We start from the raw sequence: 288,358 nt of genomic DNA on the forward strand, positions 1-288,358 counted from the left end.
TTGAACCCGCTACCTCTGGCATATGGGGCCAGTGCCCTACCCCTTTGAGCCACAGGTGCTGCCCTTTCATATTCTTTTCTTGCCTGTGGTTTCTAGTTCTCTTCACTTAACAACTTAAAATGTTTTATTTTATTTTACTTTATTTTTTTTGAGACATAGTCTCACTATGTTGCCCTCAGTATAGTGCTATGGTGTCACAGCTCACAGCAACTTCAAAGTCTACGACTTCAGCGATTCTCTTGCCTCATCCTCCCAAGTAGCTGGGACTACAGGCGCCCGCCATAACACCTGGCTATTTTTGTTGTTGTTGTTGTAGTTGTCATTGTTGTTTGGCAGGCCTGGGCTGGATTTGAACCCACCAGCTCTGGTGTATGTGGCTGGCGCCCTAGTTGCTGAGTTACAGGGGCCGAACCAGAACAACTTAAAACATTTTAAATTCAGATTTTATTCTTATTGATACTTTGAGTACAAATTTTCAAATTTGTTGCATCTATATTTTCCTTCATGGTGTTTTTCTTCTTCTTTGGAGTGAGGGTAGGTTTTCCTTATAAACTCACTTTATTTTCCTTCGTGGTGTTTTTTTTCTTCTCTTGAGTTAGGGTAGGTTTTCTTTATAAACTCACTTTCAGTAGGATTTGTTTCCCCACAGGTTCCTTTGTGAAAACTGGATTATGGCAATAAAATTACAAATTAAAATATAGAACGGTTTGTACTTGTTTCTATAGGATCCTTTTTTTTTTTTTGAGACAGGGTCTTGGTCTGCTCTGTCACTAGGGTAGAGGGCAGTGGCATCATCATAGCTAACTGGAACCTCAAACTTCTGGGCTCAAGTGATCGTCCTGTCTCAGCCTTCTAAATAGCTGAGACTATGGCACAGGCCACCATGGCTGACTAATTTTTCTATTTTTTTTTTTTTTTTGTAGAGATGTCTTGTTCTTCTGTGTACATGTATGTGTGCATACACACACATATATGTATATATAAAATTTAAAATTTCCTGACATATTGGCAAACTGTTTTTACCTTTAAGCTCTAAATACATGTATTTTCTAAAAAAAAAAAAAAAAGACAGTCTTTCATAATCATAGTATAAATATGAAAATGAGGAAATTAACATCAACACTATTACCCTATAGATATTTAAATTATATTTAAGGTTTTTTGCCTTTTTTTTGTTTGTTTTTTTGAGACAGGATCTCACCTTGTCACCCAGGCCAAAGTGCAGTGGTGTGATCATAGCTCACTGAAACCTTAAACTCCTAAACTCAAGCAATCTTCCCGCCACGGCCTGCCAAAGTACTGGGATTACAGGTATGAGCCATTGTGCCTGGCTGGTTTTGTCTAATTTACCGGTGCTTTCAAAGAATTTTTTTTATTTTTGAGACACAGCCTCAAGCTGTCACCCTGGGCTGGAGTGCTGTGGCATCACAGCTCACAGCAACCTCCAACTCCTGGACTCAAGCAATTCTCCTGCCTCCGCCTCCCAAGTAGCTGGGACTATAGGCACCCACCACAATGCCTGGCTATTTTTTGGTGGCAGCTGTCATTGTTTGGCAGGCCAGGCTAGATTCAAACCCGTCAGCTCAGGTGTATGTGGCTGGCGCCTTAGCTGCTTAAGCCACAGGTGCCAAGCCAAAGAATTGTTTTTTAATTTATCCTTTCTTTCCCTACTTTGTTGAGTTTAACTTTTATCTTTATTGGTCCACTTTCTATTTTCTTATGGTTTAAATATGTTTCTTTCCTAAGTTTCTAAAGCACCGAACACCTCCAAGTTTTTCTTTTTGAACAATAAAGATGGTACATTTTCATTTTCAAGTCTAGCCTCACGTATTCTAGGATCCTTAATAAGGTATTTGGGTCTCACCTTGTTCCATTTGCTCAGAGCTCTAGTCTTGGTGGGTCTTACGGCTTGGCCATGTGAACATGACAAATAAAAAGTATGCTTAGCAAACAAATGATACTGTTCTGTCCCAGAGCCCACTGTGCAACTCTGTGCTTGCTGCAGGTCCTACCCACCCATCTGAATATTCCTGGACTATCTATTATGTGCTAGCATTGTGCCAGATTCCATGAATAGCATATTGAGCTGAACAGCTGGGTATTTCCCCTCTTGGAGCTTATAGTCTAAGACACAAAACAGTAGGGCGAGTGAGCTAAGCACCGCCTAGAATACTATGAAAGTATAAGATAATGGATCCAACACCGTATTGGAGGTCTAGCAAAGAATGAAGTGATGCTTTATTAAGTTCCTCAGAATCTGAGGGTCTACCCTGTCCTTTACCCTACTCTCAGGGAAGGTGTCTATTGGGTTTTCTTATACAGGTTTCTGGTTTTAAATTATATGCCTGTTGTTCCTGGCCACAGCTGAACCAAAGGACTGAAAGTCAGGCATAAGACTTTATGCAGCAGAAATACTGTGCAGAGGATGGTCACTCACTGACTGACTATAGAGTTTCTACGAAAAGTCCAGACACCAATAAGAGAGAAAGGAGAAGAAACAGAGATAATAGGAAAAATAATAGCAAAAATAATAGTAAAGTCAGGCCAGGTGTGGTGGATTACACCTGTAATCCTAGCACTTTGGGAGGCCAAGACACATAGATTACTTGTGAGGCCAGGAGTTTGAGATGAGCTTGAGCAAGAGCAAGATCCCATCTCTACAAAAAATAGAAAAATTAGCCAGGCATGGTGTCAAGACATCTGTAGTCTCAGCTACTCAGGTGGCTGAGTCATGATGATCGCTCAAGCCCTGAGTTTGACACATGATGACGGTATTGCACTCATGCCTGGGAGACAGGGCAAGACAATGTCTCAAAAAAAAAAAGTGAAGCTGTAAGAATTGAAACCCTATAGTATTGAACTATTAAACTAGAACTGTAGGCATCAATAGGAACTCAATAGGAACTATTAATATACAGAAGAACAGATACGATAATATATTTAGATGACTATATATTCCTATATGTATACACACACACACACACACATATTCTTCTTTTCTTTTTTTTGAGATAGAGCCTCAAGCTGTCACCCTGGGTAGAGTGCCATGGCATCACAGCTCACAGCAACCTCCAACTCCTGGGCTCAAGTGATTCTCCTGTCTCCACCTCCCAAGTAACTGGGACTATAGGTGCCCGCCACAATGCCCGGCTATTTTTTTTTTTTTTTTGGTTGCAGCCATCATTGTTGTTTGGCGGGCCCAGGCTGGATTTGAACCCGCCAGCTCAGGTGTATGTGGCTGGCGCCTTAGCTGCTTGAGCCACGGGTGCCAGGCCTATATTCTTTTTTCTTAGCTCTGTCTGCTGAAAAGGCCTAGAAGGAATGATACTCCAGTAGCAATGAGTACATCAAGTGCCCAAACCTTGGTTTCTATGTACCAGGAAATCATTTGACTTCTAGGTTCCTTTTTTCTGGAATGAGCAACAGAAAGCTTCTTGGAGAAATGACTCATGTCAGGACTGGGACAAGGAAAATGTGAGTAAGCCTGGAACATCTTGTGGTTCTAGAAAGGAAGTGCTTAAAAAAGTGATGAGGGGGCTTGGTGCCCATAGCTCAGTACTTAGGGTGCCCCGTAGCTCAGTAGTTAGGGCACTGGCCACATACACTGGGCTGGCAGGTTTGAACCTGGCCTTGGCATGCTGAACAGTGACAACTGCAACAAAAAAATAGGCGGGAGTTGTGGCAGGTACCTGTAGTCCCAGCTACTTGGGAGGCTGGGGCAAGAGAATCACTTAAGCCCAAGAGTCTGAGGTTGCTGTGAGTTGTGAAGCCACGTACTTGCCACGTACTCTATCGAGGTGACATAGTGAGACTCTCTCTAACAAAAAAAAAAAAAAAAAGGAAAAAAGAAATGATGAGGGCAATACTGAAACAAAACAGGAGCAAACCTGAAAGCCAAATGTGGGCCAATTTGAGCCACAAAATAAACTATGTTAGTATTAGATAACAACCCGTAGAATAAAACAAACATCCATTAGTTTACAATTATTAAATGAGGGAAAATGGACTTTTCCTTACAGGAGAATAACAATGAATACAGATAGAATAAGGAAACAAAGTCTTATTAGGTGAATACATTACTATTCTTATAAGCAAGATCCCCTGATGAAGCTAAAATCAGTAGGCAAAATTCTAAGGATAAATAAGACATTTACAGAGATTCAAAGTATTTTTCCAGATAATTATTAACTTCAAAAGTTAAATTTACAATTTTACAGTGGAAACCTGGCATACACCATCATAGCCATTTGATCAAAGATAATCCCACACTCTGCTAGGAGGCACTAAGAAGGGAATGATTATCACCTCTGTGGTCATCCTGCCAAAAATGCAGACCCTCAACCTATCATGTAAAAACATTAGACAAAACCAAAATAACTGGCCTAGACTTTTCAAAAGTGTCAAAATTCAAACAAAGATGGAGAAATTGCCATAGGGTGACATAAAATGAAATACAATGTAGGATCCTGGACTGGATCTTGGACCATAAAAAGGGGAAAACTGGCTGAACTCTAATGTCTGTAGCTCAGTTACTAGTTATTATATCAATGTTAATTTCCTGATTTTGGTAACCACAGTATGGTTTTATAAGATGTCAATATTAGTTACTGGGTGAAGGCTATACAGCAACTCTATTTTTGCAACTTTTTGTAACTCTAAAATTATTTCGAAACAAAAAGTAAAAGACAACAAAAAGAACAGCAATCACTGAGGTAGGGAACAGCAGACATGGCTCCTGAGAGGCTAGACAGTGACTGCTGGAGCATCTGCTGAAGCCCTCATCTTGGATTCTGATTACCTTATACCCATCAAATTGTCTGACATTCTTCCATCACCCAAAGGACTCTGATTCCCGCTCCCATCCTTTGCTTCCTAAAAGAGACTAGCTAATACCCAGGAGGGTTCCGTAAAGGCCTTACAAGAGGCAAGGTGAATGGAGTGGTTATTGGTGGTGGCTACTGCAGGTGGTGCCCAAGGCTGTACCAGGCCTTGCTCTGTCCTGCTAAGCTTGGGCTAAGACACAACTATCCTGTTGAATGCCCTTAGGGGATGGTGTCCAGTCCCCGCAGACCAACATGCAGACTATATAAAGTGCATGTTTATTCCAGGCTTATTTAATTAGTATAGCAGTATGGACAAGGCTGAGGCAGAGTACATGGCCACGGGGGCAGGCCCAATCTTATGATCTCTCCCCTACAGCTTCCCAGTGTCTACAGTATTAGTCTCCTGGAGGCCCCCAAAGAGCTAAACTTGCCTGGTCATCTGGGACTGCTCTTCAGAGCATGATGGGGTAATGAATGAGTCAGGCCCCTTTCTAGATGTGCCCTGTTCTGGCCTAGTCCCCAAGTCTATAGAGAAAAATGGTCTGGCCTGACTGCAGGACAAGGGGTTGGGGTGGGGTGATGTGGAGAACAGTGGGTATAGTATGACAGTGGAAAGGGGAAAGGATCTATTGGGTTCCTTCCTCTTAGAATTTTAGGGCATAGAACAAAGTGGCTATAGACTAAATTGCAGAAGCATCTATGCCTGGGGTTGTGCACTTTCCCACCACTCCCAGTGGATACATTCTGAGGACTGAGTTGCATGAGGGTCAGCAGAGGGTGGCAGGTCACAGCCTGGTCCCTGTCTTCTTCTAGCTTGATCTTTTCTTAGCTGCCATACTTCTGAGCTTCCTGGGAACATGATAAAGCTCCAATGACTAGTGGTACAGGGATCAGGCTGAAGGACAGAGATGAGGCTCCTCCCTCCTCCTTGTCTAAAAGTGGGTGAAAAGGCTCCTCTCACAGGGACTTGTTAGCAGATTATAGGCCCACAGCAAAGGAGACAGACAAGGGCAAAATTCCTGCTTCAGACTTTGGGGTGGAGGAGGGGTCCTCCAGGGGTTGGGAGGAGGTAAGCAGGCCTTAGGCTGGGTAGAGAAGAGGGAGAGGCGTAAGGGGAAGATATGTCAGTTGCCATGCCACAGCTGAGGGGCCTTTATTGGATGTTAAGGGCACATGTAGGCAGGGAGGTAGATGCTAGATGGTGTAGCACACCTTCTCAGGGTGCAGCGGTGCCCTGATGTCCAGTTTGTGGGTCTTGCTGTCCTTATCAATGATCTCCAGCCGCAGTTTGGGTAGACGCTTCTCAGCCTGGGGTGAAGGCAGTTCCGGGCTCTTGAGTAGCTGCTTGTCTGAGTCCTCCACGGTAATGCGCAGGGTGCAGCCCCCTGGCAGTAGGTCCTGCTCGTAGGCAGCTGCCAGCTGGTTCACCACACGGCGCTCTACCTGCAGGTGGTGGTAGGTGAAGTGTCATCACTGCCTCGGCCTGGGCCCAGCCTCTATCATTCCCTGCTAGGGCAAGTCAGGGATCTTCTCAGAGCCTGTTATCTCATTTGCAAAGTTGGGCTAACAACACTTAGCTTGTAGCATTCATTGTACTAAAGGCTCAATGATGTCAGTTTCTGAGGCTCCCAGCCATTTCCCACTCTAGGAGGGTTCACTTTGCCACCCTTCAGACAGGATTTTTTTTTTTTTTTATTTTGAGACAGAGCCTCACTTTGTCACCTTTGGTAGAGGGCTGTGGCATAATAGCTCACAGCAACCTTAATTAAACTCTTGCCTCAGCCTCCCAAGTAACTGGGACTATAGGAGCCTGCCACAACACCCGGCTGTTTTTTAGAGATGGGGACTCGCTGTAGCTCAGGTTAGTCTCAAACTTATGAGCTCAGGTGATCTGTCTGCCTCGGCTTTCCAGAGTGCTGGGATTACAGGCCTGAGCCACAGTGCTCAGAACCTAGATCGGAGGGTAGGTGGGGGATTACTTGATCATCTTATGTTTTGGGTTCTGAAGGGTGTGAACTCTGGGTTTGAACAATCCCAGCAGCCTGACTATAGAGAGACAGGCTGGAAGCCCAGGGATTGGGTCTGGGACACACTGTGAGGCGGATGTGGAGGTACCTTAATTCTCTCATGCTCCTGTGCTCACCTCATGCTTGATGGAGCGGGCACCATAGTGCACATTGTAGCCATCGACCAACACGTCTGCCACCTCACGGTCCCAGAGCAGTGTGATGTTGTGCCTTTGCTTGGCCTGGGACAAGTCAGATAGAAATGCCTGTGTATGGGCCCAGGGCTTTCCATCTCTTACCACTCTCGCCTGAGGCCAGGGCCTGTGAGCGACTGAGGACCCCCAAGGCCACCGGCCCCACTATGTTCCACCTTTTGGGAGATGGGGGTACTCCCAGTCCAGTGCTCCAGAATTCCAGTGCTTATGACCCATCCCCATTCATAAGCAATCTTGTCTTACTCTCTTGGCCCAGAAGTTTAGTTCCTTGTTGACTAGTTGAATGAGCTCCGAATGGCAGAAGGGGAGGAAGTAGACGATCTCATTGATCCGCCCCAGAAACTCATCCCTCCGGAAGTGAGCCTGCAGGGTCAGGTTGGGGATGAGGTGAGCTCAGTGACCCAAAAGGGGAAAGGGAAATTACTGGACCCCAATGGAGAAGGGAAGGAGCTTCTACATTTTCAGAATGGCTAAAGTCACCTTCCCCCAACTTTAGGGTCTAGCAGGAAGTGCCAAGAAAGACCTCTTACTTTCAGGATTGGGCGGATCACATTCTCCTTGAAGTTCTTTGAGATGGTGATTTTGTCACTAATCTGGACATCCCCTGTGGAGGAAGAATCATAAACTGCTTAATTCCCACACTTAGCTTTGGGTGGGGGCTGTGCCTGCTGCTTAGTGCTACCTATGAGAAGAGCCCTGTTCCTGCCCCTGCCTGTGTGGGCCTGGACAAGGTCTAAGACTTTTTGAGCCTTAGCCTGGTGTCCTTGTTTGACGAGGTACTACTTTCTGAGGCCCTCATGTGCCACAAAACCTTGAGTTCTTAGGATGGGAGTTATGTGATGGAGGGAGAGGGAAGAGATGAGTCAGGGCCAAGACTTTGGTTCCTGGCTCCATGCCCATAGCTCAGTGAGTAGGGCGCTGGCCACATATACTGAAGCTGGTGTCTTTGAGCCTGGGCCGAGCCTGCTGAACAACAATGACAAATGCAACAAAAAAATAGCCGGGTGTTGTGGCAGGTACCTGTAGTCCTAGCTATTCGGGAGGCTGAGGCAAGAGAATCTCTTAAGCCCAAGAGTTTGAGGTTGCTGTGAGCTACAATGCTATGGTACTCTACCAAGGGTGACATAGTGAGATTCTGTCTCAAAAAAAAAAAAAAAAAAAGACTTTGGTTCTGACCTGGAGGGCTGAAGGTTCAACCCTGAATAGAAAGGTGACAGACATTGCCTTCTACCTGATGTGCTCCTGGTCTCTAGGGCCTACCCATGCAGGGTCTCTAGCAGTCTCTAGGGCCTACCCTTGCAGGAAACTGCCTCGGATGGATGGAAAATGCTGTCTGTTGCCATATTTTTTTTTTTTTTTTTTGAGACAGAGTCTTACTTGGTCACCCTGGTAGAGCTTCAAACTCTTGGGTTCAACCTCCCAAGTAGCTGGGACTATAGGCACTTGCCACAATGCCTGTCTTAACTTTTCTATTTTTAGTAGAGATGGGGTCTCGCTCCTGCTCAGGCTGGTCTTGAATGGGAACGCTCAGGTGATCTACCCACCTCAGCCTCCCAGAGGGTTAGGATTACAGGCATGAGCCACTGCACATGGCCTGCCATATGGTTTTTGATCTGCTGTGCCCTCATTGCACCAAAGCATTTCTATTTGTTGAGTGCATTTCTTTAGTCCCCTAAGATCCTGGCTCCTCCAATCTGGTGTAGCTCTGTCTAACCATGTCTGGAGCCCTGCTACCACCCAACAGACTTGGAGCTTTGTTGAGGAAGTAGGGATAATGTCTCTTTTTGTCTGTCCCCCTCTATTACCTGGTATGGTGTCTGGTGTCTGCTCAGTGTCAGCTAGAGATAAAGCTGCCTACTACTAGGACCTTCACTGGGGCCGAGAATCCCAAATCCCGTCCTTGCCCCCAGAAGACGAGCCAGTGGCCTGTTTACTGGCCCAGACAGCTCAGGTCAGCCACCATACCAAGGTTTTCAGCAATACGGTTACGGCTCATCTCCAAAGCTTCCTGCCTCAGCTGTAGTGCGTGCTGTGCAATCTCTTCACTGGCCACGTTGGAGGTCATGATGAAGATGGCATCCTTGCAGTCAATTGTCTTTCCTTTTCCATCTGTCAGCCGACCCTGGGAAAGAAAAGGACTATACAGTCAGGGAGCCATGAGCCTGGGCAGATTTAGCAATCTCGGTCTCACTTTGGCCAAGAGTCTCAGCTCTCCAGAATGCTGTGCTCCTCCTCCAAGCCCCAGCAGTGGCGCCCTCCTCTGGGTTCTCTGAGCACTGGACTGCAGAACTCCCTGCCCCAGCTGTACCTGCTTTCCGCATCTCTCAAGGCACCCAACTACCTCTGGCATCCAGAAGTCAATCAGATCACCTGCCCAATGCACTTTCCTAGAGGCCCATACCAGGCTCTGTATTGGGGGACAGTGGAAACTCACTGTGCCTCCAGCATATTCCTAGTCCAGAGAAGCAGCGAGACCCAGGAAACAAATGATGACAAGTGAGTATGTCAAGTATGATGATAAAAGAAAGCACAGTTGCTGCAGGAGTTCAGAGGAGAGTATTTATGGGGCTTTTGTGTGGTCATGCTGGCAAAATATCTTTGGTAAACTGTGCTGTGCAAATGTTTAGAGCTATTATTACCATAGCAGATACAATACACTGAAACAGGCATAATCTCCCTATCTCTGGAGCTGCCATCTGGCCTGAGAGAGGGACAGAAAATAAGCTTCCCTTGTCCACCTTGGGAAGTTTACTTGGAATTTAACTTTCTCTAGAACTGACAGAGCACGAGATATCTATACTGGAGACTTATGTGCCAAAGAAAGAGAAAAGTAGTAAACAGAGGAAGAGAAGAGAGAAGAGAAGAAGAACTATAAAAGCATAGCATTCTGGGGCCACTCAGGTCAGAGCTCCACCCGCGCAGCAAACCTCAAGAGGACCACTGCTTGGCTTGGCACCTGTAGCACAGTGGTTACGGTGTCAGCCACATACACTGAGGCTGGCGGGTTCAAACCCAGCCTGGGCCAGCTAAACAATGACAGCTACAACAAAAAATAGCTGGGCATTATGGCGGGCACCTGTAGTCCCAGCTACTTGGGAGGCTGAGGCAAGAGAATCGCTTAAACCCAGGAGTTTGAGGTTGCTGTGAGCTGTGACGCCACAACACTCTACCTAGGGCAACAGCTTGAGACTGTCTCTCAGGGGGAAAAAAAAAGAGTACCACTGCTGAATAGCACTTTACATCATTTGTAACAATAGCAATGATCAGGGACTCACAGAGAGAAAGTGATTGCGGCAGTGGTGACCACTGATAGGATACTTCTTTCTTAACACATGTTGTGCTTAGTGCTTTCTGTGCAGTATTTTACTAGAACTAGAAAGTAGCTCCTCAGGGGGAAAGACTAGGTCTTGCCCATCACTGTATCCTAGACCGATGTCTGGCCCAGAGTAGGTGTTTCCCAGTTGTTTGGTGAAAGCCTCAGTTCTCACCACCACTCTCAGAGGTAGGTGCAGTTATGGCCCCTGCAAAGAAACTGAGGCTCAGTAACTTGTTCAAGATTTCACATCTAGAATATAGACTTGAGCTGTCTAACTGTAGAACCCATGCTCTTCCCTCTGCACTGGGCTACAGAGGTCATACCAACGGTGCTGGATAAATAAGGCCTCATTTTCTTCTCTCAATAAAAGTTTCTCAGAATTCTGCCAAATTCAGTTTGCATCCTTTGATCCTTACTGGAGAGAAACATCTGGGACAGGTGCTAGGGAGGGGCAGACTTGCCTGGGATTTCCTCTGGGAAGCAGACAAAAGCATAGTTCCTGCCAACCTGGGAAACATAGTTGTAGGGACAGATCACTGACCTCTGCCTATTGGTTCTAGGGACAGATCACTGACCTTGCCCCAGTCTCAGGGTCAGCCCTTGCTTTTAAAGTCAGTATAATGGCAAACCCACTCCTGTCCCTTAGGGACAAAGCAGAAAGGAATGTGCATCAACTAAACACCTACTGCATTCAGTGCCTTTTCCAGCTTTGCTTTACACTGGCCTTTGGCACAGGCCTCTGAGCAAGAATTAGTTCCACAGTGGTCTTCTCTTCACAAGGAGCCTGGTGATCCAGGTCCTGGAGCTGGTCACTTCCCTGTTCCTCCCTTGGGGTGGGAAAAGGAGAAGCAAGGGTGCAAGTAGATGTTCCTGAGCTTTTGCCACCAACTTTTCACTCTTACCCTTTGCTTATGGGTTTTAATACAACAGAATCCACTGAGAGCAATTCTAGTTTTGGAGACCATGTGTGACACATCCAAGCATGTGCATATTATACTGTGTATGTTCCACACTCACTTTGCAGAGCTCATCCCCAAGGACTGAGTTCACACACCGCTGTACTGGCCAGAGCAATAACCTAGCAGCAATTTCATTCTAAGAGATCAAAGCTCTGCTCATAACTGGGCCCGAGGATGGGTCCCAGGTGGGCGAGGGGAGCAGGTGCAGTGCACGGCTGACCCAAAGGGTGACTTTCAGCACTCGTATCTCCTTCTTCTCAGTTTCCTTGGCAATAAAGAGGTGTCCCAAAGAGGGAGCTATCCCTGTCCTACCGCCTACCAACAACCAGAGCAAGTACATCCTGGGCGGGGCTTGAATGCTCACCCCAGGGTAACAAGGGTACTCTCCCACTGTCTCAAGTATAAACTGTTGAAGGAAGGAGGAATGGGTGGGCTTCCTGGGGATCAGTATCTGCCTGGGACTTTTGCTCTGGGCTGTAGGATCTGCAGTCCAGGCATTAGTCCTGCTTGGTGTTAGTACCTATGAAAACTGGGCTGGGTGGAATGGGGGACTTCCCTCATATCCTTAGCCTGGATTAGGTGCCCTCACTGGTCCTGACAATTGTTATTTATCCCTAGGGCAGCTCCTACAACAGGGGACTGAGCTGCCTCCTGACTGTCTGTCTCCCGCACTCATTCATAATGCTGAGACAGGGAAGGACTGCCTCTGTTCGGTCTGTCCCCCTTAGCCCACACAGTGCCTCATGTATCAACAAATGAGCCGCATTCTGTTTGCCTCCTACCTCTCCAGTGACTCTTCCCTGATAGGTTTGCAGCCCCCTCTTCCCGCACCCTTTTCTCTCCCTGGGTGAGATCTCATCTATTCCTATTAGAGGCTTCCTCTAATCTCTCTATGCTGAATGATTCTGGAATTGCTATCTTCAGTTAGACCTTTCTTAAGCTCGTGAAACTGACGAATGTCCTCTCGGACATCTCCATCTGGGTGTCCTGTAGGTATCTTGCTTTCAGCAATGTCAAACCACAGTGCCTTGCCCTCTTCTCCCATCTGCTGTTCATCCTACAGCTGCTTGGTCATTCAGGGCAGAAATCTGACCACTGATCACCGCTGGCTTCTCCTCTCCTCACAGTCAGCCTCCTAGGGGTTCTCTTCAGCCCCCTGGCTCCCCAGAATAGCCTGGGCTCCCCAGTGGTGGCCTCCTGGGGCCCCTTTTCCTTGCTGGTCCACTCTCTACACAGCTGGCCATAGCAGTTTTGTTGGGAAAAATCTGACCATGTTTTTCTTGCTTAAAATCTTTCAAAGGCTCCTTACTCTCTGCAGGAGAAATCCACATTCTTGTGCCTGGCATTTGAACTGGGCACTATCTACCTCAATCACTTCATCCACACCATGCTGTCTTCACTTTCCCTCTGCTGGTCAAGCAGTGCCAACTATGGTTCCCTGAGAATACCAGGCTGTTTCATGCTCCACATTTGTGCACTTTAGTTTTCTATTGCTGGCCCTATTACATTCTGTTCATCTAGCACTCACTCACCCTTTGAAGGCTTGCTGAATTATTGTTGGATTAAATAAGTTAATAGGGGAATTCTCCTGACTTTGCAGGCTCGGAATGGCTAGAGTGAATATGACAAGGTCCTGTCCTTAAGGAGCATATCTGCATATATCTGGACAAGTAAACTCAGATGGCAGCTTTGGTCAATGGAACTGGAGTATCAGTAACTGTAGCAGGTGTGTGTGGGGGGTAGTGACAGCTGCAGGAGTTACTATCAATGCCTAAGGGCAGTCAGTGGAGTGAAGCAGTGAAGCAGGGGACGGGGCTCACACGTGGGGCTGTAAACACCTCCCAGGTGGAGCTGGTCATATTTCAGCCAGCAGTCACCTTTCCTCTTTCTGGGGCAAGGATGCCATCAGGGGGACCTCTCCACAGAAGCAGAGGTCAAACAGACTGCTATGCTCACCTTCCCTGAGCTGGGAGCACCCATTCTTTGAGTAGTTCACTGCAGACTGACCTCTGTCTCTCGGCCCTGGCTGCATGGCAGTCATTTAAGCTGTAGGCTCTAGAAGTAGGCTGCCTGGTTTCAAATCTTCCATTCTCCCTCCCCAGCTATGTGACCACAGGCAAATCACTTAATCTTACTTTACCTCAGTTTCCATATCTGTTAAACGAAGGCAGTAATGATAACTATCCTTGGAGAACTGCGGAGAGGATGAAATGAATCGACACGCATGTTTCCTTCCCACCTGTCTACCAGGCAGAGAGCGCCCAGAGGGCAGGCTTGTGCCTGGGCACCTGAATCCCACCACGAGGCTAGAATGGAGTGGAGACTTCAGAGTACACATGCGAGTAACTGAGTATGTGACCCTTGAAGGACTGGCCTCTTCTTCCACAGCTGGGGTTCCAGGAGGCTGGGAGAAGCTGAGGCGCTGGGAAGATACCAGCAAAATGGGGCCAGGACAAGAAGGCTGGGCCACGTGGGGAAGGCAACAGGCAGCTGGTGGACAGATTTGGATCTGGGTCTTCCTGGCTTAGAATCCAATGCACTGTTTGGTCTGGGGGAATCCATTCCTGTGCCACATGTGACATGGGATGGAAGCCACCTTCCCATTTTCCCAGGACTGGAAGGGGCTAAGCATCTGGCTGGATGCTGGCTGATGTAGCCACCTCATGGGAGATGAGAAACCTCATTATGGATTCAGCCTTTGAATCCCTGTGTTCTTTTGACAGGATAGAGCCCCTGAAAATGCAGAGGTCATCTTCTCCCAGGACCATAGCAATCACTTACCCAGCTCAGGGCAGTGAGGTACAGAGGGGCAGAATTGGGGCTCTGGGATCAACGATATCTGTGGTCTAATCTTGGCTCCTTACATAGTAGCTTTGTGGACTTAGGTATGTCATTAATAATCTCTTTGAACCATAGTTTCTTTATCTATAAAAAATGAGATAATTTCTACCTTACCTGGTGGTTAGTGATAATGTCTGTAAAGTCGTAGTACAAATCTAGTATGCAGAATGTACTGAACAGAGGTGACTTCTTCTCTCCATTTAGAGCTTATCTCTACTGGAGGCAGAGGGACTGTCCAGTTTGTGAGGAACCTAGAACTCCTCAGAAGAAAAGGGCTCCACGAGCCAGGGCATTACCATTTCATCATTAGCAGCAACAGCAAAAGTATGAACATTATCAAGAACTGGTGGGGACAATGTTTAAAAAACAGGGAGGAATTGCTGCTTGAATCAGAAGGGCTCTTGGAGCTTATCTGATCCAGTCTCCTTGTTTATTACCTGAGGTCCCCAATGTCCAGAGATGGTGATATACCAAGGCCACAAAGCCAGTCAGGAGTGAAGCTGGAACTAAAAATTCAGATGTCTTTCTCACAGAACCTCTGCCCCACTATGTCTCTCAAGAAAGCAGCCTAGGCAGCCATGACACTTCGACTCCTGGGGAGTGCTGGTCTTCCCTTGAGTGCCCCACCCGGGTCTTGGTCCAGAGAGAGGCTAAGTCCCATCTGCTAAATGACTGAATGTATACATGCAGGCGCAGCAAGTTAAGGCTTGACCAGACAGCCTCTGGGCCCGTGCTTCTGCTGATCACAGCCCTGACACTTCCAGGCATCCCCTTGCTGCATCCTGGTCCAAGTTGACTCTTACCTCATCAAACAGCTGCAGCATAATGGTGAGCACATCTGGATGGGCCTTGTCTACTTCATCAAAGAGCACCACAGCATTGGGGCACTGCTTCAACTTCTTGGTCAGCTGGCCACCCTCCTCGTGGCCGACGTACCCTGGTGGGGACCCAATAAACTTGGCCACCTGGGAGAAGGAAGGAACATTCTAGGAAGACCTTTCTGTGCTTTTAGTTTCCAGTTATAAGGGCATGTGGAGGAAGGTGGCTTTATATACTGTTAAGACTGCCTGTCTCAACAAGGGTGATCGGCTGTCTCCCTTCTGGTGTGGCAGAAATCCTGCTATGAGGGGAGGATGACAGATCTTCTTTATGTTTATTCTACAGAGAAATCTTATACACAACAGATCAGTGACCTGGCTGCACACCTGTGTAACCAAGGACAAATCCCAAGGCTGCTGGAATTATCTGATGCCCAAAGGCTCAAATGACAAGTTGTATGAAATACCAAGGCAGTCAAGTTGACAGGCCCTCCAAACCACACTTCACTGCAGATTCTCACTCACCTCATGTCTCTCCTGGAACTCAGACATGTCCAGCCTGATGAAGCCCTGTGTGGAAACAACAGGCACCAAGTCCATTTTGGGGTAGGAAGGTAGAGAGAAAGGCTAAGAAGGGGAACATCTCGACTGTCTCCAAGGCTTTCAAACCACACCAACCTATTTGAATCTATTTCATTCCTAGGACATGCCTCCTTTTCTATTCACTTACTTTCCACATGAATCCCTCATTCTCTACCTTACTAGAGCCAAATCATCTCTCTGACCTTCTAACTCTGACTCAGAATGTCTTCTTTCAGGTCCCCACCCATTCAACCCACTATTCCTGAGGGCATCCTGTGTGTGCTGGGCACTGGACCTACAAGATGGTGTCCTTGAGAAGCACCCCTTCGAGTGGTGCAGACATGGACAAAGTCAATCACCAGCAAAGTGAACTGTGACCAGCAATAAATACCCAGATGGTTCTTTAGTTTTCTTTAAAATGAATACATTTTTTAGCTTATTTACACTTCTTCATTTCATTTAAAAGATAGACATAATGGTACTTGGAGCGCTTCTCTTTCCACCATTGGGCTTAGAGGTGATTTCTAAGGAAGTGGCCCCCTGGGGTTAAGTACCATATTTAACCCCAGGGGAAGAAAATACCTTGTACATGTGACTTAAAGAGTTAGCACATGTGGAAGGCCCACTCCTTTTCATGAAGAATTAACTGCTTGGGGAGTTATGAGGGTATTCACAGGTGCCCTGTCTATCCAGCCAGACTGGGTTCCCCACACCCCCCACCCCGCAGCTCCTGTCCTGTCAAGTTGGTGTATGCTTCCAACTAAGGGACGGCAATCACTGAATGCTGCTTCTCTTGAGAAATGGGATGACAGAGTGATCTTGAGATCCTCAGAGGGGGTAGTTAGCTTGGCCACTGGTCAGAAATTCACTCAGTGATGTATTTTTAGTTCTTTCTCTGCCCTATCACTCTGTACCTCAGGTACAGGGTGGCGGGAAAAGCCCTGGGCTTCTACTTGTCTGTGTGGCTGTGGACATGTCACTCTTTTGAGCTGCAGTTGTAACACAGGCCTTCGGCTCCTCTTCCTGCCTCAACAGGGCCTGAGGAGAGGACCTGATCCAAGAGGCAGGACAGGGCTTAGAATAGTTATTAAGGTCACACAGGGCAAGCACTACTATCAGAGGGTATGGGCCAGGAGTCAGCATTACTCCCAGAGGTCCCCAGGAAGCTCAGCCAAGAGATATGTAGACTTCAGGAAGGGTGGGAGGAGGGCTGTGAGGAAAAAGGGAGTGTTGCTCAGGGCGAACAATGGGCTAGAAGCCACAAGATGGGTTTCTAATTACTAGTAGCTAACATTCACTAGGTGCTTACTATGTGCCTGGCAATGTTCTAAGCAAGATAAAGGGGCTTAGAACATGTGCTAGTCTATGAGGTAATGATTGTTACCCCCACTTTACAGATGGAAAACTAAGTCAAAGATTAAAATAACTTGCCCAAAGTCACCTAAGCTTGACAATCTGGCTCCAAGTCTGTGTTCTTAGCCATTATGCTATGCTGACTCATATTTTTCTTTCTCCCAATCAGCTGGGTTCTTGGCAGTCTTCACCTGAAGAGTTTGAGCTTTGTGTCCAGATGTCAATCAGGATACAGGGAGTACAATACAGACTCTAGTGCTTACTTATGCCAAATGACCTGGGTTCTCATCCAGACTTGTCATGTAACTTTGAACAAATCTTTTTTTTTGAACAAATCTTTGGGCTTAATTTTCTTGGCTAGAATCATTTTAGTTTTATGTGATTTTAATTTGAGGTTATCTACAAAGTGAGGCAACAAAAATAATACTAATCCAACATGTATTGATTACTTATTATGTACTGAGAATGGTATTTAACATTTTATATTATTATCTCATTTAACCTTCCTAATAATCCAACAAGATAGAAGTCCTTACTGAAACTATTTTACAGATGAGAAAACAGATGTAAACAAAGGTTCTGGCCAACTCCACCTAGAGGAGTAGAATTGGGATTTGAACCAGGCAGCTAGACGCAGATACTTGCTCCTCATCCCTTCATCTTACTGCCACTGTAAAAGCAAGCCCTCTTTTGGGCTCTATCACTTTACCTTGAGATAAGCTCATAGGATACCAGTAAGGGTCTTTCTCCAGGATTATTAACCCTAGTAATGAAAGCTGCTCAATTTGGGAGAAAGAACACATAAGAGAAGAAAATAAGCTTAAAAGTAGATCTGAGAAAGAAATTATGTAAATGTGGGTTGGCGCCTGTAGCTCAGTGGGTAGGGTGCCAGCCACATATACCCAGGTTGGCGGGTTTGAACCCAGACTGGGCCAGCTAAGTAACAATGACAACCGCAACAAGAAAATAGCCGGGTATTATGGTAGAGGCCTGTAGTCCCAGCTACTTGGGAGGCTGAGGCAAGAGAATCACTTGAGCCCAAGAGTTTGAGGTTGCTGTGAGCTGTGCCGCTGGCACCTATTGAGGGCAACATAGTGAGACTCTGTCTCAAAAAAAAATTATATAAATGTGCAAACAATGCTTTCGAGGCAACAAAGTCTGGAGGTCATCAGTGCCTCTTCACAAATGAGGAAACTAAAGATCATAGAGCCATAACTGGAATTCAAGTCACTGGACTCCCAGGCCAGTGCTCATTTCACTTCTTCAGCCATCTTGGGAGGCAAATGAAAGAAAGCTCCTGTTTGGTAAGAGCCTATTTTACACTGGGCCCTGTATATAACACTTTCCATACCTCACTCTTCAGGTCCCGGAGATGTCAGGTGCACTGGTTAGATAGCTTAAAGTCCAAGACTCTCTCAGATTTTGAAGATAGGTCTCAAATATGCCTGTCACATGGCCAGAAAATGTCTATGCTAAGTACAGATTCTGTAATTAGTTGGCCCACAGAGCTCGTACAGGTAGGAGTTTTACAGAGGCACTAGTTATGATTTAAAAATAAAATACATGGATTTATTCTCACGCCTCTCATCTTTCTATATGAAACAGGGACAAACCAACATGTTTACAACCTAGCCTCCAAGGGCAACTGAGAACAATGGTATTGAGTGGGAAGTTGAGAGACTGGGTTCTAGTTTTACTTCTTCTGCTAACAAGTGACCTTGGACAAGCCTCTTACTGCCATGGTGGCTCAGTTTTTTCGTGTGAAAAGTGGGTAATTTAGCATCTATGCTCTTAATATTTTCCTCAGAGGATCAAATAAGACAGTAGATGGGGTACTGCTGAGGAAAGTATGAGGTGATGCATAAATACAAGTCAAGAGAGTAGACCCTTACTACGTGCCTGATCCTGAGCTAGATGCAACTCATATCACCCCACCTGTTCACGATAACCTCAGATACAGGACTGGATAGCTTTACCTTGAGGCAAAAAGCTGAAAGTTTGCGGGTAAGATAATCTGCCTATGGCTGGTACAAAGCAGGACTGGAATTGAGCCAAACTGGACAAGAATGGCTGGCTCCAAAGCTTTGTCCACCACAGTCCACTTCCTCCAAGGGGTGATGGTGTTGCTTCCTTCTAGGGGAGGCAAGTATCAGAGGACACCATTCATCACGCCTTTAGGACGTCCTGCTCTGGTGTAAATCTGTCTCCAATTTAGATGGGTCAACTAAAAAATTACACGCATTATCAGTCTTTTAATAAGCCCCTTCTCCTTTCTATAGCAGCAAGTGAGCAGATACTTTCCTTCTACTCCCACTGTGTATGAAGACATATGAAGGGAGCTTGGATAAGGAGATTATAATTTGTAATTAAATATTAACCTTTCTGACAGTATTAAAATTAAACCACTCAGAATTCTTCATCCCTAATCAGGTGGTTCCTGCCCGTAACTGCATCTTCCCTAATAGTCCTGCTAGTTTATGGCCCTTTCCAGAGTGCTAATTGTTTCAATCGCTGCCAACCTGATGAATTGTCTTAAAAATGCTATTCCAGTTGGAGCATATTAGCAGCTGCGTGCTGCTCCTTGCCTGCCTGGCTGCCTGTCAAGTGGGTTTGCTGTGGGTTTGGCTGAAGCACAACACAGCTACTGGCAGAGCCAGGGAAGCTTAAAAGCCGTCAGTTATTAGGCAGAGAGGGGGCTCACAGGGACACTGTCTGAGCTACCTTGTTTCTGCAGCTGCTACAGACCTAAGTAGCCTCATAGGCAAGAGTATCTGGGCAACCTCCAGCAGTGGGCAGGGGGTATCTTAGCCTGAACAGTGAGAAGATTGATAGGAGAAGGTTTGGGTTTTGTAGAAATGTTTCTTTGTTCTCTCTGAGGTTTGTGCTCTTGAAGAAAGTACTTTCTTTTTTTTTTTTTTTTTTTGAGACAGAGTTTCACTTTGTTGCCCTTGGTAGAGTGCCGTGGTGTCACAGCTCACAGCAACCTCAAACTCTTGGGCTCAAGCGATTCTCTTGCCTCAGCTTCCCGAGTTAGCTGGGACTATAGGTGCCCACCACAACACCCAGCTATTTTTTTTGTTGTTGTTGTAGTAGTTGTTTGGCAGGCCGGAGCTGGGTTCAAAACTGCCAGCCCCAGTGCATGTGGCTGGGCCCTACCCACTAAGCTATGGGCGCCGCCAATGAAAACACTTTCTGTCAGCCTACAAAATCAAACTGAGCAGGCCTGGGTAAGCCCAAAGGTGAACAAATAGTGAATGGGGATGGCTCTCTCTTCTAGAGATCTGGGATCTAAGCCACAGGGGAAAGGAGGACTATAAGCACCTAGGCTTGAGGAATAAAAAACCATGTTTAGGGTTGGTGTCCATAGCTCAGTGGTTAGGGTGCTGACCACATACACGGAGGCAGGTGGGTTCAAACCTGGCCTGGGCCTGCTAAGCAACAATGACAACTGCAACAACAACAACAAAATAGCCGGGTGTTATGGCGGGCTGTGGATGCAATGGCTGGACCAGGGCTAACAGGCATAGTAGCCTCTAGTCCCAGCTACTTGGGAGGCTGAGGCAAGAGAATTGCTGAAGCCCAAGAGTTTGAGATTGCTGTGAGCTGTGACACCACAGCATTCTACTGAGGGTGACATAGTGAGACTTTGTGAAAAAAAAAAAAAAAAAAAGTTTAAAAGTTCATGCAGGATGGTGAAAAGGCATGGGCCATCTTCTCAACCTACTTTCTCTTTTACAGCCTGTAAGACTCCCTCTAACACAGCCTTGACTTCACTGGACAGTAATGGGGTGTTCCTAAAGCTGCTTCCCTCTCCAGCCTGATCTCCAGGGCAGGGGGAGTGTCTTAATAAATGCTGCATCAGCAGCATCTAGTACAAGACCTGGCACAGGGTAGATGCTTGAAAATCTTGTGTGGGTGAATATTATTTGGTTCTCTCAAGAGCCCCAAGAGTTAGGCAGGGCAAGGAATATTATTCTTATTTCATAGAAGAAACTAAAGCACAAAGAGGTGGGATAACTTGTTCAAATTCCTGGATCACTGGAGCAACTGGTGGTTAATTTGGGGCCAGACCTGAGGCCTGCTTCCCAGACCAGGGCCCATAGTTTTGATTGGCTATTTCCAGATTCAGAGCCTCAGGTTTTTTTGAGATAGCAGGTCTCCATAGCCTACAGATTAGACTTAGGTTGCAGCTCTTACCTTTTTGGCATCTTTGTGCATATATTTGGCTGTCTGCTTGGCCAGCTCTGTTTTTCCTGGTAAGAAAGGAGAGGAGTTGGGTTAGGACCAGATGACTATCTACTAGAAAAAAAGAATACTAAAGTAAATGAACACTGGAAAGAATATATTCTGTGGATGGGAATGTTGAGGCTCAGAGAGTCAGCGACTCTTCCAAAGTGACCTAGGGAGTTCATGGTGAAGCTGGGACTAGAATCAAAGTCTTTACTGTATCTTGATTTTTCTGTGGATGGAGATTGAGGCCTTTTCTCTGTGGTAGAATCCTAGAGAATCCTAAGAGTTTGCGGCTGACTCTTATAATCCAGGGCCAACTTATCCTTTGGAGTCCAGCACAAACCTTACTTCTCCTAAGAGTGCCCTGACCTCCTGGCTTACTGTCCTGCATCTCCTTCAATACTCATGGTCCTATCATTCTGCCAGGCCTTGGAATCACATGCCAAATAGTGTCTGGGAGGGGACAGAGAGTACTTCTCATTGGCTTCACAGCCCTTCTTCATAACGTAAAGAAGGAAAGATAATACCAAAATGGTGGCTCTGAAGAGCGATTTGGTATGATGGTAAACCTTCGGAAATCACTGTCTAGTCTAGAAGTTTTAAGGTTCTATAGTATTGTAGTCAGGTGGTGGTCAACTTTTGAGTCTCTATATCCAAGGGAGAAGCCCAAAAAGATGTTGGGAAGGGAAGAGGAGGCAACTAAACCACAAAATTCTGCATCAAGATCATGGTAGGAGATTGTAGTGGAAGAGAGGGGGGCTCAGTGAGGGCTGAGAATGAGAAGGAGAGAACGCCTCAGATAATCCAGTCCAATTGGCTAGAAATATACCCAACCTATTTTACTACAACAAATTTTGCTATGCCCCTGGCACTATGCTAGTCATCAGGGACTTTCTTTTACTTCTTAAAGCTAGGCTGTATTGAATACGGAAGGCATGCTAGGCAGAAGAGGTGCTTCAATTGTTTCTGAAGGGTGGGGTTCCAAGGATGCAATGGCTGTACCAGGGCTAACAGCTACTATAGGGCCTGGTCCTCCAGATGAAATAGTCCTTGTACTACAGTTTCTAGAAGGAGAGGCATAATTCCAGTTCTTGGTAACAGGATAGTTGGTAAAAAACACAGAGTCCTCTTTCTTGTGGGCTCTGTAATTTGGAGGAAGTTGTTTTTAGAGCTAGGAGTTGAACTAGAGGGGAGTCGTGTAGCTCTGGCCCACAGCAACTGAGGCTGCCGGGCTTGGGCTGGGTATTCCCCCATCTCTCCTTCCCCACTGGCTGATCTGTTCCCAATTACCTATTCCAGATGATCCCAAGAAGAGGAAGACCAGAGGGTGTTCTTCATCGTACCAGCCATTCTCCTTCCTCCGGATCGCTATGGCCAAACACACAGACGGGGAGGGAGGCAGATAAATCAATGACACAAAAGGCAGGATAATTATCACTAAGTATACAATATGTTTTACTGCTCTGCGCCCACTCAAAGTCCTCACTACCATTAGTGCTGCCTAATCTGATTAGCTGGCAAGGCCCCTAGAGACACCTAATCAGGTTAGCATGGATTTGGAAAGCTGCCCAGAGCAGATTTCGGATAAAGTTTTCCAGGATGAGCACTCAGCGTTGCCAGGGAAACTGAAAGGCGGGTGGATGGTGAATGGAAGTAAAGGGGGGTGGGGGAATTGGTGAAGGAGAATTCAAGAGGAACTTTAGCACCCGCTAGTTACCATCTACTTATCATGGTGGAAGTGTGGGCCTGCCTCCTATGCAAATAGGAGAGGAAGAAGCCCCCAAGTGGGGCCTTGGGGATCTGGGGTGTGAGCTCTGGGCTCTTTCCTATTTGGGTAAATGAGCGTCTGGTTTACTGTCTAGATCAGGAAGTGGAAATATAGCCAAATGTATTTCCTGGAAACAAATCAAAGGCAGAGTGCAGCTCGGGGCATGGAAGGGGTAAGCCATTTGGTTAGCATCTCTGCTAACCATGACCTCCAGCGGCAAGAGGAGGGGGGAGTGTGGGGAGTAAGACAGATCTGTACTAGTTTCCTTGGGGACTCAACTCTGCTAGATTAAGACTTGACCAGTCCTCTTTGAGAGAAAGTATGTTATCAAGGGCTATGCATTCAAGGTGAGAAAACTAAGTGCTTTACTATAGAATGGGAGAATTGGGCTCAGAAGCATTACTCAAGTATAGGAACAAGGGGTAAAGCTGGGTGTGGTGGCTCAAGCCCATAGTTCCAGTAACTTGGAAGACTGAGGTGGGAGGATCGCTTGAGGCTAGGAGTTCAAGACTAGTCTTGGAAACACAGTGAGACCCTATCTCTAAAAAAGTAAAAAAAAATGCTGTATGTTAATTAAAATCAGAAAATTCACCAATAGTGTATTTATTCAAACACCCTGAAAGGGAAGCATTATTCTCAACTCCATTATATTGAACAGGAAACTGAAGCAACAGATAAAGAGACATGCCCATGTCACCCAATTAGTAGATGGCAGAGTTGCTTCTCTCTCTAAACCTGTCCTCTTTTTTAAAATCACACACGGCTGTTTATAAAAGTATGTATCAATTTGGGTTGCATTAATGGAAGCATGGCAGTCAGTAGCAGGAAGGAGATAGAGCCCTGTGTAATGTCAAACTCAGTCTGCAGTTGGAACGGCATGTCTGGTCTGGTCCCCAGAGTGTTGGGGGGAGATTAGCAAAGGGCCTGGACAAAACCTGGAATCTTGGTCAATCAAGAATGATTTGAGTCTTAGGGATGTATTTGCTAGTCTTGAGGTGCCAGGATCCTGAATACTATACACTGTGTGTCTGGGTTTCAAAGAAGTGACTGCAGAGGTCAGGGAAGGCTCTCTGGAAAGGGGGAACTGATGATGGATCATGGAGGATGGGCAGGATTTGGAGAGGTGTAGGTGGTGGCAGTCCTTGGTGTTGGGACACAAACAGGGAGCTCTCTCCATGAAAGAGATGCAGAGACAGGAATGAACAAGAGTAGTGGTAGATGGATTCAGATTATGAAGGTCTGGAATACCTGTTTTAGGATTTCAGCTGCATGCTTGGGGTCTTTCTTACCTCAACCTCTAATGTTGCTACCTAAGCACTACTTTCTGTCTAGTTCTGGCCTCAGTAGGAACAGATGAAAGCCATACAACCTCATGGACATCAGACTACCCACTTGGGCTGCCCAGAAGATGCTGTCTGAGCATCCTGAAAGAGGACAGGAAAAACAGTCCAGTCTTTCCCCAGGGCTAGAATCCTGATCTTCTTAAACTAACTGACCCAGGTTCCCTGGAAGGGTTGGCTATAAGGGGAACCTGAAAAATTTCAGGTACCCGAATGCTGGAGATGAAGGAGAAGAAGTCCAAGCCTGGCTGAGGGAGGAGTCCTTGGTGCTGGGACACAAACAGGGAGCTGGGGGTAGGGATATTTGGGAAAGTGACAAAATGGCAAAATGGCAAAGAATAGACTGTTGTGGAGTTCACTATGTTGTCCACACGTGTGGACAAGTGATTATGTGTTTTGGGGTAAGGCTTACCCCCCACCCCCACTGAGAGGAGGCACATTCTTCCAAAAGTTGGCTAAACTGAGAATCTAGGCTGGAAGAAGCTGAGCATGAACTGTCTTCAGGCTTTATGGGATACTGGGAAGGCAGATATATCCAGGCAAACCCCCAGATGGTCTGGGAAAAACCAGGGTCCCCAGGGTATTGTGTCCCCAAGGTTCTGATCTTGGCTTTTCTTTCTGTGTAGCATCCCAGCCCTCTGAGAGCTGCACATTGCTGGGCTGTGTAGTACAAAAAATACCATGGAGAATGTGGAATTGAATTATGCCTGGGGCCATTTTTTCCCCCTTCTTTTCTAATAATGCACCTGGGAGAGAGCTCTTTATAATGCCAGGCAGACTCCACTGCACAGCTGTCCCTGACCAATTCTGCCAGATCCAGGACACGAGTCTGGGGTGGACTTGATGTGGGCCCCCCCATAAAACAGGTGAAATGCCAACCATTAAACAATTATGACTCTGGATATTTCTAATAATACTGAAGAGAAAAACAGCCAAGCAGATGGAGTCCAACAGAATGAAAAATGGAGGCAGCAAGGAAGGACTGGAGAAGGTGGGCCTCCAGCATGTGGCTGACGACCAAGGCTGGGAGCCTTGAGGGTCCTGTCAGGCCAGAGTAGAGGGTGGGCCATGTGGGAGGAGGCCACGGGTGTCAGTGCTCTCACTGTGGACCAGCACACACACAACTTACTCTGTAGAACTTCACAGTCCATAAAGAACTTCCACGGTCATAATTTCATTTCAGCCTTATTATGATTGTATGAGGTAAGCAGAGTGGGGGACTTGATTCCCATTTTATAGATGAGGGGACACGTACAAAAAGTTAGGTTAACTGCTCAAGGTTATAAAGGTAAATAAACGAAGCCCCTGAGCTTTTAACCCCTGGACCTGCATTACACTTCAGGAGTTTACAGTAAGGAAAAAGCTCACCCCCGCTGGCTTTCAGCTGCCAGAGTACTTCCTCATACCCTTGCCTCACCTGGAAGAAGTTCCTTCTGTGGTCTTCACCTTGGCCTGCTCAGCCTTTCAACACATGGCCTTAGGGGCCCCTACCTGAGACCCTACCCTGACCATCGCTCTGGGCTTGAGATGGGGTCAGGGCCCTCTGCATAGGCAGCATGGCCCCCTTCCCTGGCCAGTCCCATCTCTGCAAGGGCCAATGAGGGTCCTCTGTCTCCCATACTGTGCCAGTGCCTGCTTTGCTTGTTTTGTGTCTTTGGGCCACATCTGTCACTACTGGGCTATCTTAAAGTGCAAAAACTCTTTCCTATGAACTCTACCACATCACATCTATCCTGTTAACCCATGGATCTGTATTCTCTGATAAGCAGAGAGGGTAGGAGTTACAGGATCTAGCTTACAGTCCCGCAATGTCACTTACTAGTTGACCGACTTTGAATAAAATACTCCTTTAGAGCCTCAGTTTCTTCATCTATAAAATGGGAATAGTCACACATGCTGTATCAGTCTCTCATGAAGACTAAATAAGTTAATGGTTATGATGGCAATTTTAAATTGCAAGGAGTGGAATAATAAGAGTAAAAATAACGGTAGTCACAGAGGTAGCAATGGTAGTAGCCATTAGCTTTTTGGTATTTTACAGATACTCCTCTCATCCTTATAATATCCTGAGAAGAAGGTGTTATCTCCATTTTGTGCAGGAAGAGACTGAGGCTCAGACAGGGGTAGTGTGAGAGGCTTCCCCTTCGTGGACCCGTGTATCCAGGTGGGAGGGTGTGCTCCCAATCTGCATATTCCAGGGGAACAGGCGTTGGGTGTTCTATTTTCCTGAGGGGCTCCTGAGACTAGACCCACACTGGTTTAATACTTGCTGTAAATGAATTAATTCATGGTCTTTCTAGAATTGCATGGGGGGAAAGAATAGATTTCACAAAGGAGAACAGTGAGGCCGGGACCCAAGACTCTCTTTCCGCTCTCAGTACTGCCCTACTACCCTTGGGTGAAAAAGGCTTCCACTCTCTCCTGAACCCCTCTCCAGGGAGCCTTATGTACTTGTCCAGCAAACAAGCTCTGTGCCAGGTGCTGGGGCACTCACAAAAGGGCTGAAAATAAGGCTTATTACTTTGTGGTAAATGCTATTATGAAAACTGTGTGTTCCAAATGAGGTGGGCGCACTGGGAGAAGTGTAGGAAGAGCCATTTGTGCTTGCTTGCCATTTGCGCCTGAAGGGTGAGGGGGAGATTGCCAGGCAGTTGGGGCTATGATGGACATTCTAGGAAGAGGGCTCCATTGTGTGCAAAACAAAGAGAGGCAAGAGCAGCCTCCTCCTCCCACCCCAAGCCTTTGCCTCTATCCAGCTCAAGGTTCTGGGGCAGTCTGGGTGGATTGACTCATCTTCCTTGCTAAGTTCTAGTGATCTAATTTGAGAAGGACAAATCTGGAACATGTCTGTCCCATGCTTGTAGCATCTTCTAGGGGATCCAGTCCTTCAGAGGCATTCTTTTTTTTTCTTTCTTTTTTTTTGAGACAGAGCTTCAAGCTGTTGGCCTGGGTAGAATGCTGTGGTGTCACAGCTCACAGCAACCTCCAACTCCTGGGCTCAAGCAATTCTCCTGCCTCCGCCTCCCAGGTAGCTGGGACTACAGGCACCCGCCACAACACCTGGCTATTTTTTGTTGCAGCTGTCATTGTTGTTTGGCGGGCCCAGGCTGGATTCAAACTCACCAGCTCAGGTGTATGTGGCTGGCGCCTTAGCTGCTTGAGCCATAGGCGCCGAGCCTTCAGAGGGATTCTTAATGATTGAGAATCACCCCAATGTCTATGAGCAATTTCCCAACTATTGCTTTGCAGGTGTCCTCAAACTTTTTAAACAGGGGGCCAGTTCACTGTCCCTCAGACCGTTGGAGGGCCGGAATATAGTTAAAAAAAAAAAAATTCCTATGCATACTGTACATATCTTATTTTGAAGTAAAAAAACAAAACGGGAACAAATACAATCACACCGCCTCATGTGGCCCGCGGGCCGGCCGTAGTTTGAGGACCCCTGGCTTATGGGTTTAAGGAACATGGTGGGTACTTAGTAAGTGCCTACTGAATGCCTCAGGTTTGGTAGATCATGGGGGAACATCTGAGTAAGGATTATTTCTGCAGGCAAACTATTGCTGATAACATCTTACAAATGCAAAGAATAGTTCTGATGAGCCCTCCCACCATGTGTATGTGTGAGTGTTCACACTGGAGGTAGGAACCACCTGAGGGAAACAGCATCCTTCCAGAAAGAGACTGAGATGAGTCTGTGTTGAGCAGGGACAGAATGTCAAAATGGGCTCACACTTAATTCATTGAGTTCAACAAGGTTTTGCACCTGTGTGCCCAACCCTGGGGAAAGAGAGCTGATGTGAGGAAGCTCCTGACCTTTGGAGGGCCCTGAATCCAGACAAGAGGACTGGGAAGGGTATCTTGCAGGCGGCCTAGGTCTTGAGTGTCTCATCAGGCAATGAGGCAGGGCAGGGCAGTCCAGACAAAGAGAGCAGAGAGCACAGGCAGGTGTGGTGGTGGAACCGTAAGCAGCTTCGTAAGCTGATCACTGCCACTAACCGGATATACTTCTCAAATCAGACGTTTCGGCTCAAAGAGTTGGGAAGATTATGTTTTTGGATTAGTCAAAGAGGGGAGTAAAGCATGAGATAGGGTGGTGGGCCCTGGTGACCACACGGGCAATGCTGAGGTTCTATAATATGGGCCAGACCCCAGCAGAGAAGAGCAGTTGAGGTAGAAGAGCTTCCTCAAGGGAGTGTGTGGGCTTCCGAAGGTCGGCTGGGACCAGGTTGATGGGTGACAGGGCCAAGTCTCCAGTCAGAGGGAGCTCCAATGAAGCTGTCAGGTGTGTGTGGTTGACCTGCTCCCCAGGGAAGGCTCCCTAGAGCAGGACTGGAGATTAGCCTACCCACTCAGAGGTCAAAGAAGTATGGTTGTAAGGAACTGCTTTACTACAGTCATATTCCCAATATGCTTGTGAGCTACTGAAGAGCAGGTGCTACAACTTCTCTTCTTTCCCCAGAGCATATCACAGAGAGGGACAAGGGCTGTGCCAAATTCATTAATTAGACAGACGGCACTAAGACCACTACTTTGAGCAGGATGCTGTGCCAGGAACTGGGAACACAAAAATGATTGAATTATGGTGTCTACCCTCAAGAAGCCTGCAGTCACTTGCGCCTGAAATGACACAAATTTAAAATCAGCCAGTGTGTGGGAGATAGGGTGGTGTGGTGTGGGGGAAAGGCCAGAAGGAAAGGATTGCAGGGAAGGCAGCAGCAACAAATGCAGGCAGGAAATCAACAGAGCATGGTGCAGGGAGGCAGAGGCGGGTTGCTGTGGCTGTGTGTGCAGGGCAGACGGGGCAGCAGCAGCTGTATGCCAGGTGAGGGCACCAGGGTCCTCTCAAAGGTTTTAAGCATTGTTAAATACGTGTTTGACAAAGAGCACTCTAGTCAGTGTGGAGAACAGATTCTAGGGGAAGGAAAGAAGGCAGGGAGACTGGTGAGGAGGCCAGGCCGCTGCTGTGGTTGAGATGGGAGACACTGACATCTGAGCCAGGGCAGTGGTGTTAGGAAGAGAGGGGAAAGACCAGGTATGAGAAGCACTTAGGAGGGAGAATGACAGAACCTGATACTTAATGGGCTGTATGGAGCAAGGGGGAGGGAGGGAACCAAGAAAACATCTAAGTTTCTGTTCAGAAGGGCAGTGAATGATGGTCCTTTTATGCAGATCAGAATACAAGTAGTGGGCAGGCTGGGGGAGGGGGAAGAGTCTAGTTCTGAACAGACAACTGGTTGCTTTTCTGAGGAGCATGGTGGGCTTAAGAGGTGCTACCCTCCCAGGAGGTCTTGCCCATAGGGTAGGGAACCTCTTCTTCCTATGACTGGGAGCAGCTTTGGATTCTGGAAGCAGAGTCTCGCTTTCAATGCCAGTATCTCGCTTTGTGATATGCAGGTTGGCCCTATTTGGCTCTCGTGGCCCTAGAGATGCCAAGGAGCCTGGGCTGCAGGGGCTGGTGCTTTATCTCCTCCATTTGTAAGGCAGTAACTGTGCACCAGCCTTGCTAGAGGCCCTGCAGCTGGGGATCACACTGATAAATTCACTGTATTACTTTGCACAAATCAATATCCCAGCACTTACCAGGGGTTGATGTGACCGAAATTGGTTTCAGCCAATTCGTAAGGGTAATAAATGGCCATTTATCAAATCAATTCATTCTGTGGCACTCTTCTGGCTGCCCATCTTCATGGTACGCATGGGGTGCCAGGCACCATCCAGCCAGTCCCTAGCATACATGTCACACTAGCGTAGAGGACCCAGGGAGGCCTGGCCTAGCCTCTGGATCCACCTCAGTCACATGGCCTGCTTCAGTTTGAGGTCCTGAGGTCCTGGGTGCTGCTTGCCTACCATAAGTTCTGAACCAGAGAGCCTCATGCTTCACCTGGGCTGGCAGTTGCAGCTACCAGGCTGCCTTATTCCCTCATGCTTGGGTTCAGAAGCCTCTGGGAGCTGGTCACAGGGAGTGAACATGGTTCTGGACATTATCACTGTGATCATCACCACAGGCACAGTTATCACCTTATAAATGAGGGTAGAAAAGCACCAACCCCTACGGCCTGTCTTTTCTAGGGTCATTGGGCCAACCTACAAACCTACATACCACAGGCGTGGGAGCAGGGCCTTCCAGGGCAGCTGTTTTGCTTCTGAGCTTAGGCAGAGTTGAGGTGACAGAAGGGGAGCTTTTAGGCAGAAGGAAGCACTCAGGGTACATACTCTGACAACTCTTGGAGGTGGGGAGTTGAATCATGCACTCTTGCTCTGTGCCAACTAAAAAGAGAGACTAGGTGGGTGATGCATGAGAGGTCAGCACAGGCCTAGAGGAAGAGATGAACGGGGCTGGGATTAAGAATTGGTGCCAGGTTGAAGAAAACAGCTGTGGGCTTGACCTAGAGAGCACAGGGTCCAACTCAAGACTATGAGCATCCTGAGGACATGACTAGGTTTTAATCGCTGCTGTCTTACACATACTGGAAAGAGGATGTGCTTTAGAGTCAGATGGTCCTGGATATGGCACCTCATTGCACCTGCAAGGAAGGTGATGCTCAAAGCAGCTGAGTAGAGCTGCACAGCTGCTATGTGGCAGACCTGCTGCGAGCCCAGGTTGGTCTAGTTCTTCCCAGAAATGTCTCCCACCAAACCCTACTTCTGCTAGCAGGACAGCAGGCAGCCTGCCAGGAGAGGGCTATGTAAGAAACTGAGGGAAAAGCAGCTGCAGTCCTAGCACAAGCGGACATGTGACTTTGGCAAGACACACTTCCTTGGACCTCCATCCAGATAATCTGTGTCTCTGTGGGCTAGTCCTTCTCTCCCCATGAGAAATCCCAAAGTATCCTTTCCTTCCACCTCAGACATAGCTGTGACAAAGGAACAGGGGCGCCACCTCTAAGGTGGTGGCTGGGGGTAGACGTCTGTGTCCAGACCAAAAAGGGCAGCCTGGTGTGGTTTGGGCCTGGGTGGTGATGCCTTATGTATTCAAAAAAGCTTTCCTCAGCACCAGTGTATGCCTGCAGGCAGCCTTCTGACCTCTAGTTGGAGAGGCGCCTCCTCTACAGGCTCCTTTTATCTGTTGATAGGGTCAGGCCCCTCACACGAGCTGCATGTAAGCCCCACTGCTAAGTGAGGATGATGGGGATCAGGCTGGGCCTGGCATGTCACAGGGGCAGCTGCCTTCATTTTTCAATCACTCCCTTAATTGGTATCCTAGGGCTGACAGTGCTGTCCAAGAATATCCCAGAGGGGCAGCCACAATTTCAGCCTGATGGCTCCTTTTTTTCAGTGAGTAGAACCTGGTGATGTCCTTAGCAATTGCTGGAACTGCCTTTAGTGGGACTAGACTGGAGAAAAAGGTAAGGAGCATGTAAGTGGGGCTAAGACAACTCAGAGCAGTGTTTTTTTTAAATTTTAGCTGAGCAATAGAATTGCCTGAGGAGCCTGTTAAAATACATCCTAGAGTTTATGATTCCACAGGTGTAACGTGAGTCCTGAGATCTGATTTCTAAGAAGTTCCCAGAGGATGTTGATGCTGCTGGTCTAGAGACCATGCTTTGAGACTCACTGTCTTGGGGGATATACCTTTGTTTCAGCCTGGCCTAGGGTTCCTCTTCCCTTATGTCTTCTGTCTGAAATCAACCTTGAGGAGTCATGCATCAAAGCTGGAGAACAAAGGTGAGGCCACTGTCCTCAGCAGAACCCTAGTTTCATATATCTGTCTGGTAGGGTTTGCACAGGCAAGAGGGCCATTAGATTAGGGCAGTGGTTCTCAACCTTCCTAACGCCATGATCCTTTAATACACTTCCTATGGGTTGCGACCCATAGGTTGAGAACTGCTGGATTAGGGGCTACATCAGAGGGTAGTCTGGCTTCCAGGGGTCAAAGTATGGAAATAAGAGCTTCAAGAGTGGAGAAGAAGGCACTGAAAAGTTGTTCAGGTGCTTTCTCCAAAAATTAGGCCAGCTGCTGAGAAACTATATGGAAGCGATAAAAAAAGAGTCCCAGGATGGTAGCCAGAGACATAAATTCAGTTCTAGTAATATTCACCTGCCTTATTACTAATGATGGACAAGTTCCCATCTTCTCCACATCTTAGTTTTCTCATCTGAAAAGTGCGGGTGGGTGTAGTGGGCCAGAAGAAGGTCAGAGTTAGATTCTAAGCATAGGAAAAAGCCTTTAGCAAATTTTTTAAGTAATCTGTATCTGAGCTTCCTCATCTGTAAAATGGGGAATTAGGGGCACCAACCTACCTCTTAGGATTGATAATGTGTATAAGGATTAAATGACACAAGATATGTATGCTAAGAGCTTGTAACAGTGCCTGGCATATAGACAGTATTCAACAATACTAACTTTTAGTTTACTATTTTGAGATAGAGTCTCTGTCACTCCAGTGAGAGTACGGTGGCATCACCGAAACTCCTGGGCTCAAGCAATCCTCCTGCTTCAGCCTCCAAAGTAGCTGGGACTACATGTATCTGCCACAACACCCAGCTAATTTTTGCTATTTTAGCAGAGATGGGAGTCTCACTCTTACTCAGGCTGGTCTCGAACTCGTGACCTCAAGCAATTTTTGTGCCTCGGTGTCCCAGAGTGCTAGGATTATAGGCATGAGCCATAGCATCCAGCCGACTCTTAGTAATATCAACTGCACCTTTCCAGTTTGGTGACAAAAGGAACGTACACCTCACTGGAGCCCTGTTTTGGTGCTAGCTGGTGTGTCCCATACTCACCGGCACCTACTGTGGCAATGGCACTCTCCTGGCCAATGATGTGCTCCTTTAGTCGCTGCTCCAGGGGGAAGCGGCGCCGCTCCTCAGCCTCACGTTTCCGTTGCTTTTCCTGGTACTGTGGGGAGAGAGGATAAATGGCTTATGGTAAAGTACTGCTAGTAGATTAATCTGGCTCTGGAGTCCGACAGAAGACCTGAGTCCAAACTCCAGCGTTATCACTTACAAGATATGCTTATTACCAGGAGAAAGTTATTTTGCCCAGTTTTCTTGTCTGCAAATTGGAGATTAAATACGATGATTATATAATGGGCTTAGCACCATGTCAGACGTGGAAGAAGTGCTTAGTAAATATGAATTCCTTTCCCCTTATCCTCTTGGAAACTTTTTTGGTTTTCAAACCAGAGCTGTGAACACCCTCTACTTGAATGATACTGCATTTTGATTAAACATAATCAATTAAACATAACGATTGCTGTGTGCCCAGGTTTGAACATGGCCATGGTGAAAGGGTGGGGATGGGAGAGAACTGTGCTTTGTCTGTCAGGAGGTTCTAATCAATTTTGAATGTCTAGCATGTCTGTTCCTGGGCTTTATCCACTTCACAAAAGACAGGAGGAGGCCTGAGGATGGTCACTCTGAGAAAGAAGAGCCAGGCCTTGCCCTTAGGCAGCTCAATGTCAAGAGGTGAGAGGGGCCAGTATAGGGATACTTCTCAGGCAGACCCAACCATTTTCCTTTAGGTTTCAAAACATAAATGCTTATTTTTAGCAATGCCTCTTTCACTAAAAACAAAAACCCGCCAACTACTTAAAAACAAGTTTGTTGAATGTTTGTGAATCTGTTCTCCAAATCCCTGAGGGTAGGCACTATCTTTTACTCATAGCTATTTCTAGCATGGGTCCTGGCATAATGGGGGTATCTGGTGACTATTTGCAAAAATGAATTTGATGACAGAAAGAGGAGAATTAACAATTAGGGTGCTATAGAGCACAGAGAAGAAAAGGACCCATAAATGCGGAACATTGGTTGGAGGGGCTTTCTGGAGAAAAGGAGGTTTGAAGAAGCTGGAGGACTGAGGCCAGGAGCCATGGACTGTCTGGAGTATAGGCAGGGAGGGGCAAGGGCATGGGCCTGATGATAGAGAACATTTGTGGAGGTTGGCAGCTGCAGGTGAAGGTAGCAGATCTTGGACTGGGAAGGAAACACCAGGTATTTAGGAAACTCCTTTTCCCTGAGCCCCTGTAACACTGACATCTTTCTAGAAAGAGAACTGTCAAGGTAAGGCTCTGTCACAAAAGTTGTGGTTGCAGATTGCTCTTGTGGGCAGAGTGGATAAAAAATACCTGCTGGTTGGGCAGTGTTTTCCTGTTACAGTAGTGACCTTGACAGAAGTTAAAAAAAATAAATAGCAAACAATCCAATTTTGACTGTTGCTATCAGTCTGTAACTGAAAGCTCCCATCAGTCCTGGGGTTTCATATGGAGCAATAATTCGGTGCCGATCCCAGTGGAACTATGCTTGCTGGTTGGAATCCAGAGTGTCACTATGTAGCTCCCTCAGGCACCACATACATCACTTGGCTCTGCCGACTCCAGCCATATATCTGCCTCTTCCTCTTCCCTGCCCATCCAGCCCCACTCAGCCCTCAGGTTCACCGCACTGGAAAACTGTGATGGTGAGAAGCACATGCCGGCTGGGACAGTGCCAGCTTGTAGCAGAGCAGGGCATGGAAGGAGTTTGAAGGGATAGAAGGGTTGGCTTGAAAGGGTTTATTGGGTCAATTTCCTTACTCCCCCCAATGATGAGTCCCAGAATATTCCCACCTCTGGGCCTTTGCTCACACTATTATCCCACCACAGAAGTCCTCTATTCCCACCAACCTTCACATGCCCCTATAATTTCTACTTCTGGTACACTTCCTGTTGGTGTCTCCTTACTCAACTTCAAGGTCCTTAGTTACAGGACTGTTTTATTCACCTCTATAGTTCCAGCCCCTATCAAAGGGCCCCTTCTCCCACAGAAGGAGTCAATGCATGTTGAATAAGTGAATAAAGATAAACTGTCTATGGAATGGCTGCTATATCACTGTACTAAGCACCTTATATGTGGTGTCTCCTTTAATTCTTACAGTCATCCTCCATCTGAAATTTGGTTCCTCCTTTGACTCTTAGGCAGAAAAAACAAGCTTTGCTCCAGATAGACCTTAATTCAAATCTCACCTCATCTATTCCCTACCTGACCTTGAGGAAGTTAATTCCACTCTCTGAATCTTAGTTTTCCTCACTGTACTCATACTTATCTGGTAGAATCCTTGCTGGATTAAATGAGATAATGTATGTAAAGTACTTAGCAGAGTCTCTGGCACATAGCAGATACATATATGTAAAATAAGTGGTAGTCTGAGTGACTCAAATGGCTAGCATAGTACCTAGCCCTTATCAGGTCTTTGATAAATGTTATTTCCCTTCTCCTTTCCTGTATTTTGATATCAGATTACCTTTTTTTTTTTTTTTTAAAGGTACTGAAATCCTTTAAACTAATTTGTGTGGGGTGCTCCATAGATTAAAAAGAAGAGCTGCTCTGGCTCAAGCAGAAGCCAAGAGCCAAGTTCACTTGGGTGCCACCATTACCCCAAAAGTGGCTTATAAGTTTTCAGTGTATCGTCTCAACACTAACGAGGTTCTAGAGATGCCTCTGCTACCTGCGGTGGCTCATCTCTGGCCATCAGCATTCCTTACAGGGCAGAGAATTTTGCCTCTAGGTACTTTCCACCCACTGGTTCATGGGGCCTCACAGAACATATCTTTTGCCTTCATCCCAGGCAGAGCCCAACATGACTTTTCCTTTTGCTTTGTTGATTTGGGCATGAACATCATGGCTTTCCTGAATCTTCCCCAGGGATGCATATGCTTCCTATAACTCTTCTTCGGTGTCATGATTTGAGGTCGTCTAGTATTTCTGTTAGTTTCTTGGGCAAAGGGAAAGAATCTTAGCCTTCTATGGAGGTGACAAGGGTGGGCTGGGAAAGATTACACTGTAAACTGGCTGGTTTCTCAGGAGCTTTCTAGATGATCCTAAAGAGGAAATGTTCAAACTATGGCCTAAATCTCTGAGATTCTGGTTCTTCCCTGCCTGAAGTCTCAAATCCCTGTATCGATTCAGAAAAAATCCTGAAAATCCACCTGTCTTCTTGATAAAAATGTATAGGACACTGGGATCAAATCAATTAGAAAGTTACTGGCGGCTCGGCGCCTGTAGCTCAACTGGCTAGGGCGCCAGCCACATATACTGGAGCTGGCAGGTTCGAATCCAGCCCGGACATGCCAAACAACAGTGACAACTACAACCAAAAAATAGCCGGGTGTTGTCATGGGTGCCTGTAGTTCCAGCTACTTGGCATGCTGAGGCAAGAGAATCGCTTAAGCCTAAGAGTAGTTATGAGCTGTGATGCCACGGCACTCTACCCAGGGCAACAGCTTGAGACTGTCTCAAAAAAAAAGGACACTGGCCTTGTGCTCCTTTTCCATTGCTTAGCACAGAGTTTATACTAAAAAAATGTGTTGAATGAATGACTGATTTTAAAGGCATGAGCCATACACCCAGCTTTGTGAAAGAGCAGCCAGTGAAGGAAACTAGGATAGTAAGATACTGATTTGTACATATTATATTTGGGGAAGAGGAGCTTGGTAAGTGTTCCATAAACGTAGGATACTATTATTCCTGTCTCTTTGAGGAGATGGGGAAGACTACAAGACTAAATTCAAGGCTCTACTTTGACAGGGTTCCACCAGAGGAGAAGACAAGGCAGGAAACAGCCTGCAGAAGCAGAGGGCACTGGCCTGAGAGAGGCACTGTGAGGAGCCACCCAGGAGAGCAGGGGAGGGGGAGAGAGCAGCTTCTTAATAAAAGCCACACACAATTAACTTCACAAGCCCTCACCTGGAGCTGGCAGCCACTAGCTTCCCAAGCTGCATCTTGGCTGGATAATCACAGCCACTGGTTTCTATCAGTCTTAATTTAATATGGCACCCCTCCTGGCTGTGAGTGCATTTACAGGAAAGGGCTGGGAGGCCGAGGCGAAGCCTAGTTGGGCTTGCTCTGCTCAGAGGTGGGTGGCTGGGCTGAGTGGCTCTATGGGGGAGGGATCCAGGAGAAAGGGTATGTTGGGGATCTCTTAGGGGACAGGTCTGATAGCAAACCTGGCAGCGTGTTCAATGAGAGGCAGCTGGGGTGGGGTCGTGGGCAGGTAGAGTAAGATGTTGGGCAATAATGGGAAGGTAGAGCAGCGCCTGTGGCTCAGTGGGTAGGGCGCCAGCCCCATATACCGAGGGTGGCGGGTTCAAACCCGGCCCCCGCCAAACTGCAACAAAAAAATAGCCGGGCGTTGTGGCGGGCACCTGTAGTCCCAGCTAATTGGGAGGCTGAGGCAAGAGAATCACCTAAGCCCAGGAACTGGAGGTTGCTGTGAGCTGTGTGATGCCACAGCACTCTACTCAGGGCAATAAAGTGAGACTCTGTCTCTACAAAAAAAAAAAAAAAATAGTGGGAAGAGAAGTATGGAGGAGGGGAGAGAAGAGAGGCCAGGCTGCAGTTTGCCTCTCATAGGGACAGAGTCCACTTGCAGCTCACAGACAGCATTAGACATGCCCCATGCTGCTGACCCCGATTCTGACCCTAACACTCACATCACAGGGCCCTGAAAGAGAACGACAGGACTAGGTAGAGAGGTTGACAAAGGGGACAAATGAGACTGGCATGGGGGCACAATAGGGAAAACCTAGAGCGGGAATGATAAGAGAGGAGCCCAGGGGTGCAACAAACAAGTCTAGGGAATGTAGAAAAGACGGGAACATGAGACCATGGGACAAGAGAGTTACCCAAGGACTTGGAAGTCTCTTAAACTAGCCCATAAAGTACATGTCCCCATAAAGGAAGGGTGGACATGCAACAACTACTAGGTCGGCATCTTGGACTCCTTTCTCTTCTCTTGCAGGCCACCCTCCCTTTGCTGCTACAACCATATTTTTAACATGTAAATCTGATCATTCTCCTCGGCAAATAGCTGGATTGATCCAGAGACAAGACTGGTGAGAGAAGTTAAGAGCGACAAGTATTGGTTAAAATAAGAAAATGAGTGTGTTCTTCTCAGCGTATACTATCGGGGCATAAGATGTGGATTTATCTCACAGGTGGTGGTGTTAACTCTGATCACTTGGTTAAGCTAGTGTCTGCCACTGTCTCCACTATCATTTTTCCCCTTTAAATTAAGTGTCTTGTGGATAGAGACTTTGACACTATGTAAACATCGTGTCACTCCTCAAACTCCAACTCACTAGTTTCAGCAACCACTGATGGGTCTTGCCCGATTTGGGACAGGCTGCTTTAATCCTCACAGCTCGATAGGGTTGACAGTACAGAGTTAGTAAGTTCAAGCAAGGTTCCACCGGCAGCAGGTAATAGAGACGGAACACTAACCCTTGCCTGGCGTCAGAGCCTGCACTGTCCACCTGGAGGTAAGAAAAGACTTTTTTCCTGTCTTCAGAGAGTTCAGAGTCTATTTAGGGAGATGAGACTTAAAACACAAATTTTCTATCCCTACTTCTAGTCCTGGGTACCTAATGAATTTATTGGAAATAAACCCCAGAGGGTGTTCTTGCCAGAAATACATAACCTGAGTTGAATCTTTTTTTTTTTTTTGTTTCTACAAGTTCCTTTATTAACAAAGCAAATATAAAAGAACAAGGTCCCCAAATGACCCATATGATTAAAAGTACAAATTTACTTCAATCTGAAATAGAAAACAAATGGCAGGCCTTGACTGGGCTATGGAAATTTGGTGTGATTAAGATGCCTTTTAATCACAATGGTAGCAGCTGAACCATATTTGATTAACTCTTTGGTCTCTATCATTGGAACAAAATTTACACTATGACTGCAGTCACTGGACTGCATCCTAATACAGAGTTTGCTATTTAAAATAACAATAAAATAGGAATGTTTTAAGTCAAGCAACTGAATCACCCTAGTCGAATCTTAACAAAACTTTAGATAAACCCAAATTGAGAGACAGTTTACAAAATAACTGGCCTAGACTTGTTAATTTGTCAAGTTGAGATCAGGAGAGACAAGAAAAGACTGAGGGTCTCTTCCAGATAAAAGATAACTGAAGAGAACCAAATGCAAATTGGGATCTGGAATTTTCTTTTCTTATAAGGAGAATAATTGGGACAACTGGAGAAATCTGAACAACATCTGTGGATTAGTTACTATCAATTATTAACCTGATTTTGATGATTATACTGAGGTTATATAAGAAAATGTCCCTGATTTTTAGGAAATACTCCAAGTACTTAAGGGATCCTGTGTATTAATTACTCTCAAATTATTTAGAAAAAAATTATATATATCTTTATTAGTTATATAGATATATTATTACACAAATAATATGTTATTTATATAGATAAATAACAAAGCAAGTATGATAAAATGTTAATAGTTGGGGATCTGAAGAGTTCACAGAAATTCATTGTACTGTTTCTGAAATTATGCAAAAATTAAGATGGAAAAAAAAAAAATCAGCATAATGCCTGACCTTAGGGGGCAGTGACTGGAAGAGGGCATGAGGCAGGCTTCTGAGTACTTCTATTTCTATTTCTTTTTTTTTTGAGACAGAGTCTTCCTCTGTTGGCCCCAGTCAGAGTGCAGTAAACTCTGCAAACTCAAACTCCTGGGCTCAAGGAATCCTCTTGTCTCAGCTTCCTCAGTTGCTGAAATCACTGGCATACCACCATACTTGGCTAATTTATCTATTTTTTGTAGAGATAGGAACTTCTCTTGCTCAGGATAGAGGAAGAATGTTCTAGGCTAGTTAGACTTAATTCAGGCTAATTCTTTTTCTTTTTCAAAATCTCCCTCTGTCATCTGGGGCTAGAGTGCAGTGGCATCATCATAGCTCAACGCAACCTCAAACCTCTGGGCTCAAGCAATCCTCATGCCTTAGCCTTCTGTGTAGGTGGGAATAAGGTACATGCCAGCACACCTAGCTATTTTCTTTCTTTTTTCTTTTTTTAGTATTTTTAGTAGAGTGAGGGTCTCACTCTTGCTTAGACTGGTCTCAAACTCCTGACCTCAAGCAGTCCTCCCAGACTACTAGAATTATAGGAGTGAGCCAACCTAGCCTATTTCTATTTCTCGACCAAGTGTGTTTAGTTTGTGAAGACACAGCTGTATATTTTTGATATGTGCATGTTATACAAATATATTTCAATATAAAGTTTTGAAAAGTTAAAGAAAAATACCATAAAGTGCTTAGCACTGTGTCTGGCCTGTGTAAACCACAGGACCAAGAACAGGGCCAAACACAAGGCTAGGCAGGTAGCAAGCTGTAATGAGAGCAAGGAAGGGGGATGGAAGACGGTAACCCTCCTACCCTCCTGTGTGCCCCACCCCTCCTTTCTTGGAAGGCTTTACTCAGCTCTCACGGGAGCATCCAGGCTTTCAGACTGGAATGCGGGCCCAAGGGAGCATCATATCCCCAGCTACCCTGAAGCAAATGAAAAAATATAGACATAGGAAATGTGCTTGTGATCCTGTCACTGGGATATGCAAATAAAATATATAGGATAGGTCTATCTGCCTAATATTCCTGCCGATGCATTCTTTGGGTGTGATTAAAATGAGCAATAAATTCCTCCTGTGTCTCAGTGGAGTGAGGTTTGGGAGTGGAGATGCGAGCTGGCACGAGCGCGTCCCCCTCAGCTGAATATTCATCATGGGATAGCTCCCCATATTTTTGTTTTATCTGCTATCATGTGCACAGAGACATATTTCTACCTCTTTCTTCGCTTAGTTAAAACATGAAAATGGTCTTGGCTTTAAGTATTAAACTCTCCATCTACTAAAAGCCTTTAAAGTGAGACTTCCAACCACCTCATCTATGAAGCCTGTGCTACTCATTCTGCCAGGAGGCAATCCACGCTTTCCTGGGGCCCCGCCTAAACCTTCCTAAGACTGCCAGTCTGCAGGTATCAGAGCTCAGAGTACCTGCCTCTCCCAAGCCAGATGGCAAGCTCAGGGCTGGGCCTCATCCACTTCTGGATCTTCTCTTGGGGTGCCTAAGGAAGTTGCAGCACAGAGAATGCTGGGAGAACTGAGGAAACCAGCAGTGAGGAGAAAATCAGGCTGCTTAAGGTGATAGAAGTGATACATTTTATTTTTTTATTTTTATTTTTTGTAGAGACAGAGTCTCACTTTATGGCCCTCGGTAGAGTGCCATGGCATCACACAGCTCACAGCAACCTCCAACTCCTGGGCCTAAGAGATTCTCTTGCCTCAGCCTCCCGAGTAGCTGGGACTACAGGCGCCTGCCACAACGCCCGGCTATTTTTTGGTTGCAGTTCAGCCGGGGCCGGGTTTGAACCCGCCACCCTCAGTATATGGGGCCGGCGCCTTACCGACTGAGCCACAGGCGCTGCCCAGAAGTGATACATTTTAAAGAGCAGAATGAAATTAAAAATTAGGCTTATGGATAATTTAAAATGGGAAAATCACCAATTAAGTGAAAAAAAAAAAAAACAGAATAAGATCATAACTCCTTCAGAACCAATAGGTTCGTTAACACTTTCAGGGTCAAGTAGGAAGAACAAATGCCTGACAACCAAGGAAATAATACAATAGGAAATGGGGTTGGGGGTGGGGGACTGAAGCTAGACAGTACACATTCCCAATCCCTGAGGTATTAAATTCACATTTTTAAAAAACTCTGGGTTGGGTAAATAAAACATGGCTGCCAGCTTAAGACCAGCTGGTATATACAACAGACAGTAAACCAGGTTAAGAAAAAGGCCATCTATATAAATATGCAAAGATACAGTCCAAAAAAGGCTAACACAGTATTTAAGAGGCAAAACTGATTCAAATCCTAAAAATGTAACAACTTGATTTTCTATAAATCACCTGCTTGCTTTCTGGTAGCTTCAGTTTCCCCATCTGTGAAATAGGGGTAATAAACTACCCCAATGATATGTATTAGAGCACCTGGCAGAGTGCCTAGATACATTTGACTAATGATACCTACTATATTATGATTATAAATAAAACTATTAATAATGGACTATAAATATGTCCAGGTAGCAGCTAGAATGATTTTTACCAGAAATTCAACTCAGTTGTCAACTCTTCCAAGGTAAGTCACACCGATGACTGAGTGGTATCACAGTTTACCTTCCTATTTCCTTATTAGATAGCGAGCTCGTTGAGTGTTTTACTCATCTTCTTCCCATTGAGCCCAGCACCCGGCATATAAATGTTATTCATAAATACGCGCTGCGTTATTTAATTCTCTTCATTTTACTTCTTTGTATCTCCAAAATCATCTATAATGAGACATATGGCTTTAATACTCAGAAATTTTCTATAATGAGCATAATTTTACTACAGGGTGGTAGGTGAAGGTGAAGGAGGCTGAGCTGGGTGGCAAGAGCATGGCTGAATGGGCAGAAGAGCTAGATAGGATAGCAGTGGCCCATGTCTAGACAAAGAGCCAGGAGATGAGGCCTCAGGCTAGAGCCTCCTCAGTCTTCAGGCCTGAGTCATTATGTCACAGATGCAGGGCCTGAACTCAGAGGCAGGTACTTCTCACTGGCTGAGGGAGACAGAACTCAGATCTGAACACTTCTTCCCACAAAAGCCTGCCTCATAGTTTCGAAGAGGTAGCGTTTTGCAGCTTAGAGGAAAGGGAAGAACAAAAAGAATGGGTGACCAAATAGATGCTGAACAAGTGAGAGAAAGCCAGTGCTGCTTATATCCAGGGAGAGCTGAAGGGTGGTTCACAAGGGAAGAATCTGATGGGAGAGCAGAGCAATTAGGTGGAGGCGCTCAGCAGACTTGGATATTCAGAATGGAGGAATTCCAGACAGGATGAAGGGATCAAGCACAGAGATGACCACAGAGGAAATGATCTTCCAGCTGAGAGGCTATAGAATCTCTAGGTAGCATTGTCACTGTCGGACAACTCTGTTATGGAGCTCCTCCCTGCAGCTGTCACCCAGTAGGCCTGGCTCTGCTCTAGCTTTGCCAGTGAGTGAATTTCATCCTCTCTCACCCAGAGCTGTTCTTGTGCCTAAAGGCACAGTGTCTCTTCTCCAGGCAGATGCCCACACTGCCTCCAGCTTTTTCTCATGGTGTAGTTCCTTTTTTTGCAATCTTGGCCTCCTCTGCACAGATTCTAAGAGCTCAATGTCTGCTTAAAATGTGGTGTCTGTAATTGCCCTCCATGCTCCAGAAGGGTATGATTGGCACAGGGGATTGCAACGACCATTTGTTCACTCTGGTCATTAGCTTTGTAATAACATGGCTAATATCAGGCTACTTCCCTTGGGCAGCCAAATTTTGTAATGAGTCCCTCGGTAGGCCTAACCCCTCCACCTGTGCTGGCATAAGAGGCCTTTGCTTCACATGGCCAGACCAGCCCCTGCCTTGTCACACCACCTGGCAAACCGTGGTACTCTTGACGGGGTCCAACACTTGTCTCTTGAGGAGATAGCAACTGCACTTGAAAGGGGAGAGTATGACAGGTGTGTTAACTCTGAGGTTATCTGAAGCAGTGCTGAGGTTTTTTTAAAGACATTCTCAGAAGCTGACCAGACCTCCAGGGCTGCTCTTAGGAGCAGAAAATTTGAACTAAGGAAGGGAAGCACTTGCCCTCTGGAATTTAGAAGCTCTTTCTGGTCCAAAGGGCCTCTTGGGATAGGCTGTGAAAAGCTAGTCACCCTTTCTAACTCCTTCCCTCCTCTGGAGGAAACTAAGGATACCAGGGAGGCAAATGCAGTATAGTTAATACTGATTACCAAGTATTTCCAGTTCTTCCATTCCAGGCACATGGTAGGATTATTATTCTTGTGATTCAGTGGGAACATGGGATTAGTTCTGGCCAATAATTTGTGAATGGAAGTAAAGGGTCCTCCTTTAGGCTGAGCATCTGTGCAAACTGCAGATATAACACCCTTTGGAGCATTCTTTTTCCCCTGTCAAGAGGCCAGCAACATCCTAGCAGGTGACTGCTCTGCCTGTTGGGATGCTTAGTATGAGCAGAGCCTGCCCCCTCTTCCCCAACCACAAGTAACATGCAGCATAAGGCAAAAATAAATCTTTGTTGTTTTAAAACACTGAATTTTTTTTGTTATTACACTAGCAAAACCTGGATCCTGACTGATACACAATCATGCATTGAACAGAACCATAGGAAACATTTGGCCCAATGTCTGCATGCCACAGAGGAAAACTGAGCTTCAAAGTGGGGAAGGTCAGGTGGGCGGCAAGTTGTGAACCTAGGATCAGAACCCACATCTCCTTTATCTCAGTCCAATGACTTAAGTACTCTGACTCAAGATAGAATATTTGCCACTAGGTGGGACCTGCCACACTGAATCACCTCAAGTCACTTCAGCCAATTTGTGGACAAGCAACTCCATAATGCTGGAAAGAGCTCAAGAGTGAAAATCAGAAACCACGCTCCATTTTGCTCTGATTTACTTGTTTGTGCTTTTGTAAGATTTCTCATCTCTGAACTTGATATATAAGGTCCCTAACAGCTCTGAGATTTATAACTCTAGTTCTTAGATTTTGCCCAATAGTTCCTGAGTTAAAGATATGTGGATGAGAGGAGCAGAAGACTTAGCCTTGTTTTCAGGGAGTTCAAAAGTTTGGTTGAAAAGATCAAATTAAGATGAAGAAATTTTTGGCTCAGACTCTACACCAGGCTCTGGGAAAGGATTATTTGATGAGGCTGTAGAACAGTGGTTCTCAACCTTCCTAATGCCCGCATTGTTACCAATTGAACAAAGGGGTCATGACCCACAGGCTGAGAACTGCTGCTGTAGAATGTATGAGAAACACTACTGGGGGTAAAGATTTTGTCTGGCTAGCTCCTCTCCTCTGAAAAGGAGCTGGGGGGTGGGTGGGTCCATTACTCCAAAACTTAATTTAAAGGTTAATCCTGACTGGGCGCGGTGGCTCATGCCTGTAATCCTAGTACTCTGGGAGGCCGAGGTGGGTGGATAGCTTGTGCTCGTGAGTTCTAGAACAACCTGAGCAAAAGCGAGACCCTGTCTCTACTAAAAATAGAAAAACTGAGGCAAGAGGATCCCTTGAGCCCAAGAGTTGGAGATTTCTGTGAGCTATGATGCCATGGCACTCTACCCAGGGCGACAGCCTGAGACTTGGTCTCAAAAAAAAAAAAACCAAACAAAAAACCAAACGTTAATCTTCAGAAGTCTCAAGTGGCCCAGATCTCTCCCTGATCATGACAGGAGCAGCTTCCTATTCTTCATGAGACTAAGGGCTGGATTTGTATTTAAACAGACAATAATCATCTAAGGAAAAGTGGCCTTTGGTGTGGAACCTGACATACTTTAATGAGTGATAGCATAAATGATGCATGGAGTACCTACAGGTCTCTTCCTTTCTCTGGGACTTACCTTAGCCTCTGAAGTCCTCAGAAGCTTCATTACTTCCCCTTCCCGGGCATAATCCAAGGGTGTGTGTCCCATTTCATTCCTCTGCAGGGGGTTGGCTCCTGGCAAGAGGAGATAGATAAATGGTCAGAGGCTCTATGAACACCTCAGCCTTCCTTTGGAGGTAGCCTGGGGCTTCAATTTCTATATGAGGAATGTCTATGGAAGTATAAGAAATCAGAGAATGATGGGAAAAACACATCAATTTATTCTAGAAGAATTCCTAGTCCTCTCTGATAAGATATCAGAGTATGGGGCTTCCTACATGTGCATGCACTCATGTTCAGTAACACATGACCTACACATAGCTGCATTGTACATACACAAATACACACAGCTGAACATGCTAACAAAATATACCAAATAGAGTCATGTACTCTCACACAAGTACATGTAAGCACACAAATTCACATATACATCATTAGAATGTCCACATTTTCTAACACATTTGCATACAAACAATCACATTCATAAAAGGGTTCCTTTTGGGCGGCGCCTGTGGCTCAGTGAGTAGGGTGCTGGCCCCATATACAATGGGTGGAGGGTTCAAACCTGGCCCTGGCCAAACTGCAACAAAAAAGTAGCTGGGCATTGAGGTGGGCACCTGTAGTCCCAGCTACTTGGGTGGCTGAGGCAAGAGAATTGCCTAAGCCTAAGAGCTTGAGGTTGCTGTGAGCTGTGACATCACAGCACTCTACAGAGGGTGACAAAGTGAGACTGTCTCTAAAAAAAAAAAAAAAAGACTTAAAAAAAAGTGTTCCTTTCTATAACAGAGAATGTTTTCCTCTCTCTTTTAATGCTCTCTTATCTCTGGACTGTCTGAGTCCTCTGGAAGGGCATGGGTATCACCAGCAAACTGAGTGTGCCACTCTAGCTGTTGGTGAGCATGTAAGTGGGTCCACATTTCTCTATGATTGATTCCTGTGATTTGAGGACAAAGAACGTTGAGCATAACAAAAAGAAGAGATTAACTGGAAGCCATGTACCTACCTTCTCTCTAAGTGTTTAAAGTATCTACTTTGTGCAAGGTCTAGCAGTTATGGAGGAAAGGCTATTCTGACCCTCTGCTGTCAGGATTTCCTTCTCAAAGCCCAGGTCTGAGCATTTCATTTCCTTCTTTAAAAGCTATACATTACAATCAGTTTGACAAATCTTGAATGAATATGGCCTGGGGACACAGAAGAGTCAGATCTGTGGCTCTGCACCATAGGTACTCTTCCCAAGGCAGGAAGATAGAAATAGAAGAAGAATGCTATGCTTTGTACACAGCAGATGCTCAGTAAGTGTATGTTCAATGGAACGTTAAGGTAATAATTACTGGTATTTCTCGAGCTACTTTCTTGCAAGGAAATATTATATATAGTATAGCAGGGTTAAGACACAGCCCTTGATATAACGGGCTGGCTTAGGACCCATTCAGCACAGGGCCTGGCTCAGGGTGGGTGTCTAATCACTGCTTGTTGACAGACTTGGTGCCGCCCAAGACTCTTATTTCTTAAGAGACCCTATAAACTTATCAACAATAGTAAATATTTACTAAGCATTTAGGTGTAGCTGTTTGCCTAGACTGCAGAGGAAGAGGCTAAACCTCTATAGTTGTGGGATGAGAGGAGGAGGCGGAAGAGGTAGAGTGTAGCAGGTACAAGCATAATCCAAGCAAATGAAATATTATCAATAAGAAAAAAATGAATACTTTTTTACACAACCCTATTTTCTTTCTTTCTTTTTTTTTTGTAGAGACAGAGTCTCACTTTATCATCCTCAGTAGAGTGCCGTGGCGTCACAGCTCACAGCCACCTCCAACTCCTGGGCTTAGGCGATTCTCTTGCCTCAGCCTCCCAAGTAGCTGGGACTACAGGCGCCCGCCTCAATGCCCAGCTACTTTTTTTGTTGCAGTTTGGCCAGGGCCGGGTTTGAACCCGCCAACCTCAGTATATGGGGCTGGGGCCCTACCTATTGAACCACAGGAGCCGCCCATATAACCCTATTTTCTAATAGGAATTTAGTATAATATTTATACATATTTTTAATGAAAATATTATTCACATACCATAAAATTTTAAAAGTATATAATCCAGGGCTGGGCATGGTGGCTCACACTTGTAATCCTAGTACTCTGAAAGACTGAGGTGGGTAGACTGTGTGAACTCAGGAGTTTGAGACCAGCCTGAGCAAGAGTGAGACCCCGTCTCTAATAAAAATAGAAAAATTAGCTAGGTGTGGTGGTGTCGGCCTGTAGTCTCCTCAATTCAGGAGGCTGAGGCAAAAGGATTGCTTAAGCCCAGGCGTTTAAGGTTGCACACTACCCAGGATGACAGAGCAAGACTCTGTCTCAAAAAAAAAAAAAAGTATATAATTCAATGGTTTAAAATATACTCACAAGGTTATACAACCATCACTATTATCTAATTCCAGAACACGTTCATCCCCTAGGAAAGAAACCCCATAGTCATTTTCAGATACTCCCCATCCCTTCAGGCCTGGTAACCAGTAGTTTACTTTCTTTTTTTTTTTTTTTTTTATTGTTGGGGATTCATTGAGGGTACAATAAGCCAGTTACACTGATTACAATTGTTAGGTAAAGTCCCTCTTGCAATCATGTCTTGCCCCCATAAAGTGTGACACACACCAAGGCCCCACCCTCCTCCCTCCATCCCTCTTTCTGCTCCCCCCCCATAGCCTTAATTGTCATTAATTGTCCTCATATCAAGATTGAGTACATAGGATTCATGCTTCTCCATTCTTGTGATGCTTTACTAAGAATAATGTCTTCCACGTCCATCCAGGTTAATAAGAAGGATGTAAAGTCTCCATTTTTTTTAATGGCTGAATAGTATTCCATGGTATACATATACCACAGCTTGTTAATCCATTCCTGGGTTGGTGGGCATTTAGGCTCTTTCCACATTTTGGCAATTGTAAATTGAGCTGCAATAAACAGTCTAGTACAAGTGTCCTTATGATAAAAGGATTTTTTTCCTTCTGGGTAGATGCCCAGTAATGGGATTGCAGGATCGAATGGGAGGTCTAGGTTGAGTGCTTTGAGGTTTCTCCATACTTCCTTCCAGAAAGGTTGTACTAGTTTGCAGTCCCACCAGCAGTGTAAAAGTGTTCCCTTCTCTCCACATCCACGCCAGCATCTGCAGTTTTGAGATTTTGTGATGTGGGCCATTCTCACTGGGGTTAGATGATATCTCAGGGTTGTTTTGATTTGCATTTCTCTAATATATAGAGATGATGAACATTTTTTCATGTGTTTGTTAGCCATTCGTCTGTCGTCTTTAGAGAAAGTTCTATTCATGTCTCTTGCCCATTGATATACGGGATTGTTGGCTTTTTTCATGTGGATTAATTTGAGTTCTCTATAGATCCTGGTTATCAAGCTTTTGTCTGATTGAAAATATGCAAATATCCTTTCCCATTGTGTGAGTAGTTTACTTTCTTTCTCTTTGGATTTGCCTATTCCGGAGATTTCACATAAATAAAATTGTGCAATATGTGGCCTTTTGTGCCTGACTTTTTTAATTTAGTATGTTTTAAGGTTCATGCATGTTATAGCATGGTTGAATAATATTCCATTCTGTGGATACACTACTTTTGTTTATCCATCTAACAGCTGATAGACATTGAAGCTATTTCCCCCTTTTGGCTGTTTTATATAGTGCTGCTGTGAACATTCATGTATAAATCTTTGCGCGGATGTATATTTTCATGTCTCTTAGGTAAATACCAAGGAGTTAGAATATAATAATAGTAATGGTATTTACTGAGCACTTACTCTGTGCAAGGTACTGCACTGTATACTTTCTATACATTTTATCATTTTTTATTTTTTTGAGACACAGTCTCACTTTGTTGCCCTCGGTAGAGTGCTGTGGCATCATAGCTCACAGCAACCTCAAACTCTTGGGCTCAAGCGATTCTCTTGCCTCAGCCTCCCAAGTAGCTGGGACTACAGGCGCCCACCATGATGCCTGGCTATTTTTTTTTTTTTTTAGAGACAGGGTCTCGCTCTTGCTCAGGCTGGTCTTAAACCTATAAACTCAGGCAATCTATCCACCTTGGCCTCCCAGAGTGCTAGAATTACAGGTGTGAGCCACCATGCCTGGCACATTTTATCATTTAAGCTTCACAAGTACTCTGTGGGGTAGGCAACAAAATGCTGAAGCTATAGACTTTGAAACTGGGGTCAAAGAAGTGAAATAACTTGAACCAGGAGTTGAACCCACCTCCAGATTTTCTTAACTCTAATACTCCATACTCTTATCATGGAAGCCACAATGCCCCTCTGATGAAAAATCTTCCAGTGGTCTTTCAGTGGTTACAGGACACAGTGCAACCTCCATAGTAGGAAGGGGGTCTGTGGTCTCCCTAATTAGCAGTCAAGTCCTCAGAGGCTCAGTTAGAGCCTCATTCTTTCATTCAATTCTGTTGGCACTTACTGGGCATCTTCTACCCTGTTTCCCCGAAAATAAGACAGTGTCTTATTTTAAGGTGTGCTCCCAAAGATGCGCTAGGTCTTATTTTCAGGGGATGTCTTATCTTTCCTGTAAGCAGGTCTTATTTTCAGAGGATGTCTTATTTTCGAGGAAACAGGGTATCTTCAGGGCTCTGTATGTGGGATGATTGGGAGTTGACCAAACCAGTGAATAATTTTTTCTTTATATTTTCGACCATTCTGTAGCAACTGATACATTGGCCCCTATCTCCTCTACTCTTGTAACCATTTCTTCCCTATCTCCTTCATAGGTTCCACTTCCTGTCTTTAAGACTTGGTGCTACCTAGAGTTCAAGTCTACCACACTCCAGCTCTCTCAGAGCTAATGGGGATAAGAGATGGGCACACAATTGTAATGCAGGCTGAGTGTGATCAGGGTGTTCAAGGAGGGACGGACGGATAGCACTGTGGAGGGCTCAGAAAGGAAGAGAGTGCTCAGGGGCTTGTTCACGTGGCCCAGCCTCCCTGGCCCACTTGTTTTTTTCTGGCTCTCAGCATTGAGGGGCTCTACAAAGGTGAGAAGCCAGTGGTACACAGTGTCCTCCCACCTCCACAAAGCTGTAGCACAACTGGGGAAGAAAAGGAGCCACAATTAAGCAGTGGAAAGTCCTCTCCTTTTTTTTTAGGCAGCCTCATGGAGAACTCTGTCACTAGATAAGGGCTGGAGTAGAAGAGGGGATTTAGGATAGACCTCTGGAAAGGCAAGAAAAACAGTGAAGACAGGAGAAATGGATAGCAAGAGAGAATAAAATAAGAGAGGGAGGGCAAGGAGGAGAGAAGGTGAGAGAGGAAAACCGTGGAAGAGCAGAGCAGAGGGTGAGATTAGCCTCCTCAAACAAGTGCTGTCAGTGATCTATATTTGCTTACAGAATGAAAAATGGGTGCCATAAACATTGGCCACTGAGTAATTTCTAGTAGGAGTCATGTCACTTCTCATAAAGGATGAGATGGGAACAGGTAGGACATTGCTGCACCTGGGCCAGCCAGCACAGGAGCTCCTTTGAAAGCAGTGTTGGGCCTGTCTCCAGCTCAGGAACCTCTCAGGTGAGGCTCCATCCAACCACTCACTGGGGGGAAAGGCTTCCCAAGGTTCTGGAGCCTCAGGGCAACTCATCTGCCCCCATTTTTGGAAGGATGACATGGGGGCACCACGGATAATGTCCATCTAATATTAGTCCCCCAGCCCTGCACCCTCGCTCTGACTTGACTAATTGCTGTAATAATTGATAGAACCTGACTTCTACTACTGATCGATTTCACCTCCATGACCAACGGCCACAAACCATTAGGCTCCAATAAATAACCACATTGGGCCTCACCGGCTTGGCCTCTCCGGGGGCATCAGGATGGCCCATGCCCTGGCCTGACCTCCCCTTGCCTCCCACCCAGGGCCCCTCTGGGCTAAACAGCTGGTCTAGAGGGCCAGGCCTCAGGGAGCAAGTGAGAGGGCTGGATGGAGGTGGGGAGTGCTAATCACAGGCCATCCGTCACCTCCCACTGGCTGTCTGGGGCTGGGGCAAACACCTGGAGCACCCCAGGCAGTGTGGTGCAGGACCCCTCCCCTCCTCCTCCTGCTCCAGATTAGTTTGTCCCAGCTTATAATATTTGATAAATAGCAGACTGGCTTCCTGGCAGCAGTGCTGCGGCTGCGCCTGCCCACTACAGCTGTGTAAGGTCACTCATTGGGGAAATATGTTTCTGTCAGTGGTATTGAAAAAAGTTTAGTGGAGTGACAGGCCTCAATTTTTCAAATTTTATTAACTCTATCCTCTTAACCATTTGTCTTGAATTCCTTCAGATTCTGGGGGATCTGTCAATAGGGCTTGGGCCAGGAAAGTAGTGTGGGGGTGGGTGGTCATGGGGCTGGTGCGGGCTGGTGCCACTGAGACTGGCTTTGGTTTCTTCTCCCAGGGCAGGGTAAGGAGGTGAAAATGGCATGGGTGGGAGAGACAAAGCCTTGGCGACTGGTGCTGAAGGAGCCCATTACTTTCCTCTGGTTCAGCACCTGCCTTTGATTTGACACAAATCATTGACTCTCTAAGTAGAAAAAGACTTTAATGGTGAGCTCTTCTAATTCCCTAAGAAGATACTTCCCTCGTCCACATAGGAAACAGGTGGTCACACTGGCTCTCCTGAACGTCCCCAGTGCCCATCGCCAAGCTCATGGCTCTCCAAGGAGTTTCCCCCATTTAACTAAGGGCAATCCTCCTCCTTACATGAGCCCCAATCTCTCTTGTCATCCTGATCTTCCTGCAAACACTAGCTCATCTTTTAAGATTCAGGGCAGATTTCGCCTCTAGGAAGCCTTCCTTGTTTACCTCCCACACCAGGTTGGGTACCATCCTTTGTGCTCCCATAGGCCCTTCTGCTTCCAACTTATTGCACTGATTACTCTCCATTAAAGTGTGTCTCTATCCAAGACTTACAGTTCTTAGAAGTTAAGGACTATGCCTCACTCTGCAATATCCTTACTATCAGCACAGGAGAGGTGCTCAGTAATATTTGCCTGGCAAATGAACTGTATTCTCTCCAGATGCTATATTCTGAGACCACACAGAATAAGGCTGTTCTTTCTGCCCTTTCTAAGTCCATAACCATGTCCCTTGTTCCTATAGGCCAAAGTCTCTAGTTTCTTTGCTGGTTCCAGATGGCTCTCTGCCTGGGTGGCAGAACAAGTCAGGGCAGCCCCCAATATTCTCCGAGCTCTGTGAGTGGGAAGTACCTGGGAAGGGGTGGGAGAGAGATCTTTTTTAGGGAGAATGCTGAAATTTGAGTTGGCGTTGGGATTCAGATCTTCTCTGTGCTGGTGGGAAAAGTTCACAAACAGTCGTGGGGCATGGAGGAGGCCTGTCATTCCCTCCTTCCTTGACACTATCTTGTTTTGGCCCTCTGTGTATAAGAGGGCTTAAAGGCTTGGCTCCTGTAGCTCAGTGGCTAAGATGTCAACCACATACACCAGAGCTGGTGGGTTTGAACCCAGCCCAGGCCTGCCAAACAACGACAACTACAACCCCAAAATAGTCAGGCGTTGTGGCGTGCACCTGTAGTCCCAGCTACTTGGGAGGCTGAGGCAAGGGAATCGCTTTCACCTAAGAGTTGGAGGTTGCTGTGAGCTATGACACCACAGCACTCTATCAAGGGCAACATAGTGGGACTCTGTCTCAAAAAAAAAAAAAAAAGAGGGTTTAAAGAAAAAAACAACAGCGAGTGCCCTATATGTGTACAGATGTGTTATGCTATTATTATCAACATCCTCCCTGCTACCCCCGGTTCTATCAGCATACTACACTGCAGTTCCCATGACTCACCCCTTTCCTCTGGAAGAGTATGGGGATGAGTGATCTCTGGCTGTGTGATCCAGGGCATTTGCTTCACTGCCCTGCCTACCTGTAAAGGTTTTTGAGGAATAAGAAGTTTGAAATGACTAAAAAAAAAGATTGTACAGGTGTATGATATTTTCTGTAATCATTTCCATTCACTCTTCCTTTACTGCTAGCTGCTTTGTCACCTTCATCGTGATCACCACTATTTGGCAGTCTGTTTGCGATCTCTAATTTGAAGTTTTTATTGAATATAAGGGAAATCTTTCCCACGATTGAGATGCCAATATGGACCAGTTTATTCTTTTTGGTTGTGAGCTCCCCAACAAGGAAGCTCTCAGAGAGACAGGACAACCACATCCGAGAAGCTGTGTACCTTCCCTGTCTCTGTGCTCATCCCTGGTGTCTGGGCTGTGCCCCCTCGTCTCCCAGATGACCCAACAAATGTGAATAGTCCTTTAAAGCACAGTCCCTCCTCCTCCAGAGATTAGTGCTCTGCCTTTTGGGTTCCTGTTGTCCTCCCTACTCATTTCCTTTCTGGGCCCTGGCCTGGGACTAGAGCTCTGGTCTCCTGACACCTTATCCTGAACTTTTCCATAATCCACACTGAGCACCACTTGGCTCTGTATACACACAGACTCGCACACTTGCAGACGTGCCTCCCTGTACCCAAGAATATATACCAGGTACTTAGGATGTGTAATGTCCTGTGCTGACCATGGATTCAGTTCTTAACAACCTGGTGAATAAAGCAGGAGAGCTATTATTTTTTTCCATTTTACAGATGACTTAACTGAGTCTGGCAGGAGGGAAGGAGACAGGTTCACATTTGTTGGGTATGAGGCTTTTATATACAGTGTCTGAATTATTCATCATACAAAGAATCTTTAAGCAAATAGAAGCTCAGAGAGCTGAAATAATTTGCCCACGGTCATACAGCAGATAAACAGTAAAGCTGGGATTTAACGTGGGGATTTATTATACTGTTCCTTTGTATGTTGAAAATTTTACATAAGTTTTTTTTTTTTAGAAGAAGCAGCCAGTTTTGGTTTTCTAAAGTGCTACCTTGCAAAGGCCTGATGACTCAAAAAGAAAGGAAAGTCATCTTTTTTTCTTCACTTTCAGTGCACTCAGATGCTCTAAAGCTATGATAGATGTAGGTTTGGGATAGACAGCTCTATAGAAAGAGTACAAAATAGGGTTCCCTTTCCTCCCATTCAGGGTTCCCCGCGTGGGGCCAGGTAAATGGTGATCCATTTTATTAATAACTGACCTCCCAGAAGGTCATAAAGATCTTCTAACCCCCTCGTGGATACAGCCAGATGGGATCCTTGCCTCCAGGGAGGCAGATTTCTGAAATTCAGGGAACGGAGAGCTATTGCCTCACCATTCCAACCCACTGACTCTGGGCAAGGAGTCAGGCACACAGGAGAATCAGATTATTCTTGCTCTCAGGCAGAACCCAAATTGGTAGATTGGTCTCCTCCCTCTCAAGGGAGCAGGACAAGGGAGGAACAAGGGAGCCCCATATTGTTGCTGAGGAGATGGGAAACCACAGCACCAGCTGGAGAAGAACAGAAGATGCTGCACTAAGCATTAAAGAAATATAGACTGGAGGGTGGCGCCTGTGGCTCACTGGGTAGGACGCAGGCCCTATATACCAAGGGTGGCGGGTTCGAACCCAGCCCAGGCCAAACTGCAACAAAAAATAGCCGGGTGTTATGGCGGGTGCCTGTAGTCCCAGCTGCTTGGGAGGCTGAGGCAAGAGAGTTGCCTCAGCCCAGGAGTTGGAGGTTGCTGTGAGCTGTGATGCTACAGCACTCTACAGAGGGCAATAAAGTGAGACTCTATCTCAAAAAAAAAAAAAAAAGAAAAGAAATAAAGACTGGAGAAGTGGAGAAGTCTGGGTAAGGAAAAGGTAGAACCTGAGGTCACAGAGACTCTGGGAAAATGGGAGCTAGAACCCAGGTCTACTAGTCCAGGGCTCTCTCTGTCCATAACATCTCAGCCCCTGCCCACTCCCTGGCTTGTGCTTCCCGGGGACTGACTGGAAGGACTGGACCACACTGGGATGACAGTATTTTCTTCAGTGGTACCAACTCCTCTTTGCCCACCACGTAGACCCTGTGTTTCTGCAAGGCCCAGCTCCATTTCCCCTGCCCTGAAGCTTTGCCAGGTCACCCTAGCCGATAGGTCACTTCCTCCTTTGAACCATTAGAGCACTCTGATCACAAACTCTTCACACACATGTGTCTTCTCTCCAGAATCATATGTATTATTAAATGATGCTGTGTGAGTGCCTAGGAAAGGAAATGGTGATAGAATTGCTAGGTCAGGATGGGCTCACAGAAGATAAGTCATGCCAGACTAACCTCTTTTCCTGTCTTTGTTCTTTTTGTCTTATTTTTATCCTGAGCCAGGGTCTTGCCCTGTTGCCCAGGCTGGAGTACAGTGGCATCATCATAGCTCACTGCAACCTCAAACTTCTGGGCTCAAGGGATCCCCTGCCTCAGTCTCCCAAGTATTCAGGACTACAAAGGCGTGCCATCACAACTGGCTAATTTTAAAAAAACTTTTTTTTTGTAAAGACAAATCTTGCTATGTTGCTCAGGCTGATGTTGAATTTCTGGCCTCAAGCAATCCTCCCACTTCGACCTCCCAAAGTGCTGGGATTACAGGTGTAAGCCACTGTGCCTGGCTTTCTTTTCTTTGTCAGGATTACCTATTTGCTCAATCAGATGGGTTAAGGCAAATGTGTAGACTACATCAGACATTTGATAGGATTTCTCAGGACAACTCTATGGTTGTGATGGAGAAATGTGGGCTAGATGCCAGTATCATATGCAATGTTAGTAAGTGGCTAATGGACTAACCAGACCCAAGTGGGTGGGGTCACTGATGGATCAGAGGTAACCTTGAAGGAAGATTCCAATGGCAGGAAATAGACTTGATCCTGTTCTGCATGTTTATCTCTGACACGGATATCACAGGGATGGCCTACTCATCAAATCTGCAGATGTAATTAGGGTGGGGGGGGGGCACAAATACACCTGATGGAAGATTGACATTAAGAGCTAAAACAAATGAGATGAAAATAAATGGAGACAAATGGGAAACCACAGGTTTTGGAAGAGAGACAAACTGAAGATTGTTCTGGGAAATCTGATTGAGATAGGAAAGCATTTAGAAGCCATGTGAGAAAGATGGTTTAAGGAACTGGAAGTTTAGGATGAGATAGCTCAGGAGAACAAGTCTACCATTTTCAGATATTTGAAGGGTCATCTTGTAGAACTGGGGTTAGATTCATTCTACATGAACCCAAGGGTAATATTTAGACCTTTGGAAGCAGATTTGGGCTGAATTTCTAACCATTAAAACATCCAAAGATAGACTATGAGCAGCCTCAGGAACATGAGTTCCCCAGCACTAGAAGTATTCAGGCACTAAATGGACAGCCACTTAGCAGCTTTGCTACTTACACATAGGTTTACAGATATTTTTTCAAGATTAGCTGCTAACTTGTACTTATTCATTCAAAGAGACTATTTAAGAGTCTTCATGTATTTGGCACTATGCTAGGTGCTAAGGATACAAAGACATATATGATACTTTCTATTTTAAGAAGCTCCTGATGCTGATGGACGAGTTTATTTCAATAGCACCTAGTACCTGAATACAGGCCTCAGGGAAGGCTGGCTCTAGTTCAGATTAAGTCAAAGAGCCCCTGTGGAAATTCAGATTTAAACAAGTATTTGGTTAATAAATCCTAGTTTAATCAAGGCTAGATCACTTGTTTAAACTAACTACTGGCTGTGGGAACATAAGTGTATAGTGAAATAGAATTTGTGAATTTTTGTGTATGATACTTTATTCTTTGAGTTTTGGTCTTTGGCTAGAACTTGTTTATGTACCTACAGATTGTCTTACAAGTGGCTGTGGTGTCAGGGTGAAGTGATTTAGCCAGCAGGGCTACCCAACTCTCCATTTCTTACCCACCCTATGGGGACTGTTTCAGCACAGACATAAACATGCTCCTGCCGTTACCTTATTGCACTCGTCACATGGGGAGGCTAGAAGGCTTGATTCAGGGATATGATTGGATTTTAAATCCCAGTCTCACAGGATTTTAATTACTGGTCTGGGGCAGCAGGGATAGGGGCTGGCTGCCTTTGGATGGAGGAGGTCGATACACCAGTCCACAACATATTGAGCCACAATGCCTGCAGACTCTATTGCTCTATTTAATCATCTTTTGCAAAATTTACAGTGGAGCAGGAGGAATCAATACGGAATTTATCACATTCTCTTGTAAATATGAGCCGGGAAAGAGTTCCAGGCAGTTTGTTACTGAGTGGGAGGGAACATGTCTGTGTATAGCTGAGCATAAGGAGATGAGACAAAATCCATACTTCTTGGCATAAGCTATAGACAGACAATCAGCCAATCCCTTTTAAGCCTGAAGGCAAGTTCAATGTGAAGAACACTCATTCATTCATTCATTCAACCAACCAACATTCCAGAGAACCTACTTTATATCAAACCCTGCAGAGGATAGGGTAGACCCTATAGAGCTCTGGGTACATACACTAGAATTCTGCTTATGTGATCATAATCATAGATAAACCAAAATGGCTCTGCCACTAATGGTGGACTTGGAGAAGTTACTTAACAGTCTGGTGCACTCATTTATGCATATGGAAAATATACGTAATAATAATACCTACCTTGCAGAGTTATTTTAAGTATTATAAGAGATAAAAAGCTTTAGTCCAGAGCTTGGTACACAGTAAAACCTCAATAAGTGATAACCATTGGTATTTTTTCCGTACAATTGCCATTACTAAGCATTCCTTTCTATAGAGGGTATCACTTGTGATATATGTGCAGAGATAGGGAGCTGGCTACCCTATCTCCTTAATAGACACAAGGAATACTGGGTAGTCTTCCCAGGTTAGAGACCTGGCCAGGGCTAACGGCAGCAGACTCAAAGGAGGGGGAAGAAGAGACTGTGCGAGGAGGAGATACATGTTAAGTTCTGTCTTTGGAAGTTTCAATTGTAATCTTTAAAACAACAACAAAAAAAGTCTCCTACGATTGCTGTGGGGGAATGGAATGAGAAGTGATTCACTTTATGTGGGCAAGTGAGGGAAAGTTACACAGAAGAGATATAAATTAAGTTGGATTTTGAAGGCTAAGTAAGAGTTTGAAGTGGAGAAGGGGGGAAAGGGCATTCCAGGCAGAGAAAAGTGAATGAGGCCAGGTTTAGAGGCAGGAAAGACTCTATGCTAGGGACTCAACAGTTCAGCAGGCTGATGGCAGAGATAGTTCCTGTCTCCCAGGCCCTTGGTTACAGGCATCCTCCTGGTAGGCCCAGTAGTTTGATCCCAATCCTGAAGCAAACCATCATCCCTATCCCCTCTTGGAGACAGGGTCGCAGAAGATTCATGGTGGACTGCAGAATGAATGCATGCTGAATTAGACATTTGAAGAATTGCTAAAAGTTTTAAAGCAGGAGGGTGACAAGGTTTTTTTTGTTGTTGTTTGTGTTTTTTTTGCAGTTTTTGGCCAGGGCTGGGTTTGAACCTGCCACGTCCAGCACATGGGGCCGGTGCCCTATCCCTTTGAGCCACAGACGCTGCCCAAGTGATAGGGTTTTACAAGGTACAAATATAAGCTGGTTTGAAGGGGACTGTTGAGGTAGGAAGACCAACAAGAAGGCTATTATTATAGTCCAGGTGAGAGTGATGAAGTCTGAGCTACAGTAGTTGGTACAGAAGAGAGGATAGATTCAAGAGGAAATGCCTAAGAAAGATAGGGCTTGGTAGGAAGTAGAGGTAGGAAGCTATCAGCCTTTCTTATAACTTAATTGTTGGACCAGGGAATGACCGTGCAATTCACCAAATAGAGAATACAGAAGAAAGTGTGAGGAGAGTTTGGGCACTATGAGCATAAGATGTCTATAGAATATTTTTTTTTTTAGATGTCTATAGAATATTAAACATCAGCAGAGGTTCTGGAGATATGTAAATCCCTGATTTGTTCTGAAGAAAATATGTAGATCTGTGGTTAGGGAAGAAACCATGTCACTGTACAGACAGAAGAGTTGAAAAAAGAAAAAGAAAGAGGCCGGGCGCAGTGGCTCATGCCTGTAATCCTAGCACTCTGGGAGGCTGAGGTGGGTGGATTATCTGAGCTCACAGGTTTGAGACCAGCCTGAACAAGAGCGAGACCCCGTCTCTAAAAAAGAATAGCCAGGTGTGGGTGGCGCCTGTGGCTCAGCAGGTAGGGCGCCAGCCCCATATGCCGAGGGTGGTGGGTTCAAACCCAGCCCTGGCCAAACTGCAACAACAACAATAAAAAATAGCGGGCATTGTGGTGGGCGCCTGTAGTCCCAGCTACTTGGGAGGCTGAGTCAAGAGAATTGCCTAAGCCCAAGGATTTGGAGGTTGCTGTGAGCTGTGTGACGCCACGGCACTCTACCAAGGGCGATAAAGTGAGACTCTGTCAGCCAGGCATTGTGGCGGGCGCCTGTAGTCTCAGCTACTTGGGAGGCTGAGGCAAGAGAATTGCTTGAGCCCAAGAGTTTGAGGTTGCTGTGAGCTATGACGCTACAGCACTCTACTGAGGGCAACAAAGTGAGACTCTGTCTCACAAAAAAGAAAAGAAAAAGAAAAGAAATCATGGGAAATGAGTATTCAAACATATTTCCTATATGTTTGGCAAAACAAAAACCAAACAACAATAACAAAACCCCCAACATGGCAAAAGCAAAAACTCCTGCCAAGGATTTCTACTCAGGGCAAACCTAAAGTAGAGGTTTTCTATATAGTGGCTGATGCTCTGAACAGTATGCAACACAGGCATTGGAAGTGAGGATTCTCAACTCAGTTTCATTTTGGGCAAGTCCCAAAATAAAATATTTCATAACTTTCCTGGAAGTTTTGGGCTTTCAAGAGGTTAGCCCCCCCCCCCAAAGTCCCCCGCTTCTTCCTATAATCCAGCACAGACTACCCTGAGAGGTGGTAGCAGGCTCTGTGACCAGAAAGCAGCTGGGGGCAATTGTTAGCAGGGTAGGGGAGGGCTCTGGATAAATTAGAGTTCAAAGTGCACTAAAAGAGCCTGGGTCCTTAGACTTCTGCAATCTTCCCCCCTCCTACTACAAGGAACAGCTGAGACCAAGGCAGCCGAGCCTGGGGTCTGGCCTGAATTTAGCAGTCATAATTATACTGCTGACGTCTGGGGCACAGCCACAGTCTCTGCAGAAGGCAGCAGCTTTTGTTCATTCACTAAAACCACATCATCTTCAAACATGCTAATCGCATGTCTGCTTCCATCTAACAACATTGAAGGGAGGCTGAGAAAAGGGCACCCAATACCCACATATCTGGCTAATTCAGTTACGAGACCAATCAATCTTGATGGGCTGCCTATGAAACACCAACCACCCCAAAGGATTGAACTGACCAGATGTTGCTTCTGTTGACCAATCCTAGCCTAATGCTCATAGTGTAGGAGAGGGGTTAGCAAGAGATGACTCGCTTCCACTCACATTTCCACTCCCAAAGCTAAGTAAAGCCTTCTGCTTGGATGAGATGTACAAGCATATTAAAACAGTGGTTGTGTCAAGTTCACTGGAATCAGGTACACACAAATATACAAACTTTTACTTGAAAGTCTCAAGGAAGATAGGAAGCCTTGTTTATAGTTGGCTTCGAGAACACTTGCAGCAACAGAAACCGATTAAATATTTTTGCTAACTGTATTCTCCAAGTGGAGAGAATCACAAGTGTGGAGGCGGGGGTGAAGGTATCTTTAACCATGATATCAAATGTTAGGCTACCGTTTTGGGGATAGGAACCGATTATCTGGTATCTGCTCTCAACCTCCCATCAAGGCTGAAGGAATTATTCATCTCCCTTATAAAACTGTTGCTTTTTTAAGAACCAGAAGCTGCTGCCAACAAGGACTCTTGCAGTTTATGTGCCTTCTTTTATGCCCAAACACAGTCACTGGGCAACTATCACCAAAAATAAAAGTGGAAGGATGGTGGGAAGATTAACAGAAGGAGAGGACAGAGACAGACCACAAACACCAAGACCCAGAGCTCCTTGCAGGTGCTAGGAATTACATTTTTCTCAAGAGGGCCTTTCTGTCATGAATCCTGAGGACTTTACCATGATTATCCCAGAATGGAGAATTCATGACAAAACGAATGGATTGTGGTAAAAGAAACCTCCAATTTATTAGAAAGTAGTGAGAGATAGGCACAGATTAAAAACAGGCTCTTTGTGGTGATGTCCTGTGCCTAGAACAGTGCCTGGCAAGCAGCAGGAATTTAGTATTTGCTGACTGAATAATTATGCCCTAGTTATGGCATATGGAAAACTTATGTTTCTTCCATTTCTGTGTTTTAGGAAAAGCCCACTATGGTTTTTTTTTTTTTTTTGGCCGGGGCCGGGTTTGAACCCACCACCCCCAGTATATAGGGCCTGTGCCCTACTCCTTGAGCCACAGGCGCCCCCCTGGCACTGTGGTCTTGAGCAATTCTGCTGGACAAAATCACTGTCCAGAGATCAGGAGCATCTTTCCTCAGCCCAAATGAGCATGGATGCAGCCATGCTTGGAGGTAGAGCTATGGAACTCATTACCACATCCAGCAACCTCTTCCTCCTCCTCTTCATGGGTGCAGTAATAAATGCTGCTGACTAATCCTGCTCCCTTTTGATTCTCTTCTACAGAAAAGAATCGTGTACCATATGGATATGATACACAATATCCATAACTTTGTCTCCTCTGCAGTTCCTGTTCATGCTTCTTTTTCAAGTTATGGGTGTCACCAAGGCCAAATCCTCAGCCCTTATCTCTTTCTCCTTTAAAAAACAGCTCCAAGTGGGGCCTGGTGGCTCACACATGTAATCCTGGTGACTTGGGAGGCTGAGATGAAAGAATTGTCTGAATGTAGAAATCTGAGGCTACAGTAAGCTATGTGCCACTGCACTCCAGCCTAGGTGACCAAGTGAGACCACACTTCTAAAACACATAACACAAAACACACAATAAAAACCAGCTCCAATTCGAACAGTTTAAACTACCCCAGTGGTTCTCAATCCTAGCTAAATATTTTAATTACACAGGGAAGTGTTAAAATCATTTCAATCCAAAGTAAGAGAAAACACTTGCAATGTATGTTTCACAGATAAAGAGTCATGTTCTTTCTTTCTTTTTAGAGACAGAGTCTCACTTTATCACCCTTGGTAGAGTGCTGTGGAGTCACAGCTCACAGCAAACTCTAGCTCCTGGGATTAGGCAATTGTCTTGCCTCAGCCTCCCTAGTAGCTGGGACTATAGGTGCCTGCCACAATGCCCAGCTATTTTCTGTTACAGTTTGGCCAGGGCTGGGGTCGAACCCGCCACCCTTGGTATATGGGGCTGGGGCCCTACCCACTGAGCCACAGGTGGGTAGGAATATGCAAGGAACTTCTAAAAATCAAGAGACCAAAAAGACAGACCCAGAGCTGGCTTTGCAGGTGCTAGGGATTACATTTTTCTCAAGAGAGCCTTTCTGTCATGAATCCTGAGGACTTTACCATGATTGTCCCAGAAATGAGGATTCATGAAAAACAAATGAATGGACTTCTTAAAATGAAGACCAATAGTCCTATAGAAAAATGGTCAAAAGACACAAATAGACAATTCATAAAAGGGGATATAAAATTATCTTCATATGAATATAAAATAGTCTTCAATATATGAAATGATGTTCAAGTTCACTCATAAGAGAACTAAACTGAAACTACCAAGATACTATTTCTCACCTTCAGATTAGCAAAAATCCAAAAGCTTGACACAATACATTCTGTTGTAGAGGCTGTGAGGAACCAAACAGGCCCTCTCATGTGATGTTAATGGAAATGTAAAATGGTACAACTTGCAGGCTGAGAAACTTGGCAGTATCTAATGAAAGGACACAAGCATTTACCCGTGGACCCAGCAATACCACTTCTAATACTTTACTGTAAAGATGCACCTCCAAAAATGCCAAAATATACGTGCATAAGGTTATTCACTGTAGCATTATTTTTTTTATTATTATTTTTTTAATGGTGAAAAGTTATATATTTAGAATTGGCCAGCTGGACTTGGTTTAGATGATCCCAATTTTGTTGGCAACATCCAAAGCATCATAATCAGGAGCCAGTCGAACATATGCCTTCTTCTCACCATCAGGCCTGATCAGGGTGTTGACCTTGGCCACATCAATGTCATAAAGCTTCTTCACAGCCTGTTTGATCTGGTGCTTGTTAGCTTTGACATCCACAATGAACACAAGTGTGTTGTTGTCTTCTATCTTCTTCATGGCAGACTCCGTGGTCAGGGGGAACTTGATGATGGCATAGTGGTCAAGCTTGTTTTCCTGGGGGCACTCTTCCGAGGATATTTGGGCTGCCTCCGGAGTCTCAGAGTCTTTGGCCGCCGGAAGGTGGGTGATGTACGGATCTTCTTTTTTTTGTGGCTGTGGATGCCTTTTAGCACTGCCTTCTTGGCCTTCAATGCCTTTGCTTTGGCTTCCGCTTTGGGAGGGGCAGGAGCTTCCTTCTTCGCTTTCGGCGCCATCTTGTGAAAAGCCACTGTAGCATTATTTGTAATTGCAAAGTATTGGAAACCTCAATTTCTAAGCATAGGATATATAACACATACATGTAATGGAGTATTATGCACCTATAAAAAAGAATGAGAGGGGGCAGCACCTGTGGCTCAGTCAGTAAGGTGCCGGCCCCATATGCAGAGGGTGGCAGGTTCAAGCCCAGCCCCAGATGAAACCAAAAAAAAAAAAAAAAAGCTGGGCGTTGTGGCGGGTGCCTGTAGTCCCAGCTACTCGGGAGGCTGAGACAAGAGAATCGCTTAGGCCCAGGAGTTGGAGGTTGCTGTGAGCTGTGTGATGCCTGGCACTCTACCGAGGGCCATAAAGTGAGAGTCTGTCTGTACAAAAAAAAAAAAAAAAAAAAGAATGAGAATGATCTCTATGAACTTATATGAAGTGATTTTCAGGAAATATTATTAAGTAAAAAAAGCAAACTATGAAAGAACATATACATAATATGCTACCTTTTGTGTAGGAAGAAAGGCAAAATAAGAAAACATACAAAGATGTCCTTACACAAAGAAACACAGAAAGGATAAATCAGAAAACAATAAAACCAGTTATTTACAAGAGTTCTTGGCTCACTGAGGGGGTCAGTAGAAGGCTGCAAGGGACATAGGAGAGAGTTTTACTTCTCTGAGTATATCTTTCAGTAGTTTTTTGTGTTTTTTTTTTTTGCAGTTTTTAGTGGGGGCTGGGTCTGAACCTGCCACCTCTGGCATATGGGGCCAGTGCCCTACTCCTTTGAGCTACAGGTGCTGCCCATTTTTCATTAGTTTTGACTTTTAGAAATAAGTTAATGTTCTATATATTCAAACAACAATATTAATTTAATATTTGACAACATTAAATTAACCAGGATAGTTAGGGGAGAAAAACCCTACAGCTGAAAGTAAATTGAAAATTAACCCAGGCTCGGCACCTGTGGCTCAAGTGGCTAAGGCGCCAGCCACATACACCTGAGCTGGCGGGTTCGAATCCAGCCCGGGCCCGCCAAACAACAATGACGGCTGCAACCAAAAAATAGCCAGGCATTGTGGCTGGCACCTGTAGTCCCAGCTACTTGGGAGGCAGAGGCAGGGGAATTGCTTGAGCCCAAGAGTTGGAGGTTCCTGTGAGCTGTGATGCCATAGCACTCTACCCAGGGAGACAGCTTGAGGCTCTGTCTCAAAAAAAAAAAAAAAAATTAATCCAACTGAATTTCAAATGAACAACATAAACACACAAAAGGGGGAGACATGCAAAACAAATTCTGACCTTTTCAGGAGGCTTTCTACAGTGGTATGGGTGAAGCAGCTGAAGCTTTTTCAGGTTTATTACAGGACTCAGCAAATGAGTAAATGTATCCATGCTGGTTGTAGCTTTGTTATTATGGAAGAAGGACGCGAATATGAAATGTGTGAAGACAAAAAAGAACTCTGTTGAAATCAACTGGAAGGGGAGGTAATGGCATTCTCATGATTTCTAAAATATGTATGTGGGGGGCGGTGCCTGTGGCTCAAAGGGGTAGGGTGCTGGCCCCATATGCTGGAGGTGGCGGGTTCAAACCCAACCTTGGCCAAAAACTGCAAAAAAAAAAAAAAGTATGTGCATAAGAATATGTATGTATATGTAAATGTGCATGTGTATACATTTTTAGAAATGGGGTCTTGCTCTGTTGCCCAGGCTGGACTGCAGTGGTATGATCACATTTCATTGCACCCTCTAAATCAAGGGTTCAAGTGATCCTCCTGGCTTAGCTTCCCAAGTAGCTGGCACTACAGGTGCACACCACCATGCCCAGCTAATTTTTAAAAACATTTTTTTGTAGAGACAAGGTCTTGCTATATTGCCCAGGCTGGTCTTAAACTCCTGGCCTCAAGCAATCCTCCCACTTTGGCCTCCCAAAGTGCTGGGATCACAGGCATGAGTCAGCATCTGGCCTAAATGTGTGTATTTTGAAGGTGTATATGTGTATGTCTAAATATCTATATATATTTCTTGGCTCTGTCAACAGAAGAGGCAATGAAGAGTACACTTAGAACTCAGATTTCAGTCTCTAATACAACTGCCCCATACAAACTCCTAGGACTCCTCAAAAAATGGCTGATTCCAGGGCAGCAGCAGGGTAGATACAAGATGAGCCTGAACTTTCTTCTTAAGTAGAAAAATAAGAAAATGCTAGAAAAAAATGATAGGCATATGCCACTTTGGCCATATTTGAGTCAATTTTAACCCCAACATAAGTAAGGATGGTAATGGATCATAAAACATTAAAACAGTAAGTACCAATGATCACAGATGAATGGGGGAAAGGGTACTTGCTAATGCCAAGTGCTGACTGGTCCATGTGGAATGAGTGCTGGAATTAGAAAACATGGGAAATATTCATTTTGTGACCATCATATAAAGACTGATTCAGGCAAGAAGTATCAATGGATTCTAAATCTAAGGGGAAATTCTGATGACAAGTAGGATACTTGCATGGTCTTAAAAGGGTCAGAGATTACTAATTAATTTAGGAAAAATAACAATATTGTGGAAAAATTAAGTAATATTTTGATTGGAACTGGGGTGAGAGTAAGACTTCACTGAAAACTCTTGAATTTTATACCATGCATAAGTGTTAACTATTCAAAAACAGCATTAAAAATAAAGCATGTATAAAATATCTCTTGGATTGTGGTATAGAGAGTAATACTCCCACTGGACAAAGATGTCCATGTTCTGATCCCTGGAACCTGTGAATATGTTAGGGGACTAGGAAGTGGAATCAAGGTGTCAGAATTAATGTTGCTAACTAACAGACTTTGAGATGGGGAGATTACAGCGGATTATCTGGGTAGGCCTGGTATAATCATAAAGGTTCTTTTAAATAAAAGAGGAAGACAGAAGAGTTAGTGTCAGAGTGACCAAATGTGGGAGAGACTCGACCAGTCACTGCTGCCTTTGAAGAGATGGACAGGGCTGCATGAAGACACGGAATGTGGGTAGTCTCACGGAATGTGTGGAGTCTCTTGCTGGGAAAAGCAAGAGTCTCCAAAAAGGTAAAGGCAGCTCAGCCAATACCCTGATTTCTGTCCAGTGAGACCGATTTTGGACTTTTTACCTTCAGAACTGTAAGATAAATTTGTGTTGTTTTAAGCATATTTGTGATAACTTGTTACAGCCGCAATAGGGATGATACATAAGGTTAAAGTGGTTGCCTTCTAGAATGAGGACCGTGGATATAGAAGGGTGACTTCCTCACCACTATATACCCTCTAGTGCTAGTTGAAATTTTTATCTTGTATGTTGCGTAAAGTAAGTCATTATGAGGCAGGCATGGTGGCTCATGCCTGTAATTCTAGCACTCTGGGAGGCTGAGGAAGCTGTATTGCCTGAGCTCAGGAGTTTGAGATTAGCCTGAGCAAAAGTGAGACCCCCATCTCTAAAAATAGCCGGGTGTTGTGGCAGGCACCTGCAGTCCCAGCTAATCGGGAGGTTGAGACAAAGATCACTTGAGCCCACGAGTTTGAGGTTGCTGTGAGCTATGACTCCACAGCACTCTACCAACGGTGACTAAGTCAGACTGTCTCCAAAAAGTAAATAAAATAAAACAAAAATTACTCTGGTCACTTAACAAACAAAAACAACAGGCTCGGTGCCTGTGGCTCGAGTGGCTAAGGCACCAGCCACATACACCTGAGCTGGCGGGTTCAAATCCAGCCCCGGCCCGCCAAACAACAATGATGGCTGCAACCAAAAAATAGCCAGGCATTGTGGCAGGTGCCTGTAGTCCCAGCTATTTGGGAGGCGGAGGCAGGAAAATCGCTTGAGACCAGGAGTTGGAGGTTGCTGTGAGCTGTGATGCCATGGCACTCTACTCGGTGACAGCTTGAGGCTCTGTCTCAAAACAACAACAACAACAACAACAACAGACAATCACTCTAGGAGCTCTCTATTGACCATAAAATTAGGTATGAGATCTCTCTAACTCGTCCCCTGGGACCTCCACACCCAAATCTCCCTACCCCATAATCTAGCAGGTTGCCAGTTTCCTCCAGGTCTCTAAAGAAAATGCAAGGCTCATTTCTGTTGCTGCCTCACCTGAAGGTTTCCTTCTTTCTCCCTGCCTGTTTGTAGTCTACCTGTCCATTTACAAATTAACTGAGCACCTACCATGTGCTAAGGACAGTATGAGGTGCTGGGAACATAAGCATCCCAGATCCAGACTTTACCTTCTGGGAACTCATTGCTAAGTGAAGGAGAGATACATTCTTTAATCAAATAACTACAGAAGTACTAATACAGTGTTCTAAAAAGTATATACAAATTTTAACGTAATTGTTAATACTCAATATATACTGATAATACCTGTTACCGTGCAGATTGTATCTTGTATCTCTTATAACCAGAGAAGTTAGACATGACTTGGGTATTATAATTTTAATACAGGTGGTGCCCATAGCTCAGTGAGTAGGGCGCTGGCCACATATACCAAGGCTGGCGGGTTTGAGCCTGGCCTGGGCCTGCTGAACAACAACTGCAACCAAAAATAGCCAGGCATTGAGGCAGGTACCTATAGTCCCAGGCAAGAGAATCACTTAAGCCCAAGAGTTTGAGGTTGCTGTGAGCTGTGATGTCACAGCACTCTACTGAGGGCGACATAGTAAGACTGCCTCATAAAAAAAATTTTTTTTTAATACAGTTTTTCCTTTCTTAAAATGTATATATATTTTTTGGCACCTTCTGTACCTGTGGTAAGAGTGATAAAGAAATGATATAGGGTGCTTTAAGAGCATACATCAGAGGAACCTAGAATAGGGATGATGGTGGTTAGCTGCAGGAAAATAATTAATAGTTGCTGAAGGAATATAAACACTTAGATATGTGACTAGATAAATTAGAGGGCAAGTATTCATTCAGAATCACAAAATATTCTGATTAAAATGGAAAGAAGTTTTGAGACTGCAGTCCAACTATCTTATTTTACAAATGGAGAAACTGAGGCTCCATAGGGGGAAAGATTTGCTAGAGGTCCTACAGTAAGGTATCGTTAGTGCCAGAACCACGTGTCAGGTTCCTGACCCCGTTAGTGCTTCCTAATCCATAGAGTTCTATTACTTCAGAAGGGGTCCCTGAAGGATTTCTCAAGGGGCAAGTTTCCCTATTCTGGTACATTTCTAACATGCAGTTTAGGCTGGGAGCAGAAGCGGGTGTGGGTACCCAGGTGGGGAGGTTGGTGTCTGCTCGGGTGCAGCAAGTGTGGTAGGTTAGGCTGCTCTCAGAATACAGCCCTTGAATGAGCCTGCAATATTTTCCTTATATGATCAGGTTCCATTGCTGCTTACCCAGAGCCTGGTAGGTGAAGTAAGCCAGGGACCCGGAGCTGGGGGTAAGGGGCGAGGGGTAGCGGGTATGGGTAGGTGGGAGGGAGGTTTAGGGAGGTGTGTGCTGCTGTGAGCCCTTGTCAATGAGGACCACTGTGAAAATAAAATAAAATAAAATGGAGTTCAGGAAGGAGTCTGTGGTACAAACTTATAGAGAATATCCCTGCTGTGCGTTCTTCCCGGGACACTGCCAGGCTTCTGTACAGAGGAAGACAGCATGTGAATGCTAGAAACAAACTCCTTTGGGGAAGGGAAACTTGGTTCAGGCTATCCCTAGTCTTACACTAGGATGACAGCTTTGCTGTTATTTTGCAGGCCCTGACCTTCAGACTAACATTCCTCTTTCTTTTTTTATTTGTTAAGAAACAAGGTCTCACTCCGTTGCCCATGCTGGAGTGCAATGGAACTCCTGGACTTAAGTGATTCTCCAGTCTCTGTCTCTTGAGTCGCTGGGACTACAGGTATGAGCTACTTACTGTGCCTGGCAACATTCCCCTTTCTTAAAAAGCTCCAGTGTTGCCCTTTATCTGTGCACTCTGCCCAAGAGCACATGCACTGGAGGGGACACGAGTGGGCTGGCAAAGGGCAGTTAGCTCTGCCTCGGAAAATCTGAGTCCTATTCAGGCGCAGGGCAGGTGGAGGACAGCAGAGGACACAGAACAGTCCTGGCTCAGCTGATGTTGACCTTTCCCTCACCCAGGAGCTTTGGCCTCCAGCTGCTACTGTTGGCAGAGATGAGGTCATGCCGGATACCATCCAGGCTCATCTGAGGACTGCTCGGAGCCCATTAAAATCTTGATGAAATGCGGGTGCCTGGATGGCTGGTGGCTCTGGAGAGCATGGGCTCTGGTGACCGGGCTCTGGTGACCAGGCTCTCATCTCCGGCTCAACCATGCAGTGCTCCTCTGTGTCCACAGGAGCCTGGATACAGAAATAACCTTTTTCTGGGGGTAAGCAAGGACAGTTTCTCATTCTGTACTGGGTAAGGGGCTGAGGACAGGACTCGGGTCACTAAGAGCCCCTTCCAGGCCAGATCTAACACATGAACTACAATTATCGTACCATGGAACTCCTCTATTCTCTAAAATGCCCCTGCCTAGACTCCTTAATCCCTTTGGGTGACTAATGGCCATCCCTCTCCATAAAATTTTCTCAAGTTAAATGACTGGATAACACCATCCTCATTTTGGGTCTCAATGTAAACGCCATTTTCTCAGGAAAGACTTCCCTCAGCCCTCTTCAGACTAGATTAAGTTCCTATTATGCCCCTGTAGTATCCCCTACTCTTCCTTAATAATATTTATACAGTATTATTAGTATTAATTTAGCTAATAATTAGCTAATAATTTTGTAATTATTTGTCTAATGTCTCTACTCTGCCAGACTTTAAACTTTCCAAGGATGGAGAAGGCAATACATATTTATTAAAATAATTACAGAAAGTCAATAAAAAGATCAGTAAGGGCAAGAGAGAGGTTTACAGATAAGGCTAGAGTGCCATGGCATCATCATAGCTCACACCAATCTCAAACTTTTGGGCTCAAGTGATCCTCTTGCCTCAGACCCCCGAGTATCTGGAACTAAAGGCACCTGCCATGATGCCTGGCTAGTTTTTCTAGTCTCACTCTTGCTCAGGCTGGTCTTGAACTCCTGAGCTCACGCAATCCACCTGCCTCAGCCTCCCAGAGTGCTAGAATTACAGATGTGAGCCACTGTACCTGGCCTTTAATCGTATTCCTTAAAAGGAGACTGCCATATACAACATCTGTGAGCTCATCTGATGTGCTACACTAGCTATGGGCTGATCAGGTCCTCCTGGCTTTCTAGTCTGCTTTTGGGCAGTCACCCATCCAAGTCAATTATTTTTTGGTTTTGAGTGGCATGAAGGATTTCTTCCTTCTTTAACAGCTTTACTGAGATATAATTTACATACCATAAAGTTCACCCATTTAAAGTATACAATCTAATGTTTTTTGGTATTCTTACAATGTTGTAAAACCATCACCATAATCCAATTTAAGAATATTTCATCATCTCCAAAAGAAACCTTAATGCTCATTAGCAATCTCTCCCCATCCTTTCTTCAGACAATTGAAAGTATGAAAGGTTTTTGGCATTTGTGTCCAAACAATAAGAAACTCTTAGTGTTCAATCATCTGACATGATCTCTTTATTTTACAGATGCAAAAAGCAATGCCAGAGAGGGGTTATGATCTACAGGGGTGAGATAGTGGCAGAGCTGGGGAAGATCACAGTCCCCAATGCCTACATCGTATTGGTAGTGCTCTGACCTCTGCCATGCAGTGCGACTGTTACGTGTCCCAGACTGTCTACCCCACTGGATTTTAAGCTACTTGAGGGTAGAGGCTATATTTTGTTCATTTGTCTCCCCTCTGCTGAGGAGTACTAGTAGAGCAGTGAGGCTTAAAGTATGGTCCATGCACTGGTGCCAGCTGGTGAACTTTGCTACTAGTCCTTGATAAATACAGTAATTGAGAGATAAGTCAATGGAAATTTTTTTTTTTTTTTTGAGACAGAGTCTCACTTTGTTGTCCTTGGTAGAGTGCCGTGGTGTCACAGCTCACAGCAACCTCAAACTCTTGGGCTCAAGCGATTCTCTTGCCTCAGCCTCCCAAGTAGCTGGGACTACAGGTGTCCGCCACAACACTCAGCTATTTTTAGAGATGAGATCTCGCTCTGGCTCAGGCTGGTCTCAAACTTGTGAACTCAGGCAATCCACCTACCTCAGCCTCCCAGAGTGCTGGGATTATAGGTAGGAGCCATTGCGCCCAGCCTTCAATGGAAATTTTTATAGCAACTTTTCAGAGTAATTTTATGTCTACTGACTGTAATGACAGATTTGGGCCTGTATTTTACATGCCTTTAAAAATATAATTTTTCTAATCATTAATTTTATTGTATTTTACTAAAGTATGGGTCCATGACAGACTGCAAATTAAAACAACAAAAATGCGTGGCTCAAGGCGTAGGGCGCTGGCCTCATATACCAGGGGTGGCGGGTTCAAGTCTGGCCTCAGCCAAAACTGCAAAAAAAAAAAAAAAAAAAAAAAAAAAAACCAACAAAAAGAGACAGGTCTTTCACAGACAGCTTGAGAAGCATTGCCTTCTGTAGCAACCCACTCCCTACTCTCTTCTGCTTCTCCTTTCCTCTCTTTGTTTCCTGGAATCTCTTGCACTGATTCCTCTTCTCATGCTTACATCTGAACTGGAAGTTCTCTCTGCTGTGTCTTTAGCTCTACAACTTTCCAAAGATAACTCAGATTCAGACAGTTTCAGCCACCCCCAAGAATAGACAACTCTCAAATCTCATGTCCAACTTCAAGTTTTTTCCCTCTCCTGGGCTTTGGACCCATTTATCCAATTGCCAGCTATATATCTCTGTGGGAGATATATATCTCTTGGTTGGTCAATAGCTATTTATTAATCACTTACCATATGTTGGCTGTGAATTTTTTCTAGGAGCTGTGCATACAGCAGTAAGGTAGAGATAAATAAGGTTTCTGTGACCACCACACCTTACTTTCTAGTGGAGGAGAGATGGATAATAAACATATTAAGTACATAAGATCATTCTAGAGACTGATAAAGGCCATGATGAAGATAAAATAGCGTAATATGAGAGAAAATGGTAGGGGGAGGTACTGTTACTAGGGTGGACAGGGAAGGTGGCTCTGAGGAGGGGACATCTGAGTCAAGACCTGAATGGTCAGGCAGCCACTCCAAGAGGGAGAGGTAGGTACATAGGCTTGCGATGGGGAGAAGCTGGGTGTGTCTGAGGGACAGTGGAAGGCCAGTGCTACTGAGGAACAGTGAGTAAACAGAGATGACGTTGCAGAACTCTAGGCTATGTAGGGCCTTGTAGGCTCTGGTAAGGAGTTTGGATTTCATTTTAGTTTCAGTGGAAAGACACTAAAGGGTTTTTTTTTTTTTTTTTGTAGAGACAGAGTCTCACTTTATGGCCCTCGGTAGAGTGCCGTGGCCTCACACAGCTCACAGCAACCTCCAGCTCCCGGGCTTAAGCGATTCTCTTGCCTCAGCCTCCCGAGTAGCTGGGACTACAGGCGCCCACCACAATGCCCGGCTATTTTTTGGTTGCAGTTTGGTCGGGGCCGGGTTTGAACCCGCCACCCTCGGTATATGGGGCCGGCGCCTTACCGACTGAGCCACAGGCGCCGCCCGACACTAAAGGGTTTTAAGTAAGAGACTGACATGATTTATATTTTAAAGAGATCATCCTATTATTTGGAGGATGGATTTAGGGAGGCAAGTGTGGAAATTGTGAGAATAGTTAGGAAACTATGGAAAGACAACATAGCCCAAAATGAACTAGAGTTACAGCAAAGGAAATGGCAAAAAGGGGATGGACTCAACAGTACTTTAAAGGTACAATTGACAGGGCTTATCAAAGGACTTGACGTGGAGTATAAGAAAGAAAGAAAGAGAATTCAGGTATGACTCTGAGATTTGGGGCCTGAAAAACTGAGATGATGACATCACATAGATTCAGGAAAGAGCAGGAGCTGAGGAAGTGAAGTTAAGTGGATGTCCATGATTCTTTTGAGGATTTTTGCCAAGAAGGGATGTAAAACATGAGGTGGCAGCAGGAGACAGACATGGGTCAAGGGAACTTTTGGTTTATTTTTTAGGATGGATGATATTAAGGCATGTTTTTATGTTGGTGGGAATGAGCCAGTGGGAAGAAGAAAACAAATAATGCAGGAGAGACAGGGATAAGAGGAAGAGCAAAGTCCTTGAGTAAGAGGAAACAGGAGTCAGAGCCCAGGGCAGGGGCTGGTTGTGGGGACGGCCTCCATTGTCAGAGGAAGGAAGGCTGCATACAGGGCCACAGATGCAGGCAGGCTAGTGGAAGTGAAGGTGGGAAGATGAGGTAGTTCTCTTCTGATTGCAATCTGCTTTCTCTGTGAAATGTGAGGTGAGATTGTCAGCTTGGGAGTTAAGGGGCTCGAGATTTAAGGATTTATGTCTTGGTCCAGCATAAGAAAGTGATTTTGCCACGAAGTGTAGTGGGGTGGTTTGCAGGGGTGAGTGTTTGAGACTCAATGTGAAGTAATTTGGTTGTGTGATTTTTCTCTAGCAATATTTAGCTCTTCAGATACAGACATGAAGTAAAGAGGAAGCTGGGTTTAACTAGGGTTAGCATTTGTCAAGCAAGTACAAAGAAGGGAAACAGAAGCAAGGAAGTACTTATAACACTGGATCATGGAATCTAAAAGAAGACAGGAAGGAAGGATGGAAGAAAAGTTGGAAGAATGAATAGAGATGCTCAAAATAGCACTGGGAATGGCCCTGCTATCTCCCTCCAACCTTGCTCCAGTAATCCTTCTAGTCCAGGCACCTCATCCTGATTCCTTCCTTCTCTCTACCATCCAATCTTCTTGATTCTACTCCTAAATGTTTCAGCATCAGTCCCCTTCTCTCCTTTCCCACTGAAACTCCCTTAGTTTAGGCCTCACCTAGACAGTTACAATAGTTTTCAAGTTATATATTTTCCCTTTAAGGATGTGTCTTCTAATCTTTTCCCCTATTTTTTAAATCTTTCTCTTTCAAGATAACATATAAAAAGTACAAGTACATAAAGATACAACTCAATTTTCACAAGGTGGACTGACCCACACAACCAGTAGCTTGATAAAGTATTACAGCCCCCCAAAAGCCCCCAGTGCCCTCTCCTAGTCACTATCCACCCTGTGATGTTAAACATCACCCTGACTTCTTACTCGATCAAACAGTTTTGTCTATTTTGAACTTTAAGTGCAAGCATACAGTAGTCTTCTCTGTCTGGCTTTTGACATGAATGTTAAGTTTGTATTCAGTAGAGAGCAAGAGTTCATTCATTCCCATTGGTGTATATTATTCCATTGTGTGAACATTCTACAGTTTATTCAGTCAGCTACTGATAACATTTTGAAAATGTCTGAACCACCTTTCTCACTAAACATAAAGCCTATCATGTTCCTTCTCAAAATCTTAATGATATCCCATTGGAGGACAGAGTACAATTTCCTTTGCATAGTCTGTATTACACAGACCTTCATTATCAGCTCCTGTTTTCCATTCCCGCCTCTGACCCTTCCAGCCATACCCTCCAGTTCTTCTGAACTAACTGCAATGTACTGAATAAAGTATGCTGCTTTATACTCCATGCCTTTGAACATGCTGCTCCCTCCCTCTCCCTCCCCCACCCAGTACACATACAATTAGTCTTCAGTCCTTTAAAACTCAATGTGAACATCACCTCCTATCTACACCGTGCTTCCCCTGCCCTCACCAAGATTTAAAAGTGTGAGCCCACAGCATGTTCTATAGATCTCCATTAATACACCAGATAACAATTCTTTGTTAAAATGTCTGGTTTCTTCACTGAACTATGAGTTCCTTAAGGGCAAAGACCATGTCCGAGTCATCCTTATTTCCCTGGTGCTGAGGGCAGGACTTGTGACAGGAGTGTTTGATAAATGAAGGAGCAGACTTGCTCAGTGGTTAAATACGACTCTGGAGCTGGAAGAGTCCTTGACATCTGCTACCCCAACTTCTCAATTTCACTAAGGAAGAGAAAGGATCTGTCTAAAAGAGAAAGAATTTGTTGGTAGCAGAACCAGAACTTCTGACCCTTGTCAAGTGTGTGTACCTTTTCTCTGCAATGCTATCAAGAATCAGAATGTGAAGCTTCAACAGAGGACAGCTGGAGGCAAAGCTGATTCCTCAACACCTGGCAGTGTAGCCAGATGGACAGAGAAGTGGAGCCAGAAATCAACCTCTAAGGTTTGAGTTCTGACAAGCTAACAGGCTGCCAAAGGGAGCAGCACATCAGTACTCGCAGACTCTTCAGGTGGGAAAGGTGCAGAATTTAAGGACTCACTTGATGATGGCTGGTTAACACTAACAACTGAGTGGTGGACCTGGAGAGAGGGGCAAGGAGGATTTAAGTAGGAAGGAAGCAGGCTGAGGGAGGCCTTGGTGTATTAGGTTCATAAAGCTCAAGAGTTATTGAGGTGATGAGCACTGATGGCTAGGGAGAAAGTGGCACTGTGACTTCAGTAAGGTAGCTACAAGAGGTGGCTAATTTTTCATATGTGAAGCTTTAAAAAGCCAGACACATTAGAACATTAACAGTGAGGGGGCCAGGAAGCAAGGATACCAACAGAAAACTTCACAGTAGTTTTGGAGAGTACATGCACAAATAGACTAAAATAGCAAAGGAGACAGAAACAGAAAAGACAATAGTGCTGGCCTTCAGTCTACCTTGGTTTAGTAAATAGGACTGGACCCAAATCCCAGGGAGACTTTAGAAGGAAGGAAGGACGAAATTTAGGGAATGACTGGTAGAAACAATTCTACTTGCCTGAGAAACTGTAATGCAAACTGAGCAGCAGAACTGCCAGAGTAAAGGCAAGAAGGTGGGAACGCAGTGTAGCTGAATATTAGGGCAGTAGCTGGGCAAAGAAGGCAGGTGAGGCCAGACGAGCAACTCTAAAACCAGCTAAAATATATTAGTATGAGTTAAAAAACAAACAGGTGAGCATTGAGTATTTTTGAAATAACAATAAAAATAGATACTATACATAGACGACCTATTTTGTAGAATCTGTATATGTCCTAATCCCTAGAAAACATTAGAAGGTAGGTGGAATTACCCCCATTTCCAGATAACGAAAAGGAACCTCAGAGTGGTCAGTAAGTTGCCCAGGATCACACAGCTACTAAGTGGCAGGGCTGGTACTGAGATGGTAACTTCAATGTTCACGCTCTTCCCTTGCAGCCTCTTTTAATTGGGTTTTCTCCTTTAAACTGTGCACAAAAAATTTATTTAACCAATGATTTTATTTGTTAAATAAATTTATCGATTCAATTGTCCCAAAGGTGTATATTAAGGTATACTATTATAGGTGGCTGAGACAGAAGTTAATTACTTAGAGTATCAGGGCTCAAATATCTGGAGGAACCATGATGACAGCTATGTTTTAGGAAGATGGATCGGCCAGTGCAGCCACATCCCTGAGGACCTGACTGCTAAAGCACCTAAACAGCCCTGGAAAAACTGGGCTGAGTTAGCCCCAGGAACCTGAGGCAGGGGGCTCCAACCACCTTCTGGATTACTCCTCAGTCATCCTGCCTCTCCTTCCCTCTCTCTCCCCAACCTTTCCTTGTACTTGCAGTTAAGTGCTGAAACACAGCCTTCCTGCCCATAAACCATCAATACAGGTAAAAGCAGCGTCTCCAAAGATGAAAAACACAGGGGTCTGTGCATTTATTTATCTGTGGAGGCTGGGAGTAGAAAATTGGCACTAGTTAACTCAAAACCCTTTGGGAGAATTCTGGAAATTCCTGTTACCCTTCCTGATAAGGCTTAAGCACTCCCTTCTCTGGGAAGCTTTTTGTAAATGACTCCACCTCCCTGCTCCCCACGGAGAAAGAGGCACTTCTGTATCCCAGAGCCCCTTGTCCAGCCCCCTGCCAGAGCACCTACCACACCATCATGGCCTGTTTCTATGTCTGTTCTTCGGAAAGTCTGAGAGTTCCTCAGGGTCAGACACAGTTTACCTGATCTGTCTCAGAGACGGTAAGTGGCTTGCCCAGAGATGCAGAACAGGGCTCATATTCAAACCCAGGTTTGTCTGACTCCAAAGCTTGTGTTCTTTTCACTTTGTTATGGAGCCTCTTGAAGATGAAGAAGTGACTTTAAGCAGCCTGTGCTAAGCACCAGTCTGACACTGTTTAAGTCCAGCAAGTACCAAAGTATACTGGACAACAAAGGAAAGCTTCCTGAGAAAGGAAGGACCCGAAAAGTCTCAGGATTCCAATGAGAAGAGAAGGAACACGATGGTATTTTAGGCAGGGCAGGAATGTTATAGGCAGAGACAGAATTAAGAGGCCTGTAGGTAGCAGAATAGTTTCCATATTGGCGAAGGAATGGGATTATAGCTGCCAGGTTAAGAGGTGCTTTCTTTTTCTTCCTTTCAAGACAGTCTCATCTGTTGCCCAGGCTAGAGTGTTGTGGCAATCAGCCCAGCTCACAGCAACCTCAAACTCCGGGGTTTGAGCGATTCTCCTGCCTCAGCCTCCTGAGTAACTAGGACTATAAGCATCCACCATAATGCTTCACTAATTTTTCTATTTTAAGAGACAGGGTCTCTTGTTCAGGCTGGTTTCAAACTTCTGAGCTCAAGTGATTCTCCCGCCTTGGACCCCACAGTCCTAAGATCACAGGTATGAGCATCTTTTTTTGAGATAGGATTTTTTGCTCTGTTGCCCAGGATGAGTATAGTGGTATCATCAGAACTCACTGTCCCCTCAAAATCCTAGGCTCAAGCGGTCCTTCTGGCTCAGCCTCTTGAGTAGCTGGGACTACAGGTGCATACAATGCTTGGCTAATGTTTCAATTTTTTGTAGAGATGGGGCCTCACTATAGTGCTCAGGCTGGTCTCAAACTCCTTGCCTCAAGCCATCTTCCCATCTCGACTTCCCAAGTGCTAGGACAGATGTGAGCCACCTTGCCCAGATAAGAATTTGATTTCTTGATATGCCATAACAATTACTTATCACAGAACACCTATCATATATCTGTCAGGGGCTTAGATAGACATTACCACTAATTTCCACGCTATGCCATGAAGTAGGTTGTTATTTCACACATAAGAAAACTGAGGCTTAGAGATTTGAGGTAACACGTCCGAGGCAACACAACCAGTAGATGGGGAAGCTGGACTCAGACCCAAGGTGGCCTGACTCTGAAGCCTGAGGTGTCCTTTCTATTACCCCATGCTGCCTCCTCATGGGCCAGAGCTGTTCACATTAACAGCCTGGCACTATTGCCTGACCCTCCTTTCAGCTCAAACAAGGACTTCTGGTCAGAGTAAGAACAACTGTCCCTTCTGGTTCTAATATTTTAAGACCAGGGGACCCTAAGTCCCTGTGTACTAAGCAATTTGAAGGAAAAGGGTCTGGAGTAGACCTTGGGAGCACAGGCTGGCCTCTATATCTAGGCCTGCCTTAGATCTCACAGAGAGCCCCTCCTTCTACATTGCTGAGGCAAAGCTGGTGGCTAGTGCAGGCTAAGAAAGCTGGATGGGCAGGAAGGTGCTCCTGCCTTCCCTGAAACCCTCTGGAGAAGGTAGTCGAGGTCAAAAGACTTTGGAAATGTTACTGGCGACAGCCTCTAGGATGAGAGAGCATGATCCTGCCTCTCGGTTGGCTGGTCACATACAGAGGCAGACGAAAGGAGGTCAAGGGTGGAGGGAGGTCAGAAGTTGGCAGGCCTGCAGGCCTTGAGTGACGGGGACTTGTTCAGGTCTGGGAGGGGGACATAAATGGGTTAATGGTTTTGGCCCTTGAGGCTGAGAGGCTAGTGCAAGGGGTGTAAATGGATGTTGGTTAAAAAGGCAGGTGGGAGAAATGTAAAGGTGGGGGCAGAGGGCATCTGTTCCAAGTCAACAGGCAGGAACTATACCCCTGGACCAGCTCAAAAGGCCAGGCTTGGCCTGGGGGGGTAAGGGTGGAGGGAACTTCATAAAAGGCCCTGCTCTTCAATTCAAAGGTGTTCGATCTACAAGCCAAGGGGAAGGGGATCCTCATGGAGTGAATTCTCTGTTTGGGGGGTGGGGGGAAGCATGGAATGTAAACTACTGGACAATGGCTGGGAGTATGGATTTTAAGGCACTGCAGAGAGAAACCCTATGATGAATGCTCCAATGCTTAGCTATAAATGTCTCATGGGAGACTTTCCAAAGGACTAAGAAGCATTCTGCTTGTGGACATTTTCTAAGTCTCTGTTTCTGAGAATAGCAAGTTGTTGCTCCAAAGGCATCAGTCATCCTAGGCATTGTCAGTACATCCACAGCGTAGTCCTGCCCTTCAGAGTACGTGCCCCAGACCAAGGCATGTTCTGGCTACTTTGAGGCAGGTCCCTTGTTGGCTGGGGGGTATGAGCCAGGCCAGAGTTTTAAGCCGGCCTGGCTATGGCTGACAGAAGGTGGCAGTACTAGGGTCTCTCCAGGACAATCAAATTATAAGGGCTAGAAGATGATCTGGAGATGTTGGGCCTGGGGAGGCAAAGCCTCTGGGACTGAAGGAACTTTTTCTTTTTGTAGAGTTGGGGGTCTCACTATGTTGCCTAAGTGGGTTTTGAACTCAAGTGATCTCCCTGCCTCAGCCTCCCAAATGCTGGGATTAGAGGTGTGAGACACTGTGCCTGGCCTAAAAGAGTTTTCTTCAAAGACTCGTTTTTGAAAAAGTGAAGCACAGGCCCCTGTACAAATGTTACTGGCAACAGCCTCTGGGATGTTCACAGGACCCATTGGAAAGCAAACAGCAGTTGGCAAAAGTTACAGAGAAGATCACTAATCATGAAAAAGATGCTTAACCAATCAGAGGTGAAGTAAAATGGAATAAACTCCCTGGGGAAGAAGCAGGGTTCCTTCTGTCTCTGACAAAATCCAATGAAATGTCAGCAAGCCAGCTGTTGGAGAGGTTTCTGCTGGTAGGGAGTTAGGCAATCAGAGTGGACCAGAGGACCTCTAAGGACCTTTCCAGTTCTCAGGTTCTGTGAAGAATGACCTCTAACATGGGGGATCCTGGGATCCAGCCCCAAGAGAGGGTCACTGAAATTCAAGAAGTAGCAGAGAGGGCATAAACAGGCAGACATGAGCCATGTCCTCACTCAGGCGCCTCTGCTTCACATATCCTGCAAGATGCTTCCCTCCTCCCCAAAGAGAGGCTGCAGTGGGATAAGGGCAAGTGGGAAAGAAAGTGATTGCTTAGGAGGTGTTTGGCAGGTATCTCTCTATCAGACCTGGAGAGAACCCCCCCTGGCTTGAGTCTGGAAAGGGTACATAATGTCCTTCTGGTTATCTCTAAAGGGAGGGTATTCATCATTCAACACGTTTATTTAGTGCTTACTATGTGCCAAGTAATATGATAAGTGCAGGGGGCACAAGTAAGCCATGGTTCTTGCCTTCAGGAAGCTCAGAATCAAGTTAGGCTACTGAACAAATAAAAATGATTTCAGATTGTGACAAGTGCAATGATGGAAAAGAATAGTGTGCCATGACCCACAATAATGGATGCAGCCTGAGACTAGGATGGAGGTGGGACCAAGGAGGATACCTTTTCAACCTGGGTTGGTAGAGATTTGAAGAGCTTCTCCCTTTTCTACTAACCCTGCTTTGGAGGTCACAGGGGAGAAGCAAGAACACTTTTGGGGAGAGCAATCAAGAAAACTCTCATAGCATATACAGACAGGCCAGATAGCATGATGCATCACACATACACAGGCAAAGAATGCATACCAGCCACAGAAGGGCAAACCACATGTGCACTTTGCACTCTCAAAGTACAGCTACTCTCAAGGCACTTCTAAGCTCTGGGAGGGTAAGAGGACTCTGGTAAAGCATGGTATAGAGGCTGCCAAGTATCTCTCCCCTTGCCAACCCTATCCCAGCCTTCATCTACCCATGCTCTCACCTCCATCAAGCAGCTCCTTGACAGTGCGGTAGTCGTCAGCAAGGACAGCGTAGTGCAGGGCTGTGCAGCCCTTGAAGCTGGCACGGTTGTTCAGCCGGTTGTTGAAGTCATCCTCTCGGGTAACCAGGACTGGGGGAGGGCAACGAGACAAACCTTTCCATTAGCAACAAATGCATGAGCCACCGATCTCACTTGCTTTCTCTCAGCATTTTAATTTACTTACTTGCCTACTTACTAAATATAAAATGGCACCTACTATATACCTGGCCATCTATGTTAGGTAAGAGGGAAAAGAGGCCAGTTAGTCCCACAAATGTTTACTGACATTTGTTATATGTTAGGATTCATCTTAGGGACCACAAATACATCAGATATGATCCTTGACCTAATCTGACAAGGGAAGTAGACAAGAAACAGATGTTTATAGAATTGTTTGCGATACATGCAACAAATGATATAGAATGGATGATATAGAAAACCAGAGGACAGCTTAGCTCAACTTGGGCATGAAGAAAGGATCCCAGGAGACAGGAATCTTCAAGGATGAAGAAAGCAGGTTGGGTAGGACAGGGCGAAAATGGAGCAGGAGAAGGGGAGGACACCTGGCGGAAGGAGGGGGACATGAGGTGGGATCTCACCTAAGGTGTGCTTTGCAAGGGTGTATAACATGCCTCCTATACAAATGGAACTTTACCCTGGAAGTGAGAACGATGTAACCCCAAAACTGTACCCTCATATTTAATTCGAAAAAATAAAAATTTTATTAAGAAAAAAAGAGTGAGGCAGGAGACAGTGGCTATTCTTAGCAGATTAACATACCTGTCTGCTCTGAAATAATTTTAACTAGAATTTTTTTCTTTTTTTGTAAAAGAGGTTCAGGAGATATTAAAATTTCTTCAAATTTATAAAAGCAATTAAAATTCTGAAACCATAGACAAGTAAAAAAAAGGAATCAATATCTCAGCAACTTGAGAAACTATATTTAATATTTTGGTATATATCTTTCTAGATTTCAAATATACATATATGTATATATTCTCTACAAAACTGAAATATACTGTAAATGCAATTTTATAATCTTCTTTTTTACCCCTAATAAATACCTATAAACATTTTTGAAAAGGTAAGAAGAAAAAGCATTTCATGTGGTTAAAGAACCAACCCCTAGGCCCCAAACAGGCTTACTCTAGGGCTAATGTTCGTGATTCTCCCACTCTGCTTTGATATAAAATAATCTAAAACCAGTTTACCACTTTTATAAGACTCTCTGGGTTGGGTGACCACAAATACCCCTGTTCACCCAGGATATCCTGGACAGTCCCAGTTTGGATAATAAATTGGAAGGTTATCCCACCTCTGGGTCCCTTCCTTAGGAAGACCCCACAGAGCAATCTCTAATCTGCTCAGGTATTGAGTTTCTTTTGTCTCATGTGGAAGTTATCTGGGTAACTGTCTCATGTGCCCTCTTAAGCTGAGTATGTGAGGGATGGAATTTGTGCTCTGCTGACCTGTACCCCTTTTCCTCCCTTAGTCTATGGCATAGGGTCTGCAAAGAATGGGGTCCTCTAACCTCTCACTGGATAAAGGAAAGAGGTGACCTTGCCCAGGTAGTCAAAAGCATCAGACAATTCCTAAACCATTTTTTTCAAGTGGTGTTGGAATGGAGTCTATGCATATCCCCCCCATAATACTGAACATCCTACTTGAAATTTTGAAACCCATAAGACTGTCGTGTCTCACCTAATATTGACAGATTTTATTTACTGACTCTGTGCCTGGTATGGTCATTTCCCATAATCAATCTTTTTTTTGAGACAGAGTCTAACTGTATCACCCTTGGTAGAGTGCCGTGGAGTCACAGCACACAGCAACCTCAAACTCTTGGGCTCAAGTGATTCTCCCACCTCAGCCTCCCAAGTAGCTGGGACTACAGGCACCCACCACAATGCCCGGCTATTTTTTTATTTATTTATTTTTTATTATTTTTGGCCAGAGCTGGGTTTGAACCCGCCACCTCCGGCATATGGGACCGGCGCCCTACTCCTTGAGCCACAGGCGCTGCCCAATGCCTGACTATTTTTTTGTTGCAGTTGTTTTAGCTGGCCCGGGCAGGCCTCGAACCCGCCACCCTTGGTGTATGTGGCTGGTGTTGTAACCACTGTGCTACAGGCACCGAGCCCACAAACCAATCTTTTTAGTTCTCATAACTATCTTACATAGTAAGAATTATTATTCCCATTTCAAAGATGGAGAAACTAAAGGTCAGAGGTCACACAACTAAAAAGTGGTTGAAGATTAGAAACCAGGTCTAATCCGAGTTCCACTCTTCTTTTCCATTGTATCATGCCATCACCCTCATTTTGCAAATGAGAAAATCAGAGTCCAGAGAAAGGAGTAGAGTCCAGATGTTCTAGTCTCAGCCTTGGCTCTTACTCCCTCTTCTTTTCTTTCTCAGGTGAAGGGGCAAGCACACTTTTTATGGAACTTGCCCTTAATAGAAAATAGCCTGAAGTTTGGAGCTATCACCCGGATAAGCTCATATGAGGGTGGAAGCATTTCAATGCTTAGTCAAAATGAAGCTAGTGTGTTGCTGGAAAACAGACTATACTCTCCTGTGGTTACAGAATCAATGGTCCATCAGCTCTTCTACTCCAGAAAGGGGCTCTTCAGACTGAGGATCCCCCACCATCCTTCACTCTCCCTGCAAAAGTGTTATCTGCCCTTTCCTGGAGCAGAACAGGAAGTAAGAGGGTCTCTGAACAGCTAACATATGAGTCCCATGTGTAATGGCATCTATACTTTCCCCAAAAGAGGGCCCTTTAGAACCTCAATCAGAGATTACTACCTCTTAGTCAGTCTTATCAAATCATGCCAGGTGATCTTGTTTCTAGCCCACTGCAGATTAGGAGAAGGAAATAAGAAGGCCAGGGAGGATGCTTTAGAATCAAGCAGATTGATTACAATCAAGCACTGGCCAGGCAGGGAGGGAAAAGAAGAGGACAATGAAAAGCTGAAAAAGGAATTCAGAGCACAGCACCTCAGAACCCCCTTAGGGCATCACTGAACTGCCACATAGGACATTAACTGCTGGATATAATGATGAACCTGAGGAAAAGCGATAGTTGGCTTAAGAAAGCAAGAAGGGTATAATCCATTTTACAAAGAAAAGCCATCATTCATTCAACAAACAACATTTAATGAGCACCAATGCATGGTGGTATCTGCTGGAGATACAGTAATAAATAAGACACAGCTCTGACTTTCAGAAGCTAAGTCTAATGCAAGAATCAGACCACTGAGCAGATGAATTATAATACAGCTTTTCACAGTGCAATGACAGAGCGATACACAGGGTGTTTACCATAAAAAGCAGATGAATTCAAGGAACATAGGTGGGGATTTTTGGTTCAAATGTCCCCAGAGTGGCAGCATCATAGCCCAGCCAATAATGCTCTCACCAACACCTTCCGAACGCTCTGTCTTGCTTCCGAGCTTTTATAAATACTATTACACTGCCTGGAACATCTTCCTCTTTTCCCACATTTTCAGTTGGCTAACTCCAATACATATCTGATTAGAAGTTACTTCCTCTAGGGATTCCTCCTAAGTTTGAGGTTATAGGCAGTCTCTCAAAGAGATATGTTCTCAAAGAGAGAAGTTCTGTAGTTCTGTCCTTAAAATGAATTTGTATATAAGTTGGAACAGGTGCATTTACCTATTACCTGTAATAGCCTCCATTTGTAAGTGGAAGTTGTACGTCAGTCGGATGCTTGTAACTTGGGGACTTACTGTACCGGCCTCTGTTCGTAAGTGTGAGTCACAATGTCAGTTGTATGTTTGTAACTTGCGGATATACTGTATGTGTAATGGCTTCTGCTTGTTAAGTGTGAGTTGAATGCAAGTCGGATGTTTGTAACTCAGAGGGTGCTCTCATTGCTCCAGAGAGCTCCCCTAACACCTTAGGCATCTGCCATTTACAGTATTTACTACATTCTATTGCGATCACCTGCTTACTTGGCTGTCTCCTCACTAGCCCAAAAGCCCAGTGAGGACAGAAGCGTGACTATCTCCTCCACAGTTATATCCCCATGGCCCAGCACAGGGTCTGGCCATAAATACTTGACAGATTCTTGTTGAATCAACAAATAAACACTCCATACATGAACAAGGCCCTGATATTATTTTTGGTTTTGGACTAAAAACAATAATGGTAACAACAATGCCAGTCAACAAGTATTTAGTGGAGGTAGTTGAGTGTGACAAGTATTTAGTGGAGGTAGTTCAGTGTGACTGTTAAATATGAGTTCTGGAGCCAGACCACTTGTGTTTAAATCCCAGTTCTGAATTTACTGTGTAATCTTGGGCAGTTCACCCAACCTCTGTGTGCCAAACTCTTTTATCTGTAAATGGCCATAATAACTATAACCCCTTCACAGGATGCTGTAAGGGTTAAATGAGACACTATGAACAAAGGGGGATGGTGCAGCACCTGCTGGCACATAGTACCCCTCAATAAATGTTAGTTATTATCCTTTCATCTTGTGCCTCCCAAAGTGTACCTTCTCTGTAAAAAAAAGTTTCATTTTGGGAATCCTGCATACACTTTTCCTCTCAGAAATGGACAGTGAGTTAAGAACCATCACTTGGTGTCACTCATCAGTTTCTTGCTTGACAGCCTAACTCTTGCTTGTTAAAATTCTGCAGTATTGGAGTTCTACAGAACTCTCTTCAGAAGACAGTAGTGCATCACAATTTGTAAAGTTACTTATTTCTTCCACAATAACTCTGTGAGGTAAGGTAAAAGTTTATTCGTAAGAATATCAAAGGTCAGAAGGATGACACAACTAGATAGAGCTGGGACCAGTCAAGTTCAGCCAGGCCCATTTTATGCTCTTAGCACTAAACTCTTTCCCCACATCACCCAGCATTAGGAGCCTTGTCCCAGAAACTCTTTCTAAAGCCCTGGCTCATTAGATCTCTTCTCTATCCACAAAAAGTTGCTGAAGGTGTTAAGGAGGTGGGAGGAGTGGTAGGGGGTGAGGTATAGCACACTCATGTGAGCACACACTTACTGCCTGCCCCCAACCGCTGAGAAAGAGTAAGCAGAGCCACAGAAATGAAAGTGATTCATCTAAGATTGTCTCACCAGCTGGCCACCAAGGTGGTCTTCTGAGGCCCTGTGTTCACAGCTGGTCCTCAGCCAGTGAACCGTTCCCTTCTCAACAAAGACATCTGCCAGCTTGTCTCCAGCACAGGGTAAGACGCCCTCCCAGTCAGCCATTCCTGTCCCTTCAGGGGGTGCTCTGGCCCTCCGACTACAGGAGAGTGATGAAACACCACTCTGACAATCCTTCTGCTTCCCCCCCGGCCTTCTGATGTTGAAAAATCTATTCCTAGGTGCTGTGGCCAGGGTCAATCTGGGAGCTTGTGGCAGGTATGTGCCCAGATGTATACTCTGTAGGTCTCCCTGGTCTCACCAGGGCCAAGGAGTCAGAAGAGGTAGAAAGTAGTCCCTGGCCACTCTCCAAACTGCTCAAACTGCAAAAACTAATACAAAAACAAGACACTGCCTCCCACAAAGAGAAACAGTTATTTAAGGTAACTGTACTATACAATCCTGAATCTAAGTTCTGCTAGTTACTAAGTTCTTGTGTCTATAAAATGTGTATGATAAGCAGTACTCTGAGGAATACTGAATGTTTAATTATTATGAGAATCAAATCTGATAACAGATTTTTAAAAACATCAATGTAAACATTTATAAATGCTGCTTTGTCCCTTGGGTTAGGCACCAGGAACACAGAGATGACCTAGATGTGAGTCCCTCTCTCTCAGGCTCTGTTGGTCACTCCCAGGAGCCAGTGCCACCCAATGTTATGTAGTGTCTAGCAGTGTCCTGGCCGTCAACGATGTGGGCATAACTCCATGAGACTGGCCCTGTATAACTAATAAGATAAACACAATAATAACCCCTTACATGTATTCAGTATTTTACAGTTTAGAGGGCACTTCAAGGTGGTTATTTCCTCACTTCCATGACAACCGGTGAAGGGCAGAGGGGTCAAGTATTATTATCTCTTTTGAATAGATGAGGAAACAGAGGCTTAAAGGGTTGGGTGGCTTGCCCAACTTACACTGCTAGTCTTTGGTAGACTAGGACTAGACAGACCTCATGCTTCCCTGGCTCCAAGGCTTCTGCTCTATCTTCCATTTCACACAATTTCTGCCAGTGCCCATATGCTCAAGTCTCACATAACTCAGAGTCAGCTGCTCTGACCTGAAGCTCAGGGACTAAGCTAATTTCTCATCAGAGTCTCTAGGAAGATGCCTTTGGGCTCTCACCCTCTACACAAATTAAGACCCTGCTGAGGCACCACCACCTGCGGACGTCAGACCACTGCTCAAGACCTCCATCTACACTGTATATGTGTGAAGGAGCTGTCTAAAACCCACCAAAAGGTCTCACATTTCCCGACTTGGACGAGTTACTTTATCTCATTGTTTTTATCCTTTCTACCACCATTCAAACCAGAAAAAGTGTGGAGAGCTTTAGCACATAGTGTATTTCAAGTAACTTTCTTTTGGGAATTCATACTATTAGAGAGAAGTGGGGCCCTTCTGTGGTGTTTTTTATATACTATCTCACTAATTCCTCACTGTATATTTAAAGACAGTCATCCTACTGCCAGGATCAACAGGCCGCCTCCTCAGCCTCAGCTGGTGCTGTTAGTTCTGCCTCTTGTGCTTGTCTTCAACCAAGGGATGAGGCAAGAGGGAAACTCTCTGTGCTGGGTCAACGCGAGAACACCCCTGACAAGGCCCTTCATTTCCTTCCACAACTTGGAAGACTCTCCTCTCTCTCCAAATCCTACATGTTCTTTAAAACCCTATTTAAGTCCTCCTCTTCCAGGAAGTCCTCTCCTCCCAGCCCTTCCCTGAATGCCTATAAAGTTGATTGTATGTAGTCATTTTGGAGTTAATTATTTATTGTTTTACAACTCTGCTAATAATACTTTGTGTTAAATTTTTCCCTTTTGTGCTGACTCCCCACTTAGATCCTAGGCTCTCTTCATGGACAACAATCACTAGTTCCTAACATTTTCTGCATTCCATATAGCACCACTTTAGTATACCACTTTCATGTAGCTCAGGCATGAACTCATGTGAGCCTTCATCCATCCACCTCTCAACACCATTACTGAGCACCAGCAGTATAGTAAGTTCTATGAGACAGAGCACATGTCTCATGGGAGCAAAGATGGGCACATGTAACAAGGATTGGGGAAGAAACTCTCAGAACAACCATCCTGAGCACCAGGGGGAGCTTTCCAGGTGGTGAGAGAAGGGCATTCCAGGAGAGGTGGCATTTATAAAGGCCAGAGGTTATAACTATTCACTCAATAAATTGGGAGCACTTCAGTGAGCCTGGAATGCAGAGTTAAGGGAAGGTGAAGCAGGGGGCAGAGATGAGGTTGTCCAGGTAGGCAGAAGCCTGATCCTGAGAGGGGTTTGGAATTTATCCTGAAAGCTACGAGTACATAATAGTTTCTTTCTTTCTTTTTTTTTTGGAGACAGAGTCTCGTTTTGTCACCTTGGTAGACGGCCGTGGCATCATAGCTCATAGCAACCTCAAACACTTGGGCTCAAGCGAGTCACTTGCCTCAGCCTCCAAAGTAGCTGGAACCACAGGTGTCTGCCACAACGCCTGGCTATTTTTTGAGACAGAGTTTTTCTCTTTCTTGCTGGTCTTGAACTTGTGAGCTCAGGCAATCCACCTGTCTCGGCCTCCCAAGTGCTGGGATTACAGGTGTGAGCCATTGTGCCGGCCTTAATAGTTTCTATTAACAAATTAAGCTGGGTGGTACCTGTGGCTCAGTGAGTAGGGGGCTGGCCCCATATACTGATGGTGATGGCTTCAAACCCGGCCCCGGCCAAACTGCAACTTAAGAAATAGCCCCCCACTGGGCGGCGGAAAGGGGTAGGGCACCGACCCCATATACTGGAGGTGGTGGGCTCAAACCCAGCCCCAGCCAAAAACTGCCAAAAAAAAAAAAAAAAAAAAAAAAAGCATTCTTCACATTCACAACCTAAGTGTTCATCTGGACACCTTTGGGCAGCACCTGTGGCTCAAAGGCGTAGGGCGTCGGCCCCATATACCACAGGTGGTGGGTTCAAACCCAGCCCCAGCCAAAAACTGCAAAACAAACAAACAAACAAAAAATAGCCAGGCGTTGTTGCAGGCACCTGTAGTCCCAGCTACTCAGGAGGCTGAGGCAAGAGAATCACCTAAGCTCAAGAGCTGGAGGCTGCTGTGAGCTGTGACACCACTGCACTCTACCCAGTGTAACAAAGTGAGACTCTGTCGCTAAAACAAACAAACAAACAAATTAAGCTGCACAGAGATCAGCAAGAAAAACAGAGCAGGAGATTAGAAATTGTCCCTTTTACTAATTTGATATGTGGCTCACTTCCTCTGTGCCTTCAAGTTCCCTGTATTTAGAGGAGTTGTTCTACATGACTGCGTCTCAAGCTTTAGTGGGGACAGAATCGCATGTCTAACTGGTCAAAAAATGTTGTGTCCCAGGTCCCCACTTCAGCCATTCAGCTTCAGCAGTCAGGGCCTGGGAATATACATGTAAAAAGCCTACTGAGTTTGTTCCTTCTAGAACACTATGAGAAGCACTAGACTAGATGATTTCTGAGAACACGAGAAAGACATAAGGCTGGCCAAACCCTCCTCCCACGTGCATGTTCTGCTTTAGGGAGGGCAAGGATACCTGGATTCCAGAATGCTCTTCCCAAACCCCATGTTTAGAAAATTAGAGTAAGCTTGGAGTCTGTAGCTCAGCAGCTAGGGCGCCAACCACACACACTGGAGCTGGCAGGTTTGAATCCAGCCTGGGCCTGCTAAACAATGACAACTACAACCAAAAAAAAAAAGCCAGGCATTGTGGAGGGTGCCTATAGTCCCAGCTACTTGGGAGGCTGAGGCAAGAGAATCACTTAAGCCCAAGAGTTTGAGGTTGCTGTGAGCTGTGATGCCACGGCACCCTACCTGGGGCGACACAGCGAGACTTTGTCTCAAAAAAAAAAAAAAAAGAAAGAAAGAAAGAAAAAGAAAAAGAAAGTCATAGTAAAGATCCCAAAGCACCACATCATCTTGGGATGAAACTCCTACCCCTAATCAATACCTCTCTCATACCACCACTTCTCCCTGCACACACACCCCCACCGCCCGCCAATTGCAGTTGTAATTAGACTCTTCTAGCCTATATCCTCATTCATCCACCAAACATTAAGTATTTTCCATGGGCTGGGCCATAAGGATAAAGAATGGGCTCTCCTCTCAAGAGCTTGTAAACAATACATATGATATCAGAATAGTCCTTTTTAAAGAGCAAAGAATTCTCTCAGAGAATGGATTCTGGAGTCTAATCTTTGTGAGAGATCTGGATTGTAATCTTAGTGATTCTGAAAAAATTTTCTCCCTGGAGCTCAAATTTCTCTTTGGTGACACGGGGACATTAATGTCCACTAATTGAGTTGCTGTAAAAATTTGAGGTGATGTAGTATAGTAAGGAGCAGAAGAAACAATCTGTACTTAGGAAATGACAACTTTTAAGTTAATATCCCCTCCCTGTCCTAGAACCTACGATATAGCCACATTCCTCTCTTACTTTTAGAGGCCTCTCCTACCCGGCCGGGGTTTTCTATTTTTCTTTTCTTTTTTTTTTTTGAGACAGGGTTTTACTATGTCGCCCTCGGTAGAGTGCCATGGCGTCACAGCTCACAGCAACCTCAAACTCTTGGGCTTAAGTGATTCTCCAGCCTCCGCCTCCCAAGTAGCTGGGACTACAGGTGCCCGCCACAACGCCCAGCTATTTTTTTGTGGCAGTTGTTTAGCTGGCCCGGACCAGGCTTGAACCCACCACCCTCAGTGTATGTGGCTGATGCTGTAAGCCACTGTGCTACAGGCGCCAAGCCCCAGCCCTGGTTTTCTTTTTTTTTTTTTGGTAGAGACAGAGTCTCACTTTATAGCCCTCGGTAGAGTGCCGTGGCATCACACAGCTCACAGCAACCTCCAACTCCTGGGCTTCAGCGATTCTCTTGCCTCAGCCTCCCGAGTAGCTGGGACTACAGGCGCCCGCCACAACGCCCGGCTATTTTTTGGTTGCAGTTCAGCCGGGGCCAGGTTTGAACCCGCCACCCTCGGTATATGGGGCCGGCGCCTTACCAAATGAGCCACAGGTGCCGCCCGCAGCCCTGGTTTTCTAAACAGACTTTCGACTTCTCCCATCCTTGCTCCCTTCCTGATGGTTAAGGCTCCCATAAGAAGACTCTGATGATGCAACTATGAATCCTCAGTGGGCAGCCCCATGTATTAGAAAGAGCAAGAGGACTGGAGTCCGTCAAACTGTAAAACAAAACTCATAGTGTAACTTTGATCAAAATACTTAACATCTTTGAGATTCAGTTTCTTCATCTGCAAAACAAACATCACCTACGTCACAAGATTCAATGGAAAACCAAATTTAAAAAATGGACAAAGGATGTGAATAGACATTTCTCCAAATAAAATATTCAAATTGCCAAAAAGCACACACACAGATGCTCGACATCATTGGCTACAACAGAATCCAAAATACACAGAGATAATTACTTCATATCCACTAGGATGACTATAATAAAAAATCTGATGGACAATTCTAAGTATTAGTAGGATGCAGAGAGAGTGGAACCCTCATACATGGCTGGTGAGAATGTTAAATGTTGTAGTTGCTTTGTAAATTGGTCAGTTCCTCAAAAGGTTAAAAACACAGATCACCCAGAAATTCTACCTCAGACATATACCTAAGAAAACTAAAAACATTATATCCACACAAATGCTTATACACAAATATTCACAGCAGCATTATTCATAAAATCCAAAGTGGGAACAACCTAAATGTCACCCAAATGATGCATGAATAAACAAAATATGGTATATGTTAATAGATACAATAAAAGATTATTCAACCATAAAAAGCACTTAAGTACAGACACATGCTACAATGTGCTACGTGAAAGAAGCCAGTCCCCAAAACCCATGTTATATGATTCCATTTATATTTAATGTTCAGATTAGGGAAATCTGTGGAGACAGAAAGCAGATTATTGGTTGTCAGGGATGGGGGTAGTTGATGGGAAGTGAAGAATGGCTGATAATGAGTATGAGGTATCTTTATGGGGTGATAAAAATGTTCTAAAATTGATTGTGGTGATGATTGAACAACTCTTGTGAATACACTATAAGCTACTGTATTGTATACTAGTCTAAATAGTGAATTACATACTGCCTGACATGTAGTAAGGACTCAACAAACGATGATAAATTTATTATTCTGCCCTTTCCTCTTCCTGATGTCATCCTAACTTAGGCCAGACTCACCTCTAACACTACCCGTGCACAGTATGTTAGGCTCCGGCCAGGTGTGGTGGCTCACACCTGTAATCCTAGCACTCCTCTGAGAGGTTGAGGCAGATGGATTGCTTGAGCTCACGAGTTCAAGACTAGCCTGAGTAAGAACAAAAGAGTAGGTCAGACCTATTGCAAGGGGACCATTTCATAGTCAGTGGAAGGTCACAGGTGAGTCCTGAATGCTAATATTCGAAGACTGAGTCTTCCTCCAATACTCAGATAACTATGTAATTCTTAGCATAGAAAGAAAATAATGGCTTCGATTTATTGAACACTTTACTATGTGCCCAGGTTCTGTGCCAGGAACTTTACAACTACTCTCCTCACAAGAGCCATAATAGGCTGTTATGTTGTTATTCCTATTTAATAAAAGAAGAAAATGAGCCTTAGAGAAGTTATGTATATTGTGTGAAGTGACAGCGGTAGTCAGTGACAAGTGGACAGTTCAACTCCAAGGCTCGTACCCTTTCTCCATGGGATTATACAGCTTCATGGTGCCTTCTTTTCTCTATTTTACCCATACTTTATAATTCAGGCAGCCTGATTTTCACTGATCTTGCTTTCCCCTATGTGTGTTCTAGCAATGTCTAGTTTACATCAAATTGGATGATACTTCCTTTTACATGGTCTTGTATATTCTTAGATTGTTTCATGTGTATACTCTTTTTCTTTTTTTTAGAGACAGAGTCTCACTTTGTCACTCTCAGTAGAGGGCCGTGGCGTCACAGCTCACAGCAACCTCCAACTCCTGGGCTTAGGCGATTCTCTTGCCTCAGCCTCCCAAGTAGCTGGGACTACAGGTGTCTGCCACAATACCTGGCTATTTTTTGTTGCAGTTTGGCTGGGGCCAGGTTCAATCTGCCGCCTCTGGTATATGGGGGCGGCACCCTACCCACTGAGCCACAGATGCCGCCCTCATGTGTGTAATCTTCAACATGGCATAAAAAGTGCATGGGTGTTAAGCTGTCTCTTCAAGCCGGAAAGGGGTTATTGAAGGACAGTCACCATGTCTTCCAGATTTATCCTTTATGCAGAAAAAGTACTTATGGTTACCTAGGCTGGCCTATGGGTGGAGGAACATCCCCTCTTGAAAATGGTTCTCACAGACACCAAGCTCTCCGCCCGTGGGTTGAAAACTTCCCCCTTATGAACAAGACCCTGATCACCTCATTACCACCCCATCCTAGTGTAGCACAGAGGATCAGAATTAAGATGACTGGATCAATATTTACTCTACGTGGAGACACATCAAGGACAGCTTCCCTATAGGGACCCCAAGTCCACCTATTCTCACTTCCTTGTCAGGAAAGCTGGCAAAGAACTTAAAAGAGGTTATTGGCCCTGCCTGTGGCCTGAGACAGTGTGGCATCATGCTTGTTAGGGTAGGACCCCTCTTTTCACCACAGAACCTTCATATCACCAAATTCAAAAGGTAGAGGGGTAAATTCTTAAGAATCTGTTACTCTGTTATCTGCAGACGCATCAAAAATCTGTTTGAACCTCCTCTACTTCCCACCTCTCCTAACTCTCAGATTAGTGAACTGCTTATAACTATCTAGATTACCTTTGATTTGTCCTATAATCATCCTGAGTTCCCTCACTTTCCACTCCTCCCCTGCCCCCTATCATAACCAAAGCAGTATACGTTCAGCTCTAAGGATCCTCTGGGGCAGGGCTGGCAACAAGAGGAAGGAGCCTTCCCTCTTTGCCTTGTGGTCAGCTATGTTACTTAGTTGGTCAAACTTGGTTCTCTGTGTTCCCCATTTCTACATCTGCTTGCCTCTCCCCTGCCTTTTCTTCAAGATGTTAAAAACGTGCAATAAAAAACAAATACAAAATGCTGTAATTAATAGCCAATTCCAAGCCAACCCAGCATCTCTACTAATAACGCTCAACACTTGCAAAACGAACAATAAATTCTGCCCCTCTCTGGTTCTGAGGTGGTCTGTTTTATATATATATATTGTGTGTGTATGTATGTGGGTAAGTGTGTCTACATATATATTTATTTTCCTTTATTTCCCATCCAGGGAGGGGCAGAATAATGAACTGCGTGCGTCAGGGAAGATGAATCTGAGATACTAGGGAGCAGTGCAGTAAAAAGATTAAAGTGTTATTATTGTTGGGTTTTTTTCCCCCATGGTCCATTGTGACAGCTCGACCGTCATCTGTAAAAAATGTCTCAGCGAAAGATAATCATCGGAAACTCAATAAAGCGTCAGGGGGAGCCTCAGCCCCCATCAATCACTGGGTGCCTGGAAAATTTCAGCCCTCTGTCTCCCTTCCTGCTATCCATATAAATGTCTCTAATATATTTTGTGTGGTGTGTGGGACCCATCCCTGATTTGGAGCTTCTGATGAAAAAATATTTATATACAAAATATGTAAATCAGTTAAAAATCACAAGACTAGTTCTTTGCCACCCCATCCCACTTTTTCTTATTTTTATAAATGCACCAAATTTATTCTTTTTAATAAAACATGTCAACTAGTCTATCTCCCTCTCCTAGGAGATACACACACACATACACACATTTGGAGGGCTAAAAGGGTGGAAACAATTAACCTAACTGGCTGATACACTTAATCTTGCAGTTGGCCAAAATGCCTCATGAAGTGACAGTGCACTCACTCTATGGTGGCCAGCACTATTGAGAAATGATATGTAGAACCACTGGCCCTGGAGTGTGACAGGCTCTGAGTGAGCCTGGACAAGCATGAAAAAGTCAGGGACATTATTAAAAATAATATCTTGCCTAAACAGCTTTTGGCCTGGCAGATTCCCAAGCCTTTGAACAAGGCAGAGGTTCTAAGCTGACTAGATATGGGACACACATAGGCTGATACAGCTGCTGGATTCTATACAAGAGCAGGAGACAGTTCTGTTGGCATCCAGCTGCATTGCTCTGCCTCAGTTTCCTTCAGTGCCTAATCATAGCGGTAAATACATAGTAGTATCAATAAATGTCACCTGCTATGTCACCTGGATGCTGCAGGTATCATCACTGCCATCTCATCATTACCTTCCCCTGCTTCTCCACCCTGGAATGAACCAGTTCCTGCAGCATCCTCTTCTCTAGACCCTTAAGACTCATCTCTGTCAAGATAAAGTCCAAGTGTCTTGATCTGGCCCTTGCCTATTAATGCTGCATCTTTACTGCTCATTACTTTCTAAATGAATCTTCTGCTGCGTGGATGCTTCACTCTAACATGTTTGCCTACCAGCCTGAAATATAATTTTCCATTTGCCACCTCTGAATGCTCTGGACATAGCACACTCCCTCCCTCTCCACTCACACCCAACTGCGCTGACCTATCAGCCCTCCATATAGCTATCTAAAACATTTCTATATTTTAAGCCTCAAATAACATTTTATTTCCTGGATTACTTCAGAGATTCTCTTCTCTGAACTCTTTGATAGTACTTGTTCCCTACATCTCCAACTGGACCCTTGTCAAATGGTGTTTTGGTAATGTTTTCAATCTTTATTATTACTAATTACTGTTCTGGTTAGCACCTTATTTGCACAATACCGTGTATTTTTGAAAGAGCTTTCCTAAGTACTTCATTTTGGGCCTTGTAATAAATACATGGTATGGGAAATAGTAATATCTACAGATGAGAAATCAAGCTCAGAGAGAGAAAAGAATTGCCCAAGGCCACACAGGTGATGGCTAAGCCATTCCTTGAACTTAAATAGTATTTAGCTTTTGAAAATAATACTGTGCTACCACAGAAAAACACTTGGAAGGCTGTGTCAAAGACTCTGAATAAAGTTCCATAAGAATATGATTAGGATTGTGATGAAGAAACAGAGGTTTATAGTAACGGAATTTCTTCTATGTTATAGGTTAGGGATAAATATACTACCTCTCACTCTCCCAATAACCTTTATTTTACAAGTTGGGAGATAGAGCCTCTAAGAGGTGCAGAAAATTGCTCCAGGTGTCTCAGCTATTGTTCTGCATCCCCATAACACCACGCCTTAAGCACACAGCCTCTCTAGGAGTAAAGCTGAAAATGGCAAAGTAAAGTCTCCTCCAGAAGTGAAGGCCCAGATAAGTTGTTTTTTTTTTTTTTGAGACAGAGTCTCAAGCTGTTGCCCTGGGTAGAGTGCTGTAGCATCACAGCTCACAGCATCCTCAAACTCTTGGGCTTAAGCAATTCTCTTGCCTCAGCCTCCCAAGTAGCTGGGACTACAGGCGCCTGCCACAATGCCTAATAGCAATGGCTAATTTTTTGTTGTTGTTGCAGTTGTCTTTGTTGTTTTTAGCTGGCCCAGGCCAGATTCGAACCCATAAGTCAGTGCCCTATCCACTGAGCTACAGGCTCCGCCCCCAGATGAGTTTTTTATGCAGTTCAAGTACGAGACTTCAACTAACACCCATAGCCTAGATCAAGCTACTCAAAGAGTGTGAGCCTGTTAGAAATGCATTATCTCCCATCCCAGACTTACTCAGTCAGTCTCTGAGGGTGGGGGTCCAGGAATCTGTGCTTTAATAAGCTCTCTAAGATATTCTTATTTCTTTGGGAACCTTATTGTTCTCATCTGAGTCAATGCTCTCCAAGGACACACAGTCTCTCTGTTATGCCTGGGTAAGGCTGGGCACGCATTGGGTGCTGGGTGGTTAACTGATATATACTGAGTAGATGAGATATAGTCAGCATGTCCTGAAGAGGGGGAGAAATATAGAGAGCAGTTCCATTACCGCCAGCAGGGAGTCCTAGCCATCTCCTGAACTCCAGGGCACTTGTCCACTGGTTTGTGATGAGCCAGCTTGCACCGTCCTGTCCCCCATCTGAAGACACAGAGATGGGGAGGTCAGCTGGAGCAGGCCAGGACCTACAGCCTCTGTAGCTGTGGGAAGGGGGCATTCAGCCAGGCGGGGTTGGCCCTCGTAGTTCTAGCTTGGTAAGCCAGGCCTTCTAACCCCAGAACAGCCCTATGCCAATCCAACTTCTTCACAACTCATCTTTATTCAGCTGCCTCTTGGAGATGAGAAGAGAAGCTGATTTATGGCCTGATCTGGCCATGTTTCTGCCGTGTTTTATTGTTTTAATTGTACATATGAAAGACACTCAGAATGCTCGCTTGCATTTCTGACAGCCTCAGACACCCAATGTTTATAACAGTTACAAGCAGCCAGCGGCATCCCCAGCTGGGTGACTTATTTACTGTTACCACTAATTTACTACCTCCTCCACTTGAGGATTGGGGCCCATCAGCCAGCCACAAGTGGAACTCCCCTGGAGTGGCCATGGGTGGGGCTCAAGGCACTGAATGGAATGCGGTCAAGATCAGGGAGTAAGTTGGCAGAGGTCCAGCTAGAACCCCATGTCCCTCTCTATATCACTCCATTTGTGTGTCTCTGCTCAGGCTGTGTCCCCTGCTTAAAATATCTTCCCTTTCTTCCCCTCCTCTTCACCTTTTAGAGCCCAATTCAAATCCTATTTTCCCCTTACAGAATCCCTGATGGGCAGACATTTAGCCTGTTAAAGTTATCCCTTGGAAGTATTGAGTTGCTCAATACCTCTTAGGCAGAAGAATTCCTCATCTGCATAGAGGAATTCTTCATTACATGTCACTGTGCTTTACATATATACAATTATCTCTAATCATCCTAATAACCCTATGAAATGGGTATTGCTAGCCATATGTTACAGATGAGAAAATTGAAATTCAGGGACTTTAAGTCACACCTAATAAGAGACAGAGCTTAGATCAACCATTCAGATGGCTGGCATTGAAGCCCAACCTTTCTCCAGGATAACCACAGTGCTTCTGAAGATGCCACTCTGAGGGCTGGAAAGAATGGAAAGAACAATCTGGCCAACAAGATTTTCATACCAAGCATCCTTGGGTCACCTGCATCAGCAAGACTGCCCTGCACCCAGAAACACCAACCTTGAAAGAGTAGAAGATACTGTAATAGACCCAGCTGATCAGGCTTCTTGCTAAGAAGCAATGCTCATATGTAAAATAGGAGAAGGGTTTCACTAAGAATAGGGTAACTGATGACACAGTTTCAGCAAGGAGGGCAAAAAAGTTTCTTTCCTCTCTAGGCTGTGTCTGTTCTGAGCAGACAGAACAGAAAGGTGTCTCTGATAGCTTTTAGTTTCCTTGCCTGGATCCTCTTCCCTCCTCACACTTTAAATGCTAGTCCCCCTGAGTAAGAAACTTGTCCTTCTACCTCCTTACTTTACAGCCTTCCATTGGACAATTTCAGTCACACCAAGCAAATGCTGGTGACTCCTAAATCTCCATCTCCTGCCAGACTCCTATTACTTTGAGCTCCAGACCCATGCAACCAACTGTCCACCCAAATCAGAAACTAAGGTATCAGGATGGATGCCTTCTTTTACAACCATTTTCACAATCCACTGAGTATTCAGTCTCCTCTGAATATTTATCTCATATCTATTTTCTCCATTCCCAAATATCACCGTTAAGAATCTCTGGAAACTAAAGTGCATTCTGGGCAAGTGGAGCATATCATCTCTTATCAGATTCCCCAAAGAGGTTCATCATCCCCAAAAGGTCAAGTACCATTACTAATCTCTCCCCTTTGATTCCTCCTCTACCCTGTCAGAAAGTCCATCTAAAATGCAAATATGAATTCAACATTCCCTGCGTAAAATCCTTTAATGGTTTTCAGAATACAGTATGACTTTCATAGAACTACTTTATAAGGTCCTTTCTGCACGTAACTTTCTTCCCTCTTCAGCCTTATTTCTTATTTTTCTTTCTCAAAACTGTGGCAGATGATTCTGTCATTATCCCCAACAGTGCAGAGGCAGGTGTTATTCCCTCTGCCTGGAAAGTCCATCCCTCTTAGCCTGCCTGGCAATCTTCAACTCGTCCTTAAGACCCAATTCAAACTCACCTATGACACTCACCAGATATCAGCCTGCTCAAGCAGAGCTCATCGCTACCTCTGTCGATGCTACCAACGTACATTGTAGACTACCTTTGCATTTCTCACTCTGTATTGTGAGTTCTTCTTCTCAAAGAAGGCCTGTCCTATTCTCAAAGACAGGCCTATCTTTGTAATTGACTGAGACCTCTGTTGAGGGGCTAGACTACGTATAATCATTTATATAAACCCAGTAACTGGTAGAGTGCCGACACTCAGTAAATACATGCTGAATCATAAATAAATGAAACTAGTAAGCAATTACAACTGTAGAGCACTTCACACATCACATATTTTCTCTCTTGATCCTCACAACAATACTGGTAAGGTGGACAAAGGAAGGCATTCCTGGAGGTTAGGGAGATCTTGCCAAGGTCACAAACTATAATTCACCACATTTCTTCAGTACTAAGTACAGGCCAAGGCCCACAGAAATATCTATTAGAAATTTAGTGAACTTGATGGACTTTGGCACTGATTGTACACTCTAATAGTGAAGGACTGTTCAACTTCCCTGAGCTTGTGACTTTCCTATGAATTTGGCTAAACATATCCAAGGCAAGGGGGTTATACCTCTGATTCTACTGTACCTCCCTCACATACCCCCACAAGTCAGATGGCTTCTAATAAAAAAGGCAATCCAATCCAAACAAAAGAAAACCACAGGATTCTTTTTGTTTCTGTTTACTCTGTCAATGAGAATGAGCCAGAGCTAGATACAGTGCCTTGTATATAATTGGCAGTCAATAAATATTGGTTGAATGAGTAAAAAAAATGGGGTATCCTTAAAAGGAAAAAAGAAAGAAAAACATGGTTTAGACAAAGTTAAAGACTTAGGCTGGTAAGGAAAGAGAAGAGCCTTGAGATGATGCTGAAGGACTATCACTATCCAGGTCCCTGAGTCAGAAAGCAGAGCACATAAAGTCAGAGAACACAGCACCTCCAGAACACAACCCAACAAATAAGATGACCTGCTAGGAAACTATGGCAGATAAAGGCAATAAAGAATTAAAAAAAAAAAAAAAAAAGTAGAGAGAAGTAGATCTTGCAAGCTACGGAGAGTGAGTTTATCAATGATTCTTGACAAAATTCTAGAATGTCATTTTTTGTTGAATACTTAGGTAATTATTGGGTACTGGTATAGGGTTCCTAAGAACAAGACATTAACATGCCAGAATAACCAAATTTCTTTTTTAGAAAGGGTTATTAAGGAAGAAATAAGAAAAATGCTAAACATATTTTTATTTTAGCAAGAAATCTAAGAAAATCTCTTATAATTTTGTGGACAAAATAGAGAAATGGAGAATAAAAAAAGAATGAAATCTGATGGAATTACAGCTGTTAATACCAATTAATACATCAAAATTATCCTTATCATGTGTTCTAGTACTCTGTATTTAATAAGAGTCCTTATAAACATTTTAATAAAAGAAACTACATGATCGCAGGGAATCCTACTTAACTCACCAGTGATTAAAACAATGCCTGATACATAGAAATGTGATCAATAGATATTTGTAAATAAATAAGTGAATCCATAGAAAGCATACTTACTACCTTTGCAAATCATACAAAGTAAGAGATAGTAAATATTTTCATTTTTATTTCATGAGGGACATGACAGGCTCTTCCAATACTTTTGTTGACTATCTCTCTACCTACCTACCTAGAATGTAGTAGGCTGGCTGCTCGCATAAAAGTTAAAAAGAATTCAGCAGCTGACCCCCAGAACAAAGGGAAAAGAAATTGTGTAGAACAGGGTTGGCAAACTATAGTCTATCCAGCCTGCTATGTATTTTAATTAATAAAGTTTAATTGACGTACGTCCTTGCCCATTTGGGTTTTTGTTTGTTTTTTGGTTTGAGGGTTTTTTTTTGAGAAAGAGTCTCATTTTGTCGCCCTCGGTAGAGTGCTGCAGCGTCATAGTTCACAGCAACCTCAAACTCTTGGGCTCAAGCAATTCTCTTGCCTCAGCCTCCCAAGTAGCTGGGACTAGCCACACACCTGGCTAGTTTTTCTATTTTTAGTATAGGTGGGGGTCTTGATCTTGTTCAAGCTGGTCGAGCTCTTGAGCTAAGGCAATCCATGTGCTCTGGCCTCCCAGAGTGCTAGGATTACAGGTGTGAGCCACCGCACCCAGCCTCCTTGTCCATTTGTTTAGGTATTGTCTATGGCTGCTTCTGCACTACAGTGGCCAAGCTGAGCAGTCACAACTAAATCTAATCAGCCCCCAAAGCTTAAAATGTTTACTATCTGGCTCCTTCCACAAGTTCGCTGACCAATGATTAGAATGTTGAGTATGAGTAACAACCTGGAAGGAACTGTAAGAACACAAAGCTATAAAATTTGAATGCATGTGGTGATGTATGTAGAGAAGACCAATGTGACAGCAGAAGTTAGGAAGTTAGACTACATGGTTTCCTAGCTCTGAGATTCTGTGAAAACAAAGACGTTTACTGAGCCCTGCTAGGATCCTGAGAGCAGATGAGAAGTCACTAAAAAAAAATCCCCTCCGATGTATCTGGCTCTGCCCTCTGAGGAAATGCCCCTTTTTGCTTCTTGGTGAGAATACTAGAACTGAAGACAGGGGTGAGGGTGGTAAAACTTTGTTTGAGTGAGGAGAGAACTCATGAGCTGAGTTCCCACATATCAGGCCACAAATACAGGGCAAATTTGGTACTCATGAAATTCTCCTCTGTTTAAAACATAAAGTGAACATAATTCTTCTGGGTCAGTGGGGAATCTAAGGAGGCATAGGTCATGGTCTGCACATGGAATTGTCAGCAGAGAAGGAGAGAAAAGACATATGGGCAGATGAGGGTTCAAATAACCATAGACAAGACCAAGATTTAAAGAACCTTCATAAGAGCATCTGAGGGCAGGCTACAATTATTGCCAAGGACAGGAAAGCCTTGTGGAGATCTAGCCTCAAAAATGTTGCCCTGACATTAGGACTAGGTTTAGAGAGGTGGAGAGGCAGGGGGTGGGCAACTTCATGCTTCACCTGGGCAGTAATGCCCTAATACCACTGATTTGAGGAACTGTCTCCCTGGAGCAGCGATGACACCTCTGCTCTGGGCTACTATGCACCACATCCGTTTGGCAGCCTCACTGACAGCTCTGCTGAGTGCGTTGCTCCCCCACCCCGTTAGCTGAATCAACCGCAGGGTCAATGTTTTGAATCTCAAGCAACCAGCAACGCTGTATGTCCTCCTAGCATCAATGCCACCCCTAAAACAGCCACTGTTCTGCTGTCCTATTGCTGGAAATCTCAGGGGACACTCAACTAAAAAAAAAAAAAAAAAATGCCCTAAAGTGAGTGATCTGAGACAATGGGCAGGCAGTGAGGACAGTGTAGACAAACAAAAACTCAAATGTAAAATATTTATTTCTGTCTGTGGCCTGCCTTTTTCTCAACCTCACTTTGGAAGAACTATTCACCAGGGGCAACACAGACTGACTTGTCCAAGTACCTAACAGCAGATACGTGACAATGCCCTAATACAGATGCATAATACTTCCCTGTTCTGAAGTTCAACCACCCAACCATATAACATCCACAGGAGGCACTGATAATGATTCCATTTTACAAGCACAGCCATCAAGGCACAGAGAAGGCCCACTATTTGTCCTGGATCATACAGTAAATTGAGGAGCCAGTCTCAGAGACAGGATTGCATTTCACACATAGGAGGGGGAGAAAGCAGTATTCAGAGTAGTATTTAGGGACTTGTGAGGCTGAAAAAAACAGTAAAACTGTTTTCTAGTTCTGAGGCAGGGATTGGAAGGGTAAGTCTGCAGGAAGTAGAAGAGGAACAAATCCACATTCCATGTAGTTCTGTTAATTATTTTATTGAAACCTGTTCTCCTCCACTTGTCTGAGGCTCCACAGGCCAAAGTACTTTCAGGAGAATACCAGTTCAAATGCCCTACCCACCTCCAATTAGGTTGTGAAATCAACCCTCTATTTCTTTCCCCAAGACTTCTGAAGTGACATAAATTATAGAGTTGCCAGAGGCACTGTGAAGGCCAGGAACTGGCAGACTGTTGCTCAAAGTTGCCCAGAGCAAGGCTACAAGGAAGTCAAAGGAGAAGAGCTCCCAGAGCAGCAGGACAGCCCATGCTTACCTTCTAGAGAATGGATTCCCTGTTCCTTGGCAGTCTTGTAAACACTGCTGAAATCATCCCCAAGGTTTGGGTCAGCCCCAGCAGCCAGCAAGATCTGTACTACACTGAAAAAAATCAGAAAGAAGTGTCAAAAGCAGGAAAGGCCCAGGCGGTAGACTCAGATCTAAAGGCATGTTTGAGATTGGATCTGAATCTGCTCATTTGCGTGATATAGTGGAAAGAACATGAACTCTGGGAGTGTAAAAGATAAGAGTAGGAAAGCAAGTTCTGAAATTTATCAGCTGAGAGGTTGGGGACAAGTTACTTAACATCCTTGGAAGGCCCAGACTCCACAACTATAAATAAAAACTGTTTATCCAACAATTACTTATCAAATCCCTCCCACGTTGTAGTCATTGTTCTAGGTGCTGAGGTCTGTGCTTTCACAGAACTATGACCAGTCTTCTGGGAATGACAATTAAGCATAAAGGTACAGCAAAATGTGTAAAGTTATGAAGGGAGAAGTGCCATATGTAGCAGGAGAACAAGGGAGGAAATCAAGGAAGGCCTTCTACTCCTTAATATTTTGAAAAAAACAAACAAAAAAGTAAAGCAAATACATAACAACATGAATAAATGCATTTAAAGTTAAAACAGGGTGATGATACAGGACTTTCCAGTACTTGCTGCCTTACAGTAACATCAATTTCAATAACTAGTCACATGTGAAAATACTGATGAGAGATTACAGCACCTGGGCATAGCACAGAAAGGACATACCAAAGAAAATAGGAAGGGCAGTCTCAATTACCCATATCACCTCCCCCAACTCCAGGCAATACAGCATGGAAAGGATACCTTCTGTGTGGAAGAAGGAAAAAAGAAATGAGGACTGCACTTTGCCTCTGACCCCAAAACCTGGTCCACCCCAGTAAAACTCAGTGCTGGGTAGGGCCCCCTAGACTGAGCTTCTAAGCCTGCCCTGCTGCCAGGCTGGATCCCACATACCCAGGTTGCATGTCTGCCTGGCAGACTTGGTCTCTGGGTCTGTCCCATGGCCAGGGTAACCTTAGCAGCCCCAGTTTCCAAACTGCTCCAGTACCAGGCAAGCCCCAGTGGTCACAAGCTCTAGGCCAGCCATAGCAACAAACCAGTCCCCCCGACTCAGGCTCCAGACCTGCCTTGTAGATTCAATATTCACACCTAGTCCATAGCCAGGCCGCCTCCACAGCTTAGTTATTATTAGGCTTGCACCAGTGGACCCCTACGTGCCCCCCACTCCACCGACCAGGTTCCAGACCAGACTGGAGCCAAGTTGATCCACAAGGTCCAGAGCTTCAGGCCTACAAGTATCCCAGCCTCAGGCACCAGGCTATCACCTGCAGACATAGGCTCCAGACCTGTCTGGTCCTAGGTCAGATCCTGTCCTCCAACAGACCTATGTATGGTCTGGGCCCATCCCAGTAGACTCAGCGCTGGGCTGGCCCCATGAACCCAGGCTCCAGGATGGCCTTTGTGGACTCAGGTTCCAGGCCAAGTCCCATAGCCCAGGACCCAGGCCAATCCTCACAGACCTGCCTACCCAACCCAATACTGCACACCCAGGCTCCAGACTGTTCTCTACAGACCAAGCTCTAGGCTGGTCAACAGATACCGAATTTGGGACCCCATGGACCAAGACTCAGGACTATCCCTATATATTTAGGTTCTAGACTAGTCCCTGAAAACCCAGGTCCCAGGCCCAGCCTCCACAAACTGAGGCTCCCAGTCTACCCCAGGACTAGACCAGTCCCTATGAACTCAGGCCAAAGGCCCAGGCAGCACAGGGTCAGCCACTGTGCATTCAGGCTTCAGACTGGCCCCCACAGATACAGGCTCCAGGTTCACCCCTGTGATCCCAATCAACTGTCCAACCCAGAGAATACAGACTCAATCTCACAGACCCAGGTACCAGACCCACCCACCTGCTCACCCGGGCAAATCTGCCCGACGGCTCCTGCTGCAAGCGCACTCATAAACCACACAAGACAGCTTTCCCAGAATCTCTGGACATGCTGATTGGTGAAGGCGTTTTCCCAGGCAGAGCCAGTCTGCAATGACTAGAATAAATCCCTATATCTTCAAATGCCCACACACCAATGGATAGCCACAAGGATCAAGACAATCAGGGAACTCTGACCTATCGAAGAACAAAATAAAGGATCAGTAAAAAACCCTAAAGATCCACATGACAAAGTCTCAAAGCTACAGATGCTGGGGTGGTTATGGAGAGACAGGAACACTTTTACACTGCCAGTGGGACTGCAAACTAATACAACCTTTTGGGAAGGAAGTATGGTGAATCCTCAAAGAACTCAAATTAGGCCTCCAATTTGATCCTGCAATCCCATTACTAGGCATCCAGAAGAAAAAAAATCCTTTTATCATAAGGACATTTGCACTAGGCTGTTTATCACAGCTCAATTTACAATCACCAAAATGTGGAAACAATTTAAATGACCACTGATCCAGGAATGAATTAATAAGCTGTTGTATATGTATACCATGGAATACTATTCAGCTACTAAAAAAGATGGAGACTTTACATCTTTTGTATTAACCTGGATTGGAGTGGAACACATTCTTCTTAGTAAAGCATCACAAGAATGGAGAAGCAAGAATCCAATGTACTCAATTCTAACATGAAGGCAGTAGATGATCTAATACAAAGTATGAGGGAGTGGGAGGCACCTATGGCCCAGTGGATAGGGCGCTGGCCGCATATACTAAGGGTGGCATGTTTGAACCCGGCACTGGCCAAACTGCAACAACAACAAAAAAATAGCCAGGTGTTCTGGCGGGCACCTGTAGTCCCAGCTACTGGAGAGGCTGAGGCAAGAGAATTGCCTAAACCCAGGAATTGGAGATGTGACCTGTGATGCCACGGCACTCTACCAAGGGTGATAAAGTGAGACTCTGTCTCTAAAAAAAAAAAGGTATGAGGGAATGGTGAGAGGGGAGGAGAGTGGGGGTTGGGGGGGGTACAGCTCCTGGGGGCAGGAACAATTATAAGAGGGACTTTATCTAACAAATGCAATCAGTGTAACCTAATTCTTTGTACCCTCAATGAATCCCAAACAATTAAAAAAAAAAAACCCTAAAGAAATGGATATTCATGATCTGCCTGACAAATAATTCAAAATAATTATTTTATGAAAGATCAAAGAATAATGAATGATTCAATGAAATCAGAAAACAACAAATTTAATAGAGATTAAAATTATAAAAAAAGAGTAATTTGAGAGCTGAAAACTATAATGAATCAAATGAAAAATGCAATAGAGAGCATTAACAGCAGAAATGATCAAAAAGTGGATCAAATACATGCACCAAAGATAGGTTATTTGAAGGCATGGGCATGGTGGCTCATGCCTATAATCCTAACATGTTGGAAAGCTGAAGTGGGAGGATCGCTTGAGGGCAGGAGTTTAAAACCAGCCTGGGCAACACAGTGAGACTGCGTCTCTACAAAAATTAAAAAAAAAACAAACAAAAAACTAGCCAGGCATGGTGGTGCACACCTGCTACTTAAGAGGCTGAGGTGGGAGGATTGCTTATGCCTAGGAGTTTGAGGTTACCATAGTAGTGCCACTGTACTCCAGCCTGGGGAACAGAGAGAGACTCAAAAAAAAAAAAAAAAAAGTGCATTTGAAAATATATATAGTCAGAAGGAGCGAAAAGAATCAATGATGTATGGGACAACATCGAAGGAGCAAATATTTGAGTAATTAAAGTTCAAGATGCAGAAAAGAGACAAAGGGGGAGATAGCTTAAGGAAATAATAGGCTTATGTCTATAATGGTGGTATGTAAATTGAGTGTATCTTTAGCATAAGGTTAAAAGACAAGACTGTTAGAAATAATAATAGCTATAATGATTTGTTAAGGAATAAACAACATAGAAAGATGTAAACTTGACATCAAAACTACAGATTGTGTTTGTGAAGGATGTGAAAGAAAAATGTAGCATTTTTGTAAGCAAAGTTGAGTTGTTCTCAACTTAGCATGTTATAACTCTGAGATGTTTTATGTAAGCCTTATGGTAACCATAAAACAAAAATCTACAGTGGATATATATATAAAATATAAAAAGTAATCTGCTAGTAATTGGCTCACACATGTAATCCTAGCACTTTAGGAGGCTGAGGTGGGAGGATCTCTTGAGACTAGGAGTTTAAAACTAGCTTTGGAAACGTAGTGAGACCCCAATCACTACAAAAAAAAAAATTAGTTGGGTGCAGTGGCTCGCAAGTTCAAGACCACCTGAGCAAAAGCAAGACCCTGCTGCTCTACTAAAAATATAAAAACTGAAGCTTGAGGCTGAGTTGGAGGTTGCTGTGACCTATGAAGCCACAGCACTCAACCCAGGGTGACAGCTTGAGACTGTCTCAAAAAAAAAAAAAAAAAATCAGCTGGGCATGGCGCCATACATATGTAGTTCTAGGTACTAGGGAGGCTGAAGCAGGAGGATTACTTGAGCCCAGGAAGAGTTTGATGCTACAATGAGCTACGATCATGCCAATGCACTCCACCCCAGGTGGCACGGTAAGACCTCATCTCAAAAAGAAAACCAAGGGCGCTGCCTGTGGCTCAAAGGAGTAGGGCACCAGCCCCATATGCCAGAGGTGGTGGGTTCAAACCCAGCCCTGGCCAAAAACTGCAAAAAAAAAAAAAAAAAAGGGAAAACAAAAGGTAAGGAATCAAAGCCTATCACTAAAAACAAATAAATCATTAGAAAGGAATTTCCTCATCAGAAAGGAAGACAGCAAGAGTACAAAACAATCAGAAGTTATTAACAAAATGCCAGCAGTTAATCCTTTAGGAATAATTAGCTTGAATATTAATGGATTAAATCATCCAATCAAAAGATGAAGAGTAGTTGAATAGATTAAAAAAAAAACAACTAAGACCTGGCGGTGCCTGTGGCTCAGTGAGTAGGGCGCCGGCCCCATATGCCAAGGGTGGTGGGTTCAAACCCAGCCCCAGCCAAACTGCAACAAAAAAATAGCCGGGCGTTGTGGCAGGCGCCTGTAGTCCCAGCTGCTTGGGAGGCTGAGGCAAGAGAATCGCGTAAGCCTAAGAGTTAGAGGTTGCTGTGAGCCGTGTGACGCCACGGCACTCTACCCAAGGGCGATACAGTGAGACTCTGTCTCTACAAAAAAAAAAAAAACAACTAAGACCCAACTATATATTACCTACAAGAGACTTACTTTACCTGTAAGCATATACACAGACTGAACATGAATGACAGAAAAAGATATTCCATGCAAATGGAAACTAAAATGAAGTAGGAGTACCTAAACTTACATACAGTAAGATAAAATAAAATAGACTTTAAGTCAAAACTTTACAAAGGGGTCATTATATAATAATGAAGAAGGACTTATCACTTAGAAAAGGAGACAAGGCAGGGCAAAAGCAGATGTTGGGTCTAGAAAAGTTTTAAAATGGATCATCTTCTAATTTTTAGAACCACTTTGTCTATATCTTCTTTTTAGAACAACAAAAAGCTGATGAGACTCCTTAAATTTCTATTTTGAGATGACCAGGGGGGCCAGTAATAAGCAGAAATGAAGAAAACATTGCAAAAATTCATCAAATTTTATGTCAAAATTGTCACACAATTTTGTCTGTCTGCTACCCTTCTCACAGCTGACTGTGAGAAGGATGGCAGATCAAGTAAACATCGACAGAGAGATAGGAAACTCTAAACTGAAAATCTTGGCCAACAACTCATGGCTCTTCCATCACAACAAGGTACCAGCTCACACGGCACTATTTTTTTTTTTTAATTTTTTTTTTTTGTTGCAGTTTGGCGGGGTTGGGTTTGAACTCACCACCCTCAGCATATGGGGCCAGCATCCTACTCACTGAGCCACAGGCACACGGCACTATTTATGAGGGAGGTTTTAGCCAGTAACAAATAACTGTATTGGAAAACCCTCGCTACTCACCTGATATGGCCCTCAATGACTTATTTCTTTACCCAAAGATAAAGGAAATATTGAAAGGAAGATATTTTGATGACACTCAAGGCATAAGGGCGATTCAATGACAGCTCTGATAGCCATTCCAGAAAAAGTTTCAAAACTGTTTTGAAGGGTGACTAGGTGTTGGTATCAGTGCATAGCTTCCCAAGAGAAGTACTTTGAAGTGACCATAGTGATATTCAGCAATGAGGTATAGCACTTTTCCTCGGATGAGTTTACAAACTTAATTGCCAGACCTCATAAAACCTACTAAGACTGAATCATGAAGACATAGAAAGTCTGAACAGGCCTATAATAAATAAAAAGATTGAACTAATAACAAAAAGTCTCTCATCAAAGAAAAGCCCAAAAACTGATGGCTTAGGGGGCGGAGACAAGATGGCTGACTGAACTAGCTTTCTGCAGAGGCTCCCATCCAGAAGGAGAGTTAAAGTACAGAAATTTAGCAAGCAACCTGTCAGATTAGAGCTGCACCAAGAGAGAAGGTTGAAGAGCCCAAATTAACTCTACTGAGGTGAGCTGCAACCCCAAGGATACAAATAAAAGGTATAAAATCCATCACCAAGCAGACGGGAGTCCCCTCCCCCATGAGCATGGCTCCAAGTATCCCATAAAAAAATGAGCAGAGTTCAAAAGTCCTCCCATTATACTCCACAGAAGAGACCCTCTAAAAACTGGACCTACTTCCCTTACTAGGGTGCTATGGCGCTCTCCTGCCAGGCATAAAACTGTGTAAAACTGTATATACTCTCTACTTGCAGGTCTGAGCTCCCAGCACTCCCCTCCACTCTCACTCTGAGGTCTGGAGGCCTGTCCCCCAGGAGTCCAGATTCTAGGGCGATTTCTTGAGGGGTGTGGACAGGGCCTGGACAGCTGCTGGTCAGTGTTGATTCTGTGGCACAGGAGTGAGGAGAGGACGGTCGGCTGAGAGGGAACCACGCCAGAGCAGCAGTGCCCCGAGGCACAGAGCAGTAGCTGTTTTTGGCAATAATAGGGCTCACCCCTGGATATTCTGGACTCACACCCCGTGTCTCTCAGGGCAACCAGAGGAGGCTGGGCATCTTCTCAGGTGGCAACCACCGGCAGAACAGATCTGGGACAGAAACACAGGCCCTGTGAGTAAAGGGTTTACCTGAGGCGTTACCAGCCTGGATGGACCGCGGGGACTAGAAAACGCACGCACAGTGCCGGCTGACTCCCAGGGCGGGGCTGACCCACTTTACTGAGCCTAAGATGCACCCAGCCCCCAGGGAATCATCAGCCTAGCAAAGGAGGGCTGACAGCTAACCATGCTGTGAATACAAACCTGCAGCACCAAAGACAGGGCCTGAGGCGCAGGTTCTGAGAACTCAACACAGCTTGTCTTCTGCAGGGGAATTTAGCCAGGACAGAAACAAATTCTGCAAAGTTGTTCTGTTCTGTCAGTAACATCAATCAGGGGCAGGGCTGGAACTGATTGAACACCCTCAGTGCCTGAGGTTGTCAGGCCTCACCTCCCACTGCTGGATAGAGGCAGAGAGCAGTGCCCTGGCTGAGAAGACATAGATTTCCTTGTGATTCAGGGAGGTGCCAACCTCTAGAGTATCTGCTTATTGGAGGCAACTGAGTCACAGCCCTGGGGGTTATCAGTGACTGGGGGTGACAGAGGTGCAAGGTGGGGAAGGAGGCATCAACCCTCCCAGACTAATCTATTTGCTGGGTGGATCCTCCTGATCTCATGGAGCACCAGAGCAAGTCATATTTGAGTTATCAGCAGACCCTGCAATCTAGTTGCCAGACACCTTTTAAACTCTCCCACCTGAGACAGGTGCTGACTGAGACAATTGATTTGGACCTTTTGAACTGAGCCGATCGCCCGAGGACTATCCAAGTGGTGCCCTGGGTGTGTGGTTGTAGCAAGATTTGACTTTCCTTTTCCAATTGTTGCCTGTGGCGGGTGGGGTGACTTAACTGCTGGTATTTCTCCACAGCTGAGACTTCAATCCAGAGTAACTGTTTCACTAGGGTCAGACAGAGAACAGCTGAAAACAAGACAGAGCCACTTAGCCCCACCACACCAAACAGGTCCCCAGTTTCTCAGGCTGTAGCACTGTATGGGTCCTTGGCAAAGCTCCAGGGGAAAAGTCAAATGGTATAAGATAATCATGGGGCGGAATCAGCGAAAAAACTCTGGTAACATGAATAACCAGAGTAGATCAACCCTCCCACCAAAGGAAAGATATGGCAGATATAACTGAACATCCCATTCATAAACAGATAGCCGAGATGTCAGAAATTGAATTCATAATTTGGATTGCACACAAGATTAATAGAATGGAGGAAAATTTGGAATTAGAAATTCAAGGAGCAATTCAAAAGTTGGAATTAGAAATTCGAGGAGAAATTCAAAAGTTGTCTCAAGAATTCAACGAATTTAAAGACAAAACCACCAAAGACTTTGACACATTGAAGCAAGAATTTGCAGTCCTCAAAGATCTGAAAAATACAGTAGAATCTCTCAGTAACAGAGTGGAGCAAGCAGAAGAAAGGATTTCTGACATTGAAGACAAAGCTTTTGAATGCTCTCAAACTCTCAAAGAGGAAGAGAAATGGAGAGCAAAAACGGATCATTCTCTCAGAGAGCTCTGGGATAATTCGAAGAAGGCTAATATCCGCCTCATTGGAATCCCTGAAAGCAATGAAGTAGCTTTGCAAGGCACAGAAGCCCTTCTCCATGAAATTATGAAAGAGAATTTTCCAGACATGCCAAGAGATTCTGAAATTCAGATAGCAGACAGTTGCAGAACCCCAGCACGACTCAACCTGAACATCCCCCAGGCACACCACAATTCACTTCACTAAAGTTAATATGAGGGAGAAAATTCTGAAAGCAGCCAGATGTAAGAAAACCATTACCTACAAATGGAAGAATATTAGAATGACTGCAGAGCTCTCTGCTGAAACTTTTCAAGCCAGAAGACAGTGGTCATCAACCTTTAATCTCCTAAAACAAAATAACTTTCAACTGCAGATCCTGTATCCAGCTAAACTGAGCTTCATTTATGATGGAGAAATTAAATACTTTAATGACATTTACATGTTGAAGAAATTTGCCATAACCAAACGAGCTCTTTGGGATATTATTCTCAGAACTATCCTCCATAATGACCAGCCAAATCCTCTACCACAAAAGTAAACTCACTCAGAAACGTTTGATCGAACTCCAACTTCCGCAGTGGTGAAAGGATTAAAAATGTCCACTGGACTTTCGAAAAACTCAATACCCCAAATTTTATCAGATTTATCAATATTCTCCATTAATGTGAACAGCTTAACCTGTCCTCTAAAGAGGCACAGGTTGGCTGTCTGGATACAAAATCTCAGGCCAGATATTTGCTGCATATAAGAATCACACCTTACCTTAAAAGATAAATATAGATTCAGGGTGAAAGGATGGTTGTCCATATTTCAGGCAAATGGTAATCAGAAAAAAGCAGGTGTGGCAATTCCATTTGGAGATACATAGGCTTTAAACCAACAAAAGTAAGGAAGGATAAGAATGGTAACTTCATATTTGTTTAAGGGTAATACTCAATATGATATTTCTTTTTTTTTTTTTTTTTGTAGAGACAGAGTCTCACTTTATGGCCCTCAGTAGAGTGCCGTGGCCTCACACAGCTCACAGCAACCTCCAACTCCTGGGCTTCAGCGATTCTCTTGCCTCAGCCTCCCAAGTAACTGGGACTACAGGCGCCCGCCACAACGCCCGGCTATTTTTTTTTTTGGTTGCAGTTAAGCCGGGGCTGGGTTTGAACCCGCCACCCTCGGTATATGGGGCCGGCGCCTTACCGACTGAGCCACAGGCGCCGCCCTCAATATGATATTTCAATTATTAATATTTATGCACCCAACCAGAATGCGCCTCAATTTATAAGAGAAACTCTAACAGACATGAGCAACTTGATTTCCTCCAGGTAAATAATAGTCAGAGATTTTAACACTCCTTTGGCAGTGTTGGATAGATCCTCCTAGAAGAAGCTGAGCAAAGAAATTTTAGATTTAAACCTAACCATCCAACATTTGGATTTAGCAGACATCTACAGAACATTTCATCCCAACAAAACTGAATATACATACTTTTCATCAGCCCATGGAACATACTCCAAAATCGATCACATCTTAGGTCACAAGTCTAACCTCAGTAAATTTAAAGGAATAGAAATTATTACTTGCATCTTCTCAGACCACCATGGAATAAAAGTTGAACTCAGTAACAACAGGAATCTGCATACTCATACAAAAACATGGAAGTTAAATAACCTTATGCTGAAGGATAGGTGGGTCAGAGATGAGATTAAGAAAGAAATTGCCAAATTTTTGGAACATAATGACAATGCAGACACGAATTATTAGAACCTCTGGGATACCGTGAAAGCAGTCTTAAGAGGGAAATTTATAGCACTGCAAGCCTTCCTCAAGAGAACGGAAAGAGAGGAAGTTAACAACTTAATGGGACATCTCTCTCAAGCAACTGGAAAAGGAAGAACATTCCAACCCAAACCCAGTAGAAGAAAAGAAATAACCAAAATTAGAGCAGAATTAAAGGAAATTGAAAACAAAAGAATTATACAACAGATCAATAAATCAAAAAGTTGGTTTTTTGAAAAGGTCAATAAAATAGATAAACCCTTGGCTAAACTAACCAGGAAAAAAAGAGTAAAATCTCTAATTTTATCAATCAGAAATGACAAAGACGAAATAACAACAGACTCTTCAGAAATTCAAAAAATCCTTAATGAATATTACAAGAAACTTTATTCTCAGAAATATGAAAATCTGAAGGAAATTGACCAATACTTGGAAGCACTTCCAAGACTTAGCCAGAATCAAGTAGAAATGTTGAAAAGGCCAATATCAAGTTCTGAAATAGCATCAACCATACAAAATCTCCCTTAAAAGAAAAGCCCGGGACCAGATGGCTTCACATCAGAATTCTACCAAACCTTTAAAAAGAACTTGTACCTATATTACTCAACCTGTTCCAAAATATAGAAAAAGAAAGAAGACTACCCAACACGTTCTATGAAGCAAACATCACCCTGATCCCTAAAACCAGGTAAAGACCCAACAAGAAAAGAAAATTATAGGCTTGGTGCCTGTGGCTCAAGCGGCTAAGGCTCTAGCCACATACACCTGAGCTGGTGGGTTCAAATCCAGCCCGGGACCGCCAAACAATGACAGCTGCCATCTCTTCGCAGATGATATGATTGTATATCTGGAAAACACCAGGGATTCAACTACAAAACTCTTAGAAGTGATCAAGGAATACAGCAGCACCTCAGGTTATAAAATCAACATTCATAAATCGGTAGCCTTTATATATACCAACAATAGTCAAGCTGAAAAAACAGTTAAGGACTCTATTCCATTCACAGTAGTGCCAAAGAAGATGAAATATTTGGGAGTTTATCTAACAAAGGATGTGAAAAAGCTCTATAAAGAAAACTATGAAACTCTAAGAAAAGAAATAGCTGAAAATGTTAACAAATGGAAAAACATACCATGCTCATGGCTGGGAAGAATCAACATTGTTAAAATGTCCATATTACCCAAAGCAAAATACAATTTTAACACGATCCCTATTAAAGCTCCACTGTCATACTTTAAAGATCTTGAAAAAATAATACTTTGTTTTATATGGAATCAGAAAAAACCTTCAATATCCAAGACATTACTCAGGAATAAAAACAAAGCAGGAAGAATCACACTACTGGACCTCAGACTATAGTATAAATTGATAATGATCAAAACAGCGTGGTACTGGCACAAAAACAGAGAGGTACATGCATGGAACAGAATAGAGAACCAAGAGATGAACCCAACTACTTACTGTTATTTGATCTTTGACAAGCCAATTAAAAACATTCAGTGGGGAAAAGATTCCCTATTTAACAAATGGTGCCTGGTGAACTGGCTGGTGACCTGTAGAAGACTGAAACTGGACCCACACCTTTCACCATTAACTAAGATAGACTCTCACTGGATTAAAGATTTAAACTTAAGACATAAAACTATAAAAGTACTAGAGGAGAGTGCTGGGAAAACTGTTGAAGAAATCAGCCTGGGAGAATATTTTTATGAGGTGGACCCCCTGGGAAATTGAAGCAGCTTCAAAAATACACTACTGGGATCTGATCAAACTAAAAAGCTTCTGCACAGCTAAGAACACAGTAAGTAAAGCAAGCAGACAGCCCTCAGAATGGAAGAAGATATTTGCAGGTTATGCCTCCAACAAAGGTTTAATAACTAGAATCCACAGAGAACTCAAACGTGTAAGTAAGAAAAGAACAAGTGATACCATCTCAGGCTGGGCAAGGGAGAAGACAGGTGCACAGCCTACAGACATATGAAAAAATGCTCATCATCCTTAATCATCAGAGAAATGCAAATCAAAACTACTTTGAGATATCATCTAACTCCAGTAAGATTAACCTATATCATAAAATCCCAAGACCAGAGATGTTGGCGTGGATGTGGAGAAAAGGGAACACTTCTACACTGCTTGGTGGGAATGCAAATTAATACATTCCTTGTGGAAAGATGTTTGGAGAACACTTAGAGATCTAAAAATAGATCTGCCATTCAATCCTATAGGTATATACCCAGAAGACCAAAAATCACATCATAACAAAGATATTTGTACCAGAATGTTTATTGCAGCCCAATTCATAATTGCTATGTCATGGAAAAAGCCCAAGTGCCCAGTGATCCACGAATGGATTAATAAATTGTGGTATACGTACACCATGGAATATTATGCAGCCTTAAAGAAAGATGGAGACTTTACCTCTTTCATGTTTACGTGGATGGAGCTGGAACATATTCTTCTTAGTAAAGTATTTCAAGAATGGAAGAAAAAGTATCCAAAGTACTCAGCCCTACTATGAAACTAATTTAACTTACTATAGCTTACTATAGTTTAACTTTAATTTAACTAACTATAGCTTTCATATGAAAGCTATAACCCAGTTACAACCTAAGAATATGGGAAAGGGGGAGAGGGAGTGGAGGGGGGGGAGGATGGATGGAGGGAGGGTGATTGGTGGGATTACAAGGTGCGTCTTACAAGAGTACATGTGAAACTTAGTAAATGTAGAATATAAATGTCTTAACACAATAACTAAGAAAATGCCAGGAAGGCTATGTTAACCAGTGTGATGAAAATATGTCAAATAGGGGACAGGAAGGTGAGACCCGGGACCTCCTCAGATTTGCCGGAAGGCTCGGCTGGCGGACCCTGCGGGGCGCCGGGCATCGGCGCCGCAGGGCGGTGAAGCCAGGGCCTGGCTTCACTTGCAAAGCACTGGTCGCCCGCGCCGGCGCTGCAGCGCGGCAGGGGGCGGGGCCGGCTGCCGGGGAGGCCCTGGCGGCTGGGGAGTCTCCTGGCCCGGCCGGCTGCCCCGAGTGGGGCTTCGGCATCGGCGACTGGGGCTGGGCTGGCGCGTGACCGGCTGCAGTCACGTTGTACTTAATCACAGTTAGCTTGCGCTGCAGGCTGGCGGCGTTCACCTCTGTCCAAGCCGGGTGACCCAGGGGATTTCTTGTATGGTGCTTTCTCTGAAATGCCAAAGCCACCCGATTATTCAGAACTGAGTGACTCTTTAACGCTTGCTGTGGGAACAGGAAGATTTTCGGGACCATTGCACAGAGCATGGAGAATGATGAACTTCCGTCAGCGGATGGGATGGATTGGAGTGGGATTGTATCTTTTAGCAAGTGCAGCAGCATTTTACTATGTTTTTGAAATCAATGAGACTTACAACAGGCTGGCCTTGGAACACATTCAACAGCACCCTGAGGAGCCCCTTGAAGGAACCACATGGACACACTCCTTGAAAGCTCGGTTACTCTCCCTGCCATTTTGGTTGTGGACAATTATTTTTCTGATACCTTACTTACAGATGTTTTTGTTCCTTTACTCTTGTACAAGAGCTGATCCCAAAACGGTGGGCTACTGTATCATCCCTGTATGCTTGGCAGTTATTTGCAATCGCCACCAAGCATTTGTCAAGGCTTCTAATCAGATCAGCAGACTACAACTAATTGACACATAGAATCGGTCACCATTTTTTCCCTACGATTACAGAACTGCCAGTACTATATGGAGTCTGATCACAAGACTTTAGTTTCTTCACAGATCTCAGGAAGTTGTGGTGGGGCAGAGGCTTTTTAAAAAATCTGACTAGGGGGTTATCTTCATCAGAATAATAATGAATATTTAGGTACAGCCTGAGATACAGTACTACAAAATCATGTTGATGACTTCAGATTTTGGAAGTAAAATCCTGTCTGTTCTTTGCATTCTTTAAAAACTTGACTAAGTACCTGAATTCATATTTTTATTCTACTGTGCAACATAGTCATGAATCAGAAGTTTTTCCTTTGGAGGAAAAATGAATATGAACATTTCCATTGTGTTAAGTGTAAAAAGGTGCAAAAATGGTCATAAAATTTAAATTTTATACAAAAAAAAAAAAAAAAAAAAAAAAAAAAAAAGAAAATATGTCAAATGGTCTATAAAACCAGTGCATGATGCCCCATGATCGGGGCATTAATGTACACAGCTGCGGCGCCTGTGGCTTAGTCGGTAAGGCACTGGCCCCATATACCGAGGGTGGTGGGTTCAAACCCGGCCCCGGCCAAACTGCAACCAAAAAATAGCTGGGCGTTGTGGCGGGCGCCTGTAGTTCCAGCTGCTTGGGAGGCTGAGGCAAGAGAATTGCTTAAGCCCAGGAGTTGGAGGTTGCTGTGAGCTGTGTGAGGCCACGGCACTCTACCGAGGGCCATAAAGTGAAACTCTGTCTCTACAAAAAAATAAAAAAAGAAGGAAATCACCAAACAAAAAAAAATAAATAAATAAAAAACAAAAAAAACACTGATGGCTTCACTATTGAATTCTACTAAACACAAAGAAGAACTAATACCAATCCTTCTTAAATTCTTCCAAAAAATGAATAAGAAGAAATACTTTTAAATTCATTACAAGGGTCGCATTACCCTCACATCAAAGCCAGACAAAGGACACTAAAAGAAAAGAAAATTACAGGCCAATATTCCTGAGGAACACAGAGGCAAAATTCCTCAACATTAAAAGGATCGTTTACTATGATCAAGTAGGATTTATCTCTGAGATACAAGATGGTTTGCTATGCACAAATGTGATGCACCACATTAACAGAATAAAGGACAAAAGCCATATGATCATCTCAGTAGATACAGAGAAAGCATTTGACAAAATTCAGTATCCTTTCATGATAAAAAATAAACAAATTGGGTATTGAAGGAGAATATACCTCAACATAATAAAGGCCATATATGACAAATCCACAGCTAATATCATATTTAAAGGTGAAAAGTTGAAAGCTTGGCTTGACACCTGTAGCTCAGTGGTTAGGGCACCAGCCACACACACTGGGGCTGGCAGGTTCGAACACAGCCAGGGCCAGCTAAACACAATGACAACTACAACAACAACAAAAAACAAATTGCAGCGCATTGTGGCAGGTGCCTGTAGTCCCAGCTACTTGGGAGGCTGAGGCAAAAGAATCACCTAAGCCCAAGAGTTTGAGGTTGCTGTGAGCTGTGATGCCACAGCACTCTACGCAAGGCAACAGCTTGAGGCTCTGTCTCAAAAAACAAACAAACAAAAGAAAAAACAGCAAAAAGTTGAAAGCTTTTCCTCTAAGATCAGGAATAAGACAAGGATGCTTGCTCTTGTTACTTTTATTCAACACAGTACTGAAAGCCCTAGCCAAAGCAATTAGGTAAGAAAAAGAAATAAAAGGCAGCCAAATTGTGGAGTGGCTCATGCCTATAATCCTAGCACTCTAAGAGGCCAAGGTGGGTGAATTGCTTAAGTTCGTGAGTTTAAGACCAGATTGAGCAGAAGTGAGACCCCCATCTCTACTAAAAACTGAGGCAAGAAGATTGAGCCCAAGAGTTCGAAGTTGCTGTGAGCAATGATGCCCCAGCACACTACCCAGGGTGACAAAGTGAAACTCTGCCTTGGTGGAGGGCAGTGAGGGGGAAGGCTACCAAATTGGAAAAGAAAAATACTGTCCTGTTTACAAACAATATAAACTCAAGGTATAGACTATATGCTCCTCCCCAAATCTGTTAGAACTAATAAGTGAATTCAGTAAACTTACAGGATACAAAATTGACATAAAAATCAGTATGGCCCCAGCCAAACTACAACAACAAAAAAATAGGAAGGTGTTGTGGCAGGCGCCTGGGGTCCCAGCTACTTGGGAGGCTAAGGCAAAAGAATTGCCTAAGCCCAAGAACTGGAGGTTGCTGTGAGCTGTGACACCACAGTACTCTACCAAGGGCAACAAAGTGAGACTCTGTCTCTAAAAAAAAAAAATCAGTAACATTTCTATACACTAACAACCAAAAATCCAAAAGAGAAATAACAATCTCATTTATAATAGCTACAAAAGAAAAAATGAAATACTTAGGAATAAAATTAGCCAAGGAGATGAAAGACCTATAACATTAAGAACTATAAAACAGGGCGGCGCCTGTGGCTCAGTGAGTAGGGTGCCGGTCCCATATGCCGGAGGTGGTGGGTTCAAACCCAGCCCCGGCCAAAAAACACACACACACACAAAAAAAAAAGAACTATAAAACATTGAAAAAGACACAAATAAATGGGAAGATATCTGGTGTTCATCATTGGAAGAAACCATATTGTTAAAATGTCTGTATCATCCAAAGTAATCTACAGATTTTATGAAATCTCTACCAAAATTCCAATAATTTTTTTTATAGAAATAGAAAACAAGCCTTTAAATTTGCACAGAGCCAGAAAAGACCCTGAATCAACAAAGCAATCTTTTTTTTTTGGCTGGGGCAGGGTATGAACCTGCCACCTCTGGAATATGGGGCAGGCGCCCTACTCCTTTGAGCCACAGGCACTACCCCCAAAAAGTAATCTTGAGCAAAAAACAAAACTGGAAGCATTATACTATCTGACTTCGAAATATACTATGAAGCTATAGTAACCCAAAAACATGGTATTGGCATTAAAACAGACACAGAGATCAATGGAACCAAGAAACAAATCTACACACTTATGGTCAATTTTCAACAAAGATGCCAAGAAAATACAATGAGCAAAGGGCAGCCTTATCAATAAATGGTGCTGGGAAAACTGAGTATCTATATTTAGAATAAATTCAACCTCCCAAGAGTTAGAGGTTGCTGTGAGCCGTGTGACGTCATAGCACTCTATGCCAGGGCGGTACAGTGAGACTCTGTTTCTACAAAACAAATAAATAAATAAATAAATAAAAAACAAATTCAACCCTCATTTCATACCATATATAAAAATCAACTCAAACCTCGCCTGGGCCAGCTAAAACAACGACAACTCCCTGTGGCTCAGTGAGTAGGGTGCTGGCCCCATATACCGAGGGTGGTGAGTTCAAACCCGGTCCGACCAAACTGCAACAAAAAAATAGCTGGGCATTGTGGCGGATGCCTGTAGCTGGATGCCAGCTACTCGGGAGGCTGAGGCAAGACAATCGCCTAAGCCCAAGAGCTGGAAGTTGCTGTGAGCTGTGATGCCATAGCACTCTACCAAGGGCGACAAAGTGAGACTGGGTCTCTAAAAAAAAATTTTTTTAAATATAGCCAGGCGTTGGGGTGGGCACCTGTAATCCCAGCTAGTTGGGAGGCTGAGGCAAGAGAATCACTTAAGCCCAAGAGTTTGAGCTTGCTGTGAGATGTGCCACCATGGCACTCTACCCAGGATGACAGCTTGAGACTTTGTCTCAAAAAAGAAAAAAAAATGGACTAAAGACTTAAGCCATAAGAGCTCAAAAGCGTAAAACTACTAGAAGAAAGCACAAGAGAAAAGCTCCATGACATTGGTCTGGGCAATGATTTTTTGGATATGACTCCAAAGCACGGGCAACTAAACTAAAATTAGAGAAATGGGATTGCATCAAACTAAAAAGTTTCTGCACAGCAAGGGAAATGATCAACAGAATGAAGCAAAGACCTATGAAATGGGAGAAAGTATTTACAATCCATACATCTGATAGAGAGTTAATATACAAAATATATAAGGAAGCTGAATAGTTCAATAGCAAGAAAAGAACCCAATTAAAAAGTAAGCAAAGACCTAAGTAAACATTTCTTAAAAGATATATAAATGGTCAAAAGGTATATGAAAAAATGCTCAATATCACTAATCATCAGGGCAATGCAAATTAAAACCACAAAGAGATGTCATCTCACACCTGGTTGAATGGCTGTTAAAAAGATAAGCACTGACTTAGATGTTGAGAAAAGAGAATCCTTGCACGCTGTTGTTAAGAATGTAAATTAGTAGTCATTATGAAAAACAGCATGGAAGTTCCTCAGAAAATTATTAATAAAAATAGAACTATTGGGTGATGCCTATGGCTCAGTGGGTAGGACGCTGGCCCCATATACCGAGGGTGGAGGGTTTGAAACCAGCCCTGGCCAAACTGCAACAAAAAAAAATAGCCAGATGTTGTGGTGGGCGCCTGTGTCCCAGCTGCTCAGGAGGCTGAGGCAGGAGAATCGCCTAAGCCCAGGAGTTGGAGGTTGCTGTGAGCTGTGATGCCACAGCACTCTACTGAGGACGATAGAGTGAGACTCTGTCTAAAAAAAAAATAGAACTATCATATTATCTAGTAATTTCAAAAAAGAAAAAATAGAACTACCATATGATCTAGTAATCTCACTACTAGGGGTGTATATATGTATATCCACAGGAAATATAATCAGTGATGTCAAAGAGGTATCTAGACTCTAAACTCATGTATCTAAACTCATGTTTAGAGGTATCTAAACTCATGTTCACTGCAGCATTATTCACAATAGTCAAGAAACAGGAACAGCCTAAATGTCCATCAACAAATGAAAAGATAAAGAAAAGTGCTGTATATACACAATAGAATACTATTCAACCTTAAAAGGAAATTCTATCATGTACAACAACTTAGATGAACCTGGAGAATATTGGAAGTGAAATAAAGCAGGTACAGAAAAACAAATACTGCATGATCTCACTCACATGTAAAATCTAAAAATAACTGAATATACAGATGCAGAGAGTAGAATAGTGGTTGCCAGTGGCTGGTGGGGAGGGCAAATGTTGATCAAAGGATCCAAAATTTCAGTTAGACAGAAGAAACAAGTTAAAGGGATCTAAAGTACATGGTGACTATAGTTAATAACAATGTGTTGGGGAGGCGCCTGTGACTCAGTGAGTAGGGGGCTGGCCCCATATATGGAAGGTGGTGCGTTCAAACCCAGCCCTGGGCATTGTGGCAGGTGCCTGTGGTCCCAGTTACTTGGGAGGCTGAGGCGAGAGAATCACCTAAGCCCAGGAGTTGGAGGTTGCTGTGAGCTGTGTGACACCACAGCACTCTACCAAGAGCAACAAAGTGAGACTCGGTCTTTACAAACCCCCCCCAAAAAACAATGTGTTATATTCTTGAAAATTGCTGAGAGAGTAGATTTTAAGTGTTCTCACAATAAAAAATAAGTATTTGCGGTAATGCATAAGTTAATTAGCCCAATTTGCTCATTCCACAATGTATACGTATTTCAAAACACCATGTTGTACACAATAAATATACACAATTTTTATCAGTCAATTAAAAAATGATAAAATAAATCATTTAAAAGAAAGGCCTCCCAGAGGAAGTTATTTAAGACTGGAAGGCTAAGCAGCAAAATCTGGAATGGTAAAGTAGGAGTATCCAATAATTCCTGGAAGCAATAGAGCAGAATGCTTTACCTAAGAAAGGAGAAAGATGTAGTCCAGAGTGCCAGGGGAAGGACAGTGGGAGATGAGGTAAGCTACTGATGGATTTAATGAGGAAGTGACATGATCACATGTGCTTTCCTACCCACTACAAAGACACACATACTAAATAATTTAGAAAAAATTTACACTAAGTTGAAATATTAAATTAAATAATGAAAGTCTCTCCTTACGTCCATTTCCTTAATCTATATTCCGAGAGTAACTACTAGGTACAGATTGGTGTGTTTCTTTCCAATCTTTGCAATTAGAAAAATCACTCCAGTGGCTGTGTGAGAATGGAGGGCTCCAAAGGGTCACTGTGAGGTTAAATTAGTGCTTGACCTAGGAAATGCTCCAATATACGTTAGCTTACTTTCTTTTTCCTTCTATTATGTAATGTTCCTACTGATGCTTTCTTTTTTTTGCCTCTAATGTTAAAGGGCTCATGTTCACTATAAAAATCAGAAAACAGGCTGGGTATGGTGGCTCACTCCTATAATCTTAGGACTCTGAGAGGCCGAGGCAGGTGGAGTGCTTGAGCTCATGAGTTCGAGACCAGCCTAAGCAACAGTGAGACCCCATCTCTACTAAAATTGAAAAACTGAGACAAGAGGATAGCTTGAGCCCAAGAATTTGAGATTGCTGTGAGGTATGATGCCATATCACTCTAACAAGGGTGACAAAATGAGACTCTGTCTAGAAAAAAGAAAATCAGAAAACACAGATAACCAAAAAGAAGAAACTATGTTAGAACATATAATGTCTTTTCAGTTTCTGTAATGAATACATGCATATTTTTATTTTCAAAAATGGGATCATATAAACTTTCTAAACACACATACACCCCTTCTATGTGTTATATATTTGCCTACAACATTGCTTTTAATGGCTACACAGTATCCACTACAAGACTATTCCATACTTTATTTAAACAATCGCCTATTGTAAAACAACAGGTTAGGTTCTTTTTTTTCCAGAATGTGTTAATCTGAAAAACAGAAAATGGAATCATACTGCTGTTTCAACTTGCATCCCTTTGATTACTAGTGAGGCTGAATTTTTTTAAACATGTGTTTAACAGTCATTTGTATTTCTTTTTTTTTGCAGTTTGGCCGGAGTCAGGTTTGAACCCGCGGCCCTCGGTATATGGGGCCAGCACCCTACCCACTGAGCCACAGCTGCTTCCCAGTCATTTGTATTTCTTTCTATATGAATCCCTTATTCATGTCCTTCCTATTTTTCTTAGTATGGCTATCTTTGGCTTACTAACCTTCAAAACTGTTAATGTTTGTAAGGCATAAATGGTAAGCATTTTAAGTTACTCTAATTATAACTATGAAAACACCAAACTATAGTTTGCTTTTACTTCTTCGTTAGTTTTTGAATATTGATAGTTGTCTACAAATTACCTGGTTGATAGTTTTCTACACATTGCCTGGTTTGAATTTCATTATCTTCAACAGTACCTGGCTCAATTATTTGCTGAAATGAATGAATGAATTTCACTAATTTCTATGCATACACACAGTCCTTTCAGGTAAGTCATACCAGAATCTATCTTCTACACAGCTGAGGTTCTTCTATATTAGATCTAACATACTTCAGTCTTCTGTGTCTACTCACCTTACCTAAAAGGATTTAAAAAGATACCTTTCAAAGATAATTTATCCAGAATATGAATTAAGAGCTCAAAGAGAAATGAGAAGGGTCTCTAAGCAGCTGAAGACCATCTCTACGTCTCATACATTTAATTTATAGTAGCATCTGTCAGGTTTTCACTTGGAGACTATTTACTCTTGCAAAATTTAGAGTAAGACTGACATCAGTCTTCCTGTTTCCCAGAAGGTTAATGGAGTACAAAAAGGCTGATACAGATAGGCAAACTGATGACAGTGCAAAACAATGTGTGACAGATCGGTAGTATGGCACAGAGGTTAAGAAAACTGGCTATAAAATCTGGAACAATCTGTGCATCAAAATGAATAATGACAGTAATGGATTACAACCCACTGTAATTATAATTATAACCTATTGAATAAAGTAAGATTCCACATTGAAGTGTACATTGAAAATAAATTAATAAGTAAATAGGAGAGCTCATTCTTACTTTAGAATGAAAACAACTATAGAAGGAATGATGAAATTAGAAAATCACTATTTTATAACCTCATAGTAATTATCAGGGATAATAAGAGTATGTCATTTGGCTATGATACTGCATATAAAGTTGCTTAGGATAGTGTCTTACACATAATAACTACTCAACTACTCAAAGTGTTACTACCATGTACCCTGTGGTTGGTGTGTAGGGAAGTCAAGGGAAGTATGAACTAAGACATCTAAATTGAGAAAACAGTGTGGCATTTTATAACAGCACAGAGACCCCTGGGTTTAAATCAAAGCTCTATATCACTTACTGATTACATGATCTTGGAACAGTTTCTACACTTCTGAGTCTCCATTTCCTTACCAGGGGATAGGAGATAATGACAGCTCCCTGGCATGCTATGAGATCAGTATACAAAACTCCACAGTGCCTGGCACATATAAAAAGCTCCACATTTAGCCCAGGAGTTTGAGGTTGCTGTGAATTATGATGCCATGGCACTCTACCCAGGGTGACATAGTGAGACTCTGTCTCAAAAAAAAAAAAAAAGTAGGAACCTATTATTTGCAGTGCAGGTATAAGAATATTTAAAATGCAAATGTAATATTTGAATCAATCCATTAATAAGGTCTAGCAGTGGGTGTAATACCTACTATAATCTCACAGTAAAATAAAGATACATAATGTTATAAGGAAAAAAAAAAGCTCCACAAATAAATACACTCTTTTTCCTTTGTATATATAATCTTAGCAGTAATAGCATGAATCTGGGGGACATCAGACCTGTACCTGATGACTACCACAACTCATGCTGGCATAGCCCTGTGTTAAGAAGGCAGCTCTTCTACATTCTGCACAAGATGACATGTGAGAGGGTTTGTTGATCTAAACTCAAAGGGACATAATTTGGTTAATCCTCAGCTGCTGTGTCCAATCACCATTCGATTGCACCCCCTCCCATGGCAAGCTGTCCCTCTAGGCAGCTAGTGTCACTAACTGTGCTACCTGGGCCTCTCCAGGTTCAGGAGTATTGATTCCATCTGTCCAATTTGCAGGCTGCAGGACGTGTCCAAGCAACCACGAATGCCGCCCCTGGTCCTGAGGGCAGACAGTGGTCTGGCAGGATGTAGAGAGAAGTGACTAGGACTGGCCTTGGGGCTGCTAACTTAATCAAAGGAAATGGGCAATTCACTTCACAAACTTGGAGGCCAAGGAGGGTAAGCAACTAAGATAGTGACTCATCCTGCAACCTCAGAGATGATTCCCTTCACTTTTAATAAAACTCAAAAATGCACCAGCGCTGCTATAGGACTAAAGAAACCATGGCTGCTCAGTGGAGAACAGTGGCACCAAATATCTAGCCAGATGGCTAGTTGCCTTTTGTCTGACAGCCTTCACATGCTCATAAAGCTTCTACCTAAGAACTCCAAAAGTGGTCAGACCTTTCTTGGAGAAGCCAGCTAAATGAGCTAGAGGGTTATATGAGTACAGTTCACCACAACCCTTGAGCAACAAAAGCAGCTTGGTGGAAATGTGGTCTATAGCAGGGCAGAAATAGGGTAGGAGTTTAGCCAGGTCAGAGAAAGCTAAGGCAAGGCTGGTGAAAACTGACTTAGCCATAGACCAGGACTAGTAAGTGTCAAGAAGCCCATAGTCAAAAGAAAATCAAGGGCCAGACATCAGGCAGCAGAGGTGTATTAAGAGTCAGAGAGTCAGAAGTCAAGGAGTGAAAGGTGCAATAAATAGTAGATGATAAACCAAGTAAGTATCCAGAAATCAAGGGACATTGGTACCAGAAGTCAAGGCAAAAGAAACTGTATCTGAGAGTATCAGAAAGAAGATGTTGAAAATAAAGTGATTTCTGCCTGTTTTTTTTTCTGAAACAAAAATTCAGAACTATATTTAGAGAAGGTAATTTATGTGGGAAGATGGTAAGCCTATCTGGTGGAACACTAAGAACAGTATCTGATGGCCCAAGGAAGGCAGGCACTGTTCTTAGAAGTGATTTGCCAAAGGACAATGGGAATCTCTCCTTTCTTTTTTTTTTTCTTGAGACAGAGTCTCATGCTGTTGCCCTCGGTAAACTGCCATGGAATCACAGCTCACAGCAACCTCCAACTGTTGGGCTTAAGTGATTCTCTTGCCTCAGACTCCCAAGTAGCTGGGACTACAGGCACCGGCCATAATGCCTGGCCTATTTTTTTGTTGCAGTTGTCATTGTTGCTTAGTTGGCCCGGACTGGGTTAGAACCCACCAGCCTCAGGGCATGTGGCAGGTGCTGTAACCCACTGTGCTATGGGCACTGAGCCAAGGAATCTCTCCTTTCTTCTGGTGCTGGCATACTGGCTGCCGTGTTGTAGATTGGGTTTAAGTATTGTTGCTTTAAATTTGAGTAGCTAGTACCAAATGGGCTGTGATCTATGGCTAGGTCTTCATGGTCTTAAGCTGGACTAAAATAGGTAGAGGAGTATACCACTCCATTCAGTTAGGTTTGTCTTTTTCTTTTATTTCTTTTTTTTTTTAATTTTTTTTTTTTTTGTAGAGACAGAGTCTCACTTTATGGCCCTCGGTAGAGTGCCGTGGCCTCACACAGCTCACAGCAACCTCCAACTCCTGGGCTTAAGCGATTCTCTTGCCTCAGCCTCCCGAGTAGCTGGGACTACAGGCACCCGCCACAACGCCCGGCTATTTTTTGGTTGCAGTTTGGCCGGGGCCGGGTTTGAACCTGCCACTCTCGGTATATGGGGCCGGCGCCTTACCGACTGAGCCACAGGCGCCGCCCTTTTTCTTTTATTTCTGAGACAGAGTTTCACTTTGTCACCCTTGGAAGAGTGCCATGGCGTCACAGCTCACAGCAACCTCAAACTCTTGGGCTTAAGTAATTCTCTTGCCTCAGCCTTCCAAGTAGGTGAGACTACAGGTGCCCTCCACTACACCTGGCTATTTTTAAAGACAGGGTCTCGCTCTTGCTCAGGCTGGTCTTGAAACCGTGAGCTCAGGCAATCCACTGTCCTTGGCCTCCCAGAGTGCTAGGATTACAGGCATGAGCCACCGGGCCCAATTATGTTTTTCTATAACAGGAAATATCCCCACTCAATGGAATTATTCCACAGGCACTCACTGGACAAGACTTAAAGAATATTAGCAATTCTCTCAGCCAGCTCCAGATATGGCCTCTGATGATCTGTGGAAAGATATGCCTACCAATGCTAGCATCAACTTCAAAGGCTAGAGATAACCTCTAGATGCCCTATTTCCCTTACTAACCTGGGGAAGCAAAGAATGTCTATAGCACAAGAAGTGTACTTTATTGCCCTTCATTTCCCTATATTGATTTTCAGGTAGCTGACAGGCTGTAGGAACACTTTGCTTCAACTCAGGTTTTTGTTTTTCGTTTTAGACAGGGTTTCAATCTATTGCCCAGGCTAGAGTGCTATGGCATGATCATAGCTCACAACCTCAAACTCCTGGGCTCAAGGGATCCTTCTGCTTCAGCCTCCTGAGTAGTAGGACTGTAGGTACAGCACCACCATACCTAGCTACTTTTTCTACTTTTTGCAGAGATGGGGTCTTGCTAAGCTGCTCATATGGGTCTTGAACTGCTGGCCTCAAGTGATCCTTCTGCCTTGACCTCTCAAGTGCTATGATTATAGGAGTAAGCCACCATGCCTAGCCTCAACTCAGGTTTTAATATAAATGCTAGCTTCAATCAGAAGGCCCAACAGAAAAATGAGGCAAGGAAAAGAAGAGCCAACCAAAGAAAACCAAAAAAAGATTATTATTAAGTATATGAAGATTCTCAAGCTCATTTGTTATTACAGAATGCAAACTAAAACAATGAGGTAAGATAAAAAATAAAAAATAAAACAATGAGGTATGACTTTAAATTCAACACATTGACGAAGGTTAGAAAGCTAAAAATGGCAAGTGTTGGTGAGGACATGGGGATCTGGGACTTCTCATGCACTGTTAAGGCACAGACTGCAGCAGCCATTCTGAAAGCCAATCTTCATCAAACTAAAGAACCTTAACCTATGACCCAGAACTTCTGAATTTCCCAGAGAAATTCTTATGCAGGTCTATCTATAAAAGGCAATATAGGAAATTGTTTATCACAGCATTCTGTGGGAGTAAAGAGGTGCAGGCAATGAAGTGTCCATCACTGGGGAAATGGATGAGTTAAATATGGCACCCACCCACTATGAAACACAAAGCAACAATTAGAAGCAACAGGCTAGATATTCATGCAGCAATGTAGATAGATGATTTTTTTTTTTTTTTTGGAGACAGAGCCTCAAGCTGTCACCCTGGGTAGATTGCTGTGGCATCACAGCTCACAGCAACCCCCAGCTCCTGGGCTTAAGCAATTCTCTTGCCTAGGCCTCCCAAATAGTTGGGACTATAGCCACCCACCAAAATGCCTGGCTATTTTTTGGTTGTAATTGTCATTGTTGTTTGGCAGGCCCAGGCTAGATTCGAACCCACCAGCTCTGGTGTTTGTGGCTGGTGCCTTAGCCACTTGAGCTACAGATGCCTGGCAGATAGATGATTTTTTAAGAAAGGCTAATCCCCCTACCCCTTCTATTTACACATTAATTGAATTCAACCATTTGTTCCAAAAGTTAATTGCTTCCAGGCAGTCTTTCAATTACAGAGCTTCTAATTTCCATCTGATTCAGTGACTCAGGGACTGAAGAATTAGGACTCAGTAAAAACAATGAACTCTCTGAAGTACACAAAGGCCATCAAAGATATCACTCCTCTTGCTGTCCCCTGCTTCAGATGCTCATTAACCTTTAGGGCCCCTTCCTTGGTGACACCAACTGAGCTTTATCTGATTCCCAGCCTAGGTCCATGCCTTTCCTCTTTGCACAGCATCCAGTACTCACCATGATGACAGGTAACACTCAACATATTGTATCAACATTGTTTGTTTATTTTTTATTTATTTATTTTTTTGAGACAGAGTCTCATTTTGTTGCCCTTGATAGAGTGCCTTTGGCATCACAGCTCACACCAACCTCTAACTCTTGGGCTTAAGTGATCCTCTTGCCTCAGCCTCCTGAGTAGCTGGGACTATAGGCATGCGCCTAATGCCTGGCTGTTTTTTTGTTGCAGTTGTCACTGTTTAGCAAGCCGGGGCCAGGTTTGAACCCGCCTGCCTTGGAGTATGTGGCCGGCACCCTACCCACTAAGCTATGGGTGCCGGCCTGTTTGTTTATTTTTATTTGCCTTTCCCACTAGACTATGGGGCAAGGGTCATGACTCAACCTTACTTCCCAGCTCCTTGCCCAATGCTCAGTTCACAGTAAGTGGTCATAGGTGTTTTCTAAATGAGTACACAAATAAGTGAATAAGAGATGAATAAATGTAAATGTTATTTTATTTGATGGGAAGTTGGGGAGAAAGGTGGAAGGCAACTGTCCCTGTCCTGCCCAGCCTTCTCCCACCTGAAGATCCCAAGTGGGCCACAAGTGGTTTAGCTGTGGAAAACCTCCATCATCCTCTCCTGAGAACCAGGCCCTTCCTGGGCTATGGGCAGTTTCCAGGCAAAGCTGAAGATATGAACAGGAGGGTGGTCCTAAGTGGCAGCTCCTGGGATTCAAGGAACTTCTCAGAGCCACAGCCAAATTAATTTGCTGATCAGGCTGTAATCAGATTAGAAGTGGGAGCACATACAGGAAGGTTGACACACACTGACCTTGATGGGCTCCTGCTTTCAGGACACTGAGGAGTCTCAATGCACAGGAGGGCAGTTACATCAATCGATGTTAAGGCTTTTGGCTGGAGGGGGTTGGAGTGCTCACATTGTTTAGGGAGGAGGAAACCTATGGTGTGAGCTGAGGCCTGTGCTGGGCCAGGCGCGTGTCAAAGACCGCTGAAGAGCAGCTGGAGTTGGTGAAGCAAGAAGGGCAGTGATCCTAGCTCCAGGTCATCCCCACACAATATTGAGAGCTTCAGAAGAAGCTCCTCCAGCTCTGCCTCCTCCCCACTTCCCACATCTAAAGCAGAGAGTCACTGTGATATGTCACGGATACCAAAGACAGGACAAAGAGCGACCTATTCTCAACCCAGCATACACCTCAATGAGGGGAGGAAGCAAAGGGGTCACAGTTCAGAGGATCTGCTGGAAAATCAAATGAGCTGTGGCTCATTCAGTAACCTGGTCTCTTGGCTGATCAAGAAAGCCAGGTGGCCTGGCCAAAGGCACTGGTATGTGCTAAATCTAGAGGTCCTGCAGCATGGGGGCATGAGGTAGGAGTGGAAAGGGGACGCAGAGCATTTCTTTTTAGAGCCAGCTTCTTCATAAAATGAATTAAACATTAGGAAAGCAGTAAGGGACCTGTGCAGAATATGTGCCCCAATATCTTCAAATGAGGATAATACTTTATTTATTTCAAAAGGTAATAAGGTATGAATAATCATAATAAAACAGGTACAGTATGTTAGACACTTTACATTTACTATTTCAGACCCTTAAAACAACCTGCAATGAGGTGCCTGACACAGTTTATAAATGAATAAACTGAGATTCATCAAAATAACATGAGCTACCCAGGTATACACACTAAATAAGCCCAGGAATCAAGTTCAAATCTAAGTCTGTCTGGGGCCAAATCTGGTACACACTCTCCCAAACTACATTGGCTCTCACCTCTCTGAACTACCCATTAGTTGTCATCCAACAGTTATTGAGCCCCTAATATGAAGTACCAGGGACTGCAAAGCATTTAGACAGTAATTAAAACAAAGGTCACAGCAGCTAGCTGGGATAAGAGAGAATATACGATGGACAAGGGTGAAAATCAGTGATGGGCCCAGACAGAGGTGACATAATTAGAGACACGGCTCAAGAAAGGCACAGCACATTAAGCACAGGGCCAAGGAATCAAGATCAACCATCATAGGGTTTCCAAGGCAATCCGAATTTTGCATCCTTAGCTTAATTCTAAATACAATCCACTTCTTTCAATATGTGGTTCATAATATATGGTCACCACACTTATGGGCCAATGTGGTTAGGCCCCCGGTTGTTAGGGTTTCTTTTTTTTTTTTTTTTGATAAACATAATTTAACTGTGCCACGGATGTTTAACTATAAGTGTGCCAGGAGATAAAAAAAACTGCTCTAGGCAAATGATCCATAAGAGTATGATGGGACGGTATATCTCCTTAGACTTTAAGTGGAAATAACAACAATAATAAAAACAATAATATTAATAATAGCAGCAGATATCTATTGTATACTTACCCTATGTACTTACTATACTGCACTAAGCAGTTTTATGTACATTTTAATCTTCATAACCACTTTATGCTGAGGTAGGTGCTCCTATTATTTTTGCAGATGAGGAAACTAAGAACTAGTTAGAGGTAAAGCTAGATTTTATATTCAGGCAGTCTCATTCCAGATCCTGTTCTTCACTACCATGTTATACACAACTAGACTGTGTGCTCCCCAAAGCAGGCCTTGACCATCTCTGCTTCCTCACACACAGGGCCTACATAGTGTGGTAAATATTTGCTGAATTATTGGTAATTTACTTCTGGGGCCCGATGTTGCACTACTGACTCACATGCTGATATTTTAGTTGCCTACTAGCCTTACTTCTTTGTACTGCTAAGTATTATACCTTGGATTTTACATCAATAGATGTTTTCAAATTTTCTTGTTGACCTATACACTCATCCCTGTTAATTTTTATCAACACAGATTTAACCATTGCTCTTGCCCATTGGGATCGTTTTTTATGTCCCCAATTCTTTCACTAGACATATGTACTGTACCTCTTCAAGTTTTATTTAATCTGCTGGCCTGGATGGCACTTGTCAATGACCTCAATGGAATCAGTGATATAACTACTGAATAGGACAGAGCCCCATGGCTCACCACTTCAGTCTGTTCTCTAGTGTAAGGTCCATTCGTGCATAAACAATGAACCAAGTCATTCACCATTTATTAGTCTGACTATACTATTTCCCACATCACGTTCCAGTCATATGAATGTCTGGGGAGACACCCAAATACCATGCTGAAACACAGATACACCCACTATGTCTACTGCAAACCCCTAACCCATTAGCCTGGCAGCCTATTAAGATAAGCAGCTTATGGCACAGCTGCTTTTAAGAGGTCTTCTAAAGAAGAGGGACCACAGCAGTCTTTAGAAATGGAACACCCTTCCCCAAGCAGCTGATACTCTTCTGTCTCCAAATGACACTTTCTATGAAGATAACACTAAACACAGAACTCTGGGACAGAATACATAGCATTAGAGCGGGAGCTGGGAGTAGGGGTACCCTGAGACTGTCATGTTAGGCAAATGAGCTGGCACTGCTTTCCAGAGAGCAGCATCTTGGGTTGCCTGAGGTCGAGGCATGCATCTGCCAAACTAGAAACGGTGCAGGTTGGAATTGGAATATCATTACTACAAAACAGGATTATCTTGAGCAACGATTCCAAATGGGATTAGAAATGACTCTTTGTTACTCAGAGATAATCGGCTATAGCAGCAGCGGTAGGAGAAACATCAAGCCCAGCACACTTTCTGAGGGCATGGTGCTGGCATTACGGGCAGTACCCTCACCCATCCTTCTTTGCAGGGAAATACTGGGCAGTGTCCTGCATTGGACAAGGGGATACCTGGGGCAAAAGCCAGCCCCACATCAAGGTACCCTACTTAGGGCTCCCATGTTCTAGGCCCAGCTTCTTAGATGAAAAAGATTGGGAATAAAATTCTTAAACCCCTATTGCTTCTGAATCACCTATGAGACTACTGATGAGAGACAGGTAACTTCCCCCACCTTAATCAAAGGTAGCGTTATCTACAGTTCACAGTCAGCAATAGTTGCAGTAATAATAATAATTAAAGCAGAGCCAGGCCCAGTGGTTCATACCTGTAATCCTAGCATGCTGGGAGGCCAAGGCAGGTGGATGGCTTGAGCTCAGGAGTTCAATACCAGCCTAGTAAGTGTGAGATTCCATCTCTACTAAAAATAGAAAAAGTAGCCAGGTGCTATGGCAGGTGCCTGTAGTCCCAGCTACTCGGAAAGCTGAGGCAAGAAGATTGCTTAAGCCCAGGAGTTTGAGGTTGCTTGAACTATGATGATGCCTCAAAGCCCAGGAGTTTGAGGTTGCTTGAACTATGATGATGCCACGGCACTCTACCCAGGGTGACAGAGTGAGACTCTGTCTCAAAAAAACAAACAAACAAAAAAATTAAAGCACTATTACTACTATGCTACTATTATATTAAGTAGTAAACCCTTACTGAGTGCTTACTATATGGTAGGCATCGTTCTAAACACTTACATATATTTACACACTTAAACCTCAACGCACCCTTTTAACATAGATCTGCTTATTATTCTCAATTTATGACCAAGAAGACAATCACATAAAAGTGAAAGAACTTGCCAAAGTATAAAACCAGTAAGAAGCAATACCTGGATTTGACCCAGGTAGTCTGGCTCCAGAGGCCATGACTGCTCCACAAGACTGTTACAATCAGAGAGAAGACTGTGGCCAATGCTAGTTAAGGTTTTTCCATCACACTCTCAGGTCCCAGACCCTACCAATTCCTACTAGTTCTAGTTTATCCTACTTTTTCACCCTTTGTGAACCTCTGAGCACAACAGTCCTTCTAGACATGCAGTCCCTCCACCCCCTACTGTTATCAACTGAATCCCGTGGCAAGACCTAACTCCTCAGAAAGGGCCTCCTTTAGAAGGGAGAGGGAGAGCCTAATTGGCACAAAGTTAGGGTACATGGTGCACCTCCTGGGGGAGGGGCACAACTACAACTTGGACTCTGCCTAACAAATGCAAACAATGTAACCTAATTGTATGTACCCCCATATTAATCAGGGGGAAAAAGGGCTTCCTTTCCGGACGTTACCTCTACACAGCATGATCTCTCCTATAGCACTCTATGTGGTCTTCTCTGTGGCACTGACCACATTCTGCCTCATTCTCCAAAGTGGGATTGTTTTATCCCTTTTCTGACTAGAAGCTTTTTGAGGACAAGAAGAATGCTTGCCTTTAGATTTCTCAAAATCACCCTTACAAAAATCAATGTACACAAATTAGTAGCTTTTCTAGATACTAACAACAGTCAAGCTGAGAATCAAATCAGAGTTTCAATACCTACAAAGAAAATAAAATACCTAGGAATATACTTAACAAAGGAGATGAAAGATTTGTACAAAGATAACTATGAAACACCAAAGAAAGAAATCACAAATGACATAAACAAATGGAAAAACATACCATGTTCATGGATTGGTAGAACTGACATTGTTAAAATGTTCACACTACCCAAAGTGATTTATAGATTCAATGCAATGTGCAAACCCCATCAAAAAACCAATGTCATATTTCACAGATCTATAAAAAATAATTCTCTGCTTCATTTGGAATTAAAAAAGAGCCTGAATAGCCAAAGCAATCTGAAGCAAAAAGAACAAATCTGGAGGCATCACAATCCCAGTTTTCAAACTATACTACTGGCTATAGTAACAAAAACAGCATAGTATTGGTACAAAAACAGACACGGACAGATAGGCTAGAAAAGAGAATTCAGATATAAAATCCTCCGCATACATCCAACTGATCTTTGACAAAGTAGAAAATATACATTGAGGAAAATAATTTCTATTCTTTTTCTGTTCAATTTCTATTCAATTAATGGTGCTGGCAAAATTGGATAGCCACATGCAGAATGAAACAGGATCCATATTTCTCACCACTCACAAAAATTAATTTGAGATGCATAAAAGACTTAAATGTGGGCGTGGTGGCTCACCCCTGTAATCCTAGTACTCTAGGAGGCCGTAGGGGGTGGACTGACAGAGCTCAGGAGTTCAAGACCACCCTGAGCCAGAGCGAGACCCTATCTCTAAAAATAGCCAGGGGTTGTGGCGGGTGCCTGTAGTCCCAGCTACTTGGGAAGCTGAGGAAAGAGAATCGCTTGAGCCCAAGAGTTTGAGGTTGCTGTGAGCTGTGATGCCCCGGCACTCTACCAAGGATGACAAAATGAGACTCTGTCTCAAAAAAAAAAAAATAGAAAAAAGAAAAGAATTTATAACTAAGACCGCCAATGACAATTATAGCAACAACAAAAATAAATAAATTGGACCTGATTAAAACTCTGCACAGCTAATGAAATAACACAGGAAATAGACAACCTACAGAATGTAAGAAAATATCTGCAAGTTATTCATCCAATAAAGGGCTAATCACCAGAATCTATAAAGATTTCAAGCAAATCAGCAAGAAAAAAAAACAACTCCATTAAAAAAGTGGGCAAAATCGGCACCTGTGGCTCAAGCAGCTAAGGCGCCAGCCACATACACCTGAGCTGGCCGTTGGAACCCAGCCCGGGCCTGCCAAACAATGATGGGCTGCAACCAAAAAATAGCCAGGCGTTATGGCGGGCACCTATAATCCCACCTACTTGGGAGGCAGAGGCAGGAGAATCACTTGAGCCCAGGAGTTGGAGGTTGCTGTGAGCTGTGATGCCACAGCACGCTACCCAGGGCAATAGCTGAGGCTCTGTCCAAAAAAACAAAAGAAAAAGTGGGCAAAAGACATGAACAGAAGCTTTTCTAAAGAAGAGAAACAAATTGCTAATAAAAATATGTAAAAAATGCTCAGCATCACTAATCATCAGAGAAATGCAAATTAAAGCTTTAATGAGATACCACTGTACCCCAGTTAGAATGGTATTTATTTATTTATTTATTCATTTTTGAGAAAAAGTCTCACTCCATGTCCCAAGTAGAGTGCTGTGGTGTCCTGGCTCACAGCAACCTCAAACTCTTGGGCTCAAGCAATGATCCCCTTGCCTCAGCCTTCTGAGTAGCTGGGACTACAAGTGCCTGCCACAATGCCCCACCAATTTAGAACAGTTTTTATTTTAAAAAGTCTAAGGACGGCACCTTGGCCCAGTGAATAGGGTGCCAGCCCCATATACCGAGGATGGAAGGTTCAAACTCAGCCCGGCCAAACTGCAACAAAAAAATAGCCGGGCGTTGTGGCAGGTGCCTGTAGTCCCAGCTACTTGGGAGGCTGAGGCAAGAGAATCACTTAAGCCCAAGAGCTGGAGGTTGCTGTGAGCTGTGACACCAAAGCACTCTACCGAGGGTGACAAAATAAGACTCTGTCTCTGAAAATAAAGAAATAAAGTCCAAAAATGATGGATGCTGGCATCGATGCAGAGAGAAAGGAACATTTATACATTGTAGGTGGGACTGCAAATTAATACAACCTCTATGGAAAATATTATGAAGATTCCTCAGAGAACTAAAAGTAGACCTAATCATTTGATCCAGCAATCCAGCAATCCCTCTACTGGGTATTTACCCAAAGGAAGTCATTTTATCAAACAGACACATGCACTTAAATGTTTATTGCAGTACAATTTACAATTGCAAAGACATGGAATCAACCCAAGTACCCATCAATTCATGAGTAGACTTAAAAAATGTGGTATATGTACACATATACTGTGGAATACTACTCAGACATAAAAAGGATGAACTACTGCATTTTGTAACAATTTGGATGGAAGTGGAGACCATTATCCTAAGTGAAGTATCTAAAGAATGGAAAAAGAAACACCATATATACTATTATATTGGAGCTAACCTATGGGCACACACGTGCAGAGAGGGAAATAAAACTTAGTGGAAATCAAGCAGGGAGAGGAGAGGAGGGAAAAGGCAAAATCATATAATGAACACTGTCTGTTTGATGAGCACACTTACAGCCCTGACTCAAGTATTACAAAGGCAATCCATATAACCAAAAAATTTGTACTCCCATGATGTTTTGAAAAAAAAAAAAAAAAAAAGAAAACAAAAGCTGGGTATTATGGCAGGTGCCTGTAGTCCAGCTACTTGGGAGGTTGAGGCAAGAGAATCGCTTAAGCCCAAGAGTTTGAGGTTGCTGTGAGCTGTGATGCCACAGCACTCTACCAAGGGTGACATAGTGAGACTCCGTCTCAAAAAAACAGACGCAGCACATAGTGACTCATCAGGAAACCTGACTGAGCTAACTTGACTCCTAGTGTTCTCAGCATCCCTTGGTCTACCCCATGGCCTTACTCCTTGTCTATTCCCTCTATAAGCAGTGTAGATCAGTGGAAAGAACAAGGGTTTGGGGTTCAGAGAGACCTGATTTCAAATCTTGGCTCCTTGTGCATCTCTGAGCTTAATTTTCCACATCTGTAAAATCAGGATAATAATCCCCTCCCTTTCAGGATTGCCCTGAGAATTACAGTCAACATGGGAAATGCCTGACATGAGCCCACACACAGACAGCACCTAATCAACTATAGTCGTCATCATCACTACAGTCCAGAGATCATATAGCACAAAGCCCAGCCTCCCTGGCGAGAAGGAAGCACCACTCTGCAGCAGAAGCTGGACCTAGGACCCTGGGATAGAGTTCTATACGGTTAAGGCAGGATAGACCTCCATGTGATCAGGCTCCCTAAAAGACCTTCATTCAAGGACAGGTACAGGAGTACTCTATCTGCTCTGCTTATAGCCAGCCAGCAAAAAAGGAGAGATTCTCCAGAGGCTGCTAGTGGTCTAGCTGTAAAAGCAGCATTGGCTCTTTGCTCTAAGAACACCTGTGGAGCTGTGGTGGTCCACAAAGAAAGGCCTATAAAACCTCTCCTGTAGGACAGCAGTTTGGCTTGGGTTTAATGTGCACTCTCCCCTTAGTAAGGTGGAGGGAAAATAAGCAAATGCTAAAAATAAATGACTGCTATGAGAGGGAATTAAATGGTCTTCAGCCAAGGATAGCAGCACTTTAAAATTAACAAAGCCCAGGTACCACATCCAGGAAGGCCTTGGCAAATGCGTGTTATCTACTCATTAGCTCAGTTCCTCAGGGACCCTGGCCAAGCAGGGAAGGCAGTGCCAGGAACCAGTCCTTCCGTTGCTGATGAAATGCACTTGGGGAGAAAAGGCAGAAGGGAGGGAGACTGATGGGGAATTTCAAACAGTACTGCTGGTGCTTCCTTCACCTTCTCTGAGGTAGGGGCTTGCAAAAGCTACCAAAATGGCCAAGTAGATTCAAATGCAAATCTCCCCCCATACCCTCCCTCCTTTTCTATATCTTTGGTTCCTGAAGCACCACAATGACCTCACTATATAGGTGATTTTGCATTGGAAACTAGGGATAAAGAGCCTAAGAATGGTCTGGAAAAGGCAAACTCCCAGTCCTGTACCTGAACTTTCTCTTTGCTGGAATGAAGAATCATACACTTTGTGGATTTATATGTAGTATCAGTCCACTGTACACTACTCATAAACTGAATTCATTACGATTCATTAGTAATTATACTTCATGGCAACACTAATGGTGTGAATTCACAAATCTTCACTCTCAACTAACAATCAGAATACAGTAGTACTCTAATGTGAGATACCAACAACAAAAATTCAAAACATTCCAGGTGACCGTGAACAATATGAATTAATATTGACCCACAAACATGAATTCTCAATATGCCACTGTCACAATTAATAAGGAATGATCATTTTCTTAAATTTTTGTTGTTGTTTTTGAGACAGAGTCTCAAGCTGTCACCCTGGGTAGAGTGCTGTGGCATCACGGCTCACAGCAACCTCTAACTCTTGGGCTTAAGCGATTCTCTTGCCTCAGCCTCCCAAGTAGCTGGGCCCACAGGCGCCCTCCACAACACCTGGCTATTTTTGGTCATAGTTGTCGTTGTTGTTTGGCAGGCCAGGGCTGGATTTGAATCCGCCGGCTCTGGTGTATGTGGCTGGCACTCTAGCCACTGGAGCTACAGGCACCGAGCCATTTTCTTAAGCTTTTTAAAAATCAGTTTATTGAAATATCGTTTACACATAGTAAAATGCATCCTTTTTAAGGTGTGTAATTGGATAAGTTTTGTTAACTATGTGCAGTCATGTAACCACTGCCATAATTAAGATATAACATATTTCCATCACCCCCAAAGTTCTTTTATGTCCTCCTCCTCCCAATCCCTGGAAACCACTAATCTGATTTTTGTTCCTAGAGTAGGTTGTCTTTTCCAGAATGTCATATAAATGGAATTATACAATAGGTAGCTTTTTGTGTTGGCTTCAACTTAGCATAAAGCTTTTGAGATTCATCCTGCATGTATGAGTAGTTCGTTCTTTTTCTATTTTTTTTTTAACTTCTGAGTTTTTTTTGTTTTTTTTTTTTTTAACTGTATGGATGTACCACAATTTATCCATTCACCAGTTGATGGATACTTGGGTTATTTCCAGTTTGGGGTGATTATGGATAAAACTGCTGTAAATATTTGCATACAGGTCATTATGCAGATACATGTTTTTATTTTCCTTGGACCAAAACCTGGGAGTTGCTAATGCTGGCTTATATGATAAAAGTATGCTTAACATTTATTTATTTATTTATTTAGACAGAGTCTTACTATGTCAGCCTCAGCAGAGTGCCGTGGTGTCACAGCTCACAGCAATCTCTAACTCTAGGGCTTAAGCTTTCATCCTCCAGAGTAGCTGGGGCTACAGGTGTCTGCCACAACGCCCACCTATTTCTTTTTTGTTGTTGTTGTTGCAGTTGTCATTGTTGTTTAGCTGGCCCAGGCTGGGTTCGAACTGGCCAGCCTTGGTGCATGTGGCTGGCACCATAACCACTGTGCTACAGGCACCGAGTCATATGCTTAACCTTTATAAGAACCGCCAAAGTGTTTTCCCACATGCCCACACCATCATGTGTTCCTATCAGCAACATACAACAACTGTTATGTATCCTTGCCAGCACCTGGCATTGTTAGTATTTCTAAATTTTAATTGTATAAGTGTGGAAGTGGTAGCTCACTGTCATTTTAATTTGCATTTCCCTAATGATTAACAATGCTGAGTACCTTTTCATATGCTCATTTACCACCCATCTCTTTTTTCTGAATTGACTATCATTGATTTGTATGAGTTCTTTGTATGCTCTAGATATTATTTTTACCATGCATGTGTTTCGACAGCATCTTTTTTGAGAAATTAGAAATTATAAGGATATAAATCATACTGCTTTGCTTCCAAACCACCATCCTCTGCTCATATGCCCTTATTAAAGGAATAGAAAAGACTTAAACTTTCAATTTACAACTACCTGCTAAAATTCATGAAACTATTTCCATCTCCATTACAAGTACCCAACAACTTAGGGCTTTAAGGAAAGCTACATCTGGAGAAATGACTTTGCTATGAACAGATTTTGACCCCCCAGGCTCTGCACCTCTCAAAGCCCTGTTCTGGTCCACCAGGCTGCTGGAATGGTCAACAGTCGTCACAGTCCATTGCTGGCCATTGTCCATTGGGAAAGGTAGGAGGCTCCCAGTCCATCCCTCAGTGAAAGAGCAAATAGTAGGGCCTGTGGCTGCTTGGACATCAAAGTTGAGCAAACAGGCCTGGCAGGCCCTGCCTCTCCGCCTACACATCCTGCAAATGCCATCTGAAGGAGCTTCCCTGAGGAGGTCATGACTTTCAGCTTGTCATAGTACACATCAAAGTTTGCACCACACACGAACTGGGTGCATGGGTTCGAATCAAGTCGCCCGAGAGCGGATACTCAGCCATTGTGTTCAGTTTTAATCCTGTGTTTTCCCAAGTAATTAAGCCTTCTTGCTTATGAACTTGTGACTAAGTAAAGCATCACTGAGAGGTTGTAACATCAAAGTGCCTTCCACCGTCTGTCCATGTTTGGTAAAATTGGATTTCTTTCCCTTCTTAAAGAAAAACTAATTGAATTTAGCTGAAAGCTGTGTATATTTGCACGAGCTGGTGAAGGCTATGCTAAGTCACAGTGATCATCCTGGGACCCTGTGGCTTAGCCTTTAGCTAGGCTGGGTCAGAGTGCAACATAGAAAGAGACACCCAGACTCAGGCTAAACAAGTGCCTTGTGGCATGAGGCTTCCAGAGGGCTTACTGTGGAGAAGGGCGCCAGACCTCAACGACTGTTCCTTACATCAATACTACACCCAAGCTGTTACTAGGGCTGGCAAGGAGGCTTTCCCAATAGAAAGTTGGTGAGTCTTCAGCAGAATGGCTACTGAAGACAGAGTCCCAACATAATACTCAAGTCCTTGATGTTAGCAGTTCAAGTAAGCTTCTAAAAGCAAAAGCTGTGACTGCTTATCCTCTGAATCCCCCCATAGCCCACCACACACAGTATAGTTTTTAAATATGTTTGGTGGATGCATGTAATGATAATATAAAGGGATGCCAGGACAAAGTTTTTCTGTCCTGAAGAAACAAAACTTTCTGTATTCTTTTTATGCCTTGCTCATCAGAAAGCTTCAATCTAAATTAATACTCAATTTCACTAATTATCTAATTTATAGTGACTATAGCATGGTCACATTGATGTAAAATTATAAATGCATATACATACAATGATCAATCTCTAGATAGAGGAAATTTAGATGATTTACTTTCTCCTCTATATTATTTTTTAAAAATAATAAACCTATTTTCAGAGAAGAAAACCTCTGGTTCTATGCTGATATAGTTATCTTCTCTTTAACCAATATGGTTTCTGATCTTGATCCAGTTTTAACTTTCCTGGGTATATTTATATTTGTATTTTAGTTTAAGTTACCACGAATAAATTGTAAATTAAATTCCTGTATATATTTGTCAAATTTAGCACTATAGTTCTGTTATTTCCTATTCAAAATTAAATAAAATAATAAATACATATAACAATTAAGCTTATTAAGGACCGGCTCGGCGCCTGTAGCTCAGCAGGCCTGTAGCTCAGCTATCTACACCAGAGTTGGCGGGTTTGAATCCAGCCCAGGCCTGCCAAACAACAATGACAACTACAACCAAAAAATAGCCAGGCATTGTGGCGGGCGCTTGTAATCCCAGCTACTTGGGAGGCTGAGGCGAGAGAATCACCTAAGCCCAGCAACATAGTAAGACGCTGTTTCAACAACAATAACAAAAAAAGCTTATTAAGGATAGAGACTATTTTATAATCTATATCCTTAAGGTCTTAATACATTAAGCAGGCACCTACAGGCGAAATGACTGGGCTACTCTGGAATGTCTCTCTTGAGCTGTTGGGCTGCTAACACCCTAAAGAAGGAGAAGGTTCTCTGCTTTCGGCTTTGAATCAAGGGGTGCTGCCCCTTTATCTTCCTGTCATCCAAATCCAATTCAAAGGTGCTGGCATTTCAGGCCTGGCCAATATGATTCCAGGAGGACCGGTAATTAATATATGAGAATCAGCACTTTTTTTTTTTGAGACAGAGTCTCAAGCTATCGCCCTGGGAGAGTGTTGTGGCGTCATAGCTCACAGCAACCTCTAACTTGGGCTCGAGCAATCTTCTTGCCTCAGTTTTTTTATTTTTAGTAGAGACAGGATCTTGCTTTTGCTAGGCTGGTCTTGAACTCATGAGCTCAAACTATCCACCCGCCTTGACCTCCCAGAGTGCTAGGATTACAGGTGTGAGCCACCGTGCCCAGCCAGCACATTTTTAATAAGGAGAAACTTTTTGGCAGATTGTGCTGGTATGGACATGATAATCCTTTCAGACTATTCACAGGACACTCTACCAACGAGGCCTACTTGCCCTGACCAATGTACTCCTGGTACTCCCTTTTTATTTGTTTATTTATTTATTTATTTATTTATTTGCAGTTTTTGGCCAGGGCTAGGTTTGAACCTGCCACCTCTGGCATATGATGCCAGCGCCTACTCCTTTGATCCACAGGCAACTCCCGCTACTCCCTTTTTAATAAGTTATACTTTTCTTTTTGTCCAGAGCACTTCTGATCTTCTGATATATAGTTTATTTATCCATTATACTTATTGTTTATTATCTGCCCATGCCGCTCTCCACCCAGGGACCACACTAGTATAGTACTAAGCTCTATGTGGGCAGGAATCTTTATCTATCATTGATGTTATTTCAAATACATAGAACTGGACCTAGCAAATAGCAGGGGCCAAAGAAATTTGTGTAATGTGAATAAATAAATCCAAACTAAGGGTATGTCATTTTCAATAAAATCTTGTCCTCCCTTGATAGTGGAAAGGAAGAGGAGGACATAAAATGGATGCTTAGTTAGTCCTAGGAACCTAAGTAAATACAAGCCAACAATTTCACTTTGCTCAGCAAGCATCACTGATTTGCGAACAGTCCTGCTAACGCACAGCAAGCAGTTAAACAATCCATTAGATTCAGAGAGAAGTGTCCCCAAAAGCACATCTACTAGCTGTCTGATCACTAATTGACAGTACTCAGTATAATGTTGTTTCCTATTCAATCTCAACCTTGAAAATACTACACATAGACGGGAACACAGCTCCTCCTTTAGCATTGCTTCTACTTACAGATGGAAACACCTGCAGGCTGGGGAGGAAGACTGGTGAGTGGGGTGGCGTATCAGTGGTGTAGAATAAACACATGTATGTTTGTGTATAGAGAGGTCCAATGAGGGCATCAGGGAATAACGACTCATGATTTAAAACCTGTAACACACATGTTATCTTAGCTGAGTCTCAAAAGAATATGAAGAGAATTTACTCTGCTGTTAGACTGAGTCCTCTCACACCCTCTGCTTCAATAATAACCTGTACATACTGCTCTGACATCACTGATTACACTATGCTGTGTCTCTTTACCTGCATTTCTTTTTCACATTAGACTATGAGCGCCCCAAGGTATTAGATTCTCCAAACACTAGCATAGGGCCTGGCTCAGAGCAGATATTTACTAAATGTTCATAGTAATTTCTGATAAAGAACTGGGGTCTCCATGGAGTTCAGAAATTCAATTAAGGCTCAGAACCAGAAGTGGATTCTGGGTCTCTCAACCACAGTGCCCGTTTATATCAATTTTTCCTTTTAAAGAATAAGTGGCTGAAGCTAAAGAAGGCAAACAAGAGAACTGAGTGACTGAGATCAAGTTCACTATAAAGGAGAAGTATAGCTAAGTCTATTGGCCAACACTTTCCTCTGCACATCAACTAACCAGTATTGGTATAGTCCAATACTTGGACTGTCTTCATCCTCCTGCCTCTGGAGAAGACAGCTAGGGGGAAGGCAAGGGTGAAAGAACATTCAGGAACACAGTCTGCAGAGATCTGCTAAGGGAGTCCTGTATGGAGGAAGATCTCTCACCTGTCATTTCGGCTGATGGCTGCCACCATGAGTGCTGTCCAGCCAAGTCTGTGCCTTGCATTGACATCTGCACCTTCTGATAACAGCCTAAAAAGAGAGGAATATTTTGAATGTATGGCTTATCATGGACATATGAATAGCAATAACCACAGAAGAAAAGACACAGTCAACAGACAGGTGGATGAGTCTGAAAATACAGGCCTTTGAAAACTAAATCCTAAATCTCAGCTCCTTCATTCATTCACTTTCCCCCAACCCAAGGCTTCCCCTACCTGCTCTTCTTCCCTTAAATCAATCTGCATCCTGATAACTTCTGAGGAAACAGGCTTTCCTTATCTTAATATCCTTATACTCCCATACCCTTGGTTGAGAATGCTTTCTTCCTGCCTCTTTGCCTATTCGAATCCTCCTCTCATGCTATGTGATACAATCCTGGCTTGTGAACTCTCTCCTTCCTTGACTCATCCTGCCCACAGATCTCTCTTTCCTCCTTAATTTCCTAATGCCTTGTACAGAATGCCTAAAGACACATCTTATCTAGGTAGTTCTCAGTTTATAAAATGATTACATTCCTGTATTGTGTCTGTTTAGAAACTGGAAATTCTTTAAGCCAAGGAAGGATGGAAAGAACATTAAAAAAAATAGATTAGGTTCCTAAAGAGTCCACATGGACCCTAACTGAACCTATATGCCAATGCCTGACACATAGTAAGAATGCAATTATTGCTGAATACATTAACAAATACAGAGTTTAACATAAACCACTGAAAGTCTGAATTCTGGGCCCCAGGAACAGGGGCCCTCTACAATGTGGGATAGACAGAAGGTGAATAAACAGAACCAATTTTTTTTTTAATTTAGAGACAAGGAGTCTCACTTTGTTGCCCTGGGTAGAGTGCCATGGCGTCACAGCTCACAGCAACCTCCAGCTCTTGGGCTTAGGCGATTCTCTTGCCTCAGCCTCCCGAATAGCTGAGACTATAGGTGCCCACCACAACACCCAGCTAACGAAACTAATTTTTACTAAATACCTTCTACAAGCCCTAAGTATTTTACATTTGTGTGTTCATCTACTTTCATACCACCTAAGGAGATGGCAGTAATCTCCTCTTTTCATGGATGTGCTAACAGGCTCAGTGAGGAAAAATGACTTGCTTAACCTCACATAGCTAGTTAAGGGGCAGGTGGTGTAGCAACTGGAACCCAAGTTGATAGTGACTCTAAAGTCCTTCTGAACTCACTACCCTTCCTCTAAACCAGAGGTTCTCAATCTGTGGGTCGCGACCCCTTTGTAACGATGAAAATACATCCTGCATATCAGATATTATGATTCATAACAGTAGCAAAATTACAGTTATGAAGTAGCAACGAAAATAATTTTTATGGATGGGGGGGGTCACCACAACCTGAGGAACTATATTAAAGGGTCATGGCATAAGGAGGCATTAGGAAGGTTGAGAACCATCACTCTTAGACAGAACATGGCTCCCGGTAATGTGAAAGACAAAGACTAAATTGATTTCAGGAAATCAATATGCCATGTGCTTGCTCCTGTGTTAGACTCAGGATCGGGGTGAGGAAAAGACACAGGATCCATTCTAGGAAAGCACACAATTTAGTGGAGGGAGGATTCAGGACAGCATGAAATCAAAGACTATAGTGCCAGGAAACAGGGATACCAAAAAGCTGAGTGTGATTTGCCAGCTAAGCAGGACCTCCTCATGAGGAAAGGGCAGAGGAGCTTTGGGGGAACCAGGAAGTTACTTTTCAGTGGGTTCTAGGTGAACAAACACTGGGCAAAGTCCAAAGGCTTGAGTTTGAGTCCTCACACCATTCTGCGTCACAATCTGTAGTAAATCCTTTTATGGGCCAACCCAAATAAAATCTCTGTGCTGCTGAAGTAAGAAGTTAATTAGGGCTTGGGAGGATGACGAGAAACATCATGTACTGATTGATGTGTCTCTCTAACTCCCAAGGGCACTGTCAAAGCCTGAGAGGGAGAGAAACCACCAAGCACAGAACTACACATTCCATGAGAGTTACAAATGGGGCTATAGGTTGTAGAGCACAAAGGAACCCTACCCAGTCTCAGTGACCAGAAAGCCCTCAGAAAAATGTGAGGAGAGGGTGTTGAGCGAGGAGGTCAGGAAACCTTCATCTCTAACCTCTCCTTTGGAGGATTTCTTCTGGTAAAAGTCTGGAGCCTCTTGCCACCTACAATGTTAAACTTCTTTTATGCAGAAACAATTTTCTATGACCAAGAATATTAAAGAGGCTAAGAACCTTCCTTAATGTACTTTACAAGACCTTTTCATTTAGCAGGCTATGTAATACAAAGAAAGCACATGGTTCTAAGAGTTATGAGTCTAGAATTCTGATCCTAACTGTGATTCTGAGGGAATCGCCTCACTTTTCTGGTCCTCAGTCCAGAAAGACTAGAAAATCAAAGAGGCTTCTGGCTCGGCGCCTGTGGCTCAAGCGGCTAAGGCGCCAGCCACAAACTGAGCTGGCGGGTTTGAATCCAGCCAGGGCCCGTCAAACAACAATGATGGCTGCAACCAAAAATAGCCAGGCATTGTAGTGGGCACCTGTAGTTCCACCTACTTGGGAGGCGAAGGCAGAGGAATCGCTTGAGCCCAGGAGCTGGAGGTTGCTGTGAGCTGTGATGCCACAGCACTCTACCCAGGGCGACAGCTTGAGGCTCTGTCTCAAAAAACAAAGAGGCTTCTGAGGGAATAGACTTGAACTATGTCTTGAAGAAACAGGAAGAATTTGAGAAGTGGGAGAAAGTAAGTGCCATTCAAGGCAAAAGAAACAGGATATGATTGCGAAGCAGGAAAGGAACATTCAGAGACCACTGAGCAGATCCATCTGGGTGACAGTTCACAACAGAGAAACAGACAGCTGCTGAGGTATGCAGGGCTGATACAGGGCCTCCAATGCCAGACTCAGAGGTCAAGGCAGTGGGAGTAACATTTTTTGAATGTTCAAATTTTGAGAGTGTGATTGAATTTCTCTCTGGAAAAGTACATAGGAGCTCAGATATACTCAAAACTTCTTTTGCATATAATATCCAGGGTTCATAACCTCCATGAAATCAGTAATGGACCCTTGGATAAAAAGTCAGCTAGAAGTTGACAGATGGCTGGCATGCATACTACTGTCCCACACTCCCATGTCTAGGACAGATACCGTGAATCTCTTCCAGCAGCAATTTTTTATGAAGCCTTTGAAAGAACCTCAGAATCCTCCTGAACATAGGTTCCAATTAGCCACCATTCATCTACTGAGTCTGGCAACAGAGAGAAAACTTACTTGCCATTCCTTAGCCTCTCAGCAAAGGTAGTTGTCATTCAAGGATTTGGAGTAAAGGAATTATAAAATTAGCCTAGATAGCTTAAGCAAGCTGAATTTGAAAAGGTGAAAAACACAAAATGGGGATAAGGGAACCAGTCTCTAGACTGCTATACAGACACAAGGATAGAAGTTTGGGCAGAGAAATGAGAACACAGGGCATATAGGCAGGAGAAACTCAGTGCCACCAGAATACCTTATGCCTCCAGTGAATCAATGATCCGTGTTTCCCTGACTATGCCCCCAAAACTCTAAAAACTCAAAGCAGCACTACTCCAGAGGTCAGACTGAAGAAAGAAGGTTGAGATGTTTCCTGCCCTTGAGGGCTGAGTGCAGTATTAAAAGACAAATGCTGGGAGCAGTGGCTTACACCAGTAATCTTAGCACTTTGGGAGGCCAAGGCGGGTGGATTGTCTGAGCTCACAAGTTCAAGCCCAGTCTCAGCCAGAGAGAGACTTCGTCTCTAAAAAATAGCTAGGCATCGTGGCAGGTGCCTATAGTTCCAGCTACTTGTGGGCTGGGAGGCAAGAGAATTGCTTAAGTACAAGAATCTGAGGTTGCTGTGAGCTGTGATACCATCGCACTCTACTGACTCTGTCTCAAAAAGAAAAGAAAAGAGGGCAGTGCCTGTGGCTCAGTGAGTAGGGTGCCGGCCCCATATAATGAAGGTGGCAGGTTCGAACCTGGCCCCAGCCAAACTGCAACAACAAAAAAATAGCCAGGTATTGTGGCCGGCGCCTGTACTCCCAGCTACTTGGGAGGCTGAGGCAAGAGAATCGCCTAAGCCCGAGAGTTGGAGGTTGCTGTGGGCTGTGACACCACAGCACTCTACTGAGGGTGACAAAATAAGAGTGTCTCAAAAAAAAGAAGAAAAAAAGAATAGGACAAATAAAGGGCTTTGGAATAACTTAGACCTGGATTCATATTCAGTTCCAGCCATATAACTATAAGCAGATCAACTCTCTAATTCTTGATTTTCTCACCTATAAAAGAGTCAATAATTTGTAGGAACCCAGCCCAATGCCTGGCTTTTTATAGCACGTATTCAATACAGGATGGTTTCTGCCTGCCACCCTACTTTATTTCAATCATTTTGATGGAACAAAATATTCTGCTTCCAAGTTGGTAGTGGCAAGTTGACCAATACCAAGCGATTCTAAGATGTGGTCACACAGAATGATCTGGATAATTCAGCCCTGGAGCGCTGGGCTGGCTCTAGGCCCTCCTTTGTTCATTTATTCAGCAAAAATGTACACGTATCTGCTGTGCCTGGCCCCTTTTGGAGGCTCTCAAGGAAGAGAGGTTCTTACTTTCTAGAACCTAAGCCAGGCAGGGTTCTCTTCTCTTTCCTCCCTCCTTCTTTCCTTTTGTGTGTGTGTATATGTGTGTATTTTTAAAATCCCATTTACTGGCTCAGTGCCCGTAGCTCAGTGGTTAGGGTTCCAGCCACATACAGCAGGGATGGCGGGTTCAAACAACAATGACAACTACAACAAAAAAAATAGTCGGGTGTTGTGGCGGGGGGCCTGTAGTCCCAGCTACTTGGGAGGCAGAGGCAAGAGAATGCTTAAGCCCAAGACTTTGAAGTTGCTGTGAGCTGCGATGCAACAGCACTCTACTGTGGGTGACAAAGTGAGACTCTCACTCAAAAAAAAAAATCCTGTTTACTACTTTTTCACAGATGATTCTGTTTTAAAATATGCTCATATTGCTAAGTATACAATAACTCCTTGTTTTTAATTGCTGTATAATTCCCCGTGGCATGTATCTACCATATTTTTCTCTTTGCCCTCCCAGGAATACCTGCCCAGGTAGCCCAACATCTCTCAACCACCAAAAACAATTCTTAAAGAGCATCCTCCCTCATGTTCCCTTTTGGGCTATGTGAGCATTTCCTAAGGGCATGTACTAAGCTCAATGAGTCCTTGACTAAACAGTGCCACAATAGCTCTCTTTCCTAGAGAGCTGCTCCATCAGACCCCTCTGCCTGCCAACATTTGGCAATAACCAGGTTCCTAATCACTAGTGGATGTAAAGGGATATCACATTATTATTTTAATTTGCATGTCTGTGATCACCAACAATTTTGAGCTATTTGTTAAACACCTCTTGTATTTTGGAGTTATCGCTTCTGTTTTCTTTTAAGAAAGAAAGGTTTTCTTTTAAGAAAAAGACTGTTTTGCTAATGGCTAAACTTGCTATTGTTTCAATGAAAGGATATGGGACAGAGTTGGAGCCCTGGGTGCTAGCTCCCATTCTGCCACATCCTTTTTTTTTTGAGACAGAGTCTCACTTTGTCACCCTCGGTAGAATGCCAGTGGCATCACAGCTCACTGCAGCCTCCAACTCTTGGGCTTAAGTGATTCTCTTGCCTCAGCTTCCCAAGTAGCTGGGACTTCAGGCACTCGGTTATTTTTTTGGTTGTAGTTGTCATTGCTGTTTGACAGGCCCGGGTGGAATTCGAACCCGCCAGCTCCAGTGTATGTGGCTGGAGCCCTAGCCGCTGAGCTATAGGTGCAGACCCTGCCACATCCTATTCTAATGCCCTAAAGAAGGAACGTGGTGTCTTATGAAGGGACATGATGTCCCTTCAGCTTCAGTCTCTTCACAGGTCCACTGTGGAACATAATCCCTTCCAGCTTTTCAGGAGTTCAGAGGAGGTGGCACTGAAATATGAAGAAAAGGGCTCTCTGATCTAAGTGGTCATCCATAGGAGGCAAATCTTGGTGTTCTTCAGTAAATCTCCAGCTTTTCAGCCCTGCCCAGCTTCCTGATGGAGCATTATTATTCTCTGCAGTGTCTTGGGGCTGAAATGTAATAAAAAAAAAAAAAGCAATGACCCTGGAGTCCAAAGGCTGGTGTTCAGACTCTGGCTCTGTTGCTTACAACCTGTGAAATGGGGTATATTAATCCCTCTTAGGCAAAGTGCTTATAAAGATTTTTAAAGAGGACTCGGTGCCTGTGGCTCAAGTGGCAAAGGTGCCAGCCACATACACCTGAGCTGGTGGGTTCGAATCCAGCCCGGGCCTGCCAAACAACAATGATGGCTGCAACAACAACAAAAAAAATAGCCAGGCATTGTGGCTGTAGTCCCAGCTACTTGGGAGACGGAGGCAGGAGAATCACTTGAGCCCTGGAGTTGGAGGTTGCTGTGAGCTGTGATGCCAAGGCATTCTACCCAGGGTGACAGCTTGAGGCTCCGTCTCAGAAAAAAAAAAAAAAAACCAAAAGATTTTAAAAGAGATATCCTAGGATAGAACTCTGTAGGAGTGATGACACCTGGTCTTATCAAGAAGGACCAGTGCTAACCTCACTACAGGCAATGCAACTACCATCATTTCCTCTTTCAAAACTGGGTGGGCTCCTCGCCTGCTTCCCCCCTGTGCCGAGCAGCCCAGAAAGTTAGGATTTCCAAACCAAGTCTTCTCCATTTCATTGAGTTGCTTTGCAAGTGAATGCCCAGTTGGGGGCAGCCATTTCAAAGTCCTGGGCCAGCTGAGGGTAGGGGGGTGCTGTGGCTGCCTGCTAAGAGCAGTTGAAAGGGCCTTTGAGGCCTGAGAAAGCCACCGCTGCACTCCCCTGTGATTTTCACCAATGGACAAAATACAGCAAGTGAATTAATCTCTTTTAAAAAGAGCGATGCTTGTGACAGAGTACGGTATCTCTGAAAAGGTTAGGATTCCATCATCCCTGAGATGATGGGTAGAATGCTTAATGCAGGCTGCTACTAAGAGCACAGCAGCCTATGTCTGGGGCTGAGGACGTGGGGTGGGCATGGCAGGCCTTTCTGGGTTCATCCAGACTTGTGGAAGGCCTTTCCTTAATGAACTAGGTCTCCTGCTTGGCAAGGTAATGGGAGGTGATCCCAAGTGGGGATGGTCCAGGGTAGCAGACACAGAGGAGACCACACTAGAAGACTTGAACCCCAGCTCTTACACAACTTTCAGGCAGTAGAGTGGGACAAATAAATAATCAGGAAAGGTCTTGGTTCAAATCCAGGCTCTGCCATTTATGGGTGAGGAGATGTGGATGAATGAGTGACTCAGCTTTTCTGAATCTTAACTGGTTCCCTCATCTAAGACAGATCTTGCTCCCTGGGCCTATTTTCACATCTGTTAAAAAATGGAGAGGACACCACCAACCTTCCCTATGTATGTCACAGAGGGGTGTTGTCAGGAGACAATCAGATAAAATATGTAAAAAATACTTGGTAAGCAATAAGGCACTGTTCAAACAGAAAAGCCTCTTTCATTCTTATTATCATTTTTCAACTAGTGTTTGCCCTATTTAAAGAAGTGACAGAGTAAACTAAGAAGATATATGAAGGGTGTACACAGAACTTGGAACATAATAAGTGCTCAAAATTACCTGTGGTTAAATAAATAGTCTAAAAGGGCAGTGGTAGAAAAATGAAGGGTTCCCTAGCCCCAGAACTGAAGACTACCACAGGAAAAGAACAAATCAAAGGAGAAAAACACACTTTGTTCCTAACCATCAGGGATCCAGTAGTCCAGCAGGCTGAAGACCAATAGGTAACAGTTACTACCACTGAGTGGGGAAGGGAGATGAGGTGGTCAAACTTTCTCCTGTGAATGCTTTTGCATTGTTTGAAATTTTCTTGTTCTCATGACAGGGATCATATTATTACTCCCCCCCGCCCCCTTTTTCTGAGACAGAGTCTCACTTTGTCACCCTCTGTAGAGTTCTGTGGTGTCATCATAGCTCACAGCAACCTCAAACTCTTGGGCTCAAGCTATCCTCTGGCCTCAGCCTCCTGAGTAGCTGGGACTACAGGTACCCACTACAACGCTCAGCTGGTTTTTTCTATTTTTAGCAGAGACAGGGTCTCATTCTTGCTCAGGCTAGTCTCAAATTCCTGAGCTCACGCAATCCTACTGTCTAGGCCTCCCAGAATGCTAGGATTACAGGCATGAGCCACTGCACCTGGCATTATTATTCCTTTTTTCAAAATAAAACTTCCTTAACTTTTTTAGAAAAAATAATCCTATGGTTTCTTCCTTTAAGAAGCCTTCCCTAAGAAGCCCTTGATGCCACCACAGTCGCCTATGCACATATGTATCAACATAGTCATCACACTGTCCACGTGTCTAACTACCCTAGTACGGAGTGTGTTCCTCTGGAAATGAGGACCTCTTCATCTCTTGACTCTAGGTGCCTGCCATAACATCTGGCACACCAGAGGGCTCAGGGTCAGAACAAATGAATGTCTACAGAACTTACCTAAACCGATCTCTCACCAATACTTCTGTCTGGTGTTGGAAGTTACCCATTTCACAATTGTATGCCTTTTTCTTTTTTTTTTTGTAGAGACAGAGTCTCACTTTATCACCCTTGGTAGAGTGCCATGGCATCAGACAGCTCATGGCAACCTCCAACTCCTGGGCTTAGGCGATTATCTTGCCTCAGCCTCCCGAGTAGCTAGGACAACAGGCGCCTGCCACAATGCCCGGCTATTTTTTTGTTGTTGCAATTTGGCCAGGGCAGGGTTTGAACTCATCACCCTCGGTATATGGGTGCCCTGCCCACTGAGCCACAGGTACCTAAAGAACTTAGGCTCTGGTGCATATGTGGGAAGGTATGGGTGCAGCTTCTCAGTCTCAGGTTAAATATAATAATAATCTATGTACTTTGATGGGTGCCAAGTTTCTCCAAGAGATGGGATAAGGAATGGTCGCCCAGGGTTAGGGGTAATGGATTCCAGTCATGTCCCTATTGGTATCTAGGTCTGTGATAAGAATAAATCACTCTCTGTGGGCCTTATTTTTCTGTGCAAACAGTGAAATTGTTCCTCAAATCCCTACCAACTCTAAAAGTCTTAAAATTCTAAATATGTGCAGCATCAAAATGAAAACTGAGAAGTAGATTTCTAATAGACATGGCATTCTGCAAGACTTTCAAAGAAATGAAAACTCCTTAGCTGTAGGAGGGAGTCCTGAACCGGAATATAGGGGCCGTTGTGAGTCCAATCAGGGGAGGGGAGGTACCACTTCTTTCTTTGTGACCAATCAATACAAAGCGGCCACTGAACTACAATCATGCATTGTTCCAACTGATATCCGGATCCTTTGCATGAACCAGCCTTCCGCTGCAGCTGGGGAGGGGCTGAAGGGTAGACAGCCCTGTCCCACCTGCATCAGAGGCCTGGAAGCACTGAGCCATGCAGACCCAATCTTGATTGCTATCTGGGCAACAGGGCCCTGGCTGGAGCCGCACAGAAGGCCCTGTTTACAGTAATAACAGCACCAGGCCCTGCTGTCTGAGCCGAGGCAAGGCGCCTGAGGCTAGAATCCCCAGGCAGCCTCCATCTGTGCCTTATCAACCCTGCTATCCAGGGCTGGGAGGGGCAGAGCAAGGGAGCAAAGGCTGCCCTCAGACCCCAGCCTGAGTCAGTAGACTGCAGTGGGGGTCTTGATGCTCTAACTTCACTGACACAAGGCCTCACTGGCATCTTTTACATTCGCTGGGGACTTTCCCCTAGGACTATCTTTAGATGTTCTTATTCCCACCGAGATGACCCATCCAGCCTGGGGAACTCCAGAGGGAAGAGGGTGGCTATGAGGCACCCACTAATCAATTAGTCCAAACCTTCTTTTCACATGTACAGATATGAAGGTTCAGAAAGCATCCCCTTTGGAAAAGACTGACCCAATTATGAGTCTGTTCTGTCTCTTCCAGGTTGTGTGACTATGGACAGTTCACACTAAACTCTTTGAACTCAGTCATCTTACTATCAGTCTGCTAGACCTACCTAACAAGGGTGCTGAGATGGCCAAAGGAAATAATGTATGTGCAAGCACTCACATTTTCTGAATATTAGCTGCTATTATAACAATTGCTCTATTTGTTCAAAGGCACACAGTGGAGGAGATGAATCATAGTTTCAATGAGTTGCTGGATCAACTGAATAAAGCCCAATGCTGGGTGACCATTCCTTGTCCTATCTGTTGGAGAAACTTGGCACCCATCAAAGTACATAGATTATTAATATATTTAACTTTTTACTTTGAAACAATTTAAAATTAACAGAACAGTTATAAAAATAGCACCAGGCAGCTCAGCACCTGTGGGTGGCTAAGGCACCAGCCACACACACCTGAGCTGGCAGGTTCAAACCCAGCCCGGGCCTGCCAAACGACAACTACAACCAAAAAACAGCCGGGCGTTGTGGCAGGCGCCTGTAGTCCCAGCTACTTGGGAGGCAGAGGCAAAAGAATCACTTTAGCCCAGGAGCTGGACGTTGCTGTGAGCTGTGATGCCACAGTACTCTACCTAGGGCGACAGCTTGAGGCTCTGTCTCATTAAAAAAAAAAAATAGCACCAGGGCCGAGCATGGTGTCTCTAGCACTCTGGGAGGCCAAGGAGGGTAGATTGCCTGAGTTCACGGGGTCAAGACCAGCCTGAACAAGAGCGAGACCCCGTCTCTAAAAAAAATAGCCGGTCCCATCTCAGGGTGGGCAAGGGACTTGAAGAGAAACTTCTCTAAAGAACACAGACGCACGATCTATAGATACATGAAAAAAAGCTCATCATCCTTAATCATCAGAGAAATGCAAATCAAAACTACTTTGAGATATCACCTAACCCCAGTAAGAGTAGCCCACATAACAAAATCCCAAAACCAGAGATGTTGGCGTGGATGTGGAGAAAAGGGTACACTTCTACACTGCTGGTGGGAATGCACACTAATACGTTCCTTCTGGAAGGATGTTTGGAGAATACTTAGAGACCTAAAAATAGACCTACCATTCAATCCTATAATTCTTTTACTAGGTTTATGCCCAGAAGACCAAAAATCACAATATAACAAAGACATCTGTATCAGAATGTTTATTGCAGCCCCATTCATAATTGCTAAGTCATGGAAGAAGCCCAAGTGCCCATCGACCCACGAATGGACTAGCAAATTGTGGTACATGTATACCATGGAATATTATGCAGCCTTAAAGAAAGATGGAGACTTTACCTCTTTCATGTTTACATGGATGGAGCTGGAACATATTCTTCTTAGCAAAGTATCTCAGGAATGGAAGAAAAAGTATCCACTGTACTCAGCTCTACTATGAAGCTAAATTATAGCTTTCACATGAAAGCTATAACCCAACTATAGCACAAGACTATGAGGAAAGGGCCAAGGAAGGGGAAGGGAGGGGGGAGGTTAGGTAAAGGGAGGGTAATGGGTGGGGCCACACCTATGGTGCATCTTAGAATGGGTACAGGCGAAACTTAGTAAAAGCAGAATACAAATGTCTACATACAATAACTAAGACAACGCCATGAAGGCTACGTTGAACAGTTTGATGAGAATATTTCAGATTATATATGAAACCAGCACATTGTACCCCTTGATTGCACTAATGTACACAGCTATGATTTAACAATAAAAAAAAAAAATAGCCGGGTATTGTGGTGGGTGCCTATAGTCCCAGCTACTCGGGAGGCTAAGACAAGAGAATCACTTGATCCCAAGAGTTTGAAGTTGCTGTGAGCTGTGAGGCCACGGCACTCTACCCAGCGGGACAAAGTAAGACTCTATCTCAAAAAATAAAATAAAAATAGCACCAACCTCCCCCCCCGCCTTGTATATCCTTTACTCTTACTCCACTTTACATTTTGCTTCCTTTGCTTTCCCATTCCTTTTCTGTATTTTTCCTGGACCATATGAGAATTCATTTCAGGCATTATACTTTTCTACCCACAAATACTTCAGAATGTATTTCCTAGTATAAGAACATCCTCTTACAGAACCACTAACCAACGATGATCAATTCAGAATATTTAACATTGATATACTATTTTTATCTAATATACAGCCCATACTCAAATTTCTTCAATTATCTCAATATCCTTTATAGCAGTTTTCCCTCTGTGATCCAGATGCAAGCGAGGATCAATATCAGGATCAAACACTGCATGTGTCTTCAGTTTCATCTAGAATAGTTCCTCAGCCTTTCTTTAATTTTCATGCTATTGTCATATTTTGCAGAGTAAGGATAGTTTTTTTTATAGAATACCCTTCAATTTGGATAACAATTTTTGAGGTACTGCTTATTATTCATCTATTAATTCCATAAACTCTTCCTGAGAGCTAGGTTTTTGTTTGTTTGTTTTATTTTTGAGACAGAGTTTTACTATGTCACCCTCGGTAGAGTGCTGTGGCATCACAGCTCACAGCAACCTCAAACTCTTGGGCATAAGTGATTCTCTTGCCTCAGCCTCCCAAGTAGCTGGGACTCCAGGCACCTGCCACAACGCCCGGCTATTTTTTGGTTGTAGTTGTCATTGTTGTTTGGCAGGCCCAGGCTGGGTTCGAAACCTGCCAGCTCCAGTATATGTGGCTGGTGCCCTAGCCGCTGAGCCTGAGGGCTAGTTATTAAAGGACTCTGAGCAGAGGGTGTTTAAATGAGTTCCTTGCCTTCAAAACATTCAGTGGACAGCTATACACCAGGCAAACAATTACAATGCAAGCATTTACTGGAGGAAGGTGCTTTGTGAGTGCAGGTCAGAGCAAGGGAGTCACAACGATGACTTCCTGGAAGCACAGAATGCCAGAAAGCAAGATTTCCCAGGTGATCTCCTGAGATCCTCTATGGCAACATTTCTGATTTCCCAGGCAGTGTGTGCCATGGCTGGGACTACACAAAACACAAAAATTCAACGATACAAGGCTACAAAGAGGAGAAGGTGGCCTAGGGCTCCTTCCTACGGGTACCTGTGGCCTAGGACTCCTTTCTGTGGGTACCTGTGCCCAAGGCTATATATACACATCTCTGGGAGTCAGCAGCTGCCTCGGAGTCAAGGGACCTCTCCTGACATGTGGAAAAGGGTGATAGGCGCCACCTACTGGCCCCACAGCAGGACTCTAGGCAGCTGCAGAGGGCCCCTGGGCAGTTGTCTAGTTGCCAGGAAGTTTGTCTCACTACAACAGTTAGACGAGAAATGGCTCAAAATTCTCCTAACAGGGTTGGCACTTGAGGCACCACATCCAAGCTCCAGAGTCCTACAAGACCTTTAGTAAAGAATAGACTCTAGGCGGCGCCTGTGGCTCAGTGAGTAGGGCGCCGGCCCCATATGCCGAGGGTGGCGGGTTCAAACCCAGCCCAGGCCAAACTGCAACCAAAAAATAGCCGGGCGTTGTGGCGGGCGCCTGTAGTCCCAACTACTCGGGAGGCTGAGGCAAGAGAATCGCGTAAGCCCAGGAATTGGAGGTTGCTGTGAGCCATGTGACGCCACGGCACTCTACCTGAGGGCGATACAGTGAGACTCGGTCTCTACAAAAAAAAAAAAAAAAAAAAAAGAATAGACTCTAGAAAGCTAACCATAAAACCAGGCATCATGGGGGAGTCAGGGCAAAGGTGTGGTCCTCATCCATTCAACAAAACTTAAGTAACATCTTTTTCAGGCCAGCTTCTGTGCTGGGCACTGAGGGCACCAAGATGAATCAAATGTGAATTGTGCCCACAAGGAGCTCTTAGTCTGAGCTGGGGGAGGGGAAACGGAATAAGAAAGTACACAAATGTGGCTCGGTATCTGTAGCTCAAGTGGCTAAAGCGCCAGCCACATACACCAGAGCTGGTGGGTTCGAATCCAGCCCTGGTCTGCCAAACAACAATGACAACTACAACCAAAAAATAGCCAGGCGTTGTGGTGGGCACCTGTAGTTCCAGCTACTTGGGAGGCTGAGGCAAGAGAACCGCTTAAGCCCATGAGTTGGAAGTTGCTGTCAGCTGTGATGCCACAGCACTCTATCCAGGGTGACAGCTTGAGGTTCTGTCTCAAAAAAAAAAAAGAGAAGAAAGTGTTGCGCCCGTACACAAATGAGCGCTTTCAGAATCAGGTGCTCTAAGACAGTATTTCTCAAGCTTCCGAATGCCACGGCCCTTTAATACAGTTCCTGTGGGTCACGACCCACAGGTTGAGAACCACTGCTCTAAGAGATATCTATGCAGGGTCAATGAGCACAGCAGCATGCTTGGCAATCTTCACATCTTGCAAAGCTCTTGAATAATGGAGTTCAAAGAGCTCACCTTTCTTCAGCTGCCTACTACATACACCAGGCACTCGACATTTATGATCTCATTTGATCCCATGAATTACTGGGGACCTACACTCTGAGAGTGAGTGATCTGCTTTAACATTACATAGCCAGTAAGTAGCAGCTTGAGATTAGAGCCCAAGTTCTCTCTAAGGAACTACAATGCCTTCCAGGGCACATATCCTATCCTTGTCCCTTCTTTCCCACATTTAGCATGGCTCAGCACACCACAGTTATCTAATAGGACTAACCAGCTGACAGATAATGATAAAGAAGGAAAAGCCTTAAGTGGAAAGAAGTTTATTTGAGAGATGAAGATACTCTCTGATTAGTTCTGCTTCCTAGAACCTTACCCCTTGGAAGAAACTCCTCTAGTCTGAGGATGAGAAAGGTCCAACCCCAACCCTTCTTCATGGTAGTCTCCATACCACCACCATATGGATACAGCAATGCAATACCTTGCAGGAGCATCCAACCTGCAGCCTACACACATGTAGATTATGTGTGGAGTTTTTTGCTCATCTGTGGTGGCAGATATCATGAAAGTTATGCACAAACCTTTTTTGTTTTTTGCTCATCTGCTTTTGTTGGTGTTTGTTACTATTTAATGTGTGGTGCAAAGAAGCCAAATGGTTGGACACCCTTGCACGGTCCTTACCTGAGATTAAACAAGCGTGGCAAACAAATCCAATCAAAAGGTTACAGAACATGGGAAGCTCTGGTTCTCAGAAGCTGAGCTGATTACAAGCTTAACAGAATCTAGGAATATAAGGCTGGGTGCGAAGAAAGCTAATCCAAGATTAGGCCATATTAAAAGAAGCCTAAAATTTTTAACAAAGGGTGTAACTGCCCTGCTCCTCACAATTATGGTCATACCACACTGGAATTTAGAAAAAGCACCAAAACTTTGTGGCTGTCTCATTAGTAAATGACCAGGATAGAAAGGAAACTTGAAACCAGTTTAGGGAATCAAAGCTTATGTAGCTTGGTGCTCTGTCTCCTACTACATGTATTTAAAGTTCTGATATAGGAAAAGGAAGCTGTGTCGTCTGAGAGGACAGAGCTAGAACAAATGGGGGCGGTTACAAAGGGAACTAACACATAACAACAGTCTACCACGTGTCAAGTGCTATGCCAAGTGTTTTCACCCACTTCAGAATTTGTCACAAGATAAAATTGCTTTCTACGAAATACAAATTGCCTTTAATTATATTAGTATTCTAACTGCTCAGAAGTTTTTCCACAAAGAGACTTGTATCTAAGTACTACCTACTTCCAGATCCAAACTAAGGCCACCTTGTCCATTAACCCCTAACTTTTCACATTTACTAATTACAATTTTCTTACTTCAAGTTCCTTGAAAGGCAGAGGTCATGATAATACATCTTTTATTCTTCTCCTCGATGCCTTAATGAAGCATATCGCCCATAATGGACCTTAAGAATGAATAAATGCCAAAGGAGATACATAAATGCCCAGTAAGTATATAAAAAGATGCTCAACATCATTAGCCACCAGGGAAATGCAAATCAAAACCACAATCAGATACCACCTCTCACACTAGGATGGCTATAGTAAAAAACTCAGATGTTAACAACGCTGGTGAGGATGCAGAGAAACTGGAACCCTCACAAATTGCTTATGAGAATGTAAAACGGTATGGCCGCTTTGGAGAACAGTTTGGCAGTTCCACAAAATGTTAAACTTTGGGTTACTATATGATCCAGCAATTCCTCTCCTAGGTATATACCCAAGAAACATGATAATATACATTCACATAAAAATCTGTACACAAATGTTCATAGCATATATTATTCAGTTGAATAGTAAAAAACAAAAATACAAATGTCCATCAACTGATGGATAAATAAAATGTAATATATCTATATATAGAATATTATTCAGCTATGAAAAGGACTGAAGTACTGATAACATACTACAGCATTGAAAACATTGTCTAAGTGAAAGAACCCAGACATAAAAGGCCACATAATATATGATTCCATTCATAGGAAATGTCCAGAATAGGTAAATCCATAGACAGAAAGCAGATGAGTGGCTGTCAAGGTCTAGTGTGTATGGGGGGGGGAAGAAAGGGGGAGAGCGGGACAAGGGATGACTCTTAAATGGGACTGGAATTTTTTATTGGGGTTGGGGGCATGGTTGATGAAAATGTTCTGGAATTAGACAGTGGTACTAGTTGTACTATCTTACAAATATTTAAAATCCACTGAATTTTATACTTTAAAAAGGTTAATTTTATGGTATGTAAATTCTACCTCAAAAGAAAAAGGAAGAATGAATAAATAAATGTACACTTTATTTAATTAGAAGCTGCATATCCCTTAGGTGGTAGAGTACCTCATACCTTAGAGGAACCCAACAAAGGCTGGATGTTGACTGCCTGCAAGAGAAGCTGAAGTGAAGACCTGAATCCTGAAGAGGAAACGAAGCTGTAGACAAAAGTGCCTGGGATCCTGTCTGACCCACACAGGGGCTGTGAAGGGATCATGCCTTGCCTGGTGGACTCTGGGCACCTGGGAATTCAAGGGGCCTCCCCCAATTGTTTGTGCTTTACATCCTGCTCCTGCTTATGGTCCATCTGCAAAGGCTGGTCAAACACACAGACTTCCCAGGAGGCCTGGGGGCTAAACCCCTAAACAAAAGGGCATTGAGATGGAAGCTTCAGCCCAGCCTCAAGAGAGGATTCTTATGCAGTCTTCTTGGGCCTCCCATCCACAAGAATGGGTACCTGCTGGGTAGCCTTTGGAGAATAAACAGAGTCCCAATCAACCAATCAATCACCAGGCCATACTTTTATCTGTACTGTGAGTCAGCCAGCCTGCTGAGACTTACTATGGTGAAGGTCAGGGAAGGAGGTGCCATCCACCTTGCTGGGATAGGGTTCATAGCCTAGGTGAGGAGAAATAAGCATAAAGCAACTGGAGAGAAAAGTGAGGTGAATCATTAAACATGACACTGCAGCTCTGACTTTAAGTCCTATAGGAATTCTGATAAAATCAGTGTGGACTAGCACATGCAGTGAACTGCCGTGAGAAAAGCACACTCTGTAGACTTGCATGGGCCTTGGTTTAAACCATAGCTCTATCACTTACTAGCTGTGAGGCCTCAGGTAGGCATTAGATCTGAGCCTGCAGAATTCTCATCTGGAAAATGGGCACAACACAATCTGTTCTGCAGCAGTGAGGCAAGGAATAAAGATAATAATACATATGTAGTATCTAATATTCTGCCTGACATACAGTAGACTGTCAGTAAACAACAGCTGTTAGCCCAGTGCAGTGGCACGTGCCTGTAGTCAGCCCTGAGTACTTGAGAGACTAAAGCAGGAAGATCACTTGAGCCGGGAGTGCAAGGCTGCAGTGTGCTTTGATTAAGCTTGTGAATAACCACTGCACTCCAGCCTAGGAGATACAGCAAGACTCTCGCTATTTTTATTAGTCAGGATGATCTTTCTGAAAGAAGGGCTCAAATGGTTAAAGTAGCATGAACAGGATCTAGACATACAGCAGGACAGGAGTGGACTGGAAGCCCTGCCAAGGCTCACAGGTAAGAATGAGTAAAGTGTATGTTTGGGACAGTGAGAGGCCAACTCTAACCAGAATGGGGTGCTTTCTGGGAGAGAATGAAGGCCAGTCCTGGCTGGTGGGCGTGAGGTCGGGGGGATAATGGGTGATAAGTTTTTGAGAAGCAGAGTTGAGAGGAGGATAGACAAGGGGTCTGAATTTGACAATTATCTTTAGGAATCTTGTGTATTCCCACTAAGCCAGGCAGAAACAGTTTTCCCTTTAGTGAGAAAATGTCTAGGAAGAATACTAAGAAGAAACTGGGACCAGGGCAAGCCTCTCTTCTTTAGGCTTTATAGCCTCCTCATCTGTTTTTTATTTATTTATTTATTTTTATTTTTTGTAGAGACAGAGTCTCACTTTATCGCCCTTGGCAGAGTGCCGTGGCATCACACTGCTCACAGCAAACTCCAACTTCTGAGCTTAGGCGATTCTTTTGCCTCAGCCTCCTGAGTAGCTGAGACGACAGACATCCGCCACAATGCCCGGCTATTTTTTTGTTATAGTTTGGCTGGGGCCATATTTGAACCCACAACCCTCGGTATATGGGGCCGGTGCCCTACTCACTGAATCACAAGCGCCACCCCAGCCTCCTCATCTGTAAAATGAAGCAGTGGGCCACTTTCCAGGTAGGCAAGTTTGGGCCAATTACTTAAGCAACCTGAACTTCTGGTTTACCATCTGTGAAATGGGACTATATTATTTGCAGGGTTTTTTGTAATAATTTAGTGATTAAAGTACCATGTCATGCCAGACACAAAAAAAGGCACTCAATAAGCATCAGCTACTAAGGGTAATATTAACAACGTAATTACTGTTATTAAGGTACTATTTCATTAGTATTATAATGTTTTACATATATTACACAGTCATCACCACACAATGACATTTCAGTCAACAAAAGGCTAGATATATGATGTGGTCTCATAAGCTTACAATGGAGCTGCCCTAATAAAGGTATCCATTTTTTGTCTTTTTTTTTTTTTTGAGACAGTCTCACTACGTCGCCCTTGGTAGAGTGTTGTGGTGTCACAGCTCACAGCAACCTCCAACTCCTGGGCTTAAGCAATTCTCTTGCCTCAGCCTCCCAAGTAGCTGGGACCACAGGCACCTGCCATAACGCCCGGCCTTCTTTTGGTGTAGTTGTCATTGTTGTTTGGCAGGCCCAGGATGGATTCGAACCTGCCAGCTCCAGTGTATGTGGCTGGCGCCCCAGCCGCTTGAGTTATAGGTGCCGGGCCCATTTTTTATCTTTTATACCAAATTTTTACCATACCTTTTCTATGTTTAATTTAATTTAATTATTTATTTTGAGACAGAGCCTCAAGCTGTCACCCTGGGTAGAGTACGGTGGCATCACAGCTCACAGCAACCTCCAACTCCTGGGTTCAAGCGATTCTCGTGTGATTAACATCACTCAATAAAAATACCAACTATGTACTAAGTATTATGGCAAGCATAGTACCATGAGTGGTTTTACTTGCATTTTCTCATTTAATCCTCACAGTAATGGTGAGAGGTAGATCAATTATCACCTCCACTTTCCAGATAAAGATTCTGAGGTTTGACAAGTTAGGCAATTTTTCCAATACCATGGAGCTAACAAATGGCACAGCTGAGATTCAAGCCTTGTCAGACTCCAAAGTACCACTGATTCCTGCCAGTGACAGGAAATCCACTTGGATCTGGATCCACTGAAAGAATCACAAGGAAAGGACCATTTATTTCCTTACAAGGATCTTGGGGCCTAGGACCCCTGCTCAGAGGGAAGAGAGCGAAGGAGGCAGGCAGGACGTAGAAGGGCCTCAAAATTCAGAATTGAGATTGCCTGAGAAGGATTTTCAAATGCAACAAGGACAGAACAAGAACTTTGAGGCAAGAAGTATATGTGAATATTGTCAGCTTAGTAACTCTTTGACTTGATCGTTTTCAATTCTCTTGGATTTCTCTCTGTGCCTTAGTCTCCAGGAAAATTCCTTGGGAAAAATTCGATTGGTTCCAGCCATACCAACAGCATTTTGTATTTTGCCTGTGACTGAACTGAGACTTTAGAGGAGAAGCAGCACCTGGGCCAAAGAAATGGTAAGGAGAGAAAGCCTGATACCTGCCTGATCCCTGCTATTGCTGTTGAGTTCTGGGGGATTGCAGCTTTTTTTTTTTTTTTTTGTAGAGACAGAGTTTCACTTTATCGCCCTCAGTACAGTGCCGTGGCATCACACAGCTCACAGCAACCTCCAACTCCTGGGCCTAGGCGATTCTCCTGCCTCAGCCTCCCGAGTAGCTGGAACTACAGGCGCCTGCCACAACACCCGGCTATTTTTTTGTTGCAGTTTGGCCGGGGCAGGGTTTGAACCTGCCACCCTTGGTATATGGGGCTGGCGCCCTGCTCACTGAGCCACAGGCGCCACCCTGGGATTGCAGCTTTGTAGCCTACACTGCCTCAAGGGACAGAACCATGCCCAAGAAGTTGCCTGGCACAAACAAGTAGGTAAGCACTCAGATTAGTTCCTGATGGTCTTCAGCCAGAAAGGTTGCTAATCATACTGATCTCCTCCCAACCCCAGTTCAGCTAGCACTGCTGTTTGAATAAAGACAAAGCTCCTTCATATGGACTCTGATGTCCTGCAAGGTCTGCTATTCTAGGCTTCTGGTGCCTTCCTCCAGTTGCAGTCCTAATCACCTTTTTCAGTCCTTCACACTGGCCATGCTTCCTCCTCCCACAGGATTTTAGTAAATAAAAGTTCCTTCTGCCAAGAAAGCTCTTCCCCTTCCTCTTCACCTAGGTAACTCTTACTTATGCTTCACTTTGGAGCTCAAACTTCCTTTGGAGAGCTTTCTGTGATCAGGGGAAATCTCCTATTACAGGCTCTCATGATTCTATGTATTGCTCCTTTGCAGCATTTACTAACGGTTGTTTCACATTTGTAGGATTAAAGTCTGACTAGGCTTTAAGCTCCAAGAGTCAAGGCTCATATATATTTTTTGCTGACCAATGATTCATCTAGCACTGTGCCACACACAGCAGGTGCTATTTGCTGAATGAATAAATGATTGCACTATTTCATTTTTACTTCACTTTTAATTTTCCAAAGGTAAGTCAATCCTCTTTTTATAAGTTATTATGACTGTAATTACTATCAAAGTTTGTTCAACTCTACATCACTTACAAAATATTTTCAATAATATTCAATAAGTATTTGCTAACTATTTACATGCACAGTGATGAACAATACAGCAATGGTCTGCTTATCTTCCAAAACTCACAATATTGTGAAAGAGAAAGGAAATAGAAAACCCATATAGGGTGATAGGTGCCCTCACAGAGAAGGTACAGAGTACTATGGGAACCCACAGGTACTGGACAATCAGGAACGGCTTCCTGGAATATGTGACATTGATAACCCAAAGGATGAGTAATTTTCTAAACAACAAAGGTTCATCTGCTTGAAACTCTCACAAGATTCCGGAAGGGAGGTCAGACAAGAAAAGCCACTGAGGAAGAAGTCAAGAAACCAGCCGAAGGCCACACAGCCAACAGCAGAAGATCAGTCCCAGCATCCCCCCTACCTCCAAGCCCACTGCCCTGCCTATTCTTTGCCAATTATCTGACTCTGCTGGGCTTCAGCTGCTTTCACAATTCATCTACCCATGAAGTTCAAGAAAAAATCCTAATCCAATCTTCCCCAATTACCTTCCATCACCAGGGAGCAAGCAATCACAGCCCTGACAGGTCAGGTACCTCAGAAAAGAAGCCACAAACTAGGCCACTCTGGAGAACTGCTTGCTGGGTGAAGGTCTGTTGAGCAAGACTGGAGTTTCAGTGTGTGATCTGGTACCGTCCGGAAGAACTCAACATTCTCTGCCGAGCTTAATGCTGAGATTTACAAGTTCTCAATGGGAACTTCATTAACAAGATTAGAAACTAAGACTAAGAAAAGCAGGTTCCATGACTTATTAATGGTCACACAGCCAGTTAGTAATTATGTCAAAAGTGGAAACCAAGTCTTCTAATTCTAAAACTCTTTGCATTTTTTTCTATAACATTATGTTGCTTTCCAATATCCGAACATTCAAAAAATCTGTGTGGGTTACACTCTAGCATTCAAAAAACTGTGTGGTGATCTCAAGAAGCTCTCATTGTAAACTTCAAATTACAAGAGTGATGCCCTTGAGGCCCCGACCTTTGGGCTAGGATAAAGCTTTTGTTTCAATCTACTTACTGCAAGCCTCAAAGACATTTACATACTTACTGATTAAGAGACCTGGATGTTTTGGTTGCTCTGATGCCATCATTAATATCTTCCCATCCAGCCAAAATGATACGACAATCGATAAACAGACAGCTTCTCTGAGGCCCCGAGACAGCCAAATGTATTTACCAGCCAGGGTTTTTGTTAATTAGATAAAATCCCTGGATCAATGTGCAGAACATTTACCTGTGCTGTAGCTAAGCACATTCTGGACACCTCAATCCTGGCACACAGACAGCAAGTGCCTCAAGCCCCAAGCTGGGGCATCCAGGGACAAGAACCAAACCAAGCCATCAATGCAAAGCTAGAATGAATGTGTTTACCCCTCAAAAAAGCCCAACCCTTCTTCTTTCTTGAACTATAAACCAAATCAGAATTTTGTTCCAAAGCCATCTAGTAAATCCATTTTGGCTGATATGACATCCTTTATTTTCTAAAACCATCAAACCAGAAATCAAAACAGGACATGAAAACAATCTCCTAACAAATAGAGACATTCTGAGAGATAGCATGGTATGTGCATACAGTGGGGAGTCAGAGAGACCCATCTAAGCATTTACTTGAGTAACTATCTCACTGGCATGTTAAATTCAGCACATTTAAAACTGAATTCATAATCTTTTCCCCCTACCCAGTCTTCCTCTGGGTCCTCATCTCAGTAAATGGCAAGAGCAGCTACTTGGATGATCAAGTCAGAACACCAAAATTCATCAACATCTTCTTCTCTCTAATTAGCCATATCTAATTCTATTTATTTATCCAACATTCATTTATTGAGTACTTATGGTACAGCAGGCACTGTACCAGGCAATGATAATGTCCTGACTATCACCAAGTCCTAAACACCTTACTTCTTCCATCTCTACTACCAACATCTTAGTCCAGGTCACATCTCTCATCTGGATTAAGCCAGCTGTTTTTCTACTAGTCCTCCTGTATCTGTGGTAGCTCTCTACCAAGCAACCAGCATGGTTTTTAAAATTACATGATTTAGATCATGTAATGTCATGTCACTGTGTCTGTTAGTCTTTCCCTCTCTCACATACACATACTAGTTTAAAAGTCCTCAATGGCTGCCCACTCCTCTTAGGACTAAAATTAGAATTATTAATTTGGGCCTACAGACCCAGTGCAGCGTGGTCCTTGTTAACTCTCCAACTTCATTCCACACCACTTCCTGGTTCTCTAGGGTCCAGCTATACTGGCTTTCCCTCAACTCCTCTATTTCTCCACATCTTACTCAACTCGGGGCCTTCTACCTGCTGTTCCCTCTAACGCAGTGGTTCTCAACCTATGGGTTGTGACCCACAGGAACTGTATTAGAGGGCTGCGGCATTGGGAAGGTTGAGGACCACTGCTCTAACTGAACTTTCTTCTACTTTTCTCTTCCACTTTCAGAGTTCACTTCAATCTCACTTACCCAGACGATTTCCCTTACCAACACATACCCCCATCTCCCACCCTCTCACACTCAAGGGGAGATTCCCAAGTGTCTTGTACTTCGCTTTTTAAAAAAGTTTTATTGACTAACAGCTTATGTTACCTTTTTTTTTTTGTAGAGACAGAGTCTCAGTTTATCACCCTCGGTAGAGTGCCGTGGCGTCACACAGCTCACAGCAACCTCCAATTCCTGGGCTTTGGCAATTCTCTTGCCTCAGCCTCCTGAGTAGCTGGGACTACATGTGCCCGCCACAACACCCGGCTATTTTTTTGTTGCAGTTTGGCCAGGGCTGGGTTTGAACCCGCCACCCTCAGTATTTGGGGCCTGCGCCCTACCCACTGAGCCACAGGCACCGCCCAGCTTATGTTACTTTAATGTAAACTCTTAGTGAACAAGATAAAATTCATATACCATAAATTCCACCCATTTATAAGTGTGTAATTCAATTGTTTTTAGTGTATTCTGAATTATGCAACCATGACTACAATCTAATTCCAGAATATTTTCATCATCCAGAAAAGAAACCCTGGACCTATTTGCAATCTTCCCCATCCCCTTGTTCGCTCCTCCCACCTTGGCAATCACTAATCTATTTTCTGTTTCTATGGATTTGTGTATTCTGGACATTTCACATAAATGGAATCATATACTATATGGCTGCTACAGGTGGAATGTTTGAGACACAATTGCTAATGTGATGGGGTTGGGAGGCAGGGCCTTTGGGAAGTTATTGGGTCACAAGAGTGGAGAGCTTGCATGAATGGGACTAGTGCCCTTATAAAAAGAACCACAGAGAGCTCTCTCAGACCTTTCACCACATGAGGACATAGTGAGAAGATAGCCATCCCTGAATGAAGAAGTGCAACCTCAATAGAAACCAAATCTGCCAGAGCTTTGATCTAGGACTTCCTAGCCTCTGGGACAGGGAGAAATACATTTCTGTTGTTTACAAGCCACTCAATCTAGTGTCACAGCAGCCCAAAGGGACTAAGACAGTGACCTTTTGTGACTGGCTTTTTTAGCTTAGCATATTTGAGAGGTTGTATTGTATGTCAGTGCTTCCTTCCTTTGCATTGATGAATACCGTTCTGATGTTTGGTTATGTCATACTTTTTATTTATCCATTCATCAATTAATGTACTTTGAGGTGGTTTCTGAGAAAAGAAAAATCAAAGCAGTCTGAGTTATGTGAGATATGCAAAATTTATCAGGTCCAGAGAGAAGGGAGTATGGGACTCCAGTCACCCCCAAGTCGTGCCCTGGGGCAAATATTTAAAGGCATTTCCTTCTTTCTTTTCTTCCCTCTTGTTTCCTGACCAGCTGCCTCCCTCATTATCTTCATGCTCCTGGAATCTGTGATACAAAGAACAATGTACAGACAATCTACAGTTTCTGTTACTTTGGTGTAAACTCGTTGTTGTTGTTGCAGCTGTCATTATTGCTTTAACTGGTCTGGGGGGGTTTCAAATCTGCCAGCCTTGGTGTATGTGGCTGGCACCCTACCCACTGAGCTACAGGCGCTACCCTAGTGTGAACTCTTGAAGAACAAATTAGGAACTGCCTTCTTTTTTTTTCCTTTAAGAACCCCATGTGGGCAGCGCCTATGGCTCAGTGGGTAGGACACCAGCCCCATATACCGACAGTGGAGGGTTCAAACCCGGCCCCGGCTGAACTGCAACAAAAAAATAGCTGGGCGTTGTGGTGGGTGCCTGTGGTCCCAGCTACTCGGGAGGCTGAGGCACGAGAATCGCCTAAGCCCAGGAGTTGGAGGTTGCTGTGAGCAGTGTGATGCCACAGCACTCTACCAAGGGTGATAAAGTGAGACTCTGTCTTTACAAAAAAAAAAACAAAAACCCATGTAACTGCTAAATGGAGGATTAAGGGCAACTTAGATCTATGCTCCTGGATTGCAATCCTCACACGTGGCCCAAATAAACTCTCTACTTATATTAATTAATTAGCCTCAATTTCTTCCTTTGGGCTGACATTTCCACATTTCGGAAATAGTATGAATAATGCTGCTGTGAACACTCATGTACAACCACACTAATGTACATGTCTTCATTTCTCTCGGGTATATACCTAAAGTGGACTTGCTAAGTTGTAAGGTAACTATGCTTGAGAAACTACCAAACTGTTTTCCAAACCGGCTACACCATTTTACATCCCTACCAGCAACATATGAGGGTCCCAATTTCCCCACATCCTTGCCACATTTGCTCTTGTCAATCTCTTTTTTATTACAGACACACTAATGGGCGTGAAGTATTATCACATTGTGCTTTCAATGTGCAATCCAGACCACAGGCTGTTCCTAGCCTTGCTGCTACCATTCATGCTGTCCCTTTTGCCTAAAATGCCACCCCATTCTATTTGCTAAGTAATACTAAAATTTTAAGACCCTGATCAGGTGCCAGTTCCTGTAGGAGGCTTTCTCTGATCCCCAGGCTGGTTGGGGCATCTTGTATGCTCCTGCAGCCCCCAAACTCTCCTGTCTCACAGCATCGATCACACCATCTAAATCTAACTCTGCTATCAAGGGCAGAAATCATGCCTGGTCAGATGTCCCCTGTACCAAGGAGAAGACTCAGTATTCTGGCAGGTGCTCAGTAAATGTCTGCCAAATGAACAAGTGAATCTGGAGGAGAAAGGGGAGGCAGTCTGACGTTCAAGATTGATACTACCAGGCTTCCTTCATTGGAGACTGTATGGGCTGATGAACAACTGAGTTAAGTACTCAGCAGAGGCTCAGCTCTCTGCTGGGAGTAGGGAAATGGGTAAGGGTGTTGTCTTTCACTTAGTTTGTTCTGAAGGAAATATGATCTCCACTGGGAGAACAGGAGGCCTCACTTTCCTCAGTCCTGACAACTTCTCACATGTCTGAACCTTAGCCTGGACAGATGTGCCTTCAGTCTGCCTTGTGCCCTAAGTCTCGGATGAGCAGTTCCTGAGTCCAGACACGAGGTTCAGGTTTGGACTGAGCCCAGGAGTAGAGCCACCTGTACACACTGCTAACAGGTAGGATAGGGGCCAAGCTTCCACTCCCAAAAAGCCACAGCTAGATGAACTTACAAGGTAAGTGCCTTGGGGGAGAAAGGAGGAAATGGTTGTCACACAGGGAGGCGGAAAGGAGAGATAAAAGACATGGCCTCCATCTTATATAACCAAGGGGAGTACGGAAGAAAGACATTGGACTGCTCACTTCAGTTATACTGAGAAGTCAGTAAAGAGCAAAGAAAAAAAGTCTCTAAAAAGTTCCCACTGAGCTGGGAGACAAGGTCAGAGACAGTGGGGAACTGGATCTTGTCCCTGCCCTTGGGGAGGCACAGTCCAGTGGTGTAAGCTGAAGTCCAGCCCACAAATGTCTTAAAACAAAGAACAGAGTGTGGCAAGTGGCAGATCCTGCCCTGCATGTTTAGCCAGGCAGCTCACACCACACACAATGAGCCAGCTCCACATAACACAGGTCAACAGTGCTCATGTAGAAGGGCCACCAACCTGAGCTGTTGGCTTCATGGTCTAATACTCTGTGATGATCCCTATTCTGTTCCTAATTTGGTCAGCATGTGAATCTCACCGATTTTCCTGTTTGTGGAATGACTGCCTCCTCCAAGTCTTGACATTCAGCCTGCTTCTCCAACCTGACCTCCAACTTTTCCTCCACAAGAGGAGTCCCCTCTTGCTATACAGGCTGGCCCTTTCCAGATGACACTCATACCCTCCCAGACCACAGGGGAGGTATGCAGCAGAAGCAAGCATAGGGGACAAAGGAAGAGGAGGTCACACTGGGCTGGGAGGAACCAAGAAGGCTTCATAAGGGAGGCAGCACTTGAGTTGAGCCTTGAAGGCTGGTAGCATTTAAGCAGAGGGTGGAAGTAAGACTCTGCACTTCTCACTTCAGTTACACTGGTCTGTATGGAAGGCACGCTTCCAGGGCCCAGGGTCTGCAGACTCTATAGTGTCCTTAAAGAGTGGATGAAGCAACCCTGAGCTGGACAGCCTCAGGCTGCTGTCTCTCACCATCCAGAACTCTCTGGAGGCCACAGCTCTGCAGACAGAAGTTGGGAAGGATCAAGGAAGAGACATGCACAGCACAAAGCCCCAGAGAAGTCAAGGAGGACAGAAAGGCAGTAGACAACATTACTTAGCATGTCTGAGTTTTGTTCTAAAGACTGATATCATTGACCATACCAATCATAATACAGGGCATACACTAGTCATGCCCCACATAATGATGTTTCGGTCCATGACAGACTACATTGATGACAGTGGTCCTGTACAATTACAATGAAGCTGAAAAATTCCTTTCATCTAGGGATATCATAGCTATCTTAACATTACAGGGTAACATATTACCTTATTTATATTTATATATGATAGATACACAATTACCACTGTGTTACAAATGCCTATAGTATTCAATACAGTAACCTGCTGTACAGGTTTGTAGCCTAGGATCAATATGGTATACCATATACCCTAGTTGTGCAATATGCTATACCAGGTAGGTTTGTGTAAGTATACTCCAGTATTCACAAAATGACAAAATCATTTAATTATACATTTCTCAGAATAATTCTCTGTGATTTATTTATTTCACAGAGGAAGTAATGAAACAGCATGAAGCACGTGTGCAGAGTCTAGGGCACAGAAAGGCTGAGGAAGGACCTGCTATAGGAATTCAAGAAAGTTTCCTTTGAGCAAGGATGGTCAGGTTCTCCACAACCCCACCCTCCCACAAGACCTGGCTCTGTGACCAGGAAGAGCTATAGTTGGTGGGTTACATGCCTATTGCCTTGGGACCAGAGCCTGGGTCCCTCCCCACCCCCATGTGCAGTGCCCAGCAGAGGCCCACTCAATCTTTCATAAGCAAAAATTGCTCTGGGTGAAAGGAAGAAAAGGATGTCCTCATTCAGGCCCTCATCACTTTTAATCTACCTTACTGAAACAACCTCTTTTAACACGTCCGCCTTCAGCCTTTTCCCAATGCAATCCATTCTTCACCTCTCTGCAACACAGTGCTAACTAGCTAATTCACCTGCTCAAAAACCTCCCTCATCTTCCCACTATTTATAGGATGGATATGAGTTCGAAACTCCTCAACCTGGGCATGCCAGGCCTCATACATTCCAGCCTCTCTCAAATCACCTTCCCTCTTTCCCCACACCCTGCCCAAGTGCCACCTTGGCAGCAGCACCAACATGTTCTCCAGACACAGAGGCCAGCCAGCATCTGCCTCCTCCCTTCACTCACCTGGCTCCCTGGCTCTGCAGTTCAGCATGAGATTGCCACTGAAGCCACGGACTGAGCCTTCCTCACCTAATTCTGATGGAATCAGACTAAGGGAGGTGAGACAGGAGATGGCAGGGAAAAAGTAGGCTAGAACCTGGGGTATATAACAAGCCTCCATAGACACCATCTACACAGGCAATGAATGTTCAGAACAATTTCTAAATCACACATACACAAATTCAAACATCTTCTGTATTCTTTGGGTAAGTATTTAATTGCTCTTAGAAAAACATGTATTTGAAAGAGCTAAAATATCAACACTGGAGGCTCCAGGCATAGGGTAAAGTCAGCCTTCCTTGGAGGATGGATAGGTGATTTGCACCACTGCTGCTCTGCAAATGCTCTACCAACACTGGGTTAGTCTGGCAGTCCTTGGCAATAACCAACAGGTGACTCCAGAGTCAGCAAGGGCCGGTTTCCACCCCCTTACTCCCTTTTACTGCAGCAGAATGAAGCAGGGGGGCTCATATATTTCTGGGGGAATGAAGATGCCACACACAGCCTGTAGTTATGAATGGCTCTTATAACAATGAGATGACATCTGTGCTTGGTTTTTAAGATGCATCATTGCATGTTTATTAAACTATTGCTCCATCATATTTATTTGGCTACAAAACAACTCCCAGCCCATACTTCCAAAAGTGGTTTATTAAAAACTAAGCCTTGAACATTAATACTCAAGAGCACCCCTGAGAATCAATAATAATGCTGCAGATAAAATGAAAAGGAATCAAAGCAGTAAGTCTTGATTGGGGCTGTGGCTGCCTTTCAACACTTCCCTGTATGTTCAGACAGCTAGAGTGGGGAAGTCACCAAGGATCTGTGGCACTGGGTACAGGCACAGTCACCCCAACACTTTCTGTCTAAATGCAGACATGATGGCAGAGAAGAGGGGGTGTCCTCTGGCCACCTACCTCTAAACAAAGGGCTAAAAGAGGTCTAGGTTAGGTCTATTGGGGCCTAGTAGTTTCACCAAGAATAAAACCTCTGCCCCTAACCAATAATCCCATAACTAATGCCCTGTGTTACCCCAATCTGAACACCCATCCTGGACAGACCCTACCCTGACCTGAGCCCTGAGTTGAGTCCTGTCCCTGCTTCAAAACACACTTGAAATCTAACCTGCCAGGAGTCACAAGGGACTAGCTGAGCCTGTGAGGCTAAAGAAATCCATCCTGTCCCTATGCAGGAGCCGATGATGGGCACCCTAGTCCTATAAGCAGGGCTTTCTAGCCCCAGAAGACCTTCTGGCAGAATGTCTATGTCAGCTCCCTCTCAAGTCTCCAAGCTCCTCCACGGATGCCCACCTACAAACGTCCAGGCAGCAAGTCATAACGTGATCACATTCACAGAGAAATGAGAATGAATTGAAAGATTCAGAGAAGAACTTGCAGGATACAGAGGGGCCTCCAAACCATTTTCATGAAGAACAAAACAGCTGAAGGATCCAGGGATATTTTGAGGGCTGACTCCCTACCTTAAATATCTGAAGGTTGATGTGGACCAAGGGAGCCAGGTGAATCTGTGACTACAGGGAAGTCACAAGGGACAGTTCCCAGCTTAGGATGAGAATTTCTTCCAAGGCTGTGTCATCACATGAGGAAGGGCTCACCTTGCTTGGCCCCTCCTATGGAGGACAGCAAGGCCTGGGGTTCAACACTCACCTGCGGACTTCTTGCACATTGTTGGCACGAGTGGCTTCCAACAAGGCTGCATCTGGAGAGAAAGGGGGCGCTGATCAGATCCTTGCTAAAACCCACCCATCAGGGGTGCCTAAAGAGACCAGTTAGTGGAAGAGGAAGCACTTCCCAAACACTCGCATGTCACGACTGAAAGCCTTTCTATTACAGAGACCAAACTCTTAGCTCCTCTCATCATACAGGGGATGCAAGTAATGTACCAGCACTGTGTCTTGCCATGGCAAGCACTCACTGTGCTCTTCTTAAGCTAAAAGGCGCTGTGTAATACAGTATATTTTATGTGACTATCACTGTTGTTATTAACTGCTCCCTGACCTTGTCCACTTTCTCCCCCATCTCCAATTCTTCAGCCCAGGTCTGAGATAGGAAGGGGAGGAGCAGGCAGAGGTGTAAGCACCTCTGACGATGGAGAGTTGAGACCTGCATTCAACCCATTCTGCCATCTGTTTACCATGTAACTGTGACAGCCAGTTCCCTCTCAACCATAGCCTCCAGATTATAAAGCAAAGACAATAATCTTTGCCTGCCAGCCTCACAAGGATGCTGAAAAGATGAAATGATGGTTGAAAAATCTGCAAACTCCCCATCGCCAAGCCCAGCAAAGGGAGACCCAAAACAAAGGTTCAGATCCCTTAGGAATCACCAGGCCTAGCAGAAAAGCAATGCTGACCCTGGTTTGGACTAGGCAGTCTGCAGGCTGTTGGCACCACCTTGTGGCCAGAGAGAGATACTGGCTGACTTGGAAAACTCAAAAGTTGAAGAGGAGAGGGGAGGGATGGGGGGGATATGGGAAGAGGGAGGGTATTGGGGGAACCTCACCTAATGTGCACGATGCAATGGTATATTACAAAAACTATTAAGAAATGAAAAAAAAAACCTCAAAAGTCAACAGAGGCACAATTTTTTCAAATAATCCAATATCAAGTGCCAGAATTCTCTGTGCCCAGCTTAGTTCTGAGCTACACCATTGGGCACAGGACAGTCTCAAACCCATCCCTGCCTCAGGAAGCTCTCAGTCCAGGCAAGAGACTCATCCATGAGAGAATGTACTAGAGTAGGGCAGAAAGACCAGGATAGAGGCAGGCAGTCCTGGGCTTAGTCTCAACTCTGCCACCTACTACTGGTTGTATGACCTAGCCAGCTCAACTAATCTCCTAAGCTTCAGTTTCCTTACCTGAACAAAAGAGATAAGAGACCCATATTACATGCATATGAAAACCAATTCTGTGGTTCAAACACTGGTGACTCTGCTCCACCTCCTGGCCTATAATCCAGGGCCAGGTCTTTCCTGCTTACCTTGCCCAAGCACACACCCAAGCATGCTCAGCCAGCCACCAGCTGGAAGGGGATCAAACCTTCCTCAGATACGGCTGAATCCACTCACCCCTCACAGGAAAAAAGTGGCTTCTGCAAGGCACAGAGTGAGGGATGAACAGAGATTAGAACCAGGGCCTCCTGGCTCCCAAAGGGTTCAGCTGCATAAGGGTCTTGACTCAAAACTTAGGGAACAGGGTAGCTGACAAGTCAGAAGAGTTGGAACTGGTCATGGTTTTGATCATTACTTTAGTAAACAAACCTTGGTTTCCTCACTAGAATTCACATACTATAAAGTTCAGTCTGCAGCTGCCCAGAGACATCTTAAGCACGACCTTAGACACTTCTCCCCCATCCTTCCATGGCTTTCCATTGCCTGCAGAAAAAATTCCAATCCCCTGTCTAGCATCCAGGCCCCATTCCAACTGCTCTCAACTTGTTCCAAAGATCCCATCTTCCAACCAAGCTGGTCACTCTGCTAGCCCTTGCACACAACATGGTGACCTACAACTCTGTTATCTTAGTTCTCCGAAGTCTTTGAATGAAATACAATCCAATTTAAGACATATTTATTGAGTATCTACTACATTCCAGACACTGGTGGACAAATGATGTGTAAGTATTAGGAATAGTTGCTGGTATCAACCTGAAGAAAAAGTTAAGATGCAATCCTTGTTCTTATGGGGCTCACAATGTCATTTTCCTTTTCATCTCCTGTCTCATCCTTCAAAACTCAAGTTTGAATTCCACATCCTCCAGGGGCCTCCATCCTCCAAGGACTTCCTGATCCTATTGGCTATCTGACTCTCCCCAAGAACACAAGTCAGCACCACTCATCAGCCCTGCATGCCAATCGCCTGCACTATTCCCTTGAATGATTATGTGTTAAATTAGGAATCCTCACTTATCTACCCCAAAATTAGACACACAGAGGGTATCAAAAAAAAAAAAATGCTGAAAGTTATAGAATCATGGCACACTTAAAAGTGGAAGAGCCCTGACAGTCTACTTCAACACCCTCATTTTATAGATGAGGAAACTGAAGGAGCAAGACTCCAAACTCACAATGGGAGATAGACACAGACCCAAAACAAAACCCCCAGTGTTATCACCCCCACTGTTATCACTCCTAGTCCAAAGCTTTCCTTTATAGCTGAGCACGTCCTGATGAATAAAAACATAAAAATCAAGACAATCCCCACTATCTCTTCAAAGTTGGAGCTTGAGAGTCATAAAATCTATGGACGAGGGTGGCGTCTGTGGCTCAGTGAGTAGGGCTCCGGCCCCATATACCGAGGTGGCGGGTTCAAACCCAGCCCCGGCCAAACTGCAACAAAAAAATAGCCAGGCGTTGTGGCGGGCGCCTGTAGTTTCAGCTACTCGGGAGGCTGAAGCAAGAGAATCGCCTAAGCCCAAGAGCTGGAGGTTGCTGTGAGCTGTGATGCTATAGCACTCTGCTGAGGGCAACAAAATGAGACTCTGTCTCTAAAAAAAAAAAAAAAATCTATGGACGATGTGCCTCAGTCTTCCCCTCTGAGGAATAACTAAGTACCTGAGTGGCTGGGCTCACACAGGTCATATGTCTGGCTGGTACTCTGCCCACTCTCCTAACCCCTCCCCAGCTCCATGCACTCAGGTGAAATGCCAATCTGGATCAGCCACCCCCTCAGTTGGACCTCCAGGGATCCAACTTCCTTCTCCCGCCAATTACCCCAAATGGTAAGATCACCTCACAGCAGGTGAAACCAGGCAGAGACTGATGGGCAGACCCATGCCACTGCACTACAAGACAGATCAAATTAACAGTACTATAAAAAGACTGAGAAATCATCAAGAAAACTTGAGGCCAGAAAGGAGCCTCTCTGAGTCAAGCTGGCACCGGAACCAAGTCTTTTCCTTTCTCAAGCCACTTTAGGGGAGCAACTTCTCTAAACCATCTAGCGGGTGCTCTTAAAACACCCATGGTTTCCGGGAGACCTCTCGACAAAGGGATTAGACAAGGAAAAATATTAGACCATAAAAGGATCATGCTATTAAATATTAGCTGTTTAGTCCACTGTACAAAGTGATGCCCTAAGAGAGGAGGCTGACCTATGACAAGAGATAATACAATTCCATGGCCTCCAGTGTACCCTACCCCTGGAACCAGATGTGTGAGTGACTCTAAGAGTCTAAAACTATAAGTACTTCCCACCCTCTGAAGATGCTAAGTCGGGGCACTCATCCCGCCTCTCCCTTCCTCGAACCCAGACTGTCTCAATAATCACCCTTGTTGGATGGATTCTTGCTGTAGCAGTGAACCACCAGCGCTGTGGCCAGGGCCCACATGCCCAGTCCGCCCTTGTTGGGGACTCCATTCCAGCTCTCCTGTCCGGGCAGTGTTTCTTCAAGACTAGGCAGGCGTTCCCACGTGGCAGCTGAGAGGAACTGGGTTTCGGCTTGTCCTCCCTCGTGCCCGCCGGTGGCTGCCCCTTGTGCGGGGAGCAAGGCTAGCGATGTTCCAGGGCGCCCCCCGGCGGCTGCCCTCAGCCACTGCGGCTCTCCGCGACCCCCGGCGATCACACTCTGGCCAGAAGCACCTCCATGGCTCCGGAGCGATGGGGACCTGAGCAACCGGAGGAGGAGCCGTGGTGCCGGCACTCTTCTTCTCAACACCAGGGACCCCAGCATCGTGACAGCTGCTTCAATAACCCCCTGGTGCCGGCCCCTGTGCTGGCCACGTCCAACATGGCTGCCGCGGCGCGTTCGAAGACGCCGCGAACGCAGTAGAATCGATCACTACCTCACGGGAGTGGTAGTCCACAGCCCTAGATCTTTCTGAGGCTGAGGAGCAAATAAACTACAATTCCCAGAAGGCTGTGGGATTTCGTCACAATGTCGGCCAACTAATAGAAGCCCGCGGCATTTTGGGAAATGGAGTTCGGGTGGAGGGGCGTGGCAAGAAGGAAAATACCAAGGTGGGGCGTGGCGATTAGAGTTGAAGATTCGAAACCCGGGGGCTCTTTCCTATTTTCGTTGAAACACATGATGCGGTTTCTGACCGCCATAAATTAAACATAGACCTTCAGCAGAAATGTATGCTTATTTATTTTAGTTTATTTTTCTTTTCAGCCCGACGTGGCTTTTCAAGATGTCTAGGGTAAACAGTGCAGAACGTAAGGGACCATGCTGAATTAGATATTTAATCCTATCTTCCCGTGGTACATATAGGAATACCTTTTATTTTCCTAGACAGGCTTCGTTTCGATTTTAGAGTTGACTCCCGGACTTGCTTTAAATTTTGAGAGGACTTTCACGTGAGCTATCTCATTTGATCCTCTGGCGGCTGCGTGAAGCTGAACAAAAACTATTATTCTAGTCTACCCAGAGGAGAACTAAGGCTCAAGGGTGAAATGATTTGCCAACAAGCCAGCTGGACTAAGGCTTAGGTCTTTATGCTTTCCATTAACACCCGCACCCCCATCCTGGCCCCTGTTTTCCAAACTGAACCCACAAGTAAGCAAAGAGGGAAAAAGCTTTTTCTTGCGCCAGTTCTGTTTCTTCCAAGTCCTTTGGATCTGCCCAGAGTTCACATTATCTCTGACCGTTCTAATTAATACAGCACTCCAACTCGCTCCCATCATTCTTACCCTGCCTACTTTTTCTTCAAAGCATTTACTACCACCTTGACATACTAAATATTTGTTGCTTGTGTTTCTCCAGTAGAGCATGAGCTCCATGAGGCAGGGACTTTGTTTTCTCACTTTTATATCACTAGCACCCAGAACAATGCCTGGAATAGAACCTCTGTGGTTGATCACCTTCCTACATTGACCACCTTCTTAAGTTGACCTAATTTTCATAGACCAGACATGCACCACATGTACTATCAGTACAGTAGGCCTGGTTTTCTCCTTGGGAGGTCAACAGAGGTTCTACAGTATTTGGTCAGTGAATGGATTACGTTCACCCTTATTACTATGGGAGAATGAATATGAACTTTGGCATTCGGGCAAACCCGGATTTCAACTTTGACTCTTGCATTTACTACATATATGACTTTGAACAAGTTCCTTTGCCTCTCGGATAGTTAATTTCCTCATTATTATTGAAGATAATTCCTACTTCTTAAAAAAAGAAAAAAACTCCATGAGGATACATAAAAGAAAAAAAGGAAAAAAGAAGAAAAAAAATAATTCCTACTTCAAGATGATTGCTTATACTAAATGAGATCCTAAGTAAAAAACCCCTAACACTATCCCTGGCTTACAGTAGGTTTTCAAAAATGGCAGCTATGGGGTGGCGCCTGTGGCTAAGTGAGTAGGCCTCCATCCATGGATGGATATTTTAAAGTACTCAATAGCCGTAGCATTTAGCCTTCCTTTTTTTTTTTTTTTTTTTTTTTTTTTTGTAGAGACAGAGTCACACTGTACCGCCCTCGGGTAGAGTGCCGTGGCGTCACACGGCTCACAGCAACCTCTAACTCCTGGGCTTCCGCGATTCTCTTGCCTCAGCCTCCCTAGTAGCTGGGACTACAGGCGCCCGCCACAACGCCCGGCTATTTTTTTGTTGTTGTTGCAGTTTGACCGGGGCTGGGTTTGAACCCGCCACCCTCGGCATGTGGGGCCGGCGCCCTACTCGCTGAGCCACAGGCGCCGCCCTAGCCTTCCTTTTTTAAGAGATTCCTAGGTCATCCTGTCTTGTTAACCACCATTCACCACTGCAGTTTCACCCTCCCTGTATTTTTAGAATATTTCTGCCTCCCAACATAGGGTGGTCACAGAAGGAAGAGCACTCTTTGTGCACGTATTACCAGTGGGTGACAAGACAGAGTCCATTTCAGAGTGTGCAGAGTTCGAACCCTCTCTCTGAAGACACATTCAAGGGCCCCTTGATTTACTTAGCACTGCATGATTTTCAAAACACTTATCTTCACAGATATCATTGATAAGGGGTTTAATTACTGTTGGTATTTGGTAGGGATACTGAAAAGTTTAAATGATTAGTGTCTGAGCAGGACATAGTGAGGGAGTGTGGAAACACCATTATAATCAGCTGTGACTCAGAATAGATTTGAGATGGTCAGTAAACAATTCAAAAACCCTTAAGTCACAGTACTAGTGTTTTAAAAGATCTTCAACCCAGGGTGGCACCTGTGGCTCAAAGGGGTGGGGTGCTGGCCCCATATGCCGGAGGTGGTGGGTTCATAACCCAGCCAAACTGCAAAAAAAAAAAAGATCTTCAACCAAAATGGCTTCCTTTTGGTCTGCTCAGAAAACAGGAATTTATATTAGATTCCAGCTACCCTGCCTTGGCCCTGAGCTTCTAGCTCTTGGGTTGGGAGACAGAGAACTCCAGCTTCATTTGGTCTGTAATGAGGGGACTGGGGCATATTAGTATAGGGTTTACAAGGAGGCAGAAAGTGAAGAATCAATGCAGTGGCTATGGTTACCTACCCCAGGAATGGAGTTGGAGGCCACCTTGTGCCACCTGTTCTATGGGCTTTTGAGGAAAAACTTTTTCTGAAAAACAAAACTCACACGTCCCCACATACACACTTTATGGTAAAATAAATATGTTAACAGACAGTAGCTGGGTTTTTCACTATTGAAGAAAGAAGTTGTAAATAAGGAAAGAAAGCTAAAATGGACCTTGTGGTATTGAACTGAAATCAGAAGTATCAGTATAAACTCATGGTTTTTAAATATAAACACAGAGATAAATACAGAAATATAGATATGTAAGTATGTATGGGTTAGTATATTCAATGTATTACCTAGGTCCATCCTCTGGGAGGCACTCTATAATTGAACATACCTAAAATCCACCTCTAAACGTCATCCTCCAAAACACCAGGAACCAGTTACCCTTGAAGAAATCGTTGTTTTTAGAACTGGAACAAGGAATATACAAAATGAGCCAAGGACATACTATGTGCCAGAAAGAAAGGAAAGGCTCAAAATCAGATGCAGGTTTGTGAAAAGAACACACGGACCAATGTGAAGGAGTTCCTGTTGATCTAAGCTGAAACAATTTGTTTTTTTTACCCACAGAGTAAAACAAATATCCATGGGGTCATACTGATATACATAATCAAATGCATAGATTGCCACTATTATCCCAGCTGCTTGGGAGGCTAAAGCAGGAGCGTCTCTTGAGCCTAGGAGTTTGAGACCAGGTCAATATAGTGAGAACCCTGCCTCAAGTAAATAAATAAATAAATAAATAGAATAAATGGGGAAGAGGGAGGAGGGAAGGGATAGCTCTTTCTTACAGTAGAAGCTCAATCAATAAATGTAGAAGGAAGAGGGAAATAGAGAAGTGCCATTAGGTAAATACCACAGTAATAAACATTTATTTATTTATTTATTTATTTATTTTGAGACAGAATCTCTCTTTGTCGCCTTTGGTAGAATGCCATGGCGTCATAGCTCATAGCAACCTCAAACTCTTGGCCTTAAGCGATCCTCTTGCCTCAGCATCCTGAGTACCTGAGACTACAGGTGCCTACCACAACACCCAGCTATTTTTTTAGAGACGGGGTCTCACTCCCACTCAGGCTATCTTGAATTCCTGAGCTCAAGCAATCCACCCACTTCAGCCTCCCAAAGTGCTAGGATTATAGGCATGAACCACCACACCAGGCTGGTAATAAACATTTAGATAATGCTAAAATTAATGGATGATGATGAAGAGAAATAGAATTTGTATAGTCTCAAAGTATCTCCTAAAATATACTTATCAACTATCAAAACTTTACAGTGATGAAATTTGGCAGACACCAACTTAACTATGTGATCAAGGTAAACATTACTGGTAATAAGATGCAACCATAATGATTCCTTTGATAAGATGCACCAAGGACACATTGTTCTAATGTGTTCTTGCCAAGCATACATAACCCCACTCCAATCATGAGAAACCACATATTGAAGGACATTCTAAGAATAAGTAATTTAGTATTTTTTTATTAGTTTTCTAGTGTTGCATAACAAATCACCATTAATTTACCAGCTTACAACAACAACCATTTAATATCCTATAGTTTCTATGTGTCTCAAGTCTAGCACATTTTAACTGGGTTCACTGCTTAGGGTCTCATGAAGCTGAAATCAAGGGTGTTGACCAGCTGTATTCACATTTGGAAGCTCAACTAAAGAAAGATGCGTTTTTCCCAATGATTTATTAATGTACACAGCTATGATTTAATTAAAAAAAAAGAAAGAAAGAAAGATGTTTTTTCAACCTCCCTTAGTTGATAGAAACCATTTCCTAGCAGCTATAGGACTGAAGTTCCCATTGTGTTGCTACTTGTCAGTAGCTGAGGAGCTCTGTCAGCTCCTAGAAGGTACTTTCATGTCTTTGCCATGTCACCACCTCCTTAGACGCTCATACACATCCATACAAGCAAGCTCTCTGGCTTCAGGAAGGACCCAATCATTTTTAAAGGCTAATCTGATTAGATCAGACCCACCCAGATGCTCTCCCTTTTGATGAGTCAATGTTAATCAATAAATAATGCAGTCACAGGAGTAGTATCCCATCATAGTCACAAGTTCTGCCTACACTCAAAGTACACAAAGTGTGTACACTGTTAGGTGAAAATCTTAGAAGTCATCATAGAGTTCTGCCTCCCTCGGCACTCTTCAAAAGTGTCAAGGTCATGAAGATAAGGAAAGACTGAGGGGATATAACAGACTGGGGATTAGGAGGAATAAAACTAAATGCATTGTGTGATCATGGATAGGACCAGGAAACAGGAAAAGGACATTAAAGGAAAAATTAGTGAATTTCAAATAAGTTCTATCTATAGTTTAGTTAATAATATTGTACAAATGTTAATTTCCTGTTCTTGATCACTGTATTATAGTTATATAAGATGTTAACACTGCAGAAGCAGGGTAGGTGATACAAGGGAACTTTGTACTATTGTAATCCTGATTCAAAATTTAAAAAGAAAATGCAGGCCAGGGTGGTGGTTCACGCTCATAATCCTAGCATTCTGGGAGGCAAGTGGATTGCCCTGAGCCCAGAGGTTCAAGACCAGCCTGAGCCAGAGTGAGACCTCGTCTCTACACAAAAGGCCAGGTGTTGTGGTGGGCGCCTATAGTCCCAGCTACTTGGGAGGATGAGGCAAGAGAAGCTTAAGCCCAAGTGTTGGCGATTGCTGTGAGCTATGATGCCAGGGCACTCTACTGAGGGCCACAAAGTGAGACTTGTCTCAATAAAAATAAATAAATAAATAAATATTTTTAAAAAGAAAATTAAAGAAAAATACTTCAAACTAAGACACTTGCAAGTCAACTGAGAGCAAAAAAAAATTTTGGCTTGGCACCTGTAGCACAGTGGTTATGGGTGCCAGGCACATGCACAGAGACTGGTAAGTTTGAGCCCAGCCTGGGCCTGCTAAACAACAGTAACAACTGCTAGGGCAACACCTGTGGCTCAGTGGGTAGGGCACCAGCCCCATATACTGCGGGTGGCTGGTTTAAACCCGGCCCCGGTCAAACTGCAACAAAAAATAGGTGGGCGTTGTGGCAGGAGCCTGTAGTCCCAGCTACTTGGGAGGCTGAGGCAAGAGAATCATTTAAGCCCAAGGGTTTGAGGTTGCTATGAGCTGTGACGCAACAGCACTCTACCCAGGGCGACATAGTGAGACTCTGAAAAAAAAAAAGGAAAGAAAGAAAGAGAGAGAGAAAGAGATAGAAAGAAAGAAAGAAAGAAAATGCAAAGTCTAACAATTAAGTTCACAAACCTATCCTAGAAAAAGTGCTACATACTTCATTGCTGAATAGTACTATAGTCACCTTCGAATTACTCCCCTTGAGAAGCTATGCACCAATGCCAACACCTACTCCACCCTTCAAAGCAATTTCAGAACTCTCTTTTTGTTTGTTTGTTTGTTTGAGACAGAGTCTCACTATGGGGGGCAGTGCCTGTGGCTTAAGGAGTAGAGTAGCAGCTGCATATGCTGGAGGTGGAGGGTTCAAACCCAGCCCCAGCCACAAAACTGCAAAAAAAAAAAAAGAATCTCACTCTGTTGCCCAGGCTAGAGTGCCATGGCATCAGCTGAGCACACAGCAACCTCAAACTCTTGCTTCCTGCCTCAGCTTCCCAAATAGCTGGGACTACAGGCACCCACCACATGCCTGGCTAATTTTTCTATTTTTAGTAGAGACAGGGTCTCACTCTTACATAGGCTGATCTCCAACTCCTGAGTTTAAGTGTGGAGAGCTGGCTGCTAGGCGGCAGGGCCCCACAGCCTGGGGAACATTCAGGGAATGTTGGCTCTTTGCCACAGCCTCCGAAATAGCTGGGACTACAGGTGCCTGCCACAACACCCGGCTATTTTTTGTTGTTGTTGCAGTTGTTAAGCTGGTCTAGGTCGGGTTCGAACCTCCTACCCTTGGTGTATGTGGCTGGCACCATAAACCATGTGCTATGGGTGCCAAGCCCCCTGCATAGTTCTTAAAAATTAACTAGACTGGCTCAGCACCTGTAGCTCAGTCGGCTAAGGCACCTGTAGCTCAATTGGCTAAGGCGACAGCCACATGCACCAGAGGTGGTAGGTTCGAATCCAGCCTGGGCCAGCCAAACGACACTGACAACTACAACCAAACAATAGCTAGGCATTGTGGTGGGTGCCTATGGTCCTAGCTACTTGGGAGGCTGAGGCAAGAGAATCACTTAAGCCCAGGAGTTGGAGGTTGCTGTGAGCTGTGACACCACAGCACTCTCCCGAGGGTGACAGATTGAGGCTCTGTCTCAAAAAAAAAAAAAAAAATTAACTAGACAAAGAAAGAGCTACATGACTTCTATTAGGAGAGCATGAAGAAAGGAATATGGTTGTTTTGGGAAGGAAGGAGAAGCAGTTGGGGACCTTTTTAAAGGCTAATCTGATTAGATCAGACCCACCCAGATGCTCTCCCTGTTTTTTATGCTCTCCTCTTTCTCAAACAAACAAACAAACAAACAAAAAACTATGCAGAGATTCTTATGATCTTTCCCTTTCACTTCTGAACTTTTTTGTTTTTGTTTGTTTTTTTGAGACAGAGTCTCAAGCTGTCGCCCTGGGTAGAGTGCTGCGGCGTCACAGCTCACAGCAACCTCCAACTCTTGGGCTTAAGCAATTCTCTTGCCTCAGCCTCCCAAGTAGCTAGGACTATAGGTGCCTGCGACAATGCCCGGCTATTTTCTGGTTGTACTTGTCATTGTTGTTTGGCAGGCCTGGGCTGGATTCGAACCCCCAGCTCTTGTGTATATGGCTGTCGCCATAGCTGCTTGAGCTACAGGCGCCAAGCCTCCCTTTTCATTTATCATATGTTAACAAAGTTGAGTAGAAACCATTAACAGGATGATTTGTCTTTATTAAAGTCATTTACACTTTCCAATCATATTGTAAGACCCCAGATATGTCTTTTGTCTGTGCTACTTCCCCATATTGTCTATGCTACTTCCCTGTAGATACTATAAAATAAAGCTGATTTTGTGCTTTAGTGCTGGCTGCAGCCATCAGATCAGTCAGACCTGCCAATCCCATCTTTTGTTTCTGTGTCTTCTCTTGTGCTATATTTTCCTCAATCCCTGCCACTTCCATTCTGGTTCATTCCCCTTCCCCACACTGGTTCTCGAAATTTAAGCAATCCACCTGCTTCGCCCTCCCAGAGTGCTAGGATTACAGGCGTGAGCCACTGTGCCTGGCCTGGGCATGTGTTTCCACATGCTCTCTCTGTTGCAGGAAGATGAGGTCCAATGTAGAGAAAATGTACCCAAATATTATGTTTATAAGGGGAAGAGCTTTGGCTCATCACCTGTAGCTCAAGCGGCTAAGGCACCAACCACATACACCAGAGCTGGCGGGTTCGAATCCAGTATGGGCCTGCCAAACAACAATGACAACTACACCCAAAAAACAGCCAGGTGTTGTGGCGGGCACTTGTAGTCCCAGCTACTTGGGAGGCTGAGGCAAGAGAATCACTTAAGTCCAAAAGTTTGAGGTTGCTGTGAGCTGTGATGCTACGGCACTCTACCCAGGGCAGCAGTTTGAGGCTCTGTTTCAAAAAAAGAGGAAGGGCTTTATTCACCAGCCGGGAGCTTACGGCATAGAAGAATTCCAAATGGCCATCTCTTTGACTGATTTTGTCTTTCCCTTTTAATCTCCAGTCAAAAAGTTTCAACCCATAGGTACCTTTCTCATTGGTCAGTTTGAATCAAGCAGGAGATGCTATTCCAGCCCCCACAGAACTACAGGATTTCATAGAAGTGGAAATTTCCAAGTTCTAGAAAGTTAAGTTTACAAATTCCCAAGAGCTGAGTCGCCATGGAAAGGACCCTGCAGGTGTAGCCTTGTGGTCTCCTTGAGAAGACCTGTTCTCCTAGACCTCACTTTCTGGAGTATCCTCCCTCATCTCTAGTCAATGAAAGCACAACACTTCAGTAATAGCATGTAAACCACATCTAAGAACTCTTGGAGAAATGTTTCTAAGCATTTTATACAAATAGAAAAAGTTAATGGCTACTGAATATTCAGTGATTATTCTGTGTCAGGCCTTGTGCTAATAAGCACTTTATATGAATAAACTTGCTTGATCCCTATTTAACTCTATGAATTAGATGCTATTAGTATCACAGTTTTTTGTGACTCAGAGCCCAAAGTCAGACACAATTTGCCTTCCTGAGGAGGAAAATGTGTGTGTGTGAAAAACCTCCTGCATTATTTTTTCTCAAAAATATGCTACACACTTTTCTTGTAAAAAGGAGAATTTAGTCAATATACTGTTTTCCTGATGATCCAGGTTTTTGTCATCCCACTAACTGTTGCTTCCCAACAATATACTTTATATTATGTTGTAGATAGAGAAATCTTAAGCACTAACCCAAACCATGCTTGAAAATAAATAAATTTTTTCCATCATCTCCTTTTCTGGTCATCTGTCTTTTCCTCATAGAATTAAAGTGTAGCATGTGCCCTCTGGGCAAAGCAATATGGTTTCCTTTTACACTAAGGATGAGAATTTTTTTTTTTTTTTCTTAGACACAAAGTCTCACTTTATTGCCCTCAGTAGAGTACTGTGGCATCACAGCTCACAGAAACCTCCAACTCCTGCGCTTAAGCGATTCCCTTGCCTCAGACTCCCGAGCAGCTGGGACTGACTACAGGCACCGGCCACAACGCCCGTCTATTTTTTGTTGCAGTTTGGCCAGGGCTGGGTTCAAATTCTCCACCCTTAGTAGATGGGGCTGGCACCCTACCCACTGAGCCACAGGCGCCGCCCAAAGGATGAGAATTTAGTTTATAATAAATCTGACATTTTATGTAAGTGGATAAATTATCCAGTAAATAGTATTGGGACAATTGGGTGGCCAATTGGCGGGGGTGGGGGGTGGGGGGGAGTGGGGAGGAAGAAACTGAATTTCTCTCTTATCCTTTCCAGCAAAATAAATATCAACTGAATCAAAAGACTTAAATGTATGGCTTGAGGCCCATAGCTCAATGGTTAGGACACCAGCCACATACACCTGGGGCTGGCAGGTTCGAACCTGGCCCAGGCCTGATAAAAACAACAATGACACTACAAAAAATATGTGTGTGTGTGTGTGTGTGTATGTATCAAACGCACAGCCAATATATTGAATGGAGTTAAACTGAAATCATTTCCACTCAGATCAGGAGCCAGGCAAGGCTGCCCATTGTCTCCATTGCTCTTTAACATTGTAATGGAAGTTTTAGCCATTGTAATTAGGGAAGAAAAGGCGATCAAGGGTATCCACATGGGGACAGAAGAGATGAAACTTTCACTCTTTGCAGATGATATGATTGTACATCTGGAAAACAGCAGGGATTCAACTACAAAACTCTTAGAAGTGATCAAGGAATACAGCAGCATCTCAGGTTACAAAATCAACATTCATAAATTGGTAGCCTTTATATATACCAACCATAGTCAAGCTGAAAAAACAGTTAAGGACTCTATTCCATTCACAGTAGTGCCAAAGAAGATGAAATATTTGGGAGTTTACCTAACAAAGGACGTGAAAAATCTCTATAAAGAGAACTACGAAACTCTAAAAAAAGAAATACTGAAGATATTAACAAATGGAAAAACAGACCATGCTCATGGCTGGGAAGAATCAACATTGTTAAAATGTCCATACTACCCAAAGCAATATACAATTTTAATGCAATCCCTATTAAAGCTCCACTGTCATACTTTAAAGATCTAGAAAAAATAATACTTCGTTTTATATGGAATCAGAAAAAAACCTCGAATAGCCAAGACCAGGTGTCCTCAAACTTTTTTTTTTTTTTTGTAGAGACAGAGTCTCACTTTATGGCCCTCGGTAGAGTGCCGTGGCCTCACACAGCTCACAGCAACCTCCAACTCCTGGGCTTAAGTCATTCTCTTGCCTCAGCCTCCCAAGCAGCTGGGACTACAGGTGTCTGCCACAATGCCCGGCTGTTTTTTTTTTGCAGTTGTCATTGTCGTTTAGCTGGTCCAGGCTGGGTTCGAACTCGCCAGCTCTGGTGTATGTGGCTGGTGCCATAACCACTGTGCTACAGGTGCCGAGCCGGGCACAAGGAAACTTTTGTGGGTGATGGATTTATCCATTATCCTGATTATAGTGATGGTTTCACAGGAGTGTATGTCAAAACCTATCAAATTTATACTTTAAACATGACATTTATTGTATGTCAATTATAATAAAGCTGTCTTGAAAAACCATGGTGGGATATTTTTCACCTTAGATTAACATATACAAAATAAATCTGTGTGTGGTAAGCTTGTGAAGAAAAAGACACTCACCGTGTTGTTGGCGGTATATATGGGTATAACTTCAACGGAAGATGAACAATATCAAAATACTGGAATTCAAAATGTAGATACATATACTTGTCTATGTATAAAATAAGGAATATATTTTTGAGACAGACTCACTTTGTTGCCCTCGGTAGAATGCCGTGGTGTTATAGCTCACAGCAACTTCAAACTCTTGGGGACAAGCGATCATCCTGTCTCAGCCTCCCAAGTAGTTGGGACTACAGGCGCCTGCCACAGTGCCCAGCTATTTTTTTAGAAATGGGATCTTGTTCTTGCTCAGGCTGGTCTTGAACTCCTGAACTCAAGCAATCCACTTGCGTCAGCCTCCCAGAGTGCTAGGATTACAAGCATGAGCCACTACGCCCGGTCCTAAAATAAAGAATGTTCTGAGAAATTTCTAATAGTAAGAGATTAGAAGCAGCCTGAATGTCCATCAAAAGGAGATCGGTTAAATATATTAAAGTAAAGCCGAACAATAAAATGTATTTTTTAAATGGAGTAACTTTTTTTTGTTCTTTGTTTTAGAGACAGAGTCTCACTTTATCACCCTTGGTAGAGTGCTGTAGCATCACAGCTCACAGCAACCTCCAACTCCTGGGCTTAGGCGATTCTCCTGCCTCAGCCTCCCAAGTAGCAGGGACTACAGGCGCCTGCCACAATGCCTGGCTATTTTCTTTTTGTTGCAGTTTGGCTGGGGCTGGGTTTGAACCTGCCACCCTCAGTATATGGGGCCGGGTCCTACTCACTGAGCTACAGGCACCACCCTGGAGTAACTGTTTTCTTTCTTTTCTTTTCTTTGTTTGTTTGTTTGTTTGTTTTTTGGGTTTTGTTTGTTTGTTTGTTTTTGGAGACAGAGTGTCAAGCTGTCGCCCAGGTACACTGTCGTGACGTTATAGCTAACAGCAACCTCCAACTTGGGCTCAAGCGATTCTCTTGCTTCAGTTTTTCTATTTTTTAGTAGAGACTGGGGTCTCACTTTTGCTCAGGCTCGTCTCAAACTCGTGAGCTCAAACCATTCACCCACCTCGGCCTCCCACAGTGCTAGGATTACAGGCTTGAGCCACCACGCCCAGTGGAATAACTGTTTTAATATGGAATTCTCTGAGATATTTTAAGTAGAAAAAGATCAAGGCTCAGAACAGTTGTATACAACCACTGCTGTTATTTGGAAAAAATACATATACTTATGTGGTTTTATGCATACGTAATTTCTGGAATGTGGCTTATACATAGGATATCTTGATACCTTGCAATAAAAGTGGTTGTCTCCGGGTTGGGCAAAATGGGACTAGGATAGGGGAGAGAAGTAGGGAGGGTGGAAGTTTACTGTCTGCCATACACTTCTATTTTGTACCATGTGCATATATTCAATTTAATCAACCAGTTTTTAAAAGGTTACTACTACTTCTGTATCAATATTCACTTTAAATTCTGGCATCAGGGGAGCACTTTCAATTTCACTCAGACCGCCACATTTTTTTCTCAAGTGGAAACACTGACATCTTGTGGACTTTAAAGATAGTGCAGCTAACTATCACTAAAATAATCATTTCCCAGTTCTATTCCGTTTCGCCACACTCCACTCCATTCTTCTCAACGAATATTCGTTGAATGAATACTCTGGGCTTTTCTCAGCTGTGTAAAACTTACTAAGTCTCAGTAATATTCAGCCTCAGGTATAGAGCACCTGAGGCATTAATTACTGAAACTATAGTCATGAATAAAGTCATGTGTGTCTGGAAGGGCATGCAGGAAATTGCCATTATCAACACAAAGAGGCAAGGGCTGTGATTGAGATAATTCAGGTTTCTCTGGGAGCACACAGTAGGCTGAGCGGTTGGAAAGTCTTCCTGAGACCAAGTGACATCTGAGCTCTGCAGGAGGAGCCAGAATTGACCGGATGAAAGGGAATGTAGTAGCTGGTATAGCATGGGGGCGGCTTCTAGAATAGGGTTACTGCGGGTAAAGGGAACACTATGGAACAGAGTACTCGGTTGGCTGAAGTGTAGAGTATGAGAGGCTAAGAGGTGAAAAATGAAGCTTAACCAGAGAGGTTAAGGAACTTAATAGTTTCTCTCAGCAAGTACATGGTGCACCAAGAATTCGAACCCAGGACTCTACCACTTCCACTTATTCTCACCACAAAGATTTTGTTCCATGAGCCTACTGCTCTGCTCCTCCCTAGGCCCAAAACTGGACCTCTATCCTCCCTCTTTCCCTTCTTCCCTGCTTTCTCTTTTTCTTTTTTTCCTTCCTTCCCTCTTTCCCTCCTTTCTTCTTTCCCCTTCTGTAGGAGGTAGATAGTTTGATCTCTTGGTGGGGCACCGCACTTCAATCCAGGGGAAAGCACACAGACTCCTCTTTAAAAAGCCCATAATTGGCTCGGCACCTGTAGCTGAAGCGGCTAAGACGCCAGCCACATACACCAGGGCTGGTGGGTTCGAATCCAGCCCGGGCCTGCCAAACAACAATGACAGCTACACCAAAAAATAGCCAGGAGTTGTGGCGGGTGCCTGTGGTCCCCACTACTTGGAAGGCTGAGGCAAGAGAATCACTTAAACCCAGGAGCTGGAGTTTGCTCTGAGCTGCGATGCCATGGCACTCTACCCAGGGTGACAGCTTGAGGCTCTGTCTCAAAATAAATAAATAAATAAATAAATTTAAAAGCTCATAATCTCTGTTGGAGAGATAGAGTTGAGGTAGCTTCTCTTGGCAAGATGCCTGTGTATTAAAAATTCCTTCTTCCTTGGCAATCCTTGTTGCCTCAATAATTAGATCCTTGTGCAATGAGCCCCTGGACTAAGACCACCACCACCCCTGTGGTTTTGACAACCCTGCAGCTCCAGTTCAGCACCCCCAGCTAATGCTGTGTGGTGCAGAGGTGAATCGTCCCCATCAAACATTGTCCAGAATAAATGATGATTGTTGTGTTAAGTCATTACATTTTGGGGTAAGAGTTTGTTACTAATTACGGTTTATTATGTAGCAATAGATAAGCACCACAGCTGCTCATGCGGTTTGCCTGGAAGTGAGAAAAAGGGAGAAGATATTTGCAAAAAATATAACTGACAAAAGGCTTACATCTATGATTTAGTAGGGCTGCCATGATAAAATACTACACACTCTATAGACTTGGTGGCTTAAAGAGCATGCGTTTATTTTCTCACAGTTAAGAAGGCTAGAGGTCCATGATTAAGGTACCCACAAGCTTAGCTCCTAATGAGGGCTCCATTCCTGACTTGCAGATGGCTGCCTCTTCCTGCTCCCTCACATGGCCTTTCTAGAGATGGAGTTCTGGTCTTTTTTTTTCTTTTTTTTTTTTTTTTTGTAGAGACAGAGTTTCACTGTACCGCCCTCAGGTAGAGTGCCGTGGCGTCACACGGCTCACAGCAACCCCTAACTCTTGGGCTTACGCGATTCTCTTGCCTCAGCCTCCCGAGCAGCTGGGACTACAGGCGCCCGCCACAACACCCGGCTAGGAGTTCTGGTCTTTTCTTCTTCTTTTTTTTTTGAGACAGAGTCTCAAGCTGTCATCCTGGATAGAGTGATTGGAGTCACAGCTCATAGCAATCTCAAACTCTTGGGCTTAAACGATCCTCTTGACTCAGCCTGCTACACTACACTACAGGTGCCCTCCACAACTCCCAGCTATTTTTTGTTGTTGTTGCAGTTGTCATTGTTTTTTTAGCTGGCCCGGGGCCAAGTTCAAACCCACGAGCACCAGAGTATGTGGCCGGCGCCCTACCCACTGAGCTATAGGCACTGCCCAGTCTTTTCTTCTTTTTATCGGGACATGAGCCCTATAAGATTAAGATTAGACCCTTAGAGCAGTGCCTGTGGCTCAGTGGGTGGGGCGCCGGCCCCAAATACCAAGGGTGGTGGGTTCAAACCCAGCTCCGTCCAAACTGCAACAAAAGGTAGCTGGGCATTGTGGCAGACACCTGTGGTCCCAGCTACTCAGGAAGTTAAGGCAGGAGAACAGCCTAAGCCCAGGAGTTGGAGGTTGCTGTGAGCTGTGTGACGTCACGGCACTCTACCAAGATGACCTCACTTAACCTTAGTACCCCTTCTAGGCCTTGTCTCTCTCTCTCTTTTTTTTTTAGAGACAGAGTCTCACTTTATTGCCCTCGGTAGAGTGCCATGGCATCACAGCTCACAGCAACCTCCAGCTCTTGGGCTTAGGCGATTCTCTTGCCTCAGCCTCCCAAGTAGCTGGGACTACAGGGGCCTGCCACAACACCTGGCTATTTTTTTGTTTCAGTTTGGTTGGGGCCGGGTTTGAACCTGTCACACTTGGTATATGGGGCCAGTGCCTACTCACTGAGCCACAGAGCCTAGACACCGCCCTAGGCCCTGTCTCTTAATACAGTCACATTGTGAGTTAGGGCTACAACATAGAATGTGGGGGGATGCAAGTCAGTCTATAACATCCTAGAATGTGGGAGGATGCAAGTCAGTCTATAATATCCCAGAATATAAAAAGAATTCCTGGCTCGGGCAGCACCTGTGGCTCAAGGAGTAGGGCGCCGGTCCCATATGCCGGAGCTGGCGGGTTCAGACCTAGCCCCTGCCAAAAACCAAAAAAAAAAAAAAGAATTCCTGGCTTGGCACCCGTGGCTCAGTGGTTAGGGTGCCCACCACATACACCGGGGCTGGCGGGTTTGAACCCTGCGCTTGCTGAACAATAATGCCAACTACAACAAAAAATAGCTGGGTGTTGTAGCAGGTGCCTGTAGTCCCAGCTACTTGGGAAGTTGAGGCAAGAAGATCGCTTAAGCCCAAGAGTTTGAGGTTGTTGTGAGCTACGATGCCACAGCACTCTACCAAGGGTGACATAATGAGGTTCTATCTCAAAAAAAAAAAAAAAAGAATTCCTACAAATAAGTGTTCTAAATAGACAATATACTTGAACAAGCACTTTATAAAAGAAGGAATCCAGAGGGCCAATAAGCATATAAAAAGTGATTGATTTTATGAATCATTAGAGAAATGCAAATTAAAATCTGTTGCAACTACACATCCACCAAAATGGAGAAATGTTTAAAAACCTGACAATACCAAGCAATGGCCCCAGTGTAAGCTGCTGTGCCAGATAGTGTATCTTTGTTGAAACAGATCAACACTTGATATGTGGCTACTGATCCGTCCAATGTGTTCTTTTAAATCACTATCACTAAAAGTACTATATATTTACAGGGGAAGGCCATCAATACACTGTCTTGTCCCAAAATTATATTCCCTCTTCTCCTCTCTGTCAAAAGACAGTCCTCAGGCCCTTTATCTTCTTCTTCTACTGCTCCTTCTCCTCCGTCTTCTTCATTTCAGAATATTATGGGGAAATAAATGTTTTGTGACATGAATTGCTTTTGTACAGTTTGATCAAAGTTGTAAGTGTGCCTCTCACCTGGATAGTGTGCACTGTACCCATTAGGTGTGAATTTACCCCTCCCCTCCTGCTCCACCTGCTTGCTTTCTTGCTTGCTTTTTCTTTTCTTTTTTTTTTTTTTTTTTTTTTGAGACAGAGTCTCCCTTTGTTGCCCAGACTACAGGACTGTGGCATCATAGCTCACAGCAACCTCTAACTCCTGGGCTCAAGCAATCCTCTTGCCTCAGCCTCCCCAGTAGCTAGGACTACTGGCGCCCACCACAATACTCAGATAGTTTTTCTTTTTTTCAAGTGCAGAGATGGAGTCTCACTCTTGTTCAGGCTGGTTTTGAACTCCTGAGCTCAAGCAATCCACTTGCTATAGCCTCTTGGAGTGTTAGGATTACAGACATGAGCCACTGCACCTGGCCACCTGCTTTCTGTGAGTTTTACTACTTAATGTGCACTTGAGTGCTGATTAATTAGTTCGAATGCAATGGTGAGTATATGTGGTGTTTGTTTTTCCATTCTTGTGAAGCTTCACTCTGAAGAATGGTACCTTGGACTTTACATTCCACAGCAGCACATTGGTCTGGTATATTGATGGCATTATGCTGATTAGTCCTGGAGAATACAAAGTGCCAAGTAATCTGGATGCCTTAGTAACACACACGCATGCCAGGGAGTGGAGGTTAGACCCTGCAAAAATTCAGGGGTCCACCAAATTGGTGAAATTTTTAGGATTCCAATTTCTGAGGAATGCTGGAACATTCCTTCAAAATAAAGGACAAGTTATTGTATCTTATAAACTCATACCACCATGTGGTGCTTTTGATGGATCTCTTTGGATTTGGGGAGCAACATACTTCAGACTTAGGAATACCCAATTTGCTCTGACCCATTTATCAAGTGACTCAGAAGGATGCTGGTTTGAAGTGGAGCCTAGAGAAATACAGGGCTCTGTAGCCAGTCCAGGCTGCGATGGAAGCTGCCTTGCCACTTAGTGGGAAAATGCTATACTGAGAATCAGTTCAGAGCAGGTTGTAAGTTATAAGTAAGTTAAATGAAAGAGTGGCCCAGTCTATATTGCCCACCTCTGTTGCATTGATGCCTCTTCTTGAATTCACACATGCAACTTCATGGGGGTGGAGGATGGGGGGTCTTATAACTGACAGGCAAAGGAGGAAAAACTTTCATAATGGTCTATGGCTGAGCAAACTAAATAGCTGCCACACTAATACTTTACTATGACCCTAAAACAGAGTGGTGAGTAGTATACTTGTTTGCCACTTTGAATGGAGGGCAAATAGTTTGAGGTAAGAGCATATATGGATTCCTGGGCAATGGAGAATGCTTTACCTGTTTGGCCAGGGGCCTAGAAAGATCAGTATTAGAAAATAAGAGACAAGGTGGTCTAGGGACGAATCATGTGAATGGATCTATGGAAGTAGATACATAGTGAATGGATTTTAGTGACTGCTGGGTAGCATCCACTACAGTGAAGACACTTCACGACTAGGTGTTTAGGATGCCTCATCTGTAATAATAAACGCCGTCTCTGTCTTTCTTATGTCACCCAATATTTTCACAATGGGCCCATGAACAGAAGGACCATAGTGGCAGGAATAAAAGCTATGCATGAACACAACAGCGTAGGCTCTTAGCCAGGCCGATCTGGCTGTCACTAGTGATGAATGCTTGTCCTGTGAGCAGGAGAGATCACTGCTGCCCTTGATATGGGGACACCCTTCAGGACAGCACCAGCCACTTGGTAGAGATATTACTACAAAGGACCTCTTCTAATGGAGGGGGAAGTGATTTCCCTTTACTGAAATTGACACTTGTTGTTAAAATGCTGGTTTTTCCTGACTTAGAAGCATCTCCCAGCACCACTTTCCTAAGTGCTTAGACCAGCAGTTCTCAACCTATTGGTCGTGATCCCTTTGGGGGTCAAACGACCCTTTCACAGGAGTCACCTAAATATATCCTACATATCAGATATTTACATTACAATTCATAACAGTAGCAAAATTACAGTTATGAAGTAGCAACGAAAATAATTTTATGGTTGGGGATCACCACAACATGAGGTATTACAGGGTGACGGCATTAGGAAGGTTGAGAGCCACTGGCTTAGACTTAGGGAATGCCTGATCAACTGACATGGGATCCCATAAACTCCTGCCTCAGACCAAAGGACCTGTTTTGTTTTGTTTTGTTTTGTTTTGCAGTTTTGACCCGGGCTGGGTTTGAATCCCCCCACCCCTGGTATATGGGCCATGCGCCCTACCCCTTGAGCCAGAGGTGCCGCCCCAAAGGACCTGTTTTGTGGAAAATGTACATAACAATAATCACAATATTCACTGGTCCTACTGTATATTGTATACTTGAAAGAAGTTGGCAAAACAGAATGGTGAGATAGTTTATTCAAGGCTCAGCAAGGGTGCCACTTAACGATAGTATTCTGTGGGTGGGGTACTGTAGTCCAGGATAGTATTTTCACTAAATCAATAGCTACTATCTAAAGAGGGATTGGTCCCTCTCACCATCACTCTTGGTAACTAGCCCCCAGACATCTGCTCATCCCCTTAACTTTAGACTGCTGGATTGAGGGACTGCTTCCCTGTGAGGAGGACTTTTTCACTGGGGGACACAATAAAGCCTCCACTTAATCTGAATCTATAACTGTGATCTGGTCATGATCTGGTCACTTTGAGCTCCTTTTGCTTGTTACCCACAGACACTGAAAATCTGTGCCTGACCCGGATTACCACAATGAGCAAGGGGAGCTGCCATGCAGGGAGGACTGCAAGGAGAGTATCTGCCGTGCTGGGAGCAGTGATGTGTCTAGGCACTTCCAAGCCTGGGAACAACTGTGAATAAGCAATTGCAGCAACCACTGCCTGACAAGGGCAAGACCACTGGGGGAGGAAGGTCTGAGTCCTCCTACTGGGTAGGAAAACTTGATGAGAGAAAGTGCTAGAATGGGGATGCAGGGGTGGGCAGAAGAGAGGAGAAAGATAATAATCTCAATTGCCATTTGGGAACTAGTTACAACTAATGAGACTGCAGCTTGTTTCAGTAATCCCTATGTATTAAATCTTGGATGGGGTCACAGCTGGCTACCATCTTTAACAGGGTGAGTTTAACAGAATAGTCAAGGGGATCTCAGTGGTGCAAACTGTGATCGTCCCAGAGTCTGTGGTACCCTGGGTTACATCTCTTTAGCTTCCTTCTGAAGTTGGCCATCGCCGTGGTTGATACTTCTTTTTGATTGCAAACTCATCTAGGTAACGACACCCTACCTTAGGCAAGAATTTGGTTATATCATCACTTGATATTTCATTTTTTGGTATTTAAACTCTACCCAGAACCCAGTCGTAATTAAGATTTGCTTTGATAGCTAGCAGAAAGGATCTTGATTTTATTCTAAACCCTGAATGGTCTGCACTGTGATTCTTCTCGTGGGGCTTGTCAGAGGTCCCTGTATAATTTCTCTTTCTGCTACAGACACCCTGGGGTTAGGTTGACTGCGTCTCAAGACCCAAGTGGCAGGGCAGCTTTGTGATCCAGCTCACACTCAGCTGAGAGTGTGAGTTTAAAAAGGGAATCTGGTATGAAGGGCATGCAGGAGTGGCAAGGAGAGGCTGGTCGGCACGACTTGTCCTCGTAACTGTTTTGCATTATTGTTGTACTTGGTGAATGGGCTGGGCCTTGAAGGCTGTTTGTCTGTAGGTTAACCACAACCTTGAGGTACTCTCCCAGTGGGGGCTGTTTCAAGACTCATTCTCTGGAATTCCTGAACAGGCGCATAATTAGAGCAGGGAAAACCGATGCAGGAGAGTGTCCCATGGGAAGAAGGAGGATAAAGGTCATTTCCTTGCTAAGAGCATAACAAGAAATGGGCAGGAAAATTCCAAAATAGGGCACTGGAAAAAAACTGGGCACTCGTTGGAGCTTAAGAAATTTAGACTAGATATGGAGACTTTTCTTGCTCTGAGTCCTACTCAAAACTGCAAGCCTTCTAGCTTACTTAGTGAATGGGTCGGAGCAACGTACTCAACTACAGCATCTGTTGCCTGAAAATCCAAACAGGCCTAACAAGCATAGTACCTCTTATTCAGTGTGCACAACGTAAGGTTAAGCAACCTGCCCCTCATTTGTTAAGCCATATTTCAACATGCCCCAGGCCTTGCCCCTAGCAACTTACCTATGTATCAGTTCCCTGATTTCACAGGGCTTTTCTGCCATCCTCAGGAATGCCTGTGTTCTACCCAAGTACCGGGGCCGCTGATCCTTCCCACTCAGTCCAATTAGCGTAATGTCATCAATGTAATGGACCAGCATGATGTTCCGTGGGTTATCAAGATAATCAAGGCCCCCTTCTGACTATGTTATGCCAGAAAGCAGGAGGTTAACATGGCCCTCAGGAAAAATAGTGAAAGAATATAGTTGTCGTGCCACAGGAAGGCAGTTTGCTTTTGAGGTGAAAAGAAAACATTTTTCAGCTGCCAGGGCCTGTATTGAGTTACTCCATCAAAGACACCATATTCAGGTTGTAGCTTTAATTGGATGCACTACCTGGTTAAGTTTATAATAATCCATAGTCATCTTCCAAGATCTATCAAGATTTTGCATCTGCCAAAAGGACATATTAAACAGGACTGTGGTAGGAATAACCATGCTGTATCCTTCGAGCTCTGGGTGTGGTACCAATGTTTACAGTTCTCTCAGGTGGGCAGTACTATTGTGGTGCTGCTGGGTGGAGTTTTGTTTCCCCAAACGGAGCTAGAACACACAGGTCTGGACAACTGTAAGGTGATAGAAGTATTGTCCCTAACACAATTTCTTTTGATAACTCACTTGTGGAACACACTTTTCCTATAACCTCAAGCCCTGACAATTTCCTATTCATGTGTGTGACTGTGCACACGTGTGCACTGGAAGCTGCGAAAATGGTCTGGCCACTCTGGACTCCCCATGCCAGAGGATCGGCTCATTTCTTCCTTTTTTTTTTTTTTTTAGACAGAGTCTCATTATGTCGCCCTCGGTAGAGTACTGTGGCATCACAGCTCACAGCAACCTCAAACTCTTGGGCTTAAATGATTCTTTTGCCTCAGCCTCCCAAGTAGCTGGGACTACAGGCGCCCGCCACAACGCCCAGCTATTTTTTGATTGCAGTTGTTTAGCTGGCCTGGGCCGGGTTCAAATCCACCACCCTCGGTGTATGTGGCTGGTGCTGTAACCACTGTGCTATCGATGCCGTGCCAAAGAAAGGCAGTTCCTTACTACCAGGGGTAGTGATCTTGATTCACGTGCATTGGCAAGGGTTGCCATATCATAAGAGAGAAAAAGCATGTCTGAAACTCAGGGGATTCACTGGGATATTTCTTGATGCTTTTGTGCCTAGTAAGAACTGTGGGTAATCGCAGCAACTGTGGCTTGACAAGGGCAAGGCAAGAGGGCTGAAGGTCTGAATTATCCCAGCCGGCAGGACAACAGACCAGTGCTGAGTAAGGGTTAGGGAAGCCTAGAATGGGTGGTAGGGCCCTGAATATCAGTGACGTCCAGCTATAACAATGAGTTTAACTTGTTTTTGTTTTTTGTTTGTTTGTTTAGCAGATTGCAATTGGCCATCAACTTGAAGAATTGGCTTTAAAATTCTCTCCATGGGGAAAAAGTGAGAGCATCATTTTTGCTCACACCAGATCTGGATGTGAACAGAGACAAACAGATCTAAGTGGCGCAGTGGATGGATGCACACAATTTAGTTTATTTCCACCCAGATGTGCTCAGCCTGAACTTGCCCACTCCTCTCCCTTGGAGCCTGAGCCACTTGTCCTATTTTCTTTTTTTTTTTTAGAGACAGAGTCTCCCTATGTCGCCCTGGGTAGAGTGCCGTGGCATCACAGCTCACAGCAACCTCCAACTCCTGGGCTCAGGCAATTCTCTCGCCTCAGCCTCCTGAGTAGCGGGGACCACAGGCGCCTGCCATACTGCCCGGCTATTTTTTGTTGCAGTTTGGGTGGGGCTGGGTTTGAACCCACTACCCTCGGTACATGGGGCCGGTGCCCTACCCACTGAGCCACAGGCGCCGCCCCACTTGTCCTATTTTCTGACCGGCTTGGCCCCAAGCATGGCCCATTTAATTCCTGTAGTCATGGCCGTGGCTCTGACCATCTCAGCCTGCCCTCAGTGTTGAGGGCCAGGGTTCAGCATAGCTTCTGTCACTTCCATTTCCATAGCAGCTGCAAGTGTTCAGGAAAGGGAGAGTATGAGCTCTTGCCCAGATTTCGCACGTTCTGGGGTTCCCACTCAGCCCTGGTGATGGAAGCAGAGAGTCCTCTAGGCACGAGAGGTGGATCCTGCTTTGAAACCACAAGCTCCCCTCTCTTACTTTCTGTGGACAGGAGGCCTGTAGGACAGTAGAAGCGTCCTCTTACTCTGGCTGAGTGGGCACACTGTCCCCTCTGGGTCACAATCATACAAGCACTGGCTGCTGTCTTTGCTGTGAGAGCTTAAAGTTGCTGGTGTTAGGCTGTGCTGCCTGTTTTCTCATTGCCCTTCGGTTCTGTATTCTAGCAAAAGATTGTATTTCGTTGCTTGTGCTTGTACTTGGTGCACGTCTACTTATTTCTAAGATACCATGAAACTTAGACAAACTTTCACATTCTTTTATTTTTCTTTTCAGTCCCTCACCTATTTTACATAACTCTTTGATTCTCTATCAAAAAGAGTCTATTTTTAATTCCTTGACATTTCCCCCATTCTCTTTTTCTGTTACACTGACACCTTCTTTTACCTTAGCTGACTTTGTACTTGTTTGAGTTCATTCAGCCTGACACCACAAGCCCACATTGTTTCCCACTTTTCCAAGCAGTGTGCAAACCACCCTCCTCCCTGGGACCCACTCTTTGGAAGGACTTGGTGACCTATGCACAATACCCTGAGTTTTACTGACTTTGTGCATTTTATTTCTATTAATTAAGTCAGATACTTTCCCTTCTTCCATGGCAGTAGAGTTCCTCCCTGCTCAGTATTGCCCACCTAATATTTCTCCACCTCTTACTTACATTTTTCCATCTTCCATAGTACTTCCCCACCCGCAAAACTACCCTCACTCTATGCAAATATTCCCTCACATAACTTACTTTTAAAAATATTTTCCATGTCTGATGCATGTCTTTTGGAGATTTTTTTTCTCCTCAAGCGTACTTTGTCACCCTAGGTAGAGTGCCGTGGCATCACGGCACTCTTGGGCTTAAGAGAGTCTCTTGCCTCAGCCTCCCAGGTAGCTGGGACTACAGGCACCTGTCACAATGCTTGGCTATTTTTTGTTATTGTTGTCACTGTTGTTTAGCAGGCCCTGGCCAGGTTCAAACCCTCCAGCCCCACTGCATGTGGCCAGCACCCTAACCACTGAGCTACTACGGGCGCTGAGCCCTCTTAAAGTTTATATTCTTGGGTGTGACCAAAATACCAGTGCGTGACTCACAGTTTGGACTGATCAATATAAAACATTAAATTAATAATATTGTGAGCTAGTGTGTTTATTATCACCACTTTGTAGTTCCCTTTGTGAAGCACTCCCTTGACTGTTTAGGATCTTTATGAGCTCACATTTCTTTTCATACTAGTCCCAATTCACTGTGACCAGGGCTCAGATATATATACATATACATATATAAATATATATTTTTTGAGACAAAGTGTCACTTTGTCACCTTCAGCAGAGTACTGTGGCATCACAGATCACAGCAACCTCAAACTCCTGGGGTTAAGCAATTCTCCTGCCTCAGCTTCCTGAGTAGTTGGGATTACAGTACCCTGCCACAATGCCCAGCTATTTTTAGAGATGGGGTCTTGCTATTGCTCAGGCTGGTCTGGAACCTGTGAGCCCAGGCAATCCACCCACCTCGGCCTCCCAGAGTGCTAGGATTACAGGCATGAGCCACTATGCTGGGCCTCCGAGTTTCACTCTATTGACCTGGGCTGAGTGCTGCAGCAACCTCAGTCTCTTGGGCTCAAGTGATCCTCTTGACTCAGCCTCCATAGTCGCTGGCTGCCACAGACACATGGCTGGCTTTTCTATTTATAGTAGAGACAGGGTCTCACTCTGACTCAGGCTGGTTTCCAGCTCCTGAGCTCAGGCAATCTATCTGCCTCGGCCACCCTAGAATGCTGGGATTACAGGTGTGAACCACCGAGCCCGGCCAGGGCTCACATATTTTTCAGGATCTTCTCTATTACCCATTCCACTCTTTCTTCCCATCCCTACTACTCCTAGCCCTTCAAGCAGGATGGTGACTGGGCTCTCTTTCCCAAAGCTTTTCAATCAAAAGAAGAGAACTTACCCTTCACTAGCTTATTTCTCTTGAGGGTTAGTCATGGTCTGATTCTCATGGGGCTCAATGACTTAATTTTGCTTAGGGACAGAAGTTTAATAAATTAGAATTTTCTTCTGACTACATCATGTTGGTGACTACTTTTTTTTCATTCTTGATATATTCTGGGCCCAAAGACACTCATTATTTGATTCTGGACATTACCTTTATATTAAAAAAGAGGGGAAATATCTGAAGAAAAGATTTCCATCCATAAGATGAAACTAGCTTCACTTTTTAACATGCAAAAGCTCAAATTAATTTTTTTTTTTTTTGAGATAGAGTTTCACTTCGTTGTCCTCAGTAGATTGTTGTGGAGTCATAGCTCACGGCAGCCTCAAACTTTTGGGCTCAAGCAATCCTCTTGTCTCAGCCTCCCGAGTAGCTTGAACTATAGATGCCTGCCACAATGCCTAGGTATTTTTTAGAGATGGGGGGTCTCACACTTCCTCAGGCTGGTCTCGAACCTGTGAGCTTATGCCATCCACCTGCTTCAGTCTCCCCGAGGGCTAGGATTACGGGGGGTGAACCACTGTGCCCAGCCAAATGCTCAAATTTAGATGACCACAAATGGAACTTTATGAAATACTCTGAATTTGAGTAGAGTGGATATTTGCCACAGAGTGCACCTGTTTTTTTTTTGTTTTTTTTTTTTAATCACTGTTACCTGCCACAATGCAAGATGTTTGCTGGTCAGCAAGGATTGGATCAGGATGGCTTGAATACATTTTGCTCAGATCATTATTCATTCTAGAGACTAGAATAGGTAAAAACTAGAATAGTATTCATTATTCAGGTAGCAGTAAGTACTGTAAGGTGTAGGGAGGCAGGGTTTCTTCAGAAAAGTAGAGGAAACAAACCTGTGTTGAGTGTTTGAGAAGGTGAAAGAGCAATCATTAGAATATACCCACTTTTCAGTTCTATCTGAAGTTGACTCTGGTTCTGAATTCATTTAAAAGGTCACTGTACAGGATGCTCATAGCATATTATTTTTAACCATGGAAAACCCGAAACAGCATGAATGCCTAATGCTAGCAAAACAGTTACTGCACGGAATTATAATGTAGTCTTTTTAAAAATAGACTTTATGTTTTAGAACAGTTTTAGATTTATAGAAAAATTGGGACGATAGCACAGAGATTTCCCAGATACCCCACACCCAGTTTTCCTCTATTACTGATGCCTTACATCAGTATAGTATATTTGTTACGATTAATGAACCAAAACTGACACTTTATTATTAGCTAAGGTCCATACTTTATTCAAATTCTCCTGGTTTTTACCTAATGTGTTTTCTGTTTCAGAATCCCATCCAGGGTACCACATCATATTTAGTTGCCACATTTTCTTAGACTCCTTTTGACTGTAGCAGTAGTTAAAATGTTGTCCTTTTAATAGTGAACATGATTTAAAAAAAAGTAAGTGTATTTATACGTAAGAATAAACACTAAAAAGAGATATAAAGGCCTGATGTGGTGGCTCATACCTGTAATCCCAGCACTTTGGGAGGCTGAGGTGGGAGGATCACTAGAGGCCAGGAGTTAGAGGTTGCCGGCAGCTATGATTGTGACACTGCACTTCAGCGTTAGTAATAGAGCAAAACCCTGGCTCAAAAACAAACAAACAAACCAAACTAAACAACACAAAGAAAGAAAGAAACATAAAGAAATAATACTGTGATATCCAGAAGACCAAAAATCACATTATAACAAAGATATTTGTACCAGAATGTTTATTGCAGCCCAATTCATAATTACTAAGTCATGGAAGAAGCCCAAGTGCCCATCGACCCACGAATGGATCAATAAATCATGGTATATGTACCATGGAATATTATACAGCCTTAAAAATGGAGACTTTACCTCCTTCATGTTTACATGGATGGAGCTGGAACATATTCTTCTTAGCAAAGTATCTCAAGAATGGAAGAAAAAGTATCCAATGTACTCAGCCCTACTATATTCTCATAGCCCAAGAATATGGGAAAAGGAGATAGGGAGGGGAGGAGAGGAGGGAGCATGGGTGGAGGGAGGATAATTGGTGGGACCACAACCATGGTGCATCTTACAAGGGTACATGTGAAATTTACTAAATGTAGAATATAAATGTCTTAACACAATAAGAAAATGCCGTGTAGGCTATGTTAACCAGTTTGATTGCATTAATGTACACAGCTATGATTTAATAAAAAAAAGAAAAAAAGGAATAATACTGTGTTGGGTAATATGGTTCTGGTTGAAATTACATATTTACATTATTTTTTTAATCAGATTCTAACGTTGGTTCACTTATAAATTTGGAACTTTTCACCTTTACTTGTCCTTATCCCAAGTTTATATAGTCTTTGACTCACACGTAAACAGCCTATAGATATCAACTCTAAAACAGCAAGTGGGCGCCCATGAGTAGGCCTCTGTAGCTCAGGTAAGATTTGGTTGGATGCTCTGAGCTGTGAGTAGCATGCCATTTCTTCTAAACTCTTTGTCTGTTGCCCATCCCATCCTTTTGAGATTGAAATAAAACAGGTACTGGTCCTTGAGTTTACATAAAGAAGAGCCTAGAAATCATCTTCTTGTTCTTGTTCTTCTTGTTCTTCTTGTTCTTCTTCTTCTTCTTCTTCTTCTTCTTCTTCTTCTTCTTCTTCTTCTTCTTCTTCTTCTCCTTCTTCTTCTTCTCCTTCTTCTTCTTCTTCTTCTTCTTCTTCCTCCTTCTTCCTCCTTCTTCCTCCTTCTTCCTCCTTCTTCCTCCTTCTTCCTCCTTCTTCCTCCTTCTTCCTCCTTCTTCCTCCTTCTTCCTCCTTCTTCCTCCTTCTTCCTCCTTCTTCCTCCTTCTTCCTCCTTCTTCCTTCTTCCTTCTTCTTCCTCATCTTCTTCTTAAGACAGAGTCTCACTTTGTTACCCTGAGTAGAGTGCCCTGGCATCATAGCTCACAGCAACCTCAAACTCTTGGTCTCAAGCAATTCTCTTGCTTTAGTCTCCCAAGTACCTGGGACTACAGGCACCTGCCACAATACCCAGCTATTTCCAGAGATGAGGTCTTGCTCTTGCTCAGGCTGGTCTTGAACACATGAGCTCAGGTAATCCACCTGCCTTGGCTTCTCACAGTACTAAGATTACAGGCGTGAGCCCCCGGGATTGGCCAATTCTTTGGTTTTTTTTTTTAAAGATGGGTCTTGGGGCTCGGTGCCTGTCTCTCAAGCAGCTAAGGTGCCAGCCACATATAGCAGAGCTGGAGGGTTTGAATCTATCCCGGGCCTGCCAAACAACAATGATAACTACAACCAAAAAATAGCCAGGCATTGTGGCGGGCACCTGTAGTTCCAGCTACTTGAGAAGCTGAGGCAAGAGAATTGCTCAAGCCCAGGAGTTGGAGGTTGCTGTGAGCTGTGATGCCATGGCACTCTACCCAGGGCAATAGCTTGAGGCTGTGTCTCAAAATAATAGTAATAATAATAATAATAATAAAGATGGATCTTGGGCTGGGCGTGGTGTCTCACACCTGTAATCCTAGCACTCTGGGAGGCAGAGGTTGGTAGATTGCTTGAGCTCAGGAGTTTGAGATCAGCCTGAGAAAGATTAAGACCACTTCTCTAGTAAAAGTAGAAAAAACTAATTAGGTATGGTGGTGTGTACCTGCAGTCCCAGCTACTTGGTAGTCTGAGGCAAGAGGATTGCTTGAGCCCAAGAGTTTTAGGTTGCTGTGGGCTATTATAATGCCATGACACTCTACTCAAGGTGACAGAGTGAGACTATGTCTCAAAAAAAGAAAGAAAGAAAAGAAAATAAAATAAAAGAAAGATGGGTCTCACTCCATCACTCATGTTATTCTGGGATACAGTGGCTTGATCGTAGCTCACTGCAATTTTGAACTCCTGTGCTCCAACAATCCTCCGCTTCAGACTCCTGAGTAGCTAGGAATACAGGTGCACAGCCCCCTTCACCTCCTAGCTAATTTTTAGAAGTCCAATGCACTATCCATTGGGTGATAGAGTCCTCAGTTAATTAAAAAAAAATTCTTTTTTTTTTTTTTTGTGGAGACAGGCGTCTTGTTGTGTTGCCCAGTCTGGTCTTGAACTCTTGGGATTAAGCAATTTTCCTGCCTTGGCCTCCCAAAATGCTGGGATTACAGGCATGAGCCACCATGTCCAGCCTTTAGAAATCTAATTCTTTAGTAGGTTGCAAGACTTCTTGATCCATTAGGGAATATTCACCATGCTGTTATTTATTTCTCTATATTTCTTTTCTTTCTTTCTTTCTTTCTTTTGTTTGAGACAGAGCCTCAAGCTGTTGCCCTGGGTAGAGTGCTGCGGCGTCACAGCTCACAGCAACCTCCAACTCCTGGGCTCAAGTGATTCTCTCGCCTCCACCTCCCAAGTAGCTGTGACTACAGACACCCTCCACAACGCCTGGCTATGTTTTGGTTGCAGTTGTTGTTGTTTGGCGGGCCCAGGTTGGATTCTAACCCTCCAGCTCAGGTGTATGTGGCTGGCACCTTAGCTGCTTGAGCCACAGGCGCCGAGCCTCTTTATATTTCTGTTTTTCTCTCCTTCAGGCACCAAGTGTTTCCCTTTTTTCAGTAACAAAGCACCCCTCCCCATTGCTTGCCATGTAGAACTAATTCATGTGCATGAATGAGTATAAGGAAGGTTTGGGCCTCTTATGCCCAGGCTGTGAGTAGACTCTGCTGTGCATAAAAATGGGAAGGATGCAGAGAAAGGAGAGAACAGAACAGGCTTTCTGGAATTTAAAGGGTTTTGAAAGCATTTCAGGGAAGCGGAAGGCCTTACTGGAGGAGAGTATCCAGATACTCACCAAACTGTTTTCCCCCTTCCTGGGAACACATTCGCAGAACATTTTCCAGTTCCCTTGGAGGTGGGTGTTGTCACAGGACTGAGCTGTAGCCAGCAGAATTTGGGCAAAACGGGTCTAGTCCATAAAATCTTGAAGAATGTTGGTGAAAGAGAAACCATCATGGTACCAGGACCACCCCCCAACTCAGCACACACACCTGTCTTCTCATATGCTCAATCCCAAATCTCCTGAACATTATCCACACACTACCTCAAACTTGCTAGTGAGTGACAATCCAATCACAGGGAACTTCTGCATCCAGCTCCTAGTCCAGGATCCCTGGGTACAGTTTGCATCCAGTCTGCATATTGTTACTTATAATCCAGCAACCCACAGATAAGTGATAAAGGCCTCCACCTCCACCTCGCAGTTCCAACAAGTTTTAGCCTGTCACTAACAACTCTTCAATTTTGCTATCAATTTCTGCATTAGACCTGTTGGTTGACAGAAATCCTGAGTGTCCAACAAAGTAACTAAAGAATCCTGAAGCCAGAGAGAATGAAGTTGGTTGTGGTGTCTGTAGTATTTATAATTGAGATCTGTGGAGCAGTGATATTCTGCCATGCAGGCTGGTAAACAGAGAGAAATGAATGAAGAATGTGCAGTTTATATTCACAGCTTCCAAATTCCTCTCCTGAGGCCCACTGCACTCCCCTTTTGGGTTCTGTGAGATACTTTTGTATTTTTATAATAAATTAAAGCCCTCTTTCTCTCTCCCAGTTCTTTTCTAGCTTCATTAGCTTGAACTGGTTTTCAGAACATGTAATTAAAGAATCCTAAGTAATATGGTTATACAAAGTTTAGAAACACATGAGAAGAAGGAATCTGCTAATGATTAGGTTTTATCTACTTTCTCAACTTAAAAGAATGGATTCCAAACTGACATATTCAGTTCTTTCATGATTTCCAGCTTTCTTTCTCTCTTAGAGGGTATGATAATCATCTTTTAGACATTTCCCTATGGAGGCTCCGTGCCTGTAGCTCAGCGGCTAGGGCACCAGCCACATATACCAGAGCTGGCGGGTTCAAATCCAGCCTAGGCCTGCCAAACAACAATGACAACTATAACCAAAGAGGGGAAAAAATAGCCGGGCATTGTGGTGGGTGCCTATATCCCAGCTACTTGGGAGGCTGAGGCAAGAAATAGCCTAAGCCCAAGAGTTTGAAGTTGCTGTGAGTTGTGATGCTATGGCACTCTACTGAGGGTAACAAAGTGAGACTCTGTCTCAAAAAAAAAAAGAAAGAAAGAAAGAAAGAGAAAAAGAAATGCCCCTATGGAGATTTATATAAGAATGATATTCGTATTTGATTGACATCTTAAGTTAAGAGATCCCTGCTAGAAGGAAAATATAATCCCTGAATAAGAGCTTGAGGTCAAAATCCCCACTATTAGCCATTCTTAATATCCTTATTCCTGCCTCGAAGGGCTGTGTCTCTGGAATATTAGTTTAGTAACAGATACGGAATGTATGTGTTGATGGGATAAAATCTAGAAACTAAGAAGCAAATTGGGGAGCAATCACAATAGTGAAAAGGAAATATTTTTCTAGATCATGGTGAAGGGAAGGGAAAAGAAGAAATGGCTTTGGAAGATGTGCAGGAGTAAACTGCTGGGATTTTGAGTAGGCCTGCAGGAGAGGCTGAGTCAGGGAGAACCGAAGGCTCCATCTGCAGTATTTCCTTGTGTTCCTGCATCATTAAAATTAGGATTTAGATCACATTTTACCCTTGGGACTGGCAAAAATTAGAAAGCTAATTTATGCCCAGTATTGATGGGGATATAGAAATATAAGGACACTCATACACGGCCAGTGATAGAACAGACTTGTGCAGCCATTCTGAAACTCAACCTGGCAGTACTCAGTAAAATTAAACTCTCATGTGCCTTACTACCCAATTATTTCCCTTCTGAGCATATATCCAACAGAAATTCTCACACATGTCTAAATGAGAGATATGTAGATGCTCATTGCAAGTTTACTTTTTAAAGAAGTGGTGAATTTGGAGGCGATCTACTTACCTGTCATTGGGAGATTGAATAGTTAAAATGTGGGGGGTATGCCCCCTGGGAGGCACCACGTATCATATTAGAAACAACAAAGTAGATGTGCATTCAGCTCCATGGCTAGATCCTAAGTAGTAAGTTACAGGACAAAGATGTTAATATAATAAGGGTACATGTGAAACTTACTAAATGTAGAATATAAATGTTTTAACACAATAACTAAGAAAAAGCCAGGAAGGCTATGTTAACCAGTGTGATGAAAATATTTCCAATTGTATATAAAACCAGCGCATGGTACTCCATGATTGCATTAATGTACACAGCTATGATTTAATTTAAAAAATTTTTCCAAAAAGAAAAAAAAGAACATCAGGCAGCACCTGTGGCTCAATGAGTAGGGCGCCGGCCCCATATATCGAGGGTAGCGGGTTCAAACCCGGCCCCAGCCAAACTGCAACAAAAAAATAGCCGTGTGTTGTGGCAGGTGCCTATAGTCCCAGCTGCTTGGGAGGCTGAGGCAAGAGAATCGCATAAGCCCAGGAGTTTGAGGTTGCTGTGAGCTGTGATGCCACAGCATCTACCAAGGGCGACATAGTGAGACTTTGTCTCAAAAAAAAAAAAAAAAAAATAGTACACATGGGCTTGGCACCTGTAGCTCAGCATCTAGGGTGCAAGCCACATACACTGGACCTGGCAGGTTTGAATCCAGCCCAGCCTTGCCAAACAACAATGACAGCTACAACCAAAAAAACAAACAAACAAACAGAAAAAAACATAGGTAGGCGTTATGGCAGGCGCCTGTAGTCCCAACTACTTGGGAGGCTGAGGAAGAGAATTGCTTAAGCCTAAGAGTTTGAGGTTACTGTGAGTTGTGACGCCACAGCACTCTACCCAGGGCAACATAGTGACTCCGTCTCAAAAAAAAAAAAAGCACATGTAAGTAATAGAATACCATTTACAGGAAACATACGAAAAAAAGGATTCACATCAAATACATCAGAGTGGCTCCTACTGTTGGGAGTAGGGAAGGGGAATAAATAAGTAGCTAAAAGAAGGGAGAGGCTTTGTGTGGAGCAGTGATGACAGACTGCTATGAACTGAGGAATATGATGGACTCCGCTCTCAGCTGTAAGGTTAAAAATGACTTCAGTGAAGGAGATAAATACCCCATGTATATCACTGGGCTGGAGGAGGCCCTCTAGTGGCACTCATCTTTGGAAGTCACGCTTTGGTTAAAAAGAAATGCACATGGCAGAAAGGAAGGGAGAGAAGTCCTGCATGTGCAGAGTGTGTACTTGACCATGCAAAAGCCCACAAAGTCCAGGGATGAGCGTAACAGAGGGGAGGAGTTAGAAGAGGGTAGGCAGAAAGCGTGATGGAAACAGGATTCAAATCCCTAGCTGATCAAGGGAACAGATAACATATCTCCAGAATGTGTCAAAATGAGCATACTCATTAGCAATAGTAATTTCAGCTAAGAGGGTTTAAGGATTAAGGGGAATCAGCAACAAGCAAGATTCAGGTACTGAAGCAAATTAAAAAGTGACCATCAAATTTATTTTGAAAGTGAAAGTATATTTTTCCTCAAGATAAAAAGGATCAGAATTCCCAAAGAATCAAAAGCCCAGCAGCTCTAACCTGGAGAATTTATGAGATCTATGAATAAGAAACTGGAGTCTAAATTAAACTAAGTCCTCCTCTGAAAAGGAGAACTTGAGGGAAGATGAGGGAAGGGGACTGGGGAGGTGGTAGTAAGTGGGAGGTAGTGTGGGAGTAAAGAACCAAACTCTATATTTGGCAAGAAGTGCTTTAAGTGGGGAAATGACATTCCTTTAGAAATTCTAAAATTTAACCATATGGTGTAATTGTTCCCTGGACCCTGGGGCAGCCCTGCTAGCTGCCTGAATCTCACATGTTCCCTTGTCAAAATAGTGAAACTCAGTTCCACAAGGACAGTTGATGAGTAGGAATATTCTATTTTCCTACCTTTCTCTCCTCTCCTATTCAAGTTCCCATGTCAACCATCTCGTTTTTCCTTTAGTCAAATTTTTATTTGGAAACAAAAACTGTGCAATCAAATCATTAAAACATGGCTGGGTGCAGTGGCTCATGCCTAGCACTTTGGGAGGCCAAAGTAGAGAGGGGGGTAGGAATCACTTGAGGTCAAGAGTTCAAGACCAATCTAAAGAAGAGTGAGATTCCCCATCTCTACTAAAAGTAGAAAAAATTAGCTAGGCACCCTGGTGTGCACCATAGTCCCAGCTACTCCGGAGGCTAAGTGAAGAGGATCACTTGAGCCCAGGAGTTTGAGTTTACAGTGAGCTATGATGCTGTCACTGCACTACCCAGGGCAACAGAGCAAGACCCTGTCACCAAACAAAACAAACAGCAAAAACAATGACAACAAAAACCCGAAAAGAAAGTTACTTGTAATAAGAAAGTGGAAAACAAGAATCAAGTACTGAGACATTATGTGACTATTAAATGGTGACTATGTAGAAACTGCACACGCATATTAATGAGTGAGGTTAACCCAAAAAGAAACACACCAACATCAGATGACTTCAGGGAGAAAGTGATTTTGGATGAGATTTTAATTAATTTTTATAATGTTGTAGGTGTTATTTTAAACACTTAAAAAAAGGCTTTGTGACCTTCTGCACCATGCATAGTCCGTGAGCAGACGCTAACTTGAAGCGGCCCTTGGGCGTCCACACTCAGGACTGCTGCTCCTTGTAGGCTGCGCTGCAGGCTCTGAGCTGTGGGTAGAATACTGAGCCACTCAGTTTTTCACCTCTTTCTCCCGTATCATTTTGAAGGTGAAGTAAAGTGAGTGTTAGGCACATCAAGTTTAAACGGGAATCTTGTTCCATTATCTTGGAATTTAGGTGGGGATTAATCTATAGCCCCAAGTGAGAAATATCTCGGGACAGCTGGAGCATGGGGAGGATGTCATTTTCAATTTCCTGTTTTCTTGTCTTTTCCCCCAATTGGATCTAGACCACCCACTTTCTCCTTTCCTTTAGTCACAACACTCATTAATTAATGCAAATAGATTCTTGTGGAGCTGCTCCCAAATTTGCACGTTCAGTATCTGATCTGATCAGGCTCTGCTGGAAAGCCCTGCTACGTGTAAATTCTGGATGGCTATGGAGGAAAGGAAGCAGGGCTTCCAGTACTGTTGTGCAGTTTGTGCACTGCCTAAAGATGAGAGGTGTGTGAGGACTGAAGCTCAGTCTCTGTTTCACTCCACAAGCTGTGTACCCCTGTAGGAACTTGAATGGGAGAGGAGAGAAAAGTGGGAAAAAGGAAAGGACTGCCACTCTCTTCTCACAAAGATGTCCACTTGACAGGCTGTGGTCCCAGAGGCTGCATCTGTTCAGAGGAGGGCATTTTTGTTTAACTTGTCCACGTAGAAGGAGCCTTCTTATATCCATTCAAGATACACACACTTAGCAGCTGCTCTCAGAGAGGGTTAGGGCTACTCAGAAAGCTTCTTGAGAGGATTTGAGACAACCCTGATGGAAGAAAAGAAGATGGTTTTCTGGTGTGTAAAACTGGGAATGCACAGACTTATTCAGGGAAGGGACCGGCTGTGGCAGGTACTCTCAGTGTCTCTCCTCAGACACTGCCATCTCCGTATCTACTGTGGCTCTGTACCCCAGGACTCTTTCTGGAACTGTGGAAAGCTGTCTTGCCCACCCTGCATGCCGGAAGTGCTGGGAGGATAAATATAAATGTCCCTAGAGCAACCCCAAACCAATGGCTGATGACAGTTGGTGTTCCACGTCTCTCTCTAGTGAGGTGGTTCTGATGTGTGTGTTTTGCACCCTTAACCAGAATTTTCTGTGGTATTAAGCACTAGTTGCCCTTTGTGGCAGTTGGCTTAATAACACACAAAGGATATTGGCTCCTTCCCTTCTCTGTGTCACTTCCCTCTCCCTCCTGCAGTGGCCCCTCCACTTCCCCTGCAAACTGCTTGCACTTCAATCTTGAGTTCTGCTTCTGAGGGAACCACCCGCGCAAAGACAGTTTGCCTCACTGGAGGAGACTAAGCTGGGACTGAGGAGAAAGTGGACACATGTGTAAGGGCCAACTGGTGGGAGGACTTCGGGACCAGACAGAGAGTTTAGACTTGATTTAGGAGACAGTGCATGTGCTAGATAATAGATGAAAGATATAGTTTTCTTTCAGTTTATTAATTTCTTATTTGATTTATTAATTCCTAAGTTTCTACAAATAGTGCATTTTCCATGGAGTTCTTGCTAATGTAATCATGCCCGAAAATAGAGCCTGCAATGTTCTTATCTATCAGTTGCAAGTAAAAAGACATTCTAAAGAGATGAAATTCAGAGCTATGAAACCATTCCCATGACCCTGTCAGAGAAAAATGAAGGCAAAAATAATCATAAGACTATAGCTCTCATAAGAGTATTTTTATTTGCAGCCATCCTTTTCAATATTTTCTACTGAAAACCCAAAAAAGGTAACCATGTAAAGTTATCTGGAAAGTCTTCTTAAAAACACTGGGCCTTCAAAAATTTAACATTATTTCCTATGGTAGGAAACCTTGAATCCTAAAGCATTGCATAATAATTGGTTGTCATGGGAAACTGCATAACTGTAACTGGTTTCTGTAACTCCTAAAGCTATATAAATAACTTAAATCCTTTTGTTCTGCCGAAGAGTCTGAAAATTCTACATGTGATTCTTCACATTTAGACTCAGAATAAAATTAATAAAGTCAGTGACTCTGGCAGACTCTTTGTCCGAAGACAATGCATTCAAGAGATTTAAATCAGAAATTTGGCAAATACATCATATTCTCTCTGCTTTGCAAGCTTAGAAACACAAATCAATCTTCCAGAAAGGAATTTTCCTCTGCTATGAAAGTTTAAAAACCTAGAATCATCTTTAATATGTAGACTCTCATTAATCAATCTCACAGAGAATGCAATGCTATATTGAAAAAACCCCAGCAGAATGTCAGTTTGTTAATTCACATAGCAACTCTTTCTGCAGAAGGTCTGGGCAGTCATATTCTCTAATCAGAACACTTTTTCCCTGCAGGCGGCTACCCAAGGAGCCAAATTATAATCAAAATTTTGGTGTGCATAAATTCAAAACTAAGGGACAATGATGAATTTGAATGGTTAATGGCTTCAAGCCAAGCAACCCCCCCATCCTACACCTTGGACAACAACATTTGATGGGTTTCTTGATCCAGAGTCCTTTCTCCTGTGGGTGCTATTTGGATGGACACAGATAGTGTGTATCTCTATGACTATTTTCTATACTCATGCCCAACCAACAAATCCCTATGTTATGGACACATTCTTTCTATAGATACTTTTAATACATGGAACCAGTTCACACAGGCATGGGTTCATGACTATAGATTTATGAATTAAATAACTAGAGATTCTCAAGCATCTGAAAATTGAATGCTAATTTCGTATCTATGCACATTTTCTCTGTAGTGGATTCATGGCTGCTTATCAGACTCTCAGTGGAATCTGTTATTCAAACAGGATTAAGAACCACTGATGTAAATGAAGTCAAGTCCTGCCAGCCTTGGTCCCTACTTCTCCTTAGAATGACTTTTAACATTCTTGGTCTGATTCATTTTGTGCTGTTTGGAATCTTTCTTATTTCCCTTTTTTTCAGGTTTAGGGGAAAAAGAGAGGTCCTGAAGGTAAATATGAATAATTTGATAGAGAGGAAGGGGAAGATATTCTCCCATCCAGGCCCAACCCTGCTTAGCTTCCGAGATCAGAGGAGATCAAGCGCGTTCAGGGTGGTATGGCCGTAGACAGGGGGAGAGGGGGGGACATATTCTACATGGAGTGATCAGTGTGCCCCCAAAGAGAAATGTCCTGCCTATCAGGAGTCTGGATGTATTTTCAAAGATTTACCCTCTGTTATTTTGAAAGTTTTAAACTTGATTTCTTACTTTTAGAGATTAGTCTGTGTAAAGGTCAGAATGAGTAGGAACTGTTGCATTAAATCTGGAAAAGCTGAAAAGAATGTGTGAAAATGGATTCAAAATGCATCAGACCAAAGAGGATGAAATGTAAATTTGAGAAGCATGAAATTATCAACGGGAGTGTACTTACATGGATTCAGGCTATATTGTTTAACTTGAGTGCCCACAAGTGGCTTTAACAGCTTGCTTGACTAGTTTGCTGAAGCCTGGACTCAGGGGTGGCCTAGAGTCAATGAGTAATGGAGTCAAAGGTCCAAAATCTCAGGAAGATGAGAATCTTAGAGTAGAGCTAAATGTGCAATTTTCTCAGCCACCCTCATCCATGACCCTGGGAAAACTCGCAGAATGCTCCATTTACGGTGGTATTAAGACACGCGTAGGTGATAGGCACTCCTGAAAAGCAATGATTTTAGTGAGAATAACAAGATTCTGGATTATCTAAAGCCAGGTGGCTCTTAGCTTTGGAATCAAGGTAGGTGAATTACTGTAATAGGTTACAGGCACAGAAGTGCTAGTAGTAGATCATTTTGATTTTGAGAGATCTTTGGTAGCAACTAGTTGATAGTTGACATTGGGGTTCCTAGGAATGAACAGATGCGCAGTCTACTAAGGTGTGGCTTTATCTGTATAATTAAAAAACAGAAACTTGACTCCGGTTCTCACAGTTGTAATTTACTACCTCATACCCAATCATTGAACCTAAACCCATTTACAGGCCTGTAGCCTATTGATTGAGAAGAAGGCTAGGTCCCTTTAAGGAAGGATCTGCAATATGGCTGTAAGTATATTTCCTCCGAGCCTCTAGAGATGCCTGTAGTACTTACAAAAATGAGCATTGTGAAGAAAAATACCCAAGCCATTTGGGAATGCTTAGACACTGGTTCTGAGTTTACACTAATCATTGGGGATACAAAATGCCACCCTGGTCTGCTGGTCAGAATGATGGCTTACAGAGGTCATGTGATAAATGGAGTCTTGGCCTCCATTTGCACAGTGGGTACAATGGATCCAGTTAGCTCCCTAGCTTTGTATATATACCCACAGTCCATCTGCACAGTGGGTACAATGGATCCAGTTAGCTCCCTTGTTTTGTATATATACCCACAGTCCATCTGCACAGTGGGTACAATGGATCCAGTTAGCTCCCTAGTTTTGTATATATAAAGTAGACATACTTAGTAATTGGCTGAATTCCCCATTGGTTCCCTAGCACACTGTTTATCATCTCTTCTTCAACCCGCCCCCATGGCCTCTATGGCTTCATGAGAAACATGGCCTGGAGAAGAGAGATATAGGTGGGCCTCCTGGAATGGGCATAGAGCATGAAGACAATCGTGTCTTACAAACTGTCCAGTGGATACAGAGGTCACTCGGTAATCAGATGGACATGATGACTGGTCATGTCAATGTCAGTTGGCCTCTCTACCCAGCCCCTCCAGTGGTTGCTGAATGGACCAGGTACAAAGTGGTTGGTGGAAGAGATGGAAGCTATGCACACGCATAATCCGATCATCAAGGATAATTTCATACATGAGTCTGTGACAGGAACATGTGAAATTTCAGGCTGAACAAGAAACCCACATTGTAGGTTCTGGACAGCATCCAGCACACACTGGTTCCTCAGTGGTGGTCAAGGGACACCACTCCTTCTTCACCGGTGGCTGGCCAGGCAGCGTGAGACATGGCTGGCAATGCATTTAATGATTAGCGTGTGCGCTGTACTAAAGAAATGGAGGAAAAAGCATTACAGCTGTTAAAGGAGGATCTTTAGCAAATCAAAAATTCAAAACTGAATGTAAAAGGGCAGAGGAAAAAGGGAAACAAAAAGAAATAAATAAGGGCGGCACCTGTGGCTCAGTAGGTAGGGCACTGTCCCCATATTCCAAGGGTGGTGGGTTCAAACCTGTCCCCAGCCTAACTGCAACAAAAAGGTAGCCGGGTGTTGTGGCAGGTGCCTGTAGCCCCAGCTACTCGGGAGGCTGAGGCAAGAGAATCGCTGAAGCCCAAAAGTTTGAGGTTGCTGTGAGCTGTGATACCACCGCACTCTACTGAGGGTGATACAGTGAGACTCTGTCTCAAAAAAAAGAAAGAAAGAAAACCAAAAAAGCAATTCAATGATTTCCACAGAATAGCTGTAGTAGCCTATGCTGAGTGTACTGCGATAGAGTTAGCAGAGCTATGAGAGAATTTCTCCAAAGTTCACATAACTTTCAGTTCAAAGCCATCCATTATTATTTGACAAGAACACTTCAGCTTCTCACTACAAAGCAGTGTTACACAATTTATAGAGGCTCTTGCACCAAGTTTCATTACAGCAGGAGAGGAAATGTACATTTTGGGCAATTTACCTTACATCCTTTTCTCAAAGAACAGCTTCTCATACACTATATTTTAATGGAAAGTCTCAGTCTTTGTCATTAGAGCCTTCTCAGGAGTTTCTATTAAAGATGTGCTTTTGGTCCAGGCAAAAATGAAGTGCTGATTCTAGAGTGTTTTGGAACATTGCCCTTTATTTTTGTCTTTTTTGGAGACAATAGTCTTACTCTGTTGACCCAAGCTAGAGCGCCAACTTGCTGTGAGCTTGGCATCAGCTGAAACTTGATCTATGTCACAGCCTGATCTATGTCAAGCTCGCGACAACCTCAAACTCTTGGATTCAAGTAATCCTCCTGCCTCAGCTTCTGAAGTAGCTGGGACTACAGGTGCCTACCATAATGCCCAGCTAATTTTGCTATTTTTAGTAGAGACTAAAAATAGCCTCACTTGTGCTGAGGCTGGTCTTAAACTCCTGAGCTCAAGTGATCCTCCTGCCTCAGCCTCCAGAATGCTAGGAATAGAGGCGTAAGCCATCGCATCTGGCCTGGAACATCACCCTTAAAGAAAAAAAAAGATAGAAAAAAAGTTGACAACAGGGAAGTGCCTGTGGCTCAAGCAGTAGGGTACCAGCCCCATACAATGGGGGTGGCGTGTTCAAGCCTGGCTCTGGCCAAAATTCCAAAAAAAAAAAAATTGCCAACAGCTTTAACTTTGAAAAGTAAAAAAAAAACAAAAAACCAATAATTTCTATTGCTTCTCTAGTAACTCTGGTGAGTCTGGAAAAGTGTTGAAGATGGGAGTGTGGGGTCATCATGAAATAGAAGATAGGGGAGGCTTCCTACCAGAAGCCTCCAGGGTAGAGGACAGTGGGCCTCTTATTAACTCCTGAGGAGTATTAAGTTCCTACAAGGAAGGGGCTGATGTCCTGGAACAGAGACAGAGCACAGGCCCAGAGACACAGGACAGTTTCTAGTCCAGCCAGGCTCCCAAATTCTCTGCTGTGCAGAAAGATCTGCTAGTCACCAGGAAAAATGAGTTAAAGAAACCACTGTTATGTGGGGGGACATAGCAAGGAGTCAGGGAGTGGAGAGATCAAGTTTCAGACAGAAGGATGTGGCTGCTGCAGGAACTTGGGTAAGAGGTGAGGGTGTCTGAAGTGAGTAGGTGTCTGTGGTGATGGAGGCAGGTCTGGGGCCTGGTGCTCTCCACGAGGTGGCCCGGGAAGAAGAGAGCAAAGGCTGGGTGCACTGAGGGGTGTGGTCAGAAAACAGACAGGTGGACCCTGAGATTTCAAAGATGGAGTCATTTCAAGTTCTGATTAGATTCTAGGACATTTTATGAAAGTTTGTTCTAAAATTTCTCTAGAAAATAGAAGCACGATATACACAGAAAACAAAAACTTAAAGAGTAATTCTAGAGAGACTTTGATCTTTCACAAGGAGATTTATAAATTCATATTAGGCCTTAATGGAAACAATGGTAAATAGGCCAGCAGAAAAAAAAATCCTACCCAACATTTGGATCAAATGATTACCACCAGCTAGATTTCATTGAGAACCGGAAAACCAGTTGATATGTGGGTAGAATGTATATTTCACAAAGTCATATTTGGCAGCAAAAGAATTCATCACAAGTAAAGGATTTTCAGAGCCACAGGTACCACAGAAGGTCCCACATTGCCAGAGGAGCTCCAGGCCCAAGCAGGAAAGCCCTTTCTCACACAGGGAGCAGTGCCTAAGCAAACTTAAGGCAAGTTTGCTCAGAAGTGAGTACTTTCAGCCTGAGGCATAAAGACCTAGAAGTGGCAGAACTAAGTTGTCCATCAGGCTTGACAGCTGCAACAGTCTAAGACTTCCTCAGGCTGGAACTTCCAATAGAGAGGGAAGGAAATAAAGAGCGATGTCCTTGGGCTCTCCTGAGTGTTGCAAGAGTTCCTGGTAGGGAGAGGCTTCTAGCTGGGGGTGCAGAGGTGTGGACCTGAAGGCCCCTCTGCCTGGCTTCTTGATAGTGGGTGTGGCTGGAGAGGTTTCATACCTTCATGTTCTGAGATGTTTCTTCCCTTCCCAAGTACAAGAGAAGGCCTTGTGTTCCTGGTCCTCCTGCCTGATCTCCTAATCTTGCTACTTTCTGCTGAGTGGAGCCCTCACCTGCTTCCCAATTGTATATTTTCTTCAGTGTAGAGCAGATATAAAAGGAAGAGTAGGAATGGATACAATGGCTCACATCTGTAATCCTAGCACTTTGGGAGGCTGAGGTGGGAGGATCACTTGAGGTCAGGAGTTCGAGACCAACCTGAGCAATAGAGTGACACCTTGTCTCTACAAAAAATAAGAAAAATAAGCTGGGAATGGTGACACATGTCTGTAGTCCCAGCCACTCAGGAGGCTAAGATAGAAGTATAGCTCAAGCCCAGGAGTTTGAGGTTGCAGTGAGCTGAGATGATGCCATAGCACTCCAACATGGGCCATAGAGTGAGACCATGCCTCAAACAATTAAAAAATAAATTAAAAAATAAAAAGGAAGGACAGGGATCTGACAGCTTTCCAAGTTTTTGTGGCAAATATTGGGAAACACAAGAAGTAGAATCTTTTCCCGAGTTCACAAATCCTGGTTGGAAGTCCAAAGGATCTCCTAATTGAAGTATAAGATTATGTGGCCTATTTTGAGAATTTGTAGCTCTCCTGACATATATTCTGTGTTTAAGTCCTTTAGTGTGATTAAAAACTGGGTATACAGTCAGTAATAGTACCATGTATTAGAGATATATACTGTGATCCACATATTATCAATTGAAGATATAAATGATCTATAATAATGTTTCCTTGTGGATTTTTGAGAATTCTATAGGCTGTGCTAGTTTCTGGCTAGGATCTTCCCCAGATCCTGATCCTCGAGGATCTTCCCCTTCACCTGATCCTCGAGCTGGATGCAGTAGTGAAGACTTATGTGACAGGCTTTTCACAGCTTGTCTGATGCCCTGAATGCACAAGAATCATCCTAGACCAGGTATTTTGACAGTGGCACTACTGGGATTTTAGACTAGATAATCCTTCATTGTGAGGGGCTATCTTATGTGTTATAAGTTATTGGCAACACTCCTGGCCTCTACTCACTAGATTTCAGTAGCATCCCTCGCCTCACCAAGACAACAAAAATGTCTCCAGACATTGCCAAATGTCCTCTGTTGGGCAAAATCACCCCTAGTTGAGAACTACTGTCTTAGACAAATGCATTTCCTTTTCACACTGGAATATACCTGGTAAAAACCTCCTGCTGAATCCACCTTGTTGATTTATCTATGAAGTCGATTTCCTCTCCTTTGTCTCCAGTGTTCCTAGTCTTCTAAGGAAATGCACAGGGATGTTCTTCAGGTTTGGATAGAGCCAAGAAGGGCAGCCCTAAAGCAGGATATTAGCAGAGGCTGGGCTGCAGTAGCTGAAAATGGCCACGGAGTGGTGTCCGAGCAGCATCAGCTCTGGAACCTAGCATTGCCTCGGGCACCAAGACCAAGCATGGCCCTAGAGAAGCAGCTGGGTGTGACTCTACCCTACCTGGACCAAATCCGTGGCCTAAGGCACCATCTATCTACAGAGAACCTACTGGGTTCTAGACACTGCAGAAGGTGCTTTACAACTAATAGTAAGAATCACAGTTAGTCTTTACAGAGCATTTTCTCCATGCCAGACACTGGGATTCTGAACAGTGTATGAATTCTCTTTCTGAATTCTCTCAATAATCCTAAGAAATAGATATAGTCATTTCTTATCCTTATTTTATAGATAAAAAAATGGAAGTAAGGGAAGTTAAGAGACTTTTTTTTTCTTTAGAGACAGAGTTTCACTTTATCACCCTCCGTAGAGTGTTGTGGCATCACAGCTCACAACAACCTCCAACTCCTAGGCTTAGGCGATTCTCTTGCCTCAGCCTCCCGAGTAGCTGGGACTACAGGCGCCTGCCACAATGCCCAGCTATTTTTTGTTGCAGTTTGTCCAGGGCCAGGTTTGAAATGGCCACCCTCTGTATATGGGGCTGGTGCCCTACTCACTGAGCCATAGGTGCCGCCCAAGTTAAGAGACTTTTAAAAATTCATAATTAATGCTTTCAAGAGTGAGCAACAAATTAATTTAACTATGAACTTACTATGTGTCATGCATTCTTAGGTGTGAGGTGATTTTTTTTGTTGTTGTTGTTGTGAGGTGGTATTTTTAACCCAATATTATAAAAGAAAGATCTCAGAATGTGAGGGTTATAGTCCAAGTATGCACAGTTTGCTAAGTCAGTATTTTAACTCAGCATTATGTGTCTGATTCTAGTACTTTCCACTGCATCCCTAATAGAACACAGTGAGAGGGCCCCCTAAGCCCTCCTCCCAGCCTGTCTCTGCTGGTTTGCTATACCACAGGATGTTCACATGCATTGACTGTGTGTCAGGCATTACTCTAGGCATTTGGAGGTGATCAAGGCAGACCCAGACCTTGCTTTCATGGAGCCCAAAGTGAGAGTAGGGGCTCAGGAAAGACAGTTGTTCAAACGACTCATTCCAGAAATTATTCAGTACAACTGTGCTGCATGCTAGAAAAGAAAAGCACAGGTCAGGAAGTTGTGAAATGCTTTCAGAGAAGCCAGCCTCATGTAGGAAGTCAGGGCAGTCTTCCATGCGGAAAGTATGTTTAGGTTGAGAGTCCAAGGCTGAATAATAACATGGAGTCAGGGAAGAACTGTCTACACTAGGAATGAAAAGGTCTGGAGCCTGGGAAAGAACTTGGCCCTAACGGTCAAAAGGGTGACTGGTAGTGAGCAAGAGAAAAATAACAAAAATCCTAATTCATAGAGGTAAACAGAACTAATTTTTCCTGTGTCTCATTTTAACCATTTTTGGTTAAGAGCATGGACTCTGGAACCACATAGCTTAGATATGAATTCTAGCTCCAACATGTATTGGTTGTGTGGCATTGGGCAACTTTCATATTTTCTGTGCCTCCATTTTATTACCTGTCAGGTGGGAGCAAAATTGACCCTATCCTTTAAGGCTATTTTGAGTATTCAATAAGTTAATATACATGTAAATAAGTTAATATAAATTTCTATTAGTTATTAATATTATTATACAGTTTGATATATGAAAATTTATATTCTATTCCCTTCATGTTATGAGGAAGCATCTCCCCATGTCATTAAAAATTTCTTTGTAGGCTCGGCACCTGTAGCTCAAGTGGCTAGGGTACTAGACACATATACCTGAGCTGGTGGGTTCGAATCCAGCCCGGGCCTGCCAAACAACAATGACGGCTGCAACCAAAAAAATAGTCGGGCGTTGTGGTGGGCCCCTGTAGTCTCAGCTACTTGGGAGGCGAGGCAGGAGAATTGCTTGAGCCCAGGAGTTGGAGGTTGCTGTGAGCTGTGATGCCATGGCACTCTACCCAGGGTGACAGCTTGAGGCTCTGTCTTTAAAAAAAATTTTTTTTCTTTGTAAATGCACAACATGTTAGCACTGTGTTTACAAGAGCATAGGAGAAAGATAAATGCCTCCCAGAATGGTAACATGGTTACCTTAGAGAAAAGGGGGTGGGAGGACTTTATCCACTTGTCCTTTATACACTACAACTCTTGATTGTTCCTGTGGGAACAACAATAGCAACATAAAATAATAAATCAACTTCAAGAACAAAATAGCAAGCCCAGGAACAGGCACATGCATGTATTTATGACAAAGGCTTCATTCTAACTTAACAGAGTTATTTTAAATAAATGGGTTGATAGGATAACTAGGTTTAAAAAAATGAACTTTGACCCCTTCCTCACAGCCATCAGGAATTTATTTAGGCTAGATCATAGACTTAAATATAGAAGCTAAAACAAAACAATCAAGCTTCTAGGAGAACATAGGTAGAGTTAAGATTTTCTAGGCAGAATATAAAAGATTGATAAATTGGATTTCATCAAAATTAAGAACTTCTGTTCTTCAAAAAACACCATGAAAAGAGCCTAATGGCAAGTGATAGACTAGAAGCAAATATCTGCAATAAATGTATCTTACAAAGGAATCATACCAGCATAGTTAAACATTACACATGTGTATATGAAATATCATATATGAATAATAATATGTTTATGCAACCAATGTTATTATATCATATATATGAAACATTAAATAGCAAGGAGAAGTAATCAGTTGTGAATATAATACATGAAAAACATGGATCAGGCAGAGACAAGATGGCTGACTGAAGCCAGCTTTCCGCAGAGACTCCCGTCCAGAAGGATAGTTAAAGGACGGAAATTTAGCAAGTAACCTGGTGGATTAGAGCTGAGCCAAGAGAGAAGGTTGAAGAACGCACATCAACCCTGCTGAGGCGAGCTGTGACCCCAAGGATACAAACAAAAGGTACAAAATCCATCACCAAGCAGACAGGAGTCCCCTCCCCCATGAGAACGGCTCAGAGTACCCCACAAACAAATGAGCAGAGTTCAAAAGTCCTCCCATTATACTCCATGGGAGAGACCCTCTAAAAACTGGACCTACTTCCCCTACTAGAGTGCCATGGCATAAAACTCCTGCCAGGCATAAAACTGTGTAAAACTGTATATATTCTCTACCTGCAATTCTGAGCTCCTAGTGCTCCCCTCCATTCTCACTCTGAGGTCTGGAGGCATGTCCCCCAGAAGCCCAGATTCTTGGGTGATTTCTCAAGGGGTGTAGACAGGGCCTGGATTGCAGCTGGTCAGTGCTGATTCTGTGGCACAAGAGTGAGGAGAGGATGGTTGGCTGAGAGGGAACCACACCAGAGTGGCGGTGCCCCAAGGTGCAGAGCAGCAGCCATTTTTGGCAACAAAAGGGCTCACCCCTGGATATTCTGGAGTCACATCCCCTGTCTCTCTGGGAAACCAGAGGAGGCCGGGCATCTTCTCAGGTGGCAACCACGGGCTAAATACAGGCCCCATGAGTAAAGGGTTTGCCTGAGGCGGTACCGGCCTGGGTGGAGCTCAGGGACTAGAAAATGCACGTGCAGTGCCAGCTGACTTCCAGGGCGGGGCTGACCCAGAGGACTGCTTTACTGAGCCTAAGACACACCCGGCCCCCAGGGGATCATCAGCCTAGACAAAGGAGGGCAGGAGGATAGAACTGACAGCTAACTGTGCTGCAAATACAAACTACTGGGCAACAGCAAAGACAGGGCCTGAGGCGCAGGTTCTGTGAACTCAGAACAGCTTCTCTTCTGCAGGGGAATTTAGCAGAGACAGAAACAAATTCTGCAAAGTTGTTCTGTTCGGTCAGCAACATCAATCAGGGGCCAGGCTGGAACTGAGTAAACACCCCCAATGCCCAAGGTTTTCAGGCCTCACCTCCCCCTGCCGGATAGAGGCAGAGAGCAGTGGCCTGGCTCAGGAGACATAGATTTCCTTGTGATTCATGCAGGTGCAAAACCCTGGAGTATCTGCTTATTGGAGGCAACTGAGTCACAGCCCTGTGGGGTTATCAGTGACTGGGGGTGACAGAGGTGCAAGATGGGGAAGGAAGCATCAACCCTCCCAGACTAATCTATTTGCTGGTTGGGTCCTCCTGATCTCATGGAGCACCGGAGCAAGTCATATTTGAGTTATCAGCAGACCCTGCAATCTAGTTGCCAGACACCTTTTAAACTCTCCCACCTGAGACAGGTGCTGACTGAGACAATTGATTTGGACCTTTCAAACTGAGCCAATCACCCGAGGACTATCCAAGTGGTGCCCTGGGTGTGTGGTTGTAGGAAGGTTTGATTTTCCTTTTCCAATTGTTGCCTGTGGGGGGCGGGGTGACTTAACTGCTGGTATTTCTCCATAGCTGAGACTTCAATCCAGAGTAACTGTTTCACTAGAGTCGGAAAGAGAACAGCTGAAAACAAGACAGAGCCTCTTAGCCCCACCACACCAAACAGGTCCCCAGTTTCTCAGGCTGTAGCACTGTATGGGTCCTTGGCAAAGCTCCAGGGGAAAAGTCAAATGGTATAAGATTATCATGGGGCAGAATCAGCGGAAAAACTCTGGTAACATGAATAACCAGAGTAGATCAACCCTCCCCCCCAGGAAAGATATGGCAGATATAACTGAAGATCCCATTCATAAACAGATAGCCGAGATGTCAGAAATTGAATTCATAATTTGGATTGCACACAAGATTAATAGAATGGAGGAAAATTTGGAATTAGAAATTCGAGGAGAAATTCAAAAGTTGTCTCAAGAATTCAGTGAATTTAAAGACAAAACCACCAAAGATTTTGACACATTGAAGCAAGAATTTGCAGTCCTCAAAGATCTGAAAAATACAGTAGAATCTCTCAGTAACAGAGTGGAACAAGCAGAAGAAAGGATTTCTGACATTGAAGACAAAGCTTTTGAACGCTCCCAAACTCTCAAAGAGGAAGAGAAATGGAGAACAAAACGGATCATTCTCTCAGAGAGCTCTGGGATAATTTGAAGAAGGCTAATATCCGCCTCATTGGAATCCCTGAAAGCGATGAAGTAGCTTTACAAGGCACAGAGGCCCTTCTCCAAGAAATTGAAATTATGAAAGAGAATTTTCCAGACATGCCAAGAGATTCTGAAATTCAGATAGCAGACAGTTTTAGAACCCCAGCATGACTCAACCTGAATAAGACATCCCCCGGGCACATCATAATTAACTTCACTAAAGTTAATATGAAGGAGAAAATTCTGAAAGCAGCCAGATGTAAGAAAACCATTACCTACAAAGGGAAGACTATTAGAATGACTGCAGATCTCTCTGCTGAAATATTTCAAGCCCGAAGAGGGTGGTCATCGACTTTTAATCTCCTAAAACAAAATAACTTTCAACCCCAGATCCTGTATCCAGCTAAACTGAGTTTCATTTATGATGGATAAATTAAATACTTTAATGACATTCACATGTTGAAAAAATTTGCCATAAACAAATCAGCTCTTTGGAATATTCTCAGACCTATCCTCCATAATGACCAGCCCAATCCTCTACCACAAAAGTAAACTCACTCAGAAACCTTTGATCAAACTCGAACTTCCACAGTGGTGAAAGGATTAAAAATGTTCACTGGTCTTACGAAAAACTCGATACCCAAAATTATCAGACTTATCAATATTCTCCATTTATGTGAATGGCTTAAACTGTCCTCTAAAGAGGCACAGGCTGGCTGACTGGATACAAAAACTCAGGCCAGATATTTGCTGCATACAAGAACCACATCTTACCTTAAAAGATAAATATAGACTTAGGGTGAAAGGATGGTTGTCCATATTTCAGGTAAATGGTAATCACAAAAAAGGAGGTGTTACAATTTTATTTGCAGATAAAATAGGCTTTAAACCAACAAAAGTAAGGAAGGATAAGAATAGTCACTTCAGGGCGGCGCCTGTGGCTCAGTCAGTAAGGCGCCGGCCCCATATACCGAGGGTGACGGGTTCAAACCTGGCCCTGGCCAAACTGCAACCAAAAAATAGCCGGGCGTTGTGGTGGGCGCCTGTAGTCCCAGCTACTCGGGAGGCTGAGGCAAGAGAATCGCTTAAGCCCAGGAGTTGAAGGTTTCTGTGAGCGTTGTGAGGCCACGGCACTCTACCGAGGGCCATAAAGTGAGACTCTATCTCTACAAAAAAAAAAAAGAATAGTCACTTCATATTTGTTAAGGGTAATACTCAATATGATAAGATTTCAATTATTAAAATTTATGCACCCAACCAGAATGTGCCTCAATTTATAAGAGAAACTCTAACAGACATGAGCAACTTAATTTCCTCCGGCTCCATAATAGTCGGAGATCTCAACACTCCTTTGGCAGTGTTGGATAGATCCTCCAAGAAGAAGCTGAGCAAAGAAATTTTAGATTTAAACCTAACCATCCAACATTTGGATTTAGTAGACATCTACAGAACATTTCATCCCAACAAAACTGAATACACATACTTCTCATCAGCCCATGGAACATACTCCAAAATTGATCACATCTTAGATCACAAGTCTAACCTCAGTAAATTTAAAGGAATAGAATTATTCCTTGCATCTTCTCAGACCACCATGGAATAAAAGTTGAACTCAGTAACAACAGGAATCTGCATACTCATACAAAAACATGAAAGTTAAATAACCTTATGCTGAATGATAGCTGGGCCATAGAGGAGATTAAGAAGGAAATTGCCAAATTTTTGGAACAAAACAACAATGAAGACATGAATTATCAGAACCTCTTCGATGCTGAAAAGGCAGTCCTAAGAGGGAAATTTATAGCACTGCAAGTCTTCCTCAAGACAACGGAAAGAGAGGAAGTTAACAACTTAATGGGACATTTAAAGCAACTGGAAAAGGAAGAACATTCCAACCCCAAACCCAGCAGAAGAAAAGAAATAACCAAAATTAGAGCAGAATTAAAGGATTGAAAACAAAAAAATTATACAACCTGATCAATAAATTAAAAAGTTGGTTTTTTGAAAAGGTCAATAAAAGAGATAAACCTTTGGCTAACCTAACCGGGGGGAAAAAAATCTCTAATTTCATCAATCAGAAATGACAAAGAAGAAATAACAACAGACTCCTCAGAAATTAAAAAAAATCCTTAATGAATATTACAAGAAAATTTATTCTCAGAAATATGAAAATCTGAAGGAAATTGACCAATACTTGGATGCACATCACCTTCCAAGACTTAGCCAGAATCAAGTGTAAATGTTGAACAGGCCTATATCAAGTTCTAAAATAGCATTAACCATACAAAATCTCCCTAAAAAGAAAAGCCCAGGACCAGATGGCTTCACGTCAGAATTCTACCAAACCTTTAAAGAGGAACTAGTACCTATATTACTCAATCTGTTCCAAAATATAGAAAAAGAAGGAAGACTACCCAACACGTTCTATGAAGCAAACATCACCCTGATCCCCAAACCAGGAAAAGACCCAACAAGAAAAAAATATATAGACCAATATCACTAATGAATATAGATGTAAAAATATTCAACAAGATCCTAACAAACAGAATCCAGCAACGCATCAAACAAATTATACATCATGACCAAGTCAGTTTTATCCCAGGGTCTCAAGGCTGGTTCAATATTCGTAAATCTATAAATACAATTCAGCAAATAAACAAATTAAAAAACAAAGACCATATGATTCTCTCAATTGATGTAGAAAAAGCTTTTGATAATATACAGCATCCCTTCATGATCAGAACACTTAAGAAAATTGGTATAGAAGGGACATTTCTTAAACTGATAGAGGCCATCTACAGCAAACCCACAGCCAATATTGTATTGAATGGAGTTAAACTGAAATCATTTCCACTCAGATCAGGAACCAGACAAGGCTGCCCATTGTCTTCACTGCTCTTTAACATCGTAATGGAAGTTTTAGCCATTGCAATTAGGGAAGAAAAGGCAATCCAGGGTATCCACATAGGGTCAGAAGAGAGAAAACTTTCTCTCTTCACAGATGATATGATTGTATATCTGGAAAACACCAGGGATTCTACTACAAAACTCTTAGAAGTGATCAAGGAATACAGCATCATCTCAGGTTACAAAATCAACATTCATAAATCGGTAGCCTTTATATATACCAACAACAGTTAAGCTGAAAAAACAGGTAAGGACTCTATTCCATTCACAGTAGTGCCAAATAAGATGAAATATTTGGGAGTTTATCTAACAAAGGACGTGAAAAATCTCTATAAAGAGAACTATGAAACTCTAAGAAAAGAAATAGCTGAAAATGTTAACAAATGGAAAAACATACCATGCTCATGGCTGGGAAGAATCAACATTGTTTTTTTTTTTTTTTTTTGTAGAGACAGAGTCTCACTTTATGGCCCCCGGCAGAGTGCCGTGGCCTCACACAGCTCACAGCAACCTCCAACTCCTGGGCTTAAGCGATTCTCCTGCCTCAGCCTCCCAAGCAGCTGGGACCACAGGCGCCCGCCACAACGCCTGGCTATTTTTTGGTTGCAGTTTGGCCAGGGCCGGGCTTAAACCCGCCACCCTCGGCATATGGGGCCAGTGCCCTACCGACTGAGCCACAGGCGCCGCCCAGAATCAACATTGTTAAAATGTCCATATTACCCAAAGCAATATGCAATTTTAATGCAATTCCTATTAAAGCTCTGCTGTCATACTTTAAAGATCTAGAAAAAAATAATACTTTGTTTTATATGGAATCAGAAAAAACCTCGAATAGCCAAGACATTACTCAGAAATAAAAACAAAGCAGGAGGAATCATGATACCAGACCCCAGACTATACTATGAATCAATAGTGATCAAAACAACATGGTACTGGCACAAAAACAGAGAGGTAGATGTATGGAATAGAATAGAGAACCAAGAGATGAACCCAGCTACTTACCATTATTTCATCTTTGACAAGCCAATTAAAAACATTCAGTGGGGAAAAGATTCCCTATTTAACAAATGGTGCTGGGCAAACTGGCTGGTGACCTGTAGAAGACTGAAACTGGACCCACACCTTTCACCTTTAACTAAGATAGACTCTCACTTGATTAAAGATTGAAATGTAAGACATGAAACTAGAAAAATACTAGAAGAGAGTGCAGGGAAAACTCTTGAAGAAATCAGTCTGGGTGAATATTTATGAGGAGGACCCTCCGGGCAATTGAAGCAGCTTCAAAAATATACTACTGGGACCTGATCAAACTAAATAGCTTCTGCACAGCCAAGAACACAGTAAGTAAAGCAAGCAGACAGCCCTCAGAATGGGAGAAGATATTTGCAGGTTATATCTCCGACAAAGGTTTAATAACCAGAATCCACAGAGAACTCAAACGTATAAGCAAGAAAAGAACAAGTGATCCCACTTGAAGAGAAACTTCTCTGAAGAAGATAGGTGCACGGCCTACAGACATACGAAAAAATGCTCATCATCCTTAATCATCAGAGAAATGCAAATCAAAACTACTTTGAGATATCATCTAACTCCAGTAAGATAAGCCCATATCACAAAATCCCAAGACCAGAGATGTTGGCGTGGATGTGGAGGAAAGGGAACACTTCTACACTGCTGGTGGAAATGCAAATTAATACATTCCTTTTGGAAAGATGTTTGGAGAACACTTAGAGATCTAAAAATAGACCTGCCATTCAATCCTATAATTCCTCTACTAGGTATATACCCAGAAGACCAAAAATCACATTATAACAAAGATATTTGTACCAGAATGTTTATTGTAGCCCAATTCATAATTGCTAAGTCATGGAAAAGCCCAAGTGCCCATCGATTCATGAATGGATTAATAAATTGTGGTATATGTACACCATGGAATATTATGCAGCCTTAAAGAAAGATGGAGACTTTACCTCTTTCATGTTTACATGGATGAAGGTGGAACATATTCTTCTTAGTAAAGTATCTCAAGAATGGAGGAAAAAGTATCCAATGTACTCAGCCCTACTATGAAACTAATTTATGGCTTTCATATGAAAGCTATAACCCAGTTACAACCTAAGAATATAGGGAAGAGGGAGAGGGAGTGGGGAGGAGGAGCGGAGGGAGGGTGATTGGTGGGATTACACCTACGGTGCATCTTACAAGGGTACATGTGAAACTTAGTAAATGTAGAATATAAATGTCTTAACACAATAACTAAGAAAATGCCAGGAAGGCTATGTTAACCAGTGTGATGAAAATATGTCAAATGGTCTATAAAACCAGTGTATGTTGCCCCATGGTCGCATTAATGTACACAGCTATGATTTAATAAAAAAAAGGATGAATTTTAAAGATGATTTCAATGAAGGAAGTCAAACACAAAATTGTATACATTATATGTTTCCATTTATATGACATTTAAAAATAGGAAAAACAAATGTGTGGTGGCAGAGATCAGAATAGCAGTTATGTTGGAGTAGGTCTGATTAGGAGGAAGCACAGGAAATCATTTGTGCTGCTAGAAATATTCTATGTCTATTTGTGTGATAGTTCCACAAGTATACGCATAAGTAAAAAGTTTTTGAGTTTTAAATGTATGCATTTTATGATATAAGTTATATGCTAACTTAAAAAACCTTTAAAAACCCTTAGAAATAAAATTCAAAGGAAAAAATCAGCTTACAGTGAAAAATAATCAACCACACAAAGAAATATGGTACCATGGGCAAGAACTAGTAGAAATGACAGTAGAAAGATACATGTTATGTATTCAGAAGAAACTCCAGTAATAGAATTATCAGAGTTTATATGATAACATGCCCCATAAGTATAAATAAGTAACAGAAATGCTTTAAAAACATGTGTAGGAGGTAAAGAATTACCAAGTCTGCTACTTGAAAAAAAGAAAAATAGACTTTTTAGAAATGAAGTCATAAAATAATTTTAATTAAAAATTCAATCCATGGGACTCCCACTTCCTTAAAGATAGTATAGGTGTACTTTCCCCTAGTCCTCCTTCTAAGCACAAAAAAATCCCTGAACATTATATGTGGGAAAAAATATGACTTTGCAAGATGTAGAGAAGAAGAAAGACCAGACAGGGTCTTTGGGACAGAAGGAATGACATAGTGCTGAGTTCCTTACGTTTTCTTCTTGCCTCATATAACCCAGACTTGGAACTAAAGAAGCCAGCAGGAAATACCAGCAGGCACAGACAAAAAAGGATTCCCAAAAGCCTGCTCTTTCCAGTCAAGGGACCAGGAAAGGGACCGCATGCAAAGACATAAAACGTCTAGACAATAGCCAAACACCAGAGAAAAAATTGTGATTCCTCCACAGCCCAGGCTTCTAAAGGCCAAGTGGAGCGTGTCAGTTTACACCATATTACACCCTATCCCCCTGCCAGGTTTATGTCAGAGAAGACTGAGTAGAAAGATGGGACTCTCATCCCTGCTGGGTGGTAACAAGGTCCCCTCCCCACTGCAGCGTCAGTAGAGACCATGTGGAAAGTTTGAACTTTCACCCCAGCATAGTAATAATGAAGAGTCCTCCTCCTGTGTGTCAATGAAGGCTGAGTGGAAAACTTGCACTTCTAGCCCCATCTGGCAATAATGAGTTTTCACCACCTTTTTTTCCTCTACTGGAGTGATGTCATCTTACAAAAGCAGGCAAAACAGAAAATTTTAATGAGATTCAGAGTCTCATAAAATAACACTTAAATTTTCCAGGTTTAAACAGAAAATCACTTGTTACACTATACTAGTCTGCTCAGGCTGCCATAACAAAATACTATAGATTGGGTGGCTCAAATAACAAATTTATTTCTCAGTCTGGAGGCTAGTAAGTCTCCAGATCAGCCAGTTTGATATGTGGTAAGTGCTTTTTTTCTGGCTTGAATACAACCACCTTTTTTTTGAGTCCTCACATGGTCTTTACCATGTGCTCACAAGAAGAGAGTGAGAGAGCAAGCTCTTTCATATTTTATTATAAGGGCACTAATCCCATCAGACCAGGGCCCCACCCTCACGATTATATCTAACCCTAATTACATTTCAAAGGCTCCATCTTCAAATATTATCTTATTGGGGGGTTTGAGTTTCAACATAGGAATTTGTTGGACTCAAACATTCAGTTCATAACACAAACCAAGAACCAGGAAGATCCTAAATTGAATCAAGTAAAGCCAATCCATAAATCCCAACAGCAAGATGACAGATATATTAGAATTATCTAACAAAGATTTTAAAGCAGCGTCATAAAAGTGCTTTAACAAACAATTATTAACACTCTTGAAACAAATGAAAAAATAGAATGTCTCAGCAAAGAGATAAAAGTTATAGAGAAGAATTAAATGTAAATTTAAAAACTGAAATGTAGAATAACTGACACAAAATCACTCAAGGAAAGACTCAACAGCAGAATGGAGGAGACAGAAAAATATCAGTGATCTAGAAAATAGAATACTGGAAATTTCCCACTCCGGGAAACAGAAAATAGACTGAAAAAAAAATTAACGTAGCCTTAGGGACTTGTGAGACTATATAAAAAATGGAACATTCATGTCAAGTCCCGTGGAAGAAAAAAGAGGGTGGGAGCTAAAATGTACGTGAAGAAATAGTGGCTGATTTTTCCCATGCAGGATAAATATAAAGAAATCCATGTTGGGCAGCACCTGTGGCTCAGTGGGTAGGGCACCGGCCCCATATACCGAGGGTGGCGGGTTTGAACCTGGCCCTGGCCAAACTGCAACAAAAAATAGCCAGACATTGTGGTGGGCACCTGTAGTCCCAGCTACTCGGGAGGCTGAGGCAAGAGAATCGCCTAAGCCCAGGAGTTACAGGTTGCTGTGAGCTGTGATGCCACAGCACTCTACCAAGGGCAATAAAGTGAGACTCTGTCTCTAAAAAAAAAAATTAAGAAAAAGAAATCTATGTCAAGAGAGATTAAAGTCAAATTTCTGAAAACTGAAGACAAAAAAAAAAATCTTAAAGCAGCAAGACCAAAATGACTTCTTACTTATAGTGGAAGAGCAATTCAAATTACCACAGATTTTTTCATCGGAAATGATGGAGGCCAGAAGAAAATGGCACAACATTTTTCAAATGCTGAAAGAAAAGGACTCTCAACCCAAAATCTTATATCCAGTCCAATATCATTCAGGACTAAAGAAGAAATCAAAATATTCATGAAAAAAGAGAATTTATCTCCCATAGACCTACCCTAAAAGAATAGCTATCTCTAAAAAGAAAGGAAACAATAAAAAAAGGAATCTTGTGACATGATAAAGGAAGCCTAAACATAGTAAGGAAAAATATGGGTAAATATAAATATTCCTCTTCCTCTTGCATTTTCTAAATTATGTTTGATAATGCTAGCAAAAATTATAACACTGTCTAATATGGTCTTAACTACATAAAGAAGAAATGTTTAAGACAACTATATTGTATTAAGTCCTTAAATCTGAAATGGTTGATTTCAAATCAAAAGTTTAGTTTATTATATCTCAGACAAGAAGCAGTACAGTTTTCTTTTTTGTTTTTTTTTTTTGAGACAGAGCCTCAAGCTGTTGCCCTGGGTACAGTGCTGTGGCGTCACAGCTCATAGCAACCTCAAACTCCTGGGCTCAAGTGATTCTCCTGCCTCCGCCTCCCAAGTAGCTGGGACTACAGGCATCCGCCACAATGCCTGGCAATTTTTTTTTGGTTGCAGCCATCAAGCCAGCAGCAAAGAAGCCTGGAGAGTGAGTGGTGATGAAATTGTGAAAGGTGTTTTCCACAGCTTGTTGAGAACTGAATATTGTCCCTTGCAAGAAGTAGTCCAAAGCCTGGAAGAATTGGCAATAAGGTCTGGTGAACATAGTGGATGATGACAGAGAATTTCCAAGTCCAGCTTCTGTAGTTTGATCAGCATTGTGCTGTGTGATAGTGTTGCCTTGTAAGAGGATTGGCCTATTTCAACTGATCAGTTTTGGCTGCTCAATCACAAGCATCCTCATCACGTCATCCAACTGTTTGCAGCAGATGTCCACTGTAATCAAGTGACAGGTTTCATGAAGCCGTAGTGGATAATACCAAAGCTGAAATACCAAACAAATACCATTAGCTTTTCCTTGATGAACATTCAGTTTTGAACTGTATTTTGACACTTCATCCTCATCCAACCATTGTGCCAAGTGTTTGCAATTGTCAAAAAGAACCCATTTCTCACCACACGTTACATACAGTATAGATATGGTTTGCCTTTATGTCATGACAAAAAATAAAGGCATGCTTTGAGATGACTTCTCTCTTCTGGCCTTAGCTTAATTCATGTGGAACCCACCTATCCAACTTCTTTACCTTGCCAATTTGTTTCATATAGTCCAATATTGTTAAAAAATACTATCATCACATCAAACTTGGCTGCTAATTCATGTGCAGGTTAAGATGGAGTCACTACACCTATAGCTTTCAGTTTATCATTATCCACCTTGATCTCAGGTCACCCTGTGGCTCATTTTCAAGATTAAAATCACCAGAATGGAACTTCTCAAACCATTGACATATGATACGATCATTAGCCAGATCCTTTCCAAACACTTCCTTGATATTTTGAGCTGTCTGTGCTGTGTTGGAACTCATAAAAAAATTACACAAGTTTTTGACTTATCTATGGATGCATATATAATGAACATATGCACAATGGAATATTATGTAGGCATAAAAAGAATAAATCCTACCATTTGCAACAATATGGATGGAAAGAGAATGTTATGTTCATCAGCAAAGGAACTGGTAGGGGTATTAATAATGGAGGAGGCCATATATGTGGGGAGTTTGAGGTATATAGGACATCTGAGTTCCTTCCTCTCAGTTTTTCTGTGAAAATTGCTCTAAAAATATTAAGTCTTTAAGGTACAATGATTTGCACTAGAGTGTTTATTGCAGCTCAATTCACAATCGCCAAGATGTGGAATCAGTCCAAGTGCTCATCAACCCATGAATGGATTAATAAACCGTGGTATATGTATGCCATGGAATAAAAAAGATAGAGACTTTACATCTTTTGTATTTACCTGGATGGAGTTGAAGCACATTCTTCTTAGCAAAGTATCACAAGAATGTAAACGCAAGTGTCCTAGGTACTCAGCATGAATATGAAACCAATAGATAAACAAGTACACGCCCACGCAAGGGAAAAACACAATTAAATTCAAATGGGGGGGGAGGGAGAAGGAGGAATAAGGGAAAGGGGGGGAGTGAGGGTGATTGGTGAGCTCTCTCTTAAGGTGCGAAATGTAAGGGTATATGACACACCTCCTGGGTGAAGGGCTCACCTACAACTTGAACTTTACCTAAGAAATGCAAACAATATAACCTAATCATTTCAACCCTCATATTAATCTGAAATTTAAAAAAAATTATCATGCAAAAAAATTAAGTCTTTAAAATGTTGGGGATAAAGGAGGAGGAAGAAACAATCAGAAGCCAAGATAAGGTCTTGGATTTTAAAAATATTTGCCATGTTTGAGCAGCGTCAGATGGTGCTCGAACGCCTGTAACTCTCGCAGGGCCAAGGGGTGCTTGCGCCTCCGCGGCGGCTCTGCCTGTGACCCAGGATAGCACGCTGCGCGTCAGCTCCTCCTGCGTTCCGGACAGCCAAGGGGTGGGGTCAGCCCGGCACCGCCCCCGGCGCCCGCCCCAACTCTCTACTGTAGAGAGATCGGGAATAGACTCCATCCAACCCCCAATCCTCGCACCTATTCCTTGACCCGCAGCTCGTCGAAGACCCGGGATTGCGCGTTTCCTGCAGGGACTGGAAGGCGTCCCGCAGCATTTCCCGTAGGACCTGCGCCTCTAGCGCCTCCAACTGCTGCAGGATGGAGGCGAAGTCGGGCCAGTGGTGGGGGTCCTGGGCCCAGCACTCTAGGGGCTCAGCGTGGAGAGGGCACAGAGTTAGAAGGGGGTTTCCTGAGCTAGGGAACTCTGTCCCTCACCTGTCGCGTCCCTCCCTCTTACCGGCCATAGCTGTGCGAAGGGCTCGGGCAGGTAGATGGGATGGGCAGTGCGAGCTTGTTAACAGCCACGCCATAGGCCCCAGCAAGACAGTCAATGCCACGGTAGGGCACCTGCCCAGTCAGCAGTTCCCATAGCAGCACCCCAAAGCAGTGGGTAAAACAGAGTCTGTTCCTTTCCTGTGTCCATTTACTGCCACTGAATAAGCGGTTGCTTATTAACTAAATAACTTAAAAATGCTTATAAACCATTAACTAAATGGTTTGAGTCCCTTCACCTGGGCTCGGCCTGTCTGTTCAGCCCTAGACTTAGCTAGCCACTTTGCTGTCTGCAGTCCCATTCCAGATCCTGCCCAGCCCCCAGCAGAGCCACACCTCCAGACATCACTGCCTTTAGAGAAGGTGGAGGCCTTGATAATTTCCAGGGCCATCCAGACAAAGGCACCAGCAGCACTCATTTGCTTGGTTTTGTGCCACTCTTGGGCCAAGCCAAAGTCAGTGATCTTCAGAGTCTTGTGCTCCATGTTGTTACTTTCAGTGGGCTGCAGCAGCAGAACTAGAGAAGAAGAGGGGCAGGATTGTGGATGCTCCAGGATCAGGCAGTGGGGACAGGGGAAGAGATGTGGGCAAAATGTCAGTGGACAGACATTCAAGCTGGGCACGAAGATGAATGGGTCTAGATCCTGACCTGGAGAGCACAGCTGGAGGTAGAATAGAATAGAATCAGAGAAGAGTAACAACTCTGGGACACATTTTTTTTTTTTGAGACAGAGTCTCAAGTTGTCACCCTGGGTAGAGTGATGTGGCATCACAGCTCACAGCAACTTCCAACTCTTGCACTTAAGTGATTCTCTTGCCTCAGCCTCCTGAGTAGCTGGGACTACAGGTGCCTGCCACAACGCCCGGCTATTTTTTGGTTGTAGTTGTCATTGTTTGGCAGGCCCTGGCTGAATTCAAACCCACCACCTCTGGTGTATGTGGCTGGTGCCCTAGCTGCTGAACGACAGGCACTGAGCCAAGGGACACATTTTCTAAAGGTCTACTAGAGACCAGACTTTTAACACTCAGCTGTAGCACTCAAAAAAAGCCATTTGGTTGAGAATAATATTCCCATTTTATAGATGAGTGAACTCCACAGGGAAGTGAGTTGGCTAGGGTAATACAGCAAATAATGCAGCAATTCCAATCCAGTTTTTGTGGCTTTTTTTTTTTTTTTTTTTTTTAAGAGTGTCCTCCTCTGTCACCCAGGATAGAGGGCAGTGGTGGGCTCATAACTAACTCTGGGCTCAAGTGATCTTCCTGCCTCAGCCTCTGGAGTCACTGGGACTATGGGCGTGTGCTACCACACCTGGCTAATTTTTTCTACCTTTTCACTAATACTACACCAAATAAAAACTGGCAATGTGAAAAGAAAAATATTTGCCATGTTTTTAATGAGTTTAACAGAACAGCAGAAGATAAATACACATGTATCACCCAGGAGGAGAACAAAGACAAGGAATCAGAAAATATGAGAGAAACACAATAGACACAGTGAATCAAGGTACAATCTCTAATAAAAATAACTTCTTAAAAGAGAAGATCAAGGGCTGGGTGCGGTGGCTCACGCCTGTAATCCCAGCAATTGGGAGGTGGATTGCCTGAGCTCATAGGTTCTAGACCAGCCTGAGCCAGAGAGAGATCCTGCCTCTAAAAATAGCTGGGCATTGTGGCTGGTGCCTGTAGTCCCAGCTACTTGGGAGGCTAAGGCAAGAGAATTGCTTGAGCCCAAGAGTTTGAAGTTGCTGTGAGCTATGATGCCATGGCATTCTACCAAGGGTGACAAAGTGTCTCAAGAAAAAAAAACAAGGGCGGCACCTGTTGCTAAGTCGGTAGGGTGCTGGCCCCATATACCAAGGTGGCGGGTTCAAACCCGGCCCCGGCAGAACTGCAACAACAACAACAAAAAAAAAAAATAGCCAGGTGTTGTGGCGGGCACCTGTAGTCCCAGCTACTTGGGAGGCTGAGGCAAGAGAATCGCTCAAGCCCAAGAGTTGGAGGTTGCTGTGAGCTATGTGATGCCATGGCACTCTACCTAGGGCCATAAAGTGAAACTCTGTTTCTACAAAAAAAAAAAAAAAAAAAGAAGATCAAGAAACAAAATATCAACAAAGAATAAAGACATTTTCCTAGATGTTAAAAAACAAGTCTCCATATTAAAAGCGTCTGCCAAGTTCCTAGAACAAAGAATTAAAGGACCCATATCTATATATATCATTGTACAATTTCAGAAATCCAAGGATAAAGAGAAGATTCTGAAATCTTCTAGAGGGAAGCAAGAAAGAATGCATATCTGACTGGATTCATATTCAGATTTTCGTAAAAGCACAGAAAAAAAAAAACTATGTAGTTCCTCCAAACTTCTGGGGGGGAAATTATTTTTAATTCATAATTTTATTGCTAAATGATAGCAAGTATGGTGTAAAAGGTAAACATTTTCAAACATGTAAGATATTCTTATTTCTCATATTTTCCCTATTAGAAAATTACTTGAGTTGGTGGAGCCTGTGGCTCAAAGGAGTAGGGCGCCAGCCCCATATGCCGGAGGTGGTGGGTTCAAACCCAGCCCTGGCCAGAACTGAAAAAAAAAAAAAAGGAAAGAAAATTACTTGAGTTTATGCTTAAATAGAGCAATTGAACTCTCTAGCCTGGGTTCCCTGAAAGCAAAGAATAAAGCAAAGGATTATGTGTAAGTAATTTATTTGGGAGTTCCATCCAAGAGAGCAAGTGTGAGTGGAAGAGTACAAGAGGGAAAATGAGAATACCAATACAGAGATGCATTATCGAGTTGGCCACCATAAGTGACTGCCTGTTCTGTCCCTTGTGACCATCTTAGCACCCTTTTAAAGTGCACCCAATTGGAGGTTGAGGCAGGAGGATCGCTTGAGGTCAGGAGACTGGCCTGAGCAAAACCAAGACCTAGTCTCTACAAAAAAGAGAAAAATTATCCAGCTGTGGTGGTAGATGTCTATAGTTCCAGCCACTTAGAAGGCTGAGGCAGGAGGATCACTAGAGCCCAGGAGTATGAGGTGGCAGTGAGCTATGATGACACCACTGCACTTTAGAGGGGGCAACAGAGTGAGACCCTGTCTGAAAGAAAGAAAATTGAAAAAGAAAGGAAAGGAAGGAAGGAATGAAAGAAAGGAAAGGAAAGGAAAAGGAAAAGGAAGAAATGCAACCAGATATTAGCCACCTAATGAAAGAAAAGGGAAAGCATTTATCTATTGGGTCCTGCCCACCATTGGTCAAATGTTCCTGCACAGAGCATTAATATCCCTGCACTTCTGGGTGTCACATTGCGTGATTATGTGGTTTGCACAGCCTGGTATCAGTCAAGCTTTGGGCAGGAATCCAGAACATTGGGCTTGAGGAATAGTGCTTCAGAGCTTCTCATACTCTCTGTTAGATCCATTCCATTGCAGGGCCTTTGCAGCTGCCATCTCTTCAAAGATTTAGTACAAAAGGATTAGGGTAAGAACTGTAATTCCTGCTGTGCAGCTGGTCTCAAAGAAGACATAATTGATATTTATCATCTTCCTATCATACCCAACAATATAGTGTTATAATTATTGCTTTATACAACCTAAAAGAAGCTAAAAGGATGCAATATATCTATATAGTCTTTTATATTAAGCTACCTTTTATCATTTCCAGTACTCTTCTTTTGCTTTCTTCAAGTATCTAGAGGCATTTTCTTCAACCATCTAGAGGTATTTTCTTACTCAAATGTAGCTTTACTACCTCCCTCCTCATTCATGCTATTATTGTTACATATATTACATTTTTATACATTCTAAGTCTAACAATACAATATTATATTTATCGTTTCATGTAATTGTCTTTTAAATCATTAAGGAAAAGAAAGAGAAGAATATGTTTATATTATTTTTATAATTACCTATATAATTATATTTATGGGCTCTTTTTGTATCTTTTTCTTTTCTTTCTTTTTTTTTTTTTGTAGAGACAGAGTCTCACTTTATGGCCCTCCGTAGAGTGCCGTGGCCTCACACAGCTCACAGCAACCTCCAACTCTTGGGCTTAAGCGATTCTCTTGCCTCAGCCTCCCAAGTAGCTGGGACTACAGGCGCCCGCCACAACAGCCGGCTGTTTTTTTTTTGTTGTTGTTGCAGTTCAGCCGGGGCCGGGTTTGAACCCGCCACCCTCAGTGTATGGGGCTGGCGCCTTACCGACTGAGCCACGGGTGCCGCCCATCTTTTTCTTTTCTTACATAAAGGTGTGTTTATTTGGTTTCCACTTTTTGCCTTTCTTTTTGCATCTAAAAAAATTAATATCAGTTTTAGGTACACAGAAAAATGAAGTGAAAGGTACAGAGATTTCCTATAAAACCTCTTCCGCAACAGATGCACAGCCTCCCCCATTATCAATATCCTCCACTAGGGGTACATCTGTTAGAATTGATGAACCATATTGACACATCATTATTGTCCAGAGCCCATAGTTTACATTTCGGTTCACTTTTTATGTACATTCTATGGGTTTGGCCACTTGTATAATGACATGTATCTACCATTATAATATCACACAGATAGTTTCACTGCCCTAAAAATCTAATGTATTTTATCTATTCATTCTTGTCTCCCCTTCATGTAGGGTGTAGCCTGTTCAGATTGGCTTCTTTTTTTTTTTGGCCGGAGCTGGGTTTGAACTCACCTCCTCCAGCATATAGGGCCAGTGCCCTACTCCTTTGAGTCATAGGCACCGCCGCAGATTGGCTTCTTTTGCTTAGTAATATGCATCTAAGTTTCATCCATGCCTGTTGAGGGCTTGATAGCTCATTTCTTTTTTGCTGAATAATATTACATGGTCTGGATTTACCAGTTTCTTTTTCTTTTTCTTTTTTTTTGTAGAGGCAGAATCTCACTTTATTGCTCTCAGTAGAGTGCCATGGCGTCACACAGCTCACAGCAACCTCCAACTCCTGGGCTTAGGCGATCCCTTACCTCAGCCTCTCGAGTAGCTGGGACTTCACGTGACCGCCACAAGGCCTGACTATTTTTCTGTTGCAATTTGGCTGGGGCCAGGTTTGAACCTGCCACCCTCGGTATATGGGGCCGGCACCCTACCCACTGAGCCACAAGCACCGCCCGATATACTAGTTTCTTTCATTCACTTACTGAAAGATATCTTGTTTGCTTCCAACTTTGGCAGTTATAAATAAAGCTGTCATAGATATCCATGTGCAGGTGTTTTTGTTGGTTTATCTGTTTGTTTGTTTCTTGAGACAGAGTCTCACTATGTTGCCCTTGGTAGAGTGCTGTGGTGTCACAGCTCACAGCAACCTCAAACTCTTGGGTTTAAGTGATTCTCCTGCCTCAGCCTCCCAAGTAGCACCCGCCACAACGGCACCCGCCCACTACAGGCACCCGCCACAACGTCCAGCTATTTTTTCTTTTTTGTTGCAGTTATCATTGTTGTTTAGCTGGCCTGGGCTGGGTTCGAACTTGCCCGCCTCCGTGCATGTGGCCAGCGCTGCAACCACTGTGCTACCAGTGCCAAGCCAACACATGTAGGTTTTTGTGTGAAATTTTTAACTTTGGCTAAATAATAAGGTGCACAATTACTGAATCATACAGTGAAAGTATGTGTAGTTCCATATTCCAAAGTGGCTGTATAATTTTGCCTTCTGACCAGCAATGAATGAGAGTTCCTGTTGCTCTACATCCTTCTCAGCATTTGGTGGCATCAGTGTTCTGGATTTTGACCATTCTAAAAGGTGTGCTCTTTGTTTCTTTGTGCAGATTGACATCATCTGATGTCAATTTCTTTCACCCTCAAGACTTCCTTTAATATTTCTTGCAAGACTGGTGCCCTAATTAGAAATTATCTCAATTTATGTTGATCTGAGTATTTTTCATTTATTATTGAAAGATAGTTATGCTGGATATAGGATTCTCTTTTGACAGGCTTTTTCTTTTCAGCACTTTGAATATGTCATTCCAGTGCCTTTTTAACTCCATTGTTTCTGATGAGAAATTAGCTGTTTATGTTATTCTGGTTCATGTGTATGTGATGAGTCACTTTCCTCTTGCTGCATTCAAGATTTCTTTTCGCTTTTCAATAGTTTGACTGTAAGATGTTTAGGTGTGGATCTCCTTGTAATTATTCTACTTAGAATTCTCAGAGCTTATACAATGTGTAGATTATTGTTTTTCACCAAATTGGGGGACTTTTCAGTCATAATTTCTTCAAATATTTTGTCTGATCTTTTCTCTTTCCTCACCCCTTCTAGAACTCCCATAATACCTTTGTTGGTATGTTTAATGGTATGTATAAATACAACTCCTTGGGGGCAATATCCATTTTTATTCACTGTTTTTCCTTTCTATTCTTCCATTTGGATAATTTCTTTATATCTGTCTTCAAGTTCACTTACTCTTTCTTCTGTCAACACCAATCTATTGTTGAGCCATTCTAAAGAAATTTTCATTTCTGTTTTTGTATTTTTCTTTTTTTTTTTTTTTGTAGACAGAGTCTCACTTTATGGCCCTCGGTAGAGTGCCGTGACCTCATACAGCTCACAGCAACCTCCAACTCCTGGGCCCAAGCAATTCTCTTGCCTCAGCCTCCCGAGTAGCTGGGACTACAGGCGCCCGCCACAACGCCCGGCTATTTTTTGGTTGCAGTTTGGCCGGGGCTGGGTTTGAACCCGTCACCCTTGGTATATGGGGCCGGTGCCTTACCGACTGAGCCACAGGCACCGCCCGTATTTTTCTTTTCTTTTCTTTCTTTTTTTTTTTTTTAGAGACAGTCTCACTTTGTCACCCTTGGTAGAGCGCCATGGCGTCACGGCTCACAGCAACCTCCAGCTCTTGGGCTTTAGACAATTCTCTTGCCTCAGCCTCCCAAGTAGCTGGGACCACAGGCACCCACCACAATACCCAGCTATTTTTTTTTTGCAGTTTGGCTGGGAGTGGGCTCAAACCTGCCACCCTCGTTATATGGGGCTGGCGCCCTACTCACTGAGCCACAGGCACCACCCCTGTTTTTGTATTTTTCAACTACAGAATTTCTAGTTGGTCTTTTAAAAAATAATTTTATCTCTTTATTGATAGTCTCTATGTGGTGAGATGTTGTTTTCATACTTTCCTTTATTTCTTTTTTTTTTTTTTTTTTTTGGCTGGGGCTGGGTTTGAACCCACCACCTCTGGCATATGGGACCGGCGCCCTACTCCTTGAGCCACAGGCGCCGCCCCCTTTATTTCTTTAGACAAGGTTTCCTTTAGTTCTTTGAATATGTATATTGTAGTTGCTTTCAAATTTTTGTCTGCTAAGTACAGTATCTGTGTGCTCTCAAGGATAGTTTCTATTGCCTGCTTTCCCCCCTACATATGGCCCCATTTTATGATTTCTTTTAATGACTTATAATTCTTGGTGAAACCAGACATTTTATGCAACATAATTTTAGCAACCATTGATTTTGATATCCCTCCATGGAGGGTGTTGTTCTTACTTTCTTTTGTTTATTTTTCTGGACTAATCCTATGTGCCCTGTTCTCCCTGAAGTTCAAAGCCTCTGAGGCCAATCTAGTTTTTTCCTCTTTGTTTTAGTTTTAAGTCTAGCTTCCTAAGGGTTGCCCCAGGTCAGCATAGCTTAGTGGTCAGCCAACGATAGGTCAGCAGTTATGCTCAAATACTTTTAAGGCAATAAGACTTCCACCCTTAGCAGTTGAATCTGTGTGGCTTACAGGATACTTTCACACTTTCAGTGAGTTTGTGAGTTTGCTCCATATTCCTCCAGGGACCTATATCTTACAAGAGTCTTTTCTGATCTTTCCTGAGCTAATGTGGCCTTGCACATGTGCACAGCTTTCTGAATCACTGGAAATAAATGTGATTTTCACAGGCTCCACTTTAGCAATCCCCTTTCTTAGGTATCTCTATTAAATTTCTGGTTGATCTGGTGGTTTTTTTGCTTGCTTCAGTGAGAATCTCTGTGATTTTAGCTTCCCCTAGTTGATTGTCACTGAAAGCTCCATTGTTTTTGACAGGGCCACTGGGCATGGATTTCCACATCTGCTCCAAATAAAATCAGCTCCTTCAGGCAGGGCAGCAGTCTTCATGGTCTGTCCCTCCCACCTGGGACAGAACTGCACCATGAAGATGAGGGGCGTGGAATGGGAGCAGCTCCTTAACTAAAATGTCACAGATGCCCACTTCCAGGATTTTCACCAATATTCAGAGAAATTTTTTGAATAATTGCTTCCCAATTTGTTGGACAATAATCCCCCCTTATTTACAGTTTATTTTTCTGCAGTTTCAATTATCCCTGGTCATCAGTGTTCAAAATATCTAATAGTACAATTAGATATTTTGAGAGAGAAAGACCGTATTCACATAACTTTTTAATAATATGTTATATATTATAATGTATAAGCTTATTATTATAAGTGTTCTATGTTGTTATTATTGTTAATCTCTTACACCTGACTTATAAATTAAAATTTATTATAAGTATGTATGTATAGAAAAAAGATATAGTATATGTAGAGTTCAGTACTATCTATGGTCTCAGACATCCATTGGGGGGTCTTAGAATATATCCCCTGTGGATAAAGGAGGACTACTATATATAAACACCCTTATATATTTATATGTATTACATTTATATGATCTATGGGTTGCTTTATCCATTTTTATCTGGATTTTTATCCTTTTCTTATGGCATTTTACTATACATTCCATATTTTAAATAGACAAGTTAATTAAAATTTCAATCATGGCCTTGTCAAAACATCGCTGTTTAATACTTATGATGGCAAGAGATAACATTATCACAACAGGGTCTCTATAGCATCTTAGATGAGGAAGGGCAAAGTTGAGACCTTGATACTTTTTGAGACTTTGAAGTTTTGTCTAAGACAGGGACTTGATTACAATTGAGTAAGTACCATGACCTAACAGGAGTAGATTGGTGAACATAGCAAACTGAGGGGGGGGGGGTTTGTTTTGTTTGTTTGTTTGTTTGTTTTTTAAACTGAGGGTTTTGAGGCAAAGAGGTCACAGAGTCTAGGGCTATAAACTGTTGTGTGATGCTTCCTCGAGAGCAGATGAGTGCTCCAGGAAGTTCCTGAAATGGATAATACTATATCTTTATTCATAATTTTTATTTTTCTGGACCAGACTTTCCTAGAATAGTAAATTCATGCAGATAATCACAGGGGAATTGTGAAATTATATTAACGTAGGTGATAAGCTGTGTGGACACAAGTGGGTTCAGTTCTTCGCATCTCCTCTTTTGGCCATTCTTCAGCCTGAGCCGAAAGACAGACCATTAGTATGTGACAGTGTGGTCGATACAGATCTTTACCATTCTTTGAGGTGTCACAATTACATACCAAATTTCCCAGAGTGGTTGTCTCAACCTTTGTTAAGTGTCGAGGTTTTCTATTCTTTTTGCCAGATGATCATTTCTTAGATCATTTGATGAGACAGCTATTGCAAAGCAGCATTTGGATTCTGGAGATCACGCATCTGAACATTGCAACACGGACAGAGACTAAGATAAGGCTACAGTCCATGTTTATAGTTAGCCACTCGGCCAGGAGTCCAAAGTGCCCAGACCAAACTAAGAGAACAAATCCCATCTCCAAACTGAACTTGCAGGACCATATGGAGTTATTAGCTAAATTGTCTAATTTTCTTATTTCCTTCCCAAATCCCAGATAGATCTTCAAGGACATGCACACAATAGGCATCCTCTTGAGTAAACCCAGCATGCCCTGCTCCTAGGAAACCATGCCTATCTAAGGTGGCTCTATTATGAACCACTGCTTATCTGATTTCATGAACCTCTTGAGAGAGAAGTTCTAAAGCCTTACAGCATTGTCTAACTCACTTGAGTTAATATGTAGGATCCTCCCTACTTTCCAGGCCTCTCCTAAAACTCATAAAGTGAAGCAGCCTCAGGAGAAGAAAAAGCAATCCACAATTCCCTTTGGGTAGTTCGGGTTTCAAATCAAGGCCCAATTTTCTTCCTTCTTAAATTAAGTTGCATAATCACTTTTCCATAGAGACAGTCTGATGGGCTGTAATGGTCACTGGGTGATGTGTGAGACTATCCTGAAAGCAGGAACCATTTTACTAGGGTAAGTTCCTACGGGAAGAAGCTGACAATGAACAGCTGACAAGGCTGGTCAGCCTTAGTGCTTGACATAACTTTGGCTGCTTGGACTACAATAGACTAGCATTGATCTGAATTGGCTGTGAATTTTCCATATCGTAACTCATCTGCCCCATCCCAGCCCCGCCCCCTACCCCATGTGCCTGACTACAAACGACACGGCTGCCTCAACTTTCCTATTTTTACAATGCTTGACACAGTTTGTTAAGTTTCAAGACACCCCCAGCTCAGCAATTTTCAGTACCCTCCTTCCTCCTTCCACATCCAACCACTGCACAATGTCTGCATAGAAAGATTTACCTTCCCGCTCTTACCTGAGACATTTCTTAGGCTTTGAGCATCTCCCTGGTCCCCATGATAAAGTCTTCTACTATTCAGACTTGCAGTTCTCTTCCTTGGTGAAAATGGTGCCATGAGTCAGATAGAATGCCAACTGCCTAGCTGACCCTGCTGTCTTCACCAGCTGGTGTTAATGCCAGCTAATGTTCCAGTTTTTCTCACTCCCTCCTGACTTGGCATCATTAAGAACTAAAACAGGACTGTCCAGATCCTTATATGGATTCTAGTTTGCCTTTAGCTGATCTTTCTCTCCAGGATCTAAAGAAGCATTATAAGCTAGCGCCGAAGGACTTGATATATATCTTGACAGACACATCTACTCAGTAGACCATGCATGGGCCAGATTTACGCCTGGACAATCACTTCTCTGGGCCATTAAGGATGCCTAATAAAATGCTGGAGTCATGCATGCTTGCTTATGAAAAGTAACCAAGGCTGCGGACAGCATCACCAAGAGCATTCACATCTTAGCTTCGAGAAAGGAGAAGTACTACATAATCAAAAGATTTTCATCCTCCAGCCTCCAGAATCCACTGGACTGGACACCCTCAGAGTTCAACTGTTGGCTTTTACTTTAGTATGGCATTTATGTTAATGTTTATCTTTCCCACTTTAAGCATCCCAATTTAAAGATCCCTAATTGTAGGATCTTAAAACAACTGACTTTAGTTACACCTGACAGATGGTTACAGAGGCAACACCATCAAGAAAATTCTGACCTTGAGGACTATTTCACTCAGTCATCTCCTACTTCAGATTCCCCTTATGACTGAGTTGTTCAGGTCTCTCTGAGCCTATCTTGAACAAGATAAACTAAAAAAGTTGATCAAACAGGTATGTTTGACATACCTGTAGGCTGATTTGACCAGAACAGGCTTGGTATGAATATCCCACACTCTCCATCTCACTGCCAGCCTGTGTACCATACCTCAGCGATTGCAATCTTCGTTAAGTTTTAAAGCAACCTCCAAGCATTTGTGCACCCTTCTTCCTCTTTCCACAGCTACCTATCCCATGGTCTTAGCATAGAAAAGCTTTGCTTATTTACTCCTTCTCTGAGGGATTTCTGGCTTAGGCTTTGAACATTTCCCCATTGAAGTAATCTCCTTTAGTAAAGTCTTTCTTACTAATGTTCAGACTTGGATTTCCCCACCTTTACATAGTCAGTAGGCTTTGGTGTCTTCAACTGAATACCAGTCATGGGGACCACCCCAAAATATGTTTTTGTCCAAAATACCCAAATGTGATTATATCACATGTTGTAACATTTTGGCATCACTCATTAAGAATAGTTCAGCATCAAGATTATTATGTAGATCTAGAGCAAAAGAAAAGTTATATTTCTTACTTGTAAGATCTGAGAAAATGACTTGTCTTCAAATATACAACAGTACAAGAAGACTATACCCTGGTTCTCTTTCAAACTCTATTTCTGTGAAAGTTCAGCTGCAAAAGCTAGATACCAAAAAGGTCTTCAAGGCTCGGCACCCATAGCTCAATGGTTATGGCACCAGCCACATACACTGAGGCTGGTGGGTTCGAATCCAGCCTGAGCCAGCTAAACAACAATGGCAACAACAACAACAAAAAAATAGATGGGCATTGTGGAGGGCACCTGTAGTCTCAGCTACTTGGGAGGCTGAGGCAAGAGAGTCACTTAAGTCCAAGAGTCTGAAGTTGCTGTGAGCTGTGATGCCATAGCACTCTACTGAGGGCGGCATAGTAAGACTCTGTTTGGAAAAAAAGAAATGTTTTCAAGTATTATGATATTCTGGCAGACCCTCCTTTCTCTATATATGATGGAATAAGATATTTTAGATTTCTGGCAGCCTGGTCTGTTGAATTTTTCATCTAAAAAGTTACCTAGTGGCTGAGTCCAGTTACCCGGGAAACCAATTGATTTATTACATAGATCTAGGACCAAGAGAAGACTTGGTAATATTCAAAGGAAATTGTGTACAAAATCAACAATCAATTTGGTTATATGTTTTAGCTAGTTTATGAGCAAATGGTAGACAAATGTTGGACTTATACTAAGGAGTGATTAAAGATGCAAAAACGATCCTCAAAAGTCACTCACCTCTCTACCCTTCCTCTTGACCTAATCCCCTCAGTGACCAGACCAGCAACCTCTGCTTTTTGTAGGATCTACCTGCAAGCCATAATAAACACACACACTCTTTCCCATGGAGAGAAAACAAAAATGTCCTGACCCTCTTCTTGGAACAGGAAAAGGAAATGGCACAATACCAAAACCCAATTAACTAGCTTATAGACTATCGTGCCTCCCTTTCAAATCCAATCTGAAGCCAAAAGCATATTTTCCCCCATGATAAAAAGGCCAGAGCACTCACTGCCTTCTCAGGCACTGCTGCCAGAGGGGTGTGGGGACCAAACCTCCAACAGTCTGCAGATCAGGTACAGAAAACTTTGAACTTTGTTCTCTAAAGGGGAAGCATCTTTGGAGGGGAGGAAAATAAAAATGGCCCTTGAAGAGGGATTGGTGTTAGGATGGGGGTGGGGGAAGAGCTAAGGATTGTAGTGACTGTAGTAAGGGTGTGGGGTGGCAGTATTATGTGTCAAGAGCCAGGGCCACAAAGTCAAGTTCTGGGAAGAAATATTTCATGTAGGGAGATGTGATTGGATCTGGAAAGAGGAAAACATCTTGAAGAACAGTCTATCCGTCCCTCTAGAAATTAATTAAAAAAATTTTTTTTTTTGTAGAGACAGAGTCTGACTTTATTACCCTCAGTAGATAAAGTGAGCACAGCAACACAGCTCACAGCAACCTCCAACTCCTTGGGCTTAGGCAATTCCCTTGCCTCAGCCTCCCACCTAGCTGTAATTACAGGAGCCTACCATAATGCCCGGCTATTTTTTTGTTGCAGTTTGTCCGGGGCCAGGTTTGAACCTGCTACCCTTGGTATATGGGGGCAGTGCCCTGCCCACTGACCAACAGGCACCACCTGAAATTTAAAAACTTAACTAAATGTGTAGTTTATTATCCAGGCCCCAGAGGCAGCACAACCAGTGCCTGTGACCCACATGGTCCCCTGTGCAAAAGGGTCTTCCACTCCTTCCATTTCCTTTTCCAGGTTAGTCAAGCCTGGATTTTCAGGGTCTTCACTTCCCTGTTCCCCTCCCAATTCCACACACACACCAACTTCTATCCTCTTCTTTCATCTAAGAAACCTATCAAGCCTCCATGTATATTAGTTCTCCTTTTAGCCAAAAATCCAAGGTCTTGTGTATTAAGCACAAAGATACAGGTGCCTGGGAATATGGGAAAGAAAATCACTGGCTCCCAATTCTCACTCTGCATTAAGGCTCAGCTAGGTTGCTGGACCAACATAATCTAAGCACGATGGAAACTAGCTTTAAAAATTTAAACTTTTGGCCAGGGGTAAAGGCTCACACCCATAATCCTAGCACTTTGGGAGGCCATGGCAGGAAGATTGCTTGAGGCCGGAAGTTCAAGACCAGTTTGAGCAACATAGCAAGACCCTGCTTCTATAAAAAATAGAAAAATTAGCCCATCTGGTGGTGCCCACCTGTAATCCCAATGACTCAGGTGGCTAAGACAGGGTGACGGCTTAAGGCCAGGGGTGTGAGGCTGCAGCATGCTATGATCATGCCACAGCACTCCAGCCTGAGTGTAGAGCAAGACCCTATCTCAAAAAAAAAGAAAAAAAAAAAAGACTTTGGGTAAGAATTATATGAATTGTCCATCAGAACATGTACACAAACAGCTCATTTATAGATGATGATTTTAGAAGCCATCAGTTCCCATCTTTTTTGGTGAGATTGTCATAACCTTACACCAAAGATTGTCCCCAGAAAAATAAGCATAATAATAATAATGATAATTCCTGTCTAACTTTCCACATTTTCTCTCTACTCTCCTGGTGTCAACCACCAAGCCCCGGGCTCTGGCACTCAGTTTCAGGCTTTCAGCTCCTCTACTGAATTCCGGAAGCCTGTATAGCCACTTTTCTACTGACACATCCATCTGGGTTCCTCCTGGATGCCTCAGACTTGCCATGCTGAAACCCAGGACTACAAGTCTAAGTTGGGGGATGAGGAGTGGTGAGAGACCGGCAAGAGAGGCAAAGCCAGATCATGGACGCACCGCTCACCAAGTTGAGCCTGAACCTCAGGCTGTTCAGTGCTTCTCAAAAGGCAAACTGCATTAGAATCACCTGGGAAGCTCATTAAACATGCAGAACCACTAAATCCACAACTTAAGAGACTAGAGTCTAGAAATCTCTATTGGTAACCTGCTTCCGGGGAAATACTTATGCACATCAAACCTTGAGAACCACTGTGAGCAGGAGATAAGGAGCTGCTAAATGATTTAAATTATATAGGATGTAAAAGCTAAGTATTCTCTCATTACTGGTATCTTAACTCAGGGCCAGTCAAAATCCTCCTTCAGAAGGATTTTAACAATTTAAGGAGGACAGCTAGGGTCTTAGAATTCCTTAAAGAAGGATATATTAAATAAAATCTTGTATAATTTTGCCTGGAGGTAAAAAATTAGAATTTATTCTCTATATAGGAATATTAGATGAATACAAATATTTATTACTATAAAGCTATACAATTAGAAAGTTCCAAGAGCCAATTAAGGATGTTAAGAAAATATTACTGGAGTATAAGATGATGAAACAATTAAATTAATAAATAGTTATTTGGGAATGTGTATCAGATAGCATCTACTTAAGTTGTACTCAGGTATTTCAAGGGAAAATTCCCCATAAAGTCATATAATTTTTTCAGATATAAAAGACCAGTTTTTATAATTATAACACATTTTAATTTGCATGTTTATATTACTTTTGCATAAGGCTTTAGCTAAAGAAATACACATTTTCACATAAAATCAAAATATGCCACATGCTCAAAATTCCCAGTTTTTCATGCTATAAAAAATACAGTTATCACCACAGAGAAAAATATAAACTTATTTCTTTTAGAACTAAGGGGTGATGTTAAGTTTCTAGTTCCAGTTTCATTTTAATCACTTTCTGAGGTTTAACAGCATTTAATAAAAAAGCTCCCAAATTCAGAATAAATTTTTAGAAGAATATTCTTAAAAAATCACCATTATAATTTAATCAAAGAAAGCAAGGTGTGGTTGTCTCTACCTTGGCCCCCTAAGTTTGAATTGCTCTCGAACCAGGGATTGCTGTATAGCAAGATTAAATTAGACAAAAAAATTGTTTGTTTCAAGTATGCCATTCTTAACAGACCACCATTCTGGATAAGCTGAGATCTTGGAACATTACTTGAATTCAATACACTGTGTTCCTATAAATTAAGCTCCCCGAGTGCTTTGTAAAGGAAGGAAATCCTTTGTCTATAAAAGGTTGCCTCACATACTGAAAGAATTTTTATGATTGTACATCAACTTTAGTATCTTCTCAATGCTTCTTGCTAGGCTAGGATTCTTTGTCATCTTTGGTTTTCTGCAGTGTAGGGAATTGGGAAAGGTGCAAATACTCAAATGTTCTGCCTTTTGTAGACCAGTTAAATACTTCTCTCTAGCATCATTTTTCTTGCAAAGAATTCAATCTAGATATTTGTTTATTCCATCTTGACATCATGGTGAAGTGAGTTTTTCAATGTCCATGAGGATCGTTACTGTGTTCAAACGAAAATTACTCTGTGGTCAACTCTTAATATAAACAGTTGCTTATAGTTAGTTAATGGTAATTAATATATATATATATATTTTGTTTCTAATCCAGAATAAATAGAGGGTAGGACAGTGTCCACCAGAGTATAGAACACCCAACTCTGTTACTTCTACATTGTAATGGTTCTGGGAATGGGGAGCAAGGGGAGAAAGAGGAGAGCGTCACAGCAAAGGGTCATGGTCTACAGCCTCTCTCTGCCATTCTCAAAGTCTAAGGCAAGCACTATCCTGTCAAGGCTAAACGAAAATGCCTTGGAAAGTAACACAATAGGTTTAGAGCATAAAGGAGAATTTTCATGATTTGCCAAGTGCTGCAAGCAAGAAAGTATGAAGAGGTCAGAGACTAACCCAAAGTGGGGTGACTATCAATCTCATTCTTTGACTTGTCTTGCTACAAGTGTAATTTCCCCCAAAAAAGAAGTTTAAAAATCACACCCTTTTCACTAGGTACAGTAATTAATCAGGCAAGCTGATCACGGCGAAAGCTGACAACACTGTGGGATATTCAGAAGTATTGACTTAAGTTTGAGCTGTAGATTAACAAAACTTTGAGAAGAATTTTTTAAAGCATTTTTGAGTGAGATATTAGGGTGTAAGAAGGGTCTGTTACGATGTGACCTGTCTCTCTCACTGGCAGTCTGTATGACACGTGGCTCTGATTGTTTCCAGGAGAGACTGTTTTGATCTCAGCTCCCTGTAGGGGGCCACATGTCAGAGTCACTTCCTCCCTGCTGCAGGACTCCTGGTCAGCTGTTCAGGAAGCAGCATGGACAGGAGCCCAGACATCTGGATCCATTAATGCAGAACGAACACATCGGCATACTCATAATGCAACTAATCTTCACACTTCACTTACATTGTCTTATGCTTATTTGCAATTATTTTTGAACTTGAAGATGACATCTCTTCCAGACAATGCAGTTCACTTCTTCATGCTAACTTGGTAACTACCACAACAGGTAATATCCTCCACCCCTTCTCAACCTACATCCTGCTACCTTTCTTTCCTCACATCTTTGAGACAAGGGTTCCCAGAGTTGGGTCTGTGGCTAGAGCCAATTAGAGAGCATGAATCTGAAAAGTAGTTATAAAATAACATCAGTAAACAAAACAGATTTGCAAAGCTTAGCTTTCTTTTTTATACTACTCAAATTTTGATAAGATTGTGTTCATACATGTGCCATACATGAGCCCTGTAATAGGAACATGTGAAATCTCATACAGAGCATGAAACCCATGCTGTGGACTCTGAGCAGTATCCCCCACACACTGCTTCTGCAGAAAAGCAGGTCAAGGGACTCTATTCCTTCTTTACAGCCAGACTTGGCCAGCCAAGCAGGGCAGGGCTTACAATGCGTTTGATTTATTAGTATGTGGGTTATTTTGAAGAAATGGAGAAAAGGCACCCCAACTGTTAAAAGAATACCTGACAGTGAATAAAAAATTAAAAATTGAATAGGAAAAGGCAGAGATATGATGGAAGCTAATAAAAAACAAAATAAGATATTTCAAAAAATTGAACAATTTCTAAAAAACAGTTCTAGTAGCCTATACTGGGAACATTGCAATAGGTTTTAACAGTCCTGAAAGAAAATTCTGTGAAAATTCACATAACTTTCCGTTTAAAACCTTCCATTATTATTTGACAAGAGCTACTCAGCTTTTTACTACAGGGAATTGTTACAAGGTTTATAGAGGCTTTTGAATCAAATTTTATTACAGCAGCAAATGTACAATTTGGGCAATTTATTTCACCATCTTTGTTTCCAAACCTACCTGCTTTAAGTATGTCTTAGGGAAGATGAGACACTATTTGTCATCACAACCTGCTTGGGTGTTAATATCAAAGACTTCTCTTTCTACCCTGGTGAAGATAGAATTCCAGAGTATAAAGTGTATCAGAAAGTCATCAGAAAAGAAAAATACAATGTAATTTTGCTTGAAAGTCCCCCCAAAATGAAAAGTAACTTCAATTGCTGTTTTGATGGTTCTGCTAAAACAAACAAACAAACAAAAAAACAAAAAAACAGAAAACAAGACAGCAATTTTAAGAGTACGGGTAAGTATTGAAGGTGGGAGTGTGGGGTCATCATGAAATAGAAGACGGTGCTTTCCTACCAGAAGACACTAGGACAGAGGACAGTGGCCTTGTAATCAACTCCTAAAGAGTGTTATGTTCCTACAAGGACAGGGCTGATGTCCTGGAACAGAAACAGAGCCCAGGCCCAGAGACACAGGGCAGTTTCTAGTTCAGCCAATCTCCCAAACTCTCTGCTGTGCAGAAAAATCAGAAGGATCTGCTGGGCATGGCCAGGCTCAGTGGCTCACCCCTGTAATCCTAGCACTCTTGGAGGCTGAGCTGGGTGGATTGCCCAAGCTCACAGGTTCGAGACGCGCCTGACCACAAGTGAGACCCCATCTTTAAAAATAGCTGGCCACTGTGGTGGGAGCCTGTAGTCCCAGCTACTAGGGAGGCTAAGACAAAAGAATCGCTTGAACCCAAGAGTTTGAGGTTGCTATGAGCTACCATGGCACTCTACCAAGGACAACAGAGTGAGACTCTATCTCAAAAAAAAAAAAAAATATATATATATGTATGCTGGGCATCAGGCAAAATGAGTTAAGGAAACCACCACTATTTTGGGGGATATAGCAAGGGGTCAAGGATGGGGAGACCCATTTCCAGGCAGAAGGATGTGTCTTTTGCAATAACCTGGGCAAGAGATGTCTGAAGTGAGCAGGTGTCTGTGGTGATGGAGGCAGGTCTGGGGCCTGGTGCTCTCCATGAGGTGGCTCAGGAGCAAGAGAGTGAAGGCTGGGTGCACTGAGAGGCATCAGGTGGACCTTCAGATTTCCAGTGTGGATAGTTTACAGGTGTGAGTAGGTTGGGAAACATTTCTGTAGAGGTGGTTGGCTAGACTGGAGAGATGAATAGTGTTGGAGTGAGATCAAAGCACTGAAAGGTTTTACACAAGTGCTCACACAGTAGACCACATGCATGGAGAGGATGCCTGCACTGGCAAAAATTAGAGGTGGTACAGTCAGAGGACATCACTAGTTGGTGTAAACAGTGAGGGAAAGCATCAAGAAAGGCTAGCACCCCCAGCCCCATGCTAGGTGGGAAGTGCTACCATAAGCACTTCTCCCACCCTTTCCCACAAGGTCATGGCTTCAGGTCTTTGTCTCTTTGAAGCCCTCATTCCTTGTGGCCTGGAGTCTCTTTCCTCCTTTGACCACATACTATATTTCTTTTTTTTTTTTTTTGACCACATACTATATTTCATCCAATTGAAGACACCATCAATTTGAGTACAGTAATTATCTTTCAAGACCTAGCTTAAATATCACTTCCAATGGTAGCATCCCTTGATACCTTCAGGCAAAGCTAAATATTGCACCATGCTCCATGCCATAGGTTTGGAGTCAGGCCACTGTAACAGTAATCAGGTTCAACCATCACCAGCTCTGTGACTTTGGACAAGTTACCTGAGCAATCTCTGCCTCAGTGTCCGCATTTGAAAGATGGAGGTACACATAACTAGTAGTTTAACACAGTAGTACTGCTGTGAGAATTCAAAGAGAAGCATGCCGTAACCTATCGTCTGGCACAGACACTGCTCAACAAATACTAACTCTTTTTTTCCCACAGAGAACACAGTACCCAGCCATACACTCACCATTTATCTGACAATCGTTTGTTTATAGTCTGGAGACTGTCTGCACGCATCTGCACTCAGTGCCTGTCATAATACCTGGCTTGATCATGGCTCTAGTATACATTGTTGAACTTAAGCTTTGTTGAAGGGCCAAGGGGCCAAGCAGAAATGGATCTGAGCTGCAGGGGGACTGAGTACCCAGCAAATTTAGACCAAATTAGTCTCTATGCTCTAAAGTGGTGCTGAAAGCACAAGAAATCTTTAGGGTAGAAATGGGAACTCAGAGAACAATTGCAGGGGGACTCTGAGTTTTTACACAGAGGGGCTTTGAATTTGGAGCAAGCCTGATGCAAATAAGATATCCGGGCAGACAGCGCAGTGTTGGAAAGATGCTGCTCTCCATCTTGAGCTGAGAGGCCGATGTTCAGATCCAGGCAGGTGAAGTCCAGGTGAGGAAGCCCGATCCCATCAACTCCAGTTAACACCAGCAAGTAGAGAGGGGTACATAGGTTGCTGCAAAGAGTGGACTTCCAAGAGGTCTGAATCCAGAAACATCTTCCTGGGTGGAGAAAGATGAGTGAGAAAAGGCTCCCACAATGGCCAAGGTAGCCGCCTTTCTCACCAAGGCATCAGTAGCTTGGAGCACAGGGGCTTGAAAAGTGGCTTTGGGAAAGACTGAGGGATCTATCAGGCCTGAGAGCTCAGTCAGCATGGGGTGACCCTTAAACCCAAGAATCCAAAGGATGTGTCCTCACAGCCTCTTTCTCTCCCTGCTATTTCTGAATGCCTCAGGATCCTGGGAAGGCGAGAGGTCTGCTTGGATTTTTTGACCTTAAAGTGGTTCTAAAAGTTTGGGAGGCCCATGTCTTGAGAAACTCCATAGAGAAACCTCTCCTTCTGTCCCTCCTATCTGCAAGAATGAGAGCAGGCCCTGCGTTTCCTCGCCTGCTGCCTGGTCTCCTCCTGGTGCTGCTCCCTGCTGTGACCTCCCTGGCCTGGTGCCTGGTTCTGTGTGGAGTTTGTAGAGCAGGGATATGGGATCAAGGCAAGGACAGGCACCAGACTGGCTCTCCAGCATCAGCAGTGTTGGGAAGGGTGAGATTGTTTTTTGTGGTCTACATTAGTGCTCATGTCACCCATAGGCATACGAGGAAACTGCTGGGTCTGACTCCAAAAGTGAGCACTCTGTCTTACAATTTCTACCTGAGATAGTTTCCTGATCTCTTGGCACTTCACTATGATTAGAAAGCAACATTTGCAAGCTTTCAGCAGTAGTAGTCTTAAAAATGCAATGTAATTGTGATGAATGTTATAATCTAAAGAAATAAACCATTTATAAATCACACCTTTCTTTTCTGCAATGAGATATTTCTATAGGTTGTATTATTTGCTCAAGAAATTTTTCTAAGGCATTAGATTTGACAATGGAATTTTCACAGTTGAGAAGGTTCATGGTGTCTATTTCTCTTTTTTTTTTTTTTTTTGCAGTTTTTGGCCAGGGCTGGGTTTGAACCCGCCACCTCCGGCATATGAGGCCAGTGCCCTACTCCGTTGAGCCACAGGAGCTGCCCCCGCATGGTGTCTATTTCTCATAGGTCTCCTTTTAGGACTACTGATTGAGCCAGAAATACAAGGGTTGTCCTGAGATAAATCCTTCTCCCTACAGTACCTCACCAGAAATTCAGGCAGTTACCAAGCCCTGTCAATTAATTTAAATAATAACTCCAACATCCATTTCTTGTCCACTCTGATGATCTCTGAGGAAATTCTGATGTGTGGATTGAGCCAGGGATTCCAGGTGCTGTACTCACCAGAGCTGGGTTTGGCTAAGATGCACAGAACTTCACTCACTGCTTATTCCCCCTCTCTGTGCCTGAAGACTACCCTTGCCCTTGGCCTACTAGCTATCAAGACAAATTACAACGAAATGGTAGGGAGCACCAAATAGTGTAATGCTGCAATAATAGACAAGAAATACCATCAAAAAGAATAGAGTCAAGAAAAATACCCATGCACTAGGTATAGAGCAGTGGGAGCAGGGATAAAAATTGAAGGAAAGGATGAGTTGTTGAATGGTGTTGGAACAACTGTCTGTTCACAGGGAAAAAAAGAAATTGAATTGGACCTCTACATTGCATCTGTTAAATAAAATTCATGGGAGGCCACTGTTTTGTACTAAGCTTCTCTGGACTAGGCCCGAACAGACCAGACCAAACCAGAGTGGAATTACTCATGCTGGGTACCACATAATCACTGAACTTTAAAACAGGTCTGTTTCCCCCCAAACAGGAGATTCACAGCAGCCAATCCGAAGGGCTCAGTGTACCTGTGCTGACATGATAAAGAGGCCCTCTCTCTCCTAACCCTATATGGAAAGTAACCTTGAAATGCCCAATCCCCTTTTTGCTCTGTATTTCTACTTTCTTCAGCCATCTTCTGCCTATAAAAGTAGCTCCATCTGCTCAGCTAATAAGAACACCCGTTATATTCTTTAGAATAAGACATTGCCCGATTCTAGAATTGCTAATAAAAGCCAATTAGATCTTCAAAGTAAATGTGTTGTAAGTTTGTCTTTTGACACACCATATGTAAAAGCAATCCCAAAGAAATTAAAGGTCTAATTGTGAAAAAAGAAATCTTTAAAACTATTATTTAAAATGTAGGAGAATTTTTTTTAAAACATCAAAGCAGGAAGAATTTTTCCATCAATCAATAAATAAATTAATTAATTTCTTTATTTCTTGTCCATGCCTAATTCAGGCCACAACCAAATTCTGCTCGTGGTCACTCAGGGATGCAGTAGCTCCCCCCCCCCCCCAACACACACACACACAGAACATTCTTTCACAGTGACTGAGGCAGGAAAAGTGAATGTGGTAAATAGGATCCCTGGGCCTTATCATTTCTGCCCAGAAGTGACACCATCACTTTTGCTCACATTTCATTGGTCAAAAAAAGCGACATGGTAACACCTAACTTAAAAAGGAGCTTTCCAGGTGCCCAGAAGGAGAAGAGGGGAGGAATATTTGTAAAAAAATCCAGTTCATTGGGGGATGTATTTCTTAAATAAGATCAAAAAGCATAAGCCATAGAGGAAAAAAAGAAATAAATCTGACATATGATAATAATATGAAGAGCTAAAGTTTATTGGGTGACTGATGTGTATTAGCCACTCGTTGTTTAAACACTTTACATGTTTATTTGTTCAATCTTCACAATAACCCAGCAAGGTAAGTTCTATTATTTCCCAATTTTACAATCAAGGGATTGAATAGTTATGTGATTGGCTGTCAAAGAATAAAATAGAGGCGAGAAACAAGGGAAGGGGACATACCAGGAATAGGACAGGGGTCGCTAAGTATTAGGAGTGGTTATGCCAATTAAGTAGTGAAAACTGCAGTTGCAGGTAGGAGAGAGTCCATAGGACTACACAGAATTGGCTAAAGGAAATCCTAGTGTTTTTCAGTCAAGAAAAAGTCTTCAGTCAGTATATGGCATGCAAGACTATTTAAAAGTTCATGATTGTTTAACAACTTAAGCAGAGAAAAACCAGTTGTATTGAAATGAAACATTTGCTTTTGATATTTCCTAGGCAAGTGCTCCTGTAAGTCAACAATTTTCCTTTCACACAGCAAGTAAATTAAGTCAGAATCAAACATTTAAACTTCTGAATGGCAGAAGGTACCACAAACAAACTTAAAAATGCAGAAGCAGACGGGGAAAGGATCTTTGCAAGATTTATAACATGTAAAAGACCAAGTGCAAATCAAATTTTAAAAAGCAAACAATATGAAATTAGAAAAACATATGAACAAGCAGTATACCAATGAGAGACTCTTTAAATGCTCATTTTTATGCAAATCGCAATTGAAATGCAAATTGAAACAATGGCATATTGCTTCACCTATAAGATTAGCCACTGGACCCTACATGCTTTTGCTTTTTAAGTAGCATCTTCTCCTACTTTTGAATCTGCATGAGATTCTGTACCTCCTATTGTTATATTTTCTTTACATTGCTTATTTTGTACCCACGTAAGAAGGTTTTTGATGCATCCTTTAAGCCTACAACTTATGCAACACATTATAAACATTATTACTACCTCTACCTGAACTATTATATTATTGTCATACCGGTGCAATATTGTGTACAATTTTTGTTTAATTCAAGAATGCACAGTGTATGAGGACTTTCACTCTGCTTTTTGTGTTTATTTTTCTTCTATTTTTCTTCGGTTGCAAACATCTGCAACCTTTCCATTTTCTCTTTCTATTTGCCAACCCTCTTTCTTGTGGGCTCCATCAAACATCTCTTTCTGCTTCTCTGCTTTTCCTTGCAGAAACACTTCTGCAAGTTTCTTTTCTTTTGAGTCATCACATGTCCACTCTTGTAGATGAGGCCAGCTGCATGCTCAGCCTCAGGCCTCCTCAGGACACTTTTCTTAGGCGGGGATGAACAAACTGGTCTTCAAAGCCTCTCCTTATGGTTGAAAGACTTTCCCGCTCAGCCCATTCAAGATATGAAGACTGGAATTAGACACAAAAATGGCAGAGCCTGATCTCTGAAGACTAGGATGTGGGTTCAGGCTTCTTCATTCACCTGGGCATTAGGGCTCTTGACCACGCTGGCTACATTCAGACTCTTTAGCCTGTCCAGTAGTTTCCATTACAACTATGAAGGATCAAGAGGATTCTGGGAAGACTTCATGACATACATCTTTTTTTTTTTTTTTTTTTGAGACAGAGTCTCACTATGTCACCGTTGGTAGAGTGCCTTGGAGTCACAGCTCACAGCAACCTCAAACTCTTGGGCTTATGTGATTCTCTTGCCTCAGCCTCCTGAGTAGCTGGGACTACAGGCATCCGCCACAATGCCTGGCTATTTTTGGTTGCAGTCATCATTGTTGTTTAGCAGGCCCGGGCTGGGCTCAAACCCACTAGCTTTGGTATATGTGGCCAGCGCCCTACTCACTGAGCTACGGGTGCTGACTCCATGATGTACATCTTCCCAGGAAACATTTCAATTGGAAATTCAGAAAGTGTTCAGAGATTTATGTGTTTGAAATTTAAAGGGCAAAAGAGAAATAAAGGGAAATGGAGGTGGCAATGGTGAATAATAGCCAGAGTTGAACCGCTGGAGGCTGTTCTATGAAGTACAGTTGTGTTATTCTTCAGCAAAGATGTCTATGGGAGTTTGGCCAGGTTCCTGACAGAATCCTGCTAGCTGTTGTTGATTCATCAGTGTGGCCTATAGAGGCAGGCAGGAGGATCCACATAGGGACCTTATGCACTGACTGCTACCACTACTTCCCAGGACCACGAGGCACACACAGCTCCTTATTTAAAGCTGCATGTTACATACCTAGGAACCAGGTGGCATTATATTCTTATTGCGTATTGGTTATGAATATGGGTTCAGCAAGGATGCAGAAGACCCTCAGAATGGATTGTGCTTTCACTAGAACTCTCCCTCACTCCAACCTTGGCAGCCTCATCATCACTGGGCTGTCTACAAAGCCCAGGTCTTCCAGGTCATCCCATGGGCTGGGACCCAATTCACACAAGGCTCTGTCCATCTTCTTTTTTAATCCTGTATCTCACACTTCCCTCCTTTTGGAAATGCGTCTACTATGACCCCTGGAGCCCATGGCCACTTGTTGGTAAATTGCTCCATAACCTCCGCCTCTCTCAACATTCCCTCCACCTTCTTGCTCCAAGTGAAACACACTGTCTCCTGACCTGCTGTTTCTACCTTCAAATTATACACTAGATTCAATCCAGCCACTTCTCATCCCTGCACTGTGGCCACTTTGATCTGAGCTACCACTGTGTCTCACCTGAATCATTACAGTCACCTCTTTGTAGATAATTACATTTTTCCCTCAACTTCCTTTATTTCCCTCCTTATCTTTGCAGACGTTGGAGAGTTAAAAACTACACTTTCCAGACTCCACGGTCATTTGGGTTTGATAATTAGTTCCTGCTGATAATCTCACACACTAAATACAGAAGGCGGTAAGTGAAGCAGGGGCTGTGGCGTCTGCTGGCAAGCAGAGGTAGACAGATGTGACAATTTTGGTGATCAGATTCTGAGCTCCCTGTTCCTTCCAGAGCCTTTCAACCAGTTCGATGGGGGTGAGGGTCAGCTGTGAGGAGAGCAGTAATTGTGAAAGCACACAGAGGGAGAATAAGGTGCAGTCTGTCAGGCTAGGGCAGACAGGACATAGCTGGTCTGGTAGGTTTAGGTCCTGCCTGACCTTCACCCCCTGTCTCTCATTCTTACTATTTTGTAAATTTAGCTCCCCACCCACCCACCCAAAGATGTTATCTTGAGTAGTTTAGGTGAATTGATTTAGGAGATTAACTTTTGAATTAGAATGTTGTTTTGGGTCATGGATTATACTGATTATTGTTTACTATGGATCATGCGTTCGGCCAATTATTGTTTAAGATAAGGATTAATACAGTCTTCACTTTGAACTTAAAATGTATAAAACTGTAATTTTAGAAATGGAAGAACAGAACAGTCTTGGAGAGGCTACTCTCACTGTTCTTCAGAATCCCAGCCTTCTGACAAAGTTTGGTGGACCTATCCCTGTCTCTGCATATTGGCTGAGAGTGACAGGTGGCCAGACCCTCTTCATCAGGTAACAATTGCAGGAGTAGAACTGGTCCCGTGATAGCTGGGTTTTTGTTATAGCAAGGTGACCTTGAACTCCAGTGCCAGTGATAATGCCTGACTTCTCCTCCAGCCCTTCCGATGATTGTGTAGGCCCTTCATTCCCTGCGCTGAATCCCTGGCAGTGGGTTCTGTTCCCTTCACAGAACCCCAACTGCTACAGCCTCCCTATTGCTCTCCAGCTTCTACTACTGCCCATCAGAGTGACTTGGTAAATGTAAGTGACCATTGTTCTGTGGAGGTCAGTTGGTAGGTTGAACCTAGACTAGAATGCTTTAATGCACATGATTGTTCATGTGCTTTGAAATGATGGACATAATATCACCTGGCTGACAAATGTTCTTCCAGGGGGTGGCCATGGCGGGGGGGTAACCAGCAATAGTACCAGCCTCCCACAGATAAACCATATGGGAAAAGTCCTGGTCTTTGTTTTGCAATAGATGTCATGTTCATGAGAGCTCTGGGAAGGGTATCTGGACACTTTGGTTCTCATTTTCTGCATTTATCCTGACCGGTTTATCTTTTTTAGAATTTCATTTTGAAGTTTCACTATATTCTCTGATTCCATATAATATGAGCCATAAAGGTATTCATGAATCAATAGAGCTTTACAACTATTAACAGACAAGGGTAATCTAAGCTTAAGAACATTTAGAAAATTTATAGAACTTTTTGCCAACAGACACTATGTCAAAAATTGTACTTTAGGGAACTCTGGTACACTGTTGGTGGGAATGTAAATTAGCACAACCACTATGGAGAAGAGTATGGAGATTCCTAAAAAAACTGAAAATAGAACCACCCTATGATCCAGGAATCCCACTGCTAGATATATATCCAAGGAAAGGAATTCAGTATATCAAAAAGCTATCTGTACTCCCATGTTTATTGTAGCACTATTTACAATAGCCAAGATATGGAATGAACCTAAATGTCCATCACTGGATGAATGGATAAAGAAATTGCAAAAATTGCAGTACGTATACACAATGGAATATAAACACAAAAAAGAATAAAATCCTGCCATTTGCAACAACATGGATGGAACTAGAGAACATTAAGTGAAGTGAGCCAAGGACAGAAAGACAAATCTCACATGTTCTCATTCAGATGTGGGAACTAAATAATAAAGCAATTGATCTCATGTACACAGATAATAGTATGATGGTTACCAAAGGCTGGGAAGGGTAGTAGGGATGGTGCAAAAAGTGAGGATGATTAATGGGTACAAAAATATAGTCAGATAGAATGAATAATATTTGGTAGCACAATAAAGTGACTATAATCAACAGTAAGTTAGGGTGTACTTTAAAATAACTAAAAGAGTAGAATTGGAATGTTCCTAACACAAAGAAATGATACATGCTCAAGGTGATACCCTATGGATTACCCTGATTAATTTACATTATATGCCGTATGAAAACATTATATGTACCTTGTAAAGATATACAACTATTAAGTACCAAGAATAATTAAAAATTTTAAATTACACATGAATTGCTTAAAAAGTGCATACACATGCTAAAATGTATTTTTTTTATTTTTTTTTCTGGTTGCAGTTCAGCCGGGGCCAGGTTTGAACCCACCACCCTCGGTATATGGGACTGGGGCCTTACTGACTGAGCCACAGGCGCCACCCCCTAAAACATATTCTTGTGGCCAACCCACTCCTGAGTCCATTGCTCAGGTACTGGAGTGGCCAAGGGCTTTGCTCCTTCCCTGTTCTACCCTCTGGGTCCAGCCTTTTTTGTTTCTTAGGATCACCTCCCAAATCAGCCACCAGAGTGCAAGCCCCTGTCTCTGGTTAAACATAGCAAACAATGTGCTTAAATGACAGTATCTATTTTTTAAAAAACACAATGAATGTTATCAAGCACATTACAAAGTAATTTTTATGATACCCTGATAATTTTATCTTCTTAATTTAATATTTCAAAGATCTAATGTGCTTATTCATAGAAAATAATACATAGGTTAGAAAGCTGCCTGAGGATTATATGGCAACTGCATAATTTATTTTCTCTGTTTCCCTGGATTTTCATTTCTTTAAAAATCTCCAGATAGCAGGCAGCGCCTGTGGCTCAAGGAGTAGGGCACAGAACCCATATGCCAGAGGTGGCGGGTTTGAACCTGGCCCCAGCCAAAAAAAACTACTACAAAGAAAAAAAAAAATCTCCAGATGGGGCCAGGTGTGGTGGCTCACGCCTGTAATCCTAGCACTCTGAGAGGCTGAGGTGGTGGATTGCCTGAGCTCACCGGTTTGAGACCAGCCTGAGCAAGAGTGAGACCCTGTCTCTAAAAATAGCCGGGCATTGTAGCAAGCACCTGTAGTCCCCAGCTACTACAGAGGCTGAGGCAAGAGAATCGCTTGAGCCCAAGCGTTTGAGGTTGCTGTGAGCTATGACGGCACAGCACTCTACTGAGAGCAACAAAGTAAGATTATGTCTCAAAAAAAAAAACTCCAGATAAACAATAGTAACATTAACATTTCATCTTCTATGATTCAGAATCATTTACAGATTTTAGAAAATATACTGTTAACATTAAATAATCACTGTTGATTATAAGAATTTGTAAGAGAAATATGAAAGCAAAACATTATCCATGCTAAGTAGATTAACTATAGATGCTCATAATTTGCAATATTACATAAGTTCCAATAATATAAAGACCAATTTATAAAATATTGGTTCTTTAAAATAATTCATCTAGTTGAATACACGTTTACATTTACATAATCAGGAACCTTGGAAATTTCACTCAGTTTTGCAGGGATTAAAAAATTAAATTCAAAGCCTTTCAAGAACTAAATACTATAACTGCATTTTTATTTTCCATTGTGGTAAAATCAGGGAGAAAACTATAGTCAATTTTTTTAACTAAAATTCACAATACAATTTATTTTGTCAAAGGGTTTACCTTGCAAAATATCAAAGGCACATGTATTAGCATTTAATTTCCTTGTATTTATTTTTCAACTTTACATCTATCTGTTTGAGAGCTTTGCCTATAAAACCCAGAAGTGATAAAGGCACTTCGTCACAAGATACCTGGGAGAAAAATAAGGCGGACCTCTTTCTGATCACACAGGCAAGATTAGATGGCTCTTACTTCCCTTCTTCTCCTTTCCTCCCCAAACTCCAAATCACAGCAAACTCCAAATCAGCAGCTAATTTCGAAGCTAATTTACTCCACTCAGCCCCACTCTCGCCATGAGGGCTTCGGATACTGGTGTTTAAAATGAATTCTTCAACTGGGAAGAATTGCGCAAAACACACATTCATACCCAGAACATGTTCTTCCTCCTGAACAGGAGGATTCTCAGGGACCCACAAGGATTTAGGATCCTGGCAAGAGTCTTGGTTAAACAAAACCAGCCTCCAGAGGATAATAATCCCCAAGGATGAGAGTAAGAGCCGCCTGAGGTGACTCAGTAGATACCCCTGGTAGGCGCATAGCACAGAGCTAGGCCACAAAAGTCCTACTGTCTTGGAAGATACGCCCCTGGCCCCAGCTGCAGGGGAAAGCTGAGTTAATTAAAATACCAGATACTGACTCAGAAGAAACCAATATTTCTCTTTCAGAATTAAAACAACTAAATTGTTCCAGGTTATTAACCTTTCAGGGGAATACGCTGACTGAAGTTGTTACAAAACACAGAAGGTAGCAGGCACCCACCTGCACAGCAGCTTTGTATACAGACTACAAGATACTCTGGTGTTCTTTGGAATCGGAGTGAAGCCTACAGCCCTTGCTCAGACCCTCGGGAGCTCCTGGCCAATACGATAGCAACTGAGTTTTCTCCGTAAGCGTTTAGCAGTAGGCACAGGCAGCCACCAGGCAGCGGGGCGTGCCCTTAACCCTGGCCTTTCTGAACACCCAGGGTGCCACCGTCTTCCTGGAACCCTCAGGCCGGCATGGCCCTTATTTCCCTTGACTTGTGAAAAGTGATGGGTCATCAAGATAAAGGGAAAACACCCTTGGACACATTCAAATTAAAAGGTTGAAAGACACTGTCAGTGATAAGTGGACACATTGCCATTTTAATTAGACCAGGACCAAATTACTTTAAGGAAACGAGAACTCTGGAGAGGAAACAAGGAAGTTCCCAACTGGAGAATTCAAATGAAGACTATGCTGAATCCCTTTCTTCAGTAATTTATAAAGCGGATGGTGATGTCATCTGCTGAAGCCACAAAAGGAAGTCTTGAGAGCCACAGACCACAATGAGCAAGGAAGGTGGGCCACAGGGCAGCTCGTAAAATAAATGTGAGGAACCCCTTGACCAGAGTAATAGAATCCTCTATACCTTGATTAGAAGTCTTAGTATAGAAGGCTTTCTTAAAATTTTTATGACTACTACTTTTTCGACTCATGTGAATTTGCATATTATTGGGCCTGATCTCCATATTTGTTTTGTAACCCAGTGGGAATAACCAGAGTTATAAACCAGAGTTAGATTTTTCTGTTTTCCCATCCAAAAACATTTTGAATAAATGGCTTAAATTTGAAAACAGGAATAGCGTTTAAATTTGTATTTAACAACCTAGTTTATTTTCCCAGATTATTTACACGTATTTCTTAGAAGAATATGAAACTTAACTTTTACATAAAGGTTTTAGTACTCAATTGAATAGTTTTATTTTTTTACTTGGAAGTCATTTTTGCTTAATAGAACACCATTAAAAAATTCATCCTTTTGAAGACCAATTTCTTTAGTCTATTTAAATGTATTAACACAAATTATAGAGTACAATTTCCAGCTTAAGTCTCTTTGTAAACATGGTGTTCTGTGATTTGGATGGTTTTATTTTTCTCTTAGCCTACGGGGCTTTTCATAAAGAACAGGCACATTTAAAGTATTGGAGGTGTGGCTTGATTTCTTAATTATTCCCCCTGGGAGATACTGAGTCCCTTTATCTTAGATTTGTATAAGCTCTCCGTAGTCTCTTGAAACCGGAATGAACAGGAAATCCACTAGAGAGACGTTAAAGCTGGATTTTTTACATATCTACGGAGGAGGCTTAATTAATTCAAAAGTATCTTTGATATCCAACTCGTTTCTTTGTCATCCGTGGTATGAAGAGGCCAGTCCTCCAGAAACAAGCAAGCTGGAACATCTGTTGGGGGTTCTAGAACCCCCTTGGGCTCCCCACTCCCAGTCTCTCAGTTCCTATCAATTCAATCCAATGTAGCTGGGTTTTTACACAGGAGAATAAAGCTCTCACACAAACAGAAGAAATTATTAAATTATTGAACAGCCTGAAGATTAAGCAATAGCATTTTTTCCAAGGAAAGGAAAAAAGAAACCATTCAGAAAAACACACAGCCACCCTGAGTTTCCCTGAACTATCATACACGTATTTATTTTTTAAGGAGCATGAGTTCTCTGTTTCTGGTGCAAAACAACCTTCTCTGGTTCAGTTTTGCTTCTTGGAGCCTTTAGGGAAAATTGTCTTAGCTGAGACTTAATTCCAACAGAAAGAAAACACTCATGCTTCCAATCAGATCAAATTCTAACCCAGAAATCAGAAACAGTCATTCCAACAGACAGAGGCACAAGAGTTCTTCCAATCGCTCTGGCTGCTGGCAGGTTTATAGAATGGACTCTGCCTCTATTCACCTGGTTCCTATTCAAGAACACCTGGCAAAATCCACAGGCCAATAATCCACCACAATAGAAAACAAACTACAGGTTTTCACTTCCTAATGCTGCACAGATGTTCTTGGCCAGCTGCTCCTTAAGCTCTTGTTTTGAGCTGATGAGAAACATCTCAGAGACAGGCATGTGCTTTGTTGAGACACAAATGGATTGTCACTACCTGAGTTCCCTTCCCCAAACAGAATCTGAGACAAGGAGCTGCCTGAAAAGGATTTATTTGAGGGGTGATTTCAAGGTACAAAAGTGAAGAACAGGTCAAATGAGCAACTGTTTGCTGGGGGCTGAGGAGTTTCCTAAGATGTGAACCTTTCAAGGCTAAACTCAGAGAAGTCCCAGGCAAAATGGGATGAGTTGGTCATTACAGGAACTGGGAGCTAGGCCCAGAAGAGGAAGGAAAACCAGCTCACAGCTGGGCTAACGAGTTGGTTTGATCCCACTGCACCACTTGAAGTGCCATAGAGAGGGTGGAGGTGGGGAGCATTTATCCTCTGGTTCCCATCTCCTCTTAGTCAAGTGTTGCCCCTTGGGGTGTTAATTCCTCCCACATTCAGAGCTCATATGCATGAGTGCCTGTGAGTTCCCACAGGCGTTTCCCATTGAGACTTCAAAGAAGCCCTAGGGGGCTACAGCTGGGGCACAGCGCAGTTGGGGCATTTCTTACGCCTACACAAATCTGGTTACTGCACCAATGGCTGGCATCAGAATTGGACTGACAGGGTGTGAGGTGGGGCATAAGAGTCGCCCAATATGTGGAGGTTAATTTTGCCTCCTTCTGGTTGACTCATATTTCCTCTCAGCATGGAATCAACAGCCTCTGCTCTTAGCTTCCCATTAGTTTATTAGCTGAAATGAAATGAAACTCTCAAACTCTTCATTTAAATAAGAAATCAAGCAGAGTGTTTTTTCTTAACATAGAGGTAAATCCATGCCAATGATCTAAAATGAGAAAATTCACGAGTATTTGGACCTCCCTCCAAAGCTGAGATGTTAATTTAAGTGTCATCACCTGTGTAAATCATTATTAAGTGAGACACCCAATCAAAATCACAGACATTTAGGGCTTGTGACATAGCAATAACCTCTGAAGCTGTGACAATAACCTCTGAAGCCCAGAATCTTGCAAAACTCCTTTTTGGCAACCATATTTGCAAGGATGATTTATATGTATTTTTTATTTCCACGGTTCTTTTTTTCCCACAGTTTTTAAACTTTTTTTTTTTTTGTAGAGACAGAGTCTCACTTTACCGCCTTTGGTAGAGTGCCATGATGTCACAGGACTCACAGCAACTTCTAGCTCTTGGGCTTCCGCGATTCTCCTGCCTCAGCCTCCCCAGCAGCTGGGATTATAGGTGCCCGCCACAACGCCCGGCTATTTTTTGGTTGCAGTTCAGCCAGGGCTGGGTTTAAACCCGCCACCCTCAGTATATGGGGCCGGCGCCCTACTCACTGAGTCACAGGCACCAACCACTAAGGACAGGGTCTCTCTCTGCTGCCCAGGCTGGAATACAGTGGTGTGATCATAAGCTCACTGTAACCTCAAACTCCTGGGCTCAAAGGATCCTCCTGCCTCGGTCTCCTGAATAGCTGGGATTATGGGGCATCCACTTCCAATACTTTTCCCCCAAGGAAAGGAAAGAAGAAACCATTCAGAAAAACACACAGCCACCCTGAGGGTCCTTGAACTGTCATTCATGTATTTATTATCTCTGCCGCCCCATTATCAGGCTCTAAAGCAGTGGTTTTCAACCTTCCTAATGCCCTGATGTATTTTCATTGTTAGAAAGGGGTTGCGACTCATAAATTGAGAACCACTGCTCTGAAGAGAAATAAGAAGTAGTTTTTGCTCTTGAAGAGATTCTAGTCTAATCTATAGCAGGAAGCTAATACTAATATCTATACTTTATAAGTCCAGAGTCTCGCAAATAGTCTTTAACCATGCCTGGCTAATTTTTCTTATTTTTTGCACAGATGGTGTCTTGCTATGTTGCCCAGGCTTGTCTTGAACTCCTGGCATCAAGCCATCCTCCCACCTCAGCCTCCTAGAGTGCTGGGATTACAGGAATGAACCACTGCGCACAGCCTAAATTTTTTATTATGGAAAGTTTTAGAAATAAACGAAAGTAGAGAGAATAGTATAATGAATCCTCCTGTACCTTCAACTTTGGTTTTGTTTTGTTTTAAATATGGAATGCTTCACGAATTTGCATATCATCCTTGCGCATGGGGCCATGCTAATCTTCTCTGTATCGTTCCAATTTTTGTATATGCGCTGCCAAAGCAAGCACAACCATTAATTTTGGCCATTCTTTTTCCATCTCCCTCAGTTAAGAAGGCATGCAGCAGCAAGCAACAGAAAACCTAGTTATATAATCGTAAATAAAAGCACTGTGAGTCTCAGATAACATAACATCTAAAGGTATACAGTCCAGGGTTGGTGTAAAGTTGAATAATGTCTTCAAAAATTAGTTTATTTGTCTTTAGAAAATGTGGTTGCGAGATGGCTACTGGGTCTTTAGAAATACCTCCTTGTTCCAGGGAGGAAGAATGAAGAAGGACAAAAATCGCCAAGTAATATGCCAGCTGTCTTGGGTTTCCTTGGAAAACCTTTCCCTGAAGCTCCACTCAGCAACTTTTACTTGCATCTCTTTGCTGGGACAGGATCATATGGCTTCTACTTCCTGCAGGTGAGTGTGGGAGGTGAGTAATTTTAGCTGGGCACATAACTGCCCTGAATTAAATCGGGGTCCTGTTAGTCAGGAAAAACAGGCCTCTGCTTTTTTCTCTCTGCTTCAAATGCCCTCCCTCCATTGCCTGCGAAGGTTATTCTTTTATTTAACCAAGATATATTCAACATTCACCCCCAGCCAGGCCCAAGGCCAGGTCTTGGGGCTCTAAAGAGAAATAAGAAGTAGTTTTTGCTCTTGAAGAGATTCTAGTCTAATCTATAGCAGGAAGCCAATACCAATATCTACATTGATAAGTCCAGAGTCTCATAAACACAGTCTTTAAAGATATAGAAGTAACTCTTCAAAGATATAAAACCAGAAATGGTTCAAAGGGGTTGGTTGCCTGTGAAGACCAGACCAGGGACATGGAGGTATAGAACTGGGCACTGGAGATACCATTGTGCCTTAGAAGCTCTTGGTGTTTTGTTCTGATTTGTTTTTCATCATGTGCCCTCATAATTTTGATAGATTATAAAAAATAATTCTAAAAAATAATATTACAGGGTGGCACCTGTGGCTCAAAGGAGTAGGGTGCCGGCCCCATATACTGGAGGTAGTGGGTTCAAACCTAGCCCTGGCCAAAAAAAAAAAAAATATATATATATATATTTTTTTTTTTTGGCTCAGCACCCGTAGCTCAGTGGTTAGGGTGCTTGTCACATACATGGGGCTGGTGGGTTCAAACCCGGCCCTGGCCTGCTAAACAATAATGACAACTGCAACAAAAAAATAGCCAGGCATTGTGGTGGGCACCAGTAGTCCCAGCTACTTGGGAAGCTAAGGCAAGAGACTTGCTTTCCCCCAAGAGTTTGAGGTTGCTGTAAGTTGTCGCCAAGGCACTCTACTGAGGGTGACATAGTGAGACTCTGTCTCAAAAAAATAAAATAAATAAAATAACAATAATACTGCCTAAACATCTTTCTGCATAAAGAATTGTTGCCATTTGGGATTATGTTTCCATGACATTCTTAGAATTTCTGGGTTAAAGATTAGTAATACAAATTTTGTTTCCAGAAATTTCATGCTGTTGAAGGGTTTAAATGGAGTTCCATGTAAACCACCAAGCACCTAGCAGGCACTCGGGACATATTAGCTAGAAACAAATAAATTGCTCACTGCTTTGTCCAGATTTCAACCCTCTCCCAGTAGCTGCCACAAAGAAGTACAGCTCTTTTAATGATATTCCTCTGAGTCTTTTGCTAGTACAAATAGTACTGCAGTGAGCAGCTTTGTGCCAATGTCATTCAGGTTTTTGGCAGTGTATATCTGGGATAGATTCCCAGAAAAGGGTACATGCATACATATGTGTGATTCTGCTAGATGTTGCCATGTTCTTCTCCCTGGGGGTTGTAGCATTTTCCACTTCTCTCAGCAACATGTGAGCAGGTTTTTTCCTCACATCCTCACCTAGAGAAATTACTATCCAACTATGGAATTTACACTCATCTGGCGGGTGAGAGTCTCTCGGTTTAGTTTTAATTTTCGTTTCTCTGATACTTATCATTTCCTCAGCCACTGCCCATCCTAATTTCCTTCACCCTTCTCCAGCTGTTCACCTGGGCTAGCTGCTTGCCAAGGGGGAGACCCAGACCTTTATCCCTGAGGGGTCTGAGCCCTTGCTTGCCTTGCCCTGGGCAGGCCATGGATGCAATTGCCCATGCAGTGTTATGACAGAGCATGGAAGCACCACGCTGCATTGTAGGACATCCCCTGAATTCCAGACAATCTCCCTTCTACCTCCACTAAGTGTCTGCAAACACACTTCTTTGTGGAAATCAGTGTTGACTATGCCCTACCTGTATGGTAAATCCATCCTTGCCTTCTCACCCCTGGGTGTAGAGATCCAAAAGTGACCCGGTAGCAGTTGTAACTTCAGGTCAGGTGAAACCCTGCTGTGTCCCTTGATGGAAGAGTCTCCTCTCCTTGGGAACTAGGACTTCTATCCAGTAGAACCTAAAGCTGTAGGAATGCAGAGAACAACTTCTGTGGGTGGGCCACAGGAAATGGTGGTAAGAGGAACCGCTCCTTCTACCCTGTGGTTCCTGGAACTCTTATCTTCCAGCTGATGGAGACAGAGCACAACCATGGGCTCACTACGTAGCCCACATGTTCCAGGACAGTGCCTTTATTTTTACTTTTTGAAACAGAGTCTCACTTTGTCACCCTCGGTAGAGTGCTGTGGCATCATAGCTCACGGCAACCTCCAACTCTTGGACTCAAGTGATTCTCTTGCCTCAGCCTCCCACGTAGCTGGGACTGTAGGCGCCCACAACACCCGGCTATTTTTAGAGACGAGGTCTTTCTCTGGCTCAGGCTGGTCTCAAACCTGTGAGCTCAGGCAAACTACCTGCCTCGGCCTCCCAGAGTGCTAGGAATACAGGCGTGAACCACTGTGCTCCGCCTCAGGACACCATTTTTACCCTGCAGGGTGTCAACCACCCCAGGTTAGTGTCTTCACTAAACCTTTCTGACTTAGCAAAATTTCAGGCGACATTCTGCAGTAGAACCAGCGGGTCCTGTGGGGATGTGCCCTCTGTCATACCTTCTTCACCAAAAAATGAGGCCTGTAGACTGAGGCAATGTGAGGCAGGGTTCTGTCTGAGGAAACCAGAAACAGTCAGCTCTGTGCTGGTGCTGATGGAGGTGCTGTGGGCCAGGAAGGCAAACCCACACCCAGACCTAGTTTAAGTTCCTATAAGGAGGAATCACTCCCCCTTCCAGGTTAGAAGCATCTGCTGTGATCAACCTGTTCAGTCTCCAGGGATGGAGCCACCTGGGGACTCTGCTGCTAAGAAATTCACTTACTCCTGAGCAGCGGTGAAAGGGGCACCGTATGGAGAGGGAAGAGGTGTGTGGATGGACCTGGGCTGGGTGGGCTCCAAGCATGAGCATTCCGAGCCTCCCATCAGAGTTCACAGAAGTGCTCTCCAGCCTGGTGGACAGGATGACTTCTCTGGTGGATGTCAGCTGGCCCTTGTCCTTGGTCACTCCATTAAGCAGCAGAGGTATCAGAGTAGCTTTGGTGAGTGGCGGCCATGATGTTGGGCCAGTGTGTAGCCTCCATCCCGACCACTGTCACCATTCCTGGGTCCATTGCTCAAGTACTGGTCCATTGCTCAAGTACTGGCATGGCCAATGACAGGGGCCAGCTGACATCCACCAGAGGAATCGTCCTGTCTTCTGGACTGATGAGCACTTCCTCTGTGAGCACCGATGCAAGGCTTGGACATGTTCATGCTCAGGGCCCAGCCCAGCCCAAGTCATCTGTACACCTTTTCCCTCTCCACATGGTGCCTCTTTCACTACTGCTTAAGAGTAAGTGTATTTCTCTACCTGAGGCCACTTCTTACTCCACAAAATGCTTGCAAGCAAACTTCTGCTCTTTGCCCACTAGGAGGATTTTGCTTCTTTACTGCCTGTGGGGCTCCACTACCTGGGGCCATGTGTGGCAGCAGCCCATCTTCTGCCCACAGCAACCTACAGGTGAGCCTGTCCACACGTGAGCCAGGCCTGGACATTCCCTTCTTCCATCATCTGGTCATAAGGAAGCCCCTTGAGGGCTCATAAGGAAGCCCCTTGAGGGCATAAGTGTGGGTTGCAACAGCTTATGTGACAGGGTTCTGAGCCACCCGCTTGTGTAATTCATTTGTGCCTTCTAGACCTCCTCAGGCCTGATGTACTATTTCCATCATATGAGGGATCGCTACTATACGTGCCTCACCTTATTATGACTTGATGGATCTAGCTTATGATAGACTGCACCTGTCTCTTAATCACAAGGTGTCTGTCCCCTGGTCAGTTTCTACTAGAACCCAAAGTACATCAGAAGTGCTTTTCAAATGCATCATTCTGTGATGCATGGTATGGTCTAGTTAGAGGGCTGGGCCACAGATCCCCTGTTGGAGCTTGCCAGACACTCCACCCAGCATCCCTATCTCCATAGATACCTCTAACACCATAACTGAGCGGCTGAGCAGCTTGCACTGCAAGCTGGTCCTGATTAGAGCCCTCTCTTCCTTCAAGCCCCAGTTGAAATTGTTACACTTCTGACTATTAGATAAATGGATTGGGATAGTATTTTTCAATGTGGCATATGATGCCTCCAAAATCCAAAGGACCCATGAAACATGTGTGTCTTGCTTAGTGGTAAGGAGTATAAGGCGAAATAACTTGTTCTTTACTTCAGAAGGGATGTCCCAGCATGTCTCAGACATGGACCCCCAAAGGCTTTGCCTAAGTAGCAGGCTTCTGAAACTTTGCAGGGTTTAGCACTCATCTTTTGACACATATGTGTCTTATTAGGACATTCCAAGTAATGCCATATTCCTGTTTACCAGGTCCAATCATCATGATGTCATCAACACAGTGGACCAGAGGGATGTTCCACAGAAAGTCAAGATGATCCAGGTCTTAGCAGATTGTATCATGACAGAGAGCAGGAGAGTTACCGTAATCTTAATGAGTGCTGCATGTTATAATGTGAATGAGTACTACTACTTTTCCCATATACATATGAACTGTTTTTGGTTCTCCTTACTAATGGACATTGAACAGAGTTACAGCCAAGTGCCAGAAGCTGTGCTGAGCTAGTCCAATAAAGATCCTACCTCCTGCATAAGAGCTGCATCCCAGGCTACCCCTTGGATCATGTGGCTACTACATCATCCAACATGATCCAAATGGGTTTTGCAGACACCAATACAGGTAAATTAAATACAGGATATAATCAGGCGGACGACCACCCTGGTCCTTTATGTCTTTAAGGGTGACATTAATTTCTGAGCCCAAACAAATTTCCAACCTGCAGATTCAGGAACTGAATAAATGCTTTAGTTGGAAGCTACTTTTCTGGGCATGGTGCCATGCAGCAAAAGCTGCACTGGATATGCAGGCTGCGGATATAGAGAGATCTGAACAGGGAATAGAGTTTTAGGAAGCAGAAGGTAACGGAAGTCAAGGTGTGAATGAGAATACCTTGGAAAATCACGTAAAGGAAAACACCTGGAAGCTCCCAAACTTAACATTACCAAACTGAGTTCAGTGATTCCTATCTCAGAAGCCAGCACCACCATCACCCTCAGCACCTAAGCTGGAGACCTGAGCCTTCTGCAGCACACATGATGTCTTCTGTGGTCTGACCCTGCCAGCCTCACTGCCAGCCTCACTTTCCTTCAGGCAACCTACACTCCAGCAAAAGGAAACTTTCCGATACTCCTAAAATGTGCTATGCTCTCTTCCCACCACCAGGCCATTGCCTGTGCACCTTGTCTGTCTGGAATACCCTCCCAGCTCATTCTTCCTATATTGATCTGCCATTTCAGTCTTTTATGTCACTACTTCTGGGTAGCCTTCCCTGACTACCTTCTGCCATGTAGGATGACTACTACATCCTTCTGTGCTCAGTCCACCACAGCACACAACCCTGAGATGACGACTTTGTCTCTGCCAGCCCTTTCCAGCCTCCCCAGCAGACTATGGGGTCTTCAGGAACATGGACTGCACCACTGAGAACTGTAGGCATCTGTGTTTATATATATTCAAGAACTTCAGAGCGTCTTCCTGGGAACAAATAAATCTAAACTGGGTCCTGCTGATGGGGAGATTTCAGAATGGCTATTCTGAGTTAGTGACAAGTCTGATTAGTTTTTCCTCTTCTTTCTATAGCATGTACAACAATCACTGTTGATGGACTAATGTAACACTCATTCTCTCCTTCTCAAACTGTTTTTCCTTTGTTCCCTTAACTATAGTTATTTTCCGTGGTTCTACTGCATTTAGGTGTGGCCGCGTGACACAGTCTGGCTAATAAGGCGAAACAGAAGTTCACTACAGGGTTCTGGGAGAGGTTTTGCTTTTCTGATCAAAAGAGCACTTGAGCTGACCTTCCACTTTCTCTCGTATTCCTGCCTGGAGTACAGATGCAAAGCCAAAAACTCCATCAGCTTCCATGTACCATGAGGCAACAAGCCAACACACTACCGGTGCCCTGCATCCTGATGGCGTTTCAGAAGCACTGCCCCAGCCTTGGGCAGACTCCAGACCCCAAAGGGAATTCTGTGTCCTGATTGTCTAAGGCACTGCTTGTCAGGTGTTTCGCGGTAGAACTGAAAGAGATCCTAACTGAGACGGAACAGAGCGGCAGGAACTGCCAAAAGAGTGTTCCAAGTGAAGGTCACACTGGAACCACAGTTAACAAGAAACCTATCAATTATCGGGTACATAGGGGTCAGCTTGTTTCACTTCAGCTCTCGGTGCTGTGTGGGAGGCTTGGAAACAAGATGTAGCCTCTGTCCCTAAAGTGTTTTACGGCCTAGTGGGAAGTGGTCTGATGGGTGTACGGCCTAGTGGGAAGTGGTCTGACGGAAGAACACCCCGAGCCGCATGCAGTTAAGTGCAGGGTTTTAGAAAGCTCAAAGGAGCCCAGGAGAAGGGAATTGCCTTGGATGAGGAAGCCTTCCTGGAGAATGAGAGGCTTGAACAGGGCTTTAGAAGATGAACAGGATTTATTGACTTGTCATTAGGCTGTCTACGTTCTCCGCCTTGAGAGGTAGGTGAGCTCAAAGAGGTTAATGCCCTTCTGATCCTCCTTACAAGGTGGTTTAGAAAAACTGTTTTTCTCTGTCTCAGATTCATTTATTCAACGGATATTTCTGGGGCCTTTACTACAGATGAGAAACTGCTTTAGGTGCTGTGGATACAGCTGTGGATCAAAGAGCTTCCATTCTAACAAAGGAGATGGATGACAAATGAAATCCCTCAAGGCTGGAGTGGGTAGGATTAACAACTCAGAACTGGCCAGTTTCCTTCCCTTCTTTTAGGGCTCTGCCTTCCCAGATGGGTCACATATCCGCATCCTGTTTCCCAAACAGTTCATTAGACAGCCCTGCTTCCTGGGGCACACCGGGAAATAGTGACGGGGTGGGGGTGCCATCTGTGGCCACACCTCATCTCAGCCTTTGAGCCTCTGCTGTAGCACAGCCAGGCTAAGCATCCTGTACCACTGTCTCCATATCCCTTTCCTCATCACAGGGCCAGTGTGTGCCAGGCTTCACTTTATACTACCCTCCTCTTCCTGATGTGTGGTACATCTCCCTGATTGATATGGTCTGGCCACGCTGTTCTCTATTTCCAATGCACACACTGCTCCCTCCTCCAAGAGGGCTGTTCCCTTTCTCTCGTCCAGAGCACATCTGATTTGATCATCCAATCATCCCAACTGGCACACTGTGAAGGATGAAAGGGGCGCCCTTAACAATCACATCACACAACAGGCAAACCAAGACACCCGGTTTCCTGTCCAGAGCCCAGTTCTGATGTCTGGTCATCCAGACAGCCTCTTTGTCTGTTGAATCTACATTTCCCAAACTGTGTTCTGTGGAGCATTGGGAGATCTTAATAGGAGTTTCACAAAAACGAACTGTGAAAATTCCACATTGAGGTGATTGGGAGAAACTCTGAGTTAACCCAAGATGAACAAATTTCCATATTGTAAGACCTCCCCAAATGAGTGTGTATTGATAAGAACAAAGGATGCCATGTGTCCCAACCCATTTGACCACAGAGTCCTTTGTACAGAGAACATCTCACAGAAGTAACACACTTTGAGAAATACTGTCCTAGACAAGTGGAATTGTTCCCAGAGGTGATAGTTACCTCTGTCCAGGTATTTAGCATTAAGATCTGAACACCAGAATGGAGATGGGCCCATACCCGCCTCTGCCTCTTTCCAGCTGGGAACCATTTGGCATCAGGATGCTTTTAGCTGCAAGTAACAGACATCAATAGGTATTATGGTTTATTACTCTTGTCAGCTAATAAGAAATAAAACCAACACTGTGGAGCAGCAAACACAAGAGAAGGCTTTTAAATCAGAGTCCTAGGAATTGTAATTCAAAAGACACAAATTTAGCAAGCTGCTAAATTGCACTCCGTCTAGGCAAGGTTGGGCAGGGGCTTATACAGGTTTACTGAAAGTCTACACAAGGGGAATAATTTGGCACAGTCAACGTTGATGATGGCTTGTTGATAGTTTCTAGGTGATGATTAGCTTAATTTGGCGCCACTGTCTCCCCAGGAGACTTATGATTGGGCCCAGTATAAACAGTTTAAATCAAATGCAGCTGCTTCTTAAGGATTTTGACCATTTGGCCCAGTTGAACAGGTCAAATTCCAGCTGTGTGTGTGTGTGTGTGTGTGACTGGGGCCTAACTCCTCATACCACCTGGCTTCTTTTTAGATACCTCTGACATAAGCTTCTCCATTTTTGGATTTCTTTTCACACTCTTATAACAAGAACTCCTGAGCATAGTGTTCCAGTACAAAATGGTCCTTAAAGACCCAAATGTTGTCTATTTCTCCACCCTGGCATCTTCAGCCTGTTGCTTCTGTCCTCTTGTGGACACAGGATGGCTACAGCAGCTCCAAGCACAGCACACAGAGATAGAGACATCCAGTCAGGGAGGACGTGTCCTTTCTCAGGTGTCTTTACCATTTATTCCTAGTAAGGAAAAGGTTTTCCAGATGCCTCCACCCCTCCACACGCATACCTGCAGAAGTCTTCTCTTTAGGTCTCAGTGGCTAGCAGGGTGACCAACCAGGCCACTGTGCCCAGAACTGAGGGGTTTCCTGAGACATAAGACTACTAGTACCCATACCAGGACAGTCCTGGGCAAGCCTGGATGAGTTGGTAACTGGATAGAAGTGACTATGTGACTACCTGAATCCCAGTATGACCGTGATTAGTTTAGTCCAATCAGTTTACACCTGGGACCCACCCACCCACTTTGCTAAATATGGAATGATGACTACCCAAACCAAACCTGTTTTCTTACAGCGAGGAAGAGGGGGAAAGGCTGTTGGGTATGTGGTCACCAGGGCTGCCTTATCCTTTTATAGATAAGGTCATCTATAAAGATATAGATAAAAGGTCCCTCCTCATGCTATTGTTGTGAAGATTAAATGAAATGATACATGATGGTGCCTTACAAAGAGAACCAATAACAGCATCTTTATATTAAGCACTTACCATGTGCAAAGCACTGTGTTAAAACATGACGTGCAATAAGGACATTACACGTGTTATCTCACTACCTCCTTATAACACCAATGCAAATCCCTGAGAAATAAAGAGGTTGAGTGATTTACCCAATATCACACAGCTGGTAAGCAGCAGAGCCAGTTTTCAGACTAAAGTCTATCTAACACTACGATCCCTAACGCCCGGCTGCAGACAGGTACTGGGCCACATAGCATCACCACCTGAGCTCCGCCTCCTGTCCCATCGTCCCACCCCCCATCCCCTCCACCCCCATCTGTGGAAAAACTGTCTTGTAGGAAACTGGTCCCTGGTGCCAAAAATGTTAGGGACCATTGATCTAACACCATGATGCCCCTCTATTTTAAAATAATTATGTTTTACGTTATAGCATTCTAATTATTTTCAATATGGTATCCCCAACATGTTGTATAGGGTAATTCCCAGTTACTCTGCATACACGTTATTCCTCAACAGTGCAAATTGCCTGAAAGTGAGAGATACTTGTTCACTCTTATAAAGACTGTTACATAAGAGAAGCATGTGTGAAAAACAAGTTAATCAGTTTCTATTTTTGTACATTATCCTTTGTAAAACATCCCAAGACATGATGATTCTTTAATCATAGTGCCTCCCATGTAAGTATGCAGGCCTTGAGTCCTGAGCCAAAGCATATTTTCCTTTTGGAAGAATCCCCCAGCTGTTTTCTTCTTCTTCCAAATTGCAGTTGCCCTTAGTCTCATGACCAAAAGGATCATGAGATATGTCCTTGTTGATGACCAGCTTTTCAGTCTTGTGTAGAGATTGTTGGCTCACTGTCTGTTCCTGTAATAACTGAACATTTTTGTCAGAAATTTCTCAACCTTGGTTAATCTTTGCTTTGGTTTCTGCTGCCATTCACTCATACTCTGCCAGGATCCAGACAAATCTTATTTGCAGGAGGTCTACTAACCCCTATTTGGATGGCCTTCTCTTAGAAATCTTTAGGTTCACTTCCAGCATTTGCAATATTCATATCCAGTAAACCATCTTTCATCAAGATTTGCTTCCCTTTCTTTTGCAGCAGAGTTTTGGCACCTGGATACTTAGAGCTTCCATGAGGTCATCCTTTGAGAGACAGAACAAGTCTGAGTCAGAAGGGGCAGAAGAGACTTTCATTTAATATTTGCCATTCTTCGATTGCAATTTTGCTGCCTTCAATATTATACATGCTGATCTCACCAAAGTAGCTGCTGTCACTCAATACCACAAACCGAGTGATCTCATCATCTGCAAACAAAATCTCCAGGACTGTAAATTTGGGATCCAACTCCAACAGACTAGCCTCATAGCCAGCAAAATATATGCTTTTTAAATGTGCCCAAGTGACCATGAAAGCAATTTCTGATTAGTTTATCAGGTAGATATTTCCAGACTTCTTCCTTGTCAGCTGTTTTCTTATTGGTCCATAAGTAGTCAAACCATTTAATAACCCTTTATAACCTTTGATTATGTTTTTAAAATGCCTATATTGCTGAGCAATGCTGTATTTGTTGATAGCATCAATTCTTGCTTAAAATTCTGCTCTGGCTATGTTATGTCAGAAGTTATAAGACCTATGTTACCAACAATGGTAGCAAAAAAATTAACATTCTGATTAAAAAATCAACCACAGAAAGGCATACTCAGAGTCCCTCACAGGAGGTGGTTTTTCACTAATGGTAGTCAAAGTCAGTATAGACCAGAAAAGGCTATATACATATTTTCTAGCTGAATGGCCAAATTCAAGATTATTAACATTAGCATAGACCCATGCATCACTTCCAAATCCAATAGCTTTGGAAATACAGTAGTACACACATGATTACAGTAGATAATGATAATGATAACGATATACATAACAAGGTTGGAAACCCCAAAGATGTTTGGGTCCTCATTTCTGTTCCCTGGAAGAATTCAGACATATGAGAGATCCTTAACAGTCTGTTTGATCTAATTTCTGGATAGTTACATCACCGTTTAAACTATGGCAGATGACTTAGCACCACTGATAGAACAAGTTTAAATTGCGAATTTGATTTATATTGTTCTATGATTTTAACCTCTTCCTTCATCAGTTCTTGTTCTAAGCAACCTTCCCTATTTGTACAAATGCCACTGTTTATTCAAATATACCAAAAAGACCACATCTGATAAGAAATCTAAAATGAACCAATATGCTGGGTAATCAGAGCAAAGTTTATCAAAATATGCTCTTGCAGTAACCATAATCCAGTTGCACATTAACAGATAGAGTGATGCAAAATAGTTGTAAGATGTGTTGCCCCAGGGATCAATAACCATGACTTCTTCCTTCTCCATTTACTGGTTTATTACAAATTCAAGAACAGACAAATGGAAGAAACGCATAGGGTGAAGTGTGTGGGAAGGGGTGTGCAGCTTCTCTGTCCTCTCCAGGAGTGCCACCCCCCAGCACCTTGCTGTGTTCCCCCACCCCAGAAGACCAACCATGGTGCCCTCTTTTTTTTTTTTTTTCTTTGGCTGGGGCTGGGTTTGAACCCGCCACCTCTGGTATATGGGGCCAGTGCCCTACTCCTTTGAGCCACAGGCACCGCCTCATGGTGCCCTCTTAATCTTTCTACTCCACTGTTCCACACATATGTGCATCAAATGTCAATTTCCATCCTTTTCCCCTCCAGCACCTGGCACAGGGTATAGCACACAGCAAGCATACAATAAATATTTTTTATTGCTTTACTTTATTTTTATTGTTTTTGGAACAAGGTTTCACCCTGTTGCCCTGGGTAGTGTGCTGTGGCATCATACCTCACAGCAACCTCAAACTCTTGGGCTTAAGCAATCCTCTTGCCTCAGCCACACAAGTAGCTGGGACTACAGGCCCCTACCACAATGCCTGGCTAGTATTTTTAGTACAGATGGTGTCTCGCTCTTGTTCAGGCTGGTCTCGAACTCCTGAGCTCAAGCAATCTGCCTCTTCAGCCCCCAGAGTGCTAGGATTAGAGGTGTGAGCCACCCAGCCCACAGTGAGTAATAGTAACAGCTGATATTCACGCAATCATATGGTTTATAAAAGAAGTTTTGCCTGAACTCAGGATTTTGTTCCCTAAATCTGGTCATCTTCCAGGGATTCTTCTCCCAGAAAATGACACCAACATCCATCCAGTTGCACAAACCAGAAAACTAAGAGTCACCAACCCCTCTCTTTCCCTTCCACCCATCACATGCAGTGCATCTCTTGAATCCGTGCATTTCTCTCTGTCGTCCATGACCTTAGTCCAAGATACCGTCATGCTCTCACCTGCACTGCTGCAAGAGCCTCCTGCTCAGCCTGCCCACAGCCCTGAACCTACCTTCCTGATTCTTCCCCATGCTGCAGCCACAGTACTGGCCTCAGTTTTTGGCCAGCCTGTCTTCCTAATTGAGCCCATAGTGTTCGTTCCTTTGGGATAAAGCCCGGCCTCTGCCTACCTGCTTTGCCTCATCTCACACGCAGTCTTCTCTTCCCTTTCACTCTCCAGCCACCCACCTCCAACTCTTCTGAAGTCTCTGTCCTATTGGGTTTCTTCTTTTGAGATTGTGGCACAAACTCTTCCCTTCCCTCTTCGCCTTTTATACCACATACCTCTGGTCTTAGTCCAGGCATCTCTTCCTCTGGTGAACCCCCCTCTGACCACCATGACTAGATCAGATCCCCCAGAGACTCTTGGGCTTTCATCTTCTTTCTTTTAATGGCCTAGTTATGGGTTCATATCTGCTTTTGGTTTATTGGATGAATGTCTGTTCCTTGACTAGTTTGTAAGCTTGCATCTGGGTTTATTTCCCTCTGCAGCCTTTCCAAAGTCCAGTCAGGGACAGCACACAGTATGTTTCCAATAAGTGTGT

General features: G+C 43.6%; 2 protein-coding genes, 1 non-coding gene and 2 pseudogenes across 9 annotated transcripts; 1 reads left to right on the top strand and 4 right to left on the bottom strand.

Moving 5' to 3' along the window:
• Positions 1-349: 349 nt before the first annotated feature.
• Positions 350-181,248, bottom strand: CLPB (ClpB family mitochondrial disaggregase). Of its 6 annotated transcripts, none has more exons than XM_053562987.1 (18): positions 180,673-181,248; positions 177,056-177,107; positions 146,415-146,501; positions 104,301-104,404; positions 97,968-98,057; positions 81,800-81,928; positions 45,452-45,549; positions 32,976-33,090; positions 22,434-22,511; positions 21,111-21,166; positions 15,504-15,548; positions 14,964-15,125; positions 9,010-9,166; positions 7,575-7,648; positions 7,288-7,407; positions 6,967-7,071; positions 6,036-6,266; positions 350-664 (listed from the first exon to the last, which is right to left on the bottom strand). In XM_053562987.1, exons 1-18 carry the CDS (start codon positions 181,073-181,075, stop codon positions 626-628), a joined length of 2,145 nt encoding a protein of 714 aa, XP_053418962.1. In that variant the 5' UTR covers positions 181,076-181,248; the 3' UTR covers positions 350-625. The 6 variants fall into 6 exon arrangements, with proteins under 6 accessions (XP_053418962.1, XP_053418967.1, XP_053418965.1 ...); XM_053562988.1 differs by lacking the exon at positions 350-664 and adding an exon at positions 1,058-5,672 and having other exon boundaries at positions 180,673-181,242; XM_053562990.1 differs by lacking the exon at positions 97,968-98,057 and having other exon boundaries at positions 368-664; positions 180,673-181,242.
• LOC128566071 (60S ribosomal protein L23a-like) lies at positions 63,406-63,936 on the bottom strand (annotated as a pseudogene). Its single transcript, XR_008374372.1, has one exon. The product of XR_008374372.1 is annotated as a 60S ribosomal protein L23a-like (transcript).
• Positions 117,537-118,822, top strand: LOC128566070 (lysosomal enzyme trafficking factor). Its single transcript, XM_053563001.1, has one exon. The coding sequence runs from the start codon at positions 117,909-117,911 to the stop codon at positions 118,398-118,400; it is 492 nt and encodes a 163-aa protein (XP_053418976.1). The 5' UTR covers positions 117,537-117,908; the 3' UTR covers positions 118,401-118,822.
• A 93,645-nt stretch (positions 181,249-274,893) lies between the features above and the next one.
• On the bottom strand, positions 274,894-275,001 carry LOC128566130 (U6 spliceosomal RNA). The gene has a single exon (XR_008374426.1). It is a non-coding gene; the product is annotated as a U6 spliceosomal RNA (small nuclear RNA).
• Positions 275,002-285,801: 10,800 nt separating this feature from the next.
• On the bottom strand, positions 285,802-286,816 carry LOC128564522 (cGMP-gated cation channel alpha-1-like; annotated as a pseudogene).
• Positions 286,817-288,358: the final 1,542 nt, after the last annotated feature.

The sequence above is a fragment of the Nycticebus coucang genome, chromosome 14 (assembly GCF_027406575.1).
Source record: "Nycticebus coucang isolate mNycCou1 chromosome 14, mNycCou1.pri, whole genome shotgun sequence".
Lineage (NCBI taxonomy): Eukaryota > Metazoa > Chordata > Mammalia > Primates > Lorisidae > Nycticebus > Nycticebus coucang.

Excerpts from the sequence above, each read along its gene's own strand:
- CLPB (XM_053562987.1), bottom strand. The coding sequence starts at position 181,075 with ATGCTGGGGTCCCTGGTGTTGAGAAGAAGAGTGCCGGCACCACGGCTC. Across the intron at positions 81,929-97,967 it reads GCTAGGACTCCCTGCTGGCG|TCCTGGTTACCCGAGAGGAT; the intron begins GTAATGGAACTG and ends GCCCTCCCCCAG. Across the intron at positions 15,126-15,503 it reads AGTTCCAGGAGAGACATGAG|GTGGCCAAGTTTATTGGGTC; the intron begins GTGAGTGAGAAT and ends TCCTTCTCCCAG.
- LOC128566070 (XM_053563001.1), top strand. The coding sequence starts at position 117,909 with ATGCCAAAGCCACCCGATTATTCAGAACTGAGTGACTCTTTAACGCTT.